The 288,358-nt window shown below is 43.5% G+C and overlaps 4 protein-coding genes across 13 annotated transcripts; 2 read left to right on the top strand and 2 right to left on the bottom strand.

Moving 5' to 3' along the window:
• Positions 1-29,165: 29,165 nt before the first annotated feature.
• LOC132569652 (THAP domain-containing protein 6-like) lies at positions 29,166-59,125 on the bottom strand. 7 transcript variants are annotated; one of them, XM_060235936.1, is made up of 6 exons: positions 58,652-59,125; positions 37,738-37,931; positions 35,579-35,786; positions 33,422-33,541; positions 32,351-32,470; positions 29,166-30,208 (listed from the first exon to the last, which is right to left on the bottom strand). In XM_060235936.1, the coding sequence occupies exons 2-6, from the start codon at positions 37,815-37,817 to the stop codon at positions 30,017-30,019; spliced, it is 720 nt and encodes a 239-aa protein (XP_060091919.1). In that variant the 5' UTR covers positions 37,818-37,931; positions 58,652-59,125; the 3' UTR covers positions 29,166-30,016. The 7 variants fall into 7 exon arrangements, with proteins under 7 accessions (XP_060091919.1, XP_060091920.1, XP_060091922.1 ...); XM_060235937.1 differs by having other exon boundaries at positions 58,787-58,978; XM_060235939.1 differs by having other exon boundaries at positions 37,738-37,881; positions 58,787-58,882.
• On the top strand, positions 58,867-62,050 carry SMIM15 (small integral membrane protein 15). 2 transcript variants are annotated; one of them, XM_060235946.1, is made up of 3 exons: positions 58,867-59,038; positions 60,866-60,925; positions 61,501-62,050. In XM_060235946.1, the coding sequence occupies exon 3, from the start codon at positions 61,529-61,531 to the stop codon at positions 61,754-61,756; it is 228 nt and encodes a 75-aa protein (XP_060091929.1). In that variant the 5' UTR covers positions 58,867-59,038; positions 60,866-60,925; positions 61,501-61,528; the 3' UTR covers positions 61,757-62,050. The 2 variants fall into 2 exon arrangements, with proteins under 2 accessions (XP_060091929.1, XP_060091930.1); XM_060235947.1 differs by lacking the exons at positions 58,867-59,038; positions 60,866-60,925 and adding an exon at positions 61,131-61,237.
• A 941-nt stretch (positions 62,051-62,991) lies between these two features.
• On the bottom strand, positions 62,992-142,201 carry NDUFAF2 (NADH:ubiquinone oxidoreductase complex assembly factor 2). 2 transcript variants are annotated; one of them, XM_060235944.1, is made up of 4 exons: positions 141,771-142,201; positions 88,043-88,132; positions 79,257-79,297; positions 62,992-63,426 (listed from the first exon to the last, which is right to left on the bottom strand). In XM_060235944.1, exons 1-4 carry the CDS (start codon positions 141,895-141,897, stop codon positions 63,172-63,174), a joined length of 513 nt encoding a protein of 170 aa, XP_060091927.1. In that variant the 5' UTR covers positions 141,898-142,201; the 3' UTR covers positions 62,992-63,171. The 2 variants fall into 2 exon arrangements, with proteins under 2 accessions (XP_060091927.1, XP_060091928.1); XM_060235945.1 differs by lacking the exon at positions 88,043-88,132 and having other exon boundaries at positions 141,771-142,151.
• On the top strand, positions 142,077-243,196 carry ERCC8 (ERCC excision repair 8, CSA ubiquitin ligase complex subunit). 2 transcript variants are annotated; one of them, XM_060235935.1, is made up of 12 exons: positions 142,077-142,435; positions 147,331-147,426; positions 147,605-147,706; positions 159,726-159,849; positions 162,242-162,323; positions 170,756-170,824; positions 202,443-202,509; positions 203,282-203,385; positions 204,108-204,232; positions 227,024-227,221; positions 236,107-236,193; positions 240,688-243,196. In XM_060235935.1, the coding sequence occupies exons 1-12, from the start codon at positions 142,359-142,361 to the stop codon at positions 240,742-240,744; spliced, it is 1,188 nt and encodes a 395-aa protein (XP_060091918.1). In that variant the 5' UTR covers positions 142,077-142,358; the 3' UTR covers positions 240,745-243,196. The 2 variants fall into 2 exon arrangements, with proteins under 2 accessions (XP_060091918.1, XP_060091917.1); XM_060235934.1 differs by having other exon boundaries at positions 240,685-241,322.
• Positions 243,197-288,358: the final 45,162 nt, after the last annotated feature.

Below are 288,358 nucleotides of genomic sequence, written 5' to 3' on the forward strand. Positions count from 1 at the left end.
ATGTCCAGTCTGTGGGCCACAACCAGCCCACGGGGCTCTTCCTGCCCCCCCCACCTCCCCTTCCTGTCCTCACTCACCCTTTGAAGCTCCCAGGCTGTCAGAGTTCCCAGCTTCTTCCTTGTCTTTGCAGGCTGATGCAGGAAGCAATTCTGGGCTTCCAGGGAAAATGCAGAATGGACTCTATGTCCACACTATTATGGGTGTGCTCTATCTGGGCACAGAGACCTTAATTCAAAATCCATTCCATGTTTTCCTTGCAGCTTTGTCTGTGCTGTAATGTATTTTAATGGAGTGGAGCTCAGTTTCAGTGTTTATATGGCCAGCCAGAAGCTGTTCCTTGTTGGAATCGTGTGAACTTGCAAATAAAGGATTGATGCTTTGAGCTAATGTGTCTCTACTGAATGAACCTTAGAACTGCTACCTAATGAGTACTCTACTCACAGCCAAAGGGGGATATTACACTGAAGAGCCATTGCCATTCTAAGTAGGCCTGGGGGCAGGGAAAGAAGCTTGCAATGCCCAGCCATTTCATGTTTTCCAAAGCCCAGAACATTTTATATTTTTGGCTTATATTGTTAGTTGCTGCTGTGATCCTTCTGCTTTTTCTTGATGTTTTATTTTTAAAATTGCATTGCCACATCCCACTATTGCTCCACCTTTCAATTTTAAACAAAACATTGCAAGAGTTTTAAGCATGTTTGTATTTTAAATAAAAAATAATATATTTGTGTGTCTCTGTATCCTTTATAAAGTTTATATCTCCATTGCCTGGCATTACATTTTATGATATGCTTGGCCTGGCCTAGGGTTGCCAAGTCTGTACTGTAAAATACCTGGAGACTTTGGGAATGGAGCCAGGAGAGGACAGGGTTTGGGGAGGGGAGGGCTATCAGCATGGTACAGTGCCATAGAGTCCACCAAAGCAGCCATTTTCTCCAGAGGAGCTGATCTCTGCCTGCTGGAGATAAGTTGTAAAAGCAGGAGATCTCCAGACCCCACCTGCAGGCTGGAAACCCTAGCCCTGCCCCACAAAATCCCATTTATGTTAGATCTGGCCCTTGTAACAAATGAGTTTGACACCCCTGCTCTATGGCATTGTATCTCATTAAAATCCCAAACCTTGCCCTCCTCAGGCTCCACCCTTCAAATCTCCAGGTATTTCCCAACGTGGAGCTTGCAGCCCTACTGATTCTGTAGTCTACGTGTTAAAAATCCCTGATCCAAGGGGGTTGGAGCTTTTAAATTTCTTTTTGTATTTGTGTGTGTGCAGCTGGAAGTCATAGCGACCTCTAGACCCTGATCCAAGTTTTAATCATCTACTGACTGTTATTGTCTATGGATGCTGTCAGTTCCTATCACAGTACAAACTGAGGAGGGTTTCAACTCCTCCTCCCAATCTCACATTTTTAAAAGGAATGCTTGGGTCAGTCTGTCCTAGACCTGAGTCCTTTTTAGCACAGGAGAGTGAGGTTTCTGGAGGGTGGAGAAAAGGAACAGTATGTTTTTTAACCTCTTTCATCTGAAACATCCACTGTAAAACTGTAACAGGGATAAGGATTCTGCTATGCTCTGTCTGGAGAATTCCTCTTAGGGGGCTGGATTCCCCACTTCTGCATATTTTGGGCAAAATTGTAGCTCTAGTCTGATCCATCATCCTTACCATAAACAACTGAAATTCTCTATTCATGTCGTCTGTTTTGAATTCAGAGAATTTCTTCTGGGAGGAAGAATTTATAGGGGAGAGAGGGTGTTTAATTTACCTTCTTGCTTGCCTTTTGTAGTAAAAATGACTTGTGGAAAATTATAATGGGGGAGAGGAGAAGTGTTATGCTGGCTGTCAACCCTAAACTCTAGTTGTTGTAATCAGAAACTGAAGCATGGGTGATAGGACTACTGCTTAGAGAAGAGTTCAAAGTGATAGTCTAGATAATTGTGTACACTGAGGACTGGGGCAAAACACTTTCCTCCCATATTTCTTCCCTGAGTGAAGTCACCTTGCCTCTTTTTTCCCTGGTAGAAGAAAATGCAAACACCCTGACTTTTGCCTACCTACAGGGACTACAAGCACTCCTTAGGGAACACAGTTCTGCTTGGAGACAGTGAAAGATTAACACTTAGTGCTTCCACCTCTTCCCTAGAGCCATGGCCCCAATCCACATTGCAGGCCTTCTTGGCTGCTTTTAAAAGATAAACTGCGCTTGGGGGGGGGGTTTGATTATGGATTCCCATTTCCCCATGTCACATGTATTTTCAGCCTCTTTCTTTGGAAAGCTGCCTATATGTACCTAGCTATGGATAAATTCCTGATCATCTGCTTTGAGTAACCAAATATGGTTCTTTTATATGTTTAAACAGTTGTCATGAACTTGGCCACTTTCTGGGGCAAGACTAGCCACTGTCTTGCCCCTCCCCTTTTACTGTCACTGCCGCCACCTTACCACCGCCACCGCCAGCTTACACCACAGGGGTGTATTACTAAAGCATGCCAAGTAGCCAAGGCAGGTGGGTAAGGATATGTGTAGACTCTCTCTAATTAAATAACTTTATTTCTACAAGGCACAGACTCAGGGTACTACAAAAAGATTTAGGAACAGTAAGCAAAATAAAAGGAAAGTTACCAACTAGGTACTTACAATCCGTAGTATATCTGGTCTTTGTTAGTTGTATGATGCTTCCACCCCAGGGCACCTGCAACCATCTTTAGCGTTATTCCCTCTCATCCTTCATAGCAGAACACACAGGAGAGACACCTCCCCTCACAAATGCCAAAAGACATGCAAATACACCCCCAGAAAACTCTCCCATCTCACACGTACTCCAGGGCTTTTAGCCAATCTGGGTGCCAGGTCCTGAGCTCAAACCCACAAAAACCTGGATCCTCCGATCAAGAGGTGTTAACATGTCACAGGCTAGCATGTTTTCCCCTGTCAGCTCTGTATCCATTGGAGAGCACTTTTCACACATTCTCCCAGTCACAAAGACACCAGTGTCCTCTTCCATCACCATAACTGTCACAGCATCTCTGTCTCCCCCCAATCCATCACAACAGTACAGTGAGAGTAAAAAACGGAGACTGTCCAAACACCAACAAGCACCTGAGAACATCAAAACTGCTGGTGAAGTATGAAAAGAGTTATGTTTGCTGTTATTAGTAAACAAACCCTCATATACTCCTACTAGTGTAGATTTCGGTCATTGATTCATCAGTGACAAGGTCTAAAGATGCAGAGGCACCTGTGAAACTGGGAGCAAATACTGTGAGAACTGCCTTGAAAACTGATTTCTCAATGTTAGCACTCATTCTTCATGTAAATGCACCTACTCAGCTATGTGCAGAAAATTACAGCTTTGACTTCTTGTGCTGGTTACTTAAGAGTTGTACCTTAAGGCTGTCCTTTGGTAGAGTTTGCACTGCACCTGTCAGACTTGTTTGCAAATACCATTTAAAAACAAGCTGTAGCAGATTTCAGGATGCTTTTCTCGAGCAACAGTGAACTGCAAATGTATGGTGTGCATATACCATTGTTTCTAATGTGGTCAGATTCAAATTCATTGTTTTTCCTCCTCCCCCCCCATCCAAATCTGCCTTTCAGTTTTTTTGCTGCTGTTCTAATTTGTCAGCACATCGGCAGTATAAAATTCTTGCTCTGACCCAGTGATTTATTTTCCCACATTTGTTTTCACATAGACATGGGAGTGGCTTGCAGGAATGAGCTTTCTTGAGTCATTGAATCAGATCATGGGAATCAGCCTTACACTCCAGTGATTAAGCCAGGAAGGCTGGACAAAGATTACAGAGATCGTTAATTTGAACCTGAGGTGTTTGTAAATGTATTCAAGCCTGCAAATGGAGTTAGAGTTTAGAACTGTCCTTCTCTTCAATGGATTTAGAGGGATGTAGTTGTGCTTAAGATGGCACTGTGAGCAATGACCTCCAGCCTTACTTCTACAAATCTTTGTACAAATTTTATGTCAGCATGGAAGCCATGTGTGTTGGCACTCTGTTAATTACAGAATGAGGCACATCCCTGTCACCACCAAACTCTCTGAGATCTCATGTTATCCTGATCTTCTTCGTGGTCTCTGTGCCTCACACTCATGGGATAGTGCGCCTGCGCCGATCCCCGAATCGGTATCTGAAAAAGCCCGGGATTTTTCCGCGCTCGGCGCCAACGAGCATGCGCAGGCGACCCACTGCGCATGCCCACCAGCGCCCGCGCGGCAATCCCGCCAGTTCCTTTCTGACCGCTGCGCTGAGAGGTTTACCTTTCCGTTTTCCCCGGTCGGTGAGAAGTTTTCGGCTTCGCCTTTTCTTCTTGTTAGCCCGTTTAATATTGTTGTTTAGTAGTTAGTTGTAGTTTATAGTTGTTAGTTAGTTAGTTAAAAAAAAAAAAAAAAAAGCGTTTTGTGTTCGTCAGGCTACGGCCCTTCGGGGCGCTTCGCCCGCGCTTTTCCCCCGCTCTTCTTTTTCTCGCTCAGATTGTTCTGGGGAGTTTTTTTGCGGCTACTTTCTATGGAAAGTCGCTGGGGGTTTTTCAAACGCTGCCGTGCGTGTGGGAAGAAGATCGCCCCTCCAGACGGTCATTCCCTCTGCCTACTGTGCCTGGGAGAGGCCCACCGAGTAGACGCGTGCCCGCATTGTCTCCGCTTTTCGAAGCAGACGAGAAAGAACCGGGCGGCTCGTTTATCGGCGGCACTGATCGAATCGGCGCTTAGACCCCATCGACCGATGGAGGCATCGGCACCGAAGTCGTCCGAAACCCCGGCACTGGAGCTCGCATCGGCCGATGCGGCTCCGATACTGACTCTGGACTTGCCGGAAGAGCGGGGCTCCACTAAACGTCCCCTCGAGGGCACGGTGGATATGCCTGCTAAAAAGCGCCAGGAGGATTCGGGGACCCGACCTCCGAAAAAGGCGAAGTCGAAGGAGAAGCGAAAGCGACCCCGCACTCCTTCCCCATCGGGCGGTACGTCGGCATCGACGTCGACAAAACCCCCGAAAAAACCTCGGACGCCTCCGCGCCGTAGCCCAGCTGACCAGCAGCGCCTGTCGGCGTCGGAACAAGAGCCGGAAATCGACTTGACCCAGCGGTCTTCGTCTTCGGGCTCCCGTCGTCGCTCCGAAAGCGGATCGACCTCGGAGGTTGACGCGTCGGCACCGGTGATCGATCCACCATTCAAGCCCCGAGTCAGGCGAGAAACTTTCTACCCTCCTCAACGCTTCCCGATACCATCGTGGGAGCAACGCAGGTGGCAGCCTCCCTACTCCCGGTTCGAGACCTGTCGTTGGTACCCGGACGACTACCCCGATTGGGAGCAGGCATCCCAATTTTCATCGGTCTCGAGGGTTTCCCATCGGTCCCGAAAGGCTTCTGCGTCGGCATCGGTTCCCCCGGATCGACAGCTGGTTCCGGTAGATGCGGATCGAAGAACACCAATCCTTCCACCGCGAGAGTCGACCCCGATGCTCTCGGAGCACTCTACACACAGAGACTCCTCGTCGTCGGAATCGGAGAGTGAAGTCCAGGGACTGGAGCCTTCACCGGGTTCCCAGACGGCCGAGGATCTTCCGATCTCACCGTCGGAGGATCTGAAGTCCTATGGGGACCTTGTGAAGCGGATTGCTGCCACCCTCAAGCTGCCTGTAACGCAACCAGAGCCTGTAGTGGACGACAACGTGTTCGATATAATGCAACGGAACACATCCACTGCGGTGGCTCTGCCAGTGACCAAGGTGATCCTTCAAGTGGTCAAGGAGCCTTGGGCACGACCCTCCTCGACGCCAGTCTCATCCAAACGACTGGACCATATGTATAGGGTCCAGGAGCCCGGGGCTGAATTTTTGTTCACCCATCCGCGCCCGAACTCGGTGGTAGTTTCCTCCTCTTCAAAGGCAAGGAAGGTCCACTCCTCCCCACCGGACAAAGAAGGGCGGAAGATCGATGGAATGGGCCGCAAGGTCTACTCCGCGGGGGCACTCGGCATAAAGGTGTCTAACTATGCCGCCTGCATGGCTAGATATCAGTATGCCATGTGGGAACAACTTTCCCCCTTCCTTTCCTCGTTAACCGAGGACAAGAGAGCTGCTGCAACCAGGCTACAGAAAGAAGGTCTCGCTGTGGCCAGACAACAACTGGCCGCAGCAAAACATATGGTGGAAGCTTCAGCCAAACAGATCACGTCTGCAGTCTGTATCCGACGGCACTCCTGGCTCAGGTCTACCACGCTCCACCAGGACACTAAGACCTTCATTGAGGATCTGCCATTCGAGGGTGACGGGCTCTTCAGTACAACGACTGACTCGGCCCTCCAGGAGTTCGACAAGAGCGTTAAGACATCTAAGAACTTGGGTGTCCAATCTGCTGCTAAGGCTTCCAAATCCAAGCAATGGTCCAAACCCTGGACCAAAAAGCCTTACCAGAAGTTCTCCCCAGAGCAGTGGCGTCCTCGCCCTGCCCAATCCGAACGATCACCCTACTCAGGCAACGGCAGGAACCGTTACGGGTCACAACCGCCCAGCAAGTCGAAGGGGGCTCGCTCCCAGAAGCAGGGGGTTTGACTTCTTCCAAGCACGCGTCATCGCCCCCATTGGGAATTCATCCATCCGCCTACGCCCTTTCCTACCGGCCTGGGAGTTGATCTCCACAGACAGGTGGGCTCTGTCCATCATAGAAGAGGGCTACAAAATAGAGTTTGTTCAGACCCCGAACCAGTCCGTGGTAGTCACCACTCCCCCTTCCCCACCTCTGCTGGCGGAGGTGAACAACCTCCTACAGAAACAAGCCATAGAGGTAGTTCCACCGGAGGCCAGGACGGGAGGCTTCTACTCCCGGTATTTTCTGGTCCCCAAAAGGGACGGAGGCCTAAGGCCTATCATGGACCTTCGGAGTCTGAACAAATTTATTCTGTACCAGAAGTTCAGAATGGCTACGCTGCAAACAATCCTGCCCCTCATCAATCAGGGAGACTGGATGGCGACTCTGGACCTCAAGGATGCTTATTTTCATGTCAGCATCCATCCAGCGTTCGGGCGTTTTCTACGGTTTGCAGTGGGTGCTCGTCACTTCCAATTCAGGGCCCTGCCGTTTGGACTGTCTACTGCTCCTCGGGTGTTCACGAAGCTGATGAGTGTGGTGGCTGCCCATCTTCGTCTGCAGGGAGTCGTTGTCTTTCCATACATCGACGATTGGCTTCTTGTGGCGAAGTCGAGGGAGAGTCTAGCAACCCACATCGCTATCACTCTGCGTCTTCTTGGCACCCTGGGCCTGCAAGTCAACCTGGAAAAGTCCCATCTCACTCCTTCAAAGACAGTTCAATTCATAGGGGCTCTGTTGGACACTCAACAACATCGAGCATTCCTCCCTTCGCAGAGAGCGAAGGACATTATCACTCTGGTACAGCTACTTCAAAGGCGGCAGTGGGGCACGGCTCAGCAGCTTCAGCGGATGCTGGGGCTGATGGCCGCGACGACAAGCGTGCTACGTTTCGCAAGACTGCACATGAGAGGCCTACAGATATGGTTCTTGCGCCATTTTCGACCTCTCAGGGACTCACCTCGGAAGAGGTTCACCATTCCACCCGGGACTCTCCGCTCCCTGCAATGGTGGGGAACAGAGAGCAATATCCGTCAAGGGGCCCCTTTTCATCTGCCGACCCCTACAGTAACCATCGCTACCGATGCCTCCATGTGGGGGTGGGGAGCCCACCTGGAAGAGCTATGTGTGGGGGGCAAGTGGCCACCGAAACTGAGCCGGTGCCACATAAACTATCTGGAACTGCTAGCAGTTCACTTTGCCCTTCGATCGTTCCGCCCGCTGCTGGTGGGACAGACTGTGGCATTGCTTACGGACAACACCACTGCCCTGTGTTATATAAACCGACAGGGGGGGACAGTGTCTCGCAGGCTATGCTCGCTGGCGATGGACCTCTGGGAGGAGTGCCTCCAGTGGGACATTTTTGTAAAAGCTACACATCTGCCGGGGGTCCTCAACATACAGGCGGACTCGCTCAGCAGGGGTGGAGCCTCCCCTCACGAATGGGAACTGCATTGGAGGTTCCTAGAGCCGGTGTTCCAACTTTGGGGCTACCCACAGTTGGACGCTTTCGCCACAGCGCAGAACAAGAAGTGCCCATTGTTCTGTGCCAGGGGAGGTGCGGATCCGGCTTCCTTGGGAGACGGACTTCTACTTCAGTGGGAGGGCTGGTTCCTGTACATGTTCCCGCCCTTACCTCTGCTAACGAGGGTGGTCCACAAATTAGTGCAGGAGAAGCCACGTTGCATCCTGGTGACCCCGTGGTGGCCCCGTCAGAGCTGGTTTTCGATCCTGCTCCAGCAGTCGAAGGGGACCTTTTACCAGTTCCCGGCAGAACCGGACCTGTTGTCGGCCCAGGGAGGGCACGTGTTCCATCACAACGTGCCGCACCTGAAGCTGACAGCGTGGTTCATCGACCACTAGACTTTTCCACCAGGGTTCAGCAAGTGCTCCAGAGTAGCAGGAAACCTTCCACCCGTGCCTCTTACGAGAGGAAGTGGAAAAGGTTTAGTGACTTTGTGGCTGACTCTCCAATGTCACCTGACACTGTGGGGCTGCCCACAGTTTTTGAGTTTCTTTTGTCCTTGGTGGATGAGGGGCTGGTATTCTCATCCATTAAGGTCTATTTAGCAGCTATTTCTGCTTTTCATGGTTCAGTTGAGGGTTACTCCGTCTTTGCTCACCCGCAGTCCAAGAGATTTATGAAGGGGTTGTTCCGCCTTCATCCCCCGTCTAGATCCCCTCCACAGCTGTGGGACTTGACTTTGGTTCTGGACAAGTTGACTCGTCGTCCCTTTGAGCCTATGGCGACATGTTCCCTGCAACTTTTGTCTTGGAAGACTGCATTTTTAGTTGCCATAACTTCGGCACGTCGTGCGGGGGAGCTCACAGCGATGCGTTGTGACTACCCATACCTTGCCTTTAGGGAGGCTGGGGTCTCTCTGGCTCCAGACATTACTTTTCTCCCGAAGGTGGTTTCCCAGTTTCACCTTAACTTAGAAGTTTGGTTGCCCACCTTTTACCCTAGTCCTTCCTCGGATGAGGAACGCAGACTGCACGCGTTAGATGTTAAGCGTGCCCTCCTGTTTTATTTGAATCGTTCACGGGGTTTTCGTAAGGACAATCAACTTTTTGTTTCCTACTCTGCCCCAAAGTTAGGGTCCAAAATTTCCTCTCAGAGACTGTCCAAATGGCTTACTGAGACGATCAAACTTTGTTATTTGTTGGCTAAGAAGCCTTTGCCTGGACCTGTTCGTGGACACTCCACAAGGGCGATGGCCACGTCGGTGGCATTCCTGAAGGGGGTGTCCCTTTCCGATGTCTGCAAGGCGGCTACCTGGTCTTCTCCGCATGCCTTCATGAAGCACTACGCGCTGGACGTGCATGCTCAGCAGAGGACTCGGTTGGGAGCTGCGGTGTTGCAAGCTGTTTCTTCAGGCTGACCGTCTTCCCGCCTCCAGGTATGCTTTGCTTGCTAATCTCCCATGAGTGTGAGGCACAGAGACCACGAAGAAGATAGACAGGTTGCTTACCTGTAACTGTAGATCTTCGAGTGGTCATCTGTGCATTCACACTACCCGCCCTCCTTCCCCGCTGCTGACGGTCTCTCTTCAGTAAGGGGCTTTCAGCGGTCAGGGAGGAACTGGCGGGATTGCCGCGCGGGCGCTGGTGGGCATGCGCAGTGGGTCGCCTGCGCATGCTCGTTGGCGCCGAGCGCGGAAAAATCCCGGGCTTTTTCAGATACCGATTCGGGGATCGGCGCAGGCGCACTATCCCATGAGTGTGAATGCACAGATGACCACTCGAAGATCTACAGTTACAGGTAAGCAACCTGTCTTTCTGAAAGTGGCTAACAGTGCTTTTTATTATCTATATCAAGTGCACTAATTTGCCCCCATCTTAATGTCCTGAGCTTGCCTTGCTGATCCATGCCACAGTAACCTCAGGGCTAAATTAATGAAACGAGTTATGTGTGAGGCTGCAACCTAATAAGGTCCCAACACCTTATTTTGCTTATCAGGTGGTAGAGAAAAGGAACTCCACTGGCATTGGTGGAAAGTGCTGTTGGGTCTAGGGTTGCCAATCCCCAGGCGGGGGCAGGGGATCGCCTGGTTTGGAGACCCTCCCCCCGCTTCAGGGTCATCAGAAAGCAGGGGAAGGGGAGGGAAATGTCTGCTGGGAACTCTATTATTCCCTATGGAGATTTATTCCCATAGAAAATCATGGAGAATTGATCTGTGGGTATCTGGTGCTCTGGGGGGTCTTTTTTGGGGGGGGTTAGAGCACCAAATTTTCAGTATAGTATCTAGTGCCTCTCCCCAAAATATCCCCCAAGTTTCAAAAAGATTGGACCACGGGGTCCAATTCTATGAGCCCCAAAAGAAGATGCCCCTATCCTTTATTATTTCCTATGGAACTTTGGAGTTCAATTATGCTTGTCACAGTCTTGATCTTGGCTCCACCCCTAATGTCTCCTGGCTCCACCCCAACGTTCCCAGATATTTCTTGAATTGGACTTGGCAACCTTAGTTGGGTCATAGCTGATTTATGATGACCTGTTGAGATCAGGCTAGTCTGGTCAGGTCGGACCTCCACTATTCTGGCATAACTAGGTCTTTTTCTTTCTTCAAACTGGTTCCTGAATAAAAGAATATACCCTGAATACTACACACTTGGAGAAAACAAGTCATTTTTCATTTTTTTTATCAAGTTTCATCGTTACAATAAGTGGTTTGGAGCTAGTCAGCTGTTCTGTTGGTGAAAAAGGAAGGAGGTTTGACCACCAAGAAAGGTTATGCAAAGGGTTACTGGATTCTGCAAGTACAAAAGCCATGAGGAATAAGGGATGCTGTAGTAAGCTCTATGTGAAAAAGCTGGCTAGTTCCACTCTATTATCTTGTATTTTGAAGCACTTTTTAATCAAACTATTTTTTTCTTATTTAAAGCTTCACATGAACCCATGACTGGGTAATGCAGGCAAGGATGTCAAAAGGTACCATGTGGTACTGTTTTGCTAAGTGAGACATTGATTTTGAGCACCATATGTGCTAATGCTTTCATTTGCTTGCCATATGATTTTGTGAGATAGTGGCTTTGTGTAACCCAAAAAACAATATTCTAGAATATTTATCCCATGATGAAGTTGCTGGCATGACTCCTAAATGCACAGGCTGTGGCTGTCAAAATTGTCAAATGAATCTAGGATCCAGATCTGTGTGCCGATTCAGGTGTTTGAAATGTTTAGCTCTGGATTTAGACAGTTACTTTTTGTCAAAGCTGTTAAAACAGATAGAAATAAATATATATTATCTCCTGTGGGGGGGCAGGGGACACACACACAAACATTTCAACTGACTAGGCTATGCTAATGGATGCATTGCTATTTGACCTATAATATTTGGGACCCTCACAATTCTGCCACTTTATTCTGTTTTGTTAAGTCTGTGCATGTCCGAAGAATAAGCTTACTTCTATACACTTTTAATAAATGGCTACCTTATATGGATGTGTTAAACCCAAGAGATGTTCTGGACATCAAGTTGACACACACCCCAGTGCTTTTTTGTGTGTGTGATAGATTTTGCATGTTTGTCAGCTTGCAGCTACGTAGTGTATAACCCCCCCACCCCCATCTTGACAGGCAAGCTAGTGGGTGTGTACACCTTTGCAGAATCTCAGCTGTATATCTAACTCTGCCAAACCTAATTGAGAAGAGTGTTAATTATTCTGTAGTCTTGAATGCAGGGGAGTAAAACCTGAGAGGTAGAAGAATGGGTTGTCAGCAGGATAGCTGGAGGGAATTGGAATACATATTACCTAAGGGAGTGGTATCCTCAGTCTTCATCTACTTTAATTCCCTCACCAGACACATCAAACAATACTGCTGTAGGGCTTGAAAAAATTGGGGCAAGACAGCAGGGGCAGTGGGTGGCAGATGATGACAGCTTGTCTATAGAGCTCTGAGTGGCAGACTATGGAGGGAGAGAAACCATGTTGCTCCATGGTGAGTGCAGGGGAAGGTATGTCTGGTAATTTAATTTGGGGGGGCGGGGTAATGGGAGGAAAAGATTTGATACTGGGACAAGGTTGTTGGGCCCTGGAGGGATGACATCTTTGGCACAAGGGTTTAACGAGGTTGGAATGTGTTTGTTCACCACTGACAATTAGCATGGTATATAAAATACTGTGGAGCATAGCAAAGGCAGGAGGTGATTATCAACATACCAGAGAATTTCAGGGCTACTGACCAGGACCCAGTGGGCATGCAGAGTGGTTTCCTGAAGAAACTTGCACAGGGTTATGATTGCTTTGTCAAATGCCCAGCCAATGATAAAGGCTCAGAGAAGAATCTCTTCCCCCAGTAATCTAGAAAGAAATAATCTTCAGAGTGTGAGAACAGCATTAATGTCTTGCACACCCAAAAAACCCTCAGTTGCCCTATACAGCTGTTTTGCCTAGCAAATATGCCAAAATTATTAGGTATGAGTAAAATCATGATATTGATCTGCACATGATATTGATCCTTGCTGTCTAAAAGTCCATCCTAGGTATGTCTATAACTACTATCCTTTCCCCAGATACCCAAGTTAAATTGCATTGAAATTAAGGTGAGGGTCTGGAGTGTTTTGTGTTTGTTTTGTTATCCAATCACAGCTACCCCGTAGGGTTTCTAAGGCAAGAGACGTTCAGAGGTGGTTTGTCATTGCTCGCATTATTCCTTGGAGTTCCTTGGTGGCCTGCCATCTAAATACTAACCAGGGCTGACCCTGCTAGCTTCCAAGGTCTGACAAGATTGGACTAGCCTGGGCTATCCACATCAGGGCAGCAGTTGTGGGAGAGGTCACACAATCTGCAGCCAGCCTTTCTCATTGGTCTTCTCTCAAGAAACAATGGCTGTTACACTGTAAAAGGATCCACCTGCTGATTGTGGGAGGGTGTCTGTTGGGCTATGGACACAGCTGGTTTCCATTAGCTTACAGTGGGTGCAGGGAATAAGACAACCACAGTGCCTTGTTGAAATCTTACCTGATGGCCTTTCTGTTTTTTTGCTGCACAGCTATGGTGATTTTGGTTTCAGAATAAGAAGCAAGGTTCTACTATTCAGTTGGTGGTTTCCTGCACTTAGCCTTAGCTGCTTGCTCTTGTTACATAAGAAAAGCTGTCCCAAAAGGCTGCTTTTCCTTCTATGATTCTATGATTGTCATTTCCATTTCACATGTTGATGGAAGTGAGCTTTTGCCTAAAAAAATTCAGTCCACAGTAAACCAGTTTCTCTCTCTCACACACCACTTCCAAAGTGTCTATTTGTAAGAAATCCATTCTTCAGGGATCTCTTATTTGCTGTATGCAGACGTTTGCAACATCTCTCATGTTACTCAATAAAACACACATTGCTCTTAGATGTCTAACATCCTCCATCTTTAAAACCTCAGGGCCACTGATAACATAGTTTAAACTAAGCAGGGGTCCACAACCATTTTTAGCCTGTGGGCACATTTGGAATTCTGACAGGGCATTGTGGGTACAGTCACAAAATGGCTGTCATAAAATGGCCACTGCAAGAAGTGGAGCCAGCTACAAAGTGGAGCCAGCTTACTTTTCAGACACACAGTGAAGATCCTTGTCCTGTGGTGACAGCTGCTGCCAAAGGAACATTTTTAAAAAAATGCATAGCCAATAAAATCTCCAGGGACCATCAGAAATATTTCAGGACAAAAGCACAACTTTGCCATGCCCACTTTCTCAAAAACATTTGGCAAGCACGAGAAAAGATATTGGCAGGTGCTGTGGAGGCCATGGGCACCATGTTGGGGACCTCTGGTTTAAAGCTTAGTTAAAATTATAGCTTCCCTTTATTTCTTGGGTACAAGGAGGAATTACAGTAGAACAGCAGCCTCCATGCATGTCCTATCTGGCCACTGTAATGCGGTGTACAGGTGGTATTATTATTCAAAAGGCCTGCCTATACCAAACTATGAAAGTTATTGGAGCCTAGTCCTGCCAACACATATTATGATTTAGTAACTGTAATGTTGCTCACCTCTGATCTAAAACTAAATCCTCTTCATTAGATGATTGGTAAGGGGATTAGGGTCCTAACCTGGATAGCCCAGGCTAGCCCAATCTCATCAGATCTTGGAAGTTAGCAGGGTCAGCTCTGGTCAATGTGTATATGGGAGACCACTAAGGAATATCAGGGTTGCTACACCGAGGCAGGCAATGGCAAACCACCTCTGAACATCTCTTTTCTTAAAGACCCTACGTTGTTGCCGTGAGTTGGCTGTGACTTCATGGCAAAAAACAGGATAAAAGAATGTATCTGCTAAATCTCTACTACCCACATAGCCATCAGAAACATGAGAGATGATTTCTGATAGGAACTGTCAGTTCTAGATGGCTGCTTCCAGGTCACCCAAGAAAAGCTAGGCTAGTGTTTCCCAGTGTTGGGTTTTGGTATGCACCATTGTGCTTCCTACCATTGTGATCTGATGGGTGTGCATAAATCTGTGCTTAACCCAGAAACTATTTGCATCTCAACCAGTCTATCTAACTCTGGGCAAAGACTCTAGTCTCATGGGTACACTTTTCCATTCCCTACATGCCATTTTGTAACAAAAATGATATATATGATATGTTTAAAAATACATTTATTAAGCCTTTTCAGAAGCATCTGTGATAAGAGCTTAATATCAATATGAAACCAAAACAGAATGAAACAATTGAATCTAGGGTTGCCAACCTCCAGGTGGAATGTGAAGATCCCTCAGAATTACAACTTATCTCCAGACTGTGGAGATAGTTCCCCTAGAGAAAATGGCTGCTTTGGAAGATGGATTTATACCCCACTGAGCCTGCCCTCAAATTTCCAGGAATTGTCCAACCTAAGAGTTGGCACCCCTAATTGAATCACAAATCTGTGATAGTCTGATAACATCTAAGACAGTAATAATCCTCTTAATTTGAATGACATCATTATAGAATTTGAGTTATTTGGGTGCAGTTCTCAGAGCGTGTTCCCCAAACACACTGTATCTTTTCTTCTACCCATCTACACAAGAATTAATTTTGATAAACTTCAGTGTTTGGATACGTCATGCAATTCACCTTAACAAAGAACTGTTCAAAGAGGACTTGAAAGGAAGAAAATAGTACATTATAAATGTTTTGTATATTTTGGAGTTTTTAAATACTTTAAACAAAGCAAACAGTAGTATAGCTGCACAAACTAGAATCAAATCAAATGATTAGCTCCCAGATATAGAAAACTTAATTTCACTAGAATGATATACCATTGTACAGATTCTTAAATTCCTGCATTTGAACAAGGATGTTGAGGGACAACAGGCTATTCTTATGCTAACCAAAAGGGCAAACACGTGCAGCCAATTTTTGTAACAAGCTCTTTCAAGCTTCATTATAACAATTTGCATCACTCTAGAGATATAGTGTCAAATCGGTGCTGACTAGGAAAATAAATTCTGTTTTGTCAACCTTTAAAGAGCTTTTGTGTGAATTATTTGTATTTAATAACCCAAGTATTTTTGATATTACTAGTAATAGGTTCAGCTAAAATATGCTTTTCTGTTTTGCAGTCTTTACATGGGACCAACCTTGCTTGTCTCTGTCAAGCTGTCATAAATGTGGAACTTAGAGCTGGTGTGGGCACACTCTGCATTAACTGTGTGGAGACAACTGTACTTGGGTAGACTTTCCACTGAATGTTCATAGACTGGAAGTGGTCATCCTACTTTCCCTCCATGCATGTTTCTCATGCATGTTTGCATGTGAGAACCGGCCAAACTATACAGTAGCCCAGGTTTAGATACCTTTGCTGCTTTTGTTCATATATGAGCCTGTCATGTAACTTGCCTCATAAGTCCTAAGTAATAGGACTTATGAGGCAGGGCCTCACACTGAGTCATATGAAGCAGTTATAAACATGGAAGGATGTCTCAATATATTTCTTATACCATTCAGTCATCACACCTTAGACTTGCACATCTAAGGCAGGAAAGAGAGTTGCCCCCTGGACAGACTTGAACTTCTCAGATTCACCTGAAATTAAGAATATAGCTTTGGCACACATAGCGTTCTGTTTTTCACAGACTGAGTAGGATGAAAGACAGCCAAATTCATTCATACTAAAAGGCAGCCATGTAATTCTAGATTGTAGGAGCTGCATAGGGAGGGCACTACTAATCCTATGCAAAGCTGAAGGCCACATCCAGCACTTCTAAGGAGTCCTTTCCCTAAGAAGCTGGGAGTGTGGAAATTACTGAAGCCCTTAGTTCTAACTTGTCTTCTCCCTACAATCCAGTTTTCATGTTTCTTTAAGTACATGATCTCAAACTCAAAGGTACATTCACAACGTGATAATCAACTTTCTCTCAAGAGAAGCCTAGTATTTTCACAATTCTCCTGGGGTATGAATTCCATTTCCTTTTTATGTGGCCATGGTGTTTCCATTTGAATGTTGGCATTCAGAAAGTATCATAAGACTCATGGTCTCTCACAGCATCTCTCACAGAAGTGGCTTTAGATGACTGTGAAGTGATCTCTAGCTTTGGAACACTTGCCCTGCCTCCCTTTGCAATATTGGTGCAGTCCACAAACTTCCAATGTCTGCAGCACTGGCCTAACTGGATGCATTTCTAAATATCATTTATCTATATAAAAAGGACCATTTATTTTTGCCAGCATTTATAAATCCTGGACTGGGCAGAGGACTGCAGTCTTTTGCAAAGAGAGCTCCAGATGGCTTGACTCTAATGCAGTGGTTTTCCACTCATGGGTTGGAACTTTCAACAGGGTTGCAAGCCCCTATAGAGTCATTTTTTAAAAAGTGCTTTTTGGAATGACCTGTCGCTAGTATACGCATGGAGAGCAAGGGCACTCTGCCTTCTCTCTCCTTGTATGCAAACTGGGAGGAGAATGGGATGACAAACTGAGGTCATGCAGAGCAAACAGGATTTTCCATGGCTTTAACTCTTGGCATGCTGCTCCTTAACGATACACCTCCTGGAGCTCAGATTGCTTGTCCTGTCCAAGGTTCCCTTGGTCTACTGATCATTGGCCTGGCCTTGAAACTGGAGAGACTGAAACTCTCCTTTTTTTTTTGTTGGGAGGCTGGGATATCACATGCTTGTAGCCTAGTGAGTGCCAAGCTGCCACCTAGGAGTTAAAGGTGGATCCTGGGCCTGGAAAGGTTGAAAGCTAATGTACATGAGACAATACTCTCTGCCCAAAGCATAGTAGACAATTGGATCAAAATCTTAAGGCTTTTGGACACAAACTTTGCAATCCAATCAACAAGCACATGATTTCCGATATGTGCAGATAGCATTCTTTCCCACAAGAACTTCCTTGTTCATTTTAGATGAAGGAACAGCTCTGTGCATCCTTATTCTAAATGTATGGAATTGATCCCTTCATTGAAATAAATGGAAAAGTCCTATTGCATAGGATTGTTTTATGATCAAAGCACAGAATTCATAGGTTAAATTACTCTGTTGGGTTTTTTAAAAAACCTCTTCAGGTTTGAGCTGGGGGGGGCACTTGCATTTAAAAAATAATCACAGTTGTAGCTGGGGTTGCCAGGTCCTAAGCTCTTGTCATGGGGGTGGAAGAGAGCTTTCTGAGAGTGGGGAGTGAGGTGTCATCCTCGTGCACTACGTCCTTGACGTGATGATATCACACAGACGTGACATCGTCACACAGTGTATGCTGCACAGGAAAATACCAGAGTTTTGCCATGTGATGTTATCAAACTGGGGATGTTGCAGTGGGTCATGGTTGTTGGGGGTGGAGCTTCCCCCAGCTGGCCAGCAGCAGGCAGGACCCATAAAATCAGGGAATCCCCCACTTTCACCTGGGGGGCCAGCAGCCCTAGTTTTAGCAGTTGTTCAAAGGATTGGCTGGAGGTTATTGAAACCACTGATATGCTGAAAGCAAAGTCAAAGCAGGTTCTGAACATCCAGGTGCTGTATCTGCACTATAGGAGTCCTGACTTCAGGGAATGGAGCCAGTTTGGTGTAGTGGTTAAGTGCACAGACTCTAATCTGGAAGAACCAGGTTTGATTCCCCACTCTTCCGCATGCAGCTGTTGGTAAACTTGGGTCAGTCATAACTCTCAGAGCTGTTTCTCTCAAGAGCAGTTCTTGGAGAGCTCTCTCAGCCCCACCTATCTCCCAGGCATCTGTTGTGGGGAGAGGAAGGGAAAGAGATTTTAAACCGCTCTGAGATTCTAAGTGAAGGGCAGGGTATAAATCCAATCTCCTCCTCCTCTTCTTCCCTATCAAAATCAATGTGTTTAAGATTGAACTATCTCTTTTTAGGATTGCGCTGCAAGTCCCCTATGTCTTATCTACAGCATAAGCAAACTTGAATTTCAAGTGGGAATTGTGCCTGCTGCACTGACATCAAAATTAGAAAATTAATCTGGAGAAAAATCTTGAAACCAGCCTTCTCCCTCTGAGGCAGAGGACATCTTGTGGGTGATTTCCCATCCTACTTCTAGGGAGGCAGGATAAATTATTTATTTATTTTAAACTTCCTGTTTCCTGTGGGAGTCACCCTTGAGTCAGTTCGTTTCCTGCCTCAGTAGGGAGAGCACCTCAGAATAGCCTGTGCTGTGCTATTTGATTCTTTACTGTCCTTTTTCTCTGTTGGTCTGTCTTTTCTTCTACAGATTCTTCCTATTGCTATCTTCTGTTCTTTACCTCTATTAAAAAAAAGAAAAGAGGGAAAGAGAGTCGAAGAAGACCCTGCAGGGCTGGTTCCACTTACCGGGCAGCCATTTTAAGCTTCCCTGTGAGGCTATCAGCCCAGGGAAAGAAAAATACAAGCGCCTCAGAAGCAGCCTCAGAAAATGCAGGGTGGAAGGGACAAATTCCTTTCAAACGAAGACAGAGCCCCTGGAGACGAGTCCCCGTAGCGGAGCCGGCAAGACCCAGTCGCAGCTTGCGCAGGCCTCCCTGTCGATGCCACAAAGTCGTGGCTCTTCCTCAAAGCACACCAAAACTTCCCGCACCGATGCCGATGCCGCAGCTTCAAGCGGCGCAGCAAGGACTGCCTCGCAGTACTCAGATGAAGACAGACAGTGCGAAGGACATGGCAACGGCAAGTACTGGGGACAGTGTTAACACCGGAGCATCTAGCTATCAGGTGTGAGGCGGAGTGGGCTTTATGGGCTACTCGCAAGTAGAACCGCGAGATACTTTGCAAGGGGGCAATTTGGCCGATTTCGTGCCTGTGCTACTCCCAAACAATGTTTTTGAGGTTTTAAAGGGCCAGCTTAGGGAGGAAATGGTGGGGCTCAGAAAAGGCAGGGCCAAGAGGCGCCATAGATCCCCATCTTCCTCCTCTTCTCCCTCTCTCTCCACATCTCCCCGTACCAAGCCTAAGCAGAGTTACACTAAGCCATGGCCCACTAAGGCAGCCCAGAAACAGGCTGCAAGAGACGTGAACTCTGGGGACCAGTCACCTGATAGGGCATCAGAAACCCCATTTAGACCAGAGGACAGGGAGGAGGGAGAGTTCTCTTCTGACGATGATGAGGAAGGAGAGATTCAAGTGCCTGAACAAGCCAAACGTTTTTTTAATATGGAGGCTCATCAATGTTTATTGATTAAGACCCTAGCAGCCCTAGATCTGCGTGATGATCCAGATATTGAGGAAGACGCAGAAGTAAAACATAAGGCCACACACAAGGAAGGGAACAAGGAATTCTTCCCCAGACATAGCGCTACAGAAAAAGCTTTCCCATTCCCAGCTTATTTCGAGAGACAAATGAGAGCTGAATGGAGGAAGCCATTTGCTAACAAGCAATAACCAGGCTTTATTAAAAAACTTTATCACTTGTGCTCCTTTACAAAAGATTTCTTGCAGGTGCCAGCTGCAGATGTTCCGGTAGCAGCTTGCAAAGCTATGGACTAGTTTCTGAAGATAGCCATGGAACACTGAAGGACCCACTGGATAGGAAATCGGAATTTGCTTTAAGGAGGGCCCATGAAGCATCCGCAGTGTCACTCAAGGCCTCAGCAGTGAGCTCCATGATAGCAAAGGCATCAGTTGTCTGGATCAGAAAATTGTTGAAGACAACCCACGGGCAATGGACAGAGCAAACAGACTACTCAAAGCGGTGTCCTTTCTTAGACTCCCTAGTTTTCGCCTCCAGGGCAATTGCTTCCACTGCCGGAGCTAGACAGGCACTATGGCTAAGAGTGTGGTCAGCGGATACAAGATACAAGAACATCGTCATTGCTTACCCATTCCAGGGCGGTCGCCTCTTTGGTGAACACCTGGATAAGATCCTGGTGGAAACAAGGGATAAAAAGAAAGCAATGTCATGCTTCATGAGACATCAGGACAGTCGCCCAGCATTTCAGTCCTCCTTTTGTTCCCAACACATCCTGTCTAAATTCAGACAGAATAATAACAGGAGCACCAAACAGCCTTTTCGCAGACCCAACTTCAACAGCAGATTCAACAAATCAGGCAAACAGACGGACAAAAACGACCGCGATCAAAAGAACAAGCAATGACTACCAAAGCATGCCCATCGGTGCCCACCTTACTCACTTTGTGAATATCTGGCAGAACTCCAAAGTGGATGCCTGGTGCAAAGAAGTGACTTTGGACAGGTACAAGATCGAGTTCCTCAATTTCCCACCACACCAATTTATCCGTTCCTCAGATCACCGAAACTCTCAAAAGAGACTTTGAACCTTGGAGGCCATTCACCATCTTTTGACCATACAAGCAATAGAGAGAGTACTAGTGGAAGAACAGCAATGCAGAGTATACTCCATTTTCTTCATGATGCCCAAAAGTTCAGGAGACTGGAGGGCAGTTCTAGATCTGAAGTATGTCAACAAATTCATCAGACCAAGACACTTCAGAATGGAGACCCTAAGATCCATAGCAGAGTCTCTCAGACCCAGGGAATTGCTAACATCTATCGACCTGACGGAGGCATATCTGCACATACCAATCTTCACAGGCCACAGGAATTTCCTAAGGTTCTGCTACAATGGAGGTCATTACCAATTCAAAGCCCTTCCATTTGGTCTGGCATCCGCCCCAAGGGTATTTAACAAGATTTTAGTAAACCCGATAACCATTCTAAGAGAGCAGGGTTTACACTTCCACTCGTACCTGGATGACAGCTTGATTCGGGCACCCTCAAGGTCATCAGCTCATTCAACCACCAATCGTATTATTCAATGCCTGGAGGAGCTCAGCTTCATGATCGACAGACAGATGAGCTTCCTCACACCAGCTCAGCGCCTGGAACACCTAGGGGTGGTAATAGACACGTCGACAACGCGACTATTCTTACCTCTAAGGAAGGCACAGAAAATCAGAGAGATGGCGGTGGCAGTCATCAAAAGCAAGCAGTCATCACTGATGTCTCTAGCATCACTTCAAGGGTCGATGATCGCATCAATAGATTCAGTCCAATGGGGAAGATTCCATGCCCAGCCACCCCAGAGCTTTCTAAGACCTTCCCAACGTCAGATCTCCAAGAAGGCAAATCTTTCAGAATTCCCCTCCAGGTGAAGATGAGCCTAAGGTGGTGGACAAATCTTGTCAACCTGTCACAGGGGAAGATCTTCTGGATTTCAGAATGGCAACAAATCTTCACAGATGCCAGCCTGGCCGGTTGGGGAGTGACCTACAATCAGATTCCGGTTCAGGGGAAGTGGACCAATCAGGAATCAAACTTACCAATAAACATACTGGAGCTGAGAGCGATCTGGTTAGCACTATTACACTTTGCCTCTCTAATACTTCACAAACACATCCTGATCTGCACAGACAATATAGCAGCCAAGGCATACATCAATAAGCAGGGAGGAACCAGATCCCAACTACTACACAAGGAAGCCTGCAAGCTGTTTGCGTAGGCCCAGTCACACATTGGCTCAACACTCAGGCAGACTGGTTGAGCAAACAGCATCTACAACAAGGGGAGTGGGAACTCAACAAGAGAGTCATCCAGGAGATCATACACCGTCTGGGGAAACCAGAAGTGGACTTATTTGCCTCGCCATCGAACCACAAGCTATCCTGCTTCTTCACATGATCTCACCACCATCTAGCAGAAGCCACGGATGCGATGATGGCGTCATGGCCTTCCCTCCACTGCCGTTATTACCAAGACTCCTCAGGAGGATAAGGCAACTACGAGCAGAGGTCATAGTAGTGGCCCCATACTGGCCAAGGAGACCATGACTAGCAGATCTGCAGGAGATGACGATTCAAGAGCCAATGCCTCTTCAGGTAACCGAAGACTTACTACTCCGGGGTCCAATTCGACATCCCGATCCAGGGTGGTACCAACTGACCGCATGGAGGTTGAAAGGCGAAGGTTAACACGCCTAGGATACTCAGAAGAGGTCACTAAAACCATTATGGGAGCCAGAAAAACCTCCACGCAAAAGATATACAATTATAATTGGAAGGTGTTCGTCAGATGGTGCCGTAGAAAGCAAGCTGACCCACTTCACCCACCAGTCAAGACTATCCTGAACTTTTTGCAAGATGGCTTGGACTCCGGCCTCAAGGCCCATACCCTTTGACACCAGGTAGCAGCATTGGCCTCAGTATTTCCAAAGGTTCACAAGTCACCTATTTCTAAACATCCACACATCTTGAGTTTTCTGAGAGGCACCTCCCTCTCGCAACCACCACAGGTGCATAGGTTTCCCACATGGAACCTCAACACCGTTCTGCGGGCACTGACAAAAACGCCTTTTGAGCCGATTAAGGAAATTACCTTAACCTACCTGCAAATGAAGGTTCTGTTCCTGGTGACCATCACATCTGCAAAAACTGGGAGTCTTATCCGTGGACACAAATTTTTGTGTTATTCATAAAGACAAGGTTGTATTGCATACTGTGCAATCCTTTTGACCAAAGGTAGACTCATCATTCCATAGGACGCAAGAAATTTGTCAACCGTCCTTCTATCCCCATCCGGTACACCCGAAGGAAAGGTTGTGGCACTCACTAGATGTGCAAAGAGCTTTAAGACAATACATAGCTAGAACCAAAGACATTAGGGCCACAGACTCACTCTTCATCAACATCATACCAGCGCACACGGGCAGAAAAATGTCTCCAGCAGCCATCAGTAGGGTAACAAGACTGTGTATTGCGGAAGCCTACGAGAGTCAAAGTCTGCAAGTACCTCAAGGCATCACTGCCCACTCGGTAAGAAGTGCAACAACGAACGCAGCACTAGCCAATAGGGCATCAGTGGAAGAAATTTGCAAAGCGGCAACATGGTCGTCCCTGTCTACATTCATTCGCCACTATAAAATTAATTCATATGCATGAGCTGATGCAGCCTTCGGAAGGAAGGTTTTACAACATCTTTTGGAGATCTGAGATGGCAGAGACCCACCCTTCGGTGAGACACTTCGGTGCGAAGGGCGGGGTATAAATCCCAATATAAATAAATAAATAAATAAACACCCTATATATGCAGGGACACTGCTTTAAGAGCTCCCACAAGATGTCCTCTGCCTTAAAGGGAGAATGACCATTGGATACTCACCATGAAGGGTCCTTCTCTTCTGAGGACAAGAGGACATCTTGGCCCGCCCAGCTTGCCATCGCCAGCTCCAAAATAAGTTGTCAGAAATCAAGTTTCAGTACGTAGAATGGGGCATCTGTCTAGCCTATCTATATACTACCTAACACTATTCAGTCTGTGTCAAGTTTCCACGTTATTCTACAGTTTTCTACTGTTTGTTGTTCCGTTATTCTAATGTTGCTCTTAAGCTGTTATGTTTTATATATTGCTTGATATATTAAGCAATGTGGGCACCTAACACCACCATCATCTTAGGCTTAGACCAAAGCCAGCACCCTTTCCAGACTCAGGAGATCTGAAAGAAGGCAGAACACTGGGCTTTTGGAATGCCTTCCCAGCAGAAGTCTAATAAGGGCAACAAGAGGCTGCATTGTTTTAGAAACAAATTTAGAACATCATCATTGTTATTCTTTTGTGTTCAAAGAGTAACAGTGTGTCAGTGGCATACATAAACATTTTTTAAAACATCTGAATTACCATTTGAAAACAAACAGTTCTGGCCCTGTCCTTTGGTTTTAGATTGACTACCAAATGCTGTGAATAAGCATACTTTTCTTTTAGGTAACATAGACAAAACTTGTTGATCCTGGCTTAGAATAGTGAGGGAAACATGGCTGAGTTGCAGTTCCAATACAAGTCTTGGCACAGATTTTTTTTTTAATTATAGCCCACCTTTCTCACTAAGATTCAAGACAGATTACATGGTGTGAAATATGGTGATCAAATAGAATGGCAGTTCTAATAAGCAATGCAGTAGGACTAGGATTACAAAAATCGGGGACAGTGAAAAGAAGCAAAAGACATGACATGTCAGGTGATACAGAAAATGGAACAAGTCCTTCAACGCAAAGACATTGGTGGGATCATCTGCTGGAGTAGGTTTGCTCAAATGCTTCAGGCAAATTAGTGCGCTGCAGCTATCGTATACCCTTGACTGAAGAACAGTACACACCCTTCTATCTGGGATGGTCATCCTCTTCCATCGAGTGCGCAGCTTTGGGAGGGACACACTTGGAGCAGTGAAGGAGGGAGGTGACACCCACCTAGCCAGCCAGATCAGCCAAATCAACCCTGGTGATCAATGGGGTGACAGATGTTGCAGCCAGAGCACCTTCACATCCTTAGTGCAGTGCAGTTCCTGCATGGCTGGTTTGTTAACTGCTCAAAAATCAATGTTCACTTCCCACCCCCTCCAGCAGATGTGGTAACATCTGAGGGGGATGAGGGCAGAGATTTGCACAGTTGAAGTAATTTCAACCCACAAATGGAAATAACAGTTTCACATCCCCACCAGCTAGTCTGATTTAGAGAAGTGGACTGTGTCATCATGCTATTATCTGCATCAGCACTAATAAACTTTGTTCAAATGAGTAAAAATAAATAAATAAATGGGTGGAGTCCATAAGCAGCGGTTCACAGAACAGATCTCTTCCCCTGCAGCCTATTCTGTTTCTGGAAAAGCTGCCAGAAGTTGGGGCATCCTCAGCTTCATTGCATTGACTACAGCAATAAGAGAAAATAAAAATCACTCCCTTCTTCTCTTGTGTAAGTTCTTGCTTCCTTGGCGGAAGGGCTTACACAAGAAGGATGGGAATTTCTGCCAGTTTCCCCACAAATTGCATCCCCTTACACAACACCCAAATCTGCTCTTTAGAATTCCTCCACAGGAGCAAGTTTTCAGGGGGAGGGGGAGGAGAAATCCATTCTGTGAAAGACTTCATTAACAGTTAATTGGATCCAGTCCACTGCTGTGTGGGCACATTATGTTGTTCACAATATTTACACAATGTTGATTTATAGCCCATGGGCAAACCTGCATGCTGGGTACCATGTGTCCAGATACTGTTTGCTAATGATGAGTAAGACATTACACTGGATGCCAGTTGTAACTGTACATAAAGAAAATGAACAAGGTTAAAAGGTGGTTGTTTGGGTTCATTAAGGAAAGAAAATACTTTTTTTGGCTTGGCAAAGATTTGGTCCAGGATTAAGGGCATTAATAATACAAATGGGTAATGATTAATAGGGTCAAGGCCTGCTCTGGCAAATTTTTAAAAATGCTGATTATAGAGGAAATTCATGGTCCATGATATGCATGGAAATAGGAAGAAACAAGACATGGTGCCAACTAATCAATATATGGAAATGTACTTGGAAGTGGGAATATACATATACGCACTGTATTCTGCTATACGCACCCCATGTCCTTGAGCAGTGAGAAGTTACAGGGGTAGTGCATGACCTGGTTTCCTTTAGAGGAGATAACACTGGAGACTCTGGTTAATCTTACAGGGCACAGCATTTTCTTCCAGCTCTGTAATTCAATCTTGTTACAGTGATTGTCTAACACTGTTCACATTGCACTGCTAAATTTTGTATACTGCCTTGAGCCTCAGCAAGAAAGAAGGATGTAAATAAACTACATTGGGAGGTGATGAAAGCGCCCCCTACAGGACAGCAGATCTGCTCTCCAGTATCAGAGCCATTTAGAGAGCTCCTGTATCCCCAAGGTGCTTCAGCTATCTCTCTAGCAGTTTGCTTTCTTTTTCACACAGATATCAGTCTGCTTTTTCCCCTTAGGTTTTTCTTTGCGGGTGTGGGGAGTGTCATCTATTCCAAGCCCTGATGTGTACTCCAATAGAGCCATTTTCTGATACCTGAGGTCCGTTAAGGGGATGTCGACAGTTAAGACACATTATTTTGTCATGGAGAATAGATGGATCCACAGGAAAATCAGTTATAAAATGTTATCTAAATTGTTCTTGACTCCTTATAAACTGTATATGCTATGGTGATAACAGTGGAAATAAAAATTAGAAGAGACATTCTGTGTTACTGTCGGACTTCTACTGAAGCTAAACAATGCAAGACACAAAAATCTATACAATAAAGTACAGTGCTATTTTAGGTCCAAAAGTTTCACATACCAGTATATCCAACAGAAGAAATCATAAGCAAACAAGAAATGGTAAAACAAAGTTTGAGTCCAGTGGCAAGTATCCAGTGGGATACTGAGAAGGTTCAGAAACAGCAAGAGGTATGCTAAAGGAAAAGACAATCTGCAGACTACCATGTATAATGAAAAAAGGTCTTAAAGGTGCCACTGGACTCAAATTTTGTTCTGCTGCTTCACACCAACACGGCTACCCCACCCAAAGAAATGTTTATTGTAACTAGCTTTATTTTTCACAAAATATTGGAAGATCTAGGATGAGAGAATGATCTGTAGAACTGTGATTTTGCGGTAATGCACAAAATTCTTCTTCACATTTATTTAAAGGAAATATGGCATTTTCAATTTATTATTTATTAACATTTATACCCTGCCTTTCTCCGCAATGGGGACCCAAAGCAGCTTAAAATCATCCTTCTCTCCTCCATTTTATCCTCACAAGCCTGTGAGGTCAGTTAGGCTGAGTATGTGTGACTGACCCAGGGTCACCCAGTGAGCTTCCATGGCAGGAGTGGGGGGATCTGATATTCTAACCTCCCCCCATCTACTGATTTTTTTACTTTGTGAGCTGATTTGAGCAGCTCTCTGGAGAAATAGCATATAAATTTTCTAAGTAAACAAAATATAGAATAAGTAGTGAGCAGACTTATCTTGTTCAATATGAAAAACTCTGAAGAGTTTCATCTTTAAACAGAGTTTAATAAGAGGTACAGAAGAAAATCTCACTGAACTGGGCCTACAGGGGTTAATAATAGAACTGAGTAGAGTAGAGTAGAAAAGAGTTAACAAAAGCACTCTGCAAATGTGTTTGCTAGCTCTGCAATCTGATATTTCCCCTAGCAGCTTTGCAGAACATGCATGCCATTCATTTTACAGCCTCCAAGCCTTGCGGAAAGGAACAGCCCAAACTATAAAGTCCTCTCAATGAAAACCCAGCATCCGGTTGTGAATCCAAAAAAGATCTGCAGAAAGCAAATTGTTAATGTGCCTGAGAGAAGAGTCCAACATTAAATGAGAAGTGGCTGATCTTGCTGTTTTCCAAACCAGAATATTTTGTTGCTTCCAACAAACATCTGGACCTTCACTTATCAGTGCCAATATTCTGAATTACAAGTTGTCATTCTTAACTGAGAGCATCACATCAGTTTAAAGTGGCATACATTTCAAATTCTCCTCTGGTAAGCTTACATTCATTATACAAACAGCTGTGCGTATACAACCGCTTTTGAAATAAGTCCCCTCTCATTCCTTGATCTTTTACTACAGCCCCACTGAAAGGCCTTCCGTGCTATGAATTTTAAGATAATAGAGTGCATAATTTTTCAAGTGCCAGTTAGGACCAGCATGAGTTTATTAGTGGTTGTCTGTATGCTTGACATGCTCCTAGCTGTTCCTTTCCAGGATTTCTCTTGGCAGTCTGTCCTTGCAACCCGTCCAATATTCATTCTGCAGTGCCTGGAACCTTCTGTGCTCTGCATTTAAAATTACTGCCCAGGCTAGATTGCATTACACATGCTATGGGATACTGAGAGGGTTCTGAAACAGCAAGAGGTATGCTAAAGGAAAAGACAATCTGCAGACTACCATGTATAATGAAAAAAATCAGCAAAAAGGGGCAGAGAGTACAACTGGCATTAGGGCAGTCAGATAATATTTCCAAAATGCAAAACAAGGAGATACTGTAACCTCTTAGGCTATATCCTACAGGACAGGGATGTTTGTGCATGCCTAACACATGTAGAAATAGCTGAAAGCACCACAGAAATATGTTGCACTGGTTCCCATGGTCATTGGCATAAACACTGCAGCCAAGAACTCAGCTTCTGCTATCTTGGAGCCTCTTGTCACTGTGTGCAGCAAAATACTGGAAGGAATATTGCTTCCAAGAAAGATGTAGGCTATTTTGTCTCCTTCTGTGGTACAGCCCAGCCGGTATGTGACGTTTATGTAATGACTAGTGCCAGTTCCCTCTACAGACGGTGGCTCAGTGGTAGAGCATCTGCTTGGGAAGCAGAAGGTCCCAGGTTCAATCCCCGGCATCTCCAAAAAAGGGTCCAGGCAAATAGGTGTGAAAAACCTCAGCTTGAGACCCTGGAGAGCCGCTGCCAGTCTGAGAAGACAATACTGACTTTGATGGACCAAGGGTCTGATTCAGTATAAGGCAGCTTCATATGTTCATATATGTTCATATGTTGCCACTCACAGAAGACATTACAGGGGCAATGGTGTCTCTCAGTATAAAACAGTTTGTGTGTGTTGCATATCTTACACACATACAAGATCACCTCCTGCTTCTGGCAGTCTTAACTTCATAGGCTTGATGGTAATATGGTCATTTTTTAGAGAACCTGACACTGGTGAAAAAAGAAGAGGATACCCCTTGGACCACCAACAACTCAATGCTAAGTATCACAGGACATACACCATCTCGCTGCTCATGTTCAAGCCATGAAGCCTTTTTGTCCATCAGGTTTGAAAGTGGCCATATTGAGTACATTACCTGAATCCATTCTCAGCCTTCTGACATAAAGAGAAACTGATAGTGGTCTGTATAAAAGAATCAATAAAGTTCAAAACCTTTTCAGTAATAAATCTGTATTTCAGTCTGTCTCATCTTGTTAGTCCAATACCACTAACTAGTTTTCAGACTTGGAATTACATCTATTTTAGCTATCTCAGAAAGTACTACACAGTGCTAGAAATATATCTAAACACATTGAATCAGAATGCATCCAGATCTATTAAGGAAGAGAATTATGCAACAACAGCCTTCACAACTGACCCATGGCAAAATAAATCCCAGTGTTTCACACTATGCTATTCCAACCCATCGTATGTACTGACATAATAAATGCCCTCTTTATACCAGTAAGTTTTCACTGTGGTTAGACCTCTGTTCATAAATCAGTTTAAAATGATGTGAGGGAGGGCAATGAATAAAACAAGACTGTCAAAGAAAGTCTGTTAATGTGGCAACTGCAATCAAATGCTATCAAATGTTGCTGCACTTTATATAGACAGCCTAGAACTGAAAAGTCTGAAAAATACATGTATGTAACTAGATAGTTTTAACTGCATGCTTGCCTATGCACCATCATGTAAGAATATTTAAGTAATAGGAAATGCAGGCAATCAAAATACGGTGAATTGTTCCTGTTGTACTTTTCAGAATGCTTAAGGTTAGCATGGTAAACAACAATCTTGCTCCATTAGAGCACCATTTGATAGTTGAGCACACTTAGGTATAGCATTTGACCGAGATGTTTAAAAGAGACTGGGTGGCTAAATTTGGTCATATGAATGTAAACAGGTACTCAGAAGTGGCATACTTGAATAGTATTCCATTAATGAAAGTAGATGACAGAAGTTTCCTGGGAGTAAGAACACCCTCCATTGTCTAAGGTCATCATGGCCTCCATTCATAATCAGTCATGTCGTTTCCCTCAGCAAAGACTTGGAATGCTTATTGTCCAGTGAAACATCCAAATTTTTATGGAGTATCTGTTCTTCAAAAGATGTGTTCCTTAGTCTTCTCCTCAGGTTGTCATTCTCCATCAGTAGTTCATCCAGCTTCCTTTTCAAAGTTTTGGGGCTATCTGTGATATGGTAATGGTGCTCAGTCTAAAATTATAATAGATACAAAATATGTAAACAATTTGGTAGAAACAAATAAAACTAACACATATAACAGCATTCCTCCAGGGAGGAAGGCCAATTACTGGGGTTATGTCAAATAACACAAAGAAGTATTCAACCACTGGCAGAAGACAATGATAGAGGGATACAGATGACTGTCCCCAAGGAGGGAGTTCCAGAATTTGGAACCCAGAAGATCCCTTCCCAGGTTGCCACCTGACTTAACTCAGATGGTAGGAGTGCCTCCAAAGATAACCAGAGTGGATGGGTAGGTTCATATGAGAGCAGGAAGTCCTTAAAGTTTGCTAGTCCCAAGTTGTACAGAGTTTTAAAGGTCAAAACCAGATACTTTAACTGGATTTGGAAACAAACTGGGAGTCAATGTAGATGGGATAACACTAAAACTGATCTTGCTCAGTTCCGCAGGGCCTGTAAGACAACCCTCTTCCGGTTAGCCTATGCCTGATTAGATAATGTAGCTACCAGATTTCTGTGATTATACTGTATAGTTTTAATGTTATAATTTTAAGGTTTTTAGGTTTTAATTGTCTGATTTTAAATGTAATAACTTGCTCTGATTTTACTGTTTTATTGTCGTTGTAAGCCGCCCTGAGCCACTTGTGGGAAGGGCGGGATAGAAGTCACCAAACAAATAAATAAATAAATAAAACAATATGGCCCCTATGACCCTCTCTAGTGACTTTCTGGCCACAACATTCTATATCAGCTGTAGCTTCCAGATAGTCTTCAAAGACAACCCCATATAAAGTACACTGCAGTAATTTAATCTAAATGTTACCAGGACAAACTCATTCCCACCCAAGGTCTACATTTGGCTCACCAGCCAAAGCTGGTAAAAGGCATCCCTGACCACTGCCAACTGTTTATCTAACAAAAGATCTTGGTCCAGCAGTACCTACAAGCTACTCCTTTAGGAGGAGTGCAATTCCATACAAAACAGGATACATCCCATTTCCAAATCAAACCTCACCACCACTAACACTTCTGTTTCATTGGGATTAAAGTAGTTTGTTAACCTGCATTGATTCCAAAACTGCCTCCAGAAACCTGTTCACAGTTTTCACAGCTTCACAGGGATCTGCTGGAAGCACAAGATGTAGCTTAGTGTCATCCACATACTGGTGGCAATTCACCCCAACACAGATGTTGGAAGGCATAGGGGACAGGATAGAACTTTACAGGATCCCAAAGGCCAAGGGACAGAGCAGCAGTCCTCCAGCACCATACTCTGAAGCCTACTTTTGAGGTAGGACCAAAACCACCACAAAACAATGCTGTCCAGTCCTAGCCCTGAAAGGCAGTCCAGAAGAACACTTCAGTCAATGTTATCAAAAGCCACCTAGAGGTCTAAGAGAATTAACATGGTCACACTTAATTTTCATATGAAATTAACACGTATCTCCACACAGCTCTTTTTCTTTTTTCCTCTCTTGTACCCTGCGATATAATTAGGATGTCAATCATACTTGTAAATATTTAAGTTTTGGAGCTATTCTGCCAAGGGGAGGGCGGGATATAAATCAAATAAATAAATAAAAGGAGAAAGCTATCAAAAAGCAGGCACCTGTCACTGAGAACAAGACTAAAAGATTTTTTATGAATGGCTTCTATTCAAAGCCATAACTTTGTGGTAACAGCTGAGGAAAATTATTGTTTTCCAAGTGCAAAAGGATGCCATAGATCCAGCCAGATGCTCCAGACCTTATTGGCAGAGGTGTACAGATAACTGAAAATGCTTTTACATTTCCACATTTACAAATTGCTATGTACAAAGCAATCAAATTAAAGTTTAAATCTTAGTGCTTACATTCTATCTAAACTCATATTCGATACCATGCTTCAGCATTCTAATATAATTATGGCTTCTTCAGCTTTCATGAAAGATTTAACCCTCCACAGTAGATTTTAGGACTGGACTACATTTTTTTTTCTTTTCAAGCAACTGTTTGTTTTCTGAATTCAGCCTTTAGAGAGCATTTCTAAGGTCCACTTGGAATCCTACTTAGGTTTGTTTAATTGGGCATACTGCCAGAAAGGTGTTAAGATGACACTGTTCTCATAAGAATCTATACAAAGCTTTTTGACAGTTACTGTTTGTATGCTTACCATAAGCCTGTCCCTTGCATTACACTCTGCAGTAGGGTTTATTTCTGGAGAAGAGCTACATTGCTCCACTTCACCCTCACTGATGTTCTCAAGTGAATCTTGTGATCTGTTACTCAAGATCTACCAATAAAAAGCAATGCGAATTAAATCCTTCACAGAAGTAGGTACCCCATATGAATGTTCTGCTAAATTTTGGTGTCTTCAGTTATTCTAGCAAGTTGATAATGCGACTGCTTTTTACAAAGCCAAAAGATACTGATACACAGTTGGAAAGTCATATCTGTGATCTGAGGAATGTTGCAGCTATGATATACACACACAAGCCCCACAGAAGAGGCATGCAGAGTGCATGAATCTTGTTCCTAGGATGCTGCATTATTGCTCCAATATTATTACGCCTTCTGGCTTGGGTCTGACTCCCAAGAGCACATCCCTGTTTCTCAAACAGAACATGAAAAACAGCCACAGACTTGAATAAGCACTAAAATCATGGCCACAGCTCTTTTGAGGCCGAGTGTGACAAACAGTAATTGAATGTCCTTTAGACAAGTAGTTAAAAAAATGAGGGACAGTCTTCATGCATGGAATTTGGCTTAAAATATTTCTACGCCAATGCTCTCTTCAATATTCCTCTGCACACAACCATCAGCTATAAATTCCACAGAGGCACATGCTGCTTCAGTCCACATCCATTAAAATCAGTGGGGATTTTGCAGCAATTGTCTTCCAAGAGAATATTATACATGTAGACCCTGAGGATTTTGTTCTTCCTTATACTCAACATATACTAATGACTGTAATGAGAGCAGGTTGAAGGAGAGTTTACAGAGCAGTTCAATAATCCATTAAAATAATGGTATTTAACAAACAGCTACAAAAGAGTCTGACTATATTAGTATGATAAAGAGCTAGACTCAAGTCCTGTAGCACCTTAGAGACCAACACAATTTTGGTAGTATAAGCTTTCAAGAGTCAAGGCTCCCTTCATCAGCTTTGACTCCTAAAATCTTGTTGATCTCTAAGGTGCTACAGGACTCTAATCTCCAGCTCCAATTCAGGTATTTTGCTTACCTCTGGTGTTGTCTGCTCACTGCGCGTCCCATTGTTACTGGACTCCTCCTGGAAAAGTGGGACACCAAATGTTCTCACATATTTGGAGTTCTTTCTTCTTTTCTTTGGAGTATTTGTTTTCTGTAAAATAAAGGACAGTGACTAAAAGGCAAGCAATAACTAAAACCTACCAGCAATCAGACTTTGGTTAGCTCAGAGCAATAATGAAATCAATACTCCTGAAGTTTTATCAAGCAACAGAGGAAAAAGCTGTTCTAATATCATGTTTTGCAGCTTTATCCACAGTCCATAAAAATGGAACAGCATCATAGGACACTTTCCTGAAGTTTTGCTGTTTGAATGGGATGCATAGGAAGTAAACATATTGACATGTACCGGTAGGAACAGCAGCAGAATTCACAAGAGGGAGAGCCACCTCACACATTCAGCGTGGTGGTCCCACCAGGCTAAGCAGACTAGGCTGCCTCACATTATTTCCAGGGCCTCAAGCAGCATTTCCACTTCAGCCAGGAGTCCTGAACAAAGGCCACCAACTAACAAAAAGAAGGAGGCAATATAAAGTGTTCTATGATGAACCAGACTGTTTTGGATGTCGTTCATCATATTCATAACCTCCTTTGGTACAAGGAAAGAAAAGAACATTTGTTTTTCAAATTAACAGGTAGTTAACAAAAACCTAGAGGAACTGTGAACACTACAGATGGACCCTGATGCATTACAGCACAGGTCTCTTAAGAATATAGCAAATAAATATCTTTCATTTTCCTCTAAATCACAGCCAACTTACGGCAACTCCATAGGTTTTTCAAGGCAAGAGATACTCAGAGGAGGTTTGCGATTGCCTGCCTCTGTTGAGGCCCTGGTATTCCTTGGTCTCTCATCCAAATTCTAACCAGAGCTGACCCTGCTTACCTTCTGAGATCTGATGATGCTGGACTAGCCTGGGCTACCCAGGTTGGGGCATGGCAGGCATACAGCAAATAAATATCAAATTCATAAATATATAAATAATATCTTTTGGGATCTTTTAGAGTACTGGGCTATGATCCGGGACACCCAGATTTCAAACCTCACTCTGCCACAGAAGTTCACTGGGTGATCCTGGGCCAGTCACACACTGTCGGTCTAATCTACTTCGCAGAGTTTTTGTTTTGAGGATAAAATGGAGCATGAGTCCCCAGTGGAAGAAAAACAGGACACAAATATCTAAATAAATAAACTGGACAGTGGAAAAAAGTGACAGGGTAGGGAGCAGGGAATCCAAAGTGATTTTGGATCAAAGCACATTGAGTAAGGGATGATATCAGGAAACAGTCCCCAGATTAGGTGGTGGAACAAATTCTGTAAGGTGGTTACAGAATCTCTGCCTCTGCTGAAATAGAGGGAAGGGTCCACAATTTGGTGGCAGAGCATTTTTTACTTGCAAAAGGTCCCAGGTTGAGCCCTTGGCAACTACAGGTAAATTATCTCAGGCAGCACATTCTCTGCCTACTAGTCTGCATAAAAAACTTCCTGCCTTTAGAAAACTCCCATGTCAGAAAAAAGCTGTGGCTGCTTTCCATGGGTAGGTAAATACATGTGGTATTCTGAATATGAACTGAAGTGATCCAGCAAAGAAAGAATTGCCCAGGTGCCTGTTTTCTGATGTCATGGCAAAGTGAAGTCCAGTTCAGGCCTTTCCAAACTAGGAAGCTTTCAACCTTGCTGCCTACAGAAGAAGAGAGGAATATGGGAGGGGAGTGCATGAGCATGGCATCAAATTGTGCCCATGCTAATCATAAAAAGATGATTTCTGAATGTGGCCAGTGAATCTATACAGGTAATACTAGAATAGTTCTGTTCTGGGTATGTGCTATAGATTACAACTGACTGGCACTAGGCTTTGGCCACTACAGCAACAAACTTACTCGAAAGCACTGGGCAGTTTGTAAAAACATGCATATGGAGGGCGTGCAGAAGGCAGCTTTACATCAACATATGTGAAATTAAGAGAAAGGCTGCGTATGAAGCACATACTATATGCCTCTGCAACAGTTTTAATTGCAGTATGAAATGTGACTTTCTGAACTGCACAAAAGCTGAGCATAATGCGCTTTCTTATAACCAATAAGAAGTCAGTTATGTAGAGTGCAGCTAGGTTACCAGACCATGTCATACCTTACAGTCATCCGGAAAAGAAAACACAGAAGGACAACTTCCTTCCTTGAGAAACTTCTTCCCATTTATTTCCCGAAAGCATTCAGGGGTGAAATGCTGGGAACATATCATGTCCCATACAGATGGAGTCCAAAGATTGCCACTCAAAGGGTCCACACGGCATAGTGCTTGGGCCCACTCTTGCTTTCTTTTGTTATCCTTTGGAAACCTACGAGAAGAAAAAGCAAGATCACAAAGACGTTTTAGCTGATGAAAAACAGGCTCATGAGAGTTAATAAAGCATATCATGTGGTTACTAGGGTCACTTTCCAAGTGCCTCCTAAATCTGGGTCACTAACAGTGCCATTCTAAGCAGTATTTCACCTTTCTAAATACAGTGAAGTCAATGGGCCCTGCAAGAGAGCAATGGATCCAAACCCCATGTCACCAAACAGGAATTCAGGTTCCTAAATCATGTGGAAGCAACTTTGTTTGCCATTTGTAAAGTGAATGCAATTGTTTATAAAGTATGATGCACAAAATGCACCTATCCACTTTGCGTATCTGATTTAAAGATGTCTTCCTCATTTAAAACATTTAGAGTCAGAAAACCTAATGATGCATTTCCAGAAATGCATATAGGATAACAGATTGGTAAACAGGGCCATATCCAGGAATTCCCCCCTCCCCAAAACTAGTTATACTAATTAAATTTAATAATTTTAATTTAAGCTCCTTCCCCGGTCATCCCTGGGTCACAAGACACCTCCAGATCAGGGATGTGCCCATGCACTTCTGCTTCCCCATCAGCAGCATGAGGAGCCAAGAGAAACCAGGCACACAGCCTGCCCAGCTGCCACCCCGTCTGGCAGCCACTTGACCACACAATTCAAGTTCTCTGTCCCTCCCCCTCCCCTTTTCCCCAGCAAGGTCCCAAGCTTCCTTCCTCTCTGTCACCTACTGCAGGCTGGTGAGTGAGCAGGAGAAGGGGAACTGAGAAGGAAAAGCTTATACAAGGAGTTTAGAAATTATACTGAAAGGGGGGAAGGGGTGTCCTTAGGTTGAAAGGGGGCACTGCCCTCTGTGCCCCATTACTAGTTACAGCCCTGGTGGTAAAGTTCAGAACATTAGTAAACAGTTTTGTTACTAATCTGCAAGCACTGATAGATGCACAACCTAAAGTGTAATCCTAAAAAGAGTTATACTCTTCTATGTCCATTCAAGTCATTGGGCTTAGTAGGATATCATTCTGTTTAGGAGTGCAATTCCAATCATTTTTAATTCTTTTACAGCTAGTCTCAATGTAAAGTTTGCCTCTATGGGGTCACCCTGGAAAAACATCCATGAACTTCCCTGCCTAAAATGTAACGTTTCAATTAAAGGTATTTTGGATTTTTTTCCCAAAAGGAGCCACAAGAGAAATAGGGTATTCTGGGGAATTTCTGCTCACAGGTGCTTCTTGTGGGTTTTCATTCTAGCAGTTATGTTCATCCTAAAAATCCTTCCACATTGTTTCTAGCTAACAGGGCCCATTCTTGGCTGCTCAAAATTCATAGTCCAAAACAAAATTTCAAAGTTCTATTATTCTAAGTATCAGTCTAATACACATTCTTGCACAGTTTGAAGCACATGAGCCATAGCAGTTTTCTTCCCCTCTAAATTTATTTTTAAAATATTTATAAGAAAGGTGCTTACAATCTAAATAATAAAATACATCAAAACTGCTAGTTAAAATCAATAATTTAAAGCTGTCAGTAAGCAGAAGAACTAAGCAAACACCACCATGAAGAAACCCACCTTCGGCTACCTTATAAGGGGTCAAGAGTGAGCGACCAGGTGCACTTCCCTGGGAAGGTTGTTCCATACGCATGGATCTACTACTGAAAAGACCCTTTCTCATGTACCCACCAATCAATGAGTCAGTGAAGACGCCTCTCTCTGTGATCTTGGCTCCCAGGCAAGAATATATGACAGAAGACAGTCCTTCATATACCCTGGTCCCAAGCTAAATAGCATTTAAAGCTCAAAACATGTCATGGGGGAGAGGAAGAATAGGAAAATTTGGGGTGACCTAAAGCTGAATTTTCTGATATTCTGAGCAACATGGTACTCCAACACGTTCATCTTCATGGTGAGCTGCAAACTTATGCCATTCAGATGCCCAGGAAGTTAACACTCACCTATGGAAAGTTATTCCCTGTTTGCGATTTAACGTTGTGTCCGAATTGCTGCAGTTATACGCTGCACAGTATTTTACCATGATAGCTCTACTCTAAGCTGTTGTAGAAACTCCGACCCCGGTCAGCAGACTCTGATGCTCATGGCTGAAAAGAGTCAAGTGGATTGGATTGTGTAACTCATCTCCAAATGAAAGCTGATAACAGAAAAGAAAAATATTTTGTCAAACAATTATGCTTCCTTCTTTAGCTTAGGCAGGGATGGAATTCTAGCAGGAGCTCATTTGCATATTAGGCCACACCTCCCTGATGTAGCCAATCCTCCAAGAGCTTACAAGGCTCTTTTCTGTAAACTCTTGGAGGATTGGCTACATCAGGGGTGTGTGGCCTAATATGTAAAGGAGCTCATAAGAACATAAGAGAAGCCATGTTGGATCATGCCAATGGCCCATCCAGTCCAACACTCTGTGTCACACAATGGCCAATATATGTCACACACACACACATATATATATATATACACTGTGGCTAATAGCCACTGATGGACCTCTGCTCCATATTTTTATCCAATCCCCTCTTGAAGCTGGCTATGCTTGTAGCCGCCGCCACCTCCTGTGGCAGTGAATTCCACATGTTAATCACCATTTGGGTGAAGAAGTACTTCCTTTTATCCGTTTTAACCTAACTGCTCATCAATTTCATTGAATGCCCACAAGTTCTTGTACTGTGAGAAAAGTATTTCTTTCTCTACTTTCTCCATCCCATGCACAATCTAGTAAGCCTCTATCATGTCACCCCACAGTTGACGTTTCTCCAAGCTCCTGCTAGAATTCTACCCCTCAGCTTAGGTATAACTTCTGATACATGAATAGATAGAATAGATACATAATTAGATAGAATAAATACATAATTAAAATAACCCTGTTCAATCACAATATTTTCTAATTCCAAATAGGAATAATTATTCTGCTCACCACATAGAGCCACATCACAAATGTACTCTCAACTGCAGCCAGTTTTTGTGTTAGGTAAGGTAAAATTTTATTTGTATCCCGCCCTCCCCGCCTAGGCAGGCTCAGGGCGGCTAACAACATCCCACACATATACAATAGTAAATATAAAAACTTTAAATACCCCTGTGGAGCAAATACCCCTGGCTCAATCCAGCATATATTGCTTGATTGTTCTTTATACCATAACCTCCGTAAAGATTTATTTGGCAAGCTTTCTTTTTCTCCAGATTTGTCTATTCTGCCACCCTGTTATTATTTACTGAGTGATACTGAGGGGGTGGTTAGTGAGGCTGTGGCAAAATTTCTGGCTGACATCCTTAAATTTAATTCTGACCATGTTTGAATGCATCTGTAAGCTCGGTTTTATTTTGATTTTATCTCCAATGTTTAAATTTTTATATTCTGTGTATTTTTATCTGAATCTCTTATGCCATTAAAGGTTTGGTATGGTATGGTAAAACTTTAAATATAACAATAAAACTTTAAATTTAACATCATTTAAAAAACAGTTAGTGTATTTAAAATTTATATAATTTAAATTAATCTGGCAGCAATGGTTCTGATGCTAGTTTCTGCCAGTCTGATTAGTTCCATGTTGACATAGGTCCTTAGACAGGATCGTGTTGGCGGATCCTTAGTTAACAGCAATACAGCAGTCAATATATGCTCGTTTAAAGAGGGTAGTCTTGCAGGCCCTGCGGAACTGTTAGTTTTATAATATGCTTTTGACCTTTGTGCAGAAGTGGTGCAAACTAGACCAGTTGAATTGCATGGCCTTTTAACCCACTGTTCACATTTCCCCCTTCTCCGATGATCTGTATACCTGCTGACTGAGAATGTACTCCATGCATCTGCTTTGAGCTCTAGACCACAAAAGCTTACAGTATGTCACAGAAGTGAGTACAGGGGGAGGGACGGTGGCTCAGTGGTAGAGCATCTGCTTGGGAAGCAGAAGGTCCCAGATTCAATCTCTGGCATCTCCAAAAAAAGGGTCCAGGCAAATAGGTGTGAAAAACCTCAGCTTGAGACCCTGGAGAGCCGCTGCCAGTCTGGGAAGACAATACTGACTTTGATGGACCAAAGGTCTGATTCAGTATAAGGCAGCTTCATACGTTCACCCCCTCACATTTTGGAAATATTTAAGTATATCTTTTCATGTGACAACACTGAAGAAATGACACTTGGCTACAATGTAAAGTAGTGAGTCTACAGCTTGTATAACAGTGTAAATGTGCTGTCCCCTCAAAATTATGCAACACACAGCCATTAATGTCTAAACTGCTGGCAAGAAAAGTGAGTATGCCCCTAAGGGATAACGGGGCCCAAGTAGCCATTTTCCCTCCCTGGTGTCATGTGACTCGTTAGCGGTACAAGGTATCAGGTGTGAAGGGGGAGCAGATTATTGCTCTTCCTCATACTGGTCACTGGAAGTTCCACATGGCACCTCATGGCAATGAACTCTGAGGATCTGAAAAAACAAATTGTTGCTCTACATAAATATGGCCTAGGCTATAAGAAGATTGCCAAGACCCTGAAACTGAGCTGCCTGTGCTCAGCGTCATATCCAGGGGTTGGCTTTAGGAAATAGATGTATGAGTGCTGTGAGCATTGCTACAGAGGTCGAAGGGATGGGGGTCAGCCTGTCAGTGCTCAGACCATACGCCGCACGCTGCATCAAATTGGTCTGCAGGGCTGTCGTCCCAGAAGGAAGCCTCTTCTAAAGATGATGCACAAGAAAGCCTGCAAACAGTTTGCTGCAGACAAGCAGACCAAAGACATGATTTTTTGTGGTAAAACAATTTTTATTATTCAGCAACATTAATCAGTAATCATCCAAAAATAAACATCAAACATATTGCATCACATTTCCCATCTCCCTCTCCCCTTTTTGTGATTTGCCTGGTGCATTCAACTTAAAATATAAAAAGAATAAAAGGTAATATTAACCTTTTAAGAACCTTTTAAAAAACACTTATAACTATAATAAAATACAAATAACAAAATTACTTATTACTATTATTTTCTACCTTAATTAATAGTCTATTTATAATATTACTATACTTAATTTTTGGTGTTCTCTATTTAAATTATCATCTATTAAGCCCAATCCTTATATGCAAAGAACACTGTATATTTCCATAATTCTACTTTATCTATAGTTAACACTTTACATTAAAAAAAGAAAGAAATCAACCATTGTTAAAAATCACCAAATGTCCTTTCACCTTCCACTGTTTTTCAACATACTTTTGAAATTTCTCCCATTCCTTGTTATACTTTTCTATATCAAGTTCTTTTAAAGTTCTAGTAAGTTTGTCCATTTTGCTCCAATGCATAACTTTCATAATCCAGTCCCATTTTTCTTGTAGTTTATTTTGCTTCCACAACTGCGCATATAATGTCCGTGCAGCCGAAAGCATGTACCAAAGCAAAGTTCTGTCTTGTTTCGGAAAACTTTCCATTTGTAATCCCAACAAAAAGATTTCAAGTGCTTTCTTTATATTGTAACCCAAAATCTTTGAGATTTCTTGCTGAATCATTTGCCAAAATTGTATAGCCTTTTCACAAGTCAACCACATGTGATAGAAAGATCCTTCATGTTTTTTACATTTCCAGCATCGATCAGACATCTGGTTATTTATTTTCGAAAGTTTCTTAGGAGTCATATACCATCTGAATAACGTTTTAAAGCAGTTTTCTTTAATATTGTTACATGTCGATATTTTCATAGAGTTCTTCCATAAATATTTCCATTGTTCCATCTGAATGTCTTTATGTTAATTGCCCACTTTATCATTTGATATTTAATCACTTCATCCTCTGTAGACCACTTCAATAATAATTTCTATACCTTTGAAATCATTTTTTCATTATCGCCAAACAGCATTCTTTCCAGTTCAGTTTGATTCTGTCTTATTCCTTCATTTTTAATATCCTGTTCAAGCAGACTTTTAATTTGTTCCAATTTAAACCAATTATACTTATAATCCAATTCTTCCACTGATTTTAATTCCACCTTGCATTTTTAGCAATTGTTTGTACGTTTTCCTTCCTCAATATCAGAATATAACTTTATTACTTCTGTCGACACAATCCAAAGCGGTTTCCTCTCATCACCATATTTCTTGTATTTCAACAACGTCTTTAACAAATTACTTCTTATATGTGAGAAAAAACCATCCATCTTACTTTTCCCATAGCACAAGTATGCATGCCAACCAAAAGTATTTCCATGGCCTTCTAATGTTAATAATTTTTTATTTAATAGCATTATCCATTCCTTTATCCACACCAAACAAACTGCATCATGATATAATTTTAAATCCGGCACTTGAAAACCTCCCCTTTTTTTTGCATCTGTCAAGATCTTCATTTCTTGGTTTCTTGCCAGCCCATATGAATTCTGAAAGTTTCCTCTGCCATTTACGAAATTGTTTATCTTCTTTCACTATTGGAATTGTCTGGAACAAGAACATGATCCTTGGTAATACATTCATATTAATTGCCGATATTCTACCCAGTATAGACAGATTCAGCCTATTCCATTTTAATAAATCTCCATCAATTTTCCGTCAGAGCTTTTCATAATTAGGGATTGTAGAATCTTTCGGGCTCAAGTGCCGTGTTCTACTGGAGAAAGTTTTTCTTCCAGACGTTTCGTTCTCGGCTGCGGAGAACATCCTCAGTGGTGTTGCAGCCGAAGCAGGCGCTCTGACCTTCTTGGCTGCTGTGCATTGAGTGAGGCCAGGGCTGATGGAGAGCTGCTATTTCTAGGCTGGAGGGGGTGTGGTGAAAGGGCAATTGGTTTGTGGATGTGCCCATTGTTTGGTGGGGCTTTCTGGAAGGGTAGTGATAAGGAAACTGGCTGTTGAATGTGACCATTGTTCTGTGTTAATTGCTGGGAGGGTTGGAAGGGGTGTGAAGAAAAGGAAGATGGTGTTAACTGTGCTGATTGTTCTGTGGAATGTGCTGGTTGTTCTGTGAATTTCTGCAATTTATAGTCTGTAGGGTATTATGCAGAGCTGGATACCAAGATTGGTGGATGGAAATGCCTTCTTCCTTTCTGTTAAAGTTGTGCTGGTGTTTGTAAATCTCAGTAGCTTCTCTGTTCAGGCGGGTATGATAACGTGAGGCCGTAGAAAGGACTTCAGTTCTTTCAAAGTGGATGACGTGGTCTCCTTCTTGAAGTGCATGTTCAGCTACAGCTGATTTTTCTGGCTGAAACAAGCGACAGTGTCTCTTGTGTTCGGTGAGGTGGGTGTTGAAACTGCGTTGGGTAATGCCAATGTAGACTGCACCACAGAAGCAGGGTATTTTGTAGACTCCAGGGGTTGAAAGTGTATCTCTCATATCTTTGGTATTACCCTATACGCACAACCCCGCCATGCACTGACTGAACATGTGCAGAGGGTGAGCGGACATGAATGGGCTGTTCCTGCTCTGAGACATCACCAGTTTGTGAGTGTGGTGCACAAACATAGAGGCAACCTCCCTGCTCATGATCAGCAATGCTCCTTTCCAAATGTTGCCAATCACAGCGAAGGAGCTTAGCATGGACACTGCCACTGAACGCAGGCTAAGGGCTCACAAGCTGGCAGGGCAAGCACACTCGTGCCTGCTCTCATGTCTCTGTGTTCAGTCAGTGCATGGAGGGGTCATGTGTGCAAGTCTAAAGACTCCTGACTCTGCCTGAATGGAAGTGCCTTTCACTCACATATGGTATCTTTGGATCCAATCCAATGCCTGTCCCCTGTAACCACTAAGAGCACTTACACATGTAAAACTAAAACCCTGCAATTTAAGTGCATAATTTAACACAATTTAAATTTAGTACAACTTAAAATGCATAATTAATAGTGCTGGATAAGAATCCTCCCGTAGATTTGAGAGCACTGGCCAGGGGCTCAACAAGTCCAATAACGTGTTCAGTTCCTAAGTTAAACAGCTTAATATAAGTATGTCACCACCAGTTGTATTCCCTGTGAATGACTACAGCATACTTGTAGAGGTGTCATAAACCGAGCCTGTAAATCAAAGTTTCACATTTCCCTCCTTTCCTCTGTATATAAAAATCTCACTGACTGAAGATGCGCTTTACTGCATTTGATGAAGTAGGGTCAAGCTCACACAAGCTTTGCTGCTTTACGATGGGAAGCCAGAACAGTGCCCACAGCAAGCAACTACAGTGCAGAAAGTGATTCATCTTTTTACTGTTAAGGTAAGATATCCTCCACCCCACAAGTTATCTATGAAGGAGGTAGATGTTTATGCAGTGGCCTTGTCTACTTCCGATCCAGCTTTACTGATTAAGTCTCTGGGCGACTGCAAGCATTGTCTATTCCCACCAGTAGATGGCAAAATGTTGGAGCCCGCCCCCCCTTCATATCTCACATTTCTTATAGTAAAAAATTAAAAACCACACAATATAATACATTGTTTCCAATAACCAGCGGTCTGAATAACAAAATTATTGGTAACAGAGACCGCCTGTTTCTTAGCGGGCTTCCACAGGTTTAAGGCAGCCTGATTCTAAAAAAATTTACTGTAAAACAAGGAAATCAGTTAAGAAAATATGAAGAGCACAAAACTGGTTCTTTTCATGGAAAAGCCTTTGAGTTTTCTCCTGCAACATGGAATCACTTCAAACAAGCCAAGAGTAAGATGGTATATCCTTAGGGAGCTTCCATCTAATTCTCCAGGCTAGCAGCTGCACAAGACAGTTTCAGTTGGAGAAATGGGTTGGATCGAGACTAAAGTCTTCCATTGGCAGATTAGAACTTTCCTGCCTTCCTCCCCTCATTGCAACCCACTATTTCTATATGCTGCTCCTGGGGAGTGGGGCCCTAAGAAATAACGAGAGGGGGCTGCAGTGGGAAGGGGAAAATTGGAGGAAATAGTTTTGTCTGGATCCAACCCTATGTGAGGTGGTGGAAGAATTAACTTCCCCAATCCATCCCTTCAAGCCTGCTATACTTAAACAAATAATATGCTGCAAAAGTCCCAGCTTCTTGTTCAGTTAGGCCTTTAGTATATCATAATTTTAAACCCAGGACAGTCAGTCAGACATACTCCCTTCTTAGGCAAAAGGATTTGTGCCTCTACTATGCATGCCTTGTACAAAGTCCTATAGATTCATAGAGCATAACTCTTATGTAGTATATGCACTCAGTGAGATGGCCAAAGACAAAGCACCAGAGCATCCATTCAGAGCCCAGCACAGGGGTGGCACAAGACCACATTCCAGCATGCAGATGTGATCTGGACCTCCAGGAGACCACTCGATCACCAGAGGCCTGACTAGTGTGGCTTCTCTTTCTATAATCTGCTATCCATGTAAAGAGCACAGTTAAGAAGACTGAAAGCTATATGGATGGGAATGGGTCATGCATTGCCCTCCACCACACTATTTCAGCACTTCTCTTTGGCTAATAGCATCAGCCCAGGGAAAGGTACTTCTGGGCACATGACCAAAAGCTCAGCACTACCCATCTTCCCCAACAAGCTCTCTCTTGTGTTGAAGGCATGTGAGAAATCGGAGAATAATTGGCAAGCATCTTCCTCTTAAATTTAGTAATGATCACTGTCTGCAGGGTGGGGCAGGGTACTGTGTACATGACAGTTTTAAGACTGGATGGCAGGGGAGGCTCAAGCCCTCACCTCTGTTGCAGCTGGACTGCCACAACTGTACCAGTACCACAAGATAATCCATCAGGGCAGAAGGAGAGGGAAAGCAAGTTCAACTCTCCCCTTATGTTTTTTAGCCCTCAAATCCTTCCATAACAGGGAAGATAGTTTTTTTGCCCTGTGTTTCTCCCCCAGTGATTTCTTCACAGGCCCCTCCGCATTTGAGAGCCAGTTTGGTGTAGTGGTTAAGTGTATGGACTCTTATCTGGGAGAACCGGGTTTGATTCTTGACTCCTCCACTTGCACCTGCTGGAATGGCCTTGGGTTAGCCATAGCTATCTCAGAGATTGTCCTTGAAAGTGCAGCTACTGTGAGAACTTTCTCAGCCCCACCCACCTCACAAGGTGTTTGTTGTGGGGGGAGAAGATAAAGGAGATTGTGAGCTGATCTGAGTCTCTGATTCAGAGAGAAGGGCAGGGTATAAATCTGCAATTCTTCTTCATTTTACTGTCATTTCATTTACAAACATTTGTATGTCACTTAGTTACATAAATGTATTTTCCATAATTATGTAGATGGATGTTACTCCCCTGGCTGAAATTCTGAACAGCCCATTTTCTAATTCAGGAGCCATTTACTTAGCCCTGGAAAATGCAATTCTTCTGACAAGTTGGAATGGGTTCCACATTAAATGCATTCAGCAAACAGCCATTCAAAGTAAATATTAACAGACTCTCATTTAAATGCAGCAGAAAATGCTGGATCACATTGTTTAGAACTACTGGACTAGCAGGCCCACCAGCCAAAGGAAGGCATTTTGCATAATCAGCTCCTGAATGCCTCCATCATGTAGTCTTTTCTTGTATATACAGAGAAGGCAACTAAAATGAGAGAAGTGGCATTTCTCTATTCTTTATGTAAGCTGCAATGGGAAAAATGCATATGAAGCTTTGTTCAGTGCCAGCAGGTTACACTTTTTATCCTCAGCAGATGCAACAACAGCCACAAATGTAGTGAAGATGCTAGCCACCTCTACAGCAAATTTTGTGAACTATCCCTGAAACATCCAAATGAATCTATAAACAGTGAAAACTATATTTCAGAAAAGGTACAACTATGTGGCAACTAACTCCAGAATGACCCAGATATTCTTTCTGGATGGTGGCAGGTACAGAAGATCTGGGCAGTCAACACTGAGGGATATACTTTCAGATCTCTCTCTTCCTAAAGACCCAGTGAAGCAACATTTACTCACAGCAGGAGGAGTCCCAACAGCACTCAAAGAATAAGAGTGCACACCAGAAAAAGGGCACTTTTCTGCCAGTCAGCTACTCAACTGCTCCATGGGTCATTTTCTCCTCTGGAACAACTGCACTTCTTAAGGTTTCCCTGGCACTGCCAAAGAAAAGCACCTTGGCTCTCTCCTTTTGCCCCCTCCTCCCATAAAGTTAACCAGCTTTCTGTTCTGTTGCCAGGCCAACAGAAGTTACAAGCCATACTCTAACTTCTATTAAGATCAACCAAAGTGACACAAAACAATGTGCAAGCTTTGGAGTTCTCCAGAACTCTTCATCAACTAGACAAGAATGGAACTAGCAGGAGACTGTACATATGAGAATTTACCCACAACACGAGATTAGAACTACCCAATTTGGCTTCTACTGACTTTACAACTCATACATCATTAAATTTCTCTCCAGCTTTGTTAATACAACAGCTACAAAGTAAGTCATTTGTTCTCAGCCTACTAGAGATCAGGGAATCTTGCTTGGGGTCAGAGATACAAGGAAAATAGCTGGCCTTGGTAATTTTAGAGGAGACGTACCATTTGTCTTTCCCCACTCATGGAAACCAGGGGGCAAACTGATGCCTACAGCATCAGTTCAAATCTACATGCCTGCCTAGCATTAAGCACAGAAATGGTAGAAACAGCAGCCATAAAATCATCTACATGCCTGCCTAGCATTAAGCACAGAAATGGTAGAAACAGCAGCCATAAAATCATAAGCCCTCCCCACACACACTTTTTTTTTTTAATTTTGTAACATCCAGCCTGATGAAGAGTTCCTGCGAACTCCAAACTTTCTTGTGTCATTTTGGTTGGTCACAGTCAGGACCGGATGTACATATTTTTTGAGGGGGGGGGGATTAAAAAATGACGCCCCCTTATGGGCCATTCTATCTTATGGTCCCATAGAATACAATGGACTCCATACCCAATTTGGCGCCCCCTCCTCCGTTGGTGCCCGCGGTAAGCACACACACACACACCCCAGATCCAGCCCTGGTCACAGTAAAAGGCATTACATAGACTGTGCTCTGCCCTTGGATTTTGGATAAACATGGCTGCAAACAACTTTTGTCTTCTCAGGACATCCACCACAGAACTTTATCCTTAAAAATCACCCCATACTAGACAAAATTTTTAAACCAAAATCAACTATGCAGGGAATAGCAGACTATAAATATTTCGTAAAGGCATTCATATATATTGCTTTTCTTACAAGGGGCTTAGAGAAATAAGCATAGAATTAAACTATCTGCTGGGGATGGGCATGAACTGGCTCATGAGCCAAAATACGCCACGAACTTGGGCAGGTTTGTAGCCCTTGTACCAATGTTCACAGAAAGTGCCTTCTCTGAACATTTGCTGGACTTTTGTCAGATAGTTCAGTGGTTGGTTTCACACACATACACCTCCTGCTTCAATGAAAAGGCCACCAGCCATTTCAGCCTAACAGCTGACGGGTGCACCTGCCCCACTATTAGGTTAAAGTGGCTACCTGCAGGTCAAACAGTGGGGCAGGTCAAAGTGGGGGGAAGCAAAATGGATGGGTTAAATGGCTATCAGCCATGTAACCCTTTCCAGGAGATCTCCCCCTCTCTCCCAGAAAGGGGAGAACCAGCCAGAAAACCTGCAACATTTAAAGTATGCATAACTGCTCAGTGCTTTATAGAGACTGTCAAGACAAGGCCATAAGATCATAACTTATCTACTCCTCTTAATCTTTGTAATATTCATCCTATTGAGGAATTCTGGCAAACTCAAAACTTTGCATACTGTTCTGTGTCACTTTGGTTGGTCCTAATGAAAGAATTAGGGACGGTGGCTCAGTGATAGAGCATCTGCTTGGGAAGCAGAAGGTCCCAGGTTCAATCCCTGGCATCTCCAAAAAAGGGTCCAGGCAAATAGGTGTGAAAAACCTCAGCTTGAGACCCTGGAGAGCCGCTGCCAGTCTGAGAAGACAATACTGACTTTGATGGACCAAGGGTCTGATTCAGTATAAGGCAGCTTCATATGTTCTTCATATGTTCAATTATGCGGCTTTAGTTTTCACTTCCAATGGATATGTGAGCATGCAAGCTTAAATGTATTTGTTGCTTAGGTGTTTTTCTAATTGTTTTAATGTCCCTGTTTTTTCTATTAGTTGGGTGTGAAGAAACCAGCATTCTGTTTCCACCAGACTAACCACTCTAGTCTTTCACTGGTCCTTGATTCCAGATTTACATTATTGCTTGTGATTGGTGGACTTAATACTTTCTCATTAATTAAAAGGACATGCTTGCCAAGCAGCCCTAAGATCCAGTGTTCAGTCCACCAAGAGATTGAACCAGATCTGGGTCTTTGTGAGAAGGTTAACAGGTACTCTCTGAGCCTTCTGGAGCTCTTCAGGAGATCCCAGCCAACAGAGCTCAATTTTTTGTGTCTTCTTTGTTCAAATGAAGCACGTTGTACCAGCCTGTTTTAAAAGATGCTTTGAACAAGTTAAGTAAGTAACTGCAAAGTATGTAAGCCCTAGAAGCCTGCCTAGATTTATGCCAGGCACCAATTAGTGTAGGAAAGTTCACATTTCTTCCATTTTCTGACCTTTTGCAATTGTTTTCTTAACTGCAATGCAGATTTCTGGTTTTCCTGTTTATTTTTGTTTTTTGAACTTTCAAATGTCTTTTTAAATGTCTATTCTGTTTTTCCTACCCACATTAAGATTGATCTAGATGTGCTATGGAGGAGGAAAAGTACATAGAATAGCCATTAAACTACCCCTCAGCCAAAAGTAAATAGATTCTTTTTCAGTACTTTATTTTATACAGATACCAAGAAACCTGATACCTAAGCAGGGCCTTTAATGACATTTTGGCAGTCATTAATTCATAGGGTCTCCATAAATTGGAAGCAACAGAATTATGCAAGCATAGAGTTGGAAGGGACCTCCACGTTCATCTAGCCGAACCCCCTGCACAAAGCAGGAAAATCACAATGGTCATCTAGCCTCTGTAAAAAAAAAAAAGGAAGAAACTTGATGGCACTTAACACACACACTCAGAGAACCTAGCATTTAGAAGTCCATTAGCAGGAATAAGGCTTAAATAGCTTGGGGTTATAAAAACCTTGGATTTTTAAAACATCCAATTATTTATGTTGATTGTATAATTTCCCTTAATGCAGTTTCATTGGGGATATATATATATATATAAGCTGAGATTGTGCCAATTATCTTCTTTCCTGCTCTTGCTCTCAGGTATGGCTGAGAGCTGAAACATGGGAAGGGGAGAGGGAGAGAGAATCATTAGCCTGCAGGCGTATTACCACAAGCTGTGCTCATACAGAAGTGAAAAGGAAAGAAAGGCAGGGTTGACACAGGGATGGGTATATTCCATGCCAGACAGTCAATGTGCAAAGACAGGGTTCAGAATACCACACAAGAATTCATCACACACTAAACAGAGGAAATTACTCCTTGCAACAGTGCCTGCAGCCTAAAGATTTTTGTTGCTCTTTTTTCTTTCTTATAAATGTAACGGGGGGAGGGGGGAATCAAAGACTCAGCATAACTAACCCATACATGCTATATCCCAAACTCTTTTTTGTAAAACTAAAACTGATGTAGGAAATTAATTTCAGACCTTGTGTCTGAGAAAGGCAAAATGAGTAGCAGAAAGCCCAGTAACCCAGTTCAGTCCCTTTACATCAAGCTCATGAAACAAACATAAAGCCCTTTGACAATTCTCTTCTGCTGACACGGAGCATCTCCGTGTGTCCTCTATCTAAGCCCCTTATCAATTTTGCTAAGCCCCCACCCCAATTCCTCACTTTAATTATGAATTTAGTGGGGTAACTGCAGACTACTTTCTTAGTAAACTACAATTCCCAAAAGCCTCAGCGATATTTTCAGGAAGTGCCTTCCTTTCCCAAGATACGGCAGGGAAAGATTCTGACAAACTATTCGCAATTACTTCTCATTGGCTACAGTAGCGTACTCTCTCCAGAGTTGAATAAAAGTCTGCCAGGTCGTTAATCAAGGTAATTAGAATATCGTTAATTTAATTAGTGACTGCCCCAGAATCTGTTTGCAGGTCTGCCTACTACAGGCAATTTCTAATTTCTGTACTATTGCCCAGCCGGGAGTATTATGCTTGCAACAGGGTTGCCAAAGCTACTTTGAGACAGATCATCACCCTCCAAAGCATGGGAAAAGATCTAATGTGGGGCAGTGAGTCCAGTATCAAACCAGGACCTGGCAGGGCCAGGTTCAAATCCCCACTCTACCAATTGAAGATTGCTGGGTGACCCTGAGCAGCTCATATGCTCACAGCCTAACCCACCTCACAGGGTTGTTGAAAGGATAAAATGGAGCCGGGGAGAATGATGTAACATACTTTGATCCCCACTGGGGTGAAAGATGGGGTATAAATGAAGTAAATGAACGACTGTGAGTAATGCCTACAGCAGATGAACCAGTGGAATGCAGAAGAGAGAGCCTACTCCCCCACCCCTGAACTGGGCATTTTGAAGGGAGCTGGTTGGACCTAAGTGAAAATTAGGGCTTTTTTTGTAGATAAGACAGCAGGAACTCATTTGCATATTAGGCCACACCATAGTTTCACACAGGGTTTTTTAAAAGAAAAGGCCCAGTAGCCACTCATTTGCGTATTAGGTCACATCTCCTGACGCCAAGCCGGCCGGAACTGCGTTCCTGTGCGTTCCTGCTCAGAAAAAAAGCCCTGGTGAAAATCACAAGGAGCCAATGTTTGAAAAGGAATCTGAGCAGGGCAGGATAAAGAGAAACAGTGGAGAGGGGGGAGGGGGAGCAAAGACAAAGAAAACAGTGACAGCTTGCAAAGGAAGAAACAAAGCATAAACAGGCAGGGGCACACTAAGCAGCAGAGTCTGTGTGCAACACACAGTAGAGGTTTTGTCGTACAGATAATCCCTGCCATGGCCAAGATTACAGAGGGACAGAGAAGGGCAATGGCCAATCACACTGGAAAAGGGTCAGCAAATCAAAAGCTGGTAAAGCTGCCTGGGCCCAAAGCAGCCATCGGTTTTCAATTTAGCAGCGGACACTCAAGGGGCAGCAGCTGGCTCTCAGAAGACCTGTGTGTTCAAGCCCATTGGTGACTGTGATTCTAAGAAACATCCCTGAGACTACCAGAGATTCTGGGTTCTGTCATAATTCCTTGGACGGCCATGTTAGGCATTTCCTCAAGAACCAAAGATTCCAATACACAAAGACAGCCATCTAAAAATCTAACTTCATTGTAGACTCTTCTATCAGCTGGGACTAGTGGGATGTGATTTACAAAATCATACTACATGTTACACAGATATTATACCTTATTTGGATACAACATTTTAATGAACCTATGAGAATTGCACTGCTAGCCAGACTCTGGATGCAAACTATTAAATCTAAACTTGATATTCACCAGAGCACTACTGGCTGTACACTCTAGTTTATGTGATCTTCAATGTTTATGTGATCTTCTACTTCAGTATCTCGATAAGGAAACCGTGTAGATACCCAAATACATTTCTTGACAAATGTAAAACTTGGTACATGTTTAAAATGCGTAGGAGCAGTGGCCCAATTTTCCAATCAATATATCACTGCCAGCGCTAAGATCCTTTTATCTACCATACAGACAATCACCAGTTTTATAAGCTAATAAAAACTGCAATAATAATTCCAGTCACTCAAGCTAGGTCTGCATGACCCTGGAAGTTTACAAACACCTTTCAGAAGATCAGAAGGCTTCTGTTCTACAGTTAGTGATCCAAGCATGGAAATTACTCTCCCCCCACCCCAATGATTTCAGCTTGTTCTTTCCACTGCTAGGAAGTGGAAATTAACTCATTTTTTCCCATGGGAACCATCAGTCCTTCACCTTTCCATCCTCCCTTCCAGAATGACTTTTCAGTGGAAATATCTATAAACAATCAGCTAAAAATACCAAGGCATTACATGTTGAAATCCAACACTAGGCAAAACCCCCCCCACTTCTTCACCCCCAAAATGTTTTGTTAATTACACCACCTAATCCTTTATTCTGTCATTTCCTTGAAAATGGACCGTGCCTGATATACACAGATATTTATGACTGAAAAAGGGAGAGGGGTACATATACTCATCACTGCTGCAATGACGCACCAGTTGCTTTTTCACAAACACATCAACACATCACCCTGGTTTGTACATTTAACTGGGCTGCAGAACAAAACAATTATCTGTTTATTTACTAGGTTACATGCTACTTTTCTTCCTCAAGGGATCCAATTTAAACAAACAAATAATATAATTAAATAAACAAAACAGACCAGATCAACAATGCTGACCTTGGGCTAAAAAGGTCATGTATACCTTGAAACAAATGTTGGAATTAAAACAAGGTTACAAATCTCAGCCATATTCAGAATGAAGGTACAGGTTTAGCAGTAATCTGACAGCAGTGCTGTTTCTGTTAATTAGGCAGATCATGAGAAGGAGGGTGGGAAGGGCTGCATCAGTGATTTGTTCTTGTGGCCTTTTCTTACACATCCAGGGAAATGCTGATTGACACTGGGGTCAGGCAGCAATTCTCCAGGTCAGTTTGTCAAGGGATCCTGGAGTTTTTGCCATTTTCTGGGCATGGAGCAGGTGTCACTGGGAATGTATGTGTCTGGGGGAGTTACTTGTGAATTTCTTGCATTGTGCAGGGAGTTGGGCTAGATGACCCTTGAGGTCCCTTCCAACTCTTATGATTCTATGAAATGACATTTTTAATCAACATTTGGGTCAGTCATAACTGCTAAGGACTTATAGAGTGCATGATCAAGGCCTAAGACATCGGGGAAGAACAATTAAAATTTATAGCTCTGACACAGCATACGAACCAGTTGCTTGGAATGGGGATGCACATGCAGAAAGCTACTTGGCAGCATAGAACCATAGAGTTGGAAAGTATCTTCAGGGTCAACTAGTCCAACCCCCTGCACAATGCAGGAAATTCACAAATACCTCCCCCCTACACACACTCTCAGTGACCCCTGCTTCAAGACCAGAAAATGGAGAAAGAGAGAGAGCAAGAGAGAGAGAGAGAGAGAAAGAAAGAACTCTTCAGGATCCCTGGCAAAATTGACGTGAAGAAAAATTGCTGCTTGACCCCAAAGAGGGGGACATGAGAACTAAACACTGAATAAACCCTTCCTGTCTTCTTTCTCATGATCTGCTTACACTACAGAATCAGCATTGCTGCCAGATGGCCATCAAGATGGCTATACAGTATTACTAACTAAGAGGGATGTTTTGTTTGCTCTTTCTGGAGCAATCTTGCTTAATGTAAGAGCCACACAAAATAAATGTCAGATGTTTGAGAGACGCAAGACATGAACGTCACATGTTTGAGAACAGGAAGGAAGGCAGGAAAGCAAACAGATCAGGGAGGGGAGGTGGAAAGAAAGCAACTTTAACTTTAAGTGCATTCTCCAAGCCACCAGCTGGCTTGGCAAAGTGGTTTAAAGAGACAAATGCCTCATCCAAGCCAGCCGACTGGTTGATGGGGGCTTCAAAAGCTACACAATATGTGTGAAAGACCTACATGTGGCTCCTGAGCTGCAGTTTGGCCACCCCTGGACTATACTAGCACTTCTATACAGCATTCTCCCATTGTGTCTTACCTTACCTACACAGTGACCAGACTAATACTCCCTCTAAGCTATGGAGTCTTGTTAGCAAACATTCCATTCTGTGAGCTACTGGCATTAAAGTTGTGAACTACTGCATAAATTAGCTTGCTCTGGGGCCATTGTTTCCTGAGCTAAGACAGAAATGTGTGAGCTGGAGGCTAAAAAAATGTGAGCTAGCTCATGCTTACTCAGCTTAGAGGGAACACTGACTGTGACCCAGGACTGCAAGTGCAAGGTTAAGATCTGCAGACACACTTGGGCTACGGTTTTCTTCTGCAAGGTCCAGAAACATTTAAGAACACCTTCTCATAGTGGCTCATGAGAACCAACAAGCTTTTTATTCACACTTAGACCATTTAGATTGGCTCAGCACCATCAGTATCAAGAGGAAGACATTATTAAATACTGTGTTCAATGTTTCCAAACCGGCTGATCCACTAACTAGTTAAACCAGGATGAAACAACCAGGAGGGTTGTTTCAAAAGGTCTTCAGCACAAGTTTTAACAAAATTTATTATCCACTAACTAGTTAAACCAGGATGAAACAACCAGGAGGGTTGTTTCAAAAGGTCTTCAGCACAAGTTTTAACAAAATTTATTAATGCCCGCTGAACATAGTGGGCCTTACACTTCTAAGACACACGAACTGCATGTATTCAGTTTTGCTAGTTTAAGGATTAGTTCCAAGCCCATCACAACTGTCTGCACAACAAACAATAGTGAACAATGTTATATATTCTGTGGCTGCATGACAAACTGGGATGTCATTATGTTTTTAAAATATTTTCACCTCTGGAAGATCGTTTCCAATAGCACAAAAAGAGCCTGGTTGGCTCAAAGACAACAAAAAGAAATACTACCTATTGGCATGCAGATGCTGCAGATATGTCACACATGGCTGGCAAAGTGCTGATAAAGCATTTGCACTGTACACGCTGGAAAAGGGCAGAAGGAAAAAAATTAATTTTCATGGCCCTTCAGAAAGCACTCAACATGCAACTGAACGGGGAGGTGCTTATCCAGAAACTGAGGGGACGGGGGGGGGGGGGGGGAAGAGAGATTATTTTGCAGGCAGAATAAAACAAGATTCAAAAGATTATACAAGGTAAATAGTAAGTCTAAAAAAATTCACTATGAGGAAATAATCTTTACAGAGGCAATGACCTATGATTCAAAACTGATCCAACTCTACTAAAATCAACCATGCAAATGTTGAGATTAAACAGACTGAGATGAAAAAACACACACAACAAAGAACGTTTCAGAAACAACAAACATATATGGCACATGAACTATTAACTAATTGCTCTTTGTGGAACAATTAGGGTTACAGACAATTGTAAAATGTGAAAATTAAGAAGCAGAGAATCTGTACCAATTTGTATTCAAAAACTGTATCAAATCTTCCCCAGCCCCATCACAGACAAAATGAGATTATAGGACATACAAAGCTTCTATTTTTTCCCATAGTTCCCTTACATCTTAGAACCATGCTACATTATTACTCTGTGTTCTTTATACATTTCAGATTTTGACCTGACACTCCTGCTCTCTTTTCCTAACACAGCATAAAATACAACATAGCAATATAGCATTTTGCTTAGGGGTTAATGCAAAATCTGAACCACCATGGAGAGCCTTAATGAATTTGTTGATGGAATTTTGCTGAATTATATGATGAAGCTGTTGTTTCAATCCTCACTTCCAGCGTGGATGTTTCTTTGAGTTTTCGCAGGGGTTATTTTCACTTTCCACTGGTACCAATTGAAAAACGGTATTCTAACATTGTAGAACTAACTGCAGGCTATTTGGCTGCTTAAAAACAGACTTTTTTTGCTCAATAGCAACCACTGTCAATTTTTTCATTCTAGAGAAAGGTGGTCAAACAGATGGTGGATGGACAACTTCAAGCATTCTTGGATGAAACAGATTGTTTGGATCTTTTCCAATCTGTTTTAGCTCTAGTTATGGAACTGAAACAGCCTTGGTCACTCTACTGGATGACCAGTGCTAAGAGACGAACAATATGTTGATTCTCCTGCACCTCTCAGTGGTTTTCAATACTTTCAAATGTGGTATCCTTCTGGACCACCTCTCCAGGCTGCAAATAGGAGACATCATTTTACAGTGGTTCCAGTACTACCTGGAGTGTAGGTTTCAGAAGATGGTGCTGGGGGATTGCTGTTCAGCCCCTTGCCTTAGGGCTTCAAGATCTCATAAATCTTCGTCTAGTCCCCTAAGCTTTTCAACATGTACAAGAAACTGCTCAGGTCAACTGAAAATCTGGGCCAGGCTGTCAACTAATACTTGGAAGAAGCACCACTCTATCTTGCACCTGCAGCCGAGAACGAAATGTCTGGAAGAAAAACTTTCTCCAGTAGAACACGGCACTTGAGCCCGAAAGATTCTACAAACCCCAATGATGTTACCAGCCGTGAAAACCTGAAATCTTTGATAATGGATAACTTGTTTATCAGCTATTTTTAATTTACTGAGACAAGACAAGAATGATAGTTAAAATGAGAGTATGAGAAAATATTTTGTTCTTTCTTAAAAGATTATAAGATAGACAATAAGACTTAATTTAGTAATATACTGGATTATTAATCGAATGAGGTAATAACCATAAAAAAGTATAAGTTCCTTTTTTCTTTTTAAACTTTTTTTTAAATGTTAAATTATCTTTATTGCTTTTATATTGTAAGTAACACTGGGGAAGTCTTGAGAGAGAGGAGGGGAGGTGGAAATGTGATGCAACATATTGACTTTTATTTGAGAGAAGTAAATGAAATAGTGATATAATATGTTGTAGAATAATAAAATTGTTTTTACAAAAAAGAAATCCTACCAGACCACTCCTCGGGGCCTACCAGACCACTGCTCAGCTGCAAGAGTGGCGAGGGGGGTGAGAGCAGCAGAACAGCGGGGGGTGGCTGGAGCAGAGCAGCGGGGAAAGTGGGGCAGCGAGAGCAGTGGGGCAGGCCAGAATAGGGCTTCGAGAGCAGTGGGGCAGCAAGGGTGAGAGTAAAAGGAGGGGCCATACAGATGGAAAGAGGGTTTGGGTGGAGCAGTGGGGGGGCATAGCATGTGCCTGACGCACCTATGCCCTGCTGCCACACCCCCGCCCGTGGGGAGAGCAGGCATGGGGGGGGGGCTGAGCTGGGCAGGCTCCAGGTGAACTGTGCCTGAGCAGTGTACTGTTTAAGAGCACACTGCGCGGGCACACCTCGCCCACAGCCCCCACTCAGCCTTCTTGAGCAGACCTGAGAAGGCTGAGCGGGGGCTGTGGGCGAGTCACACCTTCGCTCTCAGAGGCACTCCAAGACCAGCATTCTTGGAGCGCCTTCGAGAGCACAGTGTGCAGGCGTTCTCCTCCAAGCCTAGCTTCTCAAGCTCACAGGAGAATGTGCCCTGCCTGGCTAAGCTTGCCTTGAAGGCAAGAGCAACCGGCGGGGCATGTTCTTCTCTGAGCCTGCCTTCCTTTGCAAGGGAAGGCCCTGCCGCTTTAGCCCTCAAGGACAGAGCACATAGGAGGGGAGTGTCCTTCCCCAAGCCCGGCTTCGGAAGCTGGGCTCCAAGGAAAGCACACACCAACATATCATCCTGCCACTCTTAGCTTCCCTGGTCTGTGACCCAGGAAGCCAAGAGCATTTCAAGGGCTGCTTCTCCTGCACCTTTGTATGCCACCGCTTGGGAAGAGCAGATGCTGTGCACACAAAGAATCATAGAGCTGAAGGGAGCTTCAGAGACATCTAGTCCAGCCCCCTGCACAATGCAGGAAATTCACAAACACCTCCCCCTAAATTCATAGGATCTTCATTGATGTCAGATGGCCATCCAGCCTCTGTTTAAAAACCTCCAAGGAAGGAGAGCCCACCACCTCCGGAGGAAGCCTGTTCCACTGAGGAACCACTCTATGGGTCAGGAAGTTCTTCCTAATGTTGAGCCGGAAACTCATTTGATTTAATTTCAACTCATTTGTTCTGGTCCTACCTTCTGGGGCCACAGAAAACAATTCCACACCATCCTGTAGATGACAGCCCTTCAAGTACTTGAAGATGGGGATCATATCACCTCTCTCTCAGCCGCCTCCTCTCCAGGCTAAACACCTGCCCTGCAAGAGGCAAGCTCACCTACACCTGCCCTGCAAGAGGGGAGCTCGCCTGTTTGCAGGGCAGGAGCCGGCAGGCAGCCCCCATTTGAAAAGCGTGCCCTGCAAGCGGGGAACTGACACCCCTCCGATGTATGACAACCAACCATAATCTACCGGGGTTTCTCCCAGTGAAATGCATGGTCCTTCCACCCATGCCCACCCTTGTCTTCCATGCCGACTCACCCCCCAGAGCTATGGGGGAGGGGCGTGCTAACGCTCGCGCTCCAAACGGCGAAAATCCTGCGAGGGAGCCACGGGTACCCTCTCTGCACTGAGAGTTTGTCAGCTTCGAGATGCTTCTGCAGAGAACACTCCTACCGCCTTTCCGGAAGCCCGTCCTTCACAACACACTCGAGGTCTACGGCTGGCTGGTGATTGTCGCCCCTCACAGCGTCACCCCCACAAAGCAATGGCGGCCCAGAACGCTCCCCTAGTCACGTGACTGACCCCGTGCTGTCTGAAATTGGCCTCGCTAGGCGGCGAAGTAGCCTCTATGATCGTCCCTTAGTCATAGAAGCGGAGCCGAGGGTGGAACGCGTTCTCTGCCTGCTTTCTACTTCCGGTGGGCCGGTGAGTGGACCTTTTCGGAAAGAAAAAGGGGGATGGTGGAGAGCGGAGGCCTCCCTTGGGCAGGGAGGGGCCGGGAAAGGGTTGTCTGAATAGTCTCCCCCCCACCCGCGAGAATGTCGAAGGGAAAACATCGTGGTAGCGACGTCTTTCTGCCCCCCCTCCCGCACTAACCTCATCAGCTTCCCTTTGCCCGGGCTCCTTCCTCCTTCCCCTTTTCTGCAACCTACGTTGCTGCTAGGAAATCTTCCTTCTCTTCGTGGGTTAAGGACGCTTCCCTCATGATCTGCTGGAGATCTTCCTATCTTCACTGTTTGGAAAACGGTCAAGCTTTCTTGTCCCATTTGTTTTCCATTGCTTTTGACAAGGGGCGGTCTATTTCGCAGGCGCGGAAGTAATGAGGCAGGAGTTCAACAGGTACAGGTGTCTCATGTTAAAAAGCCAGTTATAATACTGTACTAGGACCTAGATACAAATCCGTAGTCTGCCACGAAAGTGACCTTGGACCGTACTTATTTGTTTCACAAGGTGGTTGTGTTGCTAAAATGGAGTAAGAAATAGTGATGTATTCCATGAGTTACTTGGAGGAAAGACAGTCTAAAACTGCACTAAATTAAATTGGTTAAAGCTGCAAAGTTGATGTGCGTGTGTGTGAAAATGAAGGCAATGCTGATTAATCCCAGCAGCCAAGTCTGCTAGCAAAATTGCAGTGCTAAGGAGATAGCATTCCACTTTATCCTAAGTTGTCATGATCCTACTTTTATTATTATTATAATGCAACTGAAAGAAAGGAAAATTCTTTCCTCATGTTGCTTGTAAGACAAGTTGCTAAGGAGTAAATATTCATGTCAAGTACTCTTAGGGTATGCAAGGCTTGTTTCAGTCTTAACAGGTAGTGGGGTGGGAGGAGAGGGGGTCAGATTCAGTCCTGGAAGCTTGAGTGATCTTTGTGGTACAGGTTGCATTCCTACTACACACACTTTCCTGAGAGTAAGCCCCATTAATCAAATTGTGACTTCCAAATATACATACATAAGCCTGTGGAGTCGATGAGTTCACATACTCCTAAACAGAAATAAAAATAAGTTCTTTTAATTGCAGAGTTATCTACACATAGCTACTGAATAGGACTTAATCTCAAGCTTCCACTTAAAGGGCAGACTGGATATTGAGGAAGGCATGCTTCAGTACAGTCAGACAGCACAATTTTGGAAAAGGCAGTCCTGTGCAGGGAGTGGGGCTGGCAGTCAGTGTACTGCACATTTCTCCATGCAAATATGTCCCAGGAAAGAGCACAGGGGGTCCTTGCTATGATGCAGGAAGTGGTCCTAGATGTAAAGATGTCACAGAAGTTATTTACTTGGCTGTAGAGGTGCATCCTTAATGTTATTTGTTGGCTGAGCAGCTACTGTTCTTGCTGATGTTTTGTCTGAACTATTAGGCTTTAATACACTAGCCTCAGTGAATATTCCTCTTGACATCTGGATCCCAGGGAATAGGTGTCCTCAAATTATGACTTTATTTATAAACCTGATAATCTTTATCAGCTGTTCCATAGGGAAGTATGGTGTGGTGACTGTATGTCATTGTAATGTTATGATTCTCACTTCTGTTCTCCAGTAGCCAACAGGGTCACGGAGCATTCCTATGCCAATATTGCATTTTTCTGGAAGCCTCTGGCTGCTGAAGCATTGGTTTGTAGAAATAGTTTTTCACGCAAAATACTAAGTTCATATGTTAATTTTTTGGAACTGCATCTTTAGCAAATGCAGCTGTTGCTTGATCTCGTTAGAAGGTATGTAATCAGAACTTACTGTATTTTTCCTTTAGCTTTCCCTTACAACTGTGTCAAGTGCCGTGGTGTTAAACTGGAGCTTCTTAGTCTCCTAGGTAAGTGTGCAGCCATGTGATACATGCTATCATTATGAGTATGTTTTATATGTGGGTGAGACACATAAAGAGAACAGAAGCTGAGGTGGAGGATTCCTGGGATCTCCATGGAAGGTTTTGAGGAGATGTGAGATAGTAGATGAGTTCAGCAAAAAACAGTTTTCTGCATAATTTGGAGGAAATGCTGGTAAAGATATAACATATTCCTGACTGCAGGACCAAAGATCCTGATCCAGCCTTATTCACATTTTGAATTAAGATATGAATCCCAAATTGCATCAAGAGGCATCCAGCCAATTCAGTAGCACTTAGGTGAGTATCACAGTATGGATGTGAAATTAGTAGTACATTACAAATAGAAGTCTAAAGGGCTGCCATTCCTCTCCTTTAATCCATGGGAAAATGTGTTCTGATGACAAGGACTGTCATCACTATTTATTGTGAAATGAAGACGATCTTTATATTGCAGTTTATGTCTGAAAAGAGGTGTGGCTTCACAGTATCTTCGCTTATGTAGCATATACAGATTGTAAGCTACTGTGTGACTGAAAGCATCCTTTGTTTTCTTTTTGGAGGATTTTCCCCTACTCGGTGGCAGAAAAGATGCTTGATAACATCAAATCCTGGGCGGAGTACATTGTGGAATGGGCTGCTAAGGACCCATATGGATTTCTAACCACAGTGATCTTGGCTCTCACCCCCTTATTCTTAGCAAGTGCACTACTGTCATGGAAACTGGCAAAAATGATTGAAGCCAGGGAGCGAGAACAAAAGAAGAAACAAAAACGCCAGGAAAATATTGCTAAAGCTAAACGAACAAAGAAGGACTAAAATGGTAACCTACTGGACAGAACTCTCTCCTTTTCTAAACGAAGTACTGTTCTTACGTTTTGTACTTTTTTGTTGTAAATTTTAGAGATCATGTGCAAAAACCTAAGAATTCCAGAAATTTGTTTAATTTGCATTAAAGTTTAATCAGTTTGAGTAGTTTTGTCCTGGGACATATTTTCTAATTTGGAATCTATTTGTAAGCTACTTTAAGTACATTCATACAGCATACTCATAAAAATATTAACTGATTGATGATTAAAGACCTACAAACTTAAAATTTTATCATATGGAAAATATGTACTGTCTTCCCTTTCTACAATGCTTTGTAGTATAGCTTACTCCTGCATTCTGCAACCCATTGTAGGCAGCTATATATGTGCTATTTCTGTGGTATGCTAGGAGCTTGTGTGTGAAGGATACTGTGGATAAGGAAGGTAAAACATTACTATAGTTGCTAAAGTTCAGCTTTTACTGCCTCAGTCCAGGATTATTCTTACAAAGAAGCAAACCAGCAGGAGGAGGAGGAGGAGTTATGGCTCTATGATACAGCATCCGCTTGGTGTGCAGAAGGTCCCAGGCTACCTTTATTCCCAGTTAAAAAGATCAGGAAGTAGAGCAGACCCTGGACAACCACTGCCAGTCAGAATAAACTGTACTGACCAATGGTCTCACTCAGTATAAAGCAGCCTCTTGCATTTGTAGTTGTGTTCTTTTTTTGTAAGACAGCAAAAAAGTGTGGGTTGGCTGGCATTTGTCTGGAACAACCATGGCTGGTAGGTGCAAATCTGTTTTAAGCAACAATACTAATATTTATACATTACCTATACATAACACAATTTGAATCCTTGTTTCAGTTGACTGCCAGTGGAGTCCAAGCTGCTTTTTTCATACCTTTGTGTATGAGGCATGCACAGTCTAAAAACTGTATACTTGTACCAGAATTGTAACAAGTTCTTCTAAAGGTGCAGCTTACTGTAGTAGATTACTATTATACATGAGGGAAATTAAACCACTTTCCTCTATTATTGAGAGTGGTCCATATTTGTAAGCCAGCAGCTGCCAGGTTACTCCCACTTATACTTGCATCTAAATGGAAATAGCCTGGTACCTTGAGTATTTTTCTAGTACAAGTTAAAAGATCCTTTTCAATCCTCATAAACAGCATTTGTCCTAATACCCAATACATACAATATCGTTCTGCCAACTGTAATATCGGAACAAATTTCAGGACTCAGTTTAATCCTCACATTAAAAAGTAGAATCTACTTTTTTTTTACTCAAAATCAAATTCACCAGTAGGTCAATGATCTGCAGTGTATGAAACCTTGCCATGTCTACTAAACATGCTGTTTAATTTTCTTCATGCTTAAATTCATATTTAGATACTTTACAACTGGATTGTTGCAACTGGCCCCTCATTTTTTATGTTCAGGATCCTGCGGGGGTTTCCAAGAACCAGGCTGAAAAGTACTCCCAATGCTGGCTGGGTCTTCTGAGGGTTCATGCCTTCCATAATGCTGAGCAGACGCATGGCCTTTAATCTTGATTTGAGCTGGTTCTGCCACAAGTCCCTCTTCATACTCTTTTGCCTGTAGGAGTCTGTCTTTCTCATAACATTCATCCACCTTCCTTTTTAATTCTTCTCTGTATTTCTCGTTCTTAAAAATTTCCTGTGAATGCACAATGCCTTTAAGTGGTTACAAGCAACAAAGACAAATGTCTCTGCCTAAACAAAACACATTCCAGTCCAATTTAAAACTATGCTGAAATTATTTTCTTTATAGAGAATTGATCTTTATAATTATTTAAATGACAACTTTTTATAGTTTGTCCTCACTGAAACTCAAAATGCATTACACTATGTAAGTCAGTAATGTCAATCATATGATACATCTAATATTCAATGAGAAAGGCCTAGGAATTGAACAAAGAGTATTAAACATGACACATTCAACAATAAAAGACATACCATGTCAGTAGAAATACAGTGCATTTTTTAATGATTTAGCCCTATTTCCTTTATAAAAATGGCCTCCTAAACTATTGTGTTTTAAATGGTTTGTGAAATATGAGCATGGGAACCTTCCTGACCTCAGGTGGGCCATGACAGAGAAGACATATGTATGGGGTAGGTATTAATCTTATTGGGTAGTTATGGACCCTATTGAGCTTTTCCAATACAATAATAATGTTAATGAATAATGCATATCAAACAAAACAAAAATTCAAAGGACTCTAACACTCCAAGTGAAGTGTAGGGTATAAATCCAATCTCCTCTTCTTAATGCTCAGAAGGCTTGACACAAGATAAACCAGAGAGGGACAAGAGCTCCCTCCCTACTGGCTTTCGAAGAACTACAGAAAACTGAAATTTTCAAGAGGGCTTTTCTACTCAGGCAACAAAGTTGCACTGTACTAAATGATTCACAAGATTACTTAGATGACTTATTAGGGACTGTGGTCTATACTGCTGTGTTTAACTTGCTGACACTTGGGGTCCTACTATGTAATTTTTGCATTATTTAATATGTCGTGTTAATGCTATGCTTTGTTTCAAGTTCTGTTTTTAGATTTCTACAACCCTAATCCTATTGCATTGTTTATTGAATATCCCATTCTGTTGATTGTATTGACTCACTCTGTATAATCTGCCTTGAGACGCCAACTGTGAGAAAGGCCAACTGTCAATAATGTAAATTAAATAAGTAAAATAATAAATAAAATAATCAAAAATACTCATCTAGAAGAAGGGTTGGTTTTATATCTCACCCTTCAGTTTCCAAAGGAATCTCAGACTGGTTTACTATCGCCTTCCCTTCCTCTCTCCACAACAGCTGCTTTTTGAGGTAAGTAGAGCTGAGTGAGTTCTGTAAGAACTGTAACTGGCCCAAGGTCACCCGGTACACTTAATGTGGAGGAATGGGGAATCAAACCTGGTTTTCCAGATTAGAGTCTGCCACTCTTAACCACTACACTAAGCCAGCTCTGAAACGTCCCATCTGTCATGCTCATCCCACCTCAATTCTGCCAGTACAGAAGCACACTACTGGGTATCTAGCTAACCAAAATGCCTATGTTGAAGGAGGTAGTCCTTCAAATACCCTTGTGTCCCATGTGAGACATGATTTCAACCTGACTCAAAGCCTGGGGGTATTAGCAACTGTATTATTTCTCCAAGCTCAGCATGCTGGAATCCTCAGTTGGTAAACCCTCCCATTAACAGCACCAATCTGTAATACATGTGAAACACAATATTTACTGCAATTGTTTACAAAAAGTGTAAAAGATTTTCCACTATTTTAGTGCATGACCCAGCCACATGGGGGGGGGGGGGGAATGAAAAGGACCTTATAAAGAGCATATATTTCACAGAAGTTACAGGGAAATGAAACACTGACCATGGATAATCAAGTGGCTATCTGCCAAATGTAAGCATAAAAAGGAAACCAAATTCCCATATCAAAATGAAATTGAGATTGCAGAGTAATGAATCTCCATTATCACAATGTAATAAACCTACTGTGCCTCTAATGCAAGGTAAAAACAATTCAATTGACTTCAATTAACTTTCTAATTTTTCTGGCATGCAAAGGTCAAGCCCGTAAGGAATATGGAGAGATGCAATAGAAGCCCCTCCTCTAAGGTTTGGTCACTAGGGGGAAGCTGAGGGGAAGATTACATTGACCAGAGAGTTAATGGAGGCAGAACACATGCTGGCAAAAAAGAAGCTCATGGATAAGGTCTTGCTGTATTTCATCTGGGAAGTTTAGTTTCTTGCTTACTTTCATGAGAAGAGGGGGGAAATAGTCCACAGCAGTTTATGGGAAAAGGTAGCTTGTGCAGAGTTTCCATGACAGAGGCAAACTTGGTTTGTATCAGCCAAGCCTATTTCTGATTAACAACAGCTCCCACCCACTGGCCTCATGGCTTTGATGTAGATCAGTATGAAAATATCCCAAAAGCGTCAATGTACCTTAAAGATTAACAAAATTTGTGGCAGGGAATAAGCTTTCATGAGTCGCTGCTCACTTCCACCAGGAACATTTCCCTTTTATGCTCTCAGAGAATCCCAGGCTGCTTACACAAGTTAAGAATGTCTTGGGTACACACAAGTGGCAAGAAGGAAGGAACATCAGAAACTGTCATTTGTCTATGAGCCCTTCTTGATCCCAGCCAATGACCTCACCTTGACCCTCTGGGCCAACAGCATCATCACTGATGCAAAAGACAAGTTTAGATTCTGCAAGAATATATCACTTTTTGGCTCCAATTTTGATGGTTTCTCACCTTACCATGCCTTCATTGCACCTGAAATAAACGCTAGCCCATGAAAACCAGCCTCTTAAGATTTGTTTTTGTATTGTGGCATGGATTCTACCAAGCCTGCTCCCCTTTCCCTTTTTAAAAATTGAGCTTCAGGAAATATTTTATAAAATTCAAAAGCTCCTACAACACTTTGTGATTTTTAGTTGACCCTAAGAAATGAATTAGGTTATCCTTTCTGTTAATATTTCAGATGAGATCTGGGATGTTTGCTAATTTCTCTACAGTTTATCTGCTTTACATGGAACAACTGAAATACTTGGAATTCTCTGAGCCAGGTGGCAATTTGTTGAGGATGGGCAAGATGACAAACCATTTGAAGAGATGGTAACCATTATCTACAAAAGCACTGACTTCTGTCAAGGAAAAGACGCTGCACATGAAAAATATGTGTAGTTGGGACTTAATACTGCAGCAAAAACAAATACAAGGACCAATCGGAAGGGATGGGGGTGCACACACACATCCAGGCACACATCTGGATATATGAATTTGGGTTTTGGTCAATGCAAGGATAGTGCATGGTTAGCATCAATTGGATGCAGAGTGTTAGCAGACCATAGCTTTGTACAATTAAGGTCTTTTATAATTAGCAACTCCCTCTTTCATACATTCTTATTTGCACAAATTCCATTGAATCCTAACATTTGCACATAAGTATGTGGATGACTGTAATACTAAAAAGTATTCTTATATGCTTCTCTTAAATACACATTAACAGCAGTAACGTTTTCACATCCTCGTAGAAACTGCCTAATTTTCCTAATCTCTACACACATTTTTCAGTGCATTTTTTTTGGCTTTGCATGAATGGATTGCAGATAATTACTAGACCTTCATAGTTAGAAAGGATCTGGTAACACCAATGTTCTGTTTCTGAATTGCAAAAAGTTGCTAAAATGTATGGAGCATTTTAATTACAGCATCTAGCATGAAGTTAGCAGTGTACTTGAACCATGACCGTTTAAATATGAATAAGCACATCTTTTCAGAGACAATTTTCTTTAATACTTGGTGAACTATGAAGGGCACACTGAAAGTATTTTAAAACATTAATGGAGTTTAGCATTAATTTCTCAGTGTCAGTGCTGTTAACATAGGAGGGATAATTAAAAACAGAGTTCCACGATAAAAGCTAAAAACTGGTGGGCACGTTTTAATTGACCAACCTGGTCAAGCTTCCTGGCCCTCACAAGTAAGATATTCAAAATGGAATAATAATACTTAAAGGTCATTCTGCTGCGGCTTTGGGAGAGCAGTGGCCTGGCCCCGTCACTTTCTGAATGTTCAAAGTCAAGACAGCTCCTGCAACCTCAGCAAATAAACATGAATGCAGCCATGCTAAGGGGAAAGAAGAGCCAGAGGGATAGATGAAGGACAGTCTGAAGCATAAGCACAAGAGCAGCCCAATTCAGAAACGCATATTTAAAAGAAAAACACACAAAAATGACAAAACAGGGGCTTTTTAAAACCAACTGCTGTCAGCCAGCTAGTGCTTCTACACAAGATGTGCTTCCCAAGATGTTCGTGCCAACAATTTTTTTTATCAAATCAAGGTCATGGTTAATTAATTCAGATCTTGAAACAACCTTTAATCAATTACAATAATTAAGATCTGAACTGTACCTTGTTACTTTGACTTTCTTTTAAAGAAAAAAACAAACAAACAGCCCATAATAGGTGAATAACTGTAGAGCTTGCTTGTGACTTTCTTAGTCCAGAAATTTTTTTGCAGAGGAATCCAGCTCTTAGAAAACAACTTCCATTCATTATTACAATTAGAAGAGAAGAGACTGGATTTATAACCCACACTTCACTCAAGAGTTTCAGAGCGGCTTACAATCTCTTTCCCCACCTCTCCCCACAACAGACACCCTGTGAGGTAGTTGGGGCTAAGAGAGCTTTTTCAAAAATTGCTCTTGAGAGAACAGCTCTGAGAGAACTGTAACTGACACAAGGTCACCCAGCAGCTGAATGTGCAGAAGTGGGGAATCAAACCCAGATCTCCCAGGTTAGAGTCCATGCTCTTAACCACTGCACCAAACTGCACATCTCCAGCCACAACGTAAGACTTTATATTAGTTGAATTTTAAAATGTGGTCGGTAAACGGGACTGATTCCGTCTTCTTTCACAAGCCAGGACTCTTCCCTTCTCAAATTCCCTCTTTGCTATCATGTCCTTTGCAGGTTGGATCCAGACTAAATTTGCAACTTCCACCAGTTTCCCCTTCTTGCTGATTACCACCTCCCCCAAGCGATTCCTCAGAGTCCCCTGTCCCTCCAGGACCAGCATTTTATGTGGCTTAAAGTGGGAGAGAGGAGACAGGAATGATCCATTTCTGCTGATGGGAAAAAGTAATCTGGACCTAACCCTCAATCTGCCTCTCAATGCAAAAGCTTCCATTTCAACCTGCTTCTAAGAGATGTGGCTTCTATAGGTAAAGTAATTCTTACCTCACATTTCCATCGTGTCAAAACCCAACTTAAGATATTGCATGCGGATGACAGTATATAACCATTTTTCATTAGCTATGGAATAATCTGGTCAGCCACTCCAAATGGACTAGCTTTTAAACCTTGGGAAGACTGAAATGAGATTGGTTGAGTTGATAAGGTGTTCTGGGTGGATTTCTTTTTTTCTTTTTTTTTTGGTTCTATGCCATTTGTGTGGGCCAGAGGTGGCCAAAGTTGCTTAATGTAAAAGCAACATAGAATAAATGTCAGATTTTGAGAGCTGCAAGACAAGGAAGGAAGGAAAATAGATGGGAGAGGGAGAGGAAAAATAAAGCGACTTCAAATGCATTCTCCAAGCCTCCAGCTGGCTTGACAAAGTGATTTAAAGAGAGAAATGCATTCTCCAAGTTGGCCGATGGGGCAGTGGGGGCTTTGAGAGCCACACAATATGCTGAAAGAGCCTCATGTGGCTCTCGCAATGCAGTTTGGCCACCCCTGGTGAGGACCAAGCATTAGGCAGAGCTTTTGTTGCTTGCTAGCTCCTGTGTTCTGAGGGAACATGCAGCTCATGCCACTTTTTAAAATGTTTATAAACAGAAAATAAAAAATGTACATTGCCACAATTGTACATATTATATAGACAATCATAGTACACAAACATAGGCATAAGCGTAGGCATGAACACAAGACAATAATTTGTGGTAATCTACAATGCTTCCTCTAAACTGTGGAGTCTTGTGAGTAAAAAATTCTACGTTGTTAGCTACTGGCATTAAAGTTGCGAGCTATTGCATAAATTAGTTTGAGCTGAGGCCATCCTTCCTGAGCTAAGACAAAAATATGTGAGCTGGAGGCTAAAAAAACTGTGAGCTAGCTCACACTAACTCAGCTTAGAGGGAACAATCTACTTTATCTACAATATCTATTTCCAATACAAACTACAATACTACACTGATCTGTCAATCAGAACTTACTTGACTGCATAAGATTTATTTGTATATACACTAAATTTTCATTTATGTTTTTTTCTTTATTGTTATCTTTTCTTCATTGCTTCATTTCTAACATTTCATTATTACAAACATGTATTGCCTGACTCTCTCTTAATCATTCACTTTAAGAAGAAGATGATATTGGATTTATATCCCGCCCTATACTCTGAATCTCAGAGTCTCAGAGCAGTCACAATCTCCTTTACCTTTACCTTCCCCCCCTCCCCACAACAGACACCCTGTGAGGTAGGTGGGGCTGAGAGAGCTCTCACAGAAGCTGCCCTTTCAAGGATACCTCTGAGATAGCTATGGCTGACCCAAGGCCATTCCAGCAGGTGCAAGTGGAGGAGTAGGGAATCAAACCCAGTTGTCCCAGATAAGAGTCCGCACACTTAACCACTACACCAAACTGGCTCTCTCATCCTGTAATATTTTAACAATTTAGTCCTAATTTTCAGCTATACAGTCAAAAAGTACATTCCTTTTTTCTTGAAATTCTGAATTCAATCTATTATCTAAATAAGATGTTAGTTTTGCCATTGTTGCATATTCAATTAATTTGTTCTTCCATTCCATCAGTTCTGGGCCTTTTTTTGCCTTCCATTTAGATGCAAACCTCACCCTTACTGCCAGTACTATATATTTAAATAGTTCACTATGTGTTCTTGCAATATTACTTGTTAAACTATTTAATAGCATTTTTTTGGTCCATCACAAACTTCTAGGTATAATTTAATAGTTGGTACTGCCAGGCCTCCATTTTTCCATCCTGTAATATTTTAAATCTTATTCTTAGTTGACGGTCCTGGTGTCATCCATGGCAACACTAGGACTCTCTCAGTTTGTTGCAGCCCCCACTCACCAGGCCGGTCACATGTTAGACCTGGTCTTTGCGGCCGGGGTTATGGTGGACGATATAACCACTGAAGTGGTGCCATGGTCGGACTACCTCGCCCTTAGGGCTTATGTAGATATGCCACCCCAAACCTGTTTAGGCGACGAGCCTATTATGGCTTGCCCGCGGAGCCAGATGGACCCGGAACGATTCCAATCGGCCCTGCGGGATCCCTGGCCCTCTGGCGATACCCTCAATGGCCTGGTTGAGATATGGAACGTTCAACTATCTAGGGCCACTGACGAGATCGCACCTCGATGCCCTCTACGGCCTCGGAGTAGGCTGGCTCCATGGTACACCCCGGAACTGCGTCAGCTGAAGCAAGGTCTCAGACGGCTAGAGAGGCAATGGCAACGCACCCGTGATGAAGTGACTAGAACATCTTATAGGGCGTTTATGAGGTCCTATGAGATAGCAATCAAGGCCGCAAAGAAAACATACTTTGCGACCAAGATTGCGTCTGCAAACTCGCGCCCGGCACAATTGTTTAGGATAATTCGGAATTTTACTACATTGCCACAAGGCAAATGTTAAGGAATAGGAAATAGGCTGTGAGGCTTTTGCGAAATTTTTTGCAGACAAGGTCCAATCACTCCACCATGACTGCACGGCCATATTAGATACAGTGAGCGAACTCGAGGCTCCGTGCGTGTCTTCTAATTCGACCCTGGACTGCTTTGACCCACTCAGCTTGGAGGAGGTTGACAGAATCCTTGTAACTGCACGCCCTACTACATGCGATCTGGACCCATGCCCCTCCTGGTTAATTAAGGCCTGCCGGGAGAAGTTAAGATGTCCTATACGGGACATCATAAATAGATCTCTTTCGGAGGGCTATTTTCCAACGCCCCTGAAAGAGGCAGTGGTCCACCCTCTCCTGAAAAAGGTTACATCGGATCCGGCCAAATTGGCTCATTACCGGCCGGTCTCAAATTTGCCCTTTTTGGGCAAAATTATCGAGAGGGCTGTGGCGTTGCAGTTGCAGAGTTTTCTGGATGACACTTCCACCTTGGATCCATATCAGTCCGGCTTCCGTCCAGGCCACGGGGTGGAGACGGTGTTGGTCACCCTCATGGATGACCTCTGGCGACATCTGGATCAAGGCGGCTCGGCGGTATTGCTGTTGCTAGACCTATCGGCTGCGTTCGATATGGTCAATCATCGGCTGCTGACCCGCCGCCTCGCCGACACAGGAATTCGGGGGCTAGCCTTACAGTGGCTTTCCTCCTTCCTTGAAGGTCGGGGACAAAGGGTGGCGGTTGGAGGAGAGATGTCCCGGAGACACCTACTTAACTGTGGGGTGCCTCAGGGGGCAGTTCTCTCCCCAATGTTGTTTAATATCTTTATGCGCCTCCTTGCCCAGATTGCCTGGAGACATGGGCTGGGTTGCCATCAGTACGCTGATGACACTCAGCTCTATCTATTGATGGGCGGCCGGACCGCCGACACCCCTATAAATTTGGACCGGGTGTTGCAGGCCGTGGCAGACTGGATCAGGCTGAGTGGGCTGAAGCTGAACCCAGCGAAGACAGAGGTCCTTTGCGTGGATCGCTACGGGCTGGGAGGGGAGATCTCCCTACCGGCCTTTGACGGTGCATCACTGATACCAGTGCGCAGGGTCAAGAGCCTGGGAGTGCTACTGGAGCCCTCCCTGACAATGGAGGCACAGATAGCAGCCACTGCTAAATCCGCCTTCTTCCATCTTAGAAGGGCGAGACAGTTGGCCCCCTTCCTAGAACGTAGCGACCTAGCAACAGTGATCCATGCAACGGTCACCTCGAGATTAGACTACTGTAATGCCCTCTACATGGGGCTGCCCCTGTGCCGAACTCGGAAGTTGCAGCTAGTGCAGAATGCGGCGGCCAGGCTGCTACTGGGATTACCTCGGTGGGAACACGTGCAGCCTGGGCTGAAGGAACTGCACTGGCTTCCAATTATATTCCGAGTTCACTACAAGGTGCTGGTCATCATTACCTATAAAGCCCTATATGGCCGAGGACCTGTCTATCTTAGGGACCGCCTCTCTCCACGTGTTCCCCAGAGAGCACTAAGATCTAGCTCCCCAAACCTTTTAAGGATCCCTGGACCAAAGGAGGACAAACTGAAAGTAACGAGGGAGCAGGCCTTCTCCATAATGGCCCCCCACTGGTGGAATCAACTACCGGAGGAAGTGCAAGCCCTGCGGGACTTTAATCAGTTCCGCAGGGCTTGCAAAACCACCCTCTTTCTGCAAGCTTATAAGGAACCCTGAAAGCGATATCTAGCCATCGGAATACATCTATTGAACATAGCACCTTAATTTATTGTAGTTTTAAATTTTTACGTAACTGTTTTTAAATGTATTTATTAACTATATTTTAAAATTGTTTTATACATGGTGTAGACCATGTCCTGTTAGCCGCCCTGAGCCTGCTTCGGCGGGGAGGGTGGGATACAAATAAAAATTATTATTATTATTATTAAAAAAAATTTTAGTTTTCTGCTATTTGACCATCTGATCTGGTTTGTACCACAAATCACATTCTCTTTTAAAATAAGAAAACAATGTAGTATTCTCAGTGGCCTTACAAACTGAGATGATGGAATTACTGATTTATTAAAAGGTTTTCTTCCTTCAACTAGGGTCAGGAGGCTGGGGGGTATATGGCAGAAGTTTAGGTACCCGTTCAGTTTAGGTGCTTCCCTCACTCTTTTCAATTAGATTTGATGCAAACAGGCAGAATCAGACAGTGATGAGGCACTAGAAAGCCATGAAAGTGGAAAGCTGGGCTTTAGGGAGCCAATTTTTAAAAAGAAAATTTCTTCCTACTGTCTCCAATTTCAGTGTCATTTTAAAAACAAAAACAAAACTATACAGACTATGAGCTAGATGCTGACTAACAGATCCATGTACTCAAGGGGAGACGATTTAGATAGTATTTAGTGGGATTGTTCAATCGGTATCAAATTGGTTACATAGTTTATATTATTATATGCTTCTTGTGTGTAATTCTGCCATAAGATAAATAAACAAATTTCTCCCCTCATGTTGTTCCAGGGTGCTGGGGGGAGTATTTTGAGTTGCAATGGAACGGGGGAGGCAAGCAAATTGCATTCTGCAGGAACAATCCTACCACTCATGGTAAATTTGAAGAGGACTCAAATCCATGAGTTAACAAAGATGTGGTTCTTAAGGCTTGCTCAAGTGCCACTGTGCAAGACAGGATGCTGGACTAGAGAGACCACTAGTCTGATACATCAGTGCTTGCCTTATGTTCTTAAAAGTGTTATGAAGTTTTGGCAAGACAATTTCACAGACATTAATCACTTCACCTTCAGAGCTCCAACATAACATGATGGGAATTCCAGACAGGCTAACCCTCTTCCTTCCTTCCTTGGCATTCTGCCCCCTTACAACTTGTGCTATTGTCTCACTGGATCCAGAGGTGGTGAATCCCCTAAAAGCCCACAAGAAACATCCAATCACCTGATACAAGAACAAACTGGTGGCTTCACATGAAGAATAACTTGTGAACTCACCTCGATCCCCATCATGAAATAATGTCCCAGAAAACACAAACAAGATGCCTAACCTAGGGTAATCAGCCACTTCAAGAAATCTTGGTTAATCTTATAAATTGTTTGCATATGAATTAAAAATAGTCTGAAGGGAAGAAAATATACTTGGCCTTTAGAAGAAGCAAGTGTGCACTGCAATACACATATCCCTCATGAATGACCAGGAAGACAGCATGTTTCTTCTGAGCAGATAAGAACATAAGAACATAAGAGAAGCCATGTTAGATCAGGCCAATGGCCCATCTAGTCCAACACTCTGTGTCACACAGTGGCAAAAAAAAAATTATATATATATACACACACACACACACACACACACTGTAGCTAATAGCCACTGATGGACCTCTGCTCCATATTTTTATCTAACCCCCTCTTGAAGGTGGCTATGCTTGTGGCCGCCACCACCTCCTGTGGCAGTGAATTCCACATGTTAATCACCCTTTGGGTGAAGAAGTACTTCCTTTTATCCGTTTTAACCTGTCTGCTCAGCAATTTCATCGAATTCCCATGAGTTCTTGTATTGTGAGAAAGGGAGAAAAGTACTTCTTTCTCTACTTTCTCCATCCCATGCATTATCTTGTAAACCTCTATCATGTCACCCCACAGTCGACGTTTCTCCAAGCTAAAGAACCCCAAGCGTTTCAACCTTTCTTCATAGGGAAAGTCTTCCAGCCCTTTAATCATTTTACTTGCCCTTTTCTGGACTTTCTCCAATGCTATAATATCGTTTTTGAGGTGCGGCGACCAGAACTGCACACAGTACTCCAAATGAGACCGCACCATCGATTTATACAGGGGCATTATGATACTGGCTGATTTGTTTTCAATTCCCTTCCTAATAATTCCCAGCATGGCGTTGGCCTTTTTTATTGCAAACGCACACTGTCTTGACATTTTCAGTGAGTTATCTACCACGACCCCAAGATCTCTCTCTTGGTCAGTCTCTGCCAGTTCACACCCCATCAACTTGTATTTGTAGCTGGGATTCTTGGCCCCAATGTGCATTACTTTGCACTTGGCCACACTGAACTGCATCTGCCACGTTGACGCCCACTCACCCAGCCTCAACAGATCCCTTTGGAGTTCCTCACAACCCTCTCTGGTTCTCACCACCCTGAACAATTTAGTGTCATCCGCAAACTTGGCCACTTCACTGCTCACTCCCAACTCTAAATCATTTATGAACAAGTTAAAGAGCATGGGACCCAGTACCGAGGCTGCTATCTAAGGCTTTTACTTTGATCAGTCAGGGGCACAGTTATAAACTACTGAAAACATCTTCTGGAAAGGCAGTATACTGTAGTGGTTAGAATGCCTTACAAAGATCTGGAGATACTAGGATCTAGTCCAAATCCCTATGATGCCACAGAAGCTCACTGGGTAATGTTGGGTCTGGTTCTCCAACCATAGCCTACTTCAAAAGGTTGTCATGGAAATGAAGTGCAGGAAGGAAGAACAATGTCTGTGCCACTTTGTGTTCCCACTGTGGAGAAAAGCAAGGAGTAAATGTCTAAATAAGTCCAACACCTTGGTACCTGCGCAGTCCCACATGGGGTCTGTGCATGCACAGACCCACTGTATTAATCTAACCACTTATACTTGTTTGAATTTAAAACGCAGCCAAGCAACAACAGCAAAAAACCAAATGTGTGCTCCAAGTGTCAGCTGAATTACACCTTATTTGGGCAATCGGGTATTGGAGTTATATGAAAATGTACCCTCACAACTGAAGTTAGTTTCCATCATGCCACTTCTGAAATAAATAACCGTCTTACGATCAAATACAAAAAGCTGTTCTGCACTGTGGTAACTAAACATAATGTAATTTTCAACATAATTATTCTCTTCTTGAGGGAAAAATAATAACTGAAACTTTATGCTTATTGCTACTCACTGAAGTACATTTTCCTCCCTTGACAAGGAGGCTGTCAAAACAGATAATTATTGAAATGCTAGAAATAGTTTGAAAGGAGACAGGAGCTGTCACAAAAAGTTTCTTCTTTTTAACATTTCACCTTGTATCCAACTGTGCAATTCAGAAGCCATTTAGTTTTTATTACTGCAGAGCAAACACACAATGCATTAGAAATGAAAAGTGGTTATTTACCGTATTTTCTATTCCAAGCCATTTTCAGGCTTCCCACACTAGCGATAGGAACACATAAATGTATTTCCATTTCACATTAAAATGCAAGGGTTTTTTTTTATTATTATTAAACTCCATCTCCAACCTTAAATACACATGCACATACCATCAGGGCATAACTTGCTAGATGGCATTTGGCTTACCGCAGATGGAAACACAGGGTCCAATTAAGCATTCCATACAAACAATGCAACAACCCACCTCCCCTTTAGCTTTAGAAAGAGAAAAGCCACAATGGACAGGGGTAACTGGAGAAGAGAAATAGAAGCTGGTGGAGGGGTCTTAATCACAGGTTTACCACTCCAAACTGTACCCCAAACTGCTTCCATTTCACAGCAATTCAAACACCTGCTTGTCAAGAGTAAATGGAAGCTGGAAACCAAAAGGAAAAAGCAGCTGGCAGGAGTGACTATTCAGAGGAGCGAAACCACATATTTACCCTTTTCTTCTACTTCAAAGAGGCCCCTGCTAAAGGGACTTCCCCTCTCCCTCTATTTCTTTAGATATTATTACATATACACATGCAAAGTTTAATAAGGCTGACAGCCTGGTGCATTAAAGAGAACTGAGAATATCTGATATTATTACAGCTTGGAGACTGAGAGGGGCCTGATAACTGTCCAAATCCATGAGGCACTATGTATGGAAAATACAGCAAGAAAAAAACAAGTTCTGAATGCCTGGAATTTGAAGATGGGCTTCTAAAAGATGTGCATATGTGTGTGAAGCAGGAATCTTCCAAGCAGGAAGGGAAATAAAAACCAGAAATTATGCCCTCTTCCATTAGTACCATTGCAATCAGACTGGTGAGCAAGATGAGAGACGTCACTGTGTTGAACCCGTGGTTCAAAAAATGTCTCTGAAGGTCATATTAAATATGCACCTACACAGAAAAGCACCCTGATAACTAATGAAAACTGAGGGGCAAACTAGTGTGTGTGTGTGTGGGGGGGGGTATTATTAAGCAAATATAGCCAAAAATAAGGGCAAGGTTTTTGGGGGGAGGAAGAAACAACAGACCATGGATAAAAGAAGTTTCACTGTATTATGTAACACAGTGTCTATTAGATACAAACGCATTGCACCACGAGGAAAAGCAGGATATAAACATATTAAGTTAAAAATGAAAATGCATATATGCAGTCCACTTTTTTTAGTACTTCTGTATTTATATGTGCATCTGCGAGTGTGTCTGTGTGTGTGTGTGCACCTGGAAATCATGGCAACCTCTGGTGACTGACCCCTACTGGGGGCCTGGAGGATATTCAAGGAGGTGACTGAATAAGCTTGCCCCTGCACTCCTGACTCCTGTTATTCCAAGGAGGTCTCCCATCCAAATACTTGCCAAAGTCAACTCTGCTTAGCTTCTGAGATCTGATGAAACTGTGCTTGCCTGGGCCATCCAGGTCAAGGCATATATAGTGCACTTGAGCCCCCTGCCTACCAGAACAGGCACAGGGATTTTTGGCAACACCCCTATTTATAGGTCCTCTCTTTTCCATGGTTGGTAGTGACAGCCAGAGGCATTCACAGAGGAAGAAAGAAAGGGAGAGGAGGATACAGAGAAAAGCAATGCCTAAAAGCTAACCATTAGGCCACTGGGTAGCCCCCATTCCCAACTCTCCCCTCCGCCCCCAATTTGGTGTGCTTTTTAAAATAAAGAAGCATCACAGTGGTGAGGCAGCAGACTGAAGGCCCCGCAAGAAGCAAGACACATAAGGGGGAGGGGGAGAATCTGAGTTTGCAATCTTCCCCCTACATCTAACTTTAAAAAGCACAGGTCTTCTACTCACACACTTTTCTCAATGGAAGTGGAGACACAGTACAACAAGAAATACAGCTGAAAGAATTCCCCAGTTCAGTAGCTGTCAAACAGCATTTACCACATCAACACTGTTGTCATAAACTGTATAACACAGGATCCAAATCAATCTACCCAGGGAATGATTCTAGATAAAATACTATGCCCTCAGAATAAAATGGACAAAAAGGAAACCTCACACACAAACACAAAAAGAGCCATTCATTTTGCATAGGTTTTCTGTTAAAAGATTTATAAAACATTACTTAATAATTATGTAACTCTGCACACACACGTGCACGCACACATACATACACAGAGTACTGTCTGTCCCCAGCCAAAAAGAGGTCTCTGAGGTTATTCTGGCTATCTTTCCAAGCCCTACAAATATATCTGTGCAAGGAAAGAGCAATTCTATCTTAACCAAGATGGAAGAAGATAGTACATGGGCATCCCAAGCTGCCTAAGCTTCAAAGGACAAGGAGAGAAAGTTCGATTATTGTTTCAAAGATCTTGCCCAGGACTCCCATCTCTTGGTCCAGGAGGGCCACAGGATAGTTTATTTATTTTGTTTATTATTATTTATTTATATTTTGATTTATATCCCGCCCTTCCCACCGAAGTGGCTCAGGGCGGCTAATCACCCAAGCATCCTCTTCTTTACTCCAAGAAAAACCATAGCACAGTTATGGAGGTTAAGTGAGCTGGAATGGGAAGACAGGAAAAGGCCTGGGTGCTTCCATTCATCTGCTTGTCCTGGAAATTTTTACCACTGTACAATTTGTATTTGTCATGTAACTAAACACAGTTTTAGCTAAATATGAGGATACAGATGCTGTGCTTTTCTGCCCTCCCAATGCCCTGTTAATGCGTTTATTCCAGTTTTATTGAGAACATGTTAATGCTATGAAAAGTGCCATTTCAATAGCTTTGCGAAATATTAATCTAATTTGTTTTGCTGCCCTGGTAAATATGTTGGTAACTGGTTTGGAGGGCTGCAACTTAATGACAGCTTTCAAGAGGTGAAGAAGTTATTGCATCCTTAGTTTCAGAATATTCATTACAGACATTTCAGGAACATCAGCTACTTTTTAAATAGTTTTTTAATAACAAGGAATTCATCACTTCTATTACATTGGGTCATTTAAATGTAACTAAATTTTCTCATCAGGCACCACCCAATAGTACGATTCCCTCTTCTACTCATGAATTAAAGAAAGTGATGTATTCGAGCCAGAATGATAAAAGCTGTTCAAGACCACTTTCTGATTGAACTCATTAGTCAACTGAAATCCAACTGAGGTTGATACATAATGTATTTCGTCTCTTACCTCAATAGTAGGTGGATCCTTTCTCCTCTTTCTAATCCATGCTGCAAAAAATATTAAAGTATTTTAGATTGAGAGCAACCTCATAATTACAATCACCATGTTTCTGAAGACCACTAGTTCAATTAAGGCACTGTCTCCCAACATCAGTTTGGTGTAGTGGTTAAGTGTGCGGACTCTTATCTGGGAGAACCGGGTTTGATTCCCCACTCCTCCACTTGCACCTGCTGGAATGGCCTTGGGTCAACCATAGCTCTGGCAGAGGTTGTCCTTGAAAGGGCAGCTGCTGTGAGAGCCCTCTCCAGCCCCACCCACCTCACAGGGTGTCTGTTGTGGGGGAGGAAGGTAAAGGAGATTGTGAGCCGCTCTGAGACTCTTCGGAGTGGAGGGCGGGATATAAATCCAATATCATCATCATCTTCTTCTTCTTCTTCTTCTTCATCTGGGTTGGGACCCAAAAGTGGGTCCTGAAGCCTCAGAAAGTGGGTCACAGGCCAGCCCTCCCTAAGGGCGATCTCTGCCCCTTGCATTACTCTCTTTTGTATCATGGAAACCAAAAGCTGGCCTTGAAAACAGTATCTTCCACATCATACATTAGTTAGTATTTTTTCTTCACTGCATATACATGTTGATCAAATAAAACATGTCCTGATGATTAGTAGTGTGAATTGCTTAGAATCTTAGGAGGGATGGAGATGTAACTTCCATATGCAAAGGCTGTATATGTTGGAATGCCACTTGCTTGGGATTCAGAGTAGAGGCAACTGCACCCTTTGAGTGATGTTTGTGGGTTTCTCAAAAACTTTTGGTTAGCCATCAAAGAAAAAGGAATGCTGAACTAGATGGATGCCAAGGTCATAGTTTGCCGGGGGGGGGGGGGGGGATAGTGTCATCAAATTGTAGCCAACTCACAGTGATCCATAGTGTTTTCAAGGCAAGAGATGTTCAGAGGTAGTTTGCCATTTCCCACCTCTGCATGGCGATACTGGATTTCCTTGCTGGCCTCCTATCTAAATACTAACCAGGGTCAACCTTGCTTAGTTTCCAAGTTCTGATGAGATCAAGCTAACCTGGGCCATCCATAATTTGCATAGGGCACCAAAAAACTTGGGCCAATCTTGGGCCACCATACCAAGTAAGTTTGAACTTGTGTGTCACTACACCAAGATGTTTCGGAGGGAACCACTGGCTTAAGGAATGGAATACTAGAAGGCAAATGGACCTCTAGGATGGAATTAGATAGCTCTTCTACCAAAGGCAGAAGACAAAAGCACTCCTGGGACAAACACTAGAGGATGAGGCATGGCACAGAAGCCCAGCTCCTGCTTCTTGAAAAACCTCTATCAAAAATTCCTAAAGTTTCTACTTTGGGCCTTCACAGTATACCACAAAATGCTTTCAAACAATTTCTACAGTCCTAGGACAGTATGCTTGCTTTTGAGGTAGTGAAACTGGTGTTTTCAGAATCTCAATTATCTGCCAAAAGAAGCATCCACACTGGGCAGTGAACAGCTACTTGCAGCTTAAATGATTAATCCTCCAACTCATCCTTTGCAATCGACTCATCCTGTCTCCCTGCTCAATTTGAGATGTATTCCAAAGTGGATTAATTTTGCTCATGATAGAATTTTCACCTGGTGTAAAGAACCAGATCTTACCCTCAATGGAAGGCTCCTCACACCAGGGCAGTGTGGCACTGCTGGCAAATGGATCCAAGGGATCTAGTCCTGGGCTCTTTTCCCCAATAGCTGGTTTTTCATTCTGATATCAAACCGAAAACTACACCAGCTTTAAAACTACTTCCTGTCCCTGCCAGAGATGCTTGCATTGATAGCCCCACCTCCACGCTTTTGTGCAGACACAAACTACCCCTGGTTCAGCTCACAAAGCTTTGCTATCTGTTATCATCTTGTCCAATAATTAGGAGGATTTTATCACATCAAGTGCAAATGCATGGTGAGATGGCCATGTATATTGGCTTAGCTTTCAAAGAAGTTTTGCAGTGAACTGTTGGGAATGGGGTTTGAATGTATCTGTGGAGCTTGTACTGCAAGTATAAAAAGTACAACCACACTGAGGCTCCTCTGAGTGGCAGCTAAAGAGAGGTAAAATGTCTTAAAGTTCTGTTGCCACACAAATGTGTTTTGTTCTTGATATTTTCCTTAGACCTTCACATCTCTAGCCAAAATAGACCTGTGCCCTAGCTGCAGGAAAACACTCGCCAGGACAGATAAAAAAGACAAGTCAGTGTGTCTCCCTTATATATCACGATCTTGTTCATGATAATCCACCCTCCCCCCCACCAAAAAAAAGGTAAAATGCCAGGTTGTGTCAGTTGGATAAAGCTTCCCTTCTGGGCTCTAATGGGAAGCATGGACCCTCTCCTTACCTTTCCGGATTCTTTTGGGCAGTCAGCCACCTACATGCTGTATAATGCAGACAATCCCCACAGTGGAGAGTTTCCCAAGCTTAAAAGAGAGAAAAGACTTTTTGTCCTTCCCGGATTTGGAATGCAATTGGCATACTTTACTCTTGTTGCCTGATCAGAGTTAACACTAACTAAGAATAAGGCCCATTGTGGAGGAAAATACAATGGACTCTAGAAAAAAACTCCGGGTGAGTTCCCTCACCCCACCCCTGCTATCTTCCCACCAACCCAAGGGAAGGCATTCATTCCTCGCCATGCACACCTCAAGTGGAGCTGATCTCTGCCATCTGGAGAGCAGTTATAATTCTGAGTGATCTCCAGCCCTCACCTGGAGATTAGCAACAGTGGTTCCCCAAGGGGAAATGGCTGATATGGAGGGTGGAGTCTACAGCATTGCATCTATCTGGGGTCCCACCCCTCCTCAAACCCTACCCTCTCCAGGCTCCACCCCTCAAATCTCCAGGATTTTCCTAACCTGGAGTTGGCAACTGCTGAGTCACACTGACTGTCATAGGGGGGCTGCTGTTGAATAGGAGCAAGCAGCCAAGCCTGGTTAAATCATGCCAGTCAGAAGAATTATGGGGGGGGGGACATGGGGGGGCATGACGATGGTCACACAGACCCTGAAGCTCAGCATTCCTTTTGTTTGCAGTGTACAGTTGCCACATTTTCCTATCATATTCAGCCTCATGGCGTTTAGCACCAGCATGAGCTTGTGGCATAATCTGGGTTTTTTGGTCCAGTCTGGTTGTGTATACCATAGAGTATTCACCTCAAGGTGACCATTTTCTGTAGGGGAACTGATCAGCTTCTCCAGGAATTTGCCAACCTGGAGTTGGCAACTGCTAAGCCTCTCTGGCTGTCATAGGGGAGCTGCTGCTGAACAGAAGCAAGCAGCCAGGCCTAGTTAAGTCATGCCAGTCAGCTGGCATCACATCACCCAGACAGTGCTGCCAGGCCTAGGGTAGCCAACCTCCAGTTGGAGCCTGAAGATCTTCTGGAATCACAACTGAATTCCAGACAACAGATCTCTCTCCCCCTGGAGAAAATAACTGCTTTGGAGGGTGGACTCTATGGCATTATATTCAGCTTAGGGGTATCCCTTTACTGCCTAGCAACAACCTCTGGCTAGCAACTTCCCCAGTAGTCCAATCTTTGTCTGTTCTGGGATGAGGGTGAGAGGAGAAGAGAGGAAGTGACACGAAAGAGGCAGCTGCCATGGCCTCTGAGGAAATGCTTCATGAGTCCACAGTAAAGCAGCAGCCCTTTCTGAGGCTGGATGATAGAGAGGACACAGAAGCATCGGAGATGTGTCTGTCTTTGAGGTAAGACCATTCTGGCAGTTTGTTCAGTGTTCCCAGACCTGCAGTAGGCAGGGGATAGGGGAGTCAGCCAAAGGGAACCCAGACGTGGTGACTGACACATGATAGGCCAATGGTTTATGGAGCACAGGCATCAACCAGTGGGAGAACTCCATTTGGTTAATACCACTATGGTTTTATTATTATAAAGAATAATGCAACAGTGATAACTATGATCAGGATGAGGTCAACCAATCAGTACTGGTGATGTTCTCAGACAAATGTCATGAGAAAAAGTACAGAGTCTCTCTCATCTAGACAAGTATTATTGTTAGCCATCATGTTCCCTCAAACACTTTCTCCTCTTTCTATTGTTGCTCTCCTGACTCCTCTGTTTACATTTGCCTTAAACTGAACAGGACACAAAATGTTAGGTGTAGTGTGAGTAGCACACTACCACCATAAAATGAGATTACAAAAATGAAACATTGATTGAAAACAAAACTTAAGAGATAAATTGGAGGAATTATTTGTTGTTGGCCTCTTTCTCTCATACACACACACTCATACACATAGTACCATAAAAGATAGTAAAAACAATATCACTCTGACTTTCCGTGTCCTTGTGGAATTGGCTCTTTATGACATGAATTTGTAGTATTATTTATTTTCCATTAGTAGATGCCTCTGCAGAGTTGAAAATAAGATGTTTGCAAGAACAAGTCTCTGCTTCATTTAAAAAAAAACAAAAAAAACAAACCACAAGCCACGTGAGCCTATAAAATCCTTCAGTTCCCTCTCAATAATGCCTGATTCTGCCACATGATTACACAAGTAGTTTCTTCAAGTATCCACCACGATCAGGACAATGAGACCAATAAGATTATTTTTTTTAAAAAAAAAAACCTGTTGAAGCGAAAGAGGTCAAAATCTTACTGATCATTAGTAAAAATGTTCTTTTGTCCTTCGGGTTTGAAAATACACTTGGTACAGCTCGCTTAGTGAAAAATCTTTACAGTGCTCCATTGCAGTAATGTAGAAACGCTACAAGCTCAGCCAAGTAGGTTTTATTTGGCACAAGACAAAGGGAAATAAAATGTATGATGTCCACAGCCACTAAGATGGAATCCAATTTTGCAAGGTTCTTCTCAAAGCTTTTTTAGAAATCCATGACGGCCTGCAATTCAAATTGTCTAATTACACAGCCGTCAATTAATTATATAAATACTGCATGGTGCTATCTGCAGTCTGGGCTCTTGATAATGCTACATTTGTCTGAGTAGAATTTAGCAAGATAAACTGGACATTTCATACCTTGAGACCCTGGCATTCTTTCATCAGCACTTATTTGCATTCTCATTAGTATGCATGAGATTTTCATTGAACTTTAAGACTCCTACTGGCACATAACGCATTGTAATGAGCGTAAAAGTGAGCATGCAAATTAAAACTCACATTAATCACTAAATGTTACCCATTAAAAAAAAAAGGACTAGAACAGGCAGGCAGTAAAATGCAGCATGAAGCACGCAACGTCCTAAATCTCTACAGATGCTGAAAATGATGGATACCTTTTCATGGGGACCAATGACACGTGCGGAGGAGGCAAATGACATATTCTGTCATGAGATACATTTGACAGCCATTTAGAATTAAAGTGGTAGAAAGGTTATCACTTGTCTGCATCCATAAGATAATGCCCCAGGCAAAGCAAATCGCTTTCTTTCCTGAAAGTGAACTCTAGTAGTGAGTGAAGATGTTACCTACACATAGTATTGATGCCTAACAGTGAACTCTTTCATGTATCTCTTTCAACATCTTCTCAAGACATTGCTCCGCTGTGTTGAGTGTGGACAATGGAAGACACTGAAACAACTAATCTGCATGGAAAGCCAGAAAGAAGGGATCTTAGGGAAGTGAAATAAAACAAAAGTCCAATAGAACCTTTAAAACCAGGGCATTTTTTTGTAGCTGGAACTCCATTGGATTAGGCCACACAACCCTGATGTAGCCAATCCTCCAAAAGCTTACAGGACTCTTAGTACAGGGACTACTGTAAGCTCCAGGAGGACTGGCTACATCAGGGGTTGTGGCCTAATATGCAAAGGAGTTTCTGCTACAAAAACAGCCCTGTTAAAGACTAACAGCATTTATGAGTTTTCATGAGTCACAGCTCACTTCCTCAAATATGTGAAGAGAGAAAATCATTTTGGGAATTTTTAGAGGGAAAAGGGTGTAGGATTTGTGGCAGAGAGAAGTCACACGTGGAAAAGACACACATTCTTAGCTTGATCTACCCTCACAGGGTGGTTGGGGATATTAGAATGAACAAAAGATAAATTGTTCTATACTCATAAAACAGAGCAAGGGAAAAAACCCTAAATAAGTCATTCCAGCATATTCTTATAAGTAAATTATATATCTATATATATAAAAAGACAAGTCTCCTGACCGACAAATAAAGTCCCAGCCAAAACCCCTGGATCTAGAAACTTGAAATTTGGGGAGAACATTCCTTGCATGATGTCCACAGCCACTAAGAAAGGATTTTAAGGAAGTCGCCCCCTAAAGGGACAAAAAGGAGTAAAACATGTTTCCCTATAAATACACTGGCTTGGAGGCCACTACGTTTTCCCTCACTGAGACAGTTAGAGCAAGTCATTGTATAACCCGCCTGATTGGACATCACCATTAAAAAATAAGTATAACATACCCATCAGTATTATAACTGGATTTAAAATACTTACATACCATAGCAAAGCACGGGTATCAAGCTAGTGTGTGTGTGTATGTGTGTGTACAAATACATACATATATATGTGACAAACAAACAAAGCAGAAATCCCTTATGCCTAATCATCCTACACATAAAAGTTTTATTCTGCCTTCAAAAAAATAAAAAAATGCTCTGTGCTTGTTGAATTCTATAAATGGGAGCAGTAGCAGTCAAGAATCTATCTCAATTTATATTTGGTTCAGAGATGCCATCTTGGGTCATATGAACTGTTACGATGGAGGTAAATGGAAGAAGACAGTGTCTTATACACAGCTTCAACAGTCAAAACCAGCATGCTGAATTTTTTCAAGAGGATATTAAAAAATAGCTTTGGGACTGCAGTAGGGATTGCTGGTAGGTCACTGGTGTGGCCAGTGTGCTCTGCACCAGCCATAGCATCAGCCCATAAGACATTTACAAGGGCATCTTCTGCCCTCCAGCTGTGACATCCTAAGCAGCTGAAGGAGTTTTTACTTTCAAAAGCTTATAGCCTGAAAATCTTGTCCAACTCTAAAGGGCTACTTGACTTGAATCTAGCTGTTCTAATGCAGATCAACTTGGCTAACCCGTTAAACTATCCTAAACAGAGTTACATTCTTCTAAACTATCCCTAAACTATCCTAAACAAAGTTACATTCTTCATTGGATTTTGAAGGGGTGTAACACTGCTTAGGATGGCACTCTTGATCTCCAGCCTTTCTCACTGTGAGCAGAACTAGAACAAGATGAAATCCCACAGGATCAAAATGGACAAGATGAGGAACAATCGTGGATCTCCAAAACCTGGGATTGTTGCAAACATTTTTAATACAAGTAGATGAAATGCTTTGAACATCAAGAATTGTTACATAGATGCTGATGCAGCCCATTTGTCGTTTATTACAAAAATGGCCTTAGGGTTTGGGGGCTTTTTTGTTTTTGAAGTGGAATAAGGCCTTCATTTTTCCTACCATCACTTTTTGCCAAACTAAACATTTCAGCAGTACAAGTGTTAACTAAAAGCGGGGGGGGGGGGGGGGACTGTTAATGTTGTTCAAAGCACTGAAGCACCTACATTTTTGTTGCTCTATCTGTCATAAACAAGAACACACTGCACATCTTCTCTACCCAAATAATGGATGAGGAAACAAAGCAGTTTGAACATTTTCTTCCCCATCCCTGAAAGGAACTTTGCTTAAAGAGAGAAAGCTGCCATTGACTATTCATAACGTTCTTTATTTCCCTGCTCTTCACAAATCCTTCCAATTCAATGCCACTATAATCATAGGGGGGGGGGATGTTATGGTAATTATAAGCATGAGCAAGTGTTGTGTTAAAAATGCAAATATAGCTAATAAAAGTGTGCTGCTGCACATGGTTTACTTTCTACACTGGAGAGCCAAATAAACAACCTAGATTTGTAAACGCATCCTTTCTCTTCAGGAAACCATCTGAAAAAAGGTTTTAAGAAAATATAAAGTGCCTTATTTTTCTAATCGGATGGCTGGTCTACCACCAACACTGGTCATTATTATCTCCTCTCTTATAAAGCTCTCCACAGTCATGGGCAGAAAAAGGTCTTTTCTAATATCTGGTATCTGAGATCCATTGACTGAAGATCTTATAGATTGAAACTGAGACCTTCATCTGCTCTGCAACAAAGGCACAGCCCTTCCCTTCCACTGGGATCTTTGCTTCTGTGGTCACTGTGCGACAAGGTCAGCCTCCAAAGTTTTCATAGATAATAAGCAAAGTCATTGATTTGGTTGAAAGCTCCTATGTTTAAAATCAAGTGATGTATCTGAAAAATTTACTTTTATCCGTTTATTTAAACATTTATTATCTGTCTTTCTACTTTGTGGAACTCTAGGCAGTTTACAATGTAAATAAGATAACTATTTTTAAAAAGACAACAATTTCATATTTCAGTTAGGAATGCTGATAAATAAAAACTAAATTAGTCAAATTCAGTCCTAAATAAAATATGTTTTCCTCCTTAACAGCCAATATTATAAGAATTTAAAAGTAGATAGATTGAGTTTGAAAACTCTTAATCTAGATCACAAATAGTGGGGTCAAGATGCACTAGATTGTTGCAAGAGCTGTTTTGTAGTTGTTGGATGCAAGAAATAGTAATGCAAACAGGGCCTTTGAAAGTGACATCTAGGCAAGTTAGAAATATTCCACCATTTTAAGATGGCAAATTTAGACTTCTATGTTCTTTTCCATCCATTCACTGTTACAATTGGTATACTTATAAATCAATGCATTTCATGTTTCCACAGCAGAACCAAGATTGTATTACCTTCCCATTCTGTTGGAATATCCCCTGCTTTATACTCATATTCCTTCTTATCTAGTGCTTCCATAAATCTTCTTTCTTGAATGATATGTCCTATTTTAAAGGAAAGACAGATGAGTAAGAATTATTCCACAGATTACTAACACCCACAGATTAAAGTTCGTCAGTGCTACTATGGAAAAAACTTTTGCTTGCATTAAAGCATCAGTAATAAACAAGTCTGCATTCCCCTCCACCCCAATATTGTGGGCACAATATACAGTGAAAAAGAAGAGACTGGATTTATACCCCACCCTTCACTATAACCTCCTTTCCCTTCTGCTACCCACAACAGTGAGGTAGGTGGGGCTGAGAGAGCTCTGACCGAAACTGCTCCTGAGAGAACAGCTCTGAGAGAGTTGTGACTGACCCAAGGTCATTCCAGCAGTTGCACGTGGAGGAGTGGTGACACAGCCCTTTATCTAAATCAGTCACACTAAGAAAAGCATTTACCCTTCACAGGATCTGTACCTGCTTGTGTACCATATAAGGCTTTGTATCTCTGGTACTGTAGAAGTGGGGAGCACTGTCTACATTGTTGGGCCATTACAGAAAATATCTATGTCTAGCTTCACCAAATTAATGTTTATTTTTATTTATTTAAAATATTTATATACCTTTCTTTCTCCCAATGGACAACAAAAAATTAAGAGTTGACAATTATTCAAACAATAACTATTTTTGTTCAAGATCTGGCCCAAACTAAGTTGAACATTTGGATGATATCCCACATATTTAACTTTCACTGTAATCTAACCAATGCTTTTGAATTTCCATATCAAGCACAATGGCTTAGATATAAAACAGAACAAATTCTGCAGAGTTCATACAGGGAATCTCTGTCAACACCCTCCACCCCCATGAAAAGTCTCTCTTGATGATCCAGGGTGTTAACTGTGTGTACTTAGGAAGACATGTAGACACTATATACTTGTCAGTATGAATGAGGCCCATTTCTTAATTGGATTCAAATTCGCTCTAGGGAAATCAAGCATAAGGCAGAAACTTCTCTTCTGCCATCTCTCACTCCCATCTAAAGGATCTGCAGGTTTAGGTTTAAACATACAGCTCAGGGAAATGACACACACAACTTCTGAGAGATCTTTAAAACAAAGGAAGTACTATCTGAGACAGGTATAGAAATGAAAGTAGAAGCTTGAATAATCACAGATGGTTTGTTCTTTAAGGATGAGACAGAGAAAAGGGACAAGGGCAGCAGAGTCAGATACTACCACCTATCCTCTAGTCCAGGGGTCCCCAACCCCTGGGCCATGGACTGGTACCAGTCCGTGGCCTGTTAGCAACTGAGTTGTATAATTATTTCATTATATATTACAATGTAGTAATAATAAAAATAATAAAATAACATTGGGTTTATATCCTGCCCTCCACTCCAAATTTCAGAGTCTCAGAGAAGCTCAAAATCTGCTTTCCCTTCCTCCCCCACAACAGATACCCTGTGAGGTGGGTGGGGCTGAGAGAGCTCTCCCAGAAGCTGCCCTTTCAAGGACAACTCTGCGAGAACTATGGCTGACCCAAGGCCATTCCAGCAGCAGGTGTAAGTGGAGTGGGGAATCAAACCTGGTTCCCCCAGATAAGAGTCCGCACACTTAACCACCATGCCAAACTAATAGAAATAAAGTGCACAATTGTATCATCCCCAAACCATTGCACTCTCCCCTGGTCCCTGGAAAAATTGTCTTCCACAAAACCGGTCCCTGGTGCCAAAAAGGTCGGGGACCGCTGCTCTAGTCTAAGCCATTGGAATGTAATCTGGGATGGCTTTTAAGGATGCAGGTACCCAATACTGGTGGACTTTGGACACCTGGAGATCTGAAATTCCAGGACCGTCCTCTTGGTGAGGAAGCCAACTGGGCAGCAATTCAAGGAATAATCCAAAGGAGCTTTTGAGAGGAAAGCACAAGATTAGGACTGGGTATGAACAGTAAATCAGAATCCAGGGTATGTAGTCAAGATAGAACCTGATCACAACTTATATTCCTGTGAATATGGCAGGGAATAACAATATCACAGAAGACAAGCAAAAACTGGCTTGCATATTTAAGAGAGGTTAAAAATGAATTTCACCCACATAAAAGGAATTACTTTTGTCATAGGACAACCAGATTTTGAGCCCAACAGGATTTTCAGAGTGTAACCTTTTAAGAATTGAAGCTTTCTTCACTGGAGATATCACTCTCAAAAGCTCATACCCTGAAAATCTTTTTGGCCCCATAGGTGCTCCTGGACTCGAATCTCGTTGTTCTAATGCAGATCAACACAGCCACCTTCTGCAACTACTTCTATTATGTTCACCGTTAGCACTTTGCAGCCAGCATTCCTCAAGGCAGCATTCTGAATTGCCCCAGTCACAGAGTTCTGGGCCAAAGCCTGGAGAAGAATGGAACACAAAACTCTTTTTTGAATCTCTAACCATGTTCCCCTGTCAGAAAATACAGAACATTTCAATATTTATACTGATGCAACTGAAAGAAGGTGAGTAAAGCCAATGAACAAGAAACAAAAAGTTTACAATCACCAACTAAAAGAAAAATAATACCAATATACAATCTTTGATAGCAATCGGCTAATTAGAACCAAAGGCCCTCGGCACTTCTTTATTTAGAGCCCTTCTATACTGCCTCTTTCAAAGGAAATGCTTGAGGTGGCCAAGCATTTCTGGCTGGGAAATGGATGTTCTGGAAAATGAGAACAGGAATATTTTCTGATTTAAATTTAAAGAAATAATTAATGTTAGCAAGTACACCGTGCACAAGCCTGGACCATGTACAAGCACTGGGTTTTGTCCGTGGTTCAGATCTATGGTTGCCAACCTCCAGGCAGTGACCGGAGATCTAGAATTATAATTGATCTCCTAGTGAAAGAGATCAGTTCACTTGGAGAAAATGGCCACTTTAGAAGGTGGGCTCTATGGCATTATATCCCATTGAAGTTGCTCCCCTCCCCAAACCTCACCCTCCCTAGGATCCACCCCCCCCCCAAATTTCCAGGTATTTCCTAACACAGAGCTGGCAACTCTAACCTATCCCATCTATCCCATTTAGCCCATCTAACAGGATTGATTTGCAGGACAATGACCCTGAAAGCTATAGATAAATGGACTATAAACTGAATATATTTACATAAGTAGGGCAGAAAATTTTCCACAGAAAAATTTAGCATTGGGAAACTTTCTATTAAAAATTTTCCACCCTACAACATTGGAGACAGCTTACAATTTTAGAAACAACAACAGAAATAATCAACCAATAATCACAGAAAAAAAAAAAAGGTAAGTAGTCCCCTGTGCAAGCACCAGTCATTTTCAACTCTAGGGTGACGTACCATCACGATGTTTTCGCAGCAGACTTTTTAATGGGGTGGTTTGCCATTGCCTTCCCCAGTCAACTACACTTTCCCCCCAGCAAGCTAGGTATGTACTCATTTTACCGACCTCGGAAGGATGGAAGGCTGAGTTGATCTGGAGCTGGCTACTTGAAACCTTCTGCTGGGATCGTACTCAGGTCGTGAGCAGAGAGTTTGACTACAGTACTGCAGCTTTACCACTCTGCGACACGGGGCCCTGTAACAATCACAGTAGCATACCAATAATAACCCAACTCAATCAGTTGTAAAAACAATCCAAATCAGCAGTGTGAATATAAAATAAAAGCAGTATAAGACTAAAATGATAGATTAACAACAGAAGACCCATTAAAATCACAGTATGATCAAAATCAGAGGAGCAGCCAGCCAAAAACATATAAAATGATATGTAAAATAGATCCTAAAATCTTAGTGTCCAGGTAAAATGACTAATAGAAATACTTCTTTTTAAAAAATTGGCAGATAAAACCACGTGAACTTCCAAGGGCAGAATATTCCTTCCAACTATAGGTTAGGGATAAGCAGCATCCCTACCGTACAAACCTACTCTTTTACTGGGAGCTCAATCCCATTCAAACCAGGCTCAGTAATTTACTAATGGTCAATGTTGTATAGCAGGGGTAGCCAATGGTAGCTCTCCAGATGTTTTTTGCCTACAACTCCCATCAGCCCCAGCCATTGGTCATGCTGGCTGGGGCTGATGGGAGTTGTAGGCAAAAAACATCTAGAGAGCTACCGTTGGCCACCCCTGTTGTATAGGAATTAGAATTGCCTAGACAGGGGTGGCCAACGGTAGCTCTCCAGATGTTTTTTTTTTTGCCTACAACTCCCATCAGCCCCAGCCATTGGCCATGCTGGCTGGGGTTGATGGGAGTTGTAGGCAAAAAACATCTAGAGAGTTACCGTTGGCCACCTCTGGCCTACGATATGGGAGACCAGGTTTGAATCCCTGCTCTGCCATGGAAGCTTGCTGGGTGACCTAAAGCCAGTCACACACTCTTAGTCGAAGCTACTTCAGAGAGCTGATGTAAGGATAAAACTGAGGAGAGGACAATAAAAACTGCTTTGGATCCCCACTGAGGAAGACAAGGAAGAGGAGGACATTGGATTTATACCCCGCCCTTTACTCAGGGCGATTTACAATCTCCTTCCCTTCCTCTCTCCATAACATACACTCTGTGAGGTAGGTGGGGCTGAGAGAGCTCTCAGAGAACTGGTGTACAAGAACTTTGGCTGACCCAAGGTCACCCAGCAGCTGCATATGGAGGAGTGGGGAATCAAACTCTGTTCTCCCAGATTATAGTCCGCGCTCGTAACAACTACACAAAACTGGCTCTCAAAGCGAAAAACGGTATAAATGAAGTTATTACCAACTGACAGATCTATGAAATTCTCTAGGTCCGTTGGTCCATTGCTGTAATAATTATTGATTCATACAGGTCAGCTTAGGCTTCAACAGGAGCATCAAAACCTTCCACGGCTTTAATATTTCCAGAAATTCTATATCTTTATCCTTGGATCCTCAGTACCAAATCAGCTAGGAAGGAAGACCACCAGACAGCCGAGTGAGTGATGGATCAACAGAATCCTTATTGTGCCCTGAGCCCACAGCACCAGATGCACATACAGGGGTCTGTTAGACAGCAACCACTCCCTATCCCCACCAATCAAGCTTAGGACAACATGGCACCAAGAAGCACAACTGAGATCTACCACTCTCCGTTCATACTCCTACAATCTCCGTGATGTGTATTAGACTGTCTCCTTCCAAGATTACAACCCAAGACATTCTTTTTCCACGATCTGACTTGGCATCAAGCAATTAACAAACATCCAGTTTAGGCTCTATAGGTGATCAGCAAGATTACTAGAGTCCCTTCAGCTGAGAGAGGGACAGAAATAATTAGCTGTAAGCACTGACCCCTTCTCCTCCTTACCCAGTCAGCCTTTCTCTCACCACTATATTTCCCTGTGTTTACAAATTGGTCCTCTGCTTTGATTCAGCTGATCTGGCCACATTGGATCCATGCCATAGTTAGACTACTGTAATAAAGTCTACAAAGGTCTTTCCTTGAACTCAGTTCAAAACCTCCAGTTGATACAGAATATGGCAGCACAATTACTAGTGGGTATCAGGCACAACATTTGTGTCACACTCATCTTCAACTGACTACCAATCAGTTACCAAGTTCAATTAAAGATACTGGTTATCACTACACACTTGAAGAACAGCCCCTCCTACTATGCCCCACCACAACAGAGGCTGTTCCCCCATGCAAATTAGTAAGAGCAGCACTTGCTTGCTCATGTTCATTCTCTGTGCTGCCTGCCTTGTGAAACAGCCTGCCTGAGGTCAAGGAAGCTCCCACAGTACTAACATTTGAAAGACTGCAAAACAGAAGGCATTCTTGTAATTAGATCTGTAGTGGGACAGAATGGCCCAGATGAACACCTGGGTACTGCATTGCCTTGTACCTTTTAAATTCCACATTCTGCATTGCTCACACTATGCCCACATAGGCAATTTGCTGTTCACACTGTCACTTAATTTTCTATTCTTATTGCTATTGCATTGTTCATTTTATATTTTATTCTGTACAACTACATCACTGCTTTGCATTGTCATTAAGTTTTATACTCCTTAGTCCTATTGTACTGTTCATTTGATGTCCTATACTGTATGTTTACATTTTTTCTCTTTCTGAACTTTATAATCTGCCTTGAGTCTCACTGAGCGAGGTGGCCTATAAATAAAATTAATAAAAGTCTCTTGCTGAGATGAACCACTGTAGCTAACACATATATTTTCCTCAAAGAAAGAGCTTTAGTTAAACATTCCCTTATAGCTGGAAAATTGACTTTTCCAACATTCAACGCATTTTACAATTCTTATCTCAATTGCTATCTCTATTTACAATTCATATGTTTAATCTGACAGAATAAATTTTGATAATAAAAGTTGGAGATACTCAGCACAATCCAGAGGAGGGGGACTGAAAGCGCTGTGGAAGCGGACTTACCGCTACACCGGTGGTATGGAGACCTATGCTGGCGGATCCTTTTCCACGCCAGCGGAAATGGGGCGTGCGTCACACTCCGGCCTCAGCAGCGTGCTGCCGCTGTGGGCTGATGGCGGCGCACTGCCGCACCACACTTGGGGCCCAGAAGAGGCTCAGGGCAGCACTTCGGTATAGGAGGAGGCCAACCCAGGAGCATGGCCGTTGCTGGTCGGTTCCCAGAGAGCTTTCGGCGCGGAAACACCCCCCCCCCCCCCCGGGCCAGGCACAAACTTGCGCCATGGAAAATGCTGGCGTACCCCATAGGCACTAGTGGAAGCAGAAAGCACATGCCGGCAGTGCCGGCGCACAAACCCATTTGGGAGCCATGTTACCGCCCCACCAATCCCCTCCCGCTTTGGGCTGGGCACGGCCCCCTTCCCGCACTCAATCAGTGCCCCCCTCCCTATAAAGGTTTCGACTCCTGCCACGCATAATTCCCCAGGAACGGCAGGGCGCACGGCATGGCACTCTGCTCCAGAAGGCCATGCCGTGCGAACTTAGCGTGAGGAGGGGTGCACTTGGTGAAGGGAACAGCACAGAGAAGAATGTTAGTTAAGTTAGAGCAGCTGGACTTGAGGATAGGGGAGCTAAGTTTGGGCTGCCTGTTTAACCACTTGTGCTTCCCAGTCCTAACAGGTCTCGCTTCCAGAGCCCCCCATATGGACGGGCAAGTCTGGCTAGGAGTCCCTGTGGCCCCCAGCCCCCAAGACTGTCCAGTGTGGTTGCGGCTTCAGCCAAGGTGCCAGCCACCGCACATGTGCATGTGGGGGTGCGACCTGGCCGTTCATCCTGCTGAAAGCCCCCCCCCCCATGTCTCGAGCATCCCCATGCTGGGGTGAAGGGGGTGCAACATATGTCCCGGATTTCCACAGCCCAGCCAGCCACTCACCATCTAGGGCAATCCTGCCGCTTGCGCCGGCCCCCGCTGCGGCTGCCGTGATTGCAGGCTCGCATGCAATTCAGCTGGCCCGTTATGCAGGATAGCTGGAATTGAGTGGGATGGCTCCACCGGAGGCAGTTGGGACGCTCGCCCTGCTGCCCGCAGGCTCGTCCAGGGGTGGAGTCCTATGCCCCCCGTCTCTGGTCTTTCAGGTGTGTGCGCTGCACTCCTGCCTCTGCGGTCACCGGAACACAGCCAGCTGGTCCCATCAGCCCCGCAGCTGTTGGTGCATCCTCCAGCAACGGCATTTCGGACTGCGGGAGCCGGGAACCTCCACGTGCAAGCTTGCTCTCCCTGCATGCAGATCAATAAACTTAGCCCAGCATGCCCATCTCATCTTCTGTGTCTTTCACTTTTCCCACCTCGCCCCGGCCCCCTGTATTCCCCGCGCACTCTGCTCATGGCTGTCCCAAGGGCATGGCTCTGTGGCTGGGGGAACTCTCGGGGCACCCAATTAGTGCAATTGTGTGGGAGATGCAGTAGGCGATAGCGGTGAAGGGCAGGGGCTAATAGGTGGCGAGGCAGACACTTGTTCAGGGCTGCACCATGTATCCACGCTGCCTGGGTCTGCGATCCACAAGAAAGGGGGGGCAGCCCAGGGAGTTGACTTGGCCAACCAAAAATAATGGCAACTGGATGGCAGGCTCAATAAAGAGGGAAGGTGGGCATGTGAGCAGTCCTGCCGCAGGGCAGCCTCGGACCCACAGGCCCCAGCATAATGAGGCGGGGGAGTAGCTCACTAAGCCAAGCCACCTCCGCTGTGTTCTGAGGTGGCTTACAGCTGCTACATGCAGCGGGTGGGGTTGGTCCTGGCTGAGAGTGTTGGCATGATCAGCTCCTCCCTGCCCCCTTCGGAGTGGGCTCCGTGGGGTAACGCAGGGGCCACAAACAGGGCTGTGAGGCAGCCACGGGGGCTTCTGGATATGCAAATGAGATAAACCTGTGGACTTGGAGGTGCGCCTGCTCAGCCCAGGGAGCACGTGGGGAGATGTGAGAGGCAGCTATCGTCCCCGTTGGCCGCTGTTTGCCAAGGGACGGCTTTAGCTGGGAGTTGAATCTGTGGCCACTCACACCTCACAGAATGCCTGCCGTGGTGCCCTGCCTGACAATCCCATGGCATGCGGGAACCCTGCCGAGGCGCTCCTGGCATTGCGCAGGAGTTCCCGGGTCCCCTTCCTATGTTTTTCTACCTTGTCTTTCTTTTTTGTGTCTCCCCCCAGGACTTCAGCTCTGCCTGCCATTTTGTCATCTTCCCCATGCCTTTTCCAACAAGTGCATAAATTTTTGAAGGAATCCCAAGAGTGGTCCCGACAATTCTGGTTTAATAGAATGATGTGCCCAAGAGGCATCAGCATACATGGGAGCGCACGGTGTCCCACCGGCTGCCCCGGGTGTGTGAGCGGCCGCATGCTCTCGTCCCTGGGTGCTCTGCCCACATGCCGATTGGCCCATATGTGAGCTCGCACGCACTCCCGATGCAAGTGACCCCCAAAGTCCTGCTGAGCGGCAGCCCATGCCCCCACCTCCTCATTTTCTCCCATCGGTGACCCGGGGTCTGGGAGGGGAAGGTCCTGGGGGGCTGGCAGGCATTGACGGGTGGCGATTGTGTAGCATGACGCACACAGCGACCAGCTTAGCCACAGGCAAAGGCTGCATGCTGTGTTGGCTACCTGTGTGGTGCAGGCAGCGGAACCTCATCTTCACCTGCCCGAAGGCACGCTCGATGACCATGTAAGTGGCCCTATGCACCTGGTTGTATGCTGCCCGGTCCTCGGGCGCATCCTCCTGGTACGGCGTCCGCAGGTAGGGCAACAACGGGTACTCTCAGTCACCTGTGGAGGACAGGAAGGTAACGACAGGGGATGGGAGGTGCGCCCCACGCCACCACCTGGTGGCCTTACCTAGCAACCAACCCTGCTCATCCGGCCAGGCTGCCAGGAGGCAATTGAGGTCCGAGGATATGAAGATCTGGGCGTTGTGTACACTCCCTGGGAACTTTGCCACCAGATCTGTGAAAAGTTCCTGGTGGTTGCAGGATGCCTGCATGCTGAGGCTGTAGAAGTGGTGCCTGTTCCGGTACACCATGGGATCCTCCTGTGGGGCCACCAGGGTGACATGCATGCAGTCCACAGCCCCCACGACACTGGGGAAGCCCACGACCGCCGCGAAGCCAGCTCTGGCAGTCTGCAGCTCCTCCTCACCTGCTGGAGGCGCTGGAGCATGGCATCTAGAAAGGAGTGGAGGCAGCGGCTGGCCAACGACTAGGAGACCTCCAGGACACCACAACCTGGAAGGAGCTGGTCACCAGGAAGCGCAGGGAGATGAGGACTCGCTGCAGGACAAGAATGGGACAGGGGCCGGTCACCTGGCTGCAGAGGCTCACCCTGAGCTGCTCACACAGGTCCTGGATGGCGGTACGGTCAAGGCGAAAGCAGTCCGGACAGGTAGCATCCTCGAGACGCAAAGTGCTCAGGTGCTCCCAGTATCAGCGCGCCCAACAGCTTCTCGGCCGCCACCACACAACCCACACATAGAGAGCGGGGAGGATGTGCAACGGCCACACCCGGGGGGCTCCGGCAGCGGGAAGAGCGGGCACCACCCGCCACGGGCCCCCATGGTTTGCGTGCTGTGGCGGGAACTGCAGTGGCCATGCCGCAGCCCCGAGGCCCTCCACCACAGCTTCCAGACACCGCTGGAGCTGTGAGGGGCCTTGCATGAGCGGCATGCCCTGCTAGTGACCCAAGGGAAAACTGGGCGGGGTGGCGTGAGAGCAATCACTGTCAGCTGCGGTCAGCAGCCCCCGCATTCCACTGCTCGTTGGAGGAATGGTGGCAGACAGATCGGCATCAACCGAGAGTCACCGCCAACCAAACTGGACTGAGGCAGAGATGGCGCTCCTCTTTGGCTTGGTGGCCGAGAACGCCGCAGTGGCACTCACTACCACAAGAGCCGGTGGGGCAAACTCCCGTCAGTGGGGTTTCTGGCGTATAGCGGTGGAGCGAGTGTTCACTGTGAGCCAGGTCCCCACACAGAGCAGTCCACCCTGAAGTGTTGGAATGACTCCTTTGGCCCTGCCAAGAAGCGAGTCCAGCATCTCATCACTGAGGGATCAACCTATGAGGAGGCGGTGGCCCGGGACCTGACCAGCTCTGAGGCAATCATGGGACCCCTCATCCGCCTGTAGCTGGCCACGGCACGGAGGTGATCTGCAGTAGGTTGGCACCTTCCCCCACCCCACCCCGTCCTTGCCAGAATGCCAGATTCTGATGGCAACACCCTTTGCCCTCTCCCAGGTGACTCCCGGGAATCGTTGCGGGCTGCCAAGAGCTCCACTGTGGACTCGGAGGTGGGAGGCCGCTCTAGCGAGACAGCCGAGGACAGGAGCTGGCTGCCCAGCACCTGTGGGACAAGAGGTCGGCAGGTCCAGCTCCCCCCGAGCCTCCAGGACGTCCAGACACCCATCAGAAGGCGTCGAATCAGGGGGAGGACACATCAAGTGAGGTGGTCATGGATGCTGCAGTGGGTGACCTCTGTCTGTCCACAGATGATGAGCGGCCTGAATCCCCTCAAGGTGCAACACTGAGTGCGGGACGTCCACGACTGGCTGCTTGTGCCAGCATCTGACCCATCATAGAGCGGGACTGGCTGGAGAGACATCGGGAATGGTGGGAGGCCATGGCAACGGGCCAACGCTGGATGGCAGGGATGGAGGGGACCATGTCCACGGCCACAGGCCACCTGTCCAGTCTCCTGGCCATGGTGAGGCAGTCGCAGGAGTGGGGCGCAAGGGTGGAGCGGCTGCTCGCCAATATTGACCAGTCCCTGGTGGCCGGCGGAGGGGCTGTTCCTGCCACTTCCGAGGTGGCCCCCCCTGGCAAGGAGGGAGGGGAGATGCTGCACGCAAGCACCATTGGGGACGACATCCAGGACGCTGCGCCCGCCCCTGATGGGACCAGCTGCCCCACAGCTCCATCCCTCGGGCAACCGCCTCTGCCCACCACAGCTTGAGGCGGCTTCCTGTGAGGGGGCCAGGCGGCAGCCCCTCTGCAGCCCAGCGTTTTAATAAATCTTATCCCTGCACATTGCATTGAGTCCTTATTCAAGGGGGTCTGGGGTGGGGGAGAAGTGAGTCCTGCACACGGCCACTTCGAAACTGCCTCACGCCCCTCATGGATGTCCAATTCTCTGCAGGCGGGCACAAGCACAAGCCACCGCGGCAACTGTCGCCGGCACCTTTGGTGCATGGGTGCCTGCAGCGGGCGGCCTACTGTGTCCTGGCAGGGGGCCCCTGCGGCATCTGGGACACCATCCGGCCATGCAGCCCACAGAAGGGACACTGACAGGGGCTCGGCTTCACCCCTTTGGTGAGTAGGCTGCTCCATGGAGCTAGCGGAAAGTGCTGACCGGATGCTTCCCCAAGGATTACACAGCCACACCATAGGGCTGGGTGTGTGCATGAGGGGGTGGGGCATGCGGGCAGCCTATCGCGGGGAGAGCTGTCCGCCACCGAGTGTCACGTGAGCTGGCTCCCCAGCCACCGCCAGCCAATCCCTGGTGTCCCTGTGGAAGCACCCCTTCCTGTCCCCGCCCTCGCACCGTTCTGAGAGCCCACGCTCCAGCATATTTTACACATCTACAGGCCGTGGCCTGGGCTTGGGTGCGCTGTGCTCCAGCACCCCAAATCCTTTTGGAAGGCAATGAGCGGCACCGTAGATCTGCCCACGCCCAAGCGGCCAGCCGCCACGTATGTCTGGATTGGGCTGCCTGTGACCTACTCAGAAACAAGATGCAAGCAGGATCTGAACTCAAATTACCACACCCCAATCCACAATGCCATATTAGTAAACTAAAAAGATTTCAAATACTATTGTCTAGTTGCTGAAAATCTAAGGGCATGCTAGCTGTCTGTTATATCCTGCAATTTTTATTACAACCTTTCTTCTGAAAAATACAAAATGTACATTTGATTGACAGATGAAATTTTGTTAGTATAGAAATAAGACATGAATATGACCGGGGGTTTCAACATGTCTCAATTGTTCATGCAAGGCAGATTAACTATTTTGTTTAAATAGAACAGTTGCAATGCACAAAGTATGTGGAAAGTAATTAATTTTTAAAATGATAACATTTTGAACATAAACAATTGCAGAAAACGATCAACTGGATTTACACAAATACACTGCAGGATCAGAGGGGACATACTGCACCTAATCTCTTTCTCCAGCCTCCCCAAACTTTTACCAAAGCTAATCCTAACCAGCCAATTCTGCTCCAGAGTTCCTTGATAATCAGGACCTGGCCGAAAGATGGTTAGAAAATTCTGGCTAAGAGCAAAACATATTTAAGGTGTGTGGTGTGGGGTCTGGTAGGAAGCCAATTCCCACAGCAGGCAGGAAAGAGGCAAGAGCAATTCCACAGCCCACTCCCATGGGTTTACCAACCACTATAAATCCCCTTACGACTCTCAGATGAAAGATGGCATATGAAAAAATTCTGTGATTAATTAGTAATTTTCTTAATGGCTTTCAGTAGACACAAAATCCAGCCACACATTTCAATTCACTACTCAAAGGTCATCTAACTTGACCCTATGCTGTGACAAGTAAGGGCTTCCTAAGGCCACACACAGGATCACCTGCAATTCAAGCCAAGAGTCAATGTGGTCAAAAAAACATCCAGGCAAGCAACAGGGACAGAATAAAATACCAAGTGCTCTTAGAATCCAGAGAACAAGCAGTTGATTTGTTTGTTCGTTTTTTTAAAAAGAACAAAACCCCACAATGCTGGAAGAAAGAACAGAAGTACAGCCAGGATAGGGTGAATGGGAAAGGAAAGGGGTGAGAAGGAAGGGGGAGTTATCACAGCAAGACAAAAGGCTTTTGCAAGCTGCATCAAGCAGCGAAGGAGGAACAGGGCAAAAGGCTGGTAGGTGGAGCGAAGAAGCCAAAAATAAAGGTGAGAGGCAAGAAGCAGCACTTGAGCAGCAGTAACAGACAATCGGTCCAGATCTGGAAGCAAATGAAGTAAACTGTTAGGAGTAGGCAGATGAGAACAGTCAAGGAGTTGTGGTACAGTCGTACCAGAATGGAGTTACATCGCTGAGTAGTTTCTTGGCTGGGTAACTGGCTGGGGTTCTAGTCCCATAACCCCTGAAAAACACCATTTATTTTGCATAGCATGAGAACAACATTTTACGATCTGAATATTCTTTTATATTATTTGTGCCTTTAACTCTCACTCTTACAGTAACACTGGTACCCACTTCTAGCAATGCACTCTGCAGTTTAAAAAAAAAAAAAAAGCAGAGGGAGCCACAAGAGGTAATAGTCTTGGATACCGAAAAACACTCTAGAGAGATCCAGCTGAAAGCCCTCCTGGGAATAGCTCCTCTTTCAGACTCATTGCAGCTCTCATCTGTTACATATATATTTTAAAAACTGTCCTCTGCTCAACATACCTTTGCACGTTATACAAATTGCGACACAACAGAACATATTTACAGGGAGTGGTTCTTATAAATAATTATATCACACTGCTTCCTGCCATTTCTTTTCTTCAGGACTGTCATTTTCCTTTTACAAACTAGCATTTGCTGTAATGTACAAGTATTTAAAATTGACAAAGAATTTCCCCTAGACACCTAAGCAGTTTGTTTAGCACTGGGGATGCATTCAGAAAAATCTTCAGAGCTGTTATACTAAGAGACATGGGCTAGAATGTGAAACTGTCAGAGAAACACTGGCATTTCAAAACTTATGCATATAATGATGTACAGAACAGTGCATATTTTGGTTGGCATTTGCAGCCAAACAAACATGCCCTTTTCTTAACGGGTTGTGGGTGCAAGTGAGGGGGTCTTGTCAAAGATGTGCTCAAAAAGCACTTACAGTGTCCCTGAAACTTAAATGCAAGTTCAGGGACAATCACCCATACTCCACAGCTTAGAGTTGGGAATCAAGAGGGGGACTTATCCTCTCTGTCACACTATCTATCCAGAGGGAACCAAATAACCCCTGTGGTGAACACAGCAGTGAATTCCACATTATGTGCACAGTAAATGTATAAAACATGTCAACATCATCCCAGTGAGAGCAAAAACCATGGAAAACAATGACAGAGAAAACAGATTTGTAGTGTTTTATTTTCAATAGCATTAATGACCCCTGATAAAGACAGTCTCAAATAGCAGCAGTCTAAAGCTACACATGACTATGCCCTCTCTATCACAGATAGCATCTGATCAACCTATTGAGGGAGAACAGATGTTCCCACACTTTCCAAAGAAGTGATCAATACAGCTAATAATCTGTGGAGGATTATACACACAGCAGAGATACATACATCTCTACCCTCTCACACGCACTCAGGTTATGGGCAAGCTTAGTGTACACATGAGGCAATTCACATTACCATTTTCTCATGCAGTCATGTAACCACGTACATAATTACACGGGAAGGGGAACTACTTTGTGATTCTTGTGGCAGAACCGGCCCGATTCTGCCTTCAGACCCGGTCCCGTCAGCTCCCTACGGAGTCGCCAACTCCTGGAGGGAGCTATGTCTCCTCCTGCCCCTTGGGCGCGCTGCCACCACCTGCTCAGTCCCGGGGTTCCGATTGAGAGGAACAGGACTCCCAATCCCCCTCTCCAGCTGTGAGGCCAGGCCTCCAGGTCCTCTGCCACCCTGCACTTGGGTTTCACAGAGACCTCAGCGCTTCTTTGGGGCACCCCTGGAGGATTGGCACCTTATCCAACTGCATGCCTTTCCCCCTTCACCTGGGGCCCCCTTCTTAACACAGCGTGGCCTAAAGCGGTTTGGGGATCTATGTGGTACAGAGATTGCCAGTATTTAAAACAGAAAAAACATTTATTTAAAAGAGAAAAATATAGGAAAAGAAAAACACCAAAACAAAAGCAGTTGCATCTACAAAATTAGCACAGCACAGCCCAGCACAGCAAAGCCCAGCACAGCAAACAGCATAACAAAATAAAGTTGATTATAAACGCATCCGGCTGGCCCTGATCTAAACTTGCCCTGTCTTGTGAAGTACTTACTTAGTCTGCCTGCCTGGAGGCCTCATTTTCCTGAGCAGGCCTCCCCCAGGCCGGAGCTCAGAGGCAAGCAGCCTCTCTTCCCGAGCCTCTGCTGCAAAACTGAGAAACTCTTCCTGCCTAGCACATGGCAAGAACAACAGCCCTTCCTGCCTCTCTAGGAGACTTTCCCCCTAGCGTTGTTGGTTTGGCTCTGGAAGGGAGGGGGGGAGTGAGGGGAAGGCTACAAAGCCTGCTGAATGGATTTACTGATCCCCGCCTTTTTGGATGAAGCACCAACACTCTCAGATGGCGTTTCTCCACACTTCCCCCTCCTTAAATTCTGAGCCGGAGGGGTTGCCTCCTACAGAGGTAACCCCGTAGCAGAATCCAAACAAACAAGGAGAAACCCATTAACCAAAATATTACACAAACATTACACAAACATTCAGGTATTTCTCCAATAATACACAAAGTCCAGCACCCTAGGTGCTCATGTCCTTTCTGGACAAAACGTCGCATTGCTGCATGCAGCAGGAATGTCCAGTCTTTAAGATGTACTCCTCCGTCTCCCAGGACCACCTCTGGAGTTTGGTGCTCTCCCTCCGTTGCTGCTGTGGCTGGGGTGAGTGGCCCATCAAAGGAGCAAATTCCTGGCCCCACATCTGAAGTTGGAAACTGCCCAGTTCCCACACAGTTGCTTCTTCTTTATCCCTCATTGGTGGAATGTTCCCTCTGTCCACTCTGTCCTCCCAGAAAACTACCTCTGGTGCTGCAAACAATTGCTGTCCCAGCTTCTTTTTGTCTCCTTCCTTCCTACCTATATGCAACACCATGGGCCTCGCAGAGACTGGCTGTGGTACATCCACCTGCACCACTTGAACTGCCTTTCCCGTCTTCTCCATAGCCACCACATAAGTAGCATCGCCCAGGTCATCCTCAATCACATGGGGTCCCTCCCATTCCACTTTCCGTTCACCAGTATGAAGTGGCAGGGAAACCATCACCCTATCCCCTGTCTCAACTTCTGAGAACTCCACTTCCTGGTCCCTTGCCAACTCACACAGTGGTTCCAGCCTCGGGTCACTTTGAACCTCAGACAGGAACATTTCTGGCTGCCCCAGACTTCCTATCATCTGTTCCTTCAAGCCACCCCTAGTCCCACTGTTTCCAGAACACTTAGCCAAAGTTGGATCTGGGTTCTCCGCCCCCTCAGTTGCTTTTTCAGTGTCAGCCAACTGAGCTCCTTCCTGCCTGGAAGGGTCCACAGCATGCTGCTGCCCTTGTGGAAATTGGCACCCCACTTCCCATTGGGCACACCCTCCTGCAGGGTTTGAGACAGACTGGTCCTCCCCCTCCCTGGGTAGTGGTGAGGTGGCTTCCCTAAAGTTGCCTTCCTCCCCCCACCTTCCCCTGAGGGTTTGGCTTGGGTTCTCAGTCCCCTCGGTTGGTTTTTCAGTACTACCCAACTGACCCCCTTCCTGCCTGGAAGGTCCCACAGCTTCCCAGGACTCCTGTCTGCCCTGCTTCAAGACGACCTGTTTTGAGAGCGTCTCGGACGATCCCACTTCCTGATCCACAGCTACTTGGTGAACCGGTTCCAACCTAAGGCCGCTCCGGACCCCCTTCTGGAACCGCTCCCGTTCCCCCAAGCCTTCAGCTATGTGCTCCTCTGAGCCCACATTAGCCTTGCTGCTCTCAGAACCTCCTGTGAAATCTCCACTCTCCACCTTGGTCTCTTCAGCTTGCACATCCTTTATGCTAGACAGGTTCCCTTCCTCGCTAGGAACATCCACAGCCTCCTGCTGCACTTGGGGAAAGCTACACCCCTCTTTCCCTTGGGAACACCCTACTCCAGGGCTTGAGATAGGCTGGCCCTCCCCCTCCCGGGTGACTGCCCTCTCTTCGTCCTCAGTAACCTGGGCTATTTCCCCCTCCCTGGTTGGTGGTGAGGCGGCTTCCTTAAAGTTGCCTTCCTCCTCCCACTTTCCCCTGGGGGTTTGGCTGCGGGGTACAGCCTTGATAGAGTACTGGCCAACCAACAAATCCCGGCCCAATAACACTGGAACTGTTTGTTCCTTCATTACCCCACATTCAGAATAGGATTTACCTTCTTGTGGAGCCAAACCCCTGAACTGCTTTCGGGAGTGGTCTGGCCCCAGTTTAAACCTTTTAAATACAGTGGCCTTATAGGCCGCAAAAGTTATCCCCCCATCTTCCACAGGCATGCTGTAATAGATGGCTGAAAGCTCTCCAGTCAGGTTGCTACAGAGGTAAGACATATAGTCCTCCTCTGCAATCCCCCACTGTTTGGCTGCCCTCTCAAAGTTGGAGAGGTATGTGGAGGGGTCTTCTCCCTCCTTGTACACTGCAAAGTCTTTGGGGGTGACTTGGATCTCTTTGCTTAGTTCAGCTTCCAGACGTAGCACCTCAAGCTCATGGCGACGTTGCTCTTCCTGTTCCCGTCTGCGGATCTCTGCTTGTCTCAGCTCCCTCTCTGCTTCTTCCTGTCTGCGGATCGCATCCCTCTCTGCTTGTCGTTCCTCTCTCTCTCGTTCCTCCTGTCTGCGGATCGCATCCCTCTCTGCTTCTTCCTGCCTGCGGATCGCATCCCTCTCTGCTTGTCGTTCCTCTCTCTCTCTTTCCTCCCGTCTGCGGTCTTGGTCCGCCTCGATACGCATTCTCTCCAGTTCCATCCGTAGCCGCAAGGTTGCGTCTGACTGGGTGGGGTGCCCTTCTGCAGGTGCCCCTGCATGCTCATGATACTCCAACAGGAGGAGTTTCATATCTACTACAGTCATGTTGTCACACTCCAGCTTGTGCTTTGCACACTCTTCCTGGAGCTGTGGCTTTGTCATCTTAAGGATTTCCAGTTTCTTAGCACGCTCCATCCTAACTAACTAGACTTTCCCTACTCCAGTTGACCCGAAAATAAAACAGAACCGCTGTTGCTTTCTCTGGGTGCTTGCACGTATCAAAAAGCAAAAATGCCTGGCCAATCAAGTTCTCTGTTTGTTCTCATCCCACCGCTGCCACCAAGTGTGGCGGAACCGGCCCGATTCTGCCTTCAGACCCGGTCCCGTCAGCTCCCTACGGAGTCGCCAACTCCTGGAGGGAGCTATGTCTCCTCCTGCCCCTTGGGCGCGCTGCCACCACCTGCTCAGTCCCGGGGTTCCGATTGAGAGGAACAGGACTCCCAATCCCCCTCTCCAGCTGTGAGGCCAGGCCTCCAGGTCCTCTGCCACCCTGCACTTGGGTTTCACAGAGACCTCAGCGCTTCTTTGGGGCACCCCTGGAGGATTGGCACCTTATCCAACTGCATGCCTTTCCCCCTTCACCTGGGGCCCCCTTCTTAACACAGCGTGGCCTAAAGCGGTTTGGGGATCTATGTGGTACAGAGATTGCCAGTATTTAAAACAGAAAAAACATTTATTTAAAAGAGAAAAATATAGGAAAAGAAAAACACCAAAACAAAAGCAGTTGCATCTACAAAATTAGCACAGCACAGCCCAGCACAGCAAAGCCCAGCACAGCAAACAGCATAACAAAATAAAGTTGATTATAAACGCATCCGGCTGGCCCTGATCTAAACTTGCCCTGTCTTGTGAAGTACTTACTTAGTCTGCCTGCCTGGAGGCCTCATTTTCCTGAGCAGGCCTCCCCCAGGCCGGAGCTCAGAGGCAAGCAGCCTCTCTTCCCGAGCCTCTGCTGCAAAACTGAGAAACTCTTCCTGCCTAGCACATGGCAAGAACAACAGCCCTTCCTGCCTCTCTAGGAGACTTTCCCCCTAGCGTTGTTGGTTTGGCTCTGGAAGGGAGGGGGGGAGTGAGGGGAAGGCTACAAAGCCTGCTGAATGGATTTACTGATCCCCGCCTTTTTGGATGAAGCACCAACACTCTCAGATGGCGTTTCTCCACAATTCTCATACGTGAACCAGCTCTGTCGTTGGAATTCCAAGCCAAGTATAGTTTTAACCAAGCTGCCTGATTTGTACTATCAACCCCTTACTAATTTCAGATCCACGAAATCAGCAATAGCTGATACCTTCAAAAAGTGCATCTATAAAACACATTTTTTCACATTTTTTAGACAAAGATGTCCTGTATGAAAAATGACTACATTTTATATAACAAGTTAGGATTCTCTTTCAAACAATTTAAATTTAAATATTGCAAGTAATAAAAATCACCACAATAAAAAATTAAGAGACTATGATTTAGAAGTTTTTAAGACGGAGTGGAAAAGTTTAGAAGATATGTAGAAAAAGAGTGGAAAATAAAAGGACATTGGACAATTTTTGATAATGATTAAGTTTTTTTTAAAAAAGAATGTAAAATTTTGTTTTAATAGTTAAGGGTACCTTTAAATATTTGCATTTTAAGTAAATAACACCGGTGGGGGTCAAGTAATGGGGGGAGGGGAGGGTAGAAAGTAATACATAGGGTAAATAAAAGAAGTTTTTAAAGATGTAAGAAATAGATTTATTACCATGTGTTACCAATAAAATTGTTTTAACCAAGAAAAAAATCACCACCATCAAACTGTGATAAATTTTAGTTCTTTGAACTCTGTTATGTTTGCCAACAGTAATTTCTGTTTGCCCACCTGCAGCAGGAAATTTAATATTTCATGTTATGATAGAAATACAAAATACTGAGCATATCTGATGAATTTAGAAAGCAAATGTAGAAAGCAAATACTTCTATCAGAAAAGGAGTACAAACCAGAACATATTTACAAAGCACAGTAATACAATTACGAGAAAAAAAGTTTTAATAAAAGAAGCTACAAAGAGTTTCAGCTAAGCAATAAAACGCCACAATGCAGTGTAATGGTCTAATTTGAATAATTAATCATATTCCACTTACAAATATGGTTTTTAAAAAATTGTTAATAAGCATTCATCAGGACACCCTCTATTAATACAGCAATATTATAAAACACAAATAGAGGCCTGTGACAAATCACAGGCAGGGATCCCTTTTTCCACTCCCCCCCACTCTTGCTACTGACCCTTCTGCTTTCCTCTTTTGCTCCCCATGACAGAGGAGGAATCCAACATTTTCCCTTACTTCTTCCTCATCCCTCCCGTTCTGCTATCTGCCATCTCCTTCCCACATACTGTCATCTCATCCACCTCCACCTCCCAACCTCATTTGGCAAGCTTTGAGTTGCTTGGCAACCTACAACAGTAGCCACCCAGCCAATGCAAAAAAAAAAAAGGAGGGGGGTGGAAACCCACCACTTGTTTAATATAGATTTTTCTGGGGATCTCCTCAGGTATTCAACATCTGACATCAGAATCAATGGCTATACTAGTTACGTTTGTCTGGCAACTGGCACAAGGACTAATGCTTTGCTATTACATACAGTGAAGCTCAAGTATGGACAGGCTGGATCCAAGGACTGCAAATGCAGGACTTAGGAAAGTTCTGTTCCACATCCTTCCCTTCCTGTTGCAGCACACTACAGAAGACCTTTAAGAACAGGGTGCAAAATCTGCAGGGCATCTGCAGAAGATGGGAAAATCACAGATAGGAAAATGTAATAGAAACTCCAGGAAGGGGCACAATCATGTGAAGTGTAGAAGATCTACCCTTTGAATGCTGCAACAGTTGTCAATAGATCCTACAGATTTGAAGACAAGAATTAAAAAACTCCTCCCCCACCACCCCCAGTATTAATTACTCATTTCCCAATTTATTGCCAGCCAACTCATATTGGAGACAGTCTTCTGAAACCCTTTAGTCTTGCATTTTACTACCGTGGATAATGCTGGCAAACTCTTTCCAGTCTTAGACTCATCTGATCTCTCTGTGCTGATCCATGCTTTGTAACCCAGTTTCTAATTTGTTGCATAAGTCATGTTATTTGCAACTCTTTTTTGGGAAAATCTGGAAATTTTAGGTGAACACAGAGAAATTGGCTGATTGATTAGTATAAACCCCTGTTCCAACTGTGCAGCACAGCCATTGGAAAAGTCTGCTGACAGTAGCCCTGTTCACGTTACAGTGAACACAGGTACAACATGCATGTACATGCATACATCTGTTTGTCATGAAGAATCAACACACATTCACTTTGCATCTGAAACCAGGACCTACACCTGGATAAATGTGGGGTTTGTATCATGCATGCATTACTCAATATGTGCATTAAAAATAATCAAGTTTACACTATGCACAGATTGTATGTGGGTTCACTGTAATTTATGCACAGGGCTAATGTTCAACTACAATTGAACAGGGTGCAGAGGCATCCCTAAGTAATATGCTATTCAATACCATGTATTTGCAGGGCCACACAGACAATTGCAGGAGTAGCCATGTGGTTTCATTTACTCCCAGTTAAGGAAATCCTAAGTGATGGGAGCTCATCAGCTTCTTGAAGTATACCCAATTAGATTCAATTCTGCATCAGTAATTTAGCAGACACCACACCTTGTCCCCTATTAGATTTTTCACCTAACACAGGGCTGGCCCTGCCACTAAGCAAACTAGGCAACTGTCTAGGGCGCCAGTCTTCTGGAGCCCAAACTGGATGCCCCCATGTGACTCAGTGATGTTATCAGTGGGGGAGGGGGGCACCAGAAGTTAGCCTTGCCTATGGTGCTCAACAGTCTACGGCTGGCCCTGCACAGCTGTGGTGTGCAAAAATACTACAACTAGAAATGTGATGGTTGCTGGGGGAGGGGGACAGAATATATTTAGGGGGGGGGGGAATAAACACAGGTCCTTTCTGCCCATCCCCTCCCTGCCCAAAGTTTTTTTTTCAGTTCTTCCAATGGAAAAAATTGGAAATTTGGGAGAGTAAGAATAACAAGAATTCCTACAAAGTATTTTCTTTTTTTGAATGAGTGAAATGGTTTTTAAAGACAATATTTGCGTAAATAAAGATTTTTATGTAGAATAAAATACAACATTTAATAATGGTAAAATATGCTCTGATGTATATAATGTTTACTTTCCTCGTTACAAATGTTTGTCTCTATATATGCTGCTAGTCCTGTTATCACAGTATGAGACTACCTCCATCCAAATAATGCTCCTTTTGTTTGCTAAAAACAAAGTATTTTTTATTTTCAACTTTTCCTCTCCCATTTCTCAGACAGCAAAAATGAATATACATTTCCTAAGTTAGCATAGGGTATAGCACTTCGCAATTCTCCTGCCTCTAGTATCAAATATATTTGCAATTTTACATGTAGAAAACTAAGGAATCTACCTTTAAATTTCATAAATATGCAAAATAATACCATTTTATATGCTAAGTAAGTTCTCGGTGATACACTTCATGCTGTTCAAACAGTAAAATAAGTTGAGGTTTTATATGAAAAGTGATTTTATCTACATTTACATTTTCCCTCCAAAAAATCCCATTGTGCATCTTCCTGAGGCACTAAAATTCTCAGTTGGGCAAATATTTGTTGGACAAAGTTGAACAGGTGACTATTGGGACTGGTTTCAGGGACAATCCATAGGAGAAATCTGAAGTTTACTAAATTTGATGGCATAATTAGTGGGTTGTTCTAGTTCTCTATTTAGAACTGAGTTCTGAATCTGCTTAAGCTGCCTCATGTTTCAAGGATGGGTGGAATGGAACCTTAAGTGTCCTGATGGAAGTCCTGAGAGCACAGCTTAATTATATCCTTCTTATGATGCACAAATATAAATGCAAATCCCTTACCAATAAAATTAAGCTGCTAAAGCCTTAAAATACTTAATTTTCCAGTGGTCTTGAGCTATGCACGTTTGGGGGGAACTCGAATATTAAGGGGATTGTATTCTCCCAAGGATAATAACAACAATGTTATGGCCATTACCCCTGACATCTAATAAAACATTTAACTTTTTCACTCTCCCTCTATGGAAACATAGCATTAAAATACCACATTTAATATTTTAACACAAATAAATCTGTTCAATTAGTGAATTAAATTAATCATTTGTACCGGAATGTCAACGCAGTTCCCTTTTCCTTTCCTTTCCTTTCCTTTCCTTTTTCTTTTTGGTTTTGTTTATAGCTGTTAGGTGTTCTGAGAAGCAAAACAATTCTAGAGTGGAAACAGGATGTGGGGGGAGGGGGGAGGTGTCCCACAACCTAATGAAGATGACCTACTTGTGTATGTATAACATTCATCTTCCAACACGGGAGGTTACTGCAAAAATAAGATTACCTGTATGATAAATTCTCTATAATTACCTGCAAGTGCCTTATTTTTCAGGCCAAAGAATCTTTCTGATTTGCAGTTGCATTTCACATACTCTGCAGATGACTAAACATATATTTAGATATCAACTTTGGACATTTTTAGTACAAATCAATTAAGACTGGGGGGGGGGAATCATTCCCTTCTGGCTGCCTATATTTTTTGTCTAATCCTGGTCAGTGTAAGACCTTATTACAAGTAATTTGTCATTATAAGTCTGAAGAAAAATGCTAGCCTCACATTTTTTGTCATTTCCCCCCCTTCACTTCCCTCCAGGCTGTAACTGTTGATGGGCTTTATGGAAATATAAATTCAATCAGCAGCTGCAAATTTCATGAGACGTCCATCTTCATGCTGAATTTGTTACTGAGTGTCAAAACAATCTGCGGATTCCTCCCTGATGAAACACACATTGAATTGTAAATTTCTGCAATTTTCTTGTGTTTGAATTTTAGGTGCACAAAAATAGGACCAGTGCAGATATCACATCTATCAGCCTGGGACAGGTAATTTCTCTTCATAGTATTCAAAGAGTTAAATTAAAGAAAAACCTATGGAAATGACATTTTTTAAAATGCAAACATTAAATTACATTGTATTTTTTCCCCACTCAGAATTCTAAGGAAATAGTAAGGCGCTTCAGTTTCTTTTAAAAGCTTTTCAAATAAGCTATGCACTGGATCGACTGCTGTCATTGTTCATTTAATAGCACCCTGCAATGATTAAAATCCAGAAATTATCTCTAGTAAAAAAATTTTTAATGCAGTAGTATCAAAATAGTCTAATATTTTGGTAGAAAAGGTTCAGTTCTAAGAAATAAAGGCTGCCGCCTCTTTCTCTTTGATATAAATCTTATTTTTAATTAAGTGTTGGTGGGAGAGAGAATAGGAAAATATAAAATTAATTTAAATAGCTAAAGAAGAGACTGCTAGCTCATAGTTCTAACTGTTCATTGTTCTCCTGGGTGCTTCTAAAAAGATTGCGATTTTCTATTCAAGTTGCTCCTTCTTACAATAACTTAAAGAAAATTGTGTAGTAGACAAGATATATTATGTCAAGTGAAATATATTGTTTTAAAGCAGAATCCCTCTCTCGAAGGATATTAAATCCAAAATATGCAAAGTGTTGTTTTCCCTTCTTGGTTGTTATTACCACTTCCTGCAGCAAGCTGTGCATGGGTTTAAATAGCTTTTCAGCACTGACACCATCAACTGGAAAATGCTCCCTGTAAAGTTCTTCCTTCACAACACACAGGAGGCAATTGCCCAGACTGTATAACATGCTGAACATCTCACCATCTGCTTCTTCAGGAAGTGCACAGGACCACAGGGTTCATGGCCAGGACTGTGTGGATGCACCTTGTGTATGAACCAGTACCTCTTATATAATTAAGCCACCCCCAGGTCCTAGAAGTGAAACAGATCCAAGTGCCACTACCATCACAAAAGTCAGGGCAGCTCCATATACACCTTCCAGGTGGAAGCATCTGCTCACATAAACTTCAATGCCAGTGCATCAGTTCTAATTTAGAAGGAAATGGAGGAGGAAGAGAAGGACCAAAATAACCTGTGCAGCCTACACTTATCTCACTGAAGTTTTTAGCTTATTTAGTATATTTTAATCCTACCATTTCCTTAAAAAGCTCAGGGCAGTGATTCATCCTCTTTGTCATTTTCATTCTCCCAACAGCCTATACTATTATGGAATGGTTCAGGAATGTGCTTTTATAAAAAAGAGCAAAAAAAGTAGATGATACCACTGTTCACAGTAAATACAATCTGTTTGAATGTATCATCCTGCTCTTATTGCATTGTTTTCTACTTATGTAATGCCATTTTCTGAATTGCTTTACATATCACATCTAATACTTCTGGCTTCATTTCAAATTTTTGTAAGCCTATTGCTTCATTTACAAGATGTCCCATCCTAATGATTTACTCCATGGAGTAGCAACAATTCCAAGCCTCCAATTGCGGGCTATCTCCTGGCTGTTAGATTGTTCTTCTGATTTACCCTGCGTAATCCACCTTGAGTTTAAAGGAGAAAGGCGGACTATAAAGTAAATAAAAATTTAAAAATAAACTCTAAGTTAGAATGACAGAAAATAAGAGAGAATGACTGGTCCAGGATTGCCCAATGAGTTTGTGATAAAACAGACTTTAAATTGGGATTTCCCCAAATTGAATTCAACAAGTACATTACACTAAAAAGAATCAACTTTTAAAATGTAAGATTATCGCATTCTGCCATCCCTATATATGCTTCATATCTCAACTACAACAGAAGATTCAGTACTAAAACAATGTCTTAGGACTCCCTCATAGCCACTGCAGTAATTCCCATCAACAGTTTGAATCACAGCAAATGCTTAATTCCAAATTACTTAATTCCAATTGGCTGCTTATAAAAGTCATATAGGAAAGGCCCCCGGAGATGCTATTCCATTTCCAGCTCAGCTAATAGCGCTATTTGAAACCACAAATTAGCTTCTTCTCCGTTATTTCCTTTTAAAAGGCAAAAAAGACCACCAGACTCACCATACAACAGGAAGATGCTTAGTACACACTTCCATACAGAGAGGCACTCTTTTGACCAAATGCAAAATTTAAAATGTACTTGTGCTTTAAAAAGGGTTTTAGAGCTGGTTGTTAGGACTGGCATTCAACAGTTATGCACGAGCTGAGAAAATCCTTATTCCAACTTGAGACTCTCAAAGTCCTGGCCTTGGAGTCATATGCATCCTGTGGGGCCACGTATTGTGATTGGCCACATTGGGCCACAAAAAGGGGAACTTATCAAATACCTGGCAAGCTGCAACACAGGTGTGAGAAATTTGACAGTCCTCTTATACTCAGTTGCAGCAGAGCAGTCATTTGATTGCTTACTTATTTGCACAGACTGACCATCAGCATATCACATGGCAAGAAAACAAGACCTTTGATGCCCTCCTCCTTCTACTTTCCTCAAGACCAGATAAATATAATTTGCTGAAGGCTGTATGTCACAACTGCTATGAAGGTAATAATTAGGTATAACACTTTTCTCCACACTAGAAAAAAGCCGTTTACAAGGAAACACAAATATGATTCTGAACAAACAGCCAACCAACAACAACAATGCAGCAAACACAGTACAACTCCAACTCCTAGGCTGAGCTGGAATTCATCAGTCTGGCTCCCTTGGCCCATTAGCTGAATGCCACAAGCTAAGGGACCTTTGGTCATGCCCAGATGTCGCACTGCTCACAACAACATCCCTAAGATTCTTCTTCCCTTCTAACAATAAACATTCTACATATGAATATTCCATTCAGAGAGTGCCAAGATATCTGACATGCCCTAGTGTCACAAGTCTGGGAATGGGTGGGCAGATCGCCCACTCTCAGGCAATGAAAGTTTGTGTTTCTTAACACCTTAATACTCTGCTGCTTCAGTTCATAGACTTCTGCAGCTGTCCAATGACTTCTACTATTCCCGTTAAAAACTGGGGGTGGGGGGAGACAGGCATCTGCCCTTGATGCTTTTCAATCTGGCTTCTTTACTAGATTTGGGACAGAGATGGTTTTAGCAGCACTTGTGGATGATCTCTTCAGATGAACAAGGAAATGCACCAATATTGGTGCTGTTAGATCTGTCAGCAGCTTTTAATATGGTGGACTGTGTGGTACTGCTGAGACACCTAGAAGGTGAGGAAGGTCTGGGCTAGAAATTTCAAGAAATTTTGAAGCCACTGGGAGGGAAAATGTATTTTTTTTCTGTTTTATTTTGGAAAGAGAGAAATTTGGGGAGAAACTATAATATATGCAATACTTACTTTCCTATACTGCTTTAACTTCTTTTAAGTTGAGTTTCAAGGATACCATGGACCAGGACTTTTTTTGAGCAGGAACACACAGGAACGCAGTTCCGGCTGGCTTGGTGTCAGGGTGTGTGGTCTAATATGCAAATAAGTTCCTGCTGGGCTTTTTCTACCAAAAAAGCCCTGCCATGGACCATCACAAAGTCAAACAAGTGGGTTCTATATCAAATCAAGCCTGACCTCTCCCTAGAAGCTAAAATGACAAAACTGAAGCTCTCATGCTTTAGTCAAGAAAAGACAATAATGCTAGGAAAAGTTGAAGGAAGCAGGAAAAGAGAAAGACACAGCATGCGATGGATTGATTCAATCAATCAAGGAATCCACAGTCCTCAATTTGCAAGACTGAGTTTACAAGGATGATAATGATAGAACACTTTGGAGGTCATTCATTCATAGGATCATCATAAGTCAGAAGCAGCATTACAGCACACAACACACACACAAATGGTTGGAAGTCACGTCACATGGAGATCTTGCTGAAATTGCAGGCCTGGAGCTGGTCAGTGCTTGGATGGGATACCTCCTAGGAACCCTCTACAAACTGTCCTGATTTCCGTGAAGAAGGATGAGATATAAATATAATAAATAAAACAGATGCACACATCATACTTGGTAAGGTAGGATGAGCTGCAGAAAGCTCAATAGATTAACATTAGTCATTTTACCTCGTCCATTCTATAAATTGCTTAAAATGAGCATGCATGGATTTAACTAAAATCTACCTATGCAAAAAGGCATAACTAATAAAGTTATTCTCACTTGTGAGAGAAGTGATAATTGTGCGTTTACATGTGTCCACAAAACAGGAGAGAGCAAATTACAACAAAATAAGACATATAATAGAAAACAACCAGTGGCTAGTATGACAGTTCATTTTTTCCTTCTGAATGTGAATCAATATTGTCTGTCTGCCTATCACTGCTCATACAACCGGAGCCTAAGCAGAAAACAGTCATTACTGATATTTCTACAGAAACTGCTCCACACCCTCCTGACACTGACACTTGGCTCATTGTTTGATATACTTTGCTAATGAAGGAAGTTTTTAGTCTTGAATGCTTATACCCTGGAAGTCTAGTAGATCTTTAAGGTGCTACTGGACTTGAAATCTTGCTCTTCTACTGCAGTCCAACATGGCTACTCACCTGCAAATTTCTAACCTACGTATTTTATCCCCCCCCCCCCCTTTTTCTTGTTTTGAAGCCACTCCAGGCCTTTATAAGATGTATCTTTTCAAGATTAAGAAAAAGCACTTGGCTTGGCCTTCACACAGCCAGACCTCAGGGCTGCCCTGGTTCTCTCTTCTATCCAACATCAGGGATGGGAAGAATATTCCCCCACCGTATGCTGATTTATTGAAGCATCCGAGCAAATATGAGTTGTACCCTAAACTTGAGCCCCTGAAACACTTTGTCATCTGTTGCAGACTGATGAACAATCCTCATCTCCAGATGCATCATTCCATTCTGGCTTAGCACTGAAATAGGATATAGCAACAAGCAAGTAATATAAACAAATTTGGAAACACTACCGAGTCAGCAAGTTTAAGCACTGAAATCACAACCTTTTCAATATACATGGAGTAGAGAGAGTGGCAAGAGAGAGCTTTTTCTTCCTGTCCAATAACAGTAGAAACAGGGGGGGAGGGGTGGAATGAGCGAAGCTGATAGGCAATTGGTATAGGAGAGTCAAAAATAAATACTACATTACTCAACAAGTAATTAAACTGTAGAACACACTGGCTGTGGAGGTAGAGATCACATGAATATAGATGGCTTTAAAATGGGGTTAGACAGATTCATGGACGATAGGTCCATCAATTGCTTGAGTGAGTGAGTAAAGAGAATCTCCATACAACGCAGTAAACCTCAGATACTCCAGGGCTCTTCCTGTGTTATGTTTCTGTGCAGAGAAAAGTATAACTCAGCACTGGGAAGCAAAACAAAAAATAAAATAAAATATATCCTGAATAACTACTGCATTAGCACTCTACTTCAGCACACTGATGGATACAATGGTTCACATCAATGGCTCACAATTCCACAAAATCAACATGCTACTCTTGTAAAACCCCTATAACCATCAAATTCCACAACAAACACTTTTGCCAAGAGTCCTAGCATCTCCATATCCTACTGAGGAAACACATATAAAACTTTCCTATATTTCCATTTCATCAAGCAAGCATTCACTTCTCTACTCTGCCTAACGGGTCCACAATGGTATACAGAAACTTTTAGCTGTTGGTTTGAATAGAGGAAACGCCAATGTAAAGTCCAGACTGCTTTCTGTTGCTCAATTTTTGCAAAGACTACATACAAGTAGGTGCTCTGGACTTCCCACTACAATGCACCTCTATATGATAGCCATCTTAATCTGGAATCCGTGGCACTCTGAGGAACATGGACAAAAATGAGTCAAAGCAAGAACACTGCCAAAGTATGTTACTTGCTGTTGAAGAGAAGACTGGTGAACAGTTAAGATGCCATCACCACCTGCAAATTACTTAAATAGCACATGCTGTAAACTAAAGAAAGAGAAATCGGAACATTAGAAACCCTCGGGAAACAATGCATATTTGTACAAAAATATGAATCAGGTTTCACGTAATTTGTTGCTCTAAGATGAGAGAATAAAGATGTCACTCCAACACCACCTGTGCAAGACTGCATGGCACCCACTGAGTATACACATGACCCATCTGCAGTGTTTGGGAACCAAAGGACATTATTTTATCAAGCACATAGCAGGCAGAGGGAAAAGCCTTACTCAACATCATTAGCTTTGTGGTTAATTTGGCCCTGACCTTTTACTATACAGATATTTTCCAAGTAATTGCTGCCTTCTTTCACTGGAATGCTTTTCTTCCTTTTTGCTCTCTTAAGAGCCCTCAAACATCTTTGAATGATGTTATTAACATTCCTCTCCTCCAATATTCTGCTAAGGAATCTACTGAATTCTGTTCTACATTTCCTTAACTGTTGTTTAGTAGCTACTCTACCTATTTGCTGGATTTCTCCCTACATTATTTAAAAAACCTTATCATTTATGAATACGTAAATTGAATCTATTTAATACCCTCAACGAACATCTCTTAATCGTGCCTCAGATTTCAAACAGTATGGCACATTTCATTATATTGTCATTTTCAAGATTTCCTTATAGCTTTCAGTCATAACAATGCATTACGTATTTCTATTGAATGAGTCCAGAGCTCAACAATACATAATTCTATTTTTCCCAACATTTCTATAGCTTCACGTCCATTTCATTTTCTACCATAAAAATTCCAGAGGCTAGTTTGCAAATTGATTTTATGACCAATTTTTCCCGAGTGCGTTTTCCAGCATACACTAGCTGTGAGCATCAGAATTACATGGGCATGTTCCAAAGCCTGTGTCTGCTATGTAAAACAATTTTCACCATCAGAAATGTACTGCACATTAGTTTCGCAAGAGTGCCCTTCAATAGTTCCAAACCATCCACTCAGAAGTTTTGCTGCAACTATTTTAGATTAAAAGTTTCACCCCTTATCACATGGTATGCGTTTAATACCTCAGATTCTGGTTCTGGACACAATTTATAATGCTTGATTTTACCTTTATGGCCCTACAGGGCTTGGCACTTAGGAGACCTCCTCCCATACAGTCCAGTCACCAATTACTGTGCCCCTACCTGCAGAGCGGAGATGGACTGCAGCCAGAGGCATGGCTTTCTCAGTGGTGGTAACTCACCTTTGAATGCCTTCCCCCTTGAGACTTGTCTGAAGACTACCTTAGTCACTTCTTTGCCATGCCAAAATATTTCCTTTTACCCAGAAGGTTAAAAATAAATTAGCAAGTTTAATGGTCTGCCTCTAGCCTGAAGATTGTTGTATGAATATTAATTGATTAATTTCTATCCCACCCTCCCCCACATGCAGGCTCAGGGCAGGTTACAACAAACAAAACAGTTAAAACAATTACAACAATTACAACAGAATTCCAGTTAAAACCTATAGAAACCCAATAACATAACTCACAAGATGGCAAACGATGTTAACAAAAGCTCCCAGATGTGCCCTATATGTGTGCCCAAGATGGACCAGAACAGGGGTGGCCAAACTAGCTCAGGAGCCACATATTGAGTGGCTTTCAAAGACCTCACTACCCCATCGGTCAGCTTGGAGAGGGCATTTGTTGGCGGCCTGGAGAATGCATTTAAAGTTAAAGTTGCTTTCTTTCCACCTTTCCACCTTTCCCTCTCTCCCTCCCCCCTCCCATCTACTTGCCTGCCTTCCTGCCTTGTGGCTCTCAAACATCTGGCGTTCATGTCTTGCGGCTCTCAAACATTATTCTATATGGCTCTTACATCAAGCAAGTTTAGCCACCCCTGGACCAGAGTATTGGGCAAGTGGAAGTGAGCCACCACAGATGGCATAAACTGACAAAGTGCAAAACAGGAAGAAGTGGGGTGAAGAAGGGGAGACCGATGTAATCGGACACCCGCCACCTCAACCAAAGATCTGGCTGAACAACTCCATTTTAAAGGCCCTGTGGCACTGTAATAGATGCCACAGGGCCCTGATCTTGCTTGGGGGAGAGTTTCACCAGGTTGGAGCCAGAACCAAAAATATTGTTCTAGGCTGCTGAATGTTTTTTTTAAAGCTGATGTTATGCCCTGGCTTGTTTTAATGATACTTCTATAGTGCTGTTTTTATGATTTTGTAGTATTGATTTTTTACTTGGTGAACCACCTCATTTCCAGAAAGCCCACATATAAACATTTTAATACATAATTTTTGCCCTTCAAGCCTTATACCTGTTCCCTCCTCTTCCAATGCAAAACTGGACTATACATAACTTGTTTCATTTTCCTACAGACCTGACCCCTGCCACTGCTGTGTTCTTACTGAAACATGCAATGACATGGACATGCTGAGGGAGTATATTGGTGAAGATAAACAAAAAAAAAATCAAGCAGAACAAAGTTTGAATCCAGTGGCACTTTTAAGAACAAAAGTTTTACTCAAGGTGCTTTCATGTGCAAGCACACTTCAGATACCCAGGATGTATGCTTGAACATGAAAGCTTATACCTTAAGTAAAACTTTGTTGGTGGTCCTAAAAGTGCCACTGGACTCAAAACTTTGTTCTGCTGCTTCAAGCCAACATAGCTACCCACCTGAAAAAAAATCAACAAGAAGGTACTAGTTTGGTTACAAAAATCAGAATGGAAACAATGTCTGGTTATCTGGCAACACAATGAAGATAAATTTTGAACATAGAAATGTAGAAGGGATTAAAGGGGCATTTAGTCCATCCCCCTGCACAATGCAAGAAATTTACAACTCCCACTCCACCCCACTCCCCCAGTGACTTGCTGTATGCCCAGAGGAAGGCAAAAGACCTCCAGGATCCCTGGCCGATCGGGATTACCCAATAAAAGCAATGGCCACAAGAGCCAAGCACTGGCTCATCCCTTCCTGCCCTCCTTCTCATGATCTGTCTAAATTCATAGTGAGTCACAGAATCAGCATTGCTGTCAGAAAGGCCATCTAGCCTCTGCTTAAAACCCACCACCTCCTGAGTATTCTGCCCTTGTCGAACAGAACACCAAACTGAGCAGACAGAATCAAGGCATTCACAGAAGGGAGATCATCTGCCTCTGAGCTAACAGTCTTACCGGCAGGTTAATAAGCATTTTTAGACAAAAGAAGAAAACATGCAAACCATCAGCAGAATATTGGTCAGCTATGCATACTCTGCTGGGCCACCAAGATGATGCAGAAAAGGAGGAAAAAAAATATGTCATTTTAGACAGTTAAAAGATTTCTCCCCCCCCCCCACCCCCGTTAATCAAAATTGTACCAACAAGGTGGTAGAGGGAGGGATGAAAAGATAGATTAAGCTGTCAATTTAAGATATGATAATGCTCTTCAGAGCTAAAACATTCTTCTCTGTGACAGCTGAACAGATGGAATTTTTCAGAGGGTTTTTTTTTCTTTTAAAAAAGCAGACCAGTACCTAAACAAAACTATCCCTAGTTCTAAAGAAGAAAATGCATCATTTTAGAAACAAATGTTAACTTCTTAACTTAACTTAGCAGCGATTAATATGAACAATTACTGCACAAATGCAAAAGCATTACACAAACTGCTGATAAATAACAGGCAGACTAATGTAGGCAGCACTAATGTAACAGTGGATGTATTTTATTTATGATTTATTTACTACATTTATACCCACTTGCCTTTCTCCCCAGTGGGGTCCCAAAGAGACCCCAAGGAAGCTTATAACCTCCTCCTCTTCTCCATTTTATCTTTACAACTACCCTGTGAAGCAGGTTAGGCTGAGAGTGTGTCACTGGCCCAGGGTCACCCGGAAATCTACCGTGGAAGAGCAAGGATTCAAACCTGGGACTTCTAGATTCCAGTCCAACTCTCTAACCGCTGCACTCCAATACAATCCAGTTAGACCATTAACTGTCTCTCCAGGTAACTCCTCAACATGGCTCACAACAGTTTAACACAAAGGCAGTTTAAAAATGATAAAACCTGTCAATCAATGGTATATAAAAGTCTGGGACTATCTTATATTTGATAAAATTCCTGAAAATATTAATGAATCAGAAAACAGTCCCACCCGCAACCTCAACAATAAGCAAGTAAGGTGGGCAGGGGTATTTCGACAGTTCAATTTTAAGCTGGGGCACATCCCCGGGAAACTGAACTTTTTGGGGGACACATTGTCCTGCCTCCCTCAACACGATAGCAAGAGGGAGGAGGTTATCGACTCATTGTTCACGCCCTCCCAACTAAGCGCATTGGTAACCACGCATGCGCAGAGCTGGAAGGAAAAGGAGCCCCCTGACGGGCTCCTAACTGAACTGAAACAAGCTTTCCTCAACAGTCCCCCAGAGGAGAATTTACAGTTAACAAAAGCAGAGAATAGGTTTTGGCGTCGAGGGGAGAAACTCTACGTGCCACCCTCGTTACGTAAACGAGTGATCCAGAGGACGCACGACTCCAAACGGGGAGGGCATTCTGCGTTTGTAAAGACTGTCCATTTGATTCAGCGACAATTCTGGTGGCCAGGATTGCATAAGGATATGGGAGAATATACAACAGGGTGCCCCACCTGCATCATGGCTAAAAAGAGGAGGGGGGGTTGCCACCAGAGCATTTGCAACTGCTTCCCCCATTTTTGGAGAAAGAACAAACCATTTCATTGTTGGGTCAGTCTAGACAATCAAATCATTCGTTTTAACCCACTTCTGACTTGATAATTATTATTCATAGATTATAAAATGGTTGTATATTTTAATTATAACTAAAAATGATAAAACCTTATTTCCTACAAAAATGCAGAAGTCACAAAGGATTTAAAGGATAAAATCTGTATCCTTTAAAACCTTGCAGCATTTTTTTTAAAAATACCTTAATAACCCCCTGTATTTAAAAGCCAAAGTTCAGCCACTGTACAGATAGACAAATCTATACACGGGGGTGAGCCATAGCTACAATTTAGGGTTCACCTTATGCAGAAGAAGCATCAGTTTTGCAGAAAAATCATATTTTAAAAACTAATTTGGGAAATATACTGCCAAACTCCATTAATAAAATGTCAGTAGTTAAGAAGCTCGGAATCCCAAAATGCCACTCAGTAGTAAGGAGTGGTGGTGGAGGAAAGTGCTATCACGGCACAGCCGACTTATGGTTTTCAAGGTAAGAGACATTCAGAAGTGGTTTGCTATTGCCTGCCTCATGCTGCTAACATGTTTCTCTGTCTAAGACAAATAAAGGTTTATAGTTCATGCATGATAGAGAAAAGCTTAGATTGACCAAAAAGAGTAGTAGCTACAAAACCTTGAAAGTGTGACCCAAATAATGTCAAGGGACACCTCTGCAGGAGACACAAGATCCTCTCAGGGAAAGGCTAAGAACATTTTTAAAAACCCTGATGGACCAGAACAAGAGTCATACAGTCTGAAAGACTGTTTTCAACAGCCAGAAAGACGATTCCAGAAACCTAACCACAGAACAAGGTCCTCCCTCTAATATTCAGAGGTACACTGTCATTATGTTCCACTTCAGCAATAACTATTGCCCACAGTACATCGACCTGCCCAAGCTAGATCTCATAAGGTAGGTAGAGTCAGCCCTAGTTAGTATTTGGATGGGAGACCAACAAAATCCAGGGTTGCACCCAGGGGCAGGCAATGGCAAATGTCTTCAGAATGTTCTTGCTTTGAAAACCCTGCAGGGTTGCCCTAAGTCAGGTAGAACTTGATGGCACTTTCCACCACCACCGCCATAGATTATATATAATATATACAGTAGATGTTTATACAATATTGATTGGTCTCTGTTTGACTGAATCTGTTAATTTGTGGTATAGGCAGATTTTGGTTGCCACCTAGCTTATTCCAAGATGTATTTTTAAAATACTTTAAAGCCCAACCAAATCCTTTCAAGGAGCATGGTGGCCAAAAATGCCTTTAATTGGGATCCCCAAAATGGTGCCCATGAGCACCATGGCATCCATCAACAACTTTCCTGGCATTGCCAAGTGTTTTCAGAAAGTGAGCAGGGCCGGGAGGGGCCTTTGTCCAGCAGGGGCATTGGAGGTTCATGTTCAATAGGGTTTCTGTCTGAAATGTTCAAGTTACTTAGTGCTATGCATAACCCCACTTCCTGACTTTTGAGTCTGGCTCCAACTCCTAAGGCAACCATTTTATGGTTGGTTCCACCATCTGCAACAGCCATTTTGTGGTTAAACTATCTCATGTCAGAATTTCAACAGCACCCACAAACTTGAAAAGGTTGGGGACCCCTATTTTAAACAAACAAGCAGAGGAACAAGGAAAGATATTATAAGCATAAACCCAAGGCTTCGATATACCATTCTTGATTTTCTAACCCTCCATTCACATTTCTCAATCTTTTTTATAGATAACAAATGCAAACATTTCTTCATTAAAAATGTTGTTATCCATAGCTTCACTGTCTCTATTCTATCCTTTTCAGAAAGGTTGGCCAGAACACAGCATTCTAAATATGGGTGGAAGGTAAATTAATATAATGGCATTATTTGTGGCTTTATGTCCCACCCAAGAAAGAAAATAAATAAATAAAGCTGCAATCCAATGATGTATACCTTGCAAAGGCCATAGCAAGGAAAACAGCATACCGACATCCTGAAAATATGTAATAAGCCTGGCTGAAGCCTATGAGACTTCCAAAAAATTACACTTAAGACTAGGCAGCAAACAAAAACAATTCCAGTCCTTTGGTCAACTTAAATAAGCTCCAATCACAGCAAAACACAGAAGAAACATGTAACAATTTAGGATTATGACTAATACATTGGGGATTCTCTAAAGGCAGCAGCAAAGTGAGACAGCCAGTTTAAGATATGTACTGAGTGCATATTTATGCCATCCCTCCTGTGCTCTCAACCAATACAATAGAATAGAAACCAGTGCAACCAACAGCAGCGTTTAAATCAAATCTCAAACAGTAGCTAGGAAGAAAAATTATATTAAAAACCATTTGCTACAGCAATAAACAGATTCAAGAAGCTATAAAATACCTAAATGGAAAGATAAAGAAGGGCAGACAGATATAGAGCTGAATCCAGTGGTGATTTTTTTAAACCAATGGATGGCATTACTATCAGCAGAATGACACACACACACCCCAGCTGCAAGCCACTAAGCCCCCCAAAATCCCACTCTTTGGTGACATAGTCAAACTGAGGTCTGCAGTCAGATGAGGAAACTGGGGAAAATCAAGTCCCCCCCCCCTTTTTTTTTTGCTGGCAAAAAGTTATTAATGAATCCAACCAACAGCATAACCAACTCTGGCAAACACATCATAGCAACCATTTATAAATGCCCAGGCATAAACGAAAAGAAGAAAACAACAACCACTGTGTACAAAACCCACCATAAAAATATATACAAAATAATTTTTAAAGTCTTAAAGTCATTGAGCTAGTGCCTATTGGAATTTGATTAAGTGGTCTTAGTTGTTGTCAAAAGGAAAAATTGAGCAGATTGGCTCTTCGAGGAAGCATTGTATGTGAAAAGTGATCCAAGTTGACAGGCACGTAAGGGAACATCACCTTTGGAGTCAGGATTTATAAGGAATTTGAATACCACACAGGATTAAACAAGAAGGGAGAAGGACTGGAGATTCTGTGGACATTGATATACTGTGGATCCTTTCCTTTTGTGAAACTTTTTGACATACTGTGTATTTGGTATTATTTGAAATTAATATAGACTTTAAGAATTATTTTGTATATATATTTTATGGTGGGTTTTGTACAGTGGTTGTTGTTTTCTGCTACAGACTGTGTTGCCACTTTTGTATGGTGCAGGCATAAATGAAAGCTTTAGCCTGGCTCCAAAAATTAGTCTGTTTGGCAATAGGTGTCAGCTTACAAGGAGTGTTCATACTTTATTAGACAGCCAATGACTTCCCTGACTTTCTGAAAGATACAATTATTAATATTAGATTAAAACCAAACATGCTGAATGTCAATTTTCTTTCACTTCCTCACTTTAAAAAATACTTTGCCACTTCCCATTTTACTGAAAGTGTTTCAGTAGTGCTCATTTTATTTATTTTTTAAAAAACCTGTAAGAAAATAAGATTCAGAAATTATTTCTAACATTTTCCTCAATTCCCATCAATGACATCTGGATTACAAAAAGTGCTATCTGGCAAGCACTTAAAGCTACTCTTGAGTTTTGAAATAATTTATTTAAAACCTCCAGATAGTAAACACAATTCATTAATACCAGCTGCATTGTGCTACAGATTATGCATGAGTTCCAGAAACCATCTGAAATGCTGTCACTGCTAACAGGCCTCAGCAAGGTAAGATTTACATCCAGCATATCCTATCACACTTCAAGGCATCCCTGGGGCCAATATAACAAAGAAATTCACCTTGTTACTGTGTGCAGACTCTGTGGCAAAAAAAAAAATCAAACCAAAAAACCAAAACCCTGTCTGCAAATGGAATCTGGCATCAGCTGCAAGTTGCATGGAGAGTCTACCAAGAACTGTTATCACTCCAGCAGAGTCCTAGAGTTTCCCCCCAAAGTGCAACAGAACTGTAATCTGTTACAAGGGGAGAGAGACTTCCCCAGACCTAGAATTAACCACCCTTTTCCTGGCCTTTTATGCTCTTCAAAGCTGCTAAGCAGGATACAGGAAGATGATGTCATCGCTTACTTCCTTGCCTTCCCCACTTTCAACCACATGGTACAAATGCATACCAGATTCCCACTAGTCAGTTCTGAAAGCTAGAACCAGAATATGCAGGAATGGCTCCCCCCCCCACACACACACACCCTGCTGAAAGCTAATCCCTCCACCTTTCTGGAAACACAAGACAAACAAAATGGTTTATCTATCTCGGCTTGGCTTCGCGAACGAAGATTCAAGAAGGGTGCAATAGTCCACGTCTGCTGCAGGCTCGCTGGTGGCTGACAAGACCAATGCGGGACACTGTGGTTTATCTATAATGAACTATTAAAGATCATAAGGAGAACTTTATAAGCAAAACATTATGAGCTGAGAGAGCTTTGACATTCAGAATCTAGTTGTTATCCCCACCAAGCTGCACTTTAGGGGGGGGGGGCAGAATTCATAGACATGTGGCTCTATAGCATTGTCATTTTAGGACATTGAAACCTATACATCAGTAAATGATATCCAAAAGGTACAGCTGCTTATCACTTACAGTTTTTCCTTCTGTAATCAAAAAAGCATCTGGGGTATATAAGAACTCTGCCAATTTACTAATTTTGCTATCTGGGGTACTTTTTACCTCAGTCCACATAACATAACGGAGAACAAAAATTCCCATTTGTTTAACCTAAAATATTGATACATGGAAGTATACTTATTTATTCTGGGAAGATATCTCTCCTCCTGATAACACTAACTTTCCCACAAAAAGAAAAAATTCTTGGGACAGAAAAATTATCCAAGATATGAATAGCATTAGAAGTTATTTTAGATGTTTTACTTTACTATTATGTAATTGCAACACATTCTTTAAGAGTACTGGCATAATCCAATCAAAAGAAACATCCCACCCCATGTAAAAGGACATTTTCAAGCTCTGGGCATTTGTGCGTTATGAGACACAATGACCTGGCCCCACTGATGGATGTCCTGATAACACCTGGGGGGGGGGGGGTTTGTTTTGTCACTGTGTGACAGTGTTGGACTGGATGGGCTATTGGCCTGATCCAACATGGCTCCTCTTATGTTCTTATGTATATTCTTACTTCTGCCACAGAAACATTTTTTGTTTTGGAGACTTTTTAAAACCCAAAATTTGACTTGTGGTATGAATATAGTTTTCCCAATCATTTTTCCCCGAAAAGACATCCTGTATTAATTTGATTTAACCTAGCAGGAACTGAAATTATGTTTCAAAATAAATTTCATCAGTATTTGGATAATGTTTATTAAACAGAAGTTAATCTGCAGGTTGTTTTAAAGGTGCTTTCATACGCAACCCCAATTTTTCAGAATGCCTTCAGTGAGAGTCAAGAAATAATTCCATCACAAGCTAAGGCTATTTAGCCATTTTTCCACCCTACAGGTGAAACAGTTAATGCTTATTTGATTTTTAACCAAGAAATGCCAGAGGAATAAAAGCTGCCAAGTGAAGGACTTTCAAGAAGCCGAACTATTGCTTCAAACTAGCTTCCTACCTATTAGCTCAGCATGTCCATTTCACAAAATAAAGACAAGTGCTTCATAGAACATGACTGAAAAATCAGGCAACTTAAAATAAAAAGCCCAAACGTAACAATAATCAAAAATACTAAAACTCCAAGAATATTATTTCCATTAAACAGAATCCAACAAAACTGTCAGCTTGTTTTGACAAGAGCAGTTTATTGAAATTCATTCAGCATCAGAATTAGCAGATTAACAAAACAACTGGTAGCAGCCCACATTCCAAGAATTATTTCCAAAACTCTATGTGAATGATTGTGATGCAGTTTTCTTCTGATGTTTGAATTTTAATAGCTGTAATGAATAGGTGGTATTTATACACACACATTCCTATCTACAAGCCCTGACCTGGATAGCCCAGGCTAGCCCGATCTCATCAGATCTCAGAAGCTAAGCAGGGTCAGCTCTGGCTAGTATTTAGATGGGCAATCTCCAAGGAATATCAGGGGCATAACACTGAGGCAGGCAATGGCAAACCACCACCGAAACATCTCTTGCCTTAAAAACAAGTCTAGCTCACCACCTAATGGTCCATAATGCTAAAAGAGCTAGAACTTTTAGCTGCCAGACAATCTCAGAATCTCGTGACTATACCACACACACTGCCATACAATAATTAATCAATCTAGATACACATATAGTACTCAACAAAGCAACAATATTAGTACTCTTCACCATTACTACGGGAATGTTTTTAATCTAAGTTTCCTTAAACAAAAATGGAGAACAGCATCAGACTATCATCAAATCACTTTTAAAAATGGGGGAGGAAAGAGCAGGAGCAATATGAAAAACCAGTGTTTCAATCTAACAGATCTGGTGTGAGAATTCTACTACTTATTGTATCTTTTACTTGCTGATATTTTACTGCTCTTTCTGTTTCTTGCTCTTGGGTTGCATTCTTGCTCTGGGGTTTCTATTCCTCTAAGGGAATTCCACTGTGGTCATCATCATGGCCCCTTGGTTAAGTACCCCTGCTGTCTGAGACAATGTGGTGGCAACCTGATAAAGGTTGTTCTTGGCACCAGTATTATGGACTTCCCAGCCCAGCGAGATCCATCTGTCTGTCTCTATCACTGTCTTCTGCAACAAGTGAAAACTTCTGTTTCATCTGGCATTCTCTCACTAATCACACTTTTTGTGTATGTAGTTTAACTATATGTGGTCTGTTTAATTGCTGGTTTATACCATGTATTTGAAAAGATTGTTTAAATGTTTTTGATTTTTTGCCACTTTGGGGGCCCTAAAGGGGGTGGAAACGTGGCATAAAACTGTTTTAAATTTTAAAGGGTGAAGGCTTTCTCTGGTGTAAGGTAAAACAAACTTCTCCTGACAGAAGAAGACATCACCACTAGGGGAATCCAAGCATATGTATTTCATTATTGCCAAGGGTTAGTGGCTTATGGCATTCATTTTACCTTTTTCAAACCCAAGACCACCTTTAAACCCACACTGCAATATGGGAGCCACTTTTAATTTTAAATCACAAAGCAGTCTTCTTTAGTATCTCTTCCTCTTTTTAACAAAAAAAAGAACAAAATGATGGTAGTTTTGCTGATTCAACGTACAAGGGTAAAGTAAATTCATCATCTAGATGAGCGATCCTAAACAGGTCTACTCAGAATCCTACTTTACTCTATTCAATGGGTGTTACCCCCAGGAAAATGTTCTTAGGATGACACCTTACAAGGTAGACACATTACTCCATTTTGTAGAATGTGCCCAGCTATTTAAGCACCTCAGCCAATCATGATGAGTACAAGAACTGGATTTAACAGTCATGGGTTCATTCTGTACTCCCTATACCTCCCTTTAAGCAAATCTCACCTTAATAGTGCAATCCTAAGAACACTCTCCTGAAAGCAAATTCCATCAAACAGTAGGATTCTAGCGGAGCTGCTCAGAATTGCTCTCTTAATCACCTGGATATTCAGCTAGAGAATGGATGAGAGAGGACATTGTTCTGATGGCAGAAATGTCTGAATCTGCATTATTACCTGAACAACAAAACATTTTGTAATATGTACAGCTGCAGAGCGTTTTTCTGAAAAGCTTTGCTTCTTCAGTGTGCAGAATGCTAGCATACTGCATATACATGAAATATATATTTCTTTATCTCTTAAAATTGAGGGAACTTTTACTTCAGTACTGAGAGGTAATGGAGAACATACAGCCCACCAACTAATACCTTTTGCTGGAGGAAACTGGAGACATCAATCCAACACTTACTGAAGCAATGCTGCCTCCTTCTGGGCACTTTGTTCTTTTAAGAAGAAGATTTTTATCTGTCTCAGGAATAGGTCGGGATAGTATTTGTCAAAAAAATATGTAAAACATATTTCACAGAAATAATACACCCTAACATTTTAAGACTGACAGACAAGTGATGGACATGTTTTACCAGCAGACAATGAGTCCTTCACTCAGGTAAGTAGATGCAATGCCATTAGACTCAATGCTGTGGAAACAGCTTCATGCCGTCAGGGAAAAAAGGAAGCCTGTTCCAACTTCCAGCTGCATCCCCAACTCACACTAATTTAACTAGCCACATGCATGGTGTCACCATAGTGCTGATTGCTTTCAACCTGCTATCACAAACCATCAATCCCCATTCTGCCATGGGAACTTGCTGGATGACCTTGGGCCAGAATCCCATAAGTCACTTTGGATCCCCATTGAAGTGGGGGAGGGGAGATGAATAAAATGAGAATCTGACTCAGGCTGGGCTCAGCTCTTCAAAGCATCAAGTACATAAAGGCTGACCTTTTTACCATACAAGTTCTAGCACTGAAGATGGTCATGGGAAACAGCTGGAATCAGTTTCTAAAACAAGACAGAAGTTGAACAGCAAACAAGGCCAGTGCCAGACTTTCTAGTGCCCTAGGCTGGGAAGGTGGACATCGCGCTACTCCCTCTTGGATGATTTAAATCACCTGGGAGGGCCCCAGGACCCAACTCTTTGAAAACAAATTAGTTCTATCCTGTGTGCGTTTAGCACCAACACAACGGAATAACAATTAGCCCTGAGGAAATCAAGGGAAGTCCTGTCTCCCCACTCCCAGAAAATGTTCAAGGACCTGGCAATCCCACTGCTAGTCTGAGTAGATAACACTGCCCTTGGTAGACTGAGAGCCAGCATGTCATAGTGATCCAAATCTTGGATTGGGATCAAGAGACTTAGATTTGAATCCCCACTCTGCCATGGAAGTTTGCTGGATTACCTTGGGCTAGTCATACACTCAGCCTAACCCAACTCACAGGTTGGTTTTTTTGAAGATAAAGTGGAGACGTAAGAATGTAAGCTGCTGTGGGTTCCCACTGGGAAGGAAGGCTGGGTATAAATCAAGAAAATAAATAAAGGATTCAATTCAGTTTATGGCAGACTCATGCAATCAACCCGTACAACTGAAGATGCACACAACTACTATCCCCCCCCCCCACTAATACCTTTGTCCTGTTCCCTCAATCTGAGAAGTATTGCCCAAGCTGGTTTCAGATAAACTTCTGTAACATTATTTCGTTCAAATAAAAGATTTTAAAAGAATACCATAAACAATGAGGGACAAAGCAAACCTGTAGTTTTAAGTGTCTAGTACTCCCTCTGCTGGTTTTACTGCCAAACAATTTTTCTCCTACAGTGCAGGGTCAACAAAAACACAAAGCAACTATGCAGTTTCATTTTTATTGTAAATTAAAAATAATTTTAAAAAAATAAGGTAGGCATAAAGGTTACATATTTTCTATCTTTCAGATTCTCTGTCACACAGCAAAAGGTACTGCACACTTTGAAACACAGCCCTTAATCTTAAACAGCCACTCTTCTTTTCATCCAGTTCCTTACAATGGCAGGCTTAGGTTCTTCATAAGAAACCCAACAAGCAGGCACAAAGTAACCCCTACTTTTCAAACATTATAGATTTTCAACAAGAAAAGTGTGTGAGCCATTATTTACTAATGTTCCGGATACAGATGCACTTTCCAAGTAGAAGATGCAATTTTTTTTAAAGGTCCTAGCAGTTGCATCCTATAAAATCTAGTAAGTGGTAAAAAATATATTCCTGGCTGAAAGGCTGGGGAAATACACATTGCTTCTCAATAGGGAAAACCATCTATAGAAGGTTTTTGGAGGCATTTTGTTCAACTAAGGCTCTTAAGGAGCATACACAACAGGCATTTTTTGGAGGGTTCACTGGGTTTATCATATTGTATAGGTTTTTAGTTGTGAGCTATGGAACCATAAGGGAAAACTGCCCCAGGCCATTCACGTTACATGATTATGCTGATGACCAGTTTAACACAGAATTCTTTGAAGAAGCACCATCCCCTCTTAACACTGTGCACCACATACACATGATTCCTATGAAAGTGTCCCCCTATCAAACTCATTCCCAGCATCAAGCCTGCATACATGAGAATGCTCTTATGGCCTGGGACCTGCCTACCTGAAGGACCGTCTCTCCCCACATGTTCCCCAGAGAGTACTGAGGTCGGGAACACAAAATCTCCTCACTATCCCTGGGCCAAAAGAAGCCCGCTTGAAATCTACCAGAGAAAGGGCTTTCTCCGTTATGGCCCCTACATGCCGGAGGAGGTGAGGGCCCTGCGGGACCTTGTCCAGTTCCGCAGGGCCTGTAAGACGACCCTCTTCCGGCTAGCCTACACCTAGCTAAGATGAGAACTCAATGTAGCTTGCCAGACTTCTGTTTTATATGTTTTATATGTATTTGGAACGTTTACTGGTTTTTAAGGTTTTAACTGTTTTAAATGTTTAATGGTTTATATATTTAAATATTGTTTAATTTTTATGTTGATCAATTGCTGGAAGCCACCCTGAGCCACTTGTGGGAAGGGCGGATACAAGTCATAGATAGATAGATAGATAGATAGATAGATAGATAGATAGATAGATAGATAGATAGATAGATAGATAGATAGATAGATAGATAGATAGATAGATAGATAGATAGATAGATAGATAGATAGATAAACAACCAACTCTACCCCTACTGCATGTGAACTATGTAATGGACAAGTTACATGCAAAGATCACACTTGGGGATTTTCTGAAAGAGGAGTCTAACAGCTGTAATGAAGACCCCTGATGAACTGTGCAACTATTTTATCACTCTTTTAAGAAGAAAAGCTCTGCTAGAGTTTCTGTATGGTTTTTTTCAGTGAAGACAGAAACAGTAAAACAAAAGTGGTCTACCATTCCTGGCAGTCTTCTCTGTCTGGTTGTCACCATATCTGTCCTACCCCATAGATTAGTTACCGTATATTCCTTTCAAGCTTGGGTACAGGAAGAAAAAGTGAGTGATTGGGGACAATGATATACAGCAGACACCTTACCAATGCTTTCTTTTCCACCCCACATATCTAAGAGTCTGTGTTTACGTATAGTTGTCAGGGCTGTTGTGCTGCAAATCAGTTACATTAGATGGCCAAAGATAAGACATGAAGCATGAACAACCTCCAGTGTTTGGACATAGCCCAGGTTTGCACTGTGTAGCCTTTGCTTGCTAACATTATTTAAACCAGGGGTCCCCAGCTTTCTGGATCCTGCAGGCACCTTTGGAATTGCCCTGGTTACCTCCAGATTAGATTACTGCAATGCACTCTACATGGGGCTGCCCTTGAAAAGTACACTAGCTTCCAATTTGTTTCTCAGCAGAATTCAAGGTGCTGGTCTTGAACTTCAAAGCTCTATATATTGGGACTAAAATATCTGAAGGACCCCCAATCATTTACAAACCTGGTCAACTGTTACAACCATCTTCAGAGACCCTGCTTCAGGGGGTCCCCACCTTCTAAGATTAGACAGGTGGCAACTTGGAAGAGGGGGTCTTCTCGATTATGGTACCAAAGCTCAGGAATTCTTTCCCAGGGGAGATTTGTCTATCCCCTTCTGTTGCCATCTTACACCAGCAGCTGAAAATATTTTTGTTTTGTTGGCATTCTCTCAATGACCCTCCTTCCTACCAACGTTTTGTTTTAAATTTATTTTAACTGTTATATATATATATATACACACATACACATACACATATATACATATATCCATTTTTAAATCCTTTAAAAATTGTTTTAAGGAGATATGTATGGGAGGAAAGTTTATTTTAATGGTTTTATAATGTATTTTATCATGTACGTTTTAAATAGCTAGCTGCCTTAACACCCTTATAAAGCAGAAAAACAGGATACAAATTTTGTAAATAAAATAAAGGAACATGACTGCCACAGCTAACCTCCAGTCACAGTGAAGATCCTTGTACTTCAGACACAGTGAAGATTCTTGTGCTGCAGCTGTTGACAAAGCAACATTTTAAAAAATTTGAACCACCCATCAAATTTCCAGTGGCCAGTACAAAGCCACCTCACTGGTTGGTGACTGGTCAGAGGCTACTATCTTTCAAAACTCTTACCTGGATGAGGAAGGTAAAATAATATTATTGGATCCTGTGACTGAACTAACACAAAACCTGTAAGGATTGGAATACATTTAAAAATCGTTTGACCTATTATTATCTAATAAATATTCTCTTTCTTTCAGCACTGGCTTTTTGCCCATGATGGTATGGTTACGGGTACGGTGCTATTTGCCTTTAAAAAACAAAACAACTCACTTTAATTTGGGAAGCTTTTAAAAGTGCTGATCAAGAATGCTGCACCACACACCACAGACATTCAAACAGGAAAGCCTTTCAAAATGTAATATCTTTACCTCAAAGATGAGCATAAGTACACTGGACCTTAAGTGAGTTCCAATAAAGTTTAACCAATTAGAAATGAGTTTAATTTGGGGGGAAATTAATACAATTTACAAAGCTCTTCTCTATAAAAACACCGTCTGAGAGAGCATTTGGCTAAACACACACAACACAGCAACTGCATAAATTGGTTTATGTTAAGAAGCTCAGCTGGAGACAGCTACTAAAACAGGAGGAAGCATATGTAGAATTTCATGGGAATTTTATCACACTTGTCACCTTGGCAGAACTTTTCTAGAAAATTTCAAATAGTTTCTCCAAGAATTCCTAGCCAGATCAGAAAATAGGCAATAAGGAAATAGTGGATGGAAAAGTAACATTTAAAGAGAGATCAGTATTTAACAGTATCTTGTAAGCAACAAAACTGCATACTACTTTTTTTTTTAATAGCCCACTAGTCCAATCTTGTCAGAGCTCAGAAGCTAAGCAGGGTTGCTACTTGGATGGAAGACCACCAAGGAAGACTGAGGCAATGAAGAGGAAGGCAAGGGCAAACCATCTCTGCTCATCGCTTGCTCTGAAACCCCCATCAGGTGAAATTTCACGAGTCACTTGCAATCAAACAATGCACTGTACTTACTTACTAAACAGTAAATGCCTAGTTACTGGTAGGTGCATTGAATTATATGATGGATGGTAGAAGAGTTTGATCCCGGAACACACATTTTTAAATAATATTTAAACAAAATATTCACTCCTCTTGGAAGGATGCCTGAATTGTGTACTCTAAACCATATAGAGACCTACCCTTGGCACTGACCCATCTCCCTAACTTATCAGGTTTTTACTGGTTTTCTAACTGCTTGAACAAGGCTGCACATCAACATATGCATCTGGATTGATTTTAATGTTTATTAAAAACAATACAATGGACAGTAACAGCAAAATACTTCATTTTATTTTATCCATGTGATCAGTGATTCCAAGAATCCATCCATGAATTGACCCTGGATATAGAGAAGGCCTTTGACCACATGGCATGGGTATACCTTTCTCCAAAACGCCTAATACACTTTAGGACCCTATACATAACACCTCCAGTTACTGTTTTGGCAAATGGCATTATGTTCCCATAGCTTCCTGTGCTCTGTACATAGCTAGCTCCCCTGGTTTTTAGTCCTTTCTTCTGAACAGCAAACTGTAACCCTTAGAAAGAATGGTGTAATCAGGGGGACTACTCTTTACCTCTGCAGAAAGTGAATAAAGCAAATTGACAAAAACATGGTTATTTATGTTACTAACCCTTATGAGAACTTGCTTATGATACGAAAACACAACACAGCAGCTTGCCTCAGGATATAAAGATGCTTTGGGAGATTCAGATATTTGACTCTTCTTTAAACAGCTGTAAAGCTATGCTTTCATTTAGCTGGCCCGATAAGTCATGAAATCATGTAAGGGTGTTCTTATCACCGCTGACCTCTCTAAGCCATATTTATGTTCCCTTGAAAGAAGTAATCAAAGAGCTTTAGGAATGGACAAGTAGAAAGGTCTCACAGAACCATCCTAAGCACAATTACATCCTCCTAACCCCACTTGCTTCAATGGACTTAGAAGGGTGTAATTCTGCTTGAGATTGCACTGTCAGCCAGGACAAACAGCCAAACAGCTTATGAATGCACTACCTTGCACTATGTCTGTATCTGAGCTGAAAATTCAGGAAAAGTGGCAAGATATTCAGAATTTCATTTTCTTTAGAGACAAAAACTAACCATCATTTTATAGCTCACTTAAAGGAAAATTCACTCTTCTTGAGTTTGACGCACAGCTGCACAGTTATGATCAATTGATGACAATCTATAGATTCACACTGAACACATGATAGAAGGCAACCTGCCAAACTGTGTGTAGAACTGGGAAAACTTGCTGGAGTTCACCATACAAGTTGATTGGAAATACATCACACCTCATGCTGGTCTCCACTGACTCCAGGGGACTACTACCCTGACATGGTGTCTCAAATTATCTTAAGCCCTTTAATACTTGCACGACAGCAATCTCATTCCACATGACACTGTGAAAACTTTTAACACAGTAGGTTCCAAAAATTTCCCTTTCTCATCACCTATACTTCTACATTCAGCTTTCTATGGTCAAAGAACTATTCTAAAAGATGAAACTCACTTTGAGTCAAGTTTCAGAGGGCAGCCATGCTGGTCTAGAGTAGAAGCATAAGATTCGAGTCCAGTAGCACCTCAGAAATCAACAAGATTTTTGGGGTATTAACTTCCAAGAGCCAAAGCTCTCTTCATCAGATACAAGTAGGAATGGAAATCTCTCAGTCCTTACATCCCAATCAGAAGGTGGGTCGCAAAGAACATTACACTCACCCTGACTCAAAATTATTTTGCACAAATTTATCAATTTTAACAGTTTAGAAATAATATCACTTTGTCACATGTGGGGCTCACGCGCTTGAGCCCCCAGACCCCACAAAGCCTGAAGACAAAAATATGGGTGGATCACGCATTTGGCATATCGGCCTGAGCCACCCACGTTGTGTCTGAAAGGCTAAAGGGCTCAGGCATCTTACACTCGTATTCTTGCTTCCTTTTGCTGACACATGTATTCTTGATAAATTTCTGACTGTGTCAAATCTTGGGGGCTTTGAAGACATGACTTCATGGACATATGACTTCCTGTCAGGGCTTTTGTCTGTTCGATGCTGTAAGCTATTTTTATTCTTGGCGCAACAGATGCATAAATAAATAAACCCTTGCTCAAAGGGGCAAGGCAGACGCATTCTCCCCTCAACACGTGTCGAGAGTCTTCATTCCTACAGTCACAGTATGAGAAAATCATTAAAAGCAGTGAATACAGACTGGAAAATGGGAAGGTATCTTGGACTTTAATGCCAAAATGTCCCTATGTTTAGGTGAAGGAGGAGCAGGAGGTGAGGAGGGGAGGGAGTAGGAGGGGACTAGATTTATACCCTGACCTTCACTACCCAAAGGAGTCTCAGAGCAGCTTACAATCTCCTTTCCCTTCCACTCCCAACAACAGACACCCTGTGAGGTAGGGGGGGCTGTGAACTCTCTCCAAGAACTGTTCTTGAGAGGAACAGCTCTGAGAGAGTTATGCCTGACCCAAAGTCTTTCTAGCAGTTGCATGGGGGGGATCACACCTGGTTCTCCCAGATAAAAGCCCATGGACTTAACCACTACACCAAAGAGGTTCAAGATCGGTACAAGGTCACTGGTATATCATGCCAATAAAAATAGATATAGTTCTGCATAGTTTTTGGCCCCCAGTGTTGGGAAAGTTACAACCACGTTGGTACAGGTTCATTTTTTAAGGGAGGCCAAAGTAATTGAATCCTTTTTAAAAACAGCTGTTAAACCACTTAGTGAGACAACAGGTTCACATACTGATTTAGGATTGTTGCTTTTACTCTGAGATTTATGTATCAGAAAAGACCTGTAAGCCAGGGCTCAACAAACTGCAGCTGCCTAGTCACCATGGCACCTAGGATTTCATTGAGACCTTCACTCATCTAAACACAGCCTTTTCAATGTGCCACCCTACAAATGAGTAAGAACAATACTTGCCCATACATGTGCATTCTCTGCTGTGCCCCCACCTTGTGGAATGGCATGCCTGAAAGAAGTAAGGAAGACTGCCATGCTTCTGCCATCCCACAAAGATTGTAAATTACAAAGGACTCACAGTGTAGTATAGCCAAAAATTATATAATGCACACTATGAATGGACTGCAATTATAAACTGTATTCAATATCAATAATTATAAGCATATACATTCAACAACAACAAAAAACACTTGATCTCTGTGTGGAGTAACACTTTACATTTAAAACCTTTCATCTAGTTAAAGTGAAATTGACATGCAGAGGACTCAACAAAGAATTCTTCTGAAGAAGATATTGATGTCCAAAATCTTAGGGACCTGTTAAGACTTTTAAATCAACTACTAAACACAGAAACCAGACCTTGAAGAATACCATATTTATTTAACAGCTAAGATCTGGGGTGTCAAACATGCAGTTCAGGGGCTGAATCAGGCCCCCGGAGGGCTCCTATCAGGCCCCCGAGCAACTGGTTGTTGTCCGCTTCCTTCTCCCTCTCTCTTGCTTCCTTCTTCATCTCAACTTGCTTTGCAAGGCTTGCTCAATCACACGGGAGCTACAGAGTGAAGCCTCTATTTTCTCCATTGGCTGAGGCTCCTCCCCCAGGAAGGAAGGGAGGAGGAACAGCACACTTTGCCAGGCTCTCTGAATTACATAGCAGAGCTACTGAACCAAACCTCTCTTCCTTCTACTGACTGAGGCTCCCCTCTCCGGGTCCCTGGGGAAGGAAGGAAAGAGCCAGAGTTTCCTTTGCCCAGTTCCCTGGATTCCATGGGAGAAATACAAAGAAAGCACCTTTAAGACCAATGAGTGCTAACGTTTTAAGCATGTTTTAAATTTTTAAAAAATATGTATTTGTGTTTGTGTTCTTTATAAAATTTATATCTTTGCTACCTAATCTTAAATAGGTACACACATGGCCCAGCCCAGCATGGCTTGGCCCAAACGGACATGGCCCGGCCCCTCAAGGTCTCATTTATGTCAGATCTGGCCGTCATAACAAATGAGTTCAACACCCCTGGCTAAGATGTTCTGGATAAATTCCTTGCTGAGAGATCCACTGAGGCTGTAGCTTTTACCACTATCTACAGACTATAGATCACAAATGCTAGGTTGATGTCAGCATTTGTGAACTCATGAATCAACGAAAAGGGTGCAACTGATTTATGACATTGACAACATATGTTTGTTTTTTGTTGAAATTATTTATATGCTTATAATTATTGATACTGAATACAATTTATAATTACAGTTCACTCATAGTGAACATTATATAATTTTTGATCCCACAAAGTAGAACAGAATTATTCAGGAAGGCATTTTTGCAAAGGGAATAAGGCTGTAGTTGGCTCAGAAAGACACTTTGATAAATGAAACAGGGCTATTATCTACTTATTATATGCATTATGCAGCTCTTATTGCATTGTTAATTCTGTAATTCCACTCTCTGCATTGTTTGACATACCATAATTAATATCTTCTTGCGTTGATCCTTAATTTTGTAATCCTAGTTCTATTTGCACTGTGTATTCGGTATCTCATACTATCATACTATTTGATTATGTTGTTTATGTAATCCACCTTGCAATTTAGGGAAAAAGATGGGCTACAACTAAACTAAATAAATGCAAGAGGAGGGACGTGTTGGACGGCAATATTAACTAAGACAGAGTTCCCTAATGTGGTGGTACATGCTTACCAAGTATTTCTAGAAACTGGGTGGCGTCAGGTGGCCACAGAAGACCTTATCATCTATACAGATTAAAATAACATTGTTTCATTGGCAGCTGCCACCACAGAGTTTGTTTTATTCTCTCTTACCCCTTTCCCAGGGCTTTTGTTTCACGTTACCCCTCTTCTTCCCTGCACTTGGATTTCCGCTGTGTGTGTGACTATGCCTTCTGCGGCAGTTATTTGTGTCACCCACTACGTGTCAGACCTCCAAATATGTCCAAGGCTCAAATATTTTGGGGTCTCTTGTACTAAACTGTCCAGCAATAATACCTGCCATTTGGAGGAGTTTAAAAACAAAACAAAACATGTACATGTCTTTTTGGCCAGAGGCAGAAGCTTCTAATTTCAATCCTGAAAAAAACTATGTCTCATGTATCAAAAATCTGAGAACACTGCACAAACACATAAATATGTCTAGGGACCATATGGCAGCTTTGAACCATACCTAAGTGAAAAAGGGCTGTGTATGTGAACAGGCTGACGTATCATATAGGATCACTTCCAGCATAATATTACTGATGCATGTTCTGAAACAAATTTCACCTTAACTCCTTTGAATAACATGGCCACCTTCCCAGTCAGTATAGATAAGGATTAGCTGAGGGATGCTGTGGAGACAGTGCTATCCATTTTACAGTTCTGTACAGTTTTTTTTCTCATTTTAACCCCTTAGATTTTTACAATGATATTTTTATTAATTGGTTTTATCTTATGATGTCTCCTGTTCTGTATTTCTTTATAAACCACTATTAATACTTTAACGTAAAAGCAGTCCATAAAAATACCAAGTAAAACCTTCTTTTCATTAAAATTACTGTTGCTGCTTTTATTCAATGTGTCATTTTAAGTTAAACAACACTAACATTGATAAAAGTAGCAAAAACGTCATTATTAGTTTCTATTTTTGTAGTGGTCACCCACGTACAACTCTTTCAAGAGCGTTATAGCTATGATTCAGTATAGAAATTGTTAACATAAATTATTAGGGTGAAGTGGCATTTTTTGATGCACCTTTATAGTCTTGAATAAGGCCTTGGAAAATACCTTCATGGTTTTTTTTTAAATTTGAAAGTGTGCTTTTGAAAATTAGGTTTGCTGACTGTTTTAATAGTTTTTAAGTGTGTAGTTTTGAGTGTGTTTTTAGCTGTATGCTGCTTTGAACATTTTCTTTTGGACGTTGTAGCTTCAACCAACAAATGCGCTGAGATATAATGACAGTATACGAACACTAGCAAAGAAAATAAAAAAATAGGGATTATATTAGTATTATTATTTTTCTAAATACAATACTGAGATGGCCCTGAGATGCAAACATATCGTGAACAGAACTGAGGTTTTGGTCTGTCAGTCCATCCGCCTCCTGGACCTCACCTGCCCACGTTTCATGTTTCGGGATCCTAAAATATTTGTTCCCGAGGTGGTCGACGCCCACTTCCATCTTCTCTGGCCCAAGAACCCGAAGCTTCAGGGAGCGCAAGACCCTCCAGACACGGTTCATGCCGTCCGCAGCGGGACAGAAAAGCGGGGACGAATCTCCTTCACGCGTCCTCCCAAGACAAATACAACGCTTGTAGCTCCTTCCGTTCTTGCGGCATAAACCACGCCCCCTTTATTAACCTGCAACCCACTCTCCCACGCTCTGTCTCAAGATAAAAAGAGAAAGAAACACGCGCCTCTACTTCCGGACAAACTTGAGATTCGGTCTAGGCCTCGCTACTTCTATAATGAAAGTCCTATATAGTTTGCGCTGGAAGGCTCAGCGGGAAAAGCTACACCGGAAGTTGTCATAAAAGATTCCTCAGTCTTTCTTCGGCGCGTGCATTCACTCTTAGATGACTGGGCGGGACGTCTAAGTAAAGCGCGTTCTCATTCGCTAAGAGAGTAGCCCGCGGAGCCAATCGACGCGGAGACGTTTGCAAACATGGCGGCCGCCTGGTCAAGTTTTTCCTTTTTTTCACAATGCTGGGCTATATTTTTGCCCGTCAAGCAGGTCTTGACGACCCGCTGAGGTTACGCCGGGCTGAGTCTACCAGGAGGTAAAGTGGATTTTTGACTTGGCCACGGAAGAGAAGAATTTGGCTTAAATTTCTTTTCAGCCTGTTGGGCTGGCGAGATGCTGGCTTTGCCTGATGGTTTTGGTGCTGAGACCGCTTATATATGTTGCTCCCGAGAAATGCAGTGGCCAATACTTCCTGAGGCTTAGGGCAAGGTTGGGTTTGGGAGTGGGGAAAAAAGGGTTTTTTAAAGCTCTGCTCTCCTAACTTTGGTACTCAAGGAGTAGCATTTTTGATCACTTTTTGCCTCTCAATGTAATATCCATCAAAGGAGTGTTATGAAAAGAAAATAGCTGCTCTATGTATAGTTAAATTCCATGCAGGAATGCCAGGACGTTAAAGTGCTTTATATGAAATAAAAGCTGGCATATTGTTAACAAGAGCCAAACTGAAGGCAGCCACCCTTTAGAGAAATGGACCAGTTAAAGCAGTATCTTATTAAAAGTAAAGGGAAATAAGTACAATTTTTGAGGCTTACTCAGGGAAATGTTACTTCCAAGCAAGCATGCATAAAATTTGAGCTTTATTTGGAAGAAATTCACAAGGGCTTAGCTCTTAAGCAAGCATAAGATTCTATGAGGCAAGATCTTCTAATGTAAATGCGTGGAGAAAATGTACATGGGGAAATACACGTTGCTGCATTTAACTATGGCATGCTAATCTGAGGGTGATGTAGGAAAGAAAGTTCATAGTCTTTTAGGAAGACATCCTAACCCTACTCAGAAATAAGTCCAATTTTATTTAGTACGGCTTACTTTTAGGAATATGTTGATAGTAAACCTTAAATGTCCTTTTAAATGTCTTTCTAATCATATCCATATTGAAAGAAATGAAGGCAGTGAAAATAAGTACTATGGAGAGCAGGTGGAACAGCTTTTGAAATACGGATGCTGGCCATTTCTGAGATCAAAATAAAGCCACCCCATAGTTATCACAAATGCAGCTTTCTGAAGGAAGCAACTGGAGTAGTGTAAGAGCTCTGCACTGTCTAGAGGTGAAAAGTCTGTGCTGGTTGTCCTGGATACTGATAGAACAAAGTTTGAATATAGTGGCACTTTTAAGCCCAACGAAGTTTTATTTATGATGTAAGCTTTTGTGTGCAAGCACCCACATCATGATAAAAGTATTTGAAGGTCTATCCAGTTAAAATGTAAATAAAAAATAAAACTAAAGCTTAAATTTACTCTACATTTTAAATGAACAGACCTTCAAATACTTTTATCATCTAGTTTTGTTAGATAGTTTGAGAAAAATATGAGATAAAGGGGAGGGACGGTGGCTCAGTGGTAGAGCATCTGCTTGGTAAGCAGAAAGTCCCAGGTTCAATCCCTGGCATCTCCAAAAAAGGGTCCAGGCAAATAGGTGGGAAAAACCTCAGCTTGAGAGCCGCTGCTAGTCTGAGTAGACATTACCGACTTTGATGGACCAAGGGTCTGATTCAGTATAAGGCAGCTTCATACATCCAATGTTAAATGGTAAATTTAAAATGTTGGTGCAAATATTTGAGGTATAATTGTACTAAGTGGATTTGGGAAACTATGATCATTTTTTTAAATCTGTGGATGAAATTTTGTCAGGAATTAACATTTGAAGGGCATTTGGGGCACTCTGGTTTCAGATGTAGTGCTAAGAAAACAAAGTTTAGATAACTGTCATTCTTGTGAAATGCTGATCACAGTACTTTTTCTATGAGAAAGCCAGTAGGTTTTCTAATTTTGGGGTTCCTTTAAAATCACGACTGAGTTCAATCCCAGTGGAAGCTGGTTCAGGTAGCCAGCTCCAGGTTGACTCAGCCTTTCATCCTTCTGAGATCAGTAAAATGAGTACCCAGCTTGCTGGGGGGAAATCGTAGATGACTGGGGAAGGCAATGGCAAACCACGCCATAAAAAGTCTGCTATGAAAACGTTGTGAAAGCAACGTCACCCCAGAGTCGAAAATGACTGGTGCTTGCACAGGGGACTACCTTTACCTTTTTAAAAATCATTACTAATCCTTTTTAAATGTTCTAACTCATATCTCTATGAAACTTTCTTTTTGATATTTATTGTATGCCTTTCTCACTGAGTCTCAAAGCAGATTACACAGCATAAGTTAATGTGTACTCATTAACGTGAGACATTTTATTAGCAATGTGATAGGACTGGGATTATAGGGCTCTGAAACAAATAATATCAAATAGGACATGTTCAGCAAGCAGTAAATGGTATTACATGAGTAGAAATACAGTGCATTGAGAATGCAATACTGCACACAACAACAGAAAACACATACCATACCTAGAACTAAAGGCCATAGACCTGGTCCCTTTATTGAAAGATCCCCTTAACCAAATATGCTTTCGATCGTTAAAAATGCTTACTGTCAATTGTGGGTGGCCCTGTGGAACCTGAGCAGTGTTGGGGTACTTCTGATGGCCTGGTTCAGAAGTAGACTGGGCCAAAGGTATTCCTGGGTACTGATGTGAGGATGGGGACAGCTCTGGTCTCCCAAGCCAACAAAAGGCAGCCTATAGGCCTGCAGAAGGAGAGGTTAGAAGCATTTCAGCGAAGGCAGAGAGAGGTGTCAGGGACAGAATTGCAGGAGGCCCAGAGTAATGACAGGTCAGAGGCCAGACACAAGATGAGCCCAAGTACTGCCCCAAGAGAGCCTAGTGAGGAGGTCAGGTTTCCAGGGCAGCTGAGGGTCCACTACAGGCTGCAAAAGGAGAAGGACCAGAAAAAATGAGGTGAGATTGAAGACTCAGGCTTGAAAAGTGCCCTGCACCTGAGACGAACATTCAGCTGGGCAGTGGGTCATCAATGGGAGGAAGGCATACTGGTATAAGAAATCCAGGAATTAGGTAGGAAAAAATGAAGCAGGCATGGGGCAGAAAACCCTTGTGCACCTGCCAAGGAGGAACCCCTGGAAAACCACCAGCAGTTAGGTGGCTGAGGATAAGTCTGAGGTCATGGCATTTCTGACAACAATCTCATTGCCAGAAAGTTTTGTAAGCAGTGAAGACTTTAACAGACTGGATCATATACCTATTCTTTTGAGTTCAAAAGTCTTAATCCTGAGTAAAAATGGACAGTATTGCAACCATTTATTTTGTTTTCATAGTTCACCTTTCTTGCTGAAACTCAAGGCACATTAAATAGTATAAATGGAGTGCAATCAACAGGGTAGGACATCCAATAAGCAATACAAAATAAAACAATAAAACAAACAAAAATCTCAAACAGCTGAAACAATGCATGTGCTTTTAAACATGATATGTTGAGTGATGTGGAAACTACCTAGTCTGCATCTGGGAATGAAGATAAAGACAAAAGTAAACACTTGGTTGTGATATTTAACCATTTTAAAAAAATGCAAAATTGATGACAGGTTTCATTTATCATCCTCAGATTGTCTTGTTGGTGTACTTTGACTTGGCTGCTGACTTTGTTTATTTGGTTAGCATTTCCTGTGATTAATGTATAACTGCTCTTGTTTTTATTTTCTACTTCAAGTATTGTGTTCTTGTCAATATAGCTATTATTTTTGGCTGCTTGACAGAGATATAAATGACCTTTGAGCAAACTGTAGTAACATGTAGTTAGCATTCCAGGTTTAATAACTTCTCGGGCTGATTTTGGTATCTATTTTAGCTAAAGGTAAAAAGGCAAGCACATGTCATTTCTGACAAAGTTTTCACAGCAGACTTTTTACGGAGTGGTTTGCCATTGGCTTTCCCAGTCATCTACACTTTCCCCCCAGCAAGCTGGGTATTCATTTTACCAACCTTGAAAGGATGGAAGGCTGAGTCAATCTTGAGCTGGCTACCTGAACCCAGCTTCTGCCAGGATCAAACTCAGGTTGTGAGCAGAGCTTAGGACTGCAGTACTGCAGCTTGTACCACCCTGCGCCATGAGGCTCCCTCTATTTTAAGTAGATCATGGCAAATTTTCTTTGGTTCTAGGAGCCAGCCCAAAAGTTTTGGAGCCAGACTCATTTTTCACCTTTCAGGATTTCATATTTGAATGGAAGTAATGACAACTTTTCTTTGGCTTTAGGTTCCCAAAATGAAGGAGCCAGACTCACTTTTTATTCTTAAGGCTTTGTATTTCAGTGACCAAATTTTCTACCTTTTTTCTTTATCTACAGTTTTTAATAAAGTTATTGAAGCAATGACAAAAGCATTGTAAGCGTAAAATTAAATATAGGGGTAATTTTGTCAATACCACAGTAAAAAGATAACTTCTAACCCTAGCCTCTCTCCCCAGTTTCTTACAATTCCATTGTTGCTTTTTAAAACTCCATTTAATTAAACAGTGGAGCCAGTATAGAAAGCAAATGATTAAAAAATGAAACAGAGTCCAGTAGCACCTATTAAGACCAAAGTAGGAGTCCAGAAATTAATTAAGAAATGAATTCATCCATTTCTTTTGCATGGCATAAGCAAGCAATGTTGAGGACTTTATATACATTTATGTGCTATAACAAAACATTCTATTATGAATTGTTCATTCAATCTCAACCAATTCCCATATAGCCCCCATTCTGCATGGCTTTTGTCTATGCAGGCCCCATGATCTCAAACACAGCCTACTTAGTTGTCAAAAGTGACCCCTTCCTCCTTTTTTTAAATCTGTGGGAAAAGCTGGTTAGATCCAACTCTTTGTTCTTCCACTAAGAGGTGCCAAAATACAATAATTGCAGGCACAACACTGAAACTTGGAGATACCGTGGCAGCTTGGCAACTGCAATTTGTGAAGTCCTGGCTTAAGCAAAGTGTAAGAACAATTAGCTCAACTGGTCCCTTTGGAGGACTTGATCACTTTTAACAGCTGGGGGTGCTGTGTAAAAATATTTACGTTTGTTGTTCATAATAGTTTGACTTTTTGTATTTTTTAAGGGTGTTAAGCTTGGAATTAAGCAAGGATAAAGATGTCGAAAGGATCCATGGGAGTGGTATTAGTACTCTGGATATTGAACCTGTTGAAGGACGATAGTAAGTACATTATTTTATTTTATGACAAAAATATTTTTTAACTCATGTACGTATGACTTATATAAACAAGCACCATATATATTCCCTAACTAATTTTAGACTAATTTAAATGGTTTATAATTTCACTGTGTTAACAGTCTGATGCATCTAAGTTGGATTGTAATTTATTTCCTTACAGCATGTTATCAGGTGGTTCAGATGGCATTATTGTTTTGTACGACCTTGAAAACTGTAGCGGAAAATCATGCTATACATGTAAGGCAGTTTGTTCAGTGGGCAGGTATGTATTCTTTATAAATGAAATGTTCACAACTCTGTTTTTTACATTATGTATTGGCATAGTACTTTTGATTACTATTTTGTTTCAACAAACTATATATTCAGGTGTTTAACTGTGCTGGTCTGAAGCCACTGGACAGTAAACCACATAGTAGGACATATTTCCAGGAGTCACTGCCCAACAAAATTTAGTCAATATCAGTGTTTCTGGAATTGGGACATTGGTTCTGTGAGGCTCAGGGGACTCCTGCAGGTGGTTAGGGTTGCAAATGTGCAACCCAGAGATCACATATGTCTCTTTAACAGCTTTTAGTCCTGAAACTGGATGAAACCCTGGCTTCCCTTGCCCTTCTTCATCATTGTTCCACTTTCACTCTACTGCTTCTCCATCTTCAGTGAAATAGCATGAAACAAAATGGATTGAGGACGAACAAAAGAAGCTACTTCATGCAACACACACCTGATTTGTGGAATGCATTGGTGATAGGGAATGATGGCCATTTGCTTTGATTTTTTTGGAACAATGGTGTACAGCAATTTTCTTCCAGCTGTTGCTGGGTTTCCTGTAGGCCTCCAAATACGATGCTGGACTGGTCTAATCCAGCAAAATGCTTTTCATGCTCCTAAAAGGTAGTATTGTCCATCTTCAGCTGATGGAAAGTCAGATGCAAAGAGATGAGGGTGGGGAGGGGTAAAGCTTCACATTCTTTACTCCAGAGCTGTTAAAGAGAGTTCCATGCTCTCCCATTTAAAGCCTGGCAAACTTATCTCCATGGTGGGTGCCAACAAGATTTTAATCAATCTTGATTTGTTGCAATCATGGATTACCCAAGACTGACACACAGAGAACAAGATTTCATGATTGGTTGAGTCATGACTTAGGGTTTCCGGAATGGTGGTTTTTGGCTCAACTGGCACTCCAAAAGGAAGCAGTGAGTTCACAGTGGTGATTCTGCATGTAGTAACAGGAATCTTGTAACACCTTAAAGATTGGCACATTTTATTCTAGCACAAGCTAGAATAAAAAAGGTAAAGGTAGTCCCCTGTGCAAGCACCAGTCATTTCCACCAGTCATCGTGGGCATTTGATTAAATTGCTGAGCAGACAGGTTAAAATGGATAAAAGGAAGTACTTCTTCACCCAAAGGGTGATTAACATGTGGAATTCACTGCCACAGGAGGTGGTGGCGGCCACAAGCATAGCCACCTTCAAGAGGGGTTTAGATAAAAATATGGAGCAGAGGTCCATCAGTGGCTATTAGCCACAGTGTGTGTGTGTGTGTGTGTGTGTGTGTGTGTATATATATATATATATATATATATATATATATATAAACTTTTTTTTGCCACTGTGTGACACAGTGGCAAAATATATATATATATATAAACCTTTTTTTGCCACTGTGTGACACAGAGTGTTGGACTGGATGGGCCATTGGCCTGATCTAACATGGCTTCTCTTATGTTCTTATGTTCCGACTCTGGGGTGACGTTGCTTTCACAAAGTTTTCACGGCAGACTTTTTATGGGGTGGTTTGCCATTGCCTTCCCCAGTTATCTACACTTTCCCCCCAGCAAGCTGGGTACTCATTTTACCATCCTCGGAAGGATGGAAGGCTGAGTCAACCTGAGCCGGCTACCTGAAACCAGCTTCTGCTGGGATCGAACTCAGGTCGTGAGCAGAGCTTAGGACTGCAGTACTGCAGCTTTACCACTCTGCGCCACGGGGCTCTAAACTAGAATAAAGCTTTCATTAATTGGAGCTCATGGCATTAGGTCATATAGCAAAATCGACTTTGCTGAATTAGGGTTCATGAAGAGATTCATTGCTGTATCTTCTCAGAGACCTGTAGGGATAGCTCAGTAGATTTGTACATATGTATTTTGTTGTTGTTCAGTCGCACAGTCAAGTCTGACTCCCCAAGGACAAAGTCACGCCAGGCCCTCCTGTCTTCCACTATCCTGTCTTACTTATGTATTACTTAGCATATTTCACACTGTACTGTCCTTAATTGGATTTTCTATTCATCCCATGCTGCCCATCTTCTAAAGTTAGGAGTAGTCCTCAAAAGCTCAATATTAGTTTATTTTTCTTTTATTTGTTGTTTTTTCAAATTGTCCTCTCTTTGTAACATCGCCCCACATTTACCATCTGTTGCTGCTTCAGATGCATAGTGCAAGCATCTGATGAAGTGCGCTCTGCTCAGAAAGCTTATCCTTGAATAAATTTTGTTAATCCCTAAAGTGCCTCTGTTCTGCCTTTGTTTATTGTTTTGCAAATTAGAACTTTGTCTTGGAGATAGTCTTGAAATAATATTTTGAACAAAATAATCGCTTTAAAAGCCACATGTACTTGTATTTTCATCTTTGGGGCTTTTTTTGGGTCAAATGTGATATTTGTGTCCTGAAGCCAGTGAATTTCATTGGGAAGAAACTAAAGACTATTTGAGGCCACTTGTAGACTTCTGTATGGATACCAAAGTCATGTTTAAGATAAAATTAATATCCTTATGGTAGTACTGCAGTAGTATTAAGACAAGTAATCATGAAATTTCACAGCAGGATGTGAGTCATTTCTTGCTACTTCAGATGCCTGAAGAAATGAGCAGTGACTCACAAAAAGTTTTTCTTCTGGGCATGGAGCAGGGGTAATTGGGGTTGTGAATTTCCTGCATTGTGCAGGGGGTTGGACTAGATGACCCTGGAGGACCCTTCCAGTTGTATGATTCTAGGAAAGCTCATACCCTGAGGTACTATTGAACTCCTGCTCTTTTCGTCTGCTACAGACAGACTAACATGGCTACATATCTTGATCTTTGCAACAGTGTCACTAACAATAGTCCCCAATATTCCCTGAATACTTCTAAAGCGTGTTTATCACAACTTATATTCAGTAAGATAGAACACAGATAAGTGAATGGTGCAATCACAGGTAAGTGAATGGTGCAGTCTGATTTAGATTAAAATTGGCATCACCTAGTCTTCTGACACAAACAGAAGGCATTTCAGCTCATGCATGGAGGAGAGTAGAAACTGCAGTTCGTGCTGGTTTTCCTCCTTCCAGTAGCCTTTCATGTCACATCCCTCTTTGTCCCTGTGATGCCAAGATCTCAGAGACAGCTTTGTGGGGGATTTCAGCTGCAGAGGGGAAGCGGAAGAGCCCTGCTCAACAAACATAATGCTGCTCACAGTTTCTCTATAGCAAACCCAGTAAGCATTATGGTTTTTTATATGGAGAGTGTGAAACTGACTTTTGGATGTGAAGAATATGTGACACTTTTCTAACACACAAATAAGAATGTAAGAAAAGCCATCTAGTCCAACATCCTGTCTCACAGTTGCAAATAAGTTCCTCTGGGAATCCAACAGCAGGGCATAGAGGCCAAGGCTGTCCCCTGTTGTTATTTCCTGGCACTGGTACTCTGAGGTTTACTGCCTTCAAATGTGGACGTTCCCTTTAGTCACCATGGGTAATAGTCAAGTGATAGACCTATCCTGCATGAATCTATCCAGTTCCATTTTAAAGCTATCTGTGCCTTTGGCCATCACCATAATCATCCTCTGGTAGTAAATTTCACATTTTAATCATTCCCTGTGTACAGAAATGATAGCTTTCAGGTATTATACTCATCCGCTATCAACATTGAATTATTAGTGAAAATCTTAAGTTATTGCTGCCAAAGAGGAAAAAATAGTTGCATAATTTTTATTCAGTAGTTAGAGGTGCTGGAAAGTGCCATCAAGTCACAGCTGACTTATGGCAACGTCTGTAGGGTTTTCAAACAATAAACTTCAGAGGTGGTTTGCTATTGCCAGTCTCTGCATAGTGACACTGAACTTCTTTGGTGGTCTCCCATCCAAATATTAAACCAGGGCTGACTCTGCTTAGTTTCTAAGATCTGATAAGATCAGGCTAGCCTGGAGCATCCAGATCAAGGTAGTTGGTAGTTAAGTTTCAGTTATTCAAAATAAGCTCAATCATTAAAGTAGGCTTAATTGCAGTAGTATATCTCCTTGTTCAGGAGCCCCATGACTCAGAATGGTAAGCTGCAGTACTGCATTCCAAGCTCTGCTCACAACCTGAATTTGATCCCAGTGGAAGCTGGGTTCAGGTAGTCAGCCCAAGGTTGATTCAGCCTACCATCCTTCCGAGGTCAGTAAAATGAGTACCCAGCTTGCTGGGGGTAAAGTGCAGCTGACTGGGGAAGGCAATGGCAAACTACCCTGTAACAAAAAGACTGCCAAGAAAACATGATGTGATTTTACCCCATGGAGCGGTAATGACTCAGTGCTTGCACAGGGGACTACCTTTACCTCCTTGTTAAAGCTACAGTTATGCTAGTAGCATTATTTCTTTATGTAAGAAATAATGCAGAGTTATCAAAATGTAAGTGTTAATAATTAACAGTTGACCTGCAACTCTTGCTTGGGGGTTAATTCCAGATGGTTTGAAGGAGGAAGCAGAGACCAGGGGTGTTAAACTCATTTGTTAAGAGGGTCAAATTTGACATAAATGTCACTTTGTCAGGCTGGGCCATGCATGCTGCAAAATTTAACATGAGGTACCAGAGATATAAACTTTATAAAGGTGGTTTCAGGTGCTAGATGGCAATAGCAGGTGAATGACAATAGCTGGCTTGATTGAATTAGGTGTGATATGCAGAGGGATAGTAGAAGTGAAGATACCAGCATTGGTAATGAGACAGGAAACCTAGGTCTCAGTTTGGTCAAGGAGGATTGAATGCAAAGAATAACTGGACGTAAGTCTGACATTAGAATACAAAACATTCAAAAACCAGTGGGGGAACATTTAACCTTCCAGGACATTCAGTTGCTGACCTAAGCGTAGCCGTTCTCTTACAATGGAATTTCAAAGGGAGTTTAGAAATTGCAACTGATAATGAAGCTCAATGCATCCTCCAGAACTAACGTAGGTTTCCTGTCTCATTACCAATGCCTGCTATTGTCATTTGGCATCTGAAATCACTCCATTCTCCACAATACAAGGACCAATGAACTCACATTCTAGCTTTATCTGAAGAAGTGAGCAGTGACTCACGAAAGCTCATGCCCTGTCGCAGATTTTATTAGGTGCTACTGAACTCTTGTTCCATTCCACTAATAAAGATTGCAAGCTATACTGTTAGGTTTCTTTCTTTTTTTTCATCTGCTTAAACTGGAGAGGGGGATCTCTCTAAGTGAAATAGTGTATTGATTTCAGACTGGGCAAAATCAGTGTTAGAAAGGCATCCAGAGAGGGAGACGTGTTCAATTGGAACATATGGAGCCATAAGTATATTTTTAAATACTTAGCCATCTACTTCCAATCATTAAACTATGGAATCTAGTCCAAATGTTCTAATTCCAATCAGGGCCTTTTTGAAAGAAAATTAAATCCCAGATAGGCACTGAGGAATCCAGTCTTTAAAAAATCCTTTTCAGAATAGGCCAAAATAATTTCCTTTTAATTCTCTTTTCCTTTATCCAAAAATGCCCCTTCCTCTTAACACACCTAAATGTGTGTGAGAGAGAGAGGGGGAGGGAGAGAGGGACCAAGTCTCAAAACAGCAGTGCACAACAATCTCAGTGTAAACTGTGCTTGGCAGAAGAATCCATTCACCCACCCTCCCTCCCTCTGAAGAAGAATGAAAGCTTATACCTGAAATGAAATGTTGCTGTTCTCAAAGGAGCCATGGGAGGAGTCAGGCTTTGCTCTTGTTTTGCTGCACGAACACTGGCTTCTGCTTTTGCTTTCCCTCCCCCTCCTTTCCTCCCAAAAGAGAAAAGCTCGACCACTGGAGGGAAGGGAAACATAGATTGGTTCTCTCCTGCATGAAGCAGGAACCGGGAAGGAGGAGCTGGGCAAAAGCTAGCTGCAATGTGATGGCAGCAGCAGCCCCAGAGAAGTAAGAGGAGTCAGTTGCTTAGAGGGATGGATGAGAGTCCTGCAGGGGCCAAATCCATCCCATGGGCTGCATGTTTGAGACCCCTGATAGACTTTGCCATGGTCTGCAAGCTCACTGCTAGAGGGCTTTGTTACTTATGTCTTATGTAGCAAAGTCTTGGCTGGCAGAACCCTTTGTATTAATAACACCTTTGCATTCTGAATGAGCAGATTGTTTATTTCTTTGTGTTCTGGCTAGGGATCTAAAAGAAGATTCAAAGCTTCAATTGTGTTCCGACAAGAACAACAGTTGATTCAAGTGGTTCCAAGTTTTGGGAACCCTTTCAATCTGCTGTTCATGCAGTGACTACCAAGTAATTCATTTTGCTCTTGGCCTACAAGAAATCTGAGAATCTTGCTTAGGATAAGAGAAGAGAAAATTGCTGGCCTTGGTAATTTCAGTGGAGAGACAGCATTTGTGTTTTCTTGCTCACAGAAACCAGAGTGCAGTATGAAGTGTTAATACACACAAAAGCTTATATTCAGAATTGAACTTCATTGGTCTTAATGTTTAGTTTGGTTCGATTTATATCCCGCCCTCCTCACCAATGCAGGCCACTGGACTCAAACTTTGTCCTGACAGCACCAGTTCAAGTCTACATGCATGCCCAGCATTAAGCACAGAAATGCTAGAAAAGGCAGACCTTCAAAGCATGGCCAGAAACACAGTCCCCTCCTCCCACATACGCTTATTTTTTATTTTATAACATCCAGCCTGATGAAGAGTTCTTGCGAACTCAAGAGCCTGGATGCCATTTTGTGTCATTTTGATCGGTCTAATAAAAGGCTATACTGGTTGGGTTTTGTTTGGGGCATTATTTATATATTGCAGCTAGGACTTTGATTCCTTTCCCAGAAGTTAGATTAAAATTGATGGTTTTAAAAAAAAGATCAAGAGGTTTTTTTTTAATTTGAGTTGGATTTTAAGGTTTATTTTTATTTGATTTAAAACTTTGGTATCTCACTTTTCTGCCCAGTTAGAGTCCTTAAGGCAGCAAAACATTTTAAAAGACTTTAAAATTCATTTTAAAACATAGATAGATTTAGATGAAACCAATAATCAGTACAAAAACAGGAAAGAGGCTCAATAAGGGAACTCCAAACAAAACTAAAAAGTCTTCACCTACTGGTGAAAGTTGATGATAGAGGGGAACAGACAAATCTCCCTTGGGAGGAAATTCCATCATTTGGTGTGAAGGCACTTTCTCAGCTTGCCATCTGTCTTGACTTAGATGAGGGGGCACCTGCAGCAGGGCCCCCAAAGATTACCGTAATGGTCAGGTAGATTCATATGGGAATAGGCAATCCTTCAATAGGCACTGGTCCCAAGCCATTAAATAGCTTTACAGGTCAATATCAGAAGGAAACTGAAAGCCATTGCAGATGAAACAAAACTGGAGTGAAATGGTCTCCAACCAGCTCCAACGCAGTAATGTTACTGCAGCATTCAGTACCAACTGTAGTTTTCCAGTGTACTTCCAGGGCAGTCCCATGTAGAACACATTGCAGTTATATAAACTAGAAGTTACCAGGGCATGCACCATGCTGGCAAGATCTTTTTGTATGCAGGGAAGACTGTAGCTAAAGCTGGTGTTAGGCACTCCTGACCACCACTGCCACCTGTTTATCCAACAGGAGACCTGAGTCCAACAGCACCCCAGGCCACAAACTTACTGCCAGTAGCACTTGCATGGGAGTAGTCTGTACAGTGGACTGAGAATGCAGTAATCCCAGGGAGGTTGCATGTCCACAATTTCCTTGTATGGTTAGCCTTAGGCATGTAGTTACTTTCAGAGTTTAGGGGAAAATACATAGAATGAGTACAGAATCTCTTCATCTGTGATTGATTTTGCCAAAAGATATTGAATATATTCCTGCTATGTGAAATAAACTGTATTGCACAGATATATACATATGTTCAGACTGAAGGAACTTACAAGGGAAAAGGTGGGTGAAGCATTTTTTTAAAAACTGCTTTGTATCTGGAATTTGGATATGCACTGATCATTATGAAAGGTGAATTGGTAGCAGTAATACTGGCTTTATGTTGGTATGGGATTTTTGTTCTGAGAAGGCAGTAATGTTATCTGACCCCATATCCAGTACGCTTGGCAAGCAAAATTAGGTGTTTTAAAATGGAGAACTGATTTGATTAATTCAATCTCATTTCTGTCATGTCAACATTTTTATTTGTGTGTTTATGTTTTTGTTTAATGGATTGTAGTTTAGACTTTGGGATTGCTAGCCACCTGGGGGGAGGGAAGTCCTGTCTTTTTAATAAGACTTTACTGGGATATAATTTAGTGGGTGATGTTATTTGTCTTCCTGCCATGAATGAGCCTGAGCTGTCCATTATCACACATTAAGTTTCATTTAAAGGGGTGGGACAATTGGCAACCCTAAGGGTCTGTGGGTAATGGGGCAATCAAGGAAACTGTTGCTAATGGTTATATAGGGATCTGACGTGTAGGGTTATGGGAATTAAAGGCTGCTATTAAAAGAAGGCTTGTTCAATGGGGCAAAGAATTTGAATTCTGCCCAAATATTGTGGATTCTGGCACTTTGGACAATTAAGTCAAGTGTCCATTGCTCAGGTGGTTCGCAAGCACTGTGCTTTACAGCATGTGTACAGCAGATCATGACATATACTGTGGGTGTATATTAAGTGCAGAAATGCACTAATATCTAAATGTAACATATTTGATGGTATTACATTAAGCAACGGTATTACATTAAATCCTGCGTTCACTCGCCAAGTCACAACACAGGCAAGCTTGGAGAAAGCATTTAAAGAGGTCTCTCTGCCTTCTCCAAGCTGGCCGTGCTTCCTTAGCAGTGCAACTCAACAAGTAAACTCAGAAAGTGTTTTTTCAAGAGACCACACTCTCTTTAAATGTCTTCTCTAAGCTGTGCCCGCATAAAAGCTGGATAATATAGGCTTTATTTGGACTCAGCTGTGTCGGTAGCCAAATCAGATTAGAGAATCTGTATTTGGCTGAATAAATACTCCAGAAATACAGATAAGGTGTTTTTTGGGTGTTGATTCAGTTTGGTTTATACTGAACACACACCCCTGTTTCATCATTTTCACCACTGCGAATACAGAGGCAGATGCATTGATGACAGAGCTTCTACATGTGGATGTTTTTCACACACTTTTCCCCTAGCACTTCTGTTCCATATGTGCTCAGCATAGCTCTCAGGGTGGGTGAGGAGGGCATGTCTTGGCCATCATGGTTTCTCACTCTCTCTCCCCTTTTTGTTCACATGTACACTATAGCTGTTTAACAGCTCTGTTAAGGTTTGGAATGGAAATAGATGGATGGCAATAGGTCACTACAGCAATTACCAATCTTTTTTTTTCTTTTAAGCTGTCATAAGGCTGTTTGGTGATGCAGCAGGGAAAAAATGCCAGGGAAGGAACTAATAGGAAGAAAATGTCACCAACATGGACAGGATTTTTGCAGGGGAGGGAAATGCTGGCCTTCCCCCCCCCCCCCCCCCGAATAGCACATAGAGGAAGTTGTGGAGTAAGGACTCAACAATAGAAAAAAGGCACATGGCTGAAATTACTGGAAAATTAGTATATTAAAATTCCTTATGATAAAGTGTACAAAATGCATAAAATTGAAACATTCACAAAGTGTATAAATACACGTGTACAGTAATTTTTGTATGACAACCAAGACTTGTGCAAAAGCCACAAAAAAGCGTACTATATGTCTATCTGTATCCCTCTGCAAACTATACAAAGTCCATATCTGGAACTGTAGCAGAAAAATAATGAGGTCTGCACACAATCTCTGGTTTGAAGTGAGGTATTTTACTGTTGGTACCAAAAGTAGAACCCAGTCAGGCTTGGCTGCCCCAAAGACTGAGTTAAAATCATTCTGCATACAGACAGTTTTCTTAAAAGGCACGCAGGCTTATCTGATTTCAAGATACCTCCTTCACAGAGTCCTCCCCAGTAACATTCCATGACATCATTCCCTTACTTATCAACTATAGCAAGACACCTCTAAGAGGCTGTTTCTCTTATCTTAACTAGCCAGCTTGGGCCCGCACCCACAGTTTGGAGGTCAGCGTTTCAACAGAAAAGTTACATCAGACATTTTAATTTTGGGGGGCAAAGCATGCTCTTAATCATTATATTCATTATTATATTATATGGATATTAATTATTCAGGGGCTCTCCTTCAGAACCAGTCCACATTTTAAAGATAGCGAGTGGGTAAGTTGCAGTAAACAAACCCCAGCGCATTCCAATGACAGGGCTGCACACCAGAACTGGCTGTTTCACTGGTCAGCTTCTGGCCGTTTCACTGGTCAGAAAGGGGTGACTCTACTTCAGTGAGAGCCAGTTTGGTGTAATGATTAAGTGTGCGGACTCTTATCTGGGAGAACCGTGTTTGATTCCCCAATCCTCCATTTGCACCTGCTGAAATGGCCTTGGGTCAGCCATAGCTTTTGCAGAGGTTGTCCTTGAAAGGGCAGCTGCTGTGAGAGCCCTCTCCAGCCCCACCCACCTCACATGGTGTCTGTTGTGGGGGAGGAAGGTAAAGGAGATTGTGAGCCGCTCTTTGGAGTGGAGGGCGGGATATAAATCCAATATCTTCATTTTCAAAGATAAAAATGTCGACTGGTTCCAGATATGTACTTTGTATAGTTTGCAGAGGGATATAGAAAGACATAAAAAGTAAGGGTAAAGGTAGTCCCCTGTGCAAGCACCAGTTGTTTCCGATTCTGGGGTGACGTTGCTTTCACAGTGTTTTCACAGCAGACTTTTTAGAGGGCGGTTTGCCATTGCCTTCCCCAGTCATCTAAACTTTCCCCCAAGCAAGCTGGGTACTCATTTTACCAACCTCAGAAGGATGGAAGGCTGAGTCAACCTGGAGCCAACTACCTGAACCAGCTTCCTCCTCAGGTCGTGAGGATAGGGCTTGGTTGTCATACAAAGATTATTGTACATGTGTATTTATACACTTTGTGAATGTTTCAAGTTTATGCATTTTGTGCACTTTATCATAAGGAATTTTAGTACATTATTTTTCCAGAAATTTCAGCCCTGTGCCTTTTTTTCTATTTTTGGGCCTTTTTTTCTAGTCAGCATACTCACATGCTTTCCTGTATTATTTCCAAAAAGATTTGAGTAAAGCTGGTTTAGCAAATAGCACGTTCAGGCTGTTGAAAATCTTGAAGGACTACTAAAAGGTAAAGCACCAGTCATTTTCGACTCTGGGGTGACGTTGCTTTCACAACGTTTTCACGGCAGACTTACAGTATCATATTGTGTGAAAACTTAGGTTTCAAATATACCCAGTACTTGAAAGATGAAATTGTTGCATTCTAAGTTGCCACAGCCTTTACATCTTTGAGAGGCAAAAAGACCCCAACCATGTTGAAGGCGGAAAACATACTGCAGTGAACAAATAACAGGTCTAGTTATTGCTTCCACAAAACCTAATCCTAGATTCTCTACAGTTTCTATGATTTTATTGGAGTTACAACAAAAGTGCTATATCTACTTGAATACTAACTAACCCTGGTTGTTGGCATCACAACAAAAAGCTGACATCTAACCTAATTTCCCATGTCTGTATTCCGATTTTTTAAAAGCCTCCATTTAACTGAATATTAGTGCCAATATAGAACTAGCTAAGAAATGAATCCACCACCATTGATAGGTATAAAGTGAATATATAAACAAGCAATGACAACTTCACACACATGCATTGTGTCATAATAAAACATTCTGATGTGAAATAATAAATAATCTTTGTACATCTACTGAGGATGGCCATTACGGTAAAATTATTGCTGAAAATACTAGGTGCAACAAAAAGTTGCCTTGACAAAACTGCTGTCTGGGGTTTGTTGAGTCCTCCCCCCCCCACCAGACTTTTCAACCACCATATAAGGAAGTTGTCTTCTTCCCCCACCCCACATACATGCTTTTCTTGTACATATTTGCTTCTCAGGACAGTGGCTCTTAAGAGAGGTGTACCCTCGCAAGTTGGTGTTTAGTTGTGACAAAAAGCTGCCAATCTAAATATCATCCTTCTCTTACTTCATTGTAGAAGTCATCCTGACGTGCATAAATTCAGCGTGGAGACAGTGCAGTGGTATCCTCATGACACTGGCATGTTTACGTCAAGTTCATTTGATAAAACACTGAAAATATGGGATACGAATACGTTACAAGTAAGTGATTGATTTATCTATGGAGTCTAGCCATGGGAGGTGCTGTGCTTCTAGAATATGGAAAGCAAAACATTCCTGCCAGTCTCAGTGTGAATTATGTTGAGCATTTTGATTATCATTCATAATTATTTTAATAATATTTTTATTGCTGTTGCTTTTTCCTGCCCTCTTTCCTAAGAGCCTGGATGCCCCTATCCTTGATTTTACCCTTATAACCAATCCTGTGAGGGAGATAGGCTAAGACAGCAAGTGACTGGCCCAGGACACCCAGTGAGCTTCATACAATATGGCTAGGCTTAGTAATCAAAGCAAAATTGACAGCATTCTAGTATACCCTTTCTGTTGCAGCTGTAATGTATAACCTGTCTGCTGCAGAGCTGCCTTGAGAACAATCACAACAGACTCAGATCTCACAAGTAGCAGGGTCCAGGAATGGATTCAGGACCAGGGTATGACTAGAAGAGGTCTGGCCAAACAGGAAAAGCAACCAGCAAATCATCTCAATAAATGAGTGCAGGCAGACAAGAGTCCCGTCCCAGGCAAGAGTCCCTTCCCAGGCCAGTTCCACAAAGAGGGCAAGGCAATGCCTACTAAGTAGGATATCTGAGAAGGGAGTGGGATGCAAACCAGCTGAAGATGAGATGGGTTTCAAAGGTATAATCTTACATTTCTACAATAGACACATGTGAGTGCCCATCTGCTCTTTCTGTTGATGCAGTTTATCTCTTCAATAATTACTATATAGTGCTACGGAGTTGGAGATAGTTTATTGATATGGTGTTCCACTTTGTGCCCCCCGAAGCAGATATGACTTTTCTCAATACTGGCTGCTTTCATCTGGAGAAAATTAAATTAAAATACTTCTTTCTTTAGCCCAGGGGTGGCCAAACTTGCTTAACGTAAGAGCCGCATAAAATAAATGTCCAGTGTTAGAGAGCCACAAGATATGAACAAATATTACTTGTCTTTATTAAAACTCTTAATACTTTCCTTGCACAGAAAGATAAAATACATATGTATGTACTTCACAACGTAATCATGCTAGAAGGAGACTTTTTAAAAAACAAAAGCTGGGAACAACAGTCCCCATAAGACCAACATAGGGAAAGGTTAGGGAATTATTTTTTGGCACCAGTGGGAGAAGGAAACATATGTACCATATAAAAAACTGACCACCATTTGCATCGTTATGCATCTTTCTTTGCCTTGACATCAAGATTAGTAAATATAGCTCCTACAAGAGTTGTGAAATGAATGGGGAACCCAGCGCTACCCTCTTTAGTTCTGTTCCTCCTTCCAGTGGCTCTCCTTGCTCTTGCATTCTCTTTCCCCATTCTAGGACTTTGGATGACCTCTGTGGTGGAGGAGAAGAGCTTGCAAGCCTGCCTATTTTCCTTTCCTTCCCCACTTCACACGTGCTGGAAATAGTCGCATGCCTATGGGTCAGCACTCAAAACCTGACTGAGGTCCCAATGCTAAGCATACTTACTTGAAAGTAAGCCTTATTAACTTCCTCCTTGACCTCTGGGAGCTGCACAATACATTTGAAAGAGCCATATGTTACTCCTATGCCACAGTTTGGCCACCCCTGCTTTAGCCTAATCTATTAGTATGCCAAGGAGGCTCCATTTATTCTTCTACTAATTTTCCTGCAGATATCTTTTTAATACTTGACAAATGGTCAGGCCTCAGATTCAGTGGGAACCTCTCTGAGAGTTCCACCTACCTTGTCCGTTGAATAGTATTGCAGCTGTATAACAATCCCTGGATGAGCACCACCTATTTTTCTACAAAACAACCCCTGCAAGCGGTGAATCCTTTAACACAAACTACTATCATGGAAAATTCTCTGTGCTCCCTGCTATCCACTCTTTACTATTTCTCTGCTAAAAAAACCCTATAAAACCAGAATAATTATTGCAGTACAACTATAAGTTCAGGTTTCTACCTTGTAAAGACAATTATTTCCCCATATACTTATTTTAGTATTTTTTTTAATTAGCATGTGTGTGCACGTGTGCACCTGGAAGTCATGGTGACCTTTGGTAACTGACCCCTACTGGGGGCATGGAGGATATTCAGAGAGGTGGTTGAATAAAGCTTGCAGTTGCCTCCAGCCCTGGTATTCCAAGGAGGTCTCCCATTCAAGTAGTTGCCAGAGTTGGCCCTGTTTAGCTTCTGAGATCTGATGAGATTAGACTTGCCTAGGCTAATCAGGTCACAGCTTTCCCATACACATTTCCATTGTATCTTCAGGATTGAGGTTTTGCAGTTGCTGTCATGCTAGCTGTATGTATCATTTTTAAATGGAGGATCAGTTGCAGAATAAAGCTTTAAATTCTTATGATTTGGATTGGTGTGGAAGCATAATAGATTGTCTTTCAATTGACAGCCTGCAGATGAGTTTAATTTTGAAGGAACAGTATACAGTCATCACATGTCTCCTGTTGCTACAAAGCATTGCTTAATTGCAGGTTGGTATATATATTTTAAAGACCTTTTTCAAGGTGGTAATTATTCAAAATTAGTGTCTTCAATATTTTGTAAGCTGTTTATTTAAAAGTGGGATTGCATTATACTTTAAGCCAGAGCTGATATCCTGCCTAATGTGTAATTAATATGATTTCAATACATTTGCATTCAACTTCCAGTTTGTTTCTTGCCCCTAACACTCTGTCATGGGAAAACAAAAGATATTTCACCACACATTCTGAACAAATACTCAAGAGTGGGATACTATTTTTTTACTTTTCTAAAGTAAGCGAGAAACAGTTGAATTTTTGTTCATTGTGTCAGTATATTCTTAAAGATCAATACTGAATTTTGTCTGTGCTGGTAATTTCATTAATTTTGAGGAAATATCTTGAGAGAAGTGTGGGGAAAAGTGGTGATGAAAGGAGACCACGTATCTTAAATGTTCTGAGACTACTAGCACACAGCCATCGCACATACATGTAATTTTTTAATTTTATTTGAGGGACAGGTATCAAGTAGCCCTCCAGGGAGTGGGGGAACAGTACTCAGGCTTGCCTGACTCCTCCCTCCCTCTTTTCCTAGCATGTCTTAAAGAACTTGGTAAGTCAAAAAATACTTTTCACATAAGCTAATACTTAATGACATAAAATTGTCTTAGCAGAAGTGATTCTGTCACAAAATTATATTGACTATAAAACAATAACACAGAATATATATTCTTTAAATCCTTTAAATATACTTTAATACAGGGGTGTCAAATGTGTGGCCCATGGGACAGAACTGACTCCTACGGGGCTGGTATCTGTCCCGTGAGCAACTGGCTCTCTCCTGCTTTTGTTCTCCTGGCTACTGCTGTCACCAAGCCTCTCTTCCCTCCAATGGCTGAGATCTCCTCCTCCTTTGAGGATGGAGTGGGGAAGGGGAAGGAAAGAGAGAGCACCCAAGAAAGTAAAAGAGTCCCATGGCACCTTTAAGACCAAGAAAATGTTATTCCAGGTTTAATCTTTCATGTGCATACACACTTCTTCAGCGAGAGGGAGGGAGAGAAGGAGATTCTTCTGACAAGCACAATTTACATTAAGATTGCCCGGCTCTGCTGTTTAATTTGAGACCTGCATATTAAAAAAGGAAGAGGGGCAGAAAAGAGATGCATCCGGAATAAAGGGAATTAAAGGGAAATTATTTTGGCTTATTCTGATATTTTTTTTTAAGATTAGATTTCTCTGTTCCTATTTGAGATTTTATATTCTTTCAAAAAGGACCCTGATTAGGAATTACAGCACTGGAAGTAAATAGCTAAGTATTTTAAAAAATACACTTATTGTTCTACATATTCATGTTCAACACATGGTCTCACTCTCTCCCCTCCCACCTCATTGGCTGCCTTCACATTAACTCCTCCCCCTTTTTTTTAGTGTTTCATTATCACTAGCTCTGAGTGGATTTTCTTCAGTCTGAAATCCACACATTATCTCACTTGGAAAAATCCCTGTTCCCAGTTTCAACAGGTTAAAAAAGTAAAAAGAAACCACAGTGCAGCTGGCAGTCTTTATTAGCAGAAGGGAGAAAGAGTCCAGTAGCACCTTAACAACTAACAAAACTTGTGGCAGGACATGAGTCTCTCCTCACTTCAGCTAGAATGTGAGTCCATCACTCCTTATATCTTGGAGAGTGAAGTGATTTCAGACACTGAATGACAATAGCAGGCACTGGTAGAAAGAAACCTAGGTCTCAATTCAGTCCAGTAGGATGCAGTGTCTTGAGCTTCATTATCAGTTGCAGTTCAGCAATCTCTCTTTCTAATCTCCCTTTGAAATTCTTTTGTAAGAGAACTGCTAATCTTCTTCGTGGTCTCTGTGCAGTCCCACACATGGGTACTGTGCTCAGCCACGACCCCTAGCTTGGAGAATTCAAAACCTCACTTCAGGCATTTTTTCCGGCGCGTTTCTTGCCCATCCTGGGGAGTAGACATGCTCTGTGCATGCCTGGGACGGGGAAGGAGCAAGCTGCTCACTCAGTTTCTTCTGTACTGCCACTCCATCAACACCTCTTCTCATTGAGCTCCGTTTTTCGTCGTTCCCTCAGGCCTTCCCTTCGTCTTCAACCATTCCTCCTTAGATTTAAAAAAAGGAAAAGAAAAGACTTGTTTTCTTCTACTTCGGATTCCCCCCCCTTTTTTTCTCCCCCCCCCCTCCCCAGCCCTTCTGCGACGGGGTGCCCTTGGGTCCAAAGTCGAGTTTCTCAGGTTCGAAGTCCAGAACCTCAGTTCCGAGCCAGTCCATAACGGCATCCATGCCAACATTACCGCCGGAACTTTCGACTCCAACAGACGTGATTTCTGATACTACTTCATCCGCTATAATTCAAATCCCTTCGAGATCACCATCCATTCATCCGGATCTTCCTGAGGACCAAGTGACTCGTGCCAATCTTGGGGTCGAGCCTTCAATTTGAATACCCTCGACACCTGCAGTTTTTGAGACGTGGCAATCTCTCTGCATTATAGGGAGTCATCAGTGCAAGTCTCCGAGGGTTTTCAAGCCCGTCGGTCCTGTTCTCCACAGCTCCAATACCCTCCAGCTCACAGAAACATGGCTACGCATACGACCACCAGCATTCGATCTCTGCCTCGGGTTCAATATTCTCCTTCACATGATGTGGGCTACGTACCTCGTCGATACCGTGGTTCACATCGATCCCACCATGATCATTGGCAATCCGATAGCCCGTCACCATCTAGGTCCCATCTCTTAGAGAGCATGGCCGTCAACATCATCGTCGCTATTTCTTCTGCTGTCCATCATTGGAAGAGTACTATTCATCACGGTATCTTCAGTACTACCCTCGGTACCATGGTAATCCATCTCGATACCATCACTGTCCAGCGAGACTGTCTCTAATAAGACGTTGGTCTCTACTTAAGCATCAGTCACCTGGTTCGGCTCCAGAGCCTGTGCATCCACCTAGACTTTCTCCAGTTCAACCCGTCGTACCTCTGGACAAGCACCCTGAGGATGCATACTTACCAGATCCTCATCCTAGTAATCCTCAAACCCCAGATGAGTCCGACACTGATCAATCAGATCACTCATCAGAAGATGAGGCCCCTGCCTCTCCTGCTTCAGATGTTGTTCCCCCTTCGGATTTGTCACCGTCTGAAGGCTCCAAAGCATATCTTGACCTGATCTCTAATATGGCCAACGCTCTCAACATTAAGCTGTCTGCAGATCTGCCCAAGGTATCTGACATTGTCCATGACCTAGTTTAAGCAGACCTTCCTGCTGGCTTTCATTTGCCAATGTTGCCGGGTACACTTGGATGGTCTCCAAGAGGCCTGGGACAAGCCTGCCTCCATCCCTCCCAATACTCGTCACTTGGAATCCCTGTACAGGATTCACGCACCGGATTCCAAATTCCTTTTTACCCACCCACCACCTAATTCAGTGATTGTCCATTCAGCTTCAAAGTCTAAGCAAACAAGACATTCTGCTCCTCCTGACCAGGAAGGGAAAAAGCTGGACACTCTGGGTCGTAAGCTTTACTCCGTGACTACTACTACTGCAAAAATTTACAATTACCTTGCTTATTTCTCCGCCTATGCTTTCAATTTGACCAGCCAGCTGACCTCGCTTGTTCCATCTCTTCCTGAGTCCTTCCAGAAAACCTGCAGCACATCTTCTGCACAAACTCTCCAGAGTGAGTAAGCAGCAGATAAATTCGGTACACCATGCTGTATCCTGTTCCTCTTGTTCCGTGGCCATGGCGGTCACTCTTCGTCGCCATGCATGGTTACACAGCACATCCTTACAACAAGATATCAAACACAAGATAGAAGACTTACCCTTCGATGGTCTAGGTCTATTCAGTACCACAACCGATGAGATCCTTAGATCCGTGGATGACGGCAGGAAACATGCAAAGCCCCTGGGAGTGTCACAGCAACCTTCACAACAACAGTATCATTCCCATAACTGGAAACAGTCTTATTTCAAATGCCCTAGATCTCCAAAAGAATCCGAGTTTTGAAAGCGCAAGGCCCAAGCTGCCAAGCAGGCTTTCCAACACAAGCCTAGGTCACAGTCATCTAAGAAATCTACTCAAACTCCTAAACAGTCCTTTTGATTCACCCGACACCTTGCCTTCGACAAGACTTCGCCCCTACCTGCAAGCCTGGGAATCCATCATCGCAGACGCGTAGCTCCTGAAGGTCATAAAGCACTGATATGCCATAGAGTTCAATTCGCCCCCTCGATTTCATTCGAACTCCTGCTTCTCCTTTACTTGACACAGAGCTCCAGAATCTCCTGGACAAGGGAGCCATAGAGCCTGTTCCCAGCTACCGTCACAGAACACAGTTCTATTCCAAGTATTTCCTGGTCCAGAAGAGAGACGGTACTCTGCGTCCTATAATGGATCTTCGGAAACTCAACACCTTCATCCCACACAAAGTTCCGTATGATAACCCTGCAGTCGATACTTCCTCTCATCCCTCAGGGATCATGGCTAATGTCCTTAGACTTTCAGGATGCCTACTTCCATGTGACAATTTGCCAACGACACAGAAAGTGTCTAAGATTTGACATTGGTCGTCGCCATTTTCAGTTCAGAGCTTTACCCTTCAGCCTATCGACCGCCCCCTGTGTTTTTATGAAGTGCATGGCTGCAGTTGCTGCTTTTCTCCGTCAACAAGGAATTTCTCTCTTTCCTTACATAGACAATTGGTTCCTGACCGCTCTGTCTCCAGATCAGCTGAAGAAGGACATTTCATTCACCCTGGAACTTCTGGGTTCCCTGGGCCTTTGCGTGAACTGGACAAAATCGAAACTTGCGCCCTCTCAAGAACTACAGTTCATAGGGGCTCGTCTGTGTATGGTTCCACATCTGGCATTCCTTCTGGCAGACCGCAGTCTTCAGCTGAAGTCTCGGGCAAGGTCTATAATCTCTTCTCCAGTACAACCAGCCCTAGCAATACAGAAGATGCTAGGCCTTATGGCAGCAACCACCTCGGTTCTCAAATTTTCCAGGCTCCAAATGCTGCCTCTTCAAATGTGGTTTTTACATACCTTTCGTCCACATCGTCAACACGAACTGTTGACTCTGCATGTTCCACTCAAAGTCAGAGACTCCCTACTGTGGTGGACAGAGGATGCCAGTTTGATCTACTGTCTTCCCCCACAGCAATAGTGACGACGGACGCTTTGAAGCAGGGTTGGGGAGCTCACTTCAAAGATCTCACTGTCCAAGGCACTTGGACGACCATGGAGAGCTCACTCCACATCAACTGCTTGGAGCTATTGACAGTAGACCGGGCTCTACACTCCTTCCTCCCGTCTATTCGGGGATTGCACGTCCGACAATCTCACAACAGTCTTCTACATCAACAAGCAAGGGGGGGTCAGTATCGGCGACTCTCTGCGACCTAGCAATCTCCCTGTGGACCTGGTGTATCGAGTATGATATCTTCCTCACAGCCATCCATCTACCTAGTGTCGACAGTGTTTGGAAAGACGCTCTCAGTCGGTCCTCCACAGACAACCACGAATGGTCTCTGAATCACAAGTACCTCCTTCCTGTCTTTCGGAACTTCAACACTCCTCTAGTGGATGTTTTTGCCTCACCAGCCAATGCAAAGTGTGCAAAGTTTTACAACAGAGGTTTTCAAGATGCCTTTCTCCGCAAATGGTCGGGCGGTCTATGCATTACATTTATTCGCCAATACCCCTCATCACCAGGACCCTTCAGAAAATTCTTCACAATCGAACAGACTGCATCCTGGTAACACCATGGTAGCCTCGACAGCCATGGTTCACCAGATTACTTGTTCTCTCTCGCAACCTCCGTTATCGGTTCCCTCTGACCAAGGATCTGTTGTCCCAACAGAACGGGAAAGTGCTTCATCATGATCTGGCCATGTTGAAACTGACATCCTGGAAGATCCACTTCTGATGCTTCCCCCTTTGGTTCAAGAGGTTATTATCAATGCAAGGAAGCCGTCTACCTGCCGCTCCTACCATTATAAATGGAAGCGTTTCTCTGTTTCTGCCTCCCTACACTATTTCGCGCCCCAGTCTGCATCGATCTCGGACATACTGACCTATATTCTGACTCTCCATGACTCTGGTCTAGGATTTTCCTCACTCAAAGTCCATCTGTCTGCCATATCACCCTCCTATTAATGGGCAGACTGTTTTCTCTAATTCCGTTACCAAGTCATTTTTGAAAAGACTACTTCGTTTACATCCTCCAGTTAGAAACTTCCTTCCTTCCTGGAGGTTGTCCTTGGTTCTCTCATGCCTTATGCAGCCTCTGTTTGAGCCTATAGCCTCTATTTCTCTTCAGTTACTTACTTAGAAGTCATTGTTGGTAGCCCTAACTTCGGGGAAGCGGACTAGTGACATTTGTGCTTTCTGCGCAGACTCACCGTATGCCGTCTTTCATAGAGACAAGGTGGTTTTACGCCCAGATCCTACCTTTCCCCCTAAAGTTGTATCATCGTTTCATTTGTCTAGTTCTACAGTTCTACCCTCCTTCTTTCAGGATCCTAAGGATGAAGGCCAAAAGGCGTTACATAACTTAGATGCCCGCAGAGCATTAACCTTTTATCTGTCTTAATCTTTTTGTGGCCTGCGGAAAACTTAATGAGGGCACAAAAATATCAATGCAACGCCTCCAAGTGGATATCGTCTGCGATTTCACTATGCTACAAGCTCGCTAAACAGCCCTTACCTGATCCTCTGAAAGCTCACTCCACTAGGGCTGTGGCCACTTCGTCAGATCTCCTTCATGGGGGATCTTTAGAGGACATTTGCGCAACTGCCGTGTGGTCCTCCCCATCGACATTCATTTCACATTATGCATTGGACATTTGTGCAAGACAAGATGCCTCTTTCGGCCGAGCAGTTCTTCGTTCTGTTTTTCATTAAAGTCTTGTTCAAAAAGGTCTCCTGCAGGTATGATATTTTGGAGTTGGGTTATTTCATGCCAGCACCCTCCAGCCTACTATTAGAGACAGCTTTCTAATCACCCACGTGTGGGACTGCACAGAGACAATGAAGAAGATAAACAGGTTGCTTACCTGTAACTGATGATCTTCAAGTGGTCATCTGTGCAGTCACACCCACCCACCCAGCCTTCCCCGTTGCTGGCTCAGTTTATTCTTTCTGCGTTCAACCAGTTTGAACCTTTCTACCTACCTTATTCTCTTGTCAGTAGCGACTGGAAGAAACTGAGTGGGTGGCTCGCTCCTCCCCCATCCCAGGCATGTGCAGAGCATGTCTACTTCCCAGATGGGTGAGGAACGCGCCGGAAAAAACGCCTGAGGCGAGCTTTTGAATTCTCTGAGCTAGGGGTCATGGCTGAGTACAGTACCCATGTGTGTGACTGCACAGATGACCACTCGAAGATCATCAGTTACAGGTAAGCAACTTGTTTATCTTATCAAAGATTTCAGGTTTTCACGGCTGGTAACATCATTGGGGTTTGTAGAATCTTTCGGGCTCAAGTGCCGTGTTCTACTGGAGAAAGTTTTTCTTCCAGACGTTTCGTTCTCGGCTGCGGAGAACAGCCTCAGTGGCGTTGCAACGGGAGCAGGCGCTCTGACCTTCTTGGCTGCTGTGCATTGTTTATCTTAGGTCAGCAACTAAATGTCCTAGAAGGTTAAAGAAAGAATAGCACCTTAAAGAATAAGAAAACTTGTGGTAGAGTGTGAGCTCTCTTGAGTCACTCCTCACATCATCAGACTTATGTCCATTTTTTCTTTTCATCCTCCTGGACTGAATCCTCCCGGAGCAAATTGAGACCTAAGTTTCCTGTCTCATTACCAATTCTGATATCTCCATGGCTACTGCCCCTCTGCATATCACACGTAATGCAATCAAGCCTGCTATTGCCATTCAGCATCTGAAATCAGTTTTATAAAGTTTATATCTCCGGTACTTAATGTTACATTTTATGGCACAAATAGCCCAGCCTGACATAGCAACATTTGTGTCAGGTCTGGCCCTCTTAACAAATGAATTCAACACCTATGCATAGAACACCTTCTTGGTGTTCTATGTTAGGAACATCTCAAAGTTGGCATTATAGTTATAGGAACTTTTAGTTCTGAACATTATGTAGTTAATTGATTTGCAGGCAGTTTCTTTTGGCACCTCCAAATGTTTTGTTCAGCAAGTACGTTTTTGTGTTGATTTGTGCAGAAATAAAGAACATCTATTCACGCTGGGAAGTATACTGAATGACAATGCAAATATTTTGAGATACTAATTATTAGAGCAGTATGGAAGGAAAAATCTATATGATGCATCTGTTTGAAGGCACTCACAGTGTATTCAGTATAATTATTTTTCCTGTATGCTTCTTATTATCTTGAATGTTAATGTCCAAAGATTCCTCTCTTTTGTCTAATGCCTTTTTGTCCTTTCTGTTACAGTTGGTACCAAAAGCCCCAAAGTACAGCTTTGTGACTTGAAGTCTGGATCTTGTTCTCACATTCTGCAGGGTATTTAATCTGAAACATAAATGTCAGACAATAATGACTTTGAGTAAACTGCACAATGTAAAGATGTGTTCTGAACAGCATATAAATAATGTGACTGGTGTGTTTAGTGTCAAAGTGAGAAAGGCTTCTTCTGTGTATTGTTATGGTTGGTTGGCCTGAGAAACCAGAATTATTATTGTGCTTATAAATAACTGGATAGGTATTTTATTTAACCTGGGTTTGTTCAGTTTTCTATAATTAAAATATTTAGTGGCTCAGTGTTCTAAGTAAACAGAGGAGTAGGCTATTTTACACTAGCCAAACCCTTCTGGGTTATTCTTGTTTCATGTATTGAGACTGTGCAATAAAACATGATTTAGGTAAAACAAGAAATCAAACATTTAAGTCCAGAAAACAAGTTATGATTTCAAAGAAATGCAGCTAAACTTGTACAGTTCCATAAATAATTATTTCTATACCTGGGTAGGCTTCTCAAGTTTTCCTCTATCTAGCTGCCTCCCCCATGTAGAACGCAAAAATTGCCATCTATAATGTTTATATCTCTGTTGGTCCTATGCTGTGTTGGGAAAGGGTTGGGTCCTATGCTGTGCAAGTAGTACTTCTGCTCAGGGCTTTTTTGGTAGCAAAAGCCCAGCAGGAACTCATTTGCATATTAGGCCACACCCCCTGACGTCCATATTGTTTCGCATAGGGCTTTTAGTGGAAAAAGCCTAATGAGCTCATTTTCATATTAGGCCACACCCCCGACACCTAGCCAGCCGGAACTGCATTCCTGTGAGTTCCTGCTTTAAAAAAGCCCTGCTTCTGCTTATGTAAGCATTTTCTGCCAGACCCTATACAGGCCTCACAGTATTCTTGAGGGTCCATCTGTCTCCACCCCCCAGCATGATTTTTTGGGGGGTAAAGCAAGCTGCAGCAGGAAGGAGGAAGCAGGAAAATTCTGTCCCGCCAATGCAGCTATGGAATCCAACTGAAAGAAGCTAAAATAATGAAACAAATTATCCTCTTGACTTAAATGTATGGAAAGCACTTGGCAAAGTGTCGGGAAATATAAACATGCATTCCCACATAGCAGTTCCTACTGCTGCTGTTTTAAGGTTGTTGGTTTTTTGGTTGTTGTTTTTTTACCATTCAGTCTGTTCCTGCTGCTTGATTTCTTTCTTTTACAGTGAGGGAAAAGCTTGCTGTGATAACATAGGCTCTATGAATAGCCCTTTTGGTTGTTGTTATTTTTAAATTAAATAGAAGCTAAAGGATGCCATGATTCTGGCTAGGACTCATATATCAGAGGATTAATCCTTTCTTCTTATATCATTAGAGCAAAGTTTGAGTCCAGCGGCCAACTTTCAGACCAAGGAAGTTTAATTCTGGGTATAAGCTTTTGCGTGCATGCACACAAAAGCTTATACCCAGAATTAAACTTTATTGGTCTTAGAGGTGCCATTGGACTCAAAACTTCATTTAAAAAAAAAATTCAGACCAAAATGCCTACCCACCTGAATCTGCCTTGTACCATTGTTACTATAACCTCCCCACCTCCTTGGCTGCCGATTTCCACACAAGATCAAATATATAGGTGTACATGTAGTGCTTCTCAGGCTCACAAAGAAGGGAGAACTGGGGGGATGAAAGGCAACTTGAGGTCCCCTGAAGCCAGTGTCTTACTTCATCCAGCCAAATACTTTTCCATTTATTTTCCTTGTGATGCACTTCTGTCTACTAGGGACATAAGGCAGAGCACAGTTGAAGGTACTCTGACTATACACTAAACTCCCCTTTCCGCAAGACTCAAGCAAACTTGCCTAATAGATGTTGCATTCCATCTCCTTTCCTCAGTTTCTATCTCTCTTTTCCTCACTTTTCTCATTAATTTCTGTCTCCCTTCATCAAATTTTTCCATGTCCCCACAGGACTTCCAGGGTAGGAAAATGTCAAGCTGAGCAGCTTCTCATTAAGGGAGCAGGCTGGAACTTCTGTTTGGGGTAGTGGAAGGCAAACTAATGCCTACTGCCTACTTTTCTCAGTCAGAGATTAGTCCAAGATATGCACAGAAAACTTTGAGGAGATTTAACTTGGCTAAAAGGGAGTCCCGGGGAGGGGGGCTCCTTTGAGGCTTTGAGGGGTCTCTGGAGAAGAGTTGCATTTTCATCATCTTCTGAAATTTACAGAGTCATTTATTTGACATAAGCTCGACAGAATCCTAACCTTCTTGGACATTATTAAACATCTAAAGCTATACAAGACCGGTGCGGATCTAGATAACTTGCAGAAAAGGTACAGATTACTATCTTTCATTCCCGGACTATTTAAAGTTGAACAGAAAAATTCAGAAGGTGGGAAATGGAAATCTAGAAAGCTTGAAAGAAGGGATGAAAAGGTGAAATTTGGACCTTTTTAAATTTAAAGGACAGTACTAAATGTGAGAAGGAATTTATTTTTTGGTCTACTTGCGGTTTTGAAAAAAGAGCACCATTGTCACAGACCTGCAGCATATACAGTCAACACAGGAAGTACGTCAAGTATCGTGAGATCTCTCTACCAGCGAAAATGGGATTTGGTGGCAAGTAAAGCAGGAAGCATCAGATTAAAAGCCTACTCTAGGATTATAATACCATAGAAAAACATCAGCGGCCATTACAAGGACGTCAAAATTAAAATATTTTTAAGGTGTTCGGGACATTAAAAATTGTTGGAAATAATGGAGGTAGTGATGAAAAGATAAATACTATTGGACATTATTGTTAATTATAGACTTTAGAAGCTTCTAAAGGAAAAAAGGAAAAAAAATTAAAGGGAAGTAGAAAGTCGCAACTGCCATTTGGAAAGAAATAAAAACTTTAAAAATTAATATCTCAGCCTTGGAGGCTCTGAGGACGGCAAAATTAGGCTTGTTGGGAAAAGCAAGCTCTAATCTTTTGAATCTGATAGTTAATTTTTAAATTGGTGAGAACAAAATTTTCGGTGTTTTTAAATGTCAGAGCATAAGTAAACCCGTACAAGGGCTACTTCTCTGGAGAAAATACAGGAACAATTAGAGGCAATGGAGGCTAGAATGATGAAAGGTATGAAAGAGATGATAACTGCCTCTAAGAAAGAAATCATAGAAGAGATTTAAAAAGATATTGAAGATCTCAGAAATGAGACTGTGGAAACATATAAGAAAGTGCAGGAGGTAGAAGGGAGAATGAAAGTACATGATTCCACCTTGTTGAAAATACAAGAAAAAGTGGCAATTCATGACTGCAAATTGATGGAGACTCAGATACGTATGAGAGGAGTACCTGAAAAGGAAGAAAGTGACTTGAAAGAATATATAATAAAGATAATTGCAGAATTTTTGAAGGAAGATCCTGAAGAGACTAAAAATTTGTAGGACTATATGTACAGAGTGAACTCATTCTATGCAAAAAAAAATAATCTACCAAGAGATGTGGTTATAAGATATATGACAAAGGAAATGATGGGAAAGATCATGAACAACAATTTTGAAAAGATAGTGGGAGGCAGTAGAGTAAGAATCATGAAGGAGTTACCAAGGCAAGTGATAAATGACAGAAGAACATATAAGAAACTTACAAAGAAATTACGGGACAATGAAATGAGGTATAGATGGATAATACCTGAAGGTTTGCTCTTTGAATTTCAGGGGAAAAGAATTACAATTACAAATTAACAGGAACGGCGTCGATTTTATGAAGAACATAAAGAATTTGCACCATGATGGATTACAAATTATTATCTTGGAATGTAAATGGACTAAATTCACCGAAAAAAAGAAGGGCAACATTTCATTGGATTAAAAAGCAAAATTGTAATATAGTTTGTCTACAAGAAGTACATAACAAACAAAAGGATTATAAATTTTTATGGAATAAACAATTGGGATTAGAATTGTATTCCTTGGTTGAGCAAAAGAAAAGGGGAGTGATTTTTTATGTTAAACAGGAATTCGATCTGAAATTAGTATTTAAAGATAAAAATGGAAGATTTGTAGCAGTAGAAATAATGTTGAATGGGGAAAAAACGTCGTTATTGGGACTGTATGTACCAAATGGGGCGAAGGATGTATTTTTTAAAGATATTACACAACAACTTGATGAATTGACATATGATCAAGTTTTGATAAAGGGGGATTTTAATGGAACAATTCAGTATGTATGGGATAGATCTGGACAAAAAAAAAAAACGAAGGAAAAGTGCCAAAATCTTTTTTTGAATTGGTTAAACAAGAAAATCTGGAAGATATATGGAGGCAATTTAATCCTGAAGTACGGGACTATACCCTTTTTTTCAGCAAGACATAATTCTTTCCCTAGAATTGACATGTTGTGGGGCACGGAAGATATGGGCCTCATAACAAAGAAAATCGAGATTTGCCTAAAATAGGAGCTGATCATAACCCAATAATGTGGATTACAAATTCGTTGAAAAAATCAAGAAGATGGAGATAAAACAAGGATTTATTACAGAATAAAGAAATAGTGACATCTCTAGAAAATGAGACCAAAGCTTTCTTCCAAGTAAACGATAGAGAAGATATTGAATTCCAGACAGTGTGGGATGCATATAAGGCAATAATGAGAGGAATATTGATAACATTGAACAATAAAGATAAGAGGGCAAAAGATAAGCAGATGTTGGACATTCAAAATAAAATTTAAAAAAGTGAATTAAAAAAAGGCCAGGAAAAACGAAAATTATGAGGGAGATTATAATATTGCAAATACAAATGAGACATTTGTTAAATAAAGAACTGGAATGGAATTTGAAAAAAATTACAGCAAAAGTCTTTTGAGGGAGTAAATAAACCTAGAAAATACCTGGCCTGGCAATTGAAAAAAAAGAGAGAAAGTAAAATTATTAGTAAGATTGTGGCTGATGGAAGAGAGATGGTGGATCAAGAAGGAATAAAAAGAGAATTTTTAAAATATTATGCTAAATTATTTAAGGGTGTTAAAATAAAGAAAAGATGGAGCTGTATTTACAAAATATTAAAATAGCTCTTCTCTCTTCTCTTGGCTTGACTTCGCGAACGAAGATTTAAGAAGGGTGCAGTAGTCCACGTCTGCTGCAGGCTCGCTGGTGGCTGACAAGACCAATGCGGGACAGGCAAATCCGGCCACAGTGGCTGCAGGGAAAAGTCTGATTTGGGGTTGGTGCTGTAGCAGTGCGATTCTTCCTCAATCTCCTTTTGTTCTCAAGACCAGCTATGCGTGCGTTCTCAAAGGAAGAGACAGCCTGGTGGATGGTGTGCCTCCATGCTTTGCGATCTGAGGCTAGGTCAGACCACTGGTGATGGTTCATGCAACAGGTGCCAAGGGATTTCTTCAAGGAGTCCTTGTACCTCTTCTTTGGTGCCCCTCTATTTCGATGGCCGGTGGAAAGTTCGCCATACAGAGCAATCTTGGGAAGGCGGTGGTTTTCAATCCTAGAAATATGCCCTGCCCAGTGCAGCTGCGTCTTCAACAGCAGTGCCTCGATGCTTGTAACCTCCGCCCTCTTGAGGACTTCAGTGTTGGTCACAAAGTCACTCCAGTGGATGTTGAGGATGGTGCGAAGGCAGCGCTGATGAAAGCGCTCAAGGAGTCGCAGGTGATGACGGTATAAAACCCACGATTCGGAGCCATAGATGAGGGTTGTCATCACAACCGCTTTGTAAACATTGATCTTTGTGCCTTTTTTCAGAACCTTGTTGCTCCACACTCTTTTGTGCAATCGGCCAAATGCACGGTTTGCCTTTGCCAGCCTGTTGTCAATCTCCTTGTCGATCTTGGCATCTGAGGAGATGATGCACCCCAGGTAGCTGAACTGCTGGACTGTCTTCAGAACTGATTCACCCACAGTGATGCAGGGAGGGTGATAATCTTCCTGGGGTGCAGGCCGGTGGAGAACTTCTGTCTTCTTCAGACTAACTTCTAGGCCGAATAGCTTGTCAGCCTCTGGAAAGCAGGACGTCATATGCTGCAGAGCTGATACCGAGTGGGAGACGAGTGCAGCATCATCAGCAAACAGTAGCTCTCGGATAAGTTTTTCCATTGTCTTGGAGTGTGCCTTTAGTCGCCTCAGGTTGAACAGGCTGCCATCAGTGCGATAGCGGATGTAGGCACCATCGTCATCATCTAGATCTACTGCGGCTCTTTGAAGCATCATGCTAAAGAAGATCGTAAAGAGAGTTGGCGCAAAAACGCAGCCTTGCTTTACACCTGTGCCTATTGGGAAGGGCTCCGAGAGGTCGTTGCAGTGTCTGACTTGGCCTCGCTGGTCTTCATGTAGCTGGATGATCATGCTGAGGAACCTTGGGGGACATCCTAAACGTTCCAAGATTTGCCACAGGCTTTTCCTGCTAACAGTATCGAAAGCTTTGGTAAGGTCAACAAAAGTCACATATAGACCCTTGTTCTGTTCCCTGCATTTCTCTTGGAGCTGCCTGAGAACAAATACCATGTCAGTGGTGCTCCTGTTAGCTCTGAAGCCGCACTGGCTCTCTGGGAGGAGTTCTTCTGCAATGGTGGGCACCAGTCTGTTCAGGAGTATTCTAGCAAGGATTTTGCCTGTGATGGAGAGCAGGGTTATCCCCCGGTAGTTGGAGCAGTCTGACTTTTCCCCTTTGTTCTTGTGTAGAGTGATGATGATTGCATCGCAAAAGTCGTGTGGTAGTCTGCCTTGTTTCCAGCAGGTGACAAGTACTTTGTGAAGTGTGCTATGTAGTACTGTGCCCCCATGCTTCCAGATCTCTGGTGGGATTCCATCAACTCCCGCTGCCTTGCCACTTTTCAGTTGCTTGATGGCTTTAACAGTCTCTTCTAGGGTGGGGATCTCATCCAACTCTGTTTTCACTGTTTGAAGTGGGGTGAGGTGGATTGCTGAATCTTGAACTACGCGGTTGGCACTGAAGAGAACCTGAAAATACTGCGACCACCGGTTCAGTATGGATGCCTTGTCTGTGAGGAGCACTTGGCCGTCTGCACTACGCAAGGGACTCTGAGCCTGATATGATGGGCCATATACTGCCTTCAGGGCTTCGTAGAACCCTCTTAAATCACCAGTGTCTGCACACAGCTGGGTTCTCTCTGCAAGCTTGGTCCACCACTCGTTCTGAATGTCTCAAAGCTTGCGCTGGAGGTTGCTACATGCAGCGCGAAAGATTGCTTTTTTCCCGGGTCAGGAGGGCTGAGCAAGATGTGCTTGGTAGGCAGATCTCTTTTTCGCTAGCAATTCTTGGATCTTCTTCGTGGTCTCTGTGCAGTCCCACACATGGGTCTTGCCGCAGGCAACGGATCCATACCTCGGAGCTCCAATAGCTCGCCTATAACGTCTTTTGGCGCGCTTTCCTCCCGCTCTGGGGAGCAGGCAGCGACCGCGCATGCCTGGAGCGGGGGGAGAGCGCCCATTCCACTCAGTTTCTTTCCTACCGCCGCCCGGACAACACCTTCCTCGCTGCGTTCCTCCTTAGCTCGTCCATTACCTACATCTCTTCACCCTTTTTCCTCAACTGGTATCGTATTTTTCTCTTTTATATCTTCACTTCGTCCCGGAAAATTTTTTAAAAAAAAAAAAATACCCGCTTCTGCGCTATCTTTCCCCTTTTCTCCCTTCCCCCCCCTCCCTTGTCCGGAGCGCATGGAAGGGAAAGTTACTTACTACAGACGGCCACAGCCACTGCCTTTTCTGCTAGGGCGAATCTCACCGAGTTGATTCCTGCCCTCATTGTGCGAACTTCGGAAAGCAGGCCCAGAAAAACCGTGCGGCAAGGCTCCGGAGTTTCCTGATTGAATTGTCCTTAAGGGCTATGCCCGCATCGGACTCGCCGCCTCCCCAACAGCAAGCGGGAGATTCGGCTTCTACGGACGTGTCTCTCTCAAAACAGAAACACAAGTCCGATAAAAAGTCTTCGAAGCACGCCGAGACCGGCCATAAGGCTTCGAAGAAATCGCGCCATCTCGAATCTACGGATCCGGCGCACAAGAAATCTCGTCCTTTCGGATCGGCCGATTCGGCTCCGAGGAAACTCCACTCGCACTCGGCTCCTAAGAAGCCTCAGGCTCCAACCTCGACTTCGACGTCTATGGATCCTGCGGCTCCAACACAACCTGCCCTTCCGCCTGAGTTGTCGGTTCCGTCGGACGTCATCACAGACATGCCCCAACTGACACCTCACACTTCCACAGCAGTGGAGGTCATTCCAGTCCACTCTCGTTCGCCTTCAGTGCACAGCGTGGTCCCGACCGACTTTCTCGAACCCGATCTCACAACCGAGTCTACGCAGACCTACCTTAAACCTCCGCTTCGAATCGGATCCTTCCGAGACATCGGGATTTCTCCCCTGTATAAGGACTTCCGAGACATCGGGATTTCTCCCCTGTACAAGGACTCAGCCGCTCAGGCCTCAAACAAGGGTCGCTCTCGCTCACCCTCTCGTCGAGCCCGATCCCGGTCCCCGCTCCTCAAGGGCCGCTCCAGATCACCACGTCGGCGCCGAGACTCCGATTCCTCGGATTACTATTGCGACTACTATGCCACTCCCAGATATGACCGTTACTACTCTCGTGCCCATCGCCCTTCTCGGTCTCCATCTCTGGAGGGTTCAGGTTATTCCCCTTACCGTTACGAGGACTCTCCTGCACCCCGTGATCGACTCCGTGACTTCTCCAGACGCCTCCGCGATTCTCCACGGTCTCGAGGTTTCGACCGCGACTTTTCTTCTCCTCGACCCCGTGATTACTCTCGAGATCGGATCCGAGAGCCACGCCGTGGCTTCGACCGTGACCTCTCTTCTCGATCCCGCGATCAAGATCGGACCCGAGAACATGACCATCCTCGGGCTCGGATCCGAGAGCTTGACTACTCTCGCTATTCTCCTCGACTCCGTGATAGGCTTCGGGAATGCGCTCGTCTCTCCGAGCTTCAGCGATCCCGGGACCACCACCAGCCAGAGGACGCTAGACCGCGCACTCCATCAGCCTCGGCCTCGACTGCCCCGCCGGTCTCCACCCCCACAGACCAACCCGCTCAGACGGTCAAACCGAAGACCGTTCCTTCGGACCCGATCCGGCCTTCACATCCTCCTTCCGGTGACGATTCCCACTCCGATCATGAATCGTCAGCATCGTCTGACTCCGAGGACCGCCCTGACTCGGTAGCCTCGGACTCGGTACCACAACCTCGACTCTCTCCGTCAGATGCGTCCAAGGCCTATCTCCATCTAATAACCACCATGGCCGAAGCCCTCAACATTACTCTTCCGTCGGACTCACCTAAGGTCTCGGACGTTGTACACGACCTCGTGCAAACGGACTTCCCACCTGGCTCATTGCTCCCTATGCTTCTGGTGCACCTCGAGGGCCTCCGTGAAACCTGGGACAAACCTGCCTCGGTCCCACCAACCGCAAAACGCTTTGACTCTCTTTATAGAGTTCACGCTCCTGAAGCCAAATTTCTTGCCTCTCATCCGGCACCCAACTCGATTATCGTACATTCGGCAACTAAGGCCAAGCCGTCCAGACATCCGACACCTCCTGACCGCGAAGGCAGAAAATTAGACACCCTGGCAAGAAAGATGTTCAACCTTGCCTCTACAAATTCTAAACTAAACAATTACTTAGCCTATTTCTCGGCTTACGTCTTCAACTTGGCCAACCAATTTACACCTCTTATTCCCGCACTTCCTGAACCCTCCCAAAGAACAGCCTCTGCCTTGGTATCAGAACTCTCTAGAGTGTCCAAGCAGCAGATCAACACCATACGCCATGCTGTCTCCTGCTCTTCTAGGGTCTTTGCGTCATCTGTTGCCCTACGTCGCCACGCCTGGCTGAGGTCCACAAATTTACAACCAGACATTAAACAAAAGATCGAAGACCTTCCCTTCGATGGCCTCGGCCTTTTTCATGCTTCCACTGACGAGGTCCTAGCCTCGGTGGATGACGGCCGTAAGCGTGCTAAGCGCTTGGGAGTTTCCCAACCGTTCTCCCAGCAGTCCAACCGTGCAAAGCCCTGGAGACCATCTTTTCAAAGGCGCCAAAGGTCACCTAAGCGTCCTGATTTCTGGAAGAGGAAGACTGGCCAGCAGAAACCTCAGTTTCAACAGAGGCCGCGGTCACAACAGCCTAAAAAGTCCTCCCTTCCTTCTAAACAGTCTCTTTGACTTTCCCGAACCGTTTTTACAAACACGTCTGTCACCTTTCCTTCCCATTTGGAACTCGATAACAACCGATTCCTGGGTGCTGACCATCGTGCGCCTAGGTTACGCAATCGAGTTCATTTCTCCACCTCGCCACCACTATTTCACAGCTACCCCTCCGTCTCCTCTCCTCCGTCAGGAGATTCTGGACTTGCTCCACAAGGAAGCCATCGAACCCGTTCCCCCCCTACATCGGGGGACAGGCTTCTATTCAAGATACTTCCTAGTTCCCAAGAGGGATGGAGGATAGCGTCCCATTCTAGATCTAAGGAAGCTCAACAAGCACATCGCATACAGGAAGTTCAGAATGATCTCCCTGCAGTCCATCTTGCCCCTTATTCCCAGGAATTCCTGGATGGCTTCCCTAGACCTTCAGGACGCTTACTTCCATGTGACCATTCGACCTCAACATCGGAAGTATCTGCGATTTGCCATGGGCCCGGACCACTACCAATATGTGTCCCTACCTTTCGGCCTTTCCACTGCGCCGCGCGTTTTCACCAAATGCATGGCGGTTGTGGCAGCTGCACTTCGCACTCGGAACATCCCAGTCTTCCCATACATCGACGACTGGCTCCTGGTGGCCCCGACACTACAGCAATTGGAGCACAATCTCGACACAGCTCTCACTCTTCTGCGCTCCCTAGGCCTTCGCGTGAATGCATCAAAATCGCACCTAACACCTACCCAGAACCTCAAGTTCATAGGCGCCTTTCTCTGCACCTCCCTGCATCGAGCTTTCCTTCCCGAGGATCGGGCACACACTATTATTGCCCTAGCCAAGTCAGTTCAACAACAGCCTCTCCAGTCTGCGTTCACCATCTAACGCCTGCTGGGCCTTATGGCCGCTACTACATCTGTCCTTCCTTTTGCAAGACTGCGAATGCGACACCTACAGACATGGTTTGTCCGAGCTTACCACCCTCAAACTCAATCTCAAGCTGTTCTGCTCACTGTTCCGCACAGAGTGCTTCTATCTCTCACGTGGTGGACTGCACCCAACAATCTCCTCGAGGGCAAGCCGTTTCTACCGCCTTCCCCGACGGCCTCGATAACAACAGATGCCTCCAAGGGGGGATGGGGAGCCCACCTAGAGGACAAAACTGTCAGAGGGCTTTGGACGACCGCCGAGAGCCTTATGCATATAAACTGCTTAGAACTGATCGCGGTGCACAGAGCTCTTCAATCATTTCTTCCACTAATAAAGGGCCAACATGTCCAGATCTCAACGGACAATATGGCAACTGTTTATTACATAAACAAACAAGGGGGAACCAGATCCCTCCGTCTCTGCCGTATAGCCGTACTGCTCTGGGAATGGTGTGTCAAGCACAACATATTCATGACTGCCATTCATCTTCCCGGGGTGGAGAATATTCTGGCCGACTCCCTCAGCAGGATTCGCATAGACGACCACGAATGGTCCATCAATCCGATCTACCTTCGGCGCATCTTCCGTTGCTTCGGAACACCCAAGGTGGACGCCTTTGCATCCAGGAACAATGCCAAGTGTCCTCAGTTTTATTGCAGGAGGGGCAACGACGCATTTCTGCACAATTGGACAGGTCCCCTTCACTACTTCTTTCCACCGACCCCCCTTCTGACACGTGTGTTGGTGAAGATAGCTCGGGATGGCACAGACTGCATCCTCATTGCGCCATGGTGGCCTCGGCAACCGTGGTTCACGCGGCTGCTTCAACTGTCACGCCACACTTACTACTGACTTCCTCCTGCGGGCGACCTCCTTTCTCAAGCCAACGGTCAGATTCTCCATCACAACCCTCGAGTCCTGGCCCTGGCTGCCTGGAGAATACATCCACCTACCTCTCAACAGAGGTAGCCAATGTCATCCTCAACGCAAGAAAGCCTTCCACGAGACTTTCTTATCAGCGTAAATGGAAGCGCTTCTGTTCCTTTGCGACATCTTCTCATCTGCAGCCGGAAACGGCTCCACTTCCCCTAATCCTGGACTACCTGCTTTCTCTACAGAAATCGGGACTCTGTTATTCCTCCTTGAAGGTTCACCTTTCTGCGGTTTCTGCTTTCCACAATCCGATTGATGGCAAGACTGTGTTCTCCCATCCTTTATCAAAGTCCTTTCTTAAGGGCATGTTGCACCTCAACCCACCTGTTAAGCCCTTTGTTCCGACTTGGAGTTTATCGTTAGTCCTTTCCTGCCTGATGAAACCCCCTTTTGAGCCTATGGCTACCATAGACCTCAACCTTCTTTCCTGGAAGACAGCATTACTCGTAGCCCTTACCTCGGGCAAACGGGCAAGTGACTTATGCGCCTTCCGCTACGATCCTCCCTACACCATTTTCCACAAGGACAAAGTTGTTTTGCGACCGGACCCTGCGTTCCTGCCTAAGGTTGTCTCCCAGTTCCACCTATCCACCTCAACTTCTCTACCAACCTTTTTCTCCAACCCATCCGACCAGGGTCAACGAGCCCTGCATTCCTTGGACGTTAGAAGGGCTTTATCCTTCTACCTTGACCGTACACAACCTTTCCGTAAGGACCCTAACCTGTTTGTGGCCTATGGAAACCCTCACAAGGGTCTTAAAATTTCTACCCAACGTCTGTCGAAGTGGGTAGTCAGTGCCATCAGGTTGTGTTACGAACTGGCTAAACAGCCTTTGCCCGAAGGCCTTAAGGCCCACTCTACTAGAGCGGTCTCGACGTCTTCGGCCTTTCTACAAGGCGTTTCTCTAGAGGACATTTGTGCGGCTGCATCCTGGTCCTCTCCATCCACGTTCGTCTCCCATTATGCGCTGGACGTTCGTGCGAGACGTGACGCCTCCTTCGGTCAAGCGGTCCTCAGATCCATCTTCCACTGAAGCCAGGGGTGAGTGCATCCGCTTCCATCTTTACGCTGCATACCATGTCACATGATGGTTGATTGCGTGATTGCATGTGATCTGATTGCTTCCTGTGACTAACTTTCTTCTTTACCAGCACCCTCCTCCAGGTCATCTAGCTGGCTAGTCACCCATGTGTGGGACTGCACAGAGACCACGAAGAAGATAAACAGGTTGCTTACCTGTAACTGATGATCTTCGAGTGGTCATCTGTGCAGTCACACACGCCCACCCAGCCTTCCCCGCTGCTGGCCTCTTGTAATTGTTGCTTAACCTTGTATAGTGTCAGTGCCGGCGGCGGCTGGAAGAAACTGAGTGGAATGGGCGCTCTCCCCCCGCTCCAGGCATGCGCGGTCGCTGCCTGCTCCCCAGAGCGGGAGGAAAGCGCGCCAAAAGACGTTATAGGCGAGCTATTGGAGCTCCGAGGTATGGATCCGTTGCCTGCGGCAAGACCCATGTGTGTGACTGCACAGATGACCACTCGAAGATCATCAGTTACAGGTAAGCAACCTGTTTATCTCTTGATTGTTCTCGTCAAACCAGTCCTTGTTCTTCCTTGTGGAGAACCCGAGGACTTCGTCAGAGATCAACAGGATGGTAGTTTTTAGGTGTTCCCAGAGTGCTTCTGGAGAAGGGTCTGTGGGGCAACTGGGGTCCTCAGTTCTTGACTGGAGTTTTGCCTGGAAGGCAGCTTTAACTTCAGCTGACTGAAGGCTGCCAACCTGAAGTTTCACTCCTCTCCTGGGTGTGGGTTTAAAGTGAGGACGGAGATTGCAGCGTACAAGACGATGATCCGTATGACATTCCGCATTGGGCATTACTTGGGTGTGTAAGACATCTCGAAGGTCTCTCTGGCGCACCAGAATGTAGTCGATAAGGTGCCAGTGCTTGGACCGTGGGTGCATCCAGGTTGTCTTCAGGCTGTTCTTCTGCTGAAAGATATTGTTGGTGATGGTGAGCTGGTGCTCCGTGCAGAATTCTAGCAGGAGGCGCCCGTTATCATTGCAGTTGCCAATGCCGTGTTTGCCAAGTACTCCTTTCCAGGCTTCCGAGTCTTTACCTACTCTGGCATTGAAGTCGCCAAGGATGATCACCTTGTCCTCTGTAGGGGTCTTCCGTACAAGGTTGCGTAGATCAGCATAGAACTTGTTCTTTTCTGCAGGATCTGCTTGAAGGGTTGGGGCATACACACTGAAGAGTGTTGCATGCTGCTTGTTTTGAAGTGGGAGGCACATGGACATGATGCGATCTGAGTGACCTGTTGGCAGGTTTTCAAGTTTGGAGGCAATGGAGTTCCTGACCATGAAGCCAACGCCAGAAAGGCGGCTCTCAGCCTTTGACTTACCCGACCAGTAGAGGGTATAGCCAGCACCGTGTTCTTGAAGACTACCTTCCTCAGGGAAACGGACCTCACTGAGAGCTGCTATGTCGATATTCAACCTGAGAAGTTCGTGGGCAACTAGAGCAGAGCGTCATTCAGGGCGACCACTGTCTACTGTGTCAAGCATGGTTCTGATGTTCCAACACGCAAGCTTTAGTCTTTGCACACTTTGTGAGGCAGGTGCATGCCTTTTCTTTGTTGTTATTTTTCGACCGCAAGTAAGGATGCCCGTTGACCGCGGCTAGCCAACTGGGGTGGGGGAGACGAGCTTTGTTTAGGCCACCTTTTCTAGGCCTCTCTCCGTGTGGAGCAAGCAGTGCTGTCCCTAGATAAGGCTGCTTGGTCGTTCAGGGTGCTGCCGAACGACCAAGCAGCCTTGCCCATCGCTGCAGGACTTGGTGTGTTGTGGGTTGTGGATGTGGATATGCCCTTCAGGCCTGCGCAGAGGAATTTTTAGGTGAAGCACAGTGCGCGCGGTACTGGCTCCACCCTTTCACCTTGGGGTCATCTGCCATGGCCCAGTAAGCCGGGACGCCGGCAGCGAGTCCTCCAGGTGGTAGGTGTTACATTAACGAGCTCTATCTGCCCAGGTTTGATGTTAGAGTTTTCCTTCTCTTGGCTGGCGAGGTTGGTGAGCCCCGCCTGCCCATTCGGTTATACCGCCGGACATTCGGTCGCACCATGACGTGGCAAACTCTGTGAGAAACGGGGGGGGACCAGCAAGAAGGTGTTGCCACAGATGCAGTAATGCAGGAGAGGCCGTTGCAGTGACCATCTGCCAGGCATAGCCGGACAGTGACCATGCAACGTTCACTACACTGGGAAAGGAGAGGCTATGTATTGCGCATACACTTTCCTTGGGGGGGCAGGATACCCAAGAGGGAGCCCACCCCTCCCCCCCATTAAAATAGCACCCTTACCAGAAAATATGAAAGCAGTTTTGAATGCGCCAATTGAAAGAATAGAGATTGAAGCAGCGATTAATGCAATGAAAATTGGAAAGGCACTTGGACCAGATGGATATACAGCTAAGTTCTTTAAAACTTTTAAAGAGGAATTAATACCGAAACTCCAAAAATTGATGAACATAAGATTAAAAGGTAAAATACCAAATACATGGAAGGAAGCAGTGATTTCATTAATTCCAAAAGAAGATAGAGATGTCACAAATGTAAAAAATTATAGACCGATTTCATTATTGAATAATGACTATAAAATATACACAAGAATACTGGCAGAACAACTTAAGCAATATTTGATAAACTTTATAAAGGAAGATCAAGCGGGGTTTCTCCCCAAAAGACAGATAAGAGACAATATTAGGACTGTTGTAAATATTGTAGAAAGACATCCAGAAAAGGAAGTAGCATTATTCTTTGCGGATGCAGAGAAATCATTTGATAATCTAAACTGGGACTTTATGTTTGCAGTTATGGAGAAAATGGAGTTGGGAGAAGACTTTATAAGGATGATAAAAGCAATATTTGCTGAACAATGTGCAAAGCTATGTATAAATGCAGACCTTACAGAAGATATGATAATTAGTAAAGGTACAAGACAAGGGTGTCCGCTCTCTCCATTGTTGTTTATAATGACACTTGAAATCTTACTGATGCAAATTCAAGAAGACAAAGAAATAGAAGGATTAAAAATAAAAGGATTTACTTACAAACATAGAGCATTTGCAGATGATATAATGTTTATAAATGAAAACCCCACTCAAGTAACACCTTTGCTGTTAGCTAAAATACAAGAATATGGAGAACTGGCGGGATTTTATATAAATAAAGAAAAATCAAAAATTTTATGTAAAAATATGCAAGTAAGTAAACAAAAGGAGTTACAAAAGCTAACGGGTTGTGAAGTTACCTCGAAGGTAAAATATTTGGGTGTGGAGATAACAATGAAGAATATTGATTTGTTTAAAAGCTATGGCGTAAAATCGATGAAGATATGATGAAATGGAATAAACTTAATTTGTCATTGCTGGGAAGAATAGCTGCAATTAAAATGAATATTTTACCAAGAATAATGTATCTATTTCAAACTATTCGATTGTGAAGGACAGTAAGCAGTTTAACAGATGGCCGAGGAAAATCTCAGAATTTGTGTGGGCTGGGAAGAAACCAAGAATTAAAATGAAAATTTTAACAGATGCAAAAGAGAGAGGAGGATTCCAACTACCAGATTTAAAACTATATCATGAAGCAGTCTGCTTAGTGTGGATAAAAAAATGGGTGATGCTACTAAACAAAATTTTTGGCGTTGGAAGGTCATGGAAATAAATTTGGCTGGCATGCTTATATGTACTATTGGGGAAAAAAGATGGATGTTTTTTTCTCTCACCAGTATATAAGAAATAATTTGTTGAATACGTGAATGAAATATAAGAAATATGGTGGTGAGAGAAAACCATTGTGGATAGTGCCAGCAGAAGTGGTAAAAATAACAGCTGAAGCAGGTGAGGAAAAGTGGTTGTCATATAATCAGCTATTAAAAATACAAGGCAGTAAAATAGAGCTGAAAACTGCGAAAGAGTTGAATAATAAATATGATTGGTTTCAAATGCAACAAATAAAGAGCTTGGTGGGAAAAGATATAAAAACTGAAGGAATAAGAAAAGAACAAACAGAAATGGAAATAGTTCTGCTTGGAGATAATGAAAAATCAATTCACTATTAATTCACTAATTAACTATATAAACTGCTTTTGAAATGGTCTACAGAAGATGAAGTAGTGAAATCTCAAATGGGCAATTAATGTAAATAAATACAGATGGAAATTTGGGAATATCTTTGGAAGAATTCTATAAAGCTTTCAACATGTCATAGTATTAAAGAGAACTGTTTTAAAATGATGTATAGATGGTATATAACTCCTAAAAAGTTGGCAAAGATGAACAATAAGATGCCAGATAGATGTTGGAAGTGTAAAAAACATGAAGGTTCTTTTTACCATATGTAATGGACTTGTGAAAGAGCAAAAAAGTATTGGCAGATGATTCAACAAGAAATATCTAGGATCTTGGGATATGAAATCAAGAAAGTTGCAGAGACATTTCTGTTGGGATTATATATGGAAAAATTTCCAAAAGAAGATAGAACTATAATTTGGTACTTGCTCTCAGCTGCTAGGACATTGTATGCACAGTTGTGGAAGCAAGAGAGAATACCAAAGAAATGGGATTGGATTTTAAAAGTTATAACATGGAGTGAAATGGACAAATTGACAAGAATTTTGAGAGGTTATGATCTAGAAACATTTAGGTTGGAGTGGAAGAAGTTTAGAAGTTATATAGAAAAAGAGTGGAAAGTAAAAGGACACTGGACAATTTTTGATAATGATTAAGTCTTAAAGAAAAATAGAAAATTTTGTTTTATTAGTGGTACCTTTAAATATTAGTATTTTAAGTATACAACACCGGCGGGGGTCAAGTAGGGGGAGGGGGGATTAGAAAAGTAATATATGGGATAGATAAAAAGAAATAATTAATAATGCGAAGAATTGATTGTTACCATATGTTACCGGAATAAAATTGTTTAAAAAAAATTTTTCCCATGTCCCCTCATTATTTTAAAACCTTTGCCTCAGCTTCTCATCCCTATCCTGCCTGGCAACTTAGAAAGACTGTATTAAATGTATATAGAATATGCTTAACAGTAGTATAGTAGCAAATCTTTGTTAATATTATGTACAGAATGGGAGACTTCACAAAATGACTTAACAAAATATTAAAAGGATGCCTCCATAAAGACATAAGAGCCCTGCTGTATCAGACCAGTGGTTCATCTAATCCAGCATCCTATCTCACTCAGTTGCCAAACAGTTCCCCTGAAGGGCCAACAACAGGGCACAGAGCCTGAGACCTTCCCCTGATGTTGCCTCTTGGCTTTGGGATTCTAAGGCTTAGTGCGTCTGAATGTGGAGGTTTCCCTTAGTCACCATGAATCTGTTTAATCTCCTTTTAAAGCCATTTATTCCTGTGGTAATTGCTACATTCTCCGGCAGCGAATTCCACATTTTAATCATTATGTGTGTGAAAAAGTATTCCTTTTGTCCATCCTGAATCTATTAGCCATTTTCTTCTCAATCCCCTTCCTAATAATCCTTAACATAGAGTTTGGTGTAGTGGTTAAGCGCGTAGACTCTTATCTGGGAGAACCAGGTTTGATTCCCCACTCCTCCACTTGCACCTGCTGGAATGGCCTTGGGTTAGCCATAGCTCTGGCAGAGGTTGTCCCTGAAAGGGCAGCTGCTGTGAGAGCCCTCTCAGCCCCACCCACCTCACAGGGTATTTGTTGTGGGAGGAGAAGATAAAGGAGATTGTAAGCCACTCTGAGTCTCTGATTCAGAGAGAAGAGTGGGATATAAATCTGCAATCCTTCTTCTTCTTTTCCTTTTTCACCAGTGCACCACACTAGGTTAACACTTTCACTGAGTTAACCACTATGAACCCAAGATCTTTTTCCTTCTCAGTCTCAGCAAGTTCAGACCCAATTAGCCTATACTTGAAGCTGGGATTTCCAATACTGAATTTCCTTTGCCACATTTTCTCCCACTCTCCCAGTTTGTGGAGATGCTCTTGGAGCTCTTCACAGCCGGCCTAGGTTTTAACCATCCTGAATAATTTGGTATCATCGGAAAACTTGGCCATTACACAACTCATCTCTAGTTCCAGATCATTGATTAATAAATAGTACCGACCCCAATACTAATCCTTGTGGAACCCCACTGCTTACTTTTCTCCATTGTTAGAACTGTCCATTTATTCCTTCTCTTTGCTGCCTGTCATTTAAACAGTTTTTAATCACTTTATTGGCCTGTTGCAACAAACAAAAGGAAGATGGCAGCATGCGATGAGCTTCAGTGCTAGAGCTTTCACTGTTTTGAACTTGAGAGTCATGGAGTAAAAGGACAGGTCCTCTTATGGATCAAAAACTGGCTGAGTAATAGGAAGCAGAGAGTGAGTATAAATGGGCAGTCTTCGCAGTGGAGGACGGTAAGCAGTGGGGTGCCGCAGGGCTCGGTACTGGATCCCATGCTCTTTAACTTGTTCAGTTTGGTTTGGTGTAGTGGTTAAGTGTGCGGACTCTTATCTGGGAGAACCGGGTTTGATTCCCCACTCCTCCACTTGCACCTGCTAGCATGGCCTTGGGTCAGCCAGAGCTCTGGCAGAGGTTGTCCTTGAAAGGGCAGCTGCTGTGAGAGCCCTCTCCATCCCCACCCACCTCACAGGGTGTCTGTTGTGGGGGAGGAAGGTAAAGGAGATTGTGAGCCGCTCTGAGACTCTTCAGAGTGGAGGGCGGGATATAAATCCAATATCTTCTTCTTCATAAATGATTTAGAGTTGGGAGTGAGCAGTGAAGTGGCCAAGTTTGCGGATGACACTAAATTGTTCAGGGTGGTGAGAACCAGAGAGGATTGTGAGGAACTCCAAAGGGATCTGTTGAGGCTGGGTGAGTGGGCGTCAACGTGGCAGATGCGGTTCAATGTGGCCAAGTGCAAAGTAATGCACATTGGGGCCAAGAATCCCAGCTACAAATACAAGTTGATGGGGTGTGAACTGGCAGAGACTGACCAAGAGAGAGATCTTGGGGTCGTGGTAGATAACTCACTGAAAATGTCAAGACAGTGTGCGTTTGCAATAAAAAAGGCCAACGCCATGCTGGGAATTATTAGGAAGGGAATTGAAAACAAATCATCCAGTATCATAATGCCCCTGTATAAATCGATGGTGCGGTCTCATTTGGAGTACTGTGTGCAGTTCTGGTCGCCGCACCTCAAAAAGGATATAGCATTGGAGAAAGTCCAGAAAAGGGCAACTAGAATGATTAAAGGGCTGGAGCATTTTCCCTATGAAGAAAGGTTGAAACGCTTGGGACTCTTTAGCTTGGAGAAACGTCGACTGCGGGGTGACATGATAGAGGTTTACAAGATAATGCATGGGATGGAGAAAGTAGAGAAAGAAGTACTTTTCTCCCTTTCTCACAATACAAGAACTCGTGGGCATTCGATGAAATTCCAGAGAAAGGGCAACTAGAGAAAGTCCAGAGAAGCTCATTTGGATAGAGGTTGGATAGACATGATAGAGGTTTACAAGATAATGCATGGGATGGAGAAAGTAGAGAAAGAAGTACTTTTCTCCCTTTCTCACAATACAAGAACTCGTGGGCATTTGATGAAATTGCTGAGCAGAAAGGTTAAAACGGATAAAAGGAAGTACTTCTTCACCCAAAGGGTGATTAACATGTGGAATTCACTGCCACAGGAGGTGGTGGCAGCCACAAGTATAGCCACCTTCAAGAGGGGTTAGATAAAAATATGGAGCACAGGTCCATCAGTGGCTATTAGCCACAGTGTATGTGTGTATATAAAATTTTTTGCCACTGGGTGACACAGAGTGTTGGACTTGATGGGCCGTTGGCCTGATCCAACATGGCTTCTCTTATGTTCTCTTATGTTCTTAAATTGCTGAGCAGACAGGTTAAAACGGATAAAGGAAGTACTTCTTCACCCAAAGGGTGATTAACATGTGGAATTCACTGCCACAGGAGGTGGTGGCGACCACAAGTATAGCCACCTTCAAGAGGGGTTTAGATAAAAATATGGAGCAGAGGTCCATCAGTGGCTATTAGCCACAGTGTGTGTGTATATATAAAATTTTTTGCCACTGTGTGACACCGAGTGTTGGACTGGATGGGCCGTTGGCCTGATCCAACATGGCTTCTCTTATGTTCTTATGAACTGTTTTCCCCGCACTCTACCTCAGATGTAGACGAACTTACCAGACTATAAACTAATTTAAATCTCAAATGTGTGATACGATGGTCTAGGGTTAGACAAAAATGCCATGAATCCCCACACCTTCACAATTTTCAACCAGGACCAAGGCCGGGACTCACCGATGCCGCACTGGCCTGATCACGCTGCAGACAATCAGCAAAGCCACAGCGTAGATTGCATATGTATCTGGCCTGTGGGAGAGGAGTGGCAGCCATGCAGGATGGTGTCTCTCAGTGAGTCCCCTTCGCTGGCGCAGCCTGGTCCCAACATGGCCAGTTTACAACTTCAGCTTCTGCTGCTGTTTACTACAGGGAGCTGGGAGGGTTGAGAAGGGATAAGCTTAAATATCCTGTCAGTAGAAGGGCTGGTGGATACCAGTAAGAGATGACTGGTCTGGGGATTCCGGTACTCCTGGGGAGGGGAAGGTATGACGGTGGGAACAGGCGGAAATGTAAGGGAAGGCGATTGAGACAAGATAGTGCTCAACCACCTTCCAGCCTGCGTCCCATCCCGATGGTGACAGGTAGTGGGGCAAGGCGAAATTACTCGCCTCCGTCACTGGTGTTATGTAATGCCAGGTCCATTAATAATAAGACCTCCATCCTTCGGGAATTCCTGCTTGAGCAGGACATGGACCTGGCATGCGTGACCGAGACCTGGGTGCGCGATGGGGAGACCGTAGCTCTCTCCCAGACGGCTCCCCCAGGATACTCGGTCTTTCACCAGTCGCGGACTAGAGGGTGGGGGGGGAGGGGTGGCACTGTTCATACGAGAGACTTACTCCTTCCGGGCCCTCCCAGCCCCGGAGATCAAGGGCATTGAATGTGCCGGTCTGGCGTGGGACGTTGGGGAGGGGTTGGCGATCTGCCTTGTATACCGACTGCCTAACGCACCGGCCAGCGCCTTACTATCCCTGATGGAGGCCGCAGCAGGATGGGCATTGGAGCACCCGAGGCTTCTGATCCTGGGTGACTTCAATGTTCATGCCGATGACGTGACCTCCAATCAGGCGATGGACCTAGTGTCTTCCATGGCGACACTAGGACTCTCCCAATTAGTTACGATGCCCACTCACCAGGTGGGGCACATGTTAGACTTGGTCTTCGCGGCGGGAGTTTTAGTGAACGATCTTGCTTCTATAGCAGTGCCATGGTCGGATCACTATGCCCTCAAGGCTCGTGTGGACGTCCCACCCCAAGCCCGTTTAGGCGGTGAGCACATTTTAGCTCGCCCGCGGAGCCTGATGGACCCAGAACGGTTCCTGATGGCTCTGCGGGATCCCTGGCCCCCTGGCGATTCCCTTGATGACCTGGTGGAGTCTTGGAACGATAGGCTCTCCGGGGCCATCGATGAGATCGCACCTAGGCGTCCTCTGTACCCTCGTTCAAAGCCGACACCTTGGTATAACCAGGAGTTGCGGCGTTTAAAACGGGGACTCAGACAACTAGAGAGGCAATGGTGGCGTACTCGAGATGAAGCGACTCGAACATCTTATAGAGAGTTTATGAAGTCCTATGAGATGGCAGTCAAGGCCGCAAAGAAAACATACTTTGCGGCCGAGATTGTGTCTGCAACTTCGCGCCCAGCACAACTGTTCAATATAATTCGGACTCTTACAACACTGCCACAGGGCAGACCAAATTCTAACGAATTGGAAATTGGCTGTGAGGTTTTTGCGAATTTCTTTGCGGATAAAATCGCGTCGCTCCGTTCCGACTTCCCTGCCATATTAGATACAGTTAGCAAACCTGAGGCTCCGTGCCTGTCTTCGGATCGTGTTCTGGACGGCTTCAGTGCTCTCAGCCTGGAAGAAGTTGACAGGATCCTCCTATCTGCACGCCCAACAACTTGCAAACTGGACCTGTGCCCCTCCTGGCTTATTAAGACCTGCCAGAGGGAGCTGAGGTATCCTATACGGGATATCATAAATAGATCCCTATTGGAGGGGCATTTTCCATCAGCGCTTAAAGAGGGGGTGGTCCGTCCCCTCTTGAAAAAAACAACGTTAGACCCGGCTGAATTGGCACATTATCGGCCGGTCTCGAATCTGCCCTTTTTGGGCAAACTTATTGAGAGGGCAGTGGCGTTGCAGCTACAGAGTTTCCTGGAGGACGCTTCTGTCCTTGACTCCTGCCAGCCTGGCTTTCGCCCGGGCCATGGGACGCAGACAGTGCTGGTCGCCCTGGTGGATGACCTTCAACGGCATCTGGATCAAGGCGGCGCGGTGGTGCTGATGCTGTTAGACCTATCGGCAGCATTCGATACGGTCGACCATCGGTTGCTGGCTTGCCGCCTTGCCGACGCGGGGATTCAGGGGCTGGCCTTACAATGGCTTTCCTCTTTCCTTGACGGTCGGGGACAAAGGGTGGTGATTGGGGACGAACTGTCCCGGAGACACACGCTTGATTGCGGAGTGCCTCAAGGGGCGGTACTTTCCCCAATGTTATTTAACAGCTATATGCGCCCCCTTGCCCAGATTGCCCGAAGGTATGGGTTGGGCTGTCATCAGTATGCTGATGACACCCAGCTCTATCTACTTATGGACGACTGGCCTGCCTGCGCCCCAGAAAATCTGGACCGGGCGTTACAGGTGGTGGCTAGGTGGCTTAGGCTGAGCGGGCTGAATCTGAATTCGGCGAAGACAGAGGTCCTTTGCTTGGGTCGTTGTGGCCCGGGAAGGGAAATCCCCCTGCCAGTCTTTGACGGGGCGCCGTTGACAGCGGCGCACAGGGTCAAAAGTCTGGGGGCACTATTGGAGCCTTCATTGACAATGGAGGCTCAGATAGCAGCCACTGCCAAGTCTGCATTTTTTCATCTTAGGCGGGCGAGGCAGTTGGCCCCTTTCCTGGAGCGCGACGACCTAGCAATGGTGATTCATGCCACGGTCACCTCGAGGTTGGACTACTGTAATGCCCTCTACATGGGGCTACCCCTGTGCCGAACCCGGAAATTGCAGTTAGTGCAGAATGCCGCTGCCCGGCTGTTATTAGGGCTCCCAAGATGGGAGCACATTCGGCCGGGGCTTCGGGATCTGCACTGGCTGCCAATAACATTCCGACTCCGGTACAAAGTGCTGGTCATTACCTTTAAAGCCCTATATGGCCTAGGACCTGCCTCCCTTAGGGACCGTCTCTCCCCACACGTTCCCCAGAGAGTACTAAGATCGGGCTCACAAAACCTGCTAGTAATCCCCGGGTCAAAGGAGGCCTGTCTGAAATCCACCAGGGATTGGGCCTTCTCGGTAACGGCACCTTACTGGTGGAACCAGCTGCCGGAGGAGGTGAGGGCCCTGCGGGACCTAGGGCAGTTCCGCAGGGCCTGTAAGACAGTCCTCTTCTGGCTGGCCGACAACAACTAACTGACACTGAGAATTTCTGGATGGAGCTAGAATGCATTTGACAGACCGCTGGTTTTTATGTTCTATGTTTTATTAATTTATTGTTTTAACTGTTACTATGTAATTGTTTTTAAGCTATACTTATGTAAGTTTATATGTTGTGAGCCGCCCTGAGCCACTTCGGTGGGAAGGGCGGGATATAAATCGAAATATAAATAAATAAATAAATAAATACATTGTTCCCTCTGTTGCGGGCTCCGGCAGAACAACTGGGGAGGCTCCAGTGAGTCTCCGCTCCCTTGGAGCTCCCCGAGGCTGCATACAGATGAAACAATGACCAGCTGGCTATTGGGGTACACCAAATTGTTCCAGAGGCATACAAGAGCAGCGGGGGCTCATGTTGCACTGGATGAACAGTAACCGGACAAACTGTGGCTTAAAAACTGTTTTTACATCTCACACCAGCTGCTTGAAAACTTGCTTGTTGCACCCAGACTGCACTTTATATCATCTGCACTTTAAAAGACCCTTGGTGATTTATACCCAGTCTTCCTTATTTGACAGTTGCCACTAGGCTGGGCTTCTAAACTGGACTCCGACATCAATTAACTGCTGCTAACCTGAGGAATTGCACAGTAATTTAATCGATTATGTTAAATTAATTGTACAGAATATAATGAATTTATTTTAATAAAGTCTAATTAGGATTAATTCTAAAGTGGCATTATAATATTTGGAAGCTAAATTAACTGTTAGAGTATTGCTGATTAATTTTTAATTTGACTGGAAATTATAGTACTAGCTAGCTATTTTAGATTAATTGGCAACATTGAGGGTTTTTAATTAATGTAGTAGGTAGGAATTAAAGTTATTAGATATTTCGGCTGTTTAGACTTAATGAGGAATCCAACAGGTTAGTGAGCTATTGTTAACATCAAATGAGAAAGCGTGTCAGATATAGAATGGGGTTTATTGTATAGCTGCTACTCACCAGCTGTTACACCTGATTGGTCTGAGGCGATTGCAGAGACCATCAGTAAGAGGTGATGAATGGGCTGGGGATTCCGGTGCTCCTGGGGAAGGGAAGGTATAGCAGTGTGAACAGACTCTTATTTAAAGGAAATAGATTGAGATGCCAGAATGCTCGGCATTCCTTCCAACCTGCATCCCATCCCAATGGTTGCAGACAGTTGGGCCAAGTTGAAGTACCTGCCTCCAGCATTAGTGTTATGTAACGCCAGGTCTTTTAATAATAAGACCTCAGTCCTTTGGAACTTCTATAGCAGAATGTGGACCTGGTTTGCATGACCAAGACCTGGGTCCGAGATGGGGAGACAGTTGCTCTCTCCCAGTTAGCTCCACCTGGGTTCTCAGTCCTTCACCAATCATGGACTAGTGGGCAGGGGGGAGAGATGGCTGTATTCATTCGGGAGGCTTACTCCTTCTGGGCTCTTCCTTCCCCAGAAATTACCGACATTGAATGTGTCAGCATGGTATGTGATGTCGGGGAGAGTTTGGCTATCTGGTTGGTGTATCAGCTGCCCAACGCACCAGCCAGTGGCTGTAGCAGGTTGGGCACTGGAACACCCAAGGCTTTTGGTCCTGGGTGATTTTAATATCCATGCTGATGACAAGAGCTTCACCAGGCTGGACACATGCTGGATTTGATCCTTGCAGCGGGGGTGACAATGAACCATATCACTGCTGATGCAGTGCCATGGTTGGATCACTATGCCCTGAAGGCCTGTATGAATGTCCCACTTTGACCTTGTTTTGGCGGTGAGTGTATTTTCACTTGCCCGCAGAGCCAAATGGACCCTATGTGATGGTTTTATGAGACCCATGACCCCCTGGCGATTCTCTAGATGAGCAAGTGGATACCTGGCATAACAGGCTCTCTGTGGCCATCGATGAGATCGCTCCCATGCACCCTCTGCGCCTTTGTTCAAAGCTGGTGCCCTGGTATACCCTGGAGCTACGGCTGATGAAACGGAGGCTCAGACGGCTAGACAGGCAGTGACAGCGTGCCTGCAACGAAGTGACAAGAACATCCTATAGGTCGTTTATGAGAACCTATGAGGTGGTAGTCAAGGCAGCTAAGAAAGTCTATCTTATGGCCATGATTGCATCTGTGAATTCGCACCCAGCACAATTATTTAGCACAATTTGGTCTCAAACTACCCTACCACAAGGAAATCAAACACTAGGGAAGTGGATATGGGTTACATAATAATAATAATAATAAATTTTATTTATATCCCGCCCTCCCCGCCTAGGCAGGCTCAGGGCAGCTAACAACATTTCATAAAACATACAGTAATAAATAAGGCTTTAAAATTAACAATATAGAACTTTAAATTTAACATCACTAAAAACCAATTAGTATAATTAAAATTTATAACTTAGTCTGACAGTGACGGTGGCATTTGACGCTAATTCTGTCAGTGTATACAGTATTTCCAGTGGTAATCCTTAATTAAACAGCGGTAATCCTTGATTAACAGCCCTTGTTCAGCCGTCTGTATATGCTAGCCTGAAGAGGGTGGTCTTGCAGGCCCTGCGGAACTGATCAAGGTTCCGCAGGGCCCGCACCTCCTCAGGGAGCTGATTCCATAGGGCAGGGGCCGCGACTGAAAAGGCCCGTGCTCGGGTGTTCTGGAGTTTGATCTCTTTCGGCCCCGGGATAGTCAGTATATTTTTCCCGGCTGACCTCAGTGCTCTCTGGGGTTCATACGGGGAGAGACGGTCCCTCAGGTAGGCTGGTCCTCGGCCATATAAGGCTTTAAAGGTAATGACCAACACTTTGTACTGGACCCGGTATGTAATCGGCAGCCAGTGCAGTCCACGTAGCCCCGGCCGTATGTGCTCCCATCTCGGGAGCCCCAACAACAGCCTGGCCGCCGCGTTCTGCACTAGCTGCAACTTCCAGGTCTGGCACAAAGGTAGCCCCAAGTAGAGGGCATTACAGTAGTCTAGTCTTGAGGTGACCGTTGCATGGATCACTGTTGCGAGGTCCCGATGCTCTAGAAAAGGGGCCAACTGCCTTGCCCGCCTCAGATGGAAGAATGCTGACTTGGCAGTGGCTGCTATCTGGGCCTCCATCGATAGTGAAGGCTCCAGTAAAACACCAAGGCTTTTTACCTGGCGCGCTGCTTTCAATGGCGCGCCGTCGAAAGCCGGGAGAGCTCTTTCCCTTCCCAGAGCACCGCGACCCACACAAAGGACCTCTGTCTTCGCTGGGTTCAGCTTCAGCCCACTCAGCCTAAGCCACGTCGCAACAGCCCGTAAAGCCCGGTCGAGATTCTCTGGGGCGGAGCCGGGCCGGCCGTCCATTAGTAGATAGAGCTGGGTGTCATCTGCATATTGATGGCAACCCAGCCCATGCCTCCAGGCAATCTGGGCAAGGGGGCGCATATAAATGTTAAACAACATCGGAGAGAGAACTGCTCCCTGAGGCACCCCACAATCCAGTGTGCGCCTCTGGGACCGTTCACCCCCGATAGCCACCCTTTGTCCCCGGCCTAAGAGGAAGGAGGAGAGCCATTGCAAGGCTAACCCCCCAACCCCAATGTCGGCAAGGCGGCGCGTCAGTAGCTGATGGTCGACTGTATCAAATGCCGCCGACAGGTCTAACAGCATCAGCACCGCAACGCCGCCTTGATCCAGTTGCCGCTGGAGGTCATCCACCAAGGCGACCAGCACCGTCTCCGTCCCATGGCCCGGCCGGAAACCAGACTGGCACGGGTCTAGGACGGAAGCGTCATCCAGAAACCTCTGTAGCTGCGCCGCCACTGCCCTCTCAATAATTTTACCTAGAAACGGTAAATTAGACACCGGACGATAATTCGCCAATTCGGCTGGGTCTGCTGTAGATTTTTTCAGGAGAGGGCGGACCAGAGCCTCTTTCAGAGGCGTTGGGAAATGCCCCTCTAAGAGGGATCTATTTATGATGTCCCGTAAAGGACATCTAAGCTCCCTCTGGCAAGATTTAATCAGCCCGGAGGGGCAAGGGTCCAGATCACATGTTGTTGGGCGAGCAGCGGAGAGGATTCTGTCGACTTCCTCCAGGCTGAGTGGGTCGAAGTGGTCCAGCACTAAACCCGAAGACAGGCACGGAGCCTTAATTTCACTCACTGTATCCAATGTGGTAGGCAGGTCTTGGCGGAGCAACGAGATTTTATCTGCAAAATATTTCGCAAATGCCTCACAGCCAATCTCTAATTCCCTAACATTTGGTTTGCCTTGTGGCAATGTTATAAGGTGGGTCAGTAACATCAGTTACTGACCCACCACCTTGATGACACTGGGATCCAGGGGTTGGCCTTACAGCGGCTCTCCTCTTTTCTCCTAGGTTGGGGACAGGATGGCAATAGGAGAGGAGCTATCCCAACGGCACCCACTTATGAGTGGTGTGCCACAAGGGGCAGTTATCTCTCTAATGTTATTCAACATCTACAAGGTTAAAAGTTTAGGGGTGCTCCTGGATCCCTCTTTAACAATGGAGGCCCAGGTAGCAGCCACTGCCAAATCAGCCTTTTATCACCTTCAGCTGGTAAGGCAGTTGGTCCCCTTTCTTAAATGCAACTACTTGGCAACAGTGATTCATGCTACAGTCACGTCAAGACTGGATTACTGTAATGCCTTCTACATGGGGCTGCCCTTGTCTCAAACCTGGAAGCTTCAACTAGTGCAGAATGATGCACTCAGGTTGTTAATGGGGCTTCCCTTACAGGAGCATATCCAGCCTATGCTGAAAGTGCTGCACTGGTTGCATACTGGATTTGTTTCAAGGTGCTGGTTCTCACCTTTAAAGCCCTATATGGCTGGAGTCTTGCATACTTTCGAGACTGCCTTTCCCCACATGTTCCCAGGAGAGCACTTCGGTCAGGGTCACAAAACCTGCTTTCAGTCCCTGGCCTCAAAGAACATAAGAACATAAGAGAAGCCATGTTGGATCAGGCCAACGGCCCATCAAGTCCAACACTCTGTGTCACACAGTGGCAAAAAATGTTATATACACACATACACTGTGGCTAATAGCCACTGATGGACCTGTGCTCCATACACTGTGGCTAATAGCCACTGATGGACCTGTGCTCCATATTTTTATCTAAACCCCTCTTGAAGGTGGCTATACTTGTGGCCGCCACCACCTCCTGTGGCAGTGAATTCCACATGTTAATCACCCTTTGGGTGAAGAAGTACTTCCTTTTATCCGTCTTAACCTGTCTGCTCAGCAATTTCATCGAATGCCCACGAGTTCTTGTATTGTGAGAAAGGGAGAAAAGTACTTCTTTCTCTACTTTCTCCATTCCATGCATTATCTTGTAAACCTCTATCATGTCACCCCGCAGTCGACGTTTCTCCAAGCTAAAGAGTCCCAAGCGTTTCAACCTTTCTTCATAGGGAAAGTGCTCCAGCCCTTTAATCATTCTAGTTGCCCTTCTCTGCACCTTCTCTAAAGCTATAATATCCTTTTTGAGGTGCGGCGACCAGAACTGCACACAGTACTCCAAATGAGACCGCACCATCGATTTATACAGGGGCATTATGATACTGGCTGATTTGTTTTCAATTCCCTTCCTAATAATTCCCAGCATGGCATTGGCCTTTTTTATTGCAAACGCACACTGTCTTGACACTTTCAGTGAGTTATCTATCATGACCCCAAGATCTCTCTCTTGATCAGTCTCTGCCAGTTCACACCCCATCAACTTGTATTTGTAGCTGGGATTCTTAGCCCCAATGTGCATTACTTTGCACTTGGCCACATTGAACCGCATCTGCCACGTTGACGCCCACTCACCCAGCCTCAACAGATCCCTTTGGAGTTCCTCACAATCCTCTCTGGTTCTCACCACCCTGAACAATTTAGTGTCATCCGCAAACTTGGCCACTTCACTGCTCACTCCGAACTCTAAATCATTTATGAACAAGTTAAAAAGCATGGGACCCAGTACCGAGCCCTGCGGTACCCCACTGCTTACCGTCCTCCACTGCGAAGACTGCCCATTTATACTCACTCTCTGCTTCCTATTACTCAGCCAGTTTTTGATCCACAAGAGGACCTGTCCTTTTACTCCATGATTCTCAAGCTTTCTAAGGAGCCTTTGATGAGGAACTTTATCAAAAGCTTTCTGGAAGTCAAGGTAAACAACATCTATCGGGTCTCCTTTGTCCATGCTCATAACGACCAGAGCCAGGGCCTTTTCTGTTGTAGCTCTGTGCTGGTGGAATGAGCTCCCTGAGGAGGTTAGGGCCCTGCAAGACCTTCCGCAGGGTCTGCAAGATGGTGCTCTTCCGCCAAGCATTTGCTAATTAAGATCGAAGGCAACAACAGACATTGAACTATGGCCCACTTCAAATGTACAATCATGACCTTAAGATCTGTTTTCCTGATAGAACACCTAGTAGTAACAGCTGAACAGTTAAATCTGACATGGAATGAACAGGCAGCTATTTGCTACAATTAAACACAGTTTTAAGATCAGTATAGCACCTGATACTGTTTTATGTTTTTATACAGTCTTGTATTTTTATGTTTATGGTTTATATCGATTACTGTTTTTTATGTAATGTTTTTATGAATACGTAAGCCGCCCTGAACCTGCTTTGGTGGGGAGAGCAGGAGATAAGCCAAATAAATAAATATCTCTGCCTTAAATCATTTGGCAGATGTCACTTGGCAGAGAGTTCCCCCAGGCTGAGCTCAGGACAGAGAAGGCCCTGGCCCTGGTTGAGGCCAGCTAAATATTTTGGGGGCTAGATATCTTTTGGGTATCGTTCATAGGGAAGGATTATGCTTGTACCTTATTTACAAGAAAGGAAGATGAATGTAAGACAACAATTAAGAGAAAGAAAAGAAAAAAAACTATACTGTATATAAAAGGGAAAAACTACACATAAAATTATCCCTTTACATGCCTGTAATTTAAATGTGAATATAAGATGACCCGAACCCCTCCACTATTTTTCTTGATGGCATTCTGGAGTGGGGTGGAGGAACTAGTTTTCCTTCAGGTAAATAATGCATGTATTGTACTGCATACCTCTAAGGATTCTCGTGTTTTCATGCTTTTAGGACACAAACAGGAAGTACTGGCGGTATCTTGGTCACCACGTTATGAGTACATCTTGGCAACTGCAAGGTAAAAAGGGGAAATGGGTGAGGGAAAGAAACAGGAAGAGACAGCAAATGCTTGTTGTTATCACACATGCTGATACCCTGTACTGTAATTCCAACTGTTTAAACTATTATCCCTTAATAAATGTTCATTGCCAGAAAATACAGTGTACAATGTGTGTTCTGTTCTAAGCTACCCTTTTCAGCATGCATGCCTCTGTGCATTATGCATGTTTGTGATGGAGAAGAGTGTGATGTGTGTACATAGGTCACACAGGAAGTCAAATGTGAGGCTACTTGAACAAGTATCCCATTAGTGTTCTCTAAGAGAGAGAAAAGACTGCTTTCAATATTGATTTAATTTGTCTTAAACACAATGCACTGTAGGTTCTTTTGTTGAATTAAATGAAAAGCTAGTTTTGTTTTGTTTAGCTAGAGAGTTATTTAACAGATGCAGTCACAGAAAGAATCCAGTTGTACTTAGGTTTTAATCAGTGCTTTCTCTGGCTCTGCATCCAGCCTGGCCTCAGTTACTGAAGAGAAACAAAGTTATTCATGTCCCCAACTAGCCTATTTGTGAAGATGCAGCATCAACTTACTCTCTTTCTATAGCCTTTTCTTTTCAGGATAAGAAGACTTATTTAAAATTCTACAACCTAAGCCAACTAACTATTCCACCTTTCCTCTCTCACTTTATAGCCCAACTTCTGTTTTCTCATGGGGCACAAATTTTATTGTTCCCTCTAAGTTACAAATAATTTATAACTATGATTGCATTACACTTTTTCTTGTTTTAGTGCTGACAGTAGAGTGAAATTGTGGGATGTGAGGAGAGCATCTGCTTGTCTGATTACTCTTGATCAACATAATGGGGAGAAGTCAAAAGCATCTTCTGAAGCAGGTAGTATAGTCACACAATACATTTCCACCAACACAACAGGATTGTTGTCATAGATTTGATTACTTATTCAAAATGTTTACATCCTTCCTGAGGCAGGTATGTTTCATGTCAAAAGTTTCCAAATAAATATTTAGTTAGCACTAAAAACAGAATAAGAAACTTTATTTTGCTTTTTAAAGCATTATTTTGCAGTCATGGGGGTAGGAAATCTGCATAATCCAGACTGAGCTGAGCATTGAACATGGTACATCAAGCAAATTGTAATCCTCTTCCAACAAAATCAATAGAAAAGACTTAAATTGGCCTGAATTATTCCCTTCTGTATTCCCTGTCCTGTTCCCCCACTCCAAAAGAAAGCATGGATTCTGACACAACTAGATTTCTGGCATGAGTATGTCTTGTTTGGTTGTGTGGTTGTGCTGCAGCATACTAGCACAGCAGCCCCAGTGGACTTTCTGTCTCTTAAGGTGATTATATGAACTGCTGGATAATGTATGTATTATACAAATGCTAAATGTTACTATTAATAATTATGAAATGTCAGTCATTTGATTCCATTTATAGCAACAAAGTTTCTATATTGTAGAATACTGGGGAGGGGATGTTGTGCCAGACCTTTTGAAACATTGTAGATACAGACACTATAACAATGAAATGTGGCTATAGAATTCTGCTTATTGGTATATTGACCTGTACAGGAGTTGTTTGTATTGTCTTGACAGCAAATACGGCCCATAATGGGCGAGTTAATGGCTTATGCTTTACAAGCGATGGGCTTCACCTTCTAACAGTTGGCACAGATGATCGTATGAGACTTTGGAATAGTTCCAGTGGGGAGAATACACTGGTAAGAAGTTGTTATACACAATCTTTTATTTGTCAGACCAACAAAGTGATTCTGTTCAATAAGTTTACTTATTTCATTCATCAGAACATTTTATAAGTCTACCTTTCTCCCAGCATATGTGATCCAGTTCAGATCCGGTCCATGTGGGAACATTTGCAGCATCATTCACATCACTAATTTGTGCTAATTTGCCTTTGTGTTAAGTCAACTACTGTAATTATACAAATATTTTCCAGACTTAGATCATCAAACAAAAGGCCGCAAAGCTTTCATCATGTGTAGGAAGGACAGGTGTGAGGAAGGAAGACAGGGAAAACAATATGCTAATGTTGTATTGTAACTTGATATTAAAGTATATAAAGAAATTAAATATCACAGAGAAATATTAATAGCATTTTAGGGCAGCATCTACTCCAAAGATAGCATGCTCCATGTGAATCAGCTGCTAAGAGCAAAAGCAAGAGTTCCACTACCATAAGGTAGTGGAAGAGGCAGCAGTATGGTCTGGCCAGCCCAGCTGAACCCCAGGGGGGGGGGTGGAATCCAGGCAATGAAAAGACCAGAGCTCAGAGAAAAGGAACAGCATGGGTAGAACCCCAGTTATAAATAGGGAGTGTCATGGGGGCAAATAAGAATGGAAGGTGGAAGGACCACAGGCTCTGGCAAAAGAAGTTCCAGAAGACTGAAGGGCTGGAAAAGTGAGAACAGTTTTTCCAAAGAGATCCAGAGGGGAACCAGGAAATTACAGGCCAGTCAGCCTAGTGTCTGTCCCAAGCAAATTAGTAGAAACTGTAAATCAAAAATTATTAAGCACATGAAGGAAAAAAAGCCTGCTGAGGGAAAATCAGCATGGCTTTTGCAAAGGGAAGTCTTGGCTCACTAAGCTTTTGGAGTTCTTTGAGAAAGTGAACAAGCATGTAGACAATGGCGACCCTGTAGACATTACTGTAGTGGGAGGACAAGTGGTTGTTCAGACACCCCTGGAGTCCACCCATGGAGGGTGGACTCCAGGGGTGTCTGAACATTGAGGACAAGGAGGAAGACAGAGGTCCCCAAGGTCCAGAGTGGGGTAACCGAACAGGGGAAGATGGACCTTGATGAAAGACAAGTCATCCACCAAAGCCAGGTCCAGGCATGAGTACTGGGGGCTGAGGATGTCTCCTAGGTTGGAGAACACCCACTCTAGGCATTAAGGCAGCAGGAGGTTTAGGGCCATGCAGGATAAGTCAGCCCAGACAGCAGCCTTCTGTGACCTTCAGGGGACTAGAGTTAGCAGGCTCGGTGGTCTTGGTGAGGTACTTCCACACCATCACCTCTGCCAAGTTCTCCACCAGAGCACACCTGGCCACTCCTGCCCAGGTGATCTCCCAGCACACTACTGAGGATCAGTAGGGGTTCTTCATGGTTGGGCTTCTGGGGGCTGAGATGCTGGGCTGCTGCTGCTCCTCTTTCCCCCCTCCTTTTCCATCCCGTCTTCATTTCAGCCACATTGCTTGGTTCACACCCTCTGGACCTCTTCTCAGAGGTCCTGCCTCCATTCCAGGAGCTCTGCGTTGCACAGAAAGATGCTGCCCTTTATACAGGAGTTGTAGACACAGGCATTCTGTTCGAAGAAAGGATGCAACCGGGTAGCCATGCCCACCTGCAACCACTAAGGCCCTGACCCTTGGGAGAAGAGCTGGCTCCTGCTCCAGTGTCCTGGTCCCAAGGCTGTGTAGGAGCAGAGAACTTTCGTCGTGTTCTGAAAAAGCTTTTCACGCAGTTATTTGAGCTTATGCTGAGCTCCTCTCCCCCATGCAGAATGGGCATAGATGAAAAGATATCTTGCTGCTCCACCAGAGGCTCCATCATCACATAGGTGAAGTTCCAGCAAGTGGGCATGTCCTGTAGGAGATGGTGTTTGGGCCCCTCCACCTCCTCCTGTTTCTCATGCAGCCGGTAGGGAGACCTGATGCTGCAAGAGAAGTAGGCAACAAGGCACCAGCAGGTGTCCAAGAAAGAGCACATATCCAGTATAGACTCATCCCAGGTTGGCTTGATGCTGCTCCCCAACCCAAGAGCATTCCACCCACAGCCTTTACCCCTGCCAGCATGTTCTCACCAGCATCTGTGATCCTGCAGGCTAGTGTGGATCATGTCAGTGATATTCTTCACTGTGTGCTCAGCATTCATCACCTGCTTGTGGAGCAGAACCACTTTGTAGCCAAGCAGCAGAACTGTCGCCTTCTCCCAGGGCCCTGGTCTTGCCCTGAAAGTCCAGAAGTCTTCCAATTGCCACCAGTGGACAGTGAGAGATAGGTAGCTACGCTGATGGCTGATCCACAGGCAACTGGATCATCTCCACTATAGAGTAGTGCAAGGAGGGCAAAATTCACTGGCCAGCATGTCTGGCCATAAACTGTATGAGCTTCTTTGAAAAACTGTTCAGTTCACAGGCAGAGCAATTGCAAGAATCAAGGCTTGTGAACCACAAACCGGGGCTGATTCATTATGAACTTGGTTTGTAAATCAGTTTGTTCCCACCCCTAATAGAAAGAGTTGACAAAGAGAAACTTTTCTCACTCTCCCAAAATACTAGAACTTAAAGGCATCCATTGAAACCGATAGGCAGTAAATTCAGTATGGATGAAAGGACATACTACTTTACACAACTTCAGTGATTAAAATGTGGATTTTGTTACCAGAGGATGTAGTGATGGCCACAGGAGTAAGATTCAAAAGAAGATTAGACAGATTAATGGAGAATGTCTGTCAATGACTACTAGCCATTATGACTGAGGGGAATCTCCACATTTGGAGGCCCTAAACCTGAATCCAAGAGCTAGGAGGCAACATCAGTGGAAGACCTTGGCCTCTAGGCCCTGTTGTTGGCCATCCAGAAGAACCGTCTGGTCAGTGTGTGGAACAGGATGCTGGATTAGATGAACCATTGGTCTGATCCAGCAAGTTTCTTCTTATGATATTACGAAGAGAAACAGAAAGAGAGGCCAAGCTGACAGAGGCTGAAAAAGCCCAAGCAGGGGAACGAGGAGGAGGAGCTGAGGCCATTGGCAGGACAAGGAGACTGGATTGTTCATCCTACTTGCTGCTTTCCAGTCCTGCAGGATATGGTTGTAGGTGTTGACTTGCACTGAATTTGGGGTTTTCCCTTTCTGCACAGCGCAAGTCCCATATCCAGGAATCACCATTACATCTTATTGAGTAATGGAAGGGCTGAAGCTTGTACATAACTTCCTTGTAATGCTTGAGAGCTATGGATGTCATAGCAACATATCATTCATAGATGCCCCACTGATACATCTAATTTGGCCTTGAGTGCTTTTCTCATCATGAGGTACATGAAGTTAGTGATGGAAGTGTATGAGAATCTGTTTCAGTGGCTAGGTTCACCCCTTCTTTGTCTGCTTGTCCTTGCAGCTCCATTTGCAGTTGTAGAAATAAGATGTCTGATGAGTGTTCGTGTAGAGCCTTGAGTTGAAATACCTGTAAGGGTTCAGAGTCTTAGCCTTTCCCAATTCCTGCCTTTCACCAGTGTGCTTAAGGACATGAAGGCAGAGTGATGTAGCCCTATGCCTTGATGTATGAGGTTAGTGTTTGATACACGAGATCAGGGCTCTGTGGGTGGTTCTTAACACACTTCTGATGACTTGCTTAATTGCCTGCAGGTAAGTGGAATTTCCTGCAGCATTTGTGTGGTGGAGTTGAAAGCCAGGGACAGTAACCTTGGTCTGTCCTTTGACTATAGTAGGCTAGAACAGAGAATGGGACTGTTCCGTGTGTAAATTGTATAACACCTGTAAGAAAGTTGCAGAATAATTTCAGAACAAGTGGCTCTCTATCTAGCATACAGTAAAAGCATCCATAGGGAATGTGGTTTACCAGGTAAAAAAGCATCAAGTGGACAAGGCCCTGGCTGGGTCCTGCAGGTCACGCTGGTGCTGCCTATTCAGCACTGCTGCCCTCTGATTGCTGTGTCATCTTAGTGACTTTCATACTTGCTACCACACCAGTATGACAGGGCATCAGTTCCAAACAGGCAAGGCACAAGTGACTTGGGTGGGCCCTTAGTGTCCCATGTATGCCCGTTAATAAACTGTCTGGTTTGTCATGTGCCAGCTAATAAAACTCTTACTGTTCCACCTGTTGCTTTGGACTTACCATTTTCCAGACATCCTACTGTAAAACACTGTGCAAACTAAAGTTGCCTCAGTGTTGCTATCCTTCTGGGCTGAACACATCTGGTCTGAAGAAAGGCTACAGATGAGTCATTTTAGGATTACAAAACTTATTAAAGTTATGTAGAAGAGATTCAGAATGCAAACTTTGAAAGTCGAGTCTAGTAATAGCTGCAGGTGAGGCCAGATGGTGGCATCTTAGTCATAGTGATGCTCTTGTGTGGTATGATTGCTTCATAAAAGCAAACTTTTGATTTAGTTCTTTTTCCTGTGGGCAAAAAAATTATACCTTTATATGACATCAGAGTAACAGTTGATCTGCTCTATTTTTACTTTCTTTCTTAGTCTCTCTCTTATATGCACATTTGCTCCAGGTAATAAATGTTTGCAGCCAGTGCCTTATGCCAAACTGTCTGTGAAGTTGTGCTGTTGTGGCCAGTTCTGTCTGTTGGGTTTGTGCTCTGAGAGATCATCATCATTTTTAATTGCTCACCTGCAATGCTTCCCCAGTATCCATTAAATCAATCAGCTTACCAGCATCTATCTGTTGATAACATAACATCTCCCCCCTCCACCGGAATCTCTTGTCTGGGATTTCTTTTCTTTTCTTTTTTAAATTCCAAAAATGAGTAGTGATAACTTACTGACCTGGATGGCCAAGCATAGCCTGATCTCATTAGATCTCGGAACAGGGGTAGTCAAACTTGCTTAATGTAAGAGCCACATAGAATAAATGTCAGATGTTTGAGAGCCACAAGACATGAATGTCAGATGTTTGAGAGCAGAAAGGAGGGACGGAGGGCAAATAGATGGGAAGGGAGAGATGAAAAAGAACAACTTTAACTTTAAATGCATTCTCCAAGCCACCAGCTGGTTTGGCTTAGAAAAGTGATTCTCTAAGCTGGCTGATGGGTGGTGGGGGCTTTGAGAGGTTGATTTTACCTCTGAAAAAATCAAAAATATCTTCCTATCAAATTCTGGAAACAAGAGGTATGGGATGTAGTGCAATTACCAAAATTGTCAAAGCACATTTTCCAGACAGCTGGAAGCCTTTGCGGAATTTTGGAAAAATTATTTATTTACTTAATTTATAGCCCGAGTGGCAAATTACAAAATATAAAAGAATATATACAGCATAAGACATTAGATCCATTCAACTAAAGGAAAAAGAAGAAGACGATGAAGATATTGGATTTATATCCCGCCCTCCACTCCGAAGAGTCTCAGAGCGGCTCACAATCTCCTTTACCTTCCTCCCCCACAACAGACACCCTGTGAGGTGGGTGGAGCTGGAGAGGGCTCTCACAGCAGCTGCCCTTTCAAGGACAACCTCTGCCAGAGCTATGGCTGACCCAAGGCCATGCTAGCAGGTGCAAGTGGAGGAGTGGAGAATCAAACCAGGTTCTCCCAGATAAGAGTCTGCACTCTTAACCACTATACCAAACTGGCTCTCCACAGGAAGACTAATAGAGGTAGTTTGCCAGTGCCTTCCTCTGCATAGCAACCCCGGAATTACTTGGTGCTCTCCTATCCAAATACTAACCAGGGTTAACCATACTTAGCTTCCAAGATCTGAGGCTAGTCTGGGTAAGGGATGTCATAGGCAGTCATCTTATATCATCTGACATGTTCTAGGGCTGTGTATTGTGGGTAATTTATTTATTAAAACATTTCAACCCTTCCTTAGCTTATGGCTCAACACAAGATGGAGCCATGAGAGTAGTTCACCATATCAGCTGGGTGCGATAGCATTATTACTGTTGCAGATGGTAGCATATCTTAAGCATGCCACAAAACAGGAGGAGGTGAGGTATTGACTGTGTCCACACCAACTCTCCTTAAGGCTTCAGCCTTCTGGAAATACACCACAGACACCTTTTTTATGGTGCTGGTGGAACAAGATAATGGAGGAACCAAAGGTTGTGATAGGGAAATAGAAAGTTGCATCAAAGTGTAGGTGGCTTGGGAGAGCACATTGGTTACAGCATCAGATGACCTCCACACTTTGAGGTGTGGACTTGGGAAATCTTAGCACAATGAGAAACTAGATGGGGGTGTTCCCAGGCTTTTCTTATCACTGCTTGAATGATATTAACACCCGCCTATGACTGTCTATCAAATATTTTAATCTTTCATTCTGAACTATACTTATACTATTCTACTTGTTTTCAATAGAATCCTTCAAATCCCCAAATGTAAATGCACAGTGAGTATATTTTACCTTTAGCAAGAACTTAAATGGTAGTGTTTCTTTAAGGCAATACAAAGCAGCAAAGTGGTTTTCCAAAAGAATTAGAATAGGAAAATCTTCCAGAAAATTATCTGGCAGTCTAAATAGAACTTGATTTAAATTTAATATGTTTATTTTTATTTATATTTAGTAAACAAAATACCCGATGTAAATTTTTGTCCCAGTAGCAACAAACCCTTGAACTAAAACATTTGATGGAGGAAAACACAAATCAGGTGTGATTTAAATGTGTTTTGCCAGGAAGAGTTGCATCAGTGCTTAGTTCTTGTGTCTTGTGTCCCTTTCTTACACACCCAGGGAAATGCTGATTGCCACTTTGTGGTCAGTCAGCAATTTTTCTCCAGGCCAGATTGGCAAGGGATCCTGGAGGTTTTGCCATCTTCTGGGCATAGAGCAGGGGTCACTGGGGATGTGGGGGGGGCGGTATTTGTGAATTTCCTGCATTGTGCAGGGGGTTGGACTATGAACATATGAAGCTACCTTATACTGAATCAGACCCTTGGTCCATCAAAGTCAGTATTGTCTTCTCAGACTGGCAGCGGCTCTCCAGGGTCTCAAGCTGAGGATTTTCATGCCTACTTGCCGCCCTGAGACACTTCGGTGAGAAGGGCGGGATATAAGTCCACTAAATAAATAAATAAATAAATAAATACTTGCCTGGACCCTTTTTGGAGATGCCAGGGATTGAACCTGGGACTAGATGACCCTGGAGGTCCCTTCCATGATTCTATGAAACTCAGTTTTATGCGAAGATTATATTTATTGAAATAATACTTGTGCAGGTTAATTCTGGCCTTTTGTCACGACTACTCCTATTGCTAGAGGATCCATGAGAGCTCAGTGAGAAGAAGGGAGAGGATTGCAATGCCAAGATCCTTCTCCTCCTCTCCACTGACCTCTACTCCCCAGAGCTCTGAGCAGGATCAGCTACAATATCCCCACACTTCTTCTTGACCCTCTTTAAAATACTCTGTGGGATATCACACCCTCTTGGCCATTTCCACCCCACCCATGTGACTAACAAGTCCTGGGCGCTGGAGGAAAATTCTCATTACCATGGACAGGTTCTCCCACTCCCATTCATCTTACATTACACCAGAGGCCTTTTCCCACTACATGTCTACAGGTCTGCCTCTTACTTCAGAGGCCAGACCTGCCCCCAGCAGAGCCCTGCTAGGTTGTTTCTTTCCTCGGGAGCCATCCCTGCAGCCTGCCTGCTGCTTCATCTCCCATAATCCCACGCAAGTTGCACTGTGGCTCAGGTGGATTGTGCCAGGCCAGCCTGACTCCTGACCAAATGAAGATAGACTGCTGTCATCTCAGAGGAGCATAGCCTGATCAGTGGTGCAAGTTGGTTGATCTGGCTCCAATGCTCCTTCTAAGCTGTGGAGTCTTGTGAACAAAAATTCAGCTTTGTGAGCTACTAGCATTAAAGTTGTGAGCTACTGCATAAATTAGTTTGCTCTAGGGCCATTTTTCCTGAACTGAGACAAGAATGTGTGAACCAGAGGTTAAAAAATTGTGAGCTAGCTCACACTAACTCAGCTTAGAGGGCACATTGCCTGGCTCTCTGTTGACCTCACAGAGGAGAAAACCTTCTTTACTGCAGTTAGTAAAGTAGAGCGGGGTTCTGCTGCCCAACACATACTCCCTTCCTGGGGCTGAAAGCTGAGGCAAGACCATCTCTTTAAAAATGCCAGACACATAATCTGCATTCACATATAGTCTACCAGGCTGATGTCACACATTGAACATAGGAGGCAGGAGAGAGAGGTACCATCTGAGTATGCAGGTGTTGTAGTCCTTCACCCATGCCATCCAGAGCAGAGATGCATGGTCTGCAGTGAGCACAAAGGAGTTATTGATGAGACAGTACTTGAGGGCCCCAGTGGCTCACTTGACTGCAAGAGCCTTTGTGACGGACTTGAAAACAGTTCATGCAGCCAAGCTTAGATTGAGTTAAATAGCAAGCTCACTGGGATTGGCTGGACTGCCTCCTAGCAACCAAAAAAACTTACCGGTAAATAGGGGGCAGGACAGAGACGAGGGGCTTTTTGCTTCGGTCTGGAGTTGCACAGACAGGAGGAAGACCTGTCTGAGCATTGAGAACTGTGAGGGACAGAACTGGTGACAAGGCTCTGTTCTGAAGATACTTTTATTGTCTTTTTAGAAGCCAAGTAAGCCTCTGGTGATAGCTCTGTTTTAGGAGTGTTGACAGGCTAGTAGTCAGACTCCTGTGTAAAATCAGAACATCATACACACCCTGATAGCTGAGGTGCTGAAGTTTGGTTATCAGAGGAAAGATCCAGGACAGACAAAGGCTTCAGACAAAAAGGGACTTGACTCTGAAGCTGTGGGTTAGTGATAGAACTTCGAGAGAGAGTCAGTGTCCAGGGGTCTGGAAGCAGGGTCTGAGGTGGATCTTCAGGGATAACCAGTACCTCAGGGCTTGAAGTGCTTCTGAGTATGTGAGACAGTATAGTGCCAGCCAAATTGATACTGAGCACAGCTGATTTTTTATTTTATTTGGGTTATCCAAACTTAGGATAACCTAGCTTTCAGTTTGTTTGTTTGTTTGTTTGAAGGCTCTGCCAGCCTTGATAAGCACCCAGTGGGAGTGCTGTGTTTCTTTGTATACTGTTAAGTTCTGCCAACTGATTTACTTTATTCCTTCATTTTATTTCTGTAAATACATTCCCATCCCCTGCCTTTGAAAAACCAATAAACCTTTTCTTTTGGTTTTAAAAATTAAAAACTTGTGTGTGTACCACTTTCTGCTCAGGGTATTTCTGTCAGACAGACAGGCGGGTCTGTGAGGAGAAAAGTTTTTATTAAGTGATCGCCTGGGCTGGGAAAAAGCCTCAGCTGGATAAGGGTTTCTTCACAGCCTCCTTTTCCGCAGTGGCATTTTTTCCCCCTGCAGACTGAAGCTTCTGGCTAAGGAAGAGAACTGGGTGGTCTTCTGTCCGATTTTCATGGAATAACATGATTCCCAAGCCCTAGTCAGAGGCATCTGTATGGAGGAAAAATGGGTGATTGAAGTCAAGATTGTTCAAGACCAGGATATGTGACAAGGCTGTTCAGAGACTAGAAGGTGGCAATACATTTGCAGGTCTATAAGATGCACCATAGTTGGTTCTTCTGTGAGCCACTGGGGCCCTCGGGTACCGGGGCGACTGTCGAAGTGGGAGATGAATTACTGTAATACCCCCAGGCCAAGAAAACATTGAATCTGATTTTGCTAGAAGGAGGAGAGCTTTACTCCAAAGTGGTTATCTTGTTTGGTAAGGGTCACAAATATGTCCCTGTCCTACCAGGAACCCCAAATAGCCCAGTTTATGGAATCTTGGGTGACTTTTTTGAGGGTTGTCCCATAGACCTGCTGCCTGCAGGGACTGGAGGACTGTATCAAGGTGCCACAAATGTGAAGGCTAGTTTGGCCTGAATATAATAAACCATCAGTGTAAGCCAACAGAAAGCCCTGGCACTGGTCCAGGAGCCAATTGATCAATCTTTGAAACATTGCAGCAGTCCTGTGCAGGGCAGATGTCATCACCTTGAAGTGAAATAAGCTCTCTGTAGCATTGCCAAAGCCATGTTCTCCTTGTCTTCTGGCAGCAGAGGAACTTGGCAATACATTTTGTGAAATCAAAAGCTGACAGGATTTGGGTCGTTCCTAGCTGGTCAAAGTTGGCTATCTTATTCACTTTCCAGTAGTGTATGCAGAACTGGATACTGCCGTCTGGCATTGTGTGGATGGCTCAATGGCATCAAAGTGTCAGTGTGTCTCATACCTCTTTTAACACTGCATCCCATCGCTTGCTGAGCTTAAATGGATGGTCCCAGACCAGGCTCACTCCTGAGCGCAGCCTGGCCAGTGTCTCAGAAAGGTAGTCCTGGCTGTCTGCTGATATTGTCAAGGAAAAAGGAGAGGCTTACATTCCTCCACTTGGTAGGGTCAAGTGGGGTTCTGCTGCCCAACAACTTGTAAAAATGGTAATATAGCATGTTACTTCCCTTACATTGTATAGATTTCAGGAGGGGGAGGGAATCTGAAGGTACTGAAAACTGCTAACATACTAATTTTAATGCACCCAAAGAACTGTGTTATCTCACAGTTATGAGAGTTGCTATCTAAAGCAGAACTATTACCAGTAACTCCGTCCTTCTCTCCATCCTTTCTAGTAATTTGTGGTTAAGCAACCTGAATTTCTGGGGTTTGATTATTTTTCTGCCTGTGATGTTGTAAGTGAAGAAAAGCAGGTTGAAATAAATCATCTTTTCCAACAGAATGTCACTCTTGTCCACAGAGATCACTGGAGCACCTCATCACTTGCATTCTTTGTTATTGATTATTACAATATCCCTTCCTCCATGAGAGAAGGGGTAGTTTCAGTTTTGGGTTTGCTGTATTTATTTTTATGTTACTGTATTTACTTCATTTCTCCCCAGTGGAAACCCAGACTGGCTTTCACCTTTTCCTTCTTCATTTTTGTCTTCATAACAACCCTGTGAGATAGGTTAGGCAGAGCAGGTGTGATGAGCCCAAGTTTCCATGCCATAGTGCAGACACAAACCTGGGCCTCGCAGATGTCAGGCCAGTATTCCAGCCACTATACCACACTGGCACCTGTACAGCCAATCAGATGAATTCATGACTTGATCTTTTTAAAAGTTGCAGTATGTTAGGTATCTATGGTTTTATTCCCCAGCTTAGGTTTACAAATCAATAAATACAGGTCCATTTGCACAATTTCTGGAGGCTGTCACCTGAAAACCATTAAGTATAACATTGAAACTGTCAGGCTTACTTAATTTTGCATTGGCAATAGGATCTCTTCATTGTTGGCAATTTTATGTAACAAATCACAATTTGCTATTTCTGCTGAACTAACAAGCTACATTTTGTTCTTGCCTGACAAATTAGGACATCAAACAATGGCTTGCAGGTTAGCATGTAGAACTGGTTTTTCTTTTTTTATTTATTTACTAGGAGTAAGGCCCATTGTGAAGAAAAATACAACTGATTCTAGACGGAAACTCTGGGCGAGTTTTTTAATATAAACATCTTGCCTATAAATCTTTATTTTGGCATATCCCTCAACACCTAGATAACAGACACACGTAAGTGTTGGGTAATTCCCAATACCCCTTTGATACCATCTGGTCTCCTGATAGAGTCCAGTGAGAAAATCTTGATGTCAGTTCCCATCTCTTGGTAAATCTAAATATTTTCCATGCCAATAATGCTCATCTCATCTCTCCTCCCAACTGAATAGCCTTAGCAGACCTTTTCTGGCCTGAGATACACTCTTTTCAGACAGCTGTCTTGCAAAGTATTCCAGGGCCTGTAGTCAGTAAGTGTTTTGAGCGTTTTAGACAGTAAGTATATAAAATTTTTTGCCACTGTGTGACACAGAGTGTTGGACTGGATGGGCCATTGGCCTGATTCAACATGGCTTCTCTTACGTTCTTATGTTCTTAAGTGAATATTTCATGAAATGAGTGAATGTTTCGTAAAGGGGCCAACCTAGAATTTTCCCACAACAACCCTCTGATGCCAAGCCAGCCAGAACTGTGTTCCTGTGCATTCCTGCTAAAAAAAAAAAAAAAGCCCTGGAGAAGTGTATTTGCCAGGTGGAAAGGGGGCTTTGTATAGTGTCATTGTATAGTGTCAGTCTGTTTATCTGCTTCTTTGGAACTGGCCCCTTCCTGCTGTGAATGTACATTTAGAGAGGTGGTTTTCTAATGCCTGCCTCTGCATCCCGATCTTGATATTCCTTGGAGATCTCCAAGCACTTGCCAGGGTCGGCCCTCCTTAGCTTCTGAGATCTGAAGCTCAGACTTGCTTGGGCTATCCAGGTCAGGACTAGAACTGTTTTTTCCTGATAAAAATAAAGTGCTGAACATTTTTTCAAAAGATTTTTCACCTTGCCATTTCTGATAAGGCTGGATTTATGTTGAATATGTACTGCTGTGTACATAAAATCTATTAAGTGTAAAACTTGATTGTGCTTGTAAGAGCAGCAACTGTCCAATGATATCTGTGACCCGTACCCTTGAAACTCATTCTCAGTAATGAATGTGGATTAGATATAATGCTGTTTATTTTTTAGTTATCTGGGGGAAGAGGTAAGTACTCCATTTTGCAATTTGGTAAAAGCTTTTCCCATGACCACGCCCACTAAGTTGCAAACAAGCTTTTTTTGTTTGTTTTCTAAACTAGAAATCCAGCAAGAGAGGTCCAAAATCATATTCTCAGCTAGTCTTAGAAAAATCACATATTATCAACTTGTACAGGCACAACACTTGGCTTTCTCTTTGGAGTTCAAAATGAAATGCAGGAGAGATAAAAATCTGCTGTAGACTTCAGGACAGGATTGTAGTGAGAAATTCAGAGTTCCAGCCATTATTTCCTGACATCTCGTTTTGACTCTCTTCATCAGTTTAGCAATCTCCTTAGATGTCAGATTTGGTGAAGAAAGGAAGCTTCTGTTCTCCACACTTTTCTTGGCTTGTGCTTAATAATTAGGAAATTGTCCTTTCCTCATCCTTATTTCATCTATTACACATCTTTCTTTTCATTTCCATAATATTTTTCTTTTGTGTGAAAGGGGATTGATCGCAGGATTCTTTCTCACATGTGTTTTAGTTCAAGCTCTTTAGAATGCTGTAGAATGTTTCTTTCTCGCCAGTAGGGAAGCTGTGGGAGACACTGGCTGCCTGTTGCCCTCAGTGATGGTTTTGTGTTCTGCAAGAGGTCTTAATGTGTCTGCCTTTTTAAAATGAAAAGACACAACCCACTGCTCCACATTGTACCACTGCAAAACACCCCAGTCAGATTTCAGACTGCTTGTGTCAAAATATAAAGCCTCCACAGGAAATGATGGGGAGTACAGGATATAAATCATCTACGTAGAGAGAAGGTTGATTGGTAGCTTTGGCATGTAATGTGCAGTAGCCTGCAGGCACCTACCTCCTTGTTTCTACATGCACTATCTTCCCTTCCCACCCCACCCCCCACCTGTTAATTCTTTGGAAACACTTTCTGTTGTCAGAGATTCTGGTTTGTTTGTTTGTATCTACCCTTGGGCACCTACAAAGTTGTTATAATATTGAGAGGTTTTTAAAAAAAAAATAGGGTTACGCTGCTGACAGAGACTTGCAGCACATAAAAAGTTAGCGCTTTCAGTATGGCACCAAGTTTCACAGGTAAGCATCCTGGTGCACTCCAGCACCATGGCACCAGCCAGCTTGTTTCCCTGCAGCCTCTTGCTTATTTAGTTGTGGCAAGAACACCCAAGGGCACTTCAAACTGGGTACTTGCAAAAGAAAAAATCAGCTTTGCAGGGTGGATGGTAAATATGTTCTGGGAATGCTCGCAATCTAAATTTTAAAAAGGTAGACAAAAGACTGCAGAACAAGTTTTTTATTCAGATAGCTTTCAGTTTGCAAAAGTAATAAGACACCAATGTGTATATTGATGGAGTTAGCCAGGAGGTGAGAGAAAGGCCCTCATCTGAAGCTGCATGAAGGCAGTGAAGGCTTCTAGAATCTTCTTGGTAGATGGGAAGGAGTCTTGGTACCCCCTGTTTTGAGATAAGGAAAGGTGGGTTGTCCTTTTGTACATGGCCACTCAGAACACATGGTGGGATGAAAAAGGACATGTGGGGATTTCATTGAGGAAAGTCATTTCTTAAGGAAGAGAGCAGCTGGTTCATTCAAGGGCCACTTTTGATTCCATGTGTGTGGTTCCAAGGTCAGGTTAGGGATACCGCTAGATAAACCAACCCTGCCTCTGAGACCAGCTTGGTCAGTCTGCCTAGCTTGCCAGTAGTTGCCCTGGCTGAGCAGGCAACTTTGGTCTCAAAAGCAAAGCCAGTCTGTACACTAGGCAGCCCTAAGTAATTCCCTAGGGCACCAGTAGCAGATGGGCACCTGCCAATCCTGTGGCCCCCTGCTTTCCCTGTGGTGTCTATGTCTGCTGCAGAAAGTAGCAGCCAAAGGAGGACTCCCAGGCCCTACTAGGCAGTAACTGAGAGCCTGTTCTTCTCCTGATCAGATTGGTACTTGAAGACGAAGATCACAATGCCAAAGTCCACATGGACAGAATGTGGTCTGACCCCTGAGGCTGATGAGCTTTGTTTCCAAATGGCTCTGAGGACTTTTGAGAGCTGGGGTGGTGACTTTGTAGCAGCCCTGGTATCATCCTACAATGATGATCTGCAGAGTGCTGTTGACAGAGTTGCTCTTTAGTGCCTCTTGCCTGCGATCTGGGATCTTTGAAGAAGCTGGGGCGATGGCTAGTGGGGATGTGCAAAAGAAGAAAATTCTGATTCAGGGGTATTTGGGGCTAAAAAATATGGGAAGCCGTATATCTCCTAACAGCAGATTCGGGAGCCGAATCTGATTCGGGAGATATATGGCTATTCCCGAATATACGGCCCCATTATCCCCTAGGGGCCATTGAAACCAATGGCAAAATAGGGTATAATGAAGTGCAGCTGGGGGACAGGGGGTTTGTGGTAGAGTCTCCAAATTTTCAAGGAAGCTTCAGGAGACTCTCTCCTACAGAACTCTCAAGTTTCAAAAAGACTGGACTAAGGAGACCAATTCTGTGGGCACCCAAAGAGGGTGCCCCTATCTCTCCATTATTCTCTATGGGCCATTGAAGTCAATGGCAAAATAGGGTATAATGAAATGCAGCTGGGGGGCAGGACAGCTGCAAGGGCCTCTCCCCTACATAACCCCCAAGTCTCAAAAAGATTGGACCAGGGGTTCCCATTCTTGGGGCACCCAAAAAGGCCCATTTCTCCCAATGGCCCATTCAACAAGCTAATAAATTGATTCTTAGTGGAAGCTAACTTGCTTAAGCAGGCTCTTCCTCAGTATTTTTACAAGCATAGAGTGTCTCCAGAGAGGGATAAGTGGAGGGATAGGGTTTAAGGAGGGCGACCATAGGCGCAGGGAGGGGGAAGGACTGTGTTTGGGGAAAGAGCTTGGGAGTGGAGGGGGAAGCAGGTAAGAAAAGCCAAATGGCAGTCTCATCATAGCTGTATAGGTCCAGCATGGCAGTGCAAAGGTCCAGGTGGGGAAAGGTCTCAGTCTGGAGAGTGCTGTGACAGACTGAACCCACTTATTTTTTGCATTGGATATCTGTCATTATGCTAAATGTCCCTGGTGACAAGCTTGCATCCTTTCTGCTATTGGGCCAAAGTTTTGTATCTGGGTTGTCATTGGAGAATCGGCGAAATGATCAGCGAAATATCAAGATATGTCATCCTCGTTGGGGGAAATGTCAAGATCTAAAGTGACTTTAAATAAGCTGAAGTTTTCTTTCTAAGATATGGGATACAGATGGGAGCGGGAGAAGAGTTTGCCTGGGTTGAATGCAATAACTAGATGGCAGATGTGACTCATGGTTCCCAACACTGGCCAAGAGATGGGGGGATGGATTTGGCCATGTATTTGACTGTGTTATAGGGAAGATTCAAAAATAATTTTGGAGGGCCAGTTATTGTCCTGTAAGCCCTGATTGCTGATCATAGCCAGGAAGTCGTTGAACTCCAGGAAGTCACAGAATAGACTTTTGACCAGGGTGTATCAGGGTTCCCATGGGAACTGGGCTACTCCCTCATGCACTGACCTCTTGATTGCATAGTATGATCTTAATTATTTAGCTTTAATATCAAATCTTGGTCCTTGTACACCTTAGCAAGGTCTGAGAACATAGCAAGGTCTGAGAAGCTGGGGGGGAGGGGTTGAAAGGTTGGCCTTTAACCAAGAGGTATTTGGAGGTGGGCTGCATTCAGACATTGAATATTATTATAGATAAGGAAAAATATGCTTCTGCCTGGCTTATTCCTGGGCTGCTGAGCACTCTTGACTTCTCTTCCCTCCCCTCCTTCCTTGAGCCAAGAATTAAAGTAAATAAGTAAACAGAATTACAGTATATGTACATAGTTCATCCCCCACTCCCAACCACAATTGTAAACATGGATTAAACCCTGGTTTTGAATCAAGGTTGGGGGGGGGGATTGGCTGGGGGAGGGTTAATTCCAGTTAAGCACTAACTCTAATTGCTTGTTATGTATATGAGTTAACTACAGGTCTTGATATGAAATGGGAAGAGGAAGAGCAAGGCACGTACCAAGAAACCAAATGAATTTGTCTACATGTTCTTTTAATAACAGTAACATTTAACATTTGAATGCAGCCTGGGAGAATGTAACATTCCTAAGAATGTAAATCCAAAGGTAGAGATTGCTATTTTTATGTTTTAAAAAATTGTAGTGAACCAAAAAAAAGGGGAGGTGAAGAAAAATTTCAGCCCAGAACAAATCAGATAATCACAAAGGTTGAAACAAGACAACCCCCTTTTTAAAAAAAATAATAAAATTGCCCTAATACATATGGGGACGTTGCATATGTCCAGGCATCTTTCCTATGACAAAGTACAGATATAAATAATATAAAGTACATGGAAACCAAACGTGTTTCAGCCATGAGGACTTCTTCAGTAGTTTAAATATGTACAGTATGTACCAGCAAGTGGTGTTTTTTCTTTTAATTACAACATGCCTGACCAAAGCACTATTGGTTTCCTGTATGTTGATACACACATCATAGGTTTCTGACTTCAGACTAGCAGGGTGCAAGCTACTTCCTTTCCCTCCAGTGTTCTGATTCTGTTTTTTATTTTACATCATTCTATCCTATTTTTTAGTTTCTTTTTAGACAATTTCAATTAGTCTCTTGCCCTTGGATGGGTATGTTTCTTTTGTTTGTCTTGCTCCAGCTGTTTTCAAGTTTTCTTGGCTGGGTAAAAATCAGGAGGAGAATGTGGAGAGAAGCAAGGTCTTTGTCCTTAGTGGCATTAGCACTAAACAAGCTTTACTCTCACTTTTCTCCTTTGATTGATCTTACTAGGACTTATTTTATAGTTGGTATAGTAGTTGAACTTATTTTATAGTTAGTATAGTAGTTTATTATGGTAGGGAATCCAAGAAGCCAGTGTGGATGAACAAAGAACTCCATGATGTGCTAAGGGAGAAAAAGGAAGTGTCAAGAAATGGAGGCAAGGACATACCTCTAAAGAAGTGTGTCAGTGGGTTGCTAGGCAGGTTAGGTCAGCCATCAAAGATGCCAAAGCTCACAGTGAGCTAAAGTTGGCCAGGGAGGCATGGTACAAGAAGAAAATCTTCAGATATGTAAAGAGAAAACGCAAAATAAAAGATGCGATGTTAGGTGAAAATGGAGAATGTCTGATGGAGAGAAAGCAGAAAGGCTTTATCCCTAGTTTGCTTCAGTTTTTTCCCTTAAGAAGAGAACAGGCTCATCTAGAGATGGTAGTAGGCAAGGTGTCTGGGCTGCTGGTTGACATGGACAAAGAGGTAGTTGAGAAGCACCAGGCTGCGTTGCATGAGTACAGATCCCCTGGGTCAGATGGTATGCACACAGGAGTGCCCAAAGAACTTTCTAGAGAGCTTGCAGAGCCTTTGTCCATCACCTTCCAGACCTCTTGGGGGATGGGAGACATACCACAAGACTGTAGGAGGGCAGATGTTATCCTAATTTTTGAAAAAGGGAGGAGGGATGACCCAGGAAACTAGACCAGTCTGTCTTAGGGAAGATACTGGAACAGATTTTAAAGGGATCGGTCTGTGAGCACTTAAAGGACAACTTGGCAATCTGGGGAAGTCAGCATGGATTTATCTCCAACAGGTACTGCCAAACCACCCTCATCTCTTTCATTGATAAATTTACTGGATCAAGGGAATGTTGTTGATGTTGTTTACCTGGATTTTAGTAAAGCTTTTGACAGAGTTCCCCATGATGTTTTCTCCATAATGGGGAAACTAGAGGACTGTGAACGGGACTCTAGGAAAGTTAGGTGGAGAGGAAACTGGTTGGAGAACCACACTCAAAGAGTAGTTGTCAATGGCATTTCATCTGAATAGAGGGAGGTATTCAGTGGGGTGCCACCGGGCTTGGTTCTGGCCCCAGTATTTTTCAATATTTTCATCAATGATCTGGAAGAGGGTGTTGAGAGGCTACTGATTAAATTTGCATATGACACCAAATTAGGAGGAGCAGCAAACACACTAGAAGATAGCGATAGAATTCAACAAGATCTGAACACACTGGAAAAGTGGGCAGTTGTGAACAAGATGCAAATGCAATTTAACAAGGATAAATGCCAAGTTCTACATCTGGATAACAAAAATGAGAAACGCATAGTGGATGGGGGGTACACTTCTGGGTAGCAGTGTACGTGAACAAGATCTTGGGATAAGGGTGGACCGCAGGGCCGTAGCCAGGATTTCATGTTTTGTGGGGCCCACAGCAGGATTTGTTGTTTGGGGAGGCTGGGGGTGCCACCCAGTTGGTAAGCTGCCTTGAGTTCCACAAGCTAATCCCCCGCTGCCTGGGCAGTCACAGCAGCTCCTCTCCCCCCACCCCTATGTGCCCCTCTCTCAGAGAGACAGAGACCTCTTGACTCTCCCTCCTCTTTATTCTGCATGCTGTGTTAGGGAAAGGGGAGAGAAGAAAGTGAAAAGACCAGCAGCAATGCTACTACTTGTTCACAGTGGCGGTGAGCAAAGTGAGAGATTGGGAGCCCTCCAGTGGAAGTACCATACAGTTGGAAGAGGGGTTTGAAAGGATGGGCCTGCCGCCCCAGGCCCCACTGTAGCTATGGGGACCATAAGTTAAATGTGACCAGCCAATGTGATGCAGTGACAAAAAAGGCTAGGGGTGCAAAAACAGGAAGAAGGCCCTGCCACCCATGCCTCTCAGAGTCTCCAAGAGGTGTGGGGGCAGAGAGATCCTTTCCCTGCTTTTGCGCCCCTGGGGCACAAAAACAGGGACAAAGCCCCACCACCCACACCTCTCGGGGTCTCTGAGAGGCGCGGGGGAAGATCCTTTCTTTGCTTTTGCACCCCAGGAGTGCAAAAGCATGGAGAATGCCCTGCTCCCTGCACTTCTCAGAGACTCCAAGAGGCCCTCACAGTGGCCAGGCTGTGCAGTGGCATGCCCTCACCAAGTCCTGTGGGGAGCACCCAATTTGGCCCCCAGAAGGCCAGTGCCCTAGGCAGTCACCTAGTATGCCTAGTACCAGGGCTGGCCCTGGCCTCTTCACAGCAAAAAAATATAACAAAATAAACAAAGTTAAGAAACTTCAGTCTTATTGGTCCTTTGCAAATCTATGCACACAGAATCAACCCCTTGACTCTTGCTAAGTTTCAAGAAGTTCAATGAGTATAAGATTGTTTGAGTGGAATAGGTCTAGATAAGGAGGAGATTTTAACAGCTGAAGTGTGAGGAGGGAGGACAAGCCAGTTTGTGTAGTAGTTAAGTGCACAGACTCTTATCTGGGAGAACGGGTTTGATTCCCCACTCCTCCACTTGCTGCGGGATGGCCTTGAGTCAGCCATAGCTCTGGTAGAGTTGTCCTTGAAAAGGCAGCTATTGCAAGAGCTCTCTCAGCCCCACCTACCTCACAGGGTGTTTGTTCTGGGGAAGGAAGGTAAAGGAGATTGTAAGCCATTCTGAGATTCAGAGTGGAGGACAGGATACAAATCCAATGTCGTCGTCTTTTTCTACAAATGAAAGTGAAATGTTTTGAGCAAAATATTCCAGAAATCTTGAGATCTTTATGAGTGTATCCTCATGGAAGTGTAAGCAAATACAAGAATACATATGCTATATAATGTTATTGGTTTGGTTAAATAAAACAATTTAAATGGTTATTGGTAATGATTACTTTTATCCTTCTAATAGAGTACAGCAGAAAAGTTGTCCAAATATGAATGCTTAACCTATTAAACTGAAGATAATTCACCTTGCAGTGATTGCATAACTATATAACTAAAAAGAACCTTAAAAGTTATTATACTAAAATGAAACCTTCTTCTGGGTTGTGAAAATTAAAGACAGTAAGAATTAGCCTTTATGTAGAAAATCATGATTTAAATTGAGTCTTACCGACTGGTGATTTAAATCATGATTTAAACTGATTTAAACCAAACTCTCTAGTGAACTTAGTCTGGTAGGAGAAATTCAAAATAAGAAAATCCCATCTAGATTGCCCGTGGAAAGCAGGTTGAGTATGCAATTTTTTGATTAAGAAGAGATAGAAGAACTAGAAGAGAGTCCACCGTCTGCCACTAAATTACAAGAATATAACATTACAAGATAGTTCCACATTCCTAGACTCATCTCTCAGAATTCTGTCTTGGAACATCGCAGGCCTGGAAAGGAATAAATCACAGCAAGAAGTCCTTGATCTTCTTCTGAATCTTGGCTTTCTTGCTATTCATTTTGAGTGCCTGCTCTTGTGCAGCTAGAATGAGTCCTTTCATTTCTGCCTTCAAGTATCCATTTGAGAGCCAGTTCCATGTATTTTCACTATCAACTTTATTCTCCATGTCTTTCAAATATTGCTCATTCAGGTGCTTTTCCATCCAGATGTGAAAGTGAGTTTTCATTTCAATCTTTTTGTAATCTTTGGTCTCTGTAACTTTAAATAAGTCTGCTTCCTTGTTCACTTCATCTAGAAACTTCTCTTTGCTTTTCTTGTTGTAGTCATTCAGACTAATTTTTCTTCTTCACCTACTTTCAGGATACCCTTTGCCCCTATTTTTTTTTTGCAAGGAAAGATTATCAACATGATTTCTAGAGTGTAGTGAGTGATGCACTGTCATTATCTTGTGAGTTCTGCAACTTATTGCTTCTAAATGATAATACCAGTTGTGTATCTTAGAACTGACTGCCCAACATGTTGCTTCCATTTATTTTTGTTTGTGATATCTTTTTAACTCTTTGGAAATATTCCTTAGCAGAGGTGGTTGTTGTTACATTTTTATATTTTATATTTTTATCTCACCCTTCCTTCTGGGAGCTTGGGATAATTGGATATGGTTGTCCCTTGCCCATTTTATACTTTCAACAATTTTTTGAGGGATGTTGGACTGAGAAGCCCAAGGTATCCAGTACACTTTGTGACAAAGCTTTGAACCCAGTACTCCCAGACCCTAGTCCAACACTTCTTTTTTAAATAAAAAGTTTATTCTGATCCAGCACTCTTAACCAGTGCAGCACAGAATTCCAAAATTCTAAATTATTTCAAATTATTGGTTTGATATACAATACAGATATAGCATGTCATCCCTCAAGACTGAGTGCTGTCATCCTTAGTGGCTGCCAAGGTAGTGATAGCCAGGTGCTGGAAGATGAAGGATTTCTCCTATAACAGGTTCCCCAACCATCAGTCTGTGGACCAGTCCCAGTCCGTGGCCTGCTAGCAACCAGGCCGCAGAGTGAGGCAGAGCAGCCCTGGACTAAAGACGCAGCACGGCCAAGGCTGGCCCCCCCTTGCAGGGTCCTGGGCTGGCAGAAGGAGCATAGCTTCTGTGACCTTAGCCTACCCTCATTTATAGACCTCCATGGATCAGCTGATCGGTGGGGGTCTTTAAATGGGAGAGGGAGGCAGAAACAGCCCCAGTCTCCCACCCATTTAAAGACCCCTATGGGGGGGGCAGGGATGTGTAATGGGTGGGGGGGCAGGCTGGGGTGGCAAAACCCCCAGTGCCACCCCCCTCACCAGTCTGTGGAAAAATTGTCTTCCACAAAAACGGTCCCTGGTGCCAGAAACGTTGGAGGCCACTGTCCTATAAGCATCAGTCTGACACAGGCTGGCAAATTATATTGAATAATTTTGTCAGGTCCACTGAAAAATCTTGGCAGAACCCAAGCTTGTCTAGTTATCTTTTCTGAAATGGCATGATCTTTCCTGGCATGATCATGCTCGGTAAATGTTAATATATACATATATAGATATATAATCTATATATAGATAGATATAACGATTTTGTGACTACATAAGCATGGCTCTGATCTGTTGGTTTTTTCTGTGGATATGTTTGATTTTATTTCAAAGCAGGTGTGGTTAAGGGCATTCTTGTTTTCTTTAAACCAGTTTGACTTAAGGGTATGTTTAACCAGTTTGACTTAAGGGTATGTTTTCTTCTTTGTGGCTTTGTCTTTCTGTTTTGTTTTATTGCTGTTTTTATATTTTTTTTAAAGAAGCTTCTGTTCCTTCTGCCTGGCTGCCTAGTTCCTGCATTTTACTCTGACATTAGAAAGCAACACCTAGGGAGATCTGACTCATCATGTGTAAAATCAAATTTAGGCAGAAAGCTATTGAGACCAAAAGAAAAAAAAAACCACAGTGTCTCAATAGGATATGTTATGAACAACGTAGTTGGAAGGAATGCATTTTTAAATTTTAAAATATAATGAAGTATCAGCTAGTACCAACTTGAGGACTTCAGTTACTAATTTTGTAATTTTGCATCATTGCAGGTGAACTATGGGAAGGTATGCAATGAGAGTAGAAAAGGACTCAAATTTGCTGTCTCTCATGGCTGCAGTCCAGAATTTGTGTTTGTGCCATACAGTAACACTATTGCCATTTATACCATTGACTCTGGAGACCTAATAACTATGCTTAGGGGCCATTATAGTTCTGTCGACTGCTGCATCTTTCAGCCTCATTTTCAGGTAAGTGGAACTCCTTGGGGTGATGGTAAACAATTTAGAGAGACTACTTGTGTCTAAAAGAAAGAGCTATTAGATGTGCCTGCTTCATAAAATGATGGTAAGAAACATGATTTAATGCACTGTAGGTAACTGAAACTCTGCTGGATTAGAGATGCCATACACAGTGTTGGTTTTATTTAATAATTTTTTCCAGTAGTTCTTAATCTAAGAGTTAACTTGCTGGTTCAGTCCATACAACATAATGTAATGTAAGCAGAGCCTGCTGGATCAGTGCAGTAATCCATCTAGTCAAGCATACTGTTTCACACAGTGGCCAGCCAGTTCACTTAGAGGGCCAGCAAACAGGGCATAGAGGCCAAGGTTTTACCCATAATCTGACTCCTGGCACTGGTGCTCAGTGGCTAGGTGGCTGAGTTTTCCTTTAGTCACCATGACTAGTGGTCATGGATTGACCTCTCTAATCCATGAATGTGTCTAACCTTTAAAGCCACCTGTTGCATAATCTAACATTCTGTCTCCAGCAGTGGCCAACCTCTGAGAAGCTAACAAGCAGAGCATAATAGCACCTTTCACTGTTAATTGTTCTAAGCATCTAGTATCTGGAAGGTATGCTGCTTCTGCTTCATTCAGCTATCTTTCTAACAGCCCCTTGGTGGCTTTTTCTTCCATGGAACTCTTTCATCCTTTTGACGGGATATGAACATAGATATAGGAGGGAGTAGGGGGGGAGAGGTTTTATACACTGAAGAGGTTTTATACACTGACCCATCTAGTCTGTAATGCCTGTTCAGATAGTGGCAGCTCTCTTTAAGTTTTCAAGTTTTTCCAGCTCTTGTACTCTTGTTAACTGGAGCAGTGTGTACACGATGTTGAAATTCAAGTACAATATGGGCTTTGAAGCTGTAAATTGGTGGTGCTGTGAAGTTTGTTGCTTTGTAATATTGTTTAAGATTTAAAGCATGTTTAAATGTGCTGACTGACCACTTTTTGTTACTGAGAATCTTTTCTCTCCCACCTCCCGGTTGCAGGGCTGGTTATTTTATTTTGTGTGGAGTTGCAGTATACACTTTAAATTGTTGCATAACATGCTTTGAGAGTCCTCTTTCTTTTTTTGCATGGAAAGGAAGCATAGAAATATTGTTTGTTTGTTTGTCCTCCCTTTTAGGAATAGAACTCAGGGTAGTATACAACATGAAATACATTCATATGATAAATAAATAATTAAAAGTTAAAACACAACAATCAAACCTAACAGATGATGCTAAAAACTTCCAGTTGTGCCGCTGAACGGCAAGGAGGAGGAGTGCCAGACAGATGGAACCGTGATATTTGTGATAAATAAAATGTAGGATGCCTGCAAAAGCTTTTATTCTGCCCTGTATAATTGCTTGGAAATCACCCCAAATTGCAATTGTGAATTTGGACTTGACTTGATTTGAAACTCATTCTTTTAGAAGGGATTTTATGTGGTTGGGGTTTCAGTATGTGTGTGAAATATCTGTTAGCTGCATTTTCCCAAAGATGTCTGAAGCAGCTTCAATGACAGAAGAAGACGACGACATAGGGTTTATATTCCACCCTCCACTCAGAGTGACTTACAATTTCCTTTATCTTCCTCCCCCACAACAAATACTCTGTGAGGTAGGTGGGGCTGAGAGAGTTCTCTCAGAAGCTGCCCTTTCAAGGGCAATCTCTGTGATAGCTATGGCTGACCCAAGGCCATTCCAACAGCTGCAAGTGGAGGAGCAGGGAATCAAACACACTTTACTATTACCTCAAACTGGCTCACAGGGAGAAACAGAGGAATCTCCCTAGGGTGGGAGTTCCCAAAGTTTTGGCGCTATGACCAAGAAGGCCTTTTCTTGGTTTGCCACCTGTCTAGCCTCAAATAATGAGGCCACCTGAAGCAAGGCCTCTGAAGATTACCAGAGTTATTGTGTAGGTTCTTAAGCAATCTTTAACGTACACCTAAGGATCCTTGCAATATATAAGCCCCCCCACCCAATCTCTTTCTATAAACATGCACACAGTCCATTGTGATAATGATTTTGCTAATTAACATAAACAGCAATTACTCCCCAATAATCCCTCCAGATCCTTTCACTGAAGAAGACCACAGATTACACAATTAATTACAGAGGCCATCAGATGCTGCTCCGGAGGTGCTCTGTCCTTATTAGCAAGTGTGGCTTATCATCCAAGACCACACTCTGTCTTTGGTTTTTTTGTGGATAACTGCTATCCATTTCTGTAAGCATTTGAAGCCACCACTACCCCTGTTAGAAACAGCAGCATTATGATGAAGAATTCTTTACACTCACTGAAAGAGACTGTCGTCATAGTAGTGCAGAGATCCCAGTGAGGGAGATGGGTAGCTTGGAAAAGCCATTTGGTCTAAACCGTGGAATTTATGGAAATGTTGGAACTGCAGAATGCCACCAGATCTAAGTTTAATTTTCTGACTCTGGAGAGGACTGTTTTGAATTATCTTGTCCGTGAAACACAATTGAGCTATTGATAAATAAAAATAAATAAATTTTGCTTTTTTTCAGAGAACTGGCAGGTTAACAGGAACCTACAAATTAATATATTGTACATTTGTTCATTGTGTAGATGAGGAACCTGGAGCCGGTGCAATTTCTGTTACTTTTTCACCACTGTGGTGGTCACTGTGACAGTGACATGACATTTGCTAGGAAATACTCTCCCGTTCAACAGTTAAATACTTAGGGCCAGGCCTGAAGCTACCTTGTCCATTGAATAGTAGGTGCAGCTGCATAATAATCCCTGGATTAGGAGAGTGGGCAGCCAGCCAGCCACTAGGGGCTTTGCCACGCCCCAAGCAGGCCTCATTAACCCCTGGAGAAGCCCATGCCACTCTTTCTTCACTTCTTATGTGATTTTGGATGGCAGGTGCCTTGCTGGCCTTTTGACTTGGGGGGGGGCAGCCCAGGAAAGCCCCAGGCGAGTGAGGCCTGCTTGGGCTGGCTGGATTTCTAGCCAGCCCAAGCAGGCCTTGCTCACTCAGGGCTCTCCTTTCTTGCATCAGGTTGCTTTTGGCTGGTGGGGGGTGGCATATGCTAATGAGTTATGCTAATGAGACCCACCACCTATTTTTCTGCAAAATGACCCCTGCTTAGGGTCCCTAATGTTGAACAGATTCTGCCTTGCTCATGTGAGCTCTGACAAACTGTAGTATGTGGGATAAGTTTTACTTGTACTGAATAATTTGTCCAATTGAAAAGTCAGTGCATGCCATGTCTTGGTTTTATTTAGACTCCACAGGAATTATTTTTAAATTGTGATGTAAAAAGGGGCAGTGTTGCTCTAGTTGTAGTGCTCCATTTAGAAATGAAAACTGACTTGTTATGAAGATCCTTTCCTTGGAGGTGTCTTTTCCTAACACTTCTGTAACAGAGTGTTAACCTTAACAGATATTTGAGTCTTCCATATCCGCTGTAGCTGATGTGGTAAAACTGTGGTTTTACCACTGATTTAGGATCTTATCTTGGCTGAGAAGATATGCTCCCTGTCATTAAAAATTCCTTACATTACATTTCCATAAAACATTTGCCCTGACTATGTTTATTTCTGAACCATGCTAGTATCACTGTTGGTTACACCAAAGTATGACCAGTGCCAATCACCCAAATGTGTGGCACCTTAATCAGTGCTTGCTGAGTTAAGAATCAAGGGGAATAAGTGGACAAATGGAAAGGTGCAACTTTTGTAGGTTAGCAGAAATTCGAAGGAGAGATAAATCTTTTCCATTGCTGCCCTGGTCCAAATGTTTCTTGATTCCTTCCTTTCTAATATTCCATCAGAGATAAGCTATCCAGCACATCAGCCGCAGAGGAGGAAGAGACACCAGGACCCTTTCCATTGGTCTCCTTGTCCTAGATGCTGCTTTGTCTCCCTTCCTTCTTAGGTTCCAGCACTGGCCAGCTGTTTCCCATATTAGGAGAAGGGGAGAATGCCAAAGTGCTTTAGATCCAATACCACATAATTATTTACTCTTTGAGAGTCCCAATTCTGTATCAGCGGCTATCCTGTCCGAGACTACAAGGAGGCATATTTGAAACTGCTGGGTTGTTCTTTGCTCCTAGCTCCTAGCAAAGAACAATTCAGCAAACAGCACCCTTTCAGCAGCTTTAAAAGGGGATTCAACAGATTCACAAAGGAGAGATCTGTCAGCTGCTACTAGCTATAGTATCTGAATTGCAATGCCAGGAGGCAACATCAGGGACCTCATCCTCTGTGCCTCCAGAGTAACTGGTTGGCCATTGTGTGAGACAGGATGCTGGACTAGATGAACCACTGTTCTGGTCCAGCAGGGTTGGTCTTATGAACTTAATTCCTGTTTGATCTTGATGAAAACAGTTACCAATTGGGATGGACTGGGAGGGGGAAATGGCCCTGCCCCCTGTCCATCCCTTCTACCAAAGGAGTAGAAGGAAGAAGAGGGCCTGACCTCACCCCCGCCCCCCAACACACACACACACACTGGAGGAGAGGAGGAGGAACCTTGCTACAGCTTTGACCCAATTCACATCCACCCACATTGTGCTGAGTAGGGGCTGTAGTTTGCAACTACAGTCCCTACCACCGTGCAGGGCTGTCCAGCCCATTGGCCCACTGGGATTTTTCACAGCAACCTTAATGGCCAATCCACCCTAGTTACAAATAACATGATTGTTTAACCTTATTTTCAATATTGCTGATATAGTCCACATTTAATCATGATTAAATGCTGGGGATGTTTAGCCTGGAGAGGAGGCGGCTGAGAGGTCACCATCTTCAAGTACTTGATCACCATCTTCACGTACTTGAAGGGCTGTCATATAGAGAATGGTGTGGAATTGTTTTCTGTGGCCCCAGAAGGTAGGTCCAGAACCAATGAATTGAAATTAAATCAAACGAATTTCTGGCTCAACATTAGGAAGAACTTCCTGACCGTTAGAGCGATTCCTCAGTGGAACAGGTTTCCTTGGGAGGTGGTGGGCTCTCCTTCCTTGGAGGTTTATAAACAGAGGCTAGATGGCCATCTGACAGCGATGAAGATCCTGTGAATTTGGGGTAGGTAGTTGTGGGTTTCCTGCATTGTGCAGGGGGTTGGACTAGATGACTCTGGAGGTCCTTTCCAACTCTTATGATTCTATGATAGGTCTGTTCATCGTGTGAGAATCAGAATAACCTTGGCTTCATTCTAAGACTTGGGGATTGTTCATGTAGCTGAACAGCTGTTACATGATTCAACCAGTTCTGGAGCTGTGTATTACATTAGCCTGATAAAGTTCTTCATTAAAAGCATCTTATTCCTGGTGCCTTTTTTCCTAGACATAATCACGGTGTGTACCTCTTCCAAAGAAAATAATCTCACTCAGCAAATTTTTGGAATCTCTTTTTTAAAATTCTGAACATTATCTAATTAAGGTTCCTCTGAATACTTGCATCATTTAAAAAAAACATTATCCCTGCCGACTTTCATTCTGCTGACCTGTTTTAATCTTTTGACACTCAGCACATTTTTAAAAACAAATTCTGAACATATATCTGTCTCAGTTGTTTTTACATCCAGAGTTTCCAATTTTTTTAGCAAGCCTAATGTTTTCAAATGACTCTTCATAGCTATATTTAACCCTTCCTCTAATTTTCTGTATTTGATGGTATTTTTACCTTCCTAGTTTACTGTTTACTTATCAAGTTTTGATATTTTCCTGTGATAAGGATTTTCTCTCCTTTTGCAAAAGTCAGCTGCATTCTTCATGTTTAGCAAACTCTTCTTGAAAGAATGTATTTTATTCCATCTGCAGGAAAAGGACAAGGAGAATTAGCTACTATCCTAGTAAAAAATTAATTCAGCAATTAATTTAGTAGTACGAACATCCATCCTTTATCACTAGCATGAAAAATATTCACCATTGTCATAAGTACCATTCATTCTTTAATGTCTAGTACCAAACTCATTCTAGTACCAAACTCATTCTAGTACCAAACTCATTCTTGATACATCTTTGTTTCTTCAAAGCACAATCCAAATATTTTCTAATATTTTCTATTTACATTCTGTTACTAATGCAGCAGATCCAAAACAATAAATAAGCAGTTATGTCCTGAACTTGCAGCCCCCGAGTTGATGAACAGTATGATGTTGGTATTGGCTTGAATCCTGTGAACAAGTTCTGTAAACCCTTTGCCACAGGTCATGTGTCCTCTTGCATTTATACTCATTTGCACAAGGCTCACTGAAGACCATTGATCTTGTGCAAATGGGAATGATAGTGCAAGAGGAAATCTGTGCCATAATAGAGACCATCTATCGGTCACAGAACTTGTTTTATATCGGTTAATAGTTGTAGACTCATTAAAATAGGATGCACCACGATTTAATTTAGTTGATATCAATTTTTTTAAAAAAATCCAGACACAGCATATTTTTATTTTTTAAATACACACTGGTGCACATTCCATTGCAAATTAGGTACTGAAGCCATAATTTTAGATCATTTATATACAGATACAAAGTTGTTATTTTGTATTCGGCTTCAGGGTAGGTATGATGGGCAGGTATGATGGTTTCATGTAACTATGTTGCTGAAACTTGTTCAGAAGTTCAGAATAGAATGTGACTTGCTTATCGTTGCATCCAGCCTACACAATTTTTTTTCCCCTAGTGGTCCTTCTGTGGTATAGACTGTAATCACTCCTATGCTCTCACTTGGATTTTGTAGCTGTTCTTCCACTGTGGCACACAGAATGCTGCTGTGGTACCATCCCAAATATCAAAGACTCTGGGAAACAGAGATACACAAGGTGTGGTACCCTAATGTAACTTTACATTATGTAATGTAATTGGAATGTGCCATAGCAGCATTCAAGACTCCCTCGACTCAAGAAGTTCCTTTCTGCACTGCTGCAGCACTGCTCCATTAAGTTTGGGGCTATGAGAGTTGGGGACAAGGCTTTTGGGGTCGAGCCAGTGGAGTTTGATTTAATTTAGTTGATATCAGTGTTTTGTTTTTTTTTTAAATCCAGACACAGCATATCTTTATTTTTTAATAACTCAGTGGTACACATTCCATTTTTAATTAGAAACTGAGGTTATGATTTATGATCATTTATTTACAGACACATTTGGTTATTGGTATTTAGCTTCAAGGCAAGTAGTATTAGAAACCCCAGCTGAGAAACTCAAACTCCAGTTAAGGACCAGATGTGGTGTAGTGGTTGAGAGCAGTGGACTCTGATCTGAAATCAGCTGGGTGACCTTGGATCAGTCACAGTTTTCTCAGAGCTGTTCTCTCAAGTGCAGTTCTCTCAGAGCTCTCTCAGCCCAACCTACCTTACAGGGTCTGTTGTGGGGAGAGAAAGGGATGAAGATCGTAAGCTGCTTCAAGTGAAGGGCAGGGTAGAAATCCAACTCCTCTTCTTCTTTCTCCTCCTCCTCCACCACCCCATCATGTTCCCATTAGGAGCAGAAGGGTACTTCCAAACATTGGAATTGGTTTTTTAAAAGTTACAGTTTGGGGTGGAAATATAGTTTGATGAGCCAAATCCTAAAACTTACCAGGGATAGTTTGTCCATTGTTCGTTTGATGTAGAGCCAGGTGGGTAGCCATGTTGATCTGAAGCAGTAAAACAAAGTTAGAGTCCAGTGGCACCTTTAAGACCAACATTTTATTCAAGGTATGAGCATTTGTGTGCATGCACACTTCTTCAGATATTATGAAATGGAAGAAAACCATTCAGATTTATAGACAGATGTTGAATAGCAAATTAGCATATAACATGATGAAGATATTTTAAGATATATGGAGACAAAACAGAAATAACAAGTTAAGTCTATAGGGTCAACAGCTGAATGGGTTTAATTAAGGGGAAACAACAGTGAAGCAATAAATATGACAAAATAGGAGATAAATATGTAAGAGAATTCTTTCTAATCGTAGAAAGTTAACTGAGACTCCTTTGCGACAGCCAGTTTGTCTCCCTCAAGCATGATGGTAGAAAACAGCATTTTGTTCTTTTTTTTTGTTGCGGTGGGATGCAGTGTTATGTAGGGAAATATATTTCAGTTTTCTGTGCATTACATTACAATCACTATATACTGTTCTAAATGCTTTACCAATATATTGTTCTTTAGCAATGTTACATTGAAAAAATCTATTCTTATATATTGCATTGCATTACAAACACTATTCCAATTTTTTTTTAAAGAAATGCATAAAAATACAAAGGATGTATAGCCATTCTTGGTGGAGATCTGAGCCCTACCTGAGCTACTGCCATTTCGTAGGGCCTGCAAGACAGAGCTATTCTGCCGGGCTTTTGGCTGAGGCAGCGGGCATCCTATTCCAGTTATTACTCCATCAGTTGGCCTCCCTTATAGTGACATTGTGCCTTACTACAGTGCTATCCTGCTATTAGTGCCATCATCTTAATCTGGGCCTATAATTGCTTATCCTGTATGACGTGCCCTTCCCACCTGTGGTGCACTTTATTTATTGTTTTTATTGTTTCAACTTGTTTAAATTTAATGTATTGTTTTAACTCTGAATTGTGGGTTTTTATTGTTATTACTGTATGTTGTGATCTGCCCTGAGGCAGTTTACAGGAAAGAGCGGAATATAAACCGGATGGATGGATGGATGGATGGATGGATGGATGGATGGATGGATGGATGGATGGATGGAAGATAGATGGAAGATAGATAGTGTCCCGCCCTCTCTGTAAGGCTCAGGGCAGGTTCCATCATACAATTAATAGAAAACAAATGAACAATTACCTCTACTCCTAGGTACAGAATGTTCTTATAGATATGTATCATGAACTTGCCTCCATCAGTATTCAATAACCATTCTGTGGCTTATTCTCCTTAATGGCAGGAACTTTACAGTAGTGGCAGAGATAGCAATATCCTTGTCTGGGTGCCATCTGTGAGAGAACCAGAGCCCGATGATGCCTCTGAAAAGGTAAAATAGTTTGTCACTGGAGCACATATTGACAAGAAATAACTTTTGTGTGTGTGTAAAGATGCAGTGGCCATTATATAGCCGTTGTAGGAAAGTCTTCCTGGAACAGCAGGGTGAATAAAACAGTTTGTCACTCCATAAACAACCTGACCATAGCATGAAGGTAGAGTTTGAGCTGCTTTGAGTGCAGGATTCATCATATTTCCCTATATCATAGGACCATCAGGACCAGAATTTTGAGAGCTTACCTTCAGTGTTGAAAATACAGTAAAGTTATCTGGCAGTTAATGGGGAATGGAGATTCCTACATTGAAGGGCCCAGGTACTCACAAGCACAAGCCTTTATTGGCATATATCAGATTATAAATAAGGCAAAACAGAAATACAGAAATAACAAAATACATCAGTCATATACAGCTATACATTGGACAATCGATCCTTGATTACCATGCTCAAGAATAAAGCAACCTTTTTAGTTATTTCAGATGACAAGTTATTCAGAAGACGACATACCTTTGCAGCATCTGAGCAACTTGTCATATTGAGCAGAATTGGGTCTAGAAACCTAAAGTGTATAGTATCATAATTACAGTGTATAGTTACATAATTACATAATTATAATTGAAGCAGTAAAGAAGAATATGAGACAACGAATCAACTTATAGTATTACATCTGGCAAAAGTAAATGCTCTGCACAATTGTGGAACATGGAGAGTTGATAGATAAGAAGGCAGATGACCAATAATTGGGAAATTCCAAAATTCAAAGGGGAGTAAGATGTATTTGAAGCTCTGATTAGTTTTTGCAATTCTGTATCTAAGATTCTGCATTTAATTAGATAATATGCATTTGTAAAAGGGAGCATGTAGAGAGAATCAATAGATAAACCTAAGGTGAATATTTTCTTCTCTATGCAAGTAATCCATTTGGATGAGAAGGATTCAGACAGCATTTGGTATAGATAGCTTCCACAGTCTGCGGAATAGTGCACACTTAGCCAGTATTGGATAGATATAAGCCATGCTCTTGTTTCTAACATATTGAGGCCTGATTCTAGACAAAGAGTGGCATATGGGACACAGCACAGTAGACCCATGATTTTCCTAACAAATTTCGACTGAATTCTTTCAATATCAGACTCAAAAGCACTAATCCATGTTGGGATACCATATAGTAACTGCTGGATTACATTGGCATAGATTTTTAAAGCCGCTGGGACAAACTGGTTGCCTCTATTGAAGAAAAACTGAGAAATGGCTGATGCACTAATAGCTACTAAGTTAATTATAGATTTGCGGTGACATGACCAAGCCATGTTGTAGCTAAAGTGGAAACCTAGGTATTTAAAATGCCTAACCTGTTCTATTTCTTTCCCATCAAATAGCCATTTGTGGGTTACAAGATTTAGCAAAAACCAGTATCTTAGATTTTTCATAGTTCAGATGCAGTTTGTTTTCTTGAAAAAAGCTAAGCTGAGCCCAACCCTTGTACAAGAAAGGAATACTATGTCATTCGCGTATAGCAAAATGGGCACACGCAAGGAGCCCAATTTTGGGGGATGACAATCTACTTCTGTTAGTACAAGAACCAGATCGTTGAAGAATAAATTAAATAGAAGAGGAGCAAGTATGCATCCTTGTTTAAATTGAAGGGAATTCTAGGTGTAAGTTCCCCAGAAGCTGAGATTTTGATTTGACAAGTGGTGGAGGAGTGTAGCATTATGATTAATTTGAGAAGTCTCTTATCGATGCCCAGTTGATAAAGTTTTATCCATAGTCGTTCTCTGTCTACTGAATCATAAGAACATAAGAGAAGCCATGTTGGATCAGGCCAACGGCCCATCAAGTCCAACCCTCTGTGTCACACAGTGGCAAAAAAATTTATATACACACATACACTGTGGCTAATAGCCACTGATGGACCTGTGCTCCATATTTTTATCTAAACCCCTCTTGAAGGTGGCTATACTTGTCAAATGCCCCCTTGAGGTCCAAGAAAGCTGCTAAAGTTTAGAATTCCTAGTAGTAAATTTATCAGCCAGGTGCGCTAGAGTGATGCAGTGCCCTACTGTAGATTTACCCTTGCTAAACCCAATTTGTTCAGGGCCTAAGACGCTTTGCTAAGACATCCAAGAAGTTAATTTGGTTAATAGAAAGAAGGTTGATTGGCCTGTAGTTGGAGGCCCAGGTATTCATGCTTATCGGTCCATCTGTGTTGGCTCCCGGTTTGTTTCTGTGCCAAATTCAAGGTACTGGTGCTGACCTTCAAAGCTCTACATGCTTTAGGGCTAGCAAACATTAAGGACTGCCTGTTCCCATATGAACCTATCCAATTGCTATAATTATCCTTTAAGTGCCCCAGTCTAAGGTTAGATGTGTGGCAACCCAGGACTGTGCAAGTGAACAACAGGAAAAAACACCCCAAGACCGTCATGGCACCAAAACTGTGTAACTCCCTTCCTTTGATATTTGTCTGTCATCTTCTTTTGCTGTCTTCCACCAGCTGGGGAAGACTTCTTTCTTTCATCTGACATTCCCCCAGTGACCTAGTCACCATCTTGCCCTATGTTTTAATTCCTAGGTTTGTGTTTTTATATACGTATAATTTCAGTTTTAAAAAGGTTTTATGGTTGTTTTATAATGTTCTGTTTTTAGTTGTCAGTTGCTTTTTTGCCCTTGATTGAGGAGCAAGGTGAAATATAAATTCTGTAAATAACAAATATTACCCCCCCCCCCGAGGAATCCATAGTAACCAAACACCCCACCCCTTTGAGAATGTTGTGGCAATAGCCCCCACAACTGGCAGAACCTTTCCCCTGGAGTTATCCTATACAGCAGGCAGATGATACAGCTGACTTCCTGGGACCTCTCTGACTGAGCTGGCATTTGACAGCTCAAGGCATTTTGAGGGTGAAAGCGGCATCCAAGGATGACGTCATCTGGTAGTGCTGGCTGTCAGAAGCCCAGCAGTGGATGGAGGAATCAAGCTGGTTGGCTGGCCAAGAGTAGGGCATGTGTGTTACCCAGAGACACAGATGTATGGTGGCTGAGGGAGAGGAGCTTACCTTCTGGACAATGCCAGTTAACTGAGCATGCTGGATAATCAAGTGCCCAACAAAGCAGCTTTTACTTTATCAAAGAATTCAGGTTTTCACGGCTGGTAACATCATTAGGGTTTGTAGAATCTTTCGGGATCAAGTGCCGTGTTCTACTGGAGAAAGTTTTCCTTCCAGACGTTTTCTTCTCAGCTGCGGAGAACATCCTCAGTGGCGTTGCAGCCGGAGCAGGCGCTCAGACCTTCTTGGCTGCTGTGCATTGAGTGGGTTTTACTTTACTTCAGAAAGCATACCATTTTTAGCCATGGGGAACAAGCCAACAGATGACTGGGAAATGACCAGTTGAAGAGTTCTTGGGTTGGGGGTGGAGACAGGAGCTGAATGGGTGACATGCTGACTGGTCAGTTGCTATGGAGATGAGCAAAGGCTAGGGAAGCAAATGACAGTTGAGGGATGCTAAGAAGAAGAGAAGGGGACAGAGTAAAGCACGCTGAGGAGAAAAGAAGGTATTTATGGAAGTGGAAGGACCAGCTGTGAAGAGAACTGTGGCTCAGCTACTGTGTGAAAGTTGGTGATGGAGAAAGGTATCCTGAGTTCAGGCTGTCATCCAAAAATGAGAAAAAAATTAAAGGCCAAGCATCCAGAAAGAAAGAAAGCTACCATGATACTAGTCAGAACCTGGACTCCTCTCTGCTTGTGTAAAGAATGTGGCAGAGTGTATGGAAAGATTGGGACAGTTGTTAAGAGGCAATTATATTTATTCTGTAAAGGGAGGGTCTGTTTAACTTAACAGCAAGCTACAGAGGAAATAATAGCATGTGTGGTCTATGAGATAAACTCTTTTAACAGAATTCAACTTTGTTTACACAACCTTTGATCCCTTGCTGGGTACTAAAATCACACACAGTTAAGGTTTGTATGTATACAAACACAAAGAGAGAGAAATTCCAGAACCAGATCAGTACACCTGGCAAGAAGTCTTTGGTAAGATGCTCACCAAGAAGACTGAGCCTGTGAGAGGAATAAATTGTTTACACACATCAGTCCTTGGCCATGAGCATGTCCTTATTTGTATGAAGAGAGATATAACAAAGAAGATACATTCATTACTCTTAGTTCAAAATACAACCAATAAATAAATAAATATGAATCTAGCAAGATAGCAGCCACAGTAGACAACTGTTATTCTGGCTGCTGGTCAGTGAAAAGGGTCTTGCTCATTCTGCAGAAAGGAAAGCTCCCTGCTGAAGTCTGAAAGGGGAGCAGCTAAGTTGGAATTAACCAGGCAGGCTCACAGAAGGAGACATGTGGACTGGCTCAACACAGATATGGCAGATACCAATTTTCAACTGCTGCAGTTGTGGGAGTTTTTATAGACCATCCATTCACAATTTCAGTGTGATTTTTTTTTAAAAAAATCTTTTTTTTTTCTAAGCAGTGTTTGAATCCAGCTTATGAAGATGCCTGGAGCAGCAGCAGTGATGATGAAGGATGAATTCCTGGTGAACTATTGACATAAACTTGTTATCTATGTGCTATGTTTTGGATGTCATCTTGGCGTTCCTGACAAGTACCTACTACCAGCAGTGTTTTCATCAAGATCTTATACTGTAAATACTATGCTTTTCCCTGTACAGATAACTGTTTCTTTTTGCTCTTAACGTTTTGTGGTCCTCTGTGTTCCTTACCATTATGTCACTCTGGAATTATGTCACCTTCAGTACAAATGGATTGGGGAATCTCCTTTTTTGTTCTCATCCATAAAGACACAACAAACAGATCTGCTCATGTTTTTTTAGTGTGGGAGAATGAAGTTTGAGTCCAGTGGCACCTTTTAAGACTGTGCACTGAAGAAGTGTGCTTGCACATGGAAGTTTAAACCTTGAATAAAACGTTGTTCTGCCACTGGACTCAAACATTACTCTGTTGATTCCAACCAACAGCCCCCCAAATCTAAGCACATAACAATTGCCAAATATTTTAATAATTATAGTTGTTTACTGTCACTATGGTTGCTTTAGCCTGTGATAATGGTTATCCTTCTTGCATTAGAAATAAACAATAGCGAAAGAAGGGCCTACCTTTCTTTACTACCATTTGCTCAACATTTAAACCACCTAAGGGTGTCCAAAGACAAAACAGACTACTTTGGTGCAAACTGGGATCTTAGGAAATCAAGCTGCTGCCTGCAGGTCTCTTGCAGAAGTAAAGGCCTTCCCCCCTTCTGCTCCTGGGCCTTTTTTTATATCTCCTGAAGGATTGCCATGTATCATGGCTTTTAATCTGAGACCCAGTATGGTGTAGTGTTGAACTAGAATCTGAAAAGGCCAGGTTTGAGTCCCCACTGGGCCAAGGAAGTTTGTTGGGTGACCTTGAGCCTCTCACATACTCTCAGCCTAACCTATTTCTCAGGGTTGTTCTGAGGATAAACAGAGGAGAGGAGAACAACCACTTTGGGGTCTCCACTGAGGTGAAAGGCAGGATGTAAATAAATCTAGAACATCACAGTCCCAAAGTACAACAAGAGCTTTAACCAGAAAACAGATAAGAACCTTTCACATTTCTTCCACAGCAGTTGATTTTTTTAAGAATCTCAGAGCACCTCTTTGTGTTTCTTTCTCTTTCCTCATTTGAGTCTCCCTGTTGTACAGTATATACTGGCTGCTGGTACAACCCCTTCCATCTGTGGTATTTTTGTGTATCTCCTGCAGGCCAGGCCCTGAAATGTTGTCATGACAAGAAGCTCTGAATGTATGCCTCATCTGAACAAAAAATATAAATCTGCACTTAAATGTAGCTATTTGGTTTGCTGTTGATGTGCTTAACAGTTTGGAAAAGTTCTCTTCCCACCTCTGTGTCGGTCACTGCCCTGGGAAGAGCATTCCTCCCATTGGCTCAGCAGGGCACGAGCTAACTTTATACAACTTGGAATGTTTATAGTTACACAAAACTGTTTCGTTCCGGAGGGGAGCTGTGTTGGTCTGCAGTAGAAGGGCCAAATTCTGATGAAGGGGGCTTTGACTTTCGAAAACTTATACCTTGAAAATCTTGTTCTCTCACATGCAACTGGACTCGAACTTAGCTGGAAATGTGTATTATGACTTGTAACGGTGCATTTTCAGACTAAAGGCATGTTGATTTAGAGGCATGATGACCACCTTTAAAAACTTCAGTCTCAATATTGATTTACTTCATTTATAGTCTTCCTCTGTCTCCAATGGGATTCCAACACAGGCTTACATTGTTCTCGTCTCCTCATCCTCTGTGAGATAGGTTAGGTTGAGAGCATGTGGCTGGCTCAGGCAAAGGAGATTTGAATCTAGGTCTTTCAGATCCTAGTCCAGCATTTTAACCATTACACCACACTGACTCTGTGAAACTGTTCACAAGAATGCACATTAGTCATATCTGAAGCAACTCTCTGTTTCTGAAACTACAGTGACTTGCCTGAATTAATATACTTTTCTTACTGTTCCTCATTAGCCTGGAGGCATTTTATTTTATTTAATTCAGTATTAAAATACTCATCATGTGGGGGCTCTTAAGGGAATATATATTACCAAAATGTTAAAGGGTGTGAGCAACTGAAACTGACTTAGATCAAGATATTATTTCCTTTCCAGATGTAATGAGTCCTGGCATCTTAAAACATGGCTTCAAGAGATTCATGATTGTCAGTTACTTTCCATATACATAACGCTGTCACACTCTTCTCAAATCAGACTTGACATCTTAAATGCAGTAAAAGTATTTTATAGGGTTGGACAGTATGCTGGGAATCCCTACATGTAATGAACCACATTTTACATTGCTCATATATAAATAATTTCTGCACCCACATCAAACTGCTTTTAGGTGTGGTCTGGTGATAATTAGAAAATAAGCAGACATCATTTCCCAGCTGGTAAAAGAAATGAGACATATACCAAATTATAATTACCTTTCAGTTTCAGACAAATGTTGTCACTGAAAAAAACCAGTTTTAAGATATTAACTCTCTTTGCTGCCATGAAAATTGTACTGGAGCTTACTGCTGAATTTTTCAGTGGCATCAGATTATTGCATTTGTAATTTTCACACTGCTGATTGACATACAGTGTTTATGTTATCCATCCCTCTTATTTGTTTATGTCCTATCTTGATCTTTTATCCCCCTCTCCCTCTTTATTCTTGCTACAATCCAGTGTGACTGAGAAATGGAACTTGGTTGAAAGTCAGCCAAGGGGGTTCACATCAGAGCAGAAAATTGGAACCCAGGTATCCTCTGAGGATGGTGGAAGACAGGAGGGCCTAGCGTGACTTTGTCCATGGGGTTGCAAAGAGTCGGACTCGACTGAGTGACTGAACAACAACAATCCTTGGTCCAAGCGCATTAACCAGTTCACTAAACCAACACCCTTATTAACTACTCAGAGTGAATCCTGTATGGTTGCAATTTCGTATGGGGTACCCAGTTTCTTTTCAGTTGGGCTGTTCTCTTACATTCTTTCAGCTCTCAGCCAGCTGTGTTTTATCAAGGAGACAGATCAACAGGTCTTTTTTTCTGGAAAAAATAGGTGCTGGAACTCAGAAGAGGGAAATGAAGGAGAAGCACACAGGTGCTTCTCATGAATTTTTAAACATTTTTTGAGAATGTTTCCATGAGGAGGTTGCAGAACTCGAATTCCATCAAGTTCCGCCATGGAAAAAAGCCCTGTAGATCAAGATGGATTAGTTTGTCTGTGGCAGTAGAGAAGAACAAGAGTCCAGTAGCACGTTAAAAACTAACAAAATTTGTGGCAGGTTGAGTCACTGCTGACTTCTTCAGATACAGGGAGAAAATCAAATTCTCTCTTGGCTTGAGTAGTTGCTTTAGCAGCTCTCATGTCAGTGTGCATATGTGAGCATTAAAGTGCCTTCCATTTTACTCACTGTGGCTGCTATGCAATATTTTGCCCTTGCAGGAGAATTACATTTCTGTACTATATGGCCAGCAGATTCTTGCAGGGATAATTAGCACAGTATACAGCAGGTGGAGGAAAACCTTCTGCAATGCGTACTGGAGTTTGGCAGTGAATCCTCAGCATGACAACAGATGCATGATGAAACATGTCTCTATTTGAATAATGGAGCATGTGGTGCAGAAAACATCCCCTGTTCTCTGTGTTGGGTGTAATCCATACAACTTGGCCTTGTGAAATAAACAGAATTTGAGTACAAGACAGCTTTTGTTTGGTGCAGTGGGGCCTATACCAGATACACACGAAGCTGCCTTATACTGAATCAGACCATCGAGGTCAGTATTGTCTAGTCCAACGGACAGTGGGTTTCCAGGATCTCAGACTGTGGTCTTTCACATCACCTGTTGCCTGGGCTGTTTATCTAATGGGGCCTTCTACATGCCAAGCAGAGGTTCTTTCACTGAACTGTAGCCCCTTTTTCCTGGTGAATTGTACTCACTGTTTTAACTGTTTGCTTTATCCCCTACAATTCTACAGTTAAGGATATATTACTCTCCAATTTTGACATTTATTTCCTTCACTGTTTTTGCCTCAGAATTGAACCCAAACAAATGGTTACCATATAGACTAAGCTTATTATTCCTGTTTGATCCTTGAATCTATTAAACATCTTCGTTATGCTTTATGGTAATTTACTTCTCACTCTACCTATATGTATGGAGTGGTAATTTCCAGTTTTGTTTCTCTCTCTGTCTTGATTTTAATTGGCTCTTCCTGGTAAATAACCCTTGCCCCCACCCTCTCTCTTTGTATACATAATGGTTGAGGAGATTCTGTTTCACTGTATCTGAAGAAGTGTGCTTACACATGAAAGCTTACACCTTCAATAAAACTTGGTTGGTCTTAAAGGTGCCACTGGACTCAGACTTTGTTCTGTTTTATCCCTGAACAGTCTACATAATACTTTCCCACAGAAAAGCATTATGCCTATATAAAACCAAGTGCTTTTAAAAAAAAGATAAAGATCAGTAATTTATCTTAACCTGTTTTACTAGTACTGTATGAACAAAAATGCTAAAAGAACATGCCCCAGCATGAGCAAAGTAATATTTTTTTTCCTAAGGATAACAAAAAGCTGTATATTTGCATTTCATAAGCTAGGAATTATTGCAATGAAACATCCAAATTGCATTTTTTTTTAATTCCATTTTGCCTACTGTTAGTTTATAATGCATCCCAGCAAATGTGTTGTTAACAATGCAATCATATGCATACTTAACTCAGAGTAAGTGGTATTGAATAAAGTGAAATGTATTTCTAAGTAAACATGCATAGAACTTGCATTGTAAGATTACTGAAAACTGAGCATCTCAGCCGCATCCATGATAGACAGTACTTAAGTTCCAGGAACTTTGATTTTTATATGGTGCTACCTAATGTAGAAACAAATTTGATTAAGTTCATTAAACAAAAGTAATTGGCATTGTAGAAGCCCCGTGGCGCAGAGTGGTAAAGCTGCAGTACTGCAGTCTGAACTCTCTGCTTACGACCTGAATTTGATCCCGGCGGAAGCTGAGTTCAAGTAGCTGGCTCAAGGTTGACTCAGCCTTCCATCCTTCCGAGGTTGGTAAAATGAGTACCCAGCTTGCTGGGGAGGAAGTGTAGATGACTGGGGAAGGCAATGGCAAACCACCCCGTAAAAAGTCTGCCGTGAAAATATCATGATGCGACGTCACCCCAGAGTCAGAAACGAGTGGTGCTTGCACAGGGGACTGACTACCTTTACCTTTTTTTTTTTTTTTAATTGGCATTGTAAGCAAATAGAGGAAGAGTTATCCCATCAGCAGCCAGTGTATTTCCATCCATAATTTCCTCTTGTCATTCACTTAATTCTGTGAAGGCAGCTTCTGGGGATGCAAATGCCAACTACATTTTTCATGTGATCATGGAAATTCAAGGTAATAAATAAATAAATGCTTTTCCTCATTTTAGCACATGTCCAATTAAGAAGAAACCTATGTTGCTCAACTGGATGGTTATTTAGTAAATCAGTCTAAAGTACTCTTTTATATAAATGAACAAAGAAGTATACAAAATACTTTGGCGCAAATCCTATCACTGTATGTGTCCTACCTACGATGCCACTCAGCAATGCTTCAAGCCTTCCCCCAACTTCAGGTGGATCTTCTCCTGGAGGAAGAGCCACTTAAGTTGAAGGAAGGATCCTTAGACTGATAGGAGGCTTTACTCTCTGGTGAGCAGAGTGGCCAGATAAATGCTGCTGGCTTCCAACAAGGCCTGTCATCATGAATAACTCTTGAAAAACAGGTTTGGGGCTGCAGAGGAGAGCTAGAGACTAGGGGTGCGCAAAAAAACAACAACACGGAATTACACAGATTCGGAAATACACGGGGCCAAAAAGATATGGAATACCGTGTATTTCCTATTACCGTACTCGGAATAGCTGCATATACGGTAGTTTTGCGGCTATTTCTGAATATACGGCCCCATTGTACTCTATGGCCATTGAAATCAATGGCAAAATAGGGTATATTGGAAGTCGCCTGGAGGGGAGGGGGTTGAGGGAGAGCCCCCAAATTTGCAGGTGACCTTCAAGGGACTCTCCCCTACAACTCCCCCCCCCACAAGTCCCAAAAAGATTGGGCCAGGGGGTCCCATTCCAGGGGCAACCAAAGAGGGTGCCCCTATCCCACCATTATACCCTATGGGCCATTGAAATCAATGGCAACGTAAGGCATAATTAGAGGCTACTGGGGGGCAGGGGGTTTGAGGGAGAGCCCCCAAAACTTCAGGGAACTCTCCCCTATAAAACCCCCAAGTCCCAAAAAGATTGGGCCAGGGGGTCCCTGTCTTTGGGCTCCCCAAAAGACCCATTGCCAACAATGATGGGGAAAGCCCAATTAGCCACTTCCTCCACTATAATTGCTTTGGGGGAAGTGGCTCTGGCCAGAGGGGGGTTTGAGGCCCCAAAACTGCAGGGCAGCTTCAGGGGGCTCCCCAGCATGAAACCCCCCTGGCCCAAAAAGACTGCACCCATCAGTGGGCACCCCAAAAGGAACACTGCTCCCAATGGTGAGGAAAAAACAATTAGAGCCACTTCCTCACTGTAATTGTCATGGGAAAAGTGGCTCTGGGGAGCAGAGGGTTTTGAGGAGAGACCCCCAAACTGCTGTGCAGCTTCAGGGCACTGTCCCACACAAAAAACACAAGGCAAAAAAAAAAAATCGGACTAGAGGGTCCAATTCCTGGGGCACCCAAAGCCAAACCTAACTTCACACCAGATAATCTCTATAGGACCCAAATGCACTACATCCCTCTATCTACTCTATGAACCCTGCAGGCCTGGAAGCAATATAAACCCAGTTGCCAACATCACTGCCACACAAAACACAATCTGCTCAAGGTCTGCTCTGCAGACCTGGCTGCAGCAAACCCAGATGCAAGCTCTCCAGCCCTGCCCCAAACAACATGGGGAGAGCTGGTGAAGCACAACAAGCCTGCTGGTTCTGGGTCTTTCACCCAGGTGCCAGCTTCCCCCCCCAAAAAAAACCAGAACCAGGAAAAGGGACAATAGGAGAAGGCCAAGAAATGCAACTGTTAAAAAAAATGGCCCTTTAAACAATGAAAATTAGGCCAAACAGCGCCCCCCCCAAGAACCAGAAGAGAAAAGGAACAGCAGCAGCACAACACAGCAGCAACAAATCAAACACGGAATCCTTTTAAAACAGTAAAAAAAAAAAAACTTTTAACAATACAGGAACTTTACCAACCCCTCCCCCCCCCCAAAAAAACACCTTCACTCTAACCCCAAGAAATCCAAGCCACCCAAATCAAGAAAAGTAAAAGGACACTGCACTTTTAAAAGTCCTCTCACTAAAGTAAGATACGGGCAAATTGGCAAACCCCCCACCCCAAGCCCTCACCCCCAGCAGAACCCCCTAACCCCAAATAAGCTACCCAGTACTCACCCACCCAAATCTGGATAAGTAAAGGGACTCTGAGTCTTAAAAAGTCCTTTTACTAACTAAAATAAAAACAACCCCAAGACTGTCTTACTTTAGACGTCTTCTCTTCTCAAGGCAGGTCAGGAAAGGCTGAGAGAGAGCAGCAGCAGCTGAGACCAAGGGCCAGCGCAGCACAATCTCACACACCAACACAAAACACAACAGCAATGGAATGGAGTCCAGCCAGGCAGACTCTGACCCTACACAGAGCAGTTTCAAAAAATAGCACTGCTCTGTGATTGTCCAGAGAACACTGTTTACTTGGATAACCAAGTAAACAAAAGAACAACAATGTAGCTGATGGCTGAGGGATTAGCCTAGCCATCAGCTACACAAAAGCCCTTCAAAGCATGCATTTGGATGCATGCTTTGGATTGGCTGCTGGGGCTCCTGTCCCCCTCCCCCTCCCTCCCTGATCCCAGGGAGGCTATGGGAGAGGAGGGAAAAGGCTTCCAAAGGCAGGAAAGGAAGCAAGCAGCTCCCCTGAGGCTGCAGAAGCTCCTTTCCCGCCTTTTCCATTAATTTCCGTATATTTCCGAATATCTATACAGAAGTATACAGGGAGCCATATACGGCTCCCGTTTAATGGCCTGAAAATGAAATCGGAAGTATACGGTGCCATATACTTTCGAATCAGGGGTGATTCGGTGGTCTATGTGGTTCAACTGAACCGAATGCACACCCCTACTAGAGACCATTATTAGAGGGGCAGTGATTCTGCTGTGCTTTCATGAATAAAGGTATTGTATTTCCTTAAAAGCTCTGAATTTACCAATGATAATTGTTTGACATTTCAAACTATATTTTCATTCACTAGCTAGGTTCCTCCATCCACCTGTTTTATTATCTTGTGCTAATTTTATCCTAATTTTCCTCCCAAGTGGTTGTGAGTCCCCCACCCATTTTAACCTCATGACAGCATGACAACACATGTGAGGCAGGTTAAGGAGACTGGTGTGGTATAGAGGTTAAGTATAGGACTAGGATCTGGGACAACAAGGTTCGGATCCCTCACTAAAACCATGAAAGCCCGCCAGCTAGCCCTGGGTCCATTACAGTCTCTCAGCCAAAATCTGTATAAAAATAGGGCTGGCCCTGGGAAGAGTCATTGGGCAACCATCACATCTTGCTGCCTTTGCAGGAGTGGTCTGGTGGAAACCCCACCTGCCTTTTCCAGGGACATTTCCCATTTTCTGCCAGGAAGAACTCATTTTGACATGGTGCTGGAAGAGAGTTTTATGGATACTGGGAACAAATGAGTGGGTTCTAGATCAAATCAACCCCCTCTAAACTCTCTAAAATGACTAAATGGAGGCTATCATATGTTGGCCACATTATGAGAAGACAACAGTCAACAGAAAAGACAAGAATGCAAGGAAAAGCTGAAGGCAGCAGGAAAAGAAAAAAGGCCCAACATGAGATGTATTGGCTCATTCGAAGCCACGCCCTCAGTTTGCAAAAATTGGGCAAGGCTCTTAACAACAGGACATTTGGGAGGTCATTAGTTCATAGGGTTGACATAAAGTTGGAAGGCGCTTGATAACAACACACACATCACAGTCACAGCATTCCTACATATTTTCATATGGGGCCTGTCCTAGTATCACCGAAGGTGGAATGACATTGGGTTGCAATTTATAAACCACATAAGGGGCCTATAACATGACCCCTTTTATTTATTTTTTTAACTTCTACACCACCTCTACGGGGAACCTGTCCAAAAGCAGATTTTAAAATAAAATATAATTAAAAGAATATAAAAGTTAAGACTCATTCAAACCACAGCAAAGCATAAAAACATGAAGCTGCTTAAAATGGGTCTTAAACATGCTCAGGCTGAAAACAGACTACAAAATGATGTTTAAAAGATCATCCCTTTACTTCATAAACATTTTGCCCCAATACCACAAATAAAATAATTTAGGTTTCAGGCAGGCTTCAAGGGGAAGGGCATTCCACAGGCAAGGTGCCACCACTGAAAGAGCCCTGTCTCTGGTCATCACCCATCTCATGTCTGCATGTGGGCACACAGAAGATGGCTTAGTGAGAACAGTGTTATAGGGTTGCCAATGCTGGATTGGGAAATATTTGGGGGGAGGGGAGGGACCTTATGGAGGTATAAAGTCATAGAGTCCACCTTCCAGCTATTTTCTCAAGGGTAACTGATCTTGGTCATCTGGAGATCAATTATAATAGAGGAAGATCTCCAGGCTGGCAACACTAGCTGGTGGGATAGACAATATGGAAGGAGGTGGTCCCTTCAAGTATGCTGGCCCCAAGCCATTTAAGACTTTAAAGTCTAAGAACCGGTCGTTTGAACTGCACCCAGAAACAGATGGATTAGCCAGTGGATATCTTTCAGTTCAGTGATGATACAATCCATGTAACCAGGGCATTTTTTGTAGAAAAAGCTCAATAAAACCATATTTGCATATTAGGCCACACCCCCTGATGTCACTGGAAGGGCTATAACCAATTCAGTAGGTTACTTTCCACATATTCCACAGAACAGTACACTGCCATCAGCTACATTTCATGGATGTGTGTCATCACACAGCCTAATGAGAGACCTTGTTTCACTCCCTCCACCCCAACATGGCTGGAGAGAGAGAGCCACATGCGATGGAGTGGGCAGTGGCAGGCCCAGCTTCTCCCAGGAGGGGACATTTCTGGGCGGCTGCCTAGTGTCTCCCCTCTGCCATAGACTCTTTTCTTTGAGCTGAAGCCCTTGCCAAGCCAGCCAGAACTGCGTTCCTGCTCAAAATCCCTGCATGCATAGGGCCCATTCTGTCACTATCATTCTTCACTCTGAATCCCTTCCCTCACAAGCACTTTTTTTCTGAAATAGGATCACTTCTGGTTTGAATTACTAGTGTTGGGGAAAGAGGTCCCCCCCCACACACACACCTTTTTTATATATATAATGCAAGGATAAAAGCAAAGGATGAGGAGATGCTTCAGTATCTCTGTGCATGCACACACCACCTCCCCCTAGCCTCTTTAGCTTTGACAGGACCTGACCCATGTTTAAAGACCTGGCCCATGTAATTTCTGCCTGTTACATGTTGAAAACATTTCTCTGTAATCATGGACTCGGCAGCATTTTTGTTTGCAGACCTCAAAGCCAGTTTGAGAGCCAGTTTGGTGTAGTGGTTAAGTGTGTGGACTCTTATCTGGGAGAACCGGGTTTGATTCCCCACTCCTCCACTTGCACCTGCTGGAATGGCCTTGGGTCAGCCATAGCTCTGGCAGAAGTTGTCCTTGAAAGGGCAGCTGCTGGGAGAGCCCTCTCCAGCCCCACCCACCTCTCAAGGTGTTTGTTGTGGGGGAGGAAGCTAAAGGAGATTGTAAGCCGCTCTGAGACTCTTCGGAGTGGAGGGCGGGATATAAATCCAATATCTTCTATCTTCTTCTTCATCTTCTTCTTCTTGACCGTATTCCAGAATGCTGCAGCTAAAATCATACCTCTTTCTTGCCACTCAGAGATTCTCAGGTCCATATGCCAGCTTCCCATACTTATCCACAGCAAACACATCTGTAGCAAAATGAGATGGAAATAAGGTAGTAGTTTCCTGGTTTGGTAGAATAGATCGTACCATTTCAGGCTATGAGGGTGAGGGGTTGTAAGTGTGACTACGGTTTTCAGTGTTCCCCTCTGCTATCAAAACTCTCTACAATGAGAAAACTATATTTTATGAACTATATTTACCCCTCCCCTAAAGGAAACACAGATTGAAGGATGAATTATACACTTATCACACTTCTCGATAGTGACATTAGCCTCAAGTGTTGCTTGCTGAAAGGTTAATCTGCATTCTGTGGTGCAAATAGTTTTTTAAAAAATTCCCAGAACTACAGCTGCGAACCTCCAGGTGAGCCCTGGAATACTCCTGGAATTAGATTCCCAACTACAGAGAGGATGAACCATAGAGTCTATGAGAAACAGAAGTTTTAGAGTAACTACAGATAATGGATGCTCTAGGATGTCCACTTTTCCAATGTTATACTGTACAGGCTACAGGACCATTAGGGATTGACAGAAGGATGGAACTGCTGTTGACTGGCATTCTCTGCAAAACACTTTGCAAAAAAGACAATTAAAGTGGAGGTGGTTTCGTTGGAGACTGGCAGCGCTTGATGATATGTTGTTAGTCGCCCTGAGCGTGCTTCTGTGGGGAGGGCGGGATATAAATAAAATGTTGTTGTTGTTGTTGTTGTTGTTGTTGTTATTATTATTATTATTATTATTATTATTATTATTATTATTATTATTGCTTGTGGTTCTAGGAAGCATCATAATTCCCCTTGTTGTTCAAACTTGTGGCTGAATTTAGGACTTCGATAGCGGGAGGTGTGGGACTATGAGGCTGCCTTTCCCCTCTCTTCAAAGCCTGTTGATTGTAGTAGTTTCTTAAGGCAGGGCTTATTGATTTCCCCTGTGTCATGTTCTCAGAGTGCAGGCAGGCAGGAGTCCAAAGCCAGTCCAAGGTCAAAGTCCAGAAAGTCAAGCAGGAGCCAAGTCACCAATGCAGACTCATAAACCAGAATCAGAAGTCAATCTCCAAAAGCCAAAAGGTCAGGGTGCCAAGGAAATCAAGCAGGTCAGGACCCGGGAAGGAGCGTGGATGCAAGCCAGAGAATAGACTTGTTGCTTCCACAAGGTTACCAGGTCCTGAGTGGGAGCTATATGGGAGTCTCAGTCAGCCTGCGGCCTGGGTGGCAGTGACTCTGCTAGAACTCAGGGTTGAGAGACCTGAAGCATCGGCGTGCCTCATATCTTCACTCTGAAAGTTCTTTCTGGAGCCTGCTTCAAACTCTTGAGATGGGAGGAGGAGAGCTTGGAGGAGATTGATTGTCAACAGCTGACACTGGTGCCTGGAGAGTGATTGATGGACCAGCTGCTGTTTGTTCAGCTGAGGAACTGGCTGGCAACTCTTCCAGGTCTGTTAACCCTTCCAGCTTCTCCTTGTCAGGGCTCATGACTATCCCCTCTCCACAGGACGCCCCCCCCAGATGGTCAGGGTAGGCCGTGTGGAACTACTGCATGAGGTCAGGGGCGTGTAGATTGTCCGCGGGTTCCCATGAACTCCCGCATGGTAGTGGGGGCCCCACCTGTCGCTTTCGGTCGGCAGCTGTCTTGTAGGCCTCTGTCGCCTGTTGGAGCTGCTCTTGGAGCAGGTCCTGGAGAGCCTGGAGTTCCTGCAGGTGCGCATCAGCAGCAGGGACTGCTGAGGGGGGCAGGACTGTGGGGAAGAAGCGAGGGTGGTACCCATAGGTGGCAGCAAATGGGGTCTGTTGTGTGGATGCATGTGCGGCGTTGTTGTAGGCAAACTCGGCCAGGGGTAGCAAGGTGGCCCAGTCATCCTGCTGGTGGCTGGTGTAACAACGCAGGTATTGTTCCAGTGTGGTGTTGGTGCGTTTGGTCTGCCCATCTGTTTGGGGATGGTACACTGAGGACAAATGCACCTGGGTGCCTAAGCTGGAGTGCAGGGCTTGCCAGAATCGGGAGGTGAACTGGAGGCCTCGGTCTGAGATCAAGTGTGCCAGAAGCCCATGCAGGCGAAAGACGTGCTGGAGGTAGAGCTGGGCTGTTTCAGAAGCCATGGGTGGCTTGGGACATGGAACAAAGTGAGCCATCTTGGTGAAGAGGTCCACCATCACCAGGATACAAGTGTGCCCCTTGGACCTGGGGAGGTCAGTGATAAAGTCCAGGGAGACAGTGTACCAGGGTCCTGCAGGCGTGGGTAGGGGATACAAAAGCCCTGGGGGCTTGGCCGGTACATCCTTGGCCCACCGGCAGACCTCACAGGAACTGACATAGCGGGCCACGTCAGCATGGATGCAAGGCCACCAGAACTCCCATGTGAGCAGGTGCAGGGTCTTATGCTGGCTGAAGTGCCTCGCAGGAGGGGAGTCATGGGTCAGGCGGAGCACGTTGGCCTGGAGGGGCCCCGGAGGCACGTATAGGCACCCATGGTGCAGGAGGAGACCTTAGCAGGTAGAGAGGTCCCCGGCCGGGCCGTCTTGCACTTCCAGGAGGCATTGCTGAGCCCAGGGGTCTTGGGCCTGGCTGGCCTGGATATCTGCAGCCAAGGTCGGGTGAGTTGTGGTGGCAGCAAAAGACCGAGGGTGCAAGGATGAGCCCAGTTGGGGTCTCCTCCATTAGAGGCACAGCATACTCCTGTTTTTGGGAGAGGGCGTCCGCCTTCCAGTTCTGGTTTTGTGGGATGTAGGTGATCCGGAAGTCAAACCGGGAAAAGAAGAGGGGCCACTGGATCTGATGCTGGGTGAGGTGTCGAGCAGTCTGTAGATGCTCCAGGTTTCGGTGGTCAGTCAGGACCCAGCTAGGTGCCCCAAATCAGGGGGTCCACTCAGACTTGGGGCTGGTCTTTTACTGGCAGCAGTGGCACGGTACTGGGCTGGGTGCACTTGGCGGGGCAGCTGGAGGAGAAGTGCCCCACCCTTCCACAGTACAGGCAGAGATTCTGTGAGTGGCGCCATAGAATCATAAAGTTGGAAGAGACCTCTAGAGTCATCTAGTCCAACCCCCTGCACAATGCAGGAAACTCACAAACACCTCCCCCTAAATTCACAGGATCTTCATTGCTGTCAAATGGCCATCTAGCCTCTGTTTAAAAACCTCCAAGGAAGGAGAGCCCACCACCTCCCGAGTAAGCCTGTTCCACTGAGGAATTGCTCTAACGGTCAGGAAGTTCTTCCTGATGTTGAGTCGGAAATTCCTTTGATTTAATTTCAACCCATTGGTTCTGGTCCAGGGCCACACAAAATAATTCCACACCATCCTCTATATGACAGCCGTTCAAATACTTGAAGATGGTGATCATATCACCTCTCAACCGCCTCCTCTCCAGGCTAAACATCCCCAGCTCCTTCGACCTTTCCTCATAGGACTTGGTCTCCAGACCCCACACCATCTTCGTCACCCTCCTCTGGACTCGTTCTAGCTTGTCTATATTCTTCTTAAAATGTGGTGCCCAAAACTGAACACAATACTCCAGGTGAGGTCTTACCAGAGCAGAGTAAAGTAATGTCTTCTGTGTTTTTCCTTGGGGGTTAGCCACGGCCATGCAGCCCCAAATTGCATGGGCTCGGGGTCGTCTCGGGACTGGTGTGCATCGGGGATGTCACCATTGCTAGGCGGCAGGGCAGCTGAGAGGGACAGGCGCTGCTTCGCCGTGGCTTTCCAGGCGGCCATCGATGCGGAGACACAGCGTGATTAGGACTTGCAGTGTGGTCGGTCGGTCTACTTGTGCCAGCTCATCAAGGACTTCGTCAGCCAGCCCCTCCGTATACTGGACCATGAAGGCAGCCTCATTCCAGGCCAGGTCTTGAGCCAGAAGCTTGAACTCGGTGGAGTACTGGGAAACCGAGTCCCTACCCTGCTTCAGGGTCCGGATCTTCTGATTGGCGGTGGCTGCTTGCTGGGGGTAAGCAAAGGCTACCGCCATATGATCCAGAAAGCCCTGGTAGTCAGTCAGCAGGGGCGATGGGGCTAGAAGCAAGGGAGTAACCCATTTAGCTGCCTGCCACTTTAAGAGGCTGACAATGAAGCATACCTTGGTCTTGTCGTTGGGGAAGTCTCTGGCACGTAATTCCACATACAGTTTGCACTGTGCCAGGAATGCAGAAAACTCTACCTTCCCAGTGAACTTCTCTGGGGGAAGCACCAGGCACTTGGGTGGGGCAGTGACAGTGGCTTGCTGCTGCTGTTGCAGGTGAGCCACCATTTGAGTGAGGTGCTGTGCCTGAGTGAGCAAGGCTGCTAGCTGCCCAGAGCCTCCGCTTGCCTCCTCATCCATCTTGTGGAGTGAGTGTGTGGGTGGAAGCAATCTGTCACATTCTCAGGGTGCAGGCAGGCAGGAGTCCAAAGCCAGTCCAAGGTCAAAGTCCAGGAAGTCAAGCAGGAGCCAAGTCACCAATGCAGAATCACAAACCGGAATCCCCCAGCATTCTGCAGTTCCCCAGATTCATGAGGCCCTTTCAGACCTGCCACCTTGGCCTCCAGTGATGGCTGGAGAAGTTAGATCTTTGATCAGTAAACTCAAGAGAGGCAAAGCTCCAGGCCCTGATTTTATTCCCCCAGATCTATTGAAAGATAATATAGACTGGTGGTTCTCTCTCTTGGCCCCATTGTTTACATATATAGGATAATCCAGCCAATTATAGGACAATCAGCCTCTTGAGTATTCTGGGCAAACTATACGCTAGCCATCTTCTAGAGAAATTGCAGTGCTGGCTGATTCAAGAAAGGTATTTGGTAGATGAGCAGGCTGGGTTTAGGGAAGGACGATCCACGTTGGGACATAATTTGATTCTATCACATTTGATAGAAAAATACACAACCAGCAGAACGGTTTCTCTTTATGCAGCCTTTATTGGCTTAAAATCTGCTTTTGACTCCATTCCCAGAGGGAAATTATGGGAGAAGTTAAGTGTCACCTCAATTGACAGGAGACTTTTATTCCTGATCCAGGCATTATATACCAACCCGTCTATTAGGGTCAGGTGCAATAAGCAAGGTCTCCTTACTGACCCTATTCCAACTTTAAAAGGAGTCAAGCAAGGCTGTGTGCTTGCCCCTTCCCTTTTTGCCATCTTTATTAATTATATGATCAGCAACCTCCATCTAGTCGATACTCATCCCCCCTCCCTGGCAGATAGGCAACTGGTAGCCTTACTCTTTGCAGATGACACAATCTTGCTGTCTAGAACACCAGGAGGCCTTAGAAGGGCATTAGATCAATTTGGTCTTTATTGTGATCATAACCTCTTAGAGATTAATTATCAGAAAACAAAAGTAATGGCTTTTGGCCCAAAACCCAGGCTAAGAGATGGAATATAAATGGCCATAGTCTACAACAGGTAACAATTTACAAATATTTGGGGGTCATGATTCAGTCCTCAGGGTCAAAGAAGGCTCACCATGAATATGCTGCCAATTCTGGTCGCAAATCGACCCAGGCCACCATTAGTTTTTTTCTCACAAAAGGGGGGCATTTTATACCAGTTGCATTAAAACTCTACTTGGCCAAAACAATACCCCAACTCACTTATGGAACTATGTTGGGTCCATCCTTATCAAGTTTTGATCCCCTTGAGAAAATTCAGTCCAAATTCTTGAGAGCCATTTTCCACTTTCCAGCCTGCGTTTCCAATGCAGTACTATGCTTGGAAACTGGCTTGCTAAGGATAGAGGCTAGGGTGAGCCTACTTTCAATCACCACTTGGCTTAATCTCAGCCATTGCCCCACATCACATCGTTGATTTTAAAGGATAGTTATTGTTCCTCTTGGGTTAGAGCCATCCATCAGAAATTGTCTATGCTTGGCTTTTCACCTGAATCTCTCCAGATAATGGCCCTGGATCAAGCCAGGGCCATAGTCAAACAGAGACTACAAGACATTGAAAGACAGAATTATATTGCCAAGGTCCCGGATTATCTAGCTCCCCCTCAAAGGAGATATGTGTTAGCTCCAGCCCCCTATCTCTCAACTCTAACAATACCATCCCACAGAAGGGCCTTTTCTATGGCCCATTGTAATATCTTTTCTTCAGCAGTCGTTGAGGGCCGCTTTAGAAAGGTGCCTATGGCTGAGCGGGTTTGTCCTTGTGGTGCAGATAAAGTTGAAACGATTGACCATGTTTTGTTTGGGTGTGGCCTATACCCTGGCATACGAGCCAGGTACATTTATTCTTTGTTGGAGGGATGTCTCGGGTTTTCTGATTGCAAAATCAGAAATATGCTGTTATCACATTTTAACCCCCAATTCACAATTAATTCTGCCAAATTTATGGCGGCAGCTAGGAGAATTCGTGATAATTATGTAAAGAAGGGGTCCTGAACTGACTGGTTTTTTAATATTTCCAAGCTTGTATTTTATCTTTTCTTAAATGCCTGAGTACTCTGTACACCATCACAAATGCTACTGAAACTGATATAAATACAGAGACCATGCATAAAGTTGCCAAATTTTGTTCCCATGCAATCAAATTGCATTTTATGGTTCTTACAAGTTAATGTCAAGGTAACAGATTGTAATTTTAACCAGTGTATTCTAGCTAATATTTTTTTCTGGAGCTGTATAATTTTAAAACCTTTTATTATATGTACTATATTTATTAAGCTAGAAGATGTTTGACCACTACTGTATTAATTGTCATATCTCATTATTCATACTAATGTCCTATATTTTATTTTCACATTTAAATATCTTACATTTTACCTATTTAGGTCCATCTTGATTTTTACAATTTTTATGTGGTTGTTGTTGGCCTGCGTTGTGCTGTGTATTTGGTCATGGACCGTAATAAAGCAAACTGAACTGAAAACTGAAAACCGGAATCAGAAGTCAATGTCCAAAAGCCAAAAGGTCAGGGTGGCCAGGAAATCAAGCAGGTCAGGATCAGGAATCAGAAAGGAATGTGGATGCAAGCCAGAGAATAGACTTGTTACTTCCACAAGGTTACCAGGTCCTGGGTGGGAGCTATATGGGAGTCTCAATCAGCCTGCTCCCTGGGTGGCAGTGACTCTGCTAGAACTCAGGGCTGAGAGACTTGAAGCATCGGCGTGCCTCATGTCTTTGCTCTGAAAGTTCTTTCCGGAGCCTGCTTTGAACTCTTGAGATGGGAGAAGGAGAGCTTGGAGGAGATTGATTGTCAACAGCTGACACTGGTGCCTGGAGAGTGATTGATGGACCAGCTGCTGTTTGTTCAGCTGAGGAACTGGCTGGCAACACTTCCAGGTCTGTTAACCCCTCCAGCTCCTCCTCGTCAGGGCTCATGACACCCTGCTTGATGCCACTTGACCACCTATCTTTGGATGCCACACCAGTGGCAGCAGAATTAAGCATCTTGATAGGTGTTTCCCACTGTCCAATCAGGGAAGCAGGGACATTTTTTTTTCAGCTTCCTGTCTCTTGAAGAGTCACCCCCTTCAGTTCAGATAACTCGGAAAGATGTAAGACGGAATGAAGCACTTCATGCTCCTGTTCATCAAAAGCTTTGGAAATGTGTCAGTCTTTAAACAGCCACGAGAGTCTCCAGTTGTTGCCCCCTGGTTGTCAGGCAATAGTTCTCAGTGTTGTGCAAAATGTCTTGTGCTTATGGACTGTTGTGTATGTGGACACAAGTGAGAATTGAATTGGGAGTTCCTGCCTGGTTCATTGGAGCCAGACAACCAGAGCTTGGGGACTTGGGAACAATGGGTAGCAGGATCCAAATACCTGCTGCCCTGCAGCAATCACAAGCCCTCTGCTGGTTTGAATTATTAAATAGCATGCTTGCACGGGAACCCTGAGTTGTATAAAGTTGGCCTCATTGGCCCAGTTTGCCAGTCTTATTTGCTTAGACTATACTATGCTGAAATCAATAAAGAGCTGATGTTTCACTACCACCTCACCTCATCAATGCATAGAACCCACTATATTTTATGGATAAAGGGTGGTTAGTCAGATGTTGAGGAGGGATGTGGGTCATGAGCAGTGATAAAATATCAGAGGAAGAAGGGGGGATTCCCTTCTCCCAGTGCCTAGAAAGCAGAACTGTAACATGTTATAAAGGATGCCATTAGGTTGCAATTTGTTTTAATTAACTGGTTTTCTTGGTTTTATATGTATTCCTGCTGTTGTATTTTATTTTTTATTTTATCCAGTTTTCAGAAGTTTTATTAGTTTCAGAAAAAGATGGGGGGTAGGAATAAGGGGAAAAGAAAGATAAAAGCACAATACATTCTGACCTTATTTTGTATAAAATACTTTTAAAAATAAAACACAAGTATGATTCTACAATATTTTCTTTACATAAATAGTCCCATATTATTTTGTCTAAGCTGTATATATTCCATTTTATAGTATAAATCTTTTGATATTATCTAATAGTTTTAACAATTCCTGTAAAGGTAAATTTTATAATATAAAATACAGGAGAAAAGCAAAACCAAGTCAGTTCACACCGGAGAAACTTAAGAGTCTTGAGTATCCAACCAAGCATACAATTTCATCCAATATTTTTTTGCTTCTTCCTTCCTTAGATTTCCCAGCCATCAGCTGGAACAGAAAATCCAACTCTGCTGTCTCTAGAACTTTTCCCACCAAGTCCATTTTCATGGGAGTTTCTTGCGATTTCCATCTCTGTGCCACAAGGATCCTTGCTGCTGTGATAAATAGTGCCAACAAATGTCTCATCTCTTTAGAGTAGTCCTCAGGAAATATGTTCAATAAAAATAATTCTGGTTTAAAATGGATCTGAGTCTTCATAATTTTCTGTAACATTTCATGCACCATTTTCCAATAATCTTTCACCATCTCACATGTCCACCACATATGGTAAAAGGTGCTGATCTGTTTAGTACATTTCCAGCATTTGTTAGACATATTACTATAAATCTTACACAATTCTGTGGAGTCAAATACCATCTATAAAACATCTTGTAAAGATTTTCTTTGAAGGCTACTGCCCTAGTTAATTTAACAATACACTTCCACAATCTCTCCCATTCTTCTAATGCAATATTTGCCCTTTGAACCATACAGTCCTTTACAACTTAATCTTGTGTCTTCATTTGAAGTAAGTATGCATATAGTTTGGAGATTAACTTTTCTTGTGGATCCAAAAGAATTTTGTCGAATAAGTATTGTTCTGTATTAAAACCTGTCACCTTGTCTTTAGCATATCTGGATTCAACTTGCATTCTCAGCCACCAATTCATTTTAATGTCCATTTTTTCCAATTCTTCTTTAGTTTTCAATTGATTATCCTTTCCCAGCAAATCATCATACCTATAGCTGTGATTTGATTTTAAAAGATTTGGATGTGTGAATGCTTCTACTGGTGAAACCCATCTTGGGATTGTTTGATAAGTTCTAGTCTTTAACCATGACCACATATGATACAAAGATTTTCGAAACCAGTGGTTCTTAAAATAGGAATGTCCTTCAAGTCTTTGATATCACAAATATGCATGCCATCCCATAGTCAAATAATGTCCTTCTAACAACAATTGTCTCTTGTCATTCAACGATATCCAGTCTCTTATCCAAAGAAGTACAGATGCTTTATAATACAATTGCCAGTCTGGAAGTCCCATACCTGCTCTTAATTTAGAATCCTGCAATGTCTTTAGTTTGATTCTAGGTTGCCACATATATTTAGCAATCATCTTATTTAGTTCTTGGAAAAATCCACTATTTAAAAATATTGGAATAGTTTGAAACAGAAATAATAACCTTGGTAAAATATTCATCTTTATTAAGGCTATTCTTCCCATTAAAGATAAATTCAGATCATGCAATTTTTCCAAATCTTTTTTTATTTCTTTAAGTAGTTTGTCATAGTTATCTGCTTTTAAGTTGCTACACCTAGATATTTAATTATTTTTTCATACAAAAATCCTGATTTTTGCTGGAAGGATTGAATTTGTTCCATCGTCATATTCTTTGTCAAAAATTTTGTTTTGTGAAAATTAATCTTTAAGCCTGCCCAATATCCAAATTGTTTAATCTTGTTTATAAGACAATCTGTTGAGTCCATTGGCTGTTCTAGTATAAAAACTAGGTCGTCGGCAAAGGATCTGAGTTTATATTGTTCATCTTTTATCGCAACTCCCTTTATACTTGCATCTTCCCACAGTCAAATCATGTCCTTCTAACAACAATTGTCTCTTGTCATTCAACAATATCCAATCTCTTATCCAAAGAAGTACAGATGCTTTATAATACAATTGCCAGTCTGGAAGGCCCATACCTGCTCTTAATTTAGAGTCCTGCAATGTCTTTAGTTTGATTCTAGGCTTTTTGCCTTGCCACACACTTTTAGCAATCATCTTATTTAGTTCTTGGAAAAATCCACTATTTAAAAATATTGGAATAGTTTGAAACAGAAATAATAACCTTGGTAAAATATTCATCTTTATTGTAGCTTCTTGCCATGAAACTGGAATTTTTAATCTTTTCAATAAGACATTTAAATGGTAAAAGTAAAGACTCTTCATAAACTTTGTAAAATTCAGCAGGTAGTCTGTCTGGACCCGGAGTTTTACCATTCTTTTGAGATGTCATTGCTTCTCCGAGTTCTCTTATTGTTATTGGCTCATTCAAAATTTGTTGTTCTTCTGTAAATTTGCTAAGGTTATTTTGATTAACATATTCTTCTAAGTCTGTTTTATGAACTTGCTTATCTATACTATATCTAAAGTATAGAACTATACTATATCTAATTGCAAGGCCCCTATAAAAAGTTTTAGCTGTGTCCCAAACTACTTGCATGTTTACCTCTTGTGTTATATTCTGTTTGAAAAAAGATTCCATTTCCACCTTGGATTCTTTAAGGAAGTCTTTATCTTTCAAAATTGAAGTATTTAACTTCCATGATCTTTTCATCCATGAGCCTTTTAATTTTATCACAGGGCTATGATCTGAAATGACTCTTGTTTGAATTTCTATGTCCACTAAATCTTTGATCAGACTTGCAGAAAGCCAGCACATGTCAATTCTTGACCAAGTTTGGTGACTTGAGGAATAGTAAGTAAAATCTTTAGAGTTGGGATATCTTGTTCTCCATACATCCACCAGATCCATTTCTTCTGCTAATTTCCAAAAACTTGTTGGTAGCTGAAGACCTTTACTTTTCATCTGTTTGCGTTTTTTTATCCAGTAGACTGTCAGAAACCACATTGAAATCTCCTATTAAACAATATTCTACATACTCCAAACTTGATAATTTAAGACGCAAATCTTGAAAAAATTCTCTGGATGATCATTTGGAGCATAAATATTTGCAAGTAAAAAATTTTTATTATCCACTGTAATTTCCACTAATAAAATTCTTCCATCTTCAGATGCAAATTGCAGTTGTGGGTTAAATTTATCCTTAATATATATTGCCACTCCCCTTTTCTTCTTATATGTTGCTGTAAATAAATTACCAAGTTTTTTATTTTTCAAATAATGTTTATCTTTAGTTAGGATATGTGTTTCTTGTAAACAAATTATATCCATTTCCATTTTTGCCAAATATCTGAATGTCTTTTTCCTTTTGGCAGGAGAGTTGAGTCCATTCACATTAATTGAAATTATGGAAGCCATTATGGGTTTTGATTATCATTGTCTTTCTTATCTTTTTTGGAATGCTGTCTTGTATGGTATCTCCGTGGTTCATTTGGATCTTCTTCGCCAGAATTTTCCTCCTCCTCCTCCTTTTCTTTGCCTTCTTTTTTCTTCATTCTTTCCAAAAAGTTCTGAGCTTTAAAAATGGAGTTGATTCTGTATCAGTTCTCCTGGTATGTGAAAAGAAGACCCTCTGGTATTAGCCACATGTAGGGTATTTCTCTTCCTCTCAAAAAAATCTGTTAATGCTTGATATTCTCTCCTCCTTTGTCTCACAGGCCAAGGAACCTCTCTTAGAATTTTCACCATATTTCCAGCTATCATCATAGGTCTATCTCTTACTTGTTTCAAAATGTCATCTTTAGTCTTCTTTCTTGTAAATCTCAAATGAACTTCACTAGGTCATTTATTTCGTCTGGTATAACTCGATGGCATCCGCTTAACTTGATCAAGTTCTTCTTCCATCCTCTGAGGAGTCACCTGTAAGATTTCAGCAAAGGCTTCACTTAACATTTTCTGTAGGTCTTCATTCTTCTCTTCTGGTATGTTTTGAAACCTCAACATGTAAGTGGGAATAAATTCAGCTGGCATGCATATCTGTGTTATGGGAAGAACAAGATGGACGGCTTTTTCTCTCACCACTATATCAGAAATAGTTTATTAAACACTTGGATAAAATATAAGAAATATGGCGATGAGAGAAAACCGCTTTGGATAGTGCCAGCGGAAGTAATAAAAATAACAGCTGAATCTGATGAAGAAAGAGCAATGTCATATAATCAACTGCTCAAGATTCAAGGAGACAGAATTGAATTAAAATCTGCAGAAGAGTTAAATAATAAATATGACTGGTTTCAAATGCAACAAATTAAAAGCTTGATGGGAAATGATATTAAAATGGATGGAATTAGACGTGAGCAAACAGAACTGGAAAGGGTCCTGCTTGGAGATAATGAAAAATTAATATCGAAAGTATATAAATTATTATTGAAATGGTTTACAGAAGAAGAAGTAGTAAAATCTCAAATGGTAAAATGGGCAATTAATGTGAATAGAAAAATACAAATGGATACATGGGAGCACCTTTGGAAGAACTCGATGAAGATCTCAACTTGTCAGAGTATTAAGGAGAATTGTTTTAAGATGATGTACAGGTGGTAGGTGTTGGAAATGTAAAAAACATGAAGGTTCTTTCTTTCATATGTGGTGGACTTGTGAAAAAGCGAAGGAGTATTGGAAGATGATACAACAAGAAATCTCCAAAATTTTGGGTTACGACTTCAAGAAAACTGCAGAGATTTTTTTGCTTGGATTACAATTAGAAAAATTTCCAAAGGAAGACAGTACTTTAATTTGGTATTTGCTCTCAGCTGCTAGGACATTGTATGCGCAGCTTTGGAAACAAGGAACAATACCAGAGAAATGGGATTGGATTGTGAAAGTTTTATCGTGGAGTGAGATGGACAAATTAACTAAAACTTTAAGAGACTATGACTTAGACTTATTCAAAAAGGAGTGGAAGAAATTCAAAGGATATATGGAGAAAGAGTGGAACGTAAAAAGACATTGGACAATTTTTTAGTATTAATCAAAAGTATTACATTTTGATAGATTAGTGGTACCTTTAGAATTAACTGCAAATTTATAACTTCGGGGAAGTCAATATTGGAGGGAGGGGGGTGAAATATCATATGGTTTAGTATAAGAAAACGATAATTAGATATTGTAACCATATGTTATTAATAAATTGTTAAAACACGAAACCTCAACATGTAAGCGGCTTTATCTACTTCCAGCTGCAAGAGTCTAGAGTCTTGTATACTCTGTTCTTTTCCCAGATGTTCCAACTTTTGGCCACTCACCCCTGATGTAGTCAAGCCTCCTGAAGCTTACAGTAGGCCCTGTAATAAGAGCCCTGTGAGCTCTTGGAGGATTGGCTACATCAGGGGTGTGTGGCCTAATATGCAAAGAAGCTCCTGCTACAAACTGAGCCTTGCATCCCCCCTCCACTTTCTGATTACCCTGATGTGGGGGGAAGGGCCTCCAAACCGGGGTAGCCCCTGCCCCCATCTGGGGATTGGCAACCCTAGGAGACAGCCTCTCTATATATTTTGTTCTTCTCCAACTGAGTTGGAATGTAATGAAGAACACTTAAAAGATTTAAAGAAAGTATATAAAGGTGGTTATGAGGGAAGATGTAACAGCTTGAATAAGTCTAAGAAAGAAATGTAGAGTTTAAGAAGACCTCTTAAAATGGCTGTCACTGCTAGAGACAGCCTCTATATATTATTTGTTGGTCTTCACCAAAATGAGTTAGAATATGAGGAAGAACACTGAAGGAATTAAAGGAAGTATATAAAGTTAGTTATGAGGGAAAATATGAAAGTTTAAATAAAACTGAGTAAGATAAATCTAGAGTTTAAAAGTTAGATAAAGGCAAGGCCTGATCTAAACTGCTCCCCCTGTAGAGGCAGGAAAATAACTGAAGGGGTGGTTCCCACAGGCAAGAGACAGGGAATTGAAAAAAATGTTCCTCTGTCCCTAATTCGACCCTATCAAGATGTCCTCCACCTCAGAGGGAAAAGAAGCCTTGTTCAAAGAATTATACAAAACCCAACCCATCACCATTAAAAATAGACCAACTTCAATATTTAAGAACTTATTCCTAAATACATTGAGGCATAGCTGTGCATTTTGCCTCTTCACAGAGCAATTTTGTGTCATTAATGTTGCTTGCTGCTCAGTCTTTCCCTTCAAATTAATTGTCCATAGAGAAGAGTAAACACTGGCAGCAGCTACTTTTAGGAGCAAAATGGCCATTATGGCCATGGGGACTTCTCTCAGTGGACCAATGGCCTGTCCCCCACCCACCTTCAGACCAGACCAGTGGCAAGAAGGGTGGTGCTCAGCCCTCCCCTGAGCCCCAGCAGCAAGAGAAAGTCAGCATCCAGTCAATCTGCTGGTAGCACGCCACTGGCTGGGCAGGCAGTACAAGTCTTTCTCCCTACTGTAAGGGGTAAAGAGGGCAAGTTGGGGCACCTTTTCCCAGGTCATTTCTTCTTCCCATTATGCCCCCAGCTGCTTTGTAAACTGCACAAGACATACTAACAAATCTGGTTACTTTACAGCCAGCTGCCCTCTGCAAGCATGATCTGAAATCTTTGGAAGACAACAATAATCTGTATGCACACTGAATGGTTGGAATTTTTAAAATTACAGGTTTATATGATTTGCAACTGATCTAACTTTCTATGTCCATACCAGAGGGCTATTTTTCTTAATGGCAATTGTTATTGTTTTATTACAAATGTACTAACAATCTATTGCCATGATCTACTAGATTATATGAATTTTCAGCTTCTGCTTTTCCCCCCAAGTCTGTAGCCTTTTCTGCTGCAGAGATATAAGGGGTTTTAAAGAGATGCTGGCCAAACACACACTCCTCTGGCTGAGCCCAGGGGTCCCTGTGTCCCAGGCTTACCTTACCTGCCCCATAATTCTGTGCCCCAACCAGGCTGTACAGGAGGAGCAGGAGGTGGGGGAGCAGCACTTCTAGATTCCCTCATCTGGCTTGGTGCTAGGCTCACCCTGAGCCCACCAGTGCCTCTATCTGGTGTAGCCTGGGCACAGTCTTCTGGTCATCCCTGTCAATTCACCACATGTGGCACTTCCTGGGTAGTGGGCCTGGAGTGCCCCTAGGCAGAGCAACTGAGATGGAAAAGCAACCTCCCTTATCTTATTTATTACCTGCCTTTTGCCCTTGCAGAACTCAAGGCGGCTTACAATATAAATGGTTATTTTAAAAAAAATACACACAATAAAACCAATATGAATAAAAGAACAATGATAACGCACATAAAAGGTCACAATTTGAAAACTCCTATTGGGACTGTTAAGAAATAAAAATCCATTACATGTAGTCCTGAATAAAACTGTCTCCTGAAGTTTTAACAGTGAGGGGGCCAAGCATGCCTCCATGGGGTGGCTGTTCCATATTTGTGGAGCTACCACCAAAAAGGCGCTTTCTCATGTTCTCATTTGGCAGCTTTGGGGTGATAAAGAAGCAAAGGGAGTCTCTGAGGCAATTTCCCAATCTTTAAACTCCAACCACCTGCAATCAAATAAAAGCTTTGAATAAAGGATTGGTAGTGTAAAGTACTGGGGTCGACGCAGTAAGAGACCAGAGTCGGAGAGTGATTTCAGCAAGCTTTACTTCAGGAACACAAACACAGACTGAGCTCTATTCAAACCTCCCGCTCCTTTATACAATTCTTGCCCCCTTCTGATTGGTCCTTAACTATGTACATGGATTGGCTATTTACAGGGGCCTAAGGGCCTATCAGGGTACAGTATGAGCCTAGATGTTGATTGGCTACTTATGTTTCAATCCTTCCCCTGATTGGGCACGCTTAGGCCTTCTCTGGAACCCTGGTGTGGAGTACAAGCTTTGGCTTGTTCAGCTTCCCTCCAAAAGTAACAGTTCCCTCCAAAAGTAACAGTTCTCCCATTTGAGCCTAGGACACAACACCCCTCCCTCCATAGTTCCAGCTATCAGGTGACATAGTCCTGGAGATATGCCGGAGGGCGGCGGTCTCGTGTCGAGCGTCGGAGCTCCGAGGGGACTGGGCGTTCCGACTCGGTTGGTGGTTCCGCGGCTGCAGAGCTGGAGACATCTGGGACGGCGGCCCTGGGAGACCTGGGTTCAGCTGCGCGGTCGGGGGGTCTCCTCCTGCTGGGCCGAAGCGGGCTCCACGGAACACTGTTCTGTGTCAGGCTTACGGGGACTTACGTTGTCCGGATCTGGAGCCTCTGACCTTGGCTCCCCGGCAGGCAGGCGACCACGGAGTTGGTCAATGTGTCGCCTCAGGAGATGTCCACCCTCCAAGGTCACTGCATAGGAGACCGGTCCGGTGACGTGGTCCACCTTTCCAGGGAGCCAGGCGGGGCCAGTGGTGGCATAGTTCCGTGCCCACACGGAAGACCTGGGTTCAGCTGCGCGGTCGGGGGGTCTCCTCCTGCTGGGCCGAAGCGGGCTCCACGGAACACTGTTCTGTGTCAGGCTTACGGGGACTTACGTTGTCCGGATCTGGAGCCTCTGACCTTGGCTCCCCGGCAGGCAGGCGACCACGGAGTTGGTCAATGTGTCGCCTCAGGAGATGTCCACCCTCCAAGGTCACTGCATAGGAGACCGGTCCGGTCACGTGGTCCACCTTTCCAGGGAGCCAGGCGGGGCCAGTGGTGGCATAGTTCCGTGCCCACACTGTCTCACCTGGGTAGAACCCTCTGGGGGCTTTAAGGTGTTCCGGCACCGGTCGCGTGTCTGGGGCTCAGTCAGGGTGCAGCTTGTCCAGCAGGGTGGTGATGCGGCGGCCCATGAGGAGTTCGGCTGGACTGCGACCTGTGGAGGCGGTGGGTGTGGTCCAGTAGGCCATTAGGAAACACGCCATGTCTTTTGGCCAGTCTGAGGGGCCCAGACGGTTCAAGGCCTCCTTTGCCATGCGCACCATCCGCTCTGCCTGGCCGTTGGTGGCTGGATGAAACGGGGCAGATCGAATGTACCCGATGAGGTTCCTGGCTAAGAAGTCTTGGAACACTGCGGATGTGAATGCTGTGCCGTTGTCGGTGACGATGGTCTCCGGCAACCCGTGGGTTGCAAAGATGGCCCTCAGAGCCGTGATGGTCGCCTGCGATGATGGCGAGGGCACCTGGACCACCTCCAACCACTTGGAGTATGAATCCACTAGTATGAGTAGAGTCCGCCCATGAAAGGGGCCAGCAAAGTCCATATGCAGTCTTGACCAGGGGGTTTTGGTGGATTCCCATGGTTGCACTGGGCCACGTGGGGGTCAGGCCTTGACACCTGGCATGTCGGGCACCTTTTAACCCAAGCCTCAATTTCTGCATCGAGGCCGGGCCACCAGACATAGCTCCGTGTGAGAGCCTTCATGCGGACTATGCCCGGGTGTGCCTCGTGCAGGGCTCTAAGCACTTGGTCTTGCAAGGGTTTGGGGATGACGATTCTGTTGCCCCATAGTAGGCAGCCTTTGTGGGTGGATAGTTCATCTTTCCGGGCTGCAAACGGAGTAAATTCCGGCCCAGTCGAGCCCTTGGGCCACCCCCTCCCCACCCAGTCCAAGACACGGGAGAGGACTGGATCACGAGCGGAGCGGGCAGCAACGTCGCGGGCGAGCAATGGCCTGTCCGGAAGCATGTCCATCAGTAGGATCTGATGAGCCGGGGCTGGATCGGGATCCACGTCAGGCAAGGGCAGGTGGCTCAGGGCGTCAGCATGGCCCATTGCCTTGCCCGGGCAATGCACTAGGGTGTAAGTGTAGCCGGCTAGAAAAATGGACCAACGGAGGACCCGTGGGGACAACACCTGAGGGGTCTGCCGGTCCGATGCAAAGAGGCCCAAGAGGGGTTTGTGGTCCGTATAGAGGGTAATGGGCCGGCCGTAGATGTAATCATGAAATTTTTTGATGCCGGCCACAACTGCCAACCCTTCTTTGTCGATTTGGGCGTAGTTCCGCTCCGCCGACGAGAGGGTCCGCGAGTAGTACGCGATAGGGACTTCGGTCCCATCAGGGAGTCGGTGGCCCAGAACTGCCCCCACGCCATAAGGGGATGCGTCGCATGCAAGGACCAAGGGCAGGGTCTCGTCGAAATGGGCAAGGACGGAGTTGGACATCAGGAGGCCCTTGATATCCTGGAAGGCTTTAGCGTGCTGGCGGCCCCACGCCCAGGGTCGGTTCTTGTCTAGAAGCCGGTGCAGGGGTTCGGCCACCACTGCCTTGTGGGGGAGAAAAGCATGATAAAAGTTTAGGAGGCCGAGAAAGGCCTGGAGTTCTTGCTTGTTGGTGGGCACTGGAGCATCTCTGATGGCACGCAGCTTGGCGTCAGAGGGGTGGACCCCCTGGGCATCGATGGAGAACCCCAGGAATTCCACCCGATCCACGCCCAGGAGGCACTTCTCCCGTTTGACCTTGAGGCCGGCTGTTTCAAAACGTTGTAGGACTCCTCTAAGGCGGGCGGCGAATTCTTCAGGCGAGGCTGCAGCGATCAGCACATCATCGAAGAATGGAGTGACTCCGGGAAGTCCTTTTAAAAGAGAGTCCATGAGTTCCTGGAACAACCCCGGAGCCACACTCACGCCAAATTGCAACCGCTTTACTCTAAAGGCCCCCCGGTGGGTCACAATTGTTTGGGCGTTGGCCGTGGCCTCATCCACCGGCAGCTGTTGGTAAGCTTGGGCCAAGTCCAACTTGCCAAAAATTTTTGCACTGGCTAGGGTGACTAAAACGTGGCTGACGATGGGCACAGGGTATGTGTGGGCCTGAAGAGCCTTGTTGAGGGTGCACTTATAGTCTGCACAAATCCGCACCTCCCCACTGGGCTTGACTGGAGTCACGATGGGAGTTTCCCAGGTTGCGTGGGTGACAGGCTCTAGTATTTCCTGTGCAATCAGTTTATCCAGTTCCTCCTCAATTTTAGGCTTGAGCGCGAATGGAACTCGCCACGCTTTAAGCCTAATAGGCCGCACTGTGGGGTCGAGGTGTAGTGTAACCGGGGGACCCGTGTAGCAGCCCAAGGTGCCATCGAAAACGGCCGGGAACTCTTTGCAAACCTTGTTAAAGTCCACTCCGACAGTCTTATTGACCCCCCTGATCTCTATTCCCAGGGGCTTGAACCAGTCGAGACCCAAAAGGTTTGTAAGGTGGTTCTTGACCACTAGCACTTGTAGCTGGCCCTTGAACCCCTTGCATTGGACTGGGACCGGGCCCACTCCCAAGATAGGCACCTTATTCTTCTGGAAGTCCACTAAGGTAAACCCCGGGTCCCTGAGACGAGGCCTCAGCCTGGTGGGGATTTTAAAAAATGTCTCTGCCGCTATAATAGATGATGCTGCCCCAGAGTCCACCTCCATTTGGCAGGGCACCCCCCCCCCCCAATCCCTACATTGACCCGGATTTTGGAGGGCCTGACTGGCGAGGGTAGGTACTGTACCGGGTATGGGTGGGCGTGGAGAGCGTCGGTCTCAAAGTCTGGCTGGCCTTCGGAGTGCACAGATCTTTGCGGGACGCGTGCTCGGGATGTGGATCTGCAGGCACAGGCGATGTGGCCTTCCTTGTTGCAGAGTCGACAGGTGGCATTCCGGAATCGGCAGGTCTTCCGCTCGTGCTGGCCCCCGCAACTTGCACATGCAGGTAGTGTCTTGTGTCTCATGCCCTGTGGGACATGGGTGGTCTTCCTTCCTGCTAAACGATAGCCGGTTTGTAGAGCTCTGTCCTCGTCCGAGTCCTCCGTAGATGGTTCAGGGTTGATCTGGCGTGTCGCAGCCTGTCTTGTCAGCCGCGGCTCTGCTGATCTGCCCTTCTCCCAGCTGGTGGCCACGTCAATTGCCTTTGTTAGGTCGCACTCGGAGAGGGACAGGAGTTTCTGTACTAGTTTTTCGTCCCTCAAGCCCCATACAAACTGGTCGAGCAGGGCTTCATTGAGGTCTGCGAAACTGCATCGGCTTGCCACCCGGCGCAGGCTTGTCAAGAACGCCATGGTGGTTTCACCTGCCTTCTGTGTCCTTTGTCAGAAGTCCCAGTGCCGGGTGAGCTTGGTTGGCTGGGGCTGGAAATACTTCTCCAGAGCGCTGATGATGTCGTCCACCGGCGTCTCTGAGAGCTTCCTGGGTTGGAGAAGAGCCCTGGCTAAGTCCACGGTCTCCGTGCCACACGTACTGATAAGCAGAGCTCTCTGCATGGTAGTCTCTGTAATCTTCCGGAAGGTCAGGTATGACTGGAAGCCTTCGACCCACGAGTCCCACAGCTCGGGGCGATCGATGCTAAAGGGCTGCAGGAGGTTGGCTGAAGCCTCCATTCTTGGCAGCGTGTCTGGGCGGCTTGCGAGATGGGGTGTGCGCAGAGCGGAGGTGCGGACCCAGATGGCTTGGATTTAGCCACCTTTCCGTGTTCCTGGTTCTGTTGCTGGTTCTTACTGGCATCCCATCCTCGTCGCCAGTGTAAAGTACTGGGGTCGACGCAGTAAGAGACCAGAGTCGGAGAGTGATTTCAGCAAGCTTTACTTCAGGAACACAAACACAGACTGAGCTCTATTAAAACCTCCCGCTCCTTTATACAATTCTTGCCCCCTTCTAATTGGTCCTTAACTATGTACATGGATTGGCTATTTACAGGGGCCTAAGGGCCTATCAGGGTACAGTATGAGCCTAGATGTTGATTGGCTACTTATGTTTCAATCCTTCCCCTGATTGGGCACGCTTAGGCCTTCTCTGGAACCCTGGTGTGGAGTACAAGCTTTGGCTTGTTCAGCTTCCCTCCAAAAGTAACAGTTCTCCCATTTGAGCCTAGGACACAACAGGTAGCATGTAAACTAAGTACTCTCTAAAAGTCTATTTTTGGGAAACTGGTTAGACAAAGGCTGTGCTTATTTGTGAGGTAAATAGAGCCCCCCCACCAACTAAAATTGGCTCTCAAGTAACATAAACAAATCCTGAAAAGCAGAGTTATCTGGAGAGCTTACCTTATCAGGTTCAAGGCTGCTTTTTTCACTGAACCTACCCATAACACTTAGAAATGGCGAGCCCCCCCTCCCATTTTTTTAAGTTCAGAATAATTTTATTTCAGAAATAATATATAAGATAACAAATATGCAAAGCCAAAATTGTCAGTTTACAAATAGATTGTTACATGTTAATATAAGCTATAAAAATAATTGGTACTTATTAATGCCAAACCAACAAACCAGAATTAGGCACGTCCTGTTCAAAAAATACCATAAGTAAAATAAATCTAGAAAAAGGAACCACTTAAGAAGAAAGGTATTCTTGCAACCTGGTCTCATCCTACCACCCAGATTGTGAGCAATTTTATCCAAGATAAAATATTCCCAGCACTTACACAGCCAGACAACCAACAAGGGAAAAATGGGGCCTTAACAGGATATCTATATGTCACACTCAAATAAACTTTCTTCCCTAAGCCAACCTCCAAACCCTAAATAAAAGCCTTTTTTTTTTTTTTGTCTGGCTAAGCTGATGCTCCTTTCGAGAGCCATAAAATTCCTATCCAAAAGAAAACGTTTGGAAATTCCATAGGCTCTGATTGGATGACAATCTCTTGGATTTGCATGAGGTCTAAATCATAAGGATTGGTTCAGATCTAGGGTTGCCAAGTCTTACCTTGACTTCTGCAGGGGGATAATTCTCATGCACACTTTGCACACATAGTGAGATGATGTCACTCAGAAGTGATATAATCATGCTGGGCATGTTGCACCGGGGATGCTCTAGGATGCTCTATGGTACTACCATAGAGCTTTTACCCAAAGGCTAGAGCATCCCTGGCACAACATGCCCAGCGTGATGATGTAACTTCCAGGTGATGAGGGGGATCCCCCCAGCAGCCTGCTCTGTGCTGGCCAGTTGGGGGCCTCCAACTGGAGGATCCCCTCCCCCAGAAGGAGCTTGTGCAACCCACAAAGAGAATAATGGCAAATGTAAACAGAGAAATCCAAAGCACAAGGCTTTCCATGAAAACCAGCCTCCATACAACCAACAAACTCACCCAAAAAATCAACAATTACAAAAGCATATATTAGTTCATAAGCGACCATACAATTAGTCTTTAGAAAAATAGGGAATGTGATCACCAGGAATCAGTCCAATCTTTATAGTAATCAATACCAAGTTCATCCCAAAAGGATTAGTGCCTTCTAATGGTGTAATAGAATGGTGTTTTTGCCCAGGGTATGAAAATGTTGTCAAAACTCAAAGAAGCCTGTGCGAAACAAGGGTTCCAGTATGACCTTGTTCTTCTCTGAATTGCTGGCTGCATATATTGAGAGACATTAATCAATTTCACAGCCAGAGACATTGATCAATTTCACAACCTCTTCATCAGGATTCCTTGGGATGAACTTGGTATTGACTGCTATAAAGATTGGAATGATTCCCAGCAGGAGCTTGGCAGCTCTATGCAAAGCCTAAATCATAAGGATTGGTTCAGAGCCCTGAAGAAGAGGTGAGATGATTGCCACAGTCCTCAGATTAGCTTCTTTGATTGTTGAGATAGTCAAGAGGGCCTTTCTCTGAAATCTTAATTCCCAGGAATTAAGGGATGCTTAATCCAGGTTGTGAAATCTGGGAGAGGGGGGAGTTCAAAAGGGATGTGATGCCATAAAGTCTGCATTTTGAAACTGCCATTTCTTCCAGCAACACTTCTCTCTGTAATCTGGAGAACAGTTAAGGTTTTTTTGGGAGATGTTCATGCCCCACCTGGAAGATAGCAAACCCCACTTTCACCCAGCCTGGACTTGCAAACTTCAGTTCACTGGATGCAAGGACCCAGTGAACAGTCATTCAAGTGTATTTTCTATCCCTCCTAGTGCTATTTACAAGTCCAGGACTTTTTACAATTTTAAATTTCTGGTCATTAAAGCTTTATATTATAATTTTGTGAAATTTGTACGTCATTTTAAATATTTTTTTAAACTGTATCTTTGTAGACTTCTGTTGACTTCTGCTTATATAGCTATGACAGCAGTCTGCAGCTGATCTAGCTATTAGTGGGACAGACATACAGACAGACAGACAAGTTGATGATAGACAGACAGACAGACAGACAGACAGACAGACAGACAGACAGACAGACAGACAGACAGACAGACAGACAGACAGACAGACAGACAGATAGATAGATAGATAGATAGATAGATAGATAGATAGATAGATAGATAGATAGATAGATAGATAGATTCGGTTTATATCCCGCCCTCTCCGCTGAAGCATGCTTAGGGTGGCTTACATTTTGCTAAAAGCATTACATAAAAAACAGTAGTCAATATAAACCACAAACATAACATATAAAAATACAAGAACATATAAAAACATAAAACAGTATCAGGTGCTATATTGGTCTTAAAATGTTGGTGTGTTTAATGATGGTGGGTCTGTTCATTCCATGTCAAATGTTGTTTAGCTGTTACAAATAGGTGTTCAATCAAAAAACAGATCTTAAGGTTGCAATTGTGCATTTGAGATGGGTCAGATTGTTCAATGTCTGTTGCTGTCATCGATCTTAATTAGCAAATGCCTGCTGGAAGAGCATAATCTTGCAGGCCCTGGAGAACTGTGGAAGCTCTTGCAGGGCCCTAACCTCCTCAGAGAGTTCATTCCACCAGCATGGAGCTACAATAGAAAAGGCCCTGGCTTTAGTCATTATGAGCCTGGCCTCTTTGAGGCTGGGGATCAAAAGAAGGTTTTGCAACCCTGACCGAAGTGCTCTCCAGGGAACATGCGGGGAAAGGTGGTCCCGAAGGTATGCAGGTCCTTGGTCATATAGAGCTTTAATGGTGAGAACCAGCACCTTGAAACAAATCTGGTATGCAATAGGTAACCAGTGCAGCGCTTTCAGACCAGATTGAATATGCTCCCATAAGGGAAGCCTCATTAACAACCTGGCAGCAGCATTCTGCACTAGTTGAAGCTTTCAAGACTGAGACAAAGGCAGCCCCATGTAGAGAGCATTACAGTAATCTAGTCTCAAGGTGACCGTAGCATGGATCACTGTCGCAAAGTCATTGCATTCGAGAAAGGGAACCAACTGCCTTATCAGGTGAAGGTGATAAAAGGCTGATTTGGTAGTGGCTGCTACCTGGGCCTCCATTGTTAAAGAGGGATCCAGGAGCACCCCTAAACTTTTAACCTTTGGCACCAATGTAAGTGGCACTCGATCAAAGGCTGGCAGTGAGACCTCCGCTCCCAGACCGCGGTGACTTAGATACAGAAATCTTCATTGGATTGTTTCAGTCGACTCACGCTGAGTCACCCTGCCATAGCTTGTAAGGCTGTGGTCAGATCTTCCAGGGTGGAGTCGGACGGCCACCCATCAACAGATAGAGCTGGGTGTCATCTGCGTACTGATGGCACCCCAGCCCAAATCTGGGCAACTTGGGCAGATTTGACACTGGCCAATAGTTTGCCAATGTGGCCGGGTCTAATGATGATTCCTTTAGAAGGGGGTGGACCACTGCCTCCTTAGGAGGCTGAGGGAAGATCCCTTCAGATAGGGACTTGTTAACAATTTCCCTCAGAGGAACCCGTAGCTCTCCCCAGTTTTAATTAGTCAGGATGGGCACAGGTTCAAACTACAGGTGGTTGAGTGTAAAGGCTGAATGTAATGAAAAGATCCAAAATCTGACAAGAAGACATGCAGGGAGCCTCAAGCTCATTTATCGTTTCAATCGTGGCAGGGAGGTTGTGGTGGAGTGACAAGACCTTATCTGCAAAAAAGCTTGCAAAAGCCTCACAGCCTATATCCCCTAGCATTTGATTTACCCTGTGGTAGGGTAGTTAGAGACCGAATTGTACTAAACAATTGTGCTGGGCATGAGTTTGCAGATGCAATCATGGCCGTAAGGTAAACTTTCTTAGCGGCCTTGACTGCCACCTCATAGGTTCCCATAAATGACCTATAGGATGTTCTTGTCACTTCATTGCAGGCATGCCGCCCCTGCATCTCTAGCCATCTGAGCCTACGTTTCACCAGCCGTAGCTCCGGGGTATACTAGGGCACCAGCTTTGAACAGAGGTGCAGAGAGTGCCTGGGAGCGATCTCATCAATGGCCATGGAGAGCCTGTTATACCAGGTCTCCACTAGCTCATCTAGAGAATCGCCAGGGGGCCAAGGGTCCTGTAGAGCCATCTGAAGCTGCATAGGGTCCATTTGGCTTTGCGGGTGAGCTAAAATGTTTGAACTTGCAGTTCAAACAGTGTTGAAGTGGAACATTCATGCGGGTCTTCAGGGCCTAGTGGTCTGACCATGGCACTGCATCAGGAGTAATACAGTCAACTGTTACCCCTGCCGCAAAGATCAAATCCACCATGTGTCCAGCCTGGTGAGTGGGAGTTGTTAAATATTGAGAGAGTACCAGTGCTGCCATGGATGACACCAGGACTCTGCCTGTGTGGAGCTCGTATCATCAGCATGGATGTTGAAATCACCCAAGACCAATAGCGCCCAGCCTGCTACGGCCTCCACAAGGGACAGTAAGGCACTAGCTGGTATGCTGGGCGGCCGGTACACCAACCAGATAGCCAATTCTCTCCAACATTACACACCATGCCGACACGTTTAATGCTGGTGAACTTTGGAGATGGAAGAGCTCGGAAGGAGTAAGCCTCCCAAATTAATGGGGAGACTAGTCTGTGATTGGTGAAGGAAGGACCAAGAACCCAGGTAGAGCTAACTGGGAGAGAACAACTGTCTCCCCATCTCGCACCCAGGTTTGGTCACACAAGCCAGGTCCACATTCTGCTCTAGCAGAAAGTCCTGAAGGACTGAGGTCTTATTAATGGACAACTCCATTAATAACTCCAGTGTTGGAGGCAGGTACTTCAACTTGGCTCCACTGTACTTGGGATGGGACACAGGCTGGAAGGAGGCCGAGCATTCTGACATCTCAGTCTATTTCCCTTAAATAAACGCCCATTCATGACTTCTTACTGATGGTCTCTGCAATCACCTCAGACCAATCAAGGTGTAACAGCTGGAAAACAGCACCATTACAATAAATCCCAATCTATATCCGGTGTACTTTCTAAGGATGTTAACAATAGCTCATTAACCTGTTGAATGTTTCATTAAGTCTAAACAGCTGGAATATCTCATAAATTTAATTCCTACCTATTAAATTAATAAAAAACCCTCAATGTTGCCAATTAATCTAAAATAACCAATTAGTACTATAAATAATCCCCAGTCAATTTAGAAAAAATACACTAATGGTTAATTTAGCAGCCTAATATTATATTACTTTAGAATTAATTCTAATTATACTTAATTAGATAAATTCATTATATCCTGTACAATTAATTTAACATAATCAATTAAATTACTTTGCAGTTCCTCAGGTTAGCAGCAGTTAATTAATGTCAGAGTTTAAGTTAGAAGCAGTTAATTGATGTCAGAGTCCAGTTTAGAAGCCCAGCCTAGTGGCAATTGTCAAAGGAGGAAGACTCAGTGTAAGTCACCAAGGGTCTTTTAAAGTGCAGATTATATAAGGTACTCTCGGCTTGACTTCACGAACGAAGATTTAAGAAAGGTGCAGTAGTCCACATCTGCTGCAGGCTCGCTAGTGGATGACAAGACCAATGCGGGACAGGCAGGTCCGGCCACAGTGGCTGCAGGGAAAACTCTGATTTGGGGTTGGTGCTGTAGCAGTACGATTCTTCCTCAATCTCCTTTTGTCCTCAAGACCAGCTATGCGTGCGTTCTCAAAGGAAGAGACAGCCTGGTGGATGGTGTGCCTCCATGCTTTGCGATCTGAGACTAGGTCAGACCACTGGTGATGGTTAATGCAACAGGTACCAAGGGATTTCTTCAAGGAGTTTTTGTACCTCTTCTTTGGTGCCCCTCTATTTCGATGGCCGGTGGAAAGTTCGCCATACAGGGCAATCTTGGGAAGGCGGTGGTTTTCCATCCTGGAGATATGCCCTGCCCAGCGCAGCTGCGTCTCCAACAACAATGCCTCGATGCTTGTAACCTCCGCCTGCTTGAGGACTTCAGTGTTGGTCACAAAGTCACTCCAGTGGATGTTGAGGATGGTGCGAAAGCGGCGCTGATGAAAGCGCTCAAGGAGTCGCACGTGATGATGGTATAAAACCCACGATTCGGAGCCATAGATGACGGTTGTCATCACAACCGCTTTGTAAACATTGATCTTTGTGCCTTTTTTCAGATGCTTGTTGCTCCACACTCTTTTATGCAGTCGGCCAAATGCACGGTTTGCCTTTGCCAGTCTATTACCAATCTCCTTGTCGATCTTGGCGTCTGAGGAGATGATGCACCCCAGGTAGCTGAACTGCTGGACTGTCTTCAAAACTGATTCACCCACAGTGATGCAAGGAGGGTGATAATCTTCCTGGGGTACAGGCCAGTGGAGAACGTCTGTCTTCTTCAGACTAACTTCTAGGCCGAATAGCTTGGCAGCCTCTGCAAAGCAGGATGTCATATGCTGCAGAGCTGATACCGAGTGGGAGACAAGTGCAGCATCATCAGCAAACAGTAGCTCTCAGATAAGTTTGGAGTGGGCCTTTAGTCGCCTCAGGTTGAACAGGCTGCCATCGGTGCGATAGCGGGTGTAGACACCATCGTCATCATCTAAATCTACTGCGGCTCTTTGAAGCATCATGCTAAAGAAGATTGTAAAGAGAGTTGGCGCGAGAACACAGCCTTGCTTTACACCTGTGCCTATTGGGAAGGGCTCCGAGAGATCGTTGCAGTGTCTGACTTGGCCTCGCTGGCCTTCATGTAGCTGGATGACCATACCGAGGAAACTTGGGGGACATCCTAAACGTTCCAAGATTTGCCACAGGCCGTTCCTGCTAACGGTATCAAAAGCTTTGGTAAGGTCGACAAAAGTCACATATAGACCCTTGTTCTGTTCCCTGCATTTCTCTTGGAGCTACCTGAGAACAAATACCATGTCTGTGGTGCTCCTGTTAGCTCTGAAGCCACACTGGCTCTCTGGGAGGAGTTCTTCTGCAATGGTGGGCACCAGTCTGTTCAGGAGTATTCTAGCAAGGATTTTGCCTGCGATGGAGAGCAGGGTTATCCCCCGGTAGTTGGAGCAGTCTGACTTTTCCCCTTTGTTCTTATGTAGAGTAATGATGATTGCATCGCGAAAGTCTTGTGGTAGTTTGCCTTGTTCCCAGCAGGTGACAAGTATTTTGTGAAGTGTGCTATGTAGTACTATGCCCCCATGCTTCCAGATCTCTGGTGGGATTCCATCAACTCCCGCTGCCTTGCCACTTTTCAGTTGCTTGATGGCTTTAACAGTCTCTTCTAGGGTGGGGATCTCATCCAACTCTGTTTTCACGGGATGAAGTGGGGTGAGGTGGATTGCTGAATCTTGAACTACGCGATTGGCACTGAAGAGAACCTGAAAATACTCTGACCACCGGTTCAGTATGGATGCCTTGTCTGTGAGGAGCACTTGGCCGTCTGCACTACGCAAGGGACTCTGAGCCTGATATGATGGACCATATACTGCCTTCAGGGTTTCATAGAACCCTCTTAAATCACCAGTGTCTGCACACAGCTGGGTTCTCTCTGCAAGCTTGGTCCACCACTCGTTCTGAATGTCTCGAAGCTTGCGCTGGAGGTTGCTACATACAGCACGAAAGGTTGCTTTTTTCCTAGGACAGGAGGGCTGAGCAAGATGTGCTTGCTAGGCAGATCTCTTTTTCACCAGTAATTCTTGGATCTCTTGATTGTTCTCGTCAAACCAGTCCTTGTTCTTCCTTGTGGAGAACCCGAGGACTTCTTCAGAGGTCAACAGGATGGTAGTTTTTAGGTGTTCCCAGAGTGCTTCTGGAGAAGGATGTGTGAGGCAACTGGGGTCCTCAATTCTTGTCTGAAGTTTTGCCTGGAAGGCAGTTTTAACTTCGGCTGACTGAAGGCTGCCAACCTGAAACTTCCTCCGGGGGATACCGCCACTCCTGGGTGTAGATTTAAAGTGAAGATGGAGATTGTAGCGTACAAGACGATGATCCGTATGACATTTTGCACTGGGCATTACTCGGGTGTGTAAGACATCTCGAAGGTCTCTCTGCCAATGCTTGGACCGTGGGTGCATCCAGGTTGTCTTCAGGCTGTTCTTCTGCCGGAAGAGGTGAGGGCCTTGTGGGACCTTGCTCAGTTCCGCAGGGCCTGTAAGACAACCCTCTTCCGGCTGGCCTATGACTAGCTGGTACAAGAAACCAAGTGTAGTTATACTAGATGTTTGCTGTCCCTAATGTTTTAAATGGTTTAAATGTCTTAAAATTTTAAATGTATTAATTATTTTAACTGTTTTTATGCTTCAATTCTATTTATGTCAAATTTTTATGTTGTGAGCCGCCCTGAGCCACTTGTTGGGAAGGGTGGGATATAAATCATAAAATAAATAAATAATAAATAAATAAGATAGTGTTGGTAATGGTGAGCTGATGCTCCGTGCAGAATTCTAGCAGGAGGCGCCCGTTATCATTGCAGTTGCCAATGCCGTGTTTGCCAATGACTCCTTTCCAGGCTTCCGAGTCTTTATCTACTCTGGCATTGAAGTCGCCAAGGATGATCATCTTGTCCTCTGTAGGGGTCTTCCATACGAGGTTATGTAGATCAGCATAGAACTTGTTCTTTTCTGCAGGATCTGCTTGAAGGGTTGGGGCATACACACTGAAGAGTGTTGCATGCTGCTTGTTTTGAAGTGGGAGGCGCATAGACATGATGCGATCTGAGTGACCTGTTGGCAGGTTTTCGAATTTAGAGGCAATGGAATTCCTGACCATGAAGCCAACAACAGAAAGGCGGCTCTCAGCCTTTGACTTACCCGACCAGTAGAGGGTATAGCCAGCACCGTGTTCTTGAAGATTACCTTCCTCAGGGAAACAGACCTCACTGAGAGCTGCTATGTCGATATTCAACCTGAGAAGTTCGTGGGCAACTAGGGCAGAGCGTCATTCAGGGTGACCACTGTCTACTGTGTCAAGCATGGTTCTGATGTTCCAACATGCAAGCTTTAGTCTTTGCACACTTTGTGAGGCAGGTGCATGCCTTTTCTTTGTTGTTATTTTTCGACCGCAAGTAAGGATGCCCATTGACCATGGCTAGCCAACTGGGGGGGGGGAGGAGACGAGCTTTGTTTAGGCCACCTTTTCTAGGCCCCTCTCCATACGGAGCAAGCAGTGCTGTCCCTAAATAAGGCTGCTTGGTTGTTCAGGGTGCTGCCGAAAAATGCTTTCGTCTCCCGGTCAGCATCAGGCGACCAATACCCTGAACCGCCTACATGCAGGATCAGGACTGCGGCTTCCAGTGGCATCTTCCACCTGCCGTTTCGCCCCTTGCCCATCGCTGCAGGACTTGGTATGTTGTGGGTTGTGGATGTGGATACCCTTCAGGCCTGCGCAGAGGAATTTTTAGGTGAAGCACAGTGTGCGCAGTACTGGCTCCACCCTTTCACCATGGGGTCATCTGCCCAAGTGTTGTATCTCCATAAACATTTCCTGTGCCTTACTTTCTTCTTCTCACATCTTATAAACTGCAGTCTTATCTATCAACACAATATGCCACATTTGGCAAGCCTGTTCATCAGTGCTCAGCAGGCTAGGCCAAGGGTTTCAAACAAGTGGCCCAAGGGCCAGACCAGGCCCCTAGAGGGCTCCTATCAGGCCCGTGAGCAACTAACTGTTATCTGCTTCCTTCTCTCTCTCTTGCTTCCTTCTGCGTCACAGCTTGCTTTGCCAGGCTTGCTCAATTGCACAGGAGCTACAGAGCAAAGCCTCTGTTTTCTCCGTTGGCTGACCACCACATGAAACAACTTATGTACAAAAGCTCACAATGCCCAGCAATTAATATTACCCCCTGGGTCTTAGCTCAAAGCACTAACCATGAGACTTCTGTAACAAATGTCAATAAATCAAAAGTCGGTTTGCAACTTACAGACACACACCTGAACAACACTTGAACAGAATACTCAAGATTCCTACAGCACAGAAATTGTCTCCAGATTTTGATGCACTAAGTCAGGACAAGAATGTGTCAAAAACTGGTACATAAAAAAATATTCAAGAGTTCTAATATTTTAAGCATATTTTATTTTAAGTTTTTAAAAAATCTTTCATTGTGTTTGTTCATGTCCTTTATAAAGTTGATATATCCACTACCTCTCATTTTATGATATACATGGCTCGGCCTGACAAGGTCTCATTTATGTCAGATTTGGCCCTCATAACAAATGAGTTAGATACCCCTGACCTAGGCTGTTTCCAAGCCTGAACTAATGGCTATCTGGCCACAAACCAAAAGATTTTAAAGCACATGCTTTTTTTTCTGTGGTATATCTTCAGGCAGAATACTTAAGATAGCTACCTTAGGCTAGTATATTATAAATCTCTTTGAATATGTTGTTCCAGAATCTCTATGCGAGTGTGCAGTACCACCAGACATGAAAAATGGAGCCAATGCTTATATTGCAAATAGGGTTGCCAAGTCCAATTCAAGAAATATCTGGGGACTTTGGGGGTGGAGCCAGGAGACTTTGGGGGTGGAGCCAGGAGACATTGGGGCAGAGCCAGGAGCAAGGGTGTGACAAGCATAATTGAACTCCAAGGGAGTTCTGGCCATCACATTTAAGGGGACAGCGCACCTTTTAGAATGCCTTCCTTCCATAGAAAATAATGAAGGATAGGGGCACTTTCTTTTGGGGCTGATAGAATTGGATCCCCTGGTCCAATCCTTTTGAAACTTGGGAGGTATTTTGGGGAGAGGCACTAGATGCTATACAGAAAATTTGGCACCTCTACCTCAAAAAACAGCCTTCCCAGAGCCCCTGACACCCGTGGATCAATTCCCCATCATTCCCTATGGGAATCGTTCCAGGAGGTGCATAATGGCTATGGGGGTGGAGCTTCCCCCGCCGGCCAGCTGGCTGGGGGAGGGGGGAAGCCTCTAAAACCAGGGGATCCCCCGCTGGGACCTGGGGATTGGGAAGCCTAATTGCAAAGCACCTGGTGATATTTTTGCAACTCTATCAAGCATGAGGTATCACCTGTGCATGATTTTTACAATGTTTTTCCTTGTTCCTATGTTAACTGACACCTCCAAAATATCCTTATGCAATTCTAGACAAAGATTTTCTGAAATAGTTGTCTGCAGATAGTTTTCCATCTATTTTTATCTATTGTACTCCTGCTCTTTGAATCAGCAAGTAGGTCATAGATTGTTGCTACCAACTGCTTGTGAGCTTCAAGTTTGATCTTAGATACACTCAGATCTGTTTAGAGGACAAAAATATTCATCTGGTTTAGTTTAGATTGAATCAAGCTTGTAATCTGTAAATACTGAAAGAAAATGAGGGGAGTTTCATCATCTTCAAGTTGGAGCTCTGCAAATAATTTCATAACTTGGTATTTAAGAAAGCAAAGTATCTTTGTAAATTTTAAGTGCTCTCATACTTCAGAATTGCTTATTTTAAATGTGTTTGCAGACATCTTCACCAACGCAGTGAGAATATGCATGGTGCTGTATTCTTTGTAGGAGTCTCAGTGTCCTTATTAGGGAGCCACCATCCTCATAACTATCAGTATCAGGACCAGTAAGGGGTCATTGCAGTGGGCCTAATGATTCTTCTTCAGAGGACAAAACTTCTTAATGAGGGTCTGGGAAGTCATGGTTCTAGGTCCATTATATCTAAATGGAATCTCCTAAATCAGAGACAGTGTACAGTGGGGTAGGAGAGTTGTCTTCATTCCCTCTTACAGACTTCTTGGAGGCTTCTTGAAGATTTTGTGCAATCCAACATGCTTCTTCTTATATGTTTGTGTCATGATCCCAGGCCTAGTGCGGCCTACAGGCTCTAGCGAATTATGTGTGGGTGTGGTAACAGGGCCTACATTTCCCAGGATCCCTTCTGTCCCTCTGATTGGGTGGGCAGCAGTTTTGGAGGGAAAACTTGCCCAGAGGGGTGGGAGGAAACAATAAAAGGCCAGCTAGAGAGGAAGTGTGTTCTCTCTGTAAAGGCTGGGTGGAGAGAGGTTGCAGCAGGAGGAGCGTTCCCTCACTCGAGGAGGTGGTGAGTCTTTGGCATTAGAGGAAGGGAACATTTAGTTAGTTTTATTAAGAAGGAAAACAGAGGTAGAGGGGTGCTCTGGGCCCTCCCACGCAGACCCTTACCAGAGTGGTGACAGTCAGTAGGAGGCCCTCCCTGGTCCCCTGCTGGTGTGGCAAGTTTGTGACACTAGAATGTGTGTCAAGATGAATTAAACTGTATGTGAGTACAGCTTAGATAAATGATGTGTATTATTTGTTTGTTTACTCTGACATTTATGCACTAAAGCAATATAGGGCATTCTAATGTGTCTAGCTATATGTAATTTATTTCAAGTAAGTCTCACTGAATTCAATAAGACATACGCCCAAGTTAACATGCATAGGATTGCAAGCCTTCACCCTGTTATTATTTCAGTGACCTGGACTAACAGATTGATTGGTTGGTTGATTTAGGGAATAGCCCTGAACTGGATATCCCAAGTTAGCTGGATCTTATCAGATCCTGGAAGCTAAGCATTTGTCTCTTTAAATCAGTTCTCCAAGCCAAGCCAGCCAGCGGCTTGGAGAATGCATTTAAAGTTGAAGTTGCTTTCTTTCCACCTCTCCGTCCCCCCATGTATTTGCTTTCCTTCCTCCTGCCTGTCTTGTGGCTCTCAAACATCTGACGTTCACATCTTGAGGCTCTTATGTGATGTTTATTCTGTGTGGCTCTTATGTTAAGCAAGTTTGGTCACCCCTGGTTTAGGAAATGGAAGGAAGGGCAGCTTACCAAGGGACAGTACCAATAGCTTGCTAAATGCTGTAGGGTAGTTGTTGAGGAGTCCAAAGCTCAGAAGAAGGTAAGTCTGTCCAGAGAAGCTCATAATAATAAGTGTGTGTGTGTGTGTGTGTGTGTGGGAGGTTTAGTTATGCAAAAAGTGAATGAAGCATAAAAGGGGGTTGGGTGAAAATGGAGAAACCCTGATGGAGGTTAAAATGGCAGAGAGACTTACTGTAATTCCTAATTTGCCACAGTCTTTTCTCTGAAGGAGAGTAGAGGCCTGTCCGACAACAATGATGTTCATGATTTCGGTTTGCAGGTGGATATAGGTACCAAGGTAATTCAAAAGAATATGGATGGGTACAAGTCCTCTGGGCTGAATGGTGTCCTTCCAAGAGTGCTCAAAGAACTAGTTGGGGAGTTGGCACAGCCATTATCCATTATATTAAAGGCTTCTTAGTGTGATGTGCCAGATGACTGGAGAAGAGTGAATGTTATCCTGATTTTAAAAAAGGGGAGAAAGGATGATTCGAGGAACTATTGGCCGGTCAGTTTAAACTCTGTCACAGGGAGAATCTAGGAACATATTTTAAAAGGGCTGATTTGTAAAAATCTAGAGGATAATATAGTGGTAAGAAGCAGTCAACATGGATTTGTCCCTAATAGGTCTTGTCAGACTAATCTTTTTTTCTTTTTTTATTGGATGACTGGTTTGGTAGATTGTGAAGATGCTGTGGATATTTTATATTTGGATTTTAGTAGAACATTTGATAAAGTTCCCCATGGTGTTTTGATCAACAATTTGGTGGAGTGTGGATTAGATTTTAGGATGATTCGGTGGATAAGGAATTGGCTGGATAATTGCATCCAAAGAGTAGTAGTTAATGGCTCCTTTTCTGATTGGAGGGTAGTATTTTTGGAGGATAGTATCTATGTGCTGCAGGGATTGGGTTTGGATCCAGTGGGTTTTTTTATTTAGCATTTTATACATATTACAGACCAACAAATTTATAAACATTCACAAAACAACAGATCAGAGTACACAAAATAAACTAAACTGACTATCAAAATAACACATTAATCAAATGCAACTCCTATGCAACTGTGCTTTAATATTTTTATAAATGATCTAGATAAGGGTATGAAGAGATTACTCATTAAATTTGCAGATGACACCAGATTGGGTGATTTAGCAAACACTCCAGAAGATAGAAATAAAATACAATCAGATTTGGACATATTGGAGAATGGGCAGAAGTGAACAAGATGTAATTTAATAGAGATAAATGTAAAATTTTGCATCTGGGTAGTAAAAATGTTATGTACACAACTGAATGGGGGATAGTCTTCTGAGTAATAGCATGTGTGTATGAAATCTTGGGGGTCTGGTGGACTGCAAATAGAGTATGAGCAGCCATTGTGATGAGGCTCCAATGAGGACAAATTCAATCTTAGGGTGTATCTATGGGTGCATAGTGTCTAGGACACAAGGTGTGATAGTGCCGCTATATACTGCAAAGGTCAGACCTCATTTGGAGTATTGTGTCTGGTTCTTTTTATAGGAAGGACATAGATACTTTAGAGCAGGTGCAGAGGTGAGCGATGAGGATGAGTGGGGGGGCTTTATAAAGAAAGGCAGCAGGAATTAGGAATGTCCAGGCTTGAGAAGAGGAGGTTGGGTAGATATAATTACTCTTTTTATGTATTTGAAGGGTTCTCATTTAGAGAAAAAGAGGGTGCTGTTTTGGTTGGTAGGGGAGGACAGGATACATAATAATGGGTTTAACATAGGTGGGGAGATATCTGCAGCGTATATAGGAAACCTTTTAACAGTAAGAGCAGTTCAGTGGTGGAATCAGTTGTCCAGTGATGTTATGGGTTCCCCCTCCTTGGAGGTATTTGAATGGACATCATTACAAAAATGAAGAGAAGTCCAAGGACTGATTCAAACCAAAAAATGTGTATGTCCTTAGCTTAAAAATCAGTTGTGCCTCCCAGCTTCAAAGGACTTTCTTCACATTCATGTTATTTATATGGATGTGATACAAACTTGTATAATACCACAAATCTTAGATCTTCAAGATGATGCCCTGCCTCTGAAATTACTCACCATCAGTTACCTGATGATGTATGCAGGACATATGCTCCATAATCCAAACCTTCACAGGTCAGGTGCTTATACCAAATAACCAGCATTGCCAAATATACTTAATTTATAATTCAAGGAAAAGTATAATGTTCTATAAGAGCTGTTATTATTTATGTGGTTGTTTTTCTTCTGTTCTGCTGTCCTTTAAAACACCACACTGTGGTTGTCCTTTCTATTGTTGTGGATATGGTTCTTTGGAACAACCAGCCTGCCTGTTCTAACAAGGACAAGAGACCTAGCATGATAGAAGATGCTATTACAAATTTGGATTTATACTGGTCACAATTACTTTTTCTGAATAAGAAAAAAAACATTTGTCTGAATTTACATACTATTTCCCTTATGGATTACCATAAAGTCAATCGTATCCAACGGGGACTTAGACTACAAAAAGCTGCTTCTCTCTGTCTAGATTGTGAAGAGTTCAGAATGAAGTGGATAGCAATATTGAATAAGTCTCCAGTAGACTTAATGTTCCTCATAATTGAACAGTCACATTGAGTATGTTTTGTAT

The sequence above is a fragment of the Heteronotia binoei genome, chromosome 4, assembly GCF_032191835.1.
Source record: "Heteronotia binoei isolate CCM8104 ecotype False Entrance Well chromosome 4, APGP_CSIRO_Hbin_v1, whole genome shotgun sequence".
Lineage (NCBI taxonomy): Eukaryota > Metazoa > Chordata > Lepidosauria > Squamata > Gekkonidae > Heteronotia > Heteronotia binoei.

Bases quoted from the DNA above. Each gene is read 5' to 3' on its own strand.
- LOC132569652 (XM_060235936.1), bottom strand. From the start codon at position 37,817: ATGGTAAAATACTGTGCAGCGTATAACTGCAGCAATTCGGACACAACG. The intron at 35,787-37,737 runs GTGAGTGTTAAC...TTCTTCTCGTAG, and splicing joins CAGGGAATAACTTTCCATAG to GTTTCCAAAGGATAACAAAA. The intron at 33,542-35,578 runs GTATGACATGGT...TTTATTTTACAG, and splicing joins CTTTTCCGGATGACTGTAAG to AAAACAAATACTCCAAAGAA.
- SMIM15 (XM_060235946.1), top strand. From the start codon at position 61,529: ATGCTTGATAACATCAAATCCTGGGCGGAGTACATTGTGGAATGGGCT.
- NDUFAF2 (XM_060235944.1), bottom strand. From the start codon at position 141,897: ATGAACCGTGTCTGGAGGGTCTTGCGCTCCCTGAAGCTTCGGGTTCTT. The intron at 88,133-141,770 runs GTGAGGTCCAGG...CCTTTAAAATAG, and splicing joins GAAACATGAAACGTGGGCAG to GACATATCATTCAAGAAAGA. The intron at 79,298-88,042 runs GTAATACAATCT...TATTTTTTGCAG, and splicing joins TATTCCAACAGAATGGGAAG to CATGGATTAGAAAGAGGAGA.
- ERCC8 (XM_060235934.1), top strand. From the start codon at position 142,359: ATGCTGGGCTATATTTTTGCCCGTCAAGCAGGTCTTGACGACCCGCTG. The intron at 142,436-147,330 runs GTAAAGTGGATT...GTATTTTTTAAG, and splicing joins CGGGCTGAGTCTACCAGGAG to GGTGTTAAGCTTGGAATTAA. The intron at 227,222-236,106 runs GTAAGTGGAACT...CCTTAATGGCAG, and splicing joins TCTTTCAGCCTCATTTTCAG to GAACTTTACAGTAGTGGCAG.